The following is a 243,013-nucleotide window of genomic DNA, read 5'->3' on the forward strand; positions in this document are numbered from 1 at the left end:
TTGTTGAAGCCAACCAATCTATGGCAATTTGTTAGAGCAATCAAAACTGACTGAGACAGTGTAACACTTTTCTTCTTTTCTAATATAAGCTTTTCGGGAGGTGAATTTCCCTTAAGCTGCGTTAGGTGCATCCTATAAATTTTGGTATGCTGAGCTCTTATTTTTATTCAGTTCAAAACATTTTCTAATTACCTTTTAGACTTCCTCTTTGACCCCCACACAGGTTATATATGTTTGGTTTAACATTTTGAGATTTTTTTGAGGTATCTTCCTATTATTGACTTTAGTTTTGGTCAAGGAATACATTTAATATGATTTCAATTTTTTTAAATTTGTTAAAGTTTGTCTTACGGTACACAATATAGCATATATTATATGTGCTGCCGAAGCGAGCACAATATAGCATACATTAATGAGATAATAACTTTCCTTGTTGTTTAAGAAAGAATAGGTTACTACGTGCAGGCAAAAGCATCCCAGCTGATGTACCATTTTACTCTTAACTTTGATTTAAAGCAAAAAACAAGGTAATGGAAGTAATTCTGAACAAATTATAGCACATTTGATTCATTGGTTCTCCCTGCTGTGAAATAGTCCACAGTGTACATCTACCACATTTTTCTTATCCATTCCCTCTATGATGGATCCCTAGGTTACCTCCAAATCCCCACTATAACAACTAATCCTGCAACCAACATCCTCGTACATGTCTCCTTGAGGACCAGTGTGAGAATTGCACTTCTGGAAGAGAATACGTACCTGAATGGCTCTCTAGAAGCCACACGATTCACAATCCCATTGCAGTAGCACATTTCCATTGGCTCTCAGCATCATCACCTTCCTACTTTCTGCCAATCTAGCAAGTATAAAGGGATATATTCTTGTTGTTTAGTCTCATTTTTGTCAACTCTACCGAGATTGAGCATATTTTCATATGCTTATTAGCCTTTGGGGCTTCCTTTTCTTGAATTGCCTGTTTTGTTATTGTTGCTGTTATTTGGGTTTGCCCTACGCCTTTGTTTCAATTGAAGTTTCTATCTTTTTTTTTTCTACTTCTTTCCCCGTAAACTCTAGATATTAAACGGTGTTTGGTTGAAGATACTGCAAATATCCTCTTTCAATCTGCTTTTGCTGTTATTTTTTCCTGTGGTCTCTCATTTTCCATGTGGGTAGAAAATTCAAATTGCCTGCAGCCAGGGCTGGGGCTACTCAACTGCCCAGTGTTCACATGAGTAGAAACTCTAATGCCACAGACTCTCACCAGCAGAGTACAAGGTGGCAGAGATGCCTGGCCCCTGCCACAGTTGATGCCCTGCCCCAATCTGTGACAACTACTGTACAACTCCTGTGAATACTCCCTCACTCCCAACCACTGTACAAGCAAAGGTAACTTGGACACCCAGTGAGGTAGTGAGGGAGAAGAACCCCTCACTGGCGTGTGTGTGGGCGTGGGGTGGGGAAGAGGCAGACAGCTAAGCCCACAAGAGAGTTTTGAGTTGGTACAGTAGGCACAAACACTGTACTAGGTTTTCAAATACAAAAGACTTTAGTGAAGGTAGAAATTGGTACAGGAAGTAGGTTTATAAGTAAAAGGTCCTCAGGAAAAATGTGAAGTTGGGGGCTACTGCGAATTCCTGCCCCACCTCTGCCCCCTCCTCTGCCCTCTCTCCCAGAAAAGAAAGCTGGTAATCCACTATAAGTCAGCAATGAAGGCCCTTAGGCCTCAGACCGTAGGCCCCCTGGAGTTAAAGCTTAAATCAGGCTCGGAGCCTTGAGTAAAAAGTATCAGCATAGTGACAGATTCCAGACCAGGTTGCTTGCTGGAAACAACAATAAAAAACAAAGCCAAATATTTGAAAATGCTGAGATCCATTCTAAAAATCATGTCGAATTACAATAACTAAATTCTATACTTTGCTCCCTCCTCTATTGCTAAGATTTAAGCCCTAAGATTTGGAGTCTGATGTTTGCAATTGGGGTACATGGTAGGAACCCAAACTACTAGGAACCCCCAAATCCTAGGCCTTGCTGGGCCTCACCATACACCGCTGCTGGGCAAAGGTGGCCAGGCCTCCCTTTTGAAACCTCTTTGGATGATAGGATTGAAATGCAGCACAAGTGGATGTTTCTGCAAACAAAATACCCCTTCTGCAACCTCCCAGTCTATTTTTTCTATCCATAACCCAAGACTAAGAAATTTTAGTGAGAAGCAGAGCTTAGCCTTCTCTTTCCATCAAAAACACTAGAAAAGAGGGTGTGGTCTAACTCCAACTGTTTAGCTAACTGGTAAAACTATTCATAGAGCTGCCTGACCCAGCATGACAAGATGACGTCCTCTGCATGGGGTTTGGCAGATAAAATGACCAAAAATAACACTGGCAGGCAGCCTGCCTTAAAGACTCCATGACGTTTTGTCACAAAGAGTCTGTTAAGTGGGGCCTATGGTTAACTTAACACCTGGTAACCAAGTGTACCTATCTGAAAATGAGAACCACACAAGAAGAAGCAGAGCCAAGGGAGAGATCAATTGTTTAAGATATCACATGAATACCCAAATTTAGCCATGATGGGAGCAACTTTTGTCTAATTTGGTATTTTCATTTCTTGCATAAGACAGTTTGAGTTGGGTTTCTACTGTGGGCAACCAAAATGTTCTGACTAAGTGTTATAAGGAGGAAAGAAAGGAGAGTAAAGTTTTCACTAGTTATATTTACTACCTGGAAAACTCCAGGAAATCAGCTGAAAACTTATTCAAACAAATAAGAGAAAAGATTATTTCTTTTTTCAGTAAGTGGTGTTGGGACGTTAGGTCCCTACCTCACACCAAAATAAATTTCAGAAAGATAATAGATTTAATTAAATTGTAAAAGAAATAGAAGAAAATATAGACAATTTTTTATCTGATTTGGGAGTAAGAAAAGCCTTTCTTAGCATTCAAGCAAAAGCAGAAAACAAGCGAACAAAGAAGACAGACTTGTAAAAATTAACTTTTGTGTTTTCATAATAGTAAATAACAATAAAGCACAGAATAAAAAATCCACTAAGATAAGAAATTTGGGAGGATGATTGGGTTTGGGGTTTCCAGGGCCATTTTTGGAAGTGGGGAAGATGATTGATTTAATTTTGGACATGTTGGTACTTGTGGGAACAGGTCTCTCTGTCCAAATGAACTAGAAACAGACATACATGTATAAAACTGAAGCGGTGACCACAGAGTAAAGACATATGTCTGTGACAATTCAGCATATAGATGCTGGTGAAATCTGTTAGAGTACATGGGATTACCCAGGAATGAGTGGTCCCCAGAACTTTGCAAAACACTGATATTTAAGGAACATAGAAGAAGAAAACCCAGAATACTTAGTTCTTTCAAGGAAGGAGATATTCCAAGTCAGATATATCTTGTGGCCTAGCACTGTACCAGGTATGTATTGGATATTCAATACATACCCTTTTGATTGTTGCTATTTGTTTCTTAAATTTAATTAATTTAAAATATTAATAGGTCAATTCATATGATTCAGGGTTCAAAAGGTGGTAAAGGATATTTTCTTGGTACACTGTCCCCCTATTTTCCCTCCCTGGAATCAATAACTATCAACACTTTCTTGTGTATCCTTTCACAAAAATTTTATGCATATAGAAGCAAATAAGAATATATTTTCTTTATTTAAACCCTTTGGTTTCAACTCCCTTTTTTAATCAACACGATATTTTATTTTATTTTATTTTTATTATTATTATTATTTAATTTTTTATTAGTTTCTGGTGCACAAAACAATGTAATAGTTAGACATTTATCATTTATATCCATCACATAATGACAATCCCCCTCCCCCCAATCCGCTACCCCTCTGACATCGTACACAGCCATTACATTTCCACTGTCTCTATTCCTAATGTCTCTATTCCTAATGCTGTAGTCTGCTTCTTGTAAATATATATATATATATATATATATATATATATATATATATATATATAATTGTAGTTGACATTCATTATTGTTCAGCTTCAGCTTCAGGTGTACAGAATCGACACAATATTTTAAAGATTGTGTCATACTAGTAAATAAAGAGCTTTTTAATACTTTTTATGACTATAGTATTTCAATTTATAGATTGCCAGAATTTGTTTAACGATACTCTTTGTGATAGCAACAATTTTAACTAACAATGATGGAATAGAAAACTTTAATTGCATGTCATTTAATGGTGTTGTTTTTGAAACATGTCAACTTGTTTAGGCTGAACCATGGGCCTTCCCTTCCCTGTATATTTCTTGCTAGAGTGGAACGCAGGAGACATTTTTGTCACATGAGACTGGAGGGCAGAGGTGAAGATGCTGCCATATTGTTTTTACCTTAGAAGGTCAAGATGGGATCATCAGGTGCTTTTGTATCTCATAAGAGTTGTTGCTAGCTGCTGGCTCACTTCCTTAGAGTGGAGCAGTGGGCCATACCCACTCTAAGTTTAGAAAAAAATTCTGCTGTTTTCTCATCCACTTTTACATGTTACTTTTTTATATTTAAATAAGTACACCCTTTGCAATTTGTCCATGTGTTTACTCAGAAGTTCAAAGACCATTTATTGAATACTCTGTTTTTCCCCCATTGATTTTAATGTCATTTTCATCATATTATACATTCCTATATATATTTGGGTCTGTTTCTGGACTTTCTCATCCTTTTTATTGATTTATGTGTAACACATTATTTTATTTATTGTAATTTATAATATTTAAAAATATCTGATTGGTCCAATCCTTAATTACTCTTCTTTTTCAGAATTTTACTGGCTAATCTTACTTGTTTGTTTTTTATACAAAGTTTAGACTCAACTTCTCTAATTTAAAAATCCACTTAAAATTTTTAGTGGAATTACATTCAATTTATAGATCAACTTAGAGAGACTTGGTATCTTTATGATACTGAGTCTTTCTAGCACATATATGTTCCACTTAGTCAGTTAGTTTGTCTTTTGCTTCCAAAACTAAATTAAAAAATTTTTTTGTAGAAACTACACATTTATTAATAAATTTATTCCTAGATATTTTATCTTTTTGTGAGACAATTGAACTATGTTTTTTCTTCCATTCTATTTTCAAATTGGCTATAAATTATATATTTTTTCCCTATTGTGCTCTTAACTGGTACACACATGAACTGTTTCAAGCTGATTATTGTTACTCTATTTTTCCCCCTTGGTAAGTTTCCTATGCAGTCTTAAAAACTGTAAATTAAATACTGCACCTCTCTTGCAAATTTCTCTCTTAGCCACTCAGTTCCAAAATTCCTTAGCAAGGTCACAGATGCTGTCCCTCTCTGCTGGTATTTTAGTTAACTCAAGGTTTTTGTTTATGCTTTTTTTCTGTGGGCCAAATAGTGGAGATATTTTTGGTTAAAACTAGAGTTTGATCTCATCAAGTCTACAAACTGAGCGCTCAGGATGCTAGCCAGCAGTGCTGTTATCTGTTCTGAGGACCCCACTGGTGCGAATAATTGTGCAAGTCTGTAGAAATTGCTAACGCTGTATTTTCATACCCTCTTGTGAACTGATACAACTGTGCAGTGCTGAGAGTATAAATATCACTGTGATTTCATCACATGAATTAATTAGAAATTGTTTGAACAGCAAGGGATTTGAGATCACACATCTAAAGTTTTCATTGTACAGATGAAGGGCATGGTGAAGAAACTGTGGTTAAAAAGTGATGAGCTAAAACTGAGGACTTCAGACGCCAGGGCTGGTGTTCTCTCTTCTAACTTAAACTGTCCCCTCTCCTTTAACTTAAAATGTCTCAACATTTCAAAGGAGCTTTCTACAACAGTCATTGTTTTCCATTGTAAGCACCAGAGTGAAAAAATACCTGGTCAACAACAAAATGCACTCACGGGTAAGTCAGGCCAAGTGGCTGTGTTTGACTTCTGTTTGTCTATATCTGGACCTTTTTGCAAATCTAGCAGTTCTCAAAATGTGGTTTGGGGTCCCCTGTGAGATCACAAGACCCTTTCAGGAAGTTTGCAAATTCAAACCTATTTTTATTATAATAGTTAAGCATTATTTGCCTTTTGTACTTTCATTTGCTCAGAAATGTTTTTTAGAATTTTCCAAGAAAGTAGGTTTAGGATACAAATTTGTGCATATTCAGAGATTACCTATGTACCCAGTCCTTTTACTGAGCTCTTACTTCCTTCAGATATTCTTGCTATAATCTCTTTAATCTCATTATTGTCCAATAAATTGTATTTTAAAATCCTGAAGTTTGCCTCAAACCTACTGTGTTTCCCCCAAAATAATACTTAGCTGGACAATCAGCTCTAATGCATCTTTCGGAGCAAAAAATTAATATAAGACCTGGTATTATATTATATTATATTATATTATATTATATTATATTATATTATATTATATTATAGACCCGGTCTTATATTATAGTAAAATAAGACTGGGTCTTATATTAATTTTTGCTCCAAAAGACGCATTAGAGCTGATTGTCTGGCTAGGTCTTATTTTCGGGGAAACACGGTATGTGGAAACACAAAAAGTAAGCACATTTTGTTGTCTTGAATTACAATCATTATTTTTAAATTTTTAAAAACTTTTCCAAAATTGCTCTGAAAATAAATTTTATTAATTAAAAAATTGAAAGTATTATAGTACCAATTAATTTGTGGTATCACTTGGAGACCGATCACTCAGTGTTTATAGCAAAAGGAATTAAATATTTAAATGTAGGTGTGATGAGCTCTTAAAAAGCTAAAAATTATTTGTTACAGTTTTTAATAGTAGAAATGAAAAACCCTCTAAAACACCTGTCAGAGTAAGTTATTTTATTACGTTGGCTGGAGAAGTACACACAGTAGTTGAAAGAGTTTCAAAACCTTTACAGTTGACATTGCTGAAAGCCTGCTGGATGAAAAGTCAGTAAAGGAAATCATGGTAGTGCCACATTTCAATGACACAGTAACTTGTTGCATTAAATATTTGGCTGCAAATATGATAACTGAGTAATATCTCATCTGCAGAAATTATACTTTTGCTTTTCTAGTGGGACAAATCTATTGATGTGGCTGGGCTTGCTGTTTTGCATGTACAAGTATTCATTCATTATCAGCCCCAACTAACAATCATTCAAAATTTTTGATGAGAACACTTGGCAACAAACACAATAAACCTGTTGCTTGACAAGAAACACAAGGTGTGAATATCCATTTTGAATCTCATGGTTTATCCTGGAACATGTCCGTTGACACTTGCACTGGTGATACAAAAGCCCAGGTGAGTGAAACAGCTGGCGCCTTAGCATGAATCAAGGCAGTAGCGTTAAATTGTACAAACAGCCCTTGCATTTTTCACTGCACAGTTAAAACAACAACCACTCAGTTTCACTTAGGAACGTCCTTGATGAAGCTGTAAAAGTTCTTTTTAATACTTCTGCATGACAAAATGGGAAGCACTTGTGCTACATACTGAAGTAAGATCATTGTCTCAAAGAAAACCACCTGTGCAACTGTTACAGTTGTGAGCTGAAAAAGCTGCTTTTGTCATGGAACATCATTTTTATTTGAAAGAACAGCAAAGAGACAAATTATGATTATTCAGACTTGGGTATTTGTCAGACACTGTGTTGAAAATGAACAGAGTGAACTTTTTGTTTCAAGGTAAATAATTGACAGTTTTTCTTACCAATGATAAAATTAAAATTTTGGGGGGAATTAGAATACTGTAAAACCTGAATTCACCACCATGAGTTCCATGGCTTCCCAATACTTTCCTTATAGGATAGGTAGTGATATTAATGAATCCTTTCATATTGCATAAAGCATTTCAACATTTAGAAGATCTGTATAACTCAGCAAACCAATATTTTCCAAATGAAAAAATGTGTGATGTTATTGAAACATCCAGGAATAAAATATCTATTCGAAGTGTCAAATAGACTAGTGGATTTTAATGTAACAAAGCATGAAAAGTTCATTATTATGGTTTCTGATCCTACATTGCAACTAACCATTAAATACTACTGTCAAGTTTTGGTGTAGTATCAAAGAATATCCACCATTATCTGAAAAAGCTATTAAAATACTCATTCGTTTCCAAAATATCTATCTGTGTGAGGCTGGATCTTCTTCAACTAAAATAATACGTACTAAAATAATCTATCTGCAGAAGCAGATATGAAAGCTCTCTTTTATTAACTCAGACATTAAAAAGATTCGTAAAAATGTAAAACAAGTCTACTCTTCTATCTAAATTTTCTTTCGTTTTGGAAAATACAGTTTGGGAAATGTCACTTGTGTTACCATGTAACGGGTCTATTATTGTTATTCTTTTTGGGGAGGTGGGCAAGAGCTATGTCTTACTAATTTTTGTATATCCCCAGCACCTGCCATTATGTCTGATCCATAACAAGCCTTTAATAAATGAATGAATGAATGAATGACTCCCAACACGAAGACAAATATAAGTGCATAAGGTGACATACTTTGGGAAGGGGTGGGTTACATAAACGGCATAAACATAACACTAGATTTCCATTTGATGGGAATTGGATCTTTACCCCAAGAAGAGAAGCATTCCAGTTCATCATCTGACAGTGGTCCCTCACAACCCACATACCCATGAGAAGCCACTTCTGAGAAAGAACTTAGCGGAGGAGCCGCAAGGTCTTCGTCGCTGCTCCAAATGGCAGAGGGTGATATACTAACACGAACGATTCTGAACAATTTTGGGGAAAAAAATATACCCTGAGGCTGGAGATCCTGAAGATGGGGACAGCAAAAATCTTTCCGGCTATGCACATTAGCCCTTGAAGAGACATCAGCCCCACTGCACAGCCCCTTCCTCATCTACACCCCAAAGTGAGGCCTAGACCCCGCTGCCCTGCCCTCTCTTTCTTCACACCCTCCAATATTTTCTCTCCTGGAACCCCTTCACAATTGTGACATTCTAACCATCAGGACTTCGGGGGCGTTATAGGTCTCCTCAGCCCTGATCCCCGCCACCACTCTGTTGACCCCTTCCCCCCTCCTCCAGCCTGCTCTTACTGTCCAGATAATGTTCCAAATACCTATTGTTATTCTTAAATGAATGAATACATACCAAACATTTCAGAACTGTTGTGCTAATCTAGTTCCCTGTACACCACTTATCACATACCTGCCAAACCAATAAAATCAAGTCATGAATATTTGAGTCTCTTGAATTGCCTAAGCTTTCCTCACTTATGCACTCTAGTTCTCATTCCAGCTCCACGTCTGGCCAGTTCCGAACTTTTGGCTTCATCTTCTGCAGCCCACTCTGAACTTACCTGTGGCAGACATTCCCCACCTTCTTTGATGCTAATAGAATCCCAGTTGTGTTTTCCTCCCCTCTGAATGGCCTTGACCTTCAGAGCAGTTTAGGGCCCCCTCTAGTCCCAAGGAGAAAGCTAGTTTTGTCTAATCCAGTCACGGTGATCTCATTCCCTTTGCCTAGCTGTGAGACCACACTTAAATGAATTCCTGACCCATAAGATGCAAGAAGTCTGTTGAGGAGCCTTAGGAATGTTTTCCTTGATCTTAAAATGCGGCATAAGACAGGGTTAATTACCTCTTTCTGCATGGATATTATTGTTGGCGTAGGAATCCTGGAACTAGTGCAGCCATTTAGGGCCCATGAGAAGAACCAGTCTAGTATAAGCCAATGTGTGGAGGACGGCAGAACATAGAGGCTACTTGGCCCTTGATGACGTTGTTATTCTATAAAACTAGTCCTGCCATGGCCCAATCTCTAGATTCTTATTAGATAGCCAGTATATTTCTTAGGGCTTAAGCCATTTTAAGTGAGGTTTTACCTTTACTTTTAGCTGAAAATATCTAAACCCCTCTGGATATTCATACACATTATTTTTCCTTGCCCCTGCCCCACTCCATCTGGTTCTCCATTCTCTGGTTTCCTTGGGTGAGAAGACAGTGTAGCACAGTAAAAAGCGTAAGTTTTCAACTCAGATTGCCCAGGCCCAAAGCTGGACTCAGTCACATGCCAGCTGGTGAAACAAAGGTGAATTATTGAATCTGTTGGGCCTTGGTTTCCTCATTTGTGAAAGGTGGCTAATAAGGGGCTAAATTTCATAAGGGTATAGTGAGGATTATAAGAGCTAATGCCTTTAAAGCCTTTGGAATGGTTTCCACCTTGTCCACAATCCAGAAAAGGAGGATTCAGACAAGGTGAACTTGCAGTGAATGGTCTCTGGTCACAAACTTTATTTAAACCAAATATTAGGTCAGACCATCTGAAGTTACCAATGACCCAACATTTCTGACTTGCGAAAACGGCATTTTCACTTGGTTCAATCTACTACCCCTGGAAGTTGTACATGAGAGCTGTGAAAGAAAGCTTTCTTTTCTCTCAGAAAGTAGAGCAGCTCCACAAAGCACGAGACATTGGAGATTAAACAGGGGCCTCCAGGGAGTTAACTTCTGCACAGACTTACACTGAGGCAGCAAGATCCTAAAATCAAAATAAGCAAATGAGATTATGTGTATATGATTTGAAAGGGCTAAAATGCTGCACAAATATTATAAAAATTATTGTTTGTCACACAAGCAGTCTTCGGTGCCTCATCCACAAAAAAGATGCATCTCAATAGCATATATTTGACATTTCAGTTTTCCACTTGAAAATACCAAAATGGTAAAGGAATTAATTGGCAGTGCCATTGACATTGTGAATTTTATTCATCTCATGTCCTGGGTGGGTCACATGGACTGGAATCAAATGTTTCCCTAAGAGTCTGATGACTCCAGTGTCTTTTTCACTAAACTGGTTTTGTTTTAGAGGATAATTCCATAGTAAGAAATGTGGGCTTTTGACACCCTCCCCATTGGATACTAACATACCAGCCACCAGCTAACATGAACTTAATTTTTTCACAACGCCAAGAATTTGGCAAATGCTGGGTTGAACCGCTCACCACCACGCTCGGTGAAGGCCGAGTGTGGGACATCCCCGGTGACCGCTCTGCCCCATTTCATAAGCTGAAGTGTCACAAATGGGAGATACACAAGGTGGCCCAGGAAAAGAATGTGATGGCCTCACATTCACTCACAGTCCATTTCCCCTAAGGACAAGGACAGGCTCCATCAGGTTTCCAGGGGCAATGCCCCCTCCACCCCCCCCCCCCCATTTGAGCTTACAAGGGAGAGAGCCAGCTCCCAGGGGTGGCCGCTCCTCCAGTGAGCCAACCGGGAGGTGATGAGGGGTTAAGGAGGAGCGGTGTGTGGGCCAGAATGGGGAACAGGGGTTGGAGAAGACGTGTGAACACTGAAAGGGTCACTCTCTGTGCAGAGGGTCATTTTCTGTTTGGAGTCCGCGTCTGTGCCCTGGAATTCTGATGTGGACCTATTCATGCCCATGGAAACCACTCTGCAGAGTCCTGGCTTCAGGCCCCAATGCGAACTACACTTGTACCAGGAATGGAGCCAGCTCAGGAGCTCCCTGGTGGTCCAGAGTACCAACCCAAATCTCCCTTTTGTTTCCCAAATGGTTTTTATCCTAAGTTCTGGGAAGCTAACATAAGCAATATTAAATGAGAAACGCTCATGAGGTCTATAGGGACCCCACACTTGGACTCAAAGCCTGGCCTTCAGGATTGGCACCCTAAGCCCCATGTCAAGGCCCGTTGGCTCCTTCTGAATGAAGCACCCGAGCTGAGCAGCCTGCATTGAGACTGTGCAAAGCTTGGCTTTCTTGGTGGCTGGCTATTAAGGACCTCTGTGCTCACCTTTCTTTGTCCCCCCGCTTGACGTCTCCTCCTCCCATTGATAGCAGTGACCTCTTGCGAGGGAAAGGAACAGGACTGGGGATAGAAAAAAATGGCTTCAGCTTTATTTGCAATCTTCTGTGTCTTCTATAAAATTAAAGGTGTCTGCAAGGATTTTATGACAAATTAATATGATGTTTTGGAGGTGATTTTTCTGTATTTTTCTGAATCTTTAAACTTAATACAGTATTTCAAGTGTAAACTGATGGAATTAGTAGCATAGCTTTTCTCTCCTTTTATGTATTTCTCACATTTTTTCTGTGAGCATACTTTTCTTTCCTGATCACAAAAATAGCTTTTTGGAAGCGTGAATTGAGCAATTGTTTATAAAAGGCGCTGTGAGAGAGGTGCTATGTGGAGAGTTATTTGGACATGGGCTCTGTGCTTTATAAAGAGATGACATTGGAGGGCACAAATTGTATGTACAGAGTTATTTGGGGAGCAGGATAAAAACATGTAACATTATAGCACAAAATGAGAGTATAATGTGATAAACTCCTGACCAGGTCAAAGGTAAGTACATAAGCAGCATGAGGGGAGGGCACAATTTTCAGCTTGATTTCAATCAGAAAGGTAGTCCATCTTTCAAGAGGAGGTTACAATAGCCCCTCCTGTGCTGCAGACCCATGAGGGAGGAAGCAGAGCGATGGTACCGACCTGAGAAAGACAGGCAGTAAGGAGGCACTCAGTATACAGCAGCAGCCCATGGACAGTGCAAGAAGCCGCGAATCAGATCAAAGCAGAGCCAGAGCTCTGCGCTTACTGACTACGTCTCCATTATTCACCCAGTGAGGAGCCTGGAGGGTTGTAGGAAACTTCAGGGTATAGTCTCTTTTCTATGAGACTATCTGAGTTGTGTACAGGAAAAGCCATGTCAGTCATTAGATCTCAGAATTGAAGTTCACTCTTAGCAAATACTTTTCTTACTTTACGATCGTCTCAAGTTAAAAAATCTGGCCAGGTGCTGCTGAAGGTTTTGACTTCCCCTGTCAAAATTCAGCTTCTACAAATGAATAATGCCAGATAATTTGTCCTGCCTTCCTGATTTACAGAATGTTACTTTGATCCATTTTGTATCTTCCAATTGTGGTACATGTAACAAAAGCACCTGGCATACTTTAATTGCACCAGTCCACACATGTAAATTGTATGCCAGGCAGTGGGTTAGACACTAGGGTGCCATAACAGCTAAAACAGATGCAGCCCCTGCCATTTCGGAGGCATTTCCTAAAAGGACGTTGATGATATTCTTGGTTTGCACCAAGAACTCAGAGGAACCTTGACATTGTTGAGAACAAATTCTTTTCTCCATTACAAATTAATTCTAGGTGAAACCAACTCATGTATGTTGTGATGGTTAATTTTATGTGTCAGCTTGGCTAGGTGATGATGCCAAATATTTAGTCAAACATTATTCTGAATGTTTCTGTGGTGTTTTTTGAGTGAGAATAACGTTTAAATCAGTGAGCTTTGAGTAAAGCAGATTACTCTCCATAATGTGGGTGGGCCTTGTCTAATCACTCGAAGGCCTTAATGGCACAAAAACACCTGCCCTGAGCAAGAAGGACTTCTGCCAGCAGATGGCTTTCAGACTTGAACTATAACACTGTCTCTTCCCCGGGTTTTCAGTCTGCTGAACCATCCTGCAAATTTTATACTTGTGTGAGCCTATTCCTTAAAATAAGTCTCTCTCTCTCTCTCTCTCTCTCTCTCTCTCTCTCTCTCTGTCTCTCTCTCTGTCTCTCTCACACACAGACACACATATGTGTGTGTGTGTGTGTATATATATATATATATATATATATATATATATATATATACATATATAGTAATATAGACATAGATATAGATATATATTCTGTTGGTTCTGTTTCTCTGGGGAAACTCTGACTAATACGCTTGTACACTCGTAAAACCTCACACAGCCACACTAAAGACAGTGAGATGTCAAGGAGAGTGGGGATGGTAGAGGCCCCACAGCTACCAATAATTACCATTGTCAATGAAAATATATGGGTTTTAGTTGCTAACGCTAAAAGGATTCTTAGAAATAATCTAGATCTGTAGTACTCAAACTTCTGTTTTCCAAACATAATCGTATGCAGAATTGCACTATACCAAAATGGGGTAAAGAACACTCATTTTAACTGCCTCATTCCCCTTCTCACTCCTCTTCCCAAGGTGCCCCTGGAGGCATGTCTCATGAACTTGAATGTTCTGGCTCACTGTTTATGAACAGGATTAATGTATATGCTCCCCAGTAACGTATTCTTGCATGCCCCCAGTTTTATTTTTATTGTAGTGCTTGCTACTCAGTACTCAAGTCTGTACCAATATTATTATCAATATAAATTCCTTATTCTCACAACTCTGGAACACCTGTAATAAAATAGTTACAAATTCAGTAAAAACATTACTACCAAAAACAATAAAATTTAACTTAATAACATTAATTTAATTTGCCAAATGATGTTGTTTTGCTCAAACTAAATGGCTATTGGTAATATAAATATGGTAACGACATCTATGGAGAAAATTTTTGTGCGTTTGACATGCCCACTTCTTTCTTTGTTAAAACTACTGGACAAGCTTCATTTCTATGGGACCCTAGCATATCATTTGGCTTTCACTCGATGTGAATATGGCTGAGACCCTTTAGTTCTTTTCTGGGTATTTCTTGGAAATAAAATCATGATGTCTGATGCCAAAAGGAAGATAAACGCAAACAGACCCCAGGCTCTGGCAATGGGCTGCGGTCCTTGGTTAAAAGGGAACAGCTGTAGAATTCACACAAAAGCTTTTATGAGTTTTCATTAACATGAAAAACTAACAGAAGACAAAAGGCTAATAATTAGTGAGTCTAAATGAAGGGTATGTGGATGTTCTTATCTTATTCTTGTGACTCTTTTGTAGGTTTGACATTTTTAAAATTAAAATGGGAAAAAAAGAAATCCTCACAGAGAACTCGAAGCTCCCAAGAATATGTCTAACTCCCCCAGTGTGAGAAATCCTGATGTACTTCAATCTTTTATTTTATGGATTGGAAAGTGAGGTTGTGAGAGCAGAAATGACTTGTGGGGCTATTACTGGGCTAATTAGTGGAGAATCAAGATTAGAAACTCAATCTCCCTGCCCAGACCCTTCACCAGTCTATGAATTGTAAGGCTTAAAACCTTATGATTCTCCCAAGACTGTACTCTGCTGTAAGAAATTGGTGGGGATTTCACAACAGACTTGTGTTTTGAGAGCATTACTAAGCTGACCTTTCACAAAGATACCAATTTGTATACCCCAAACACATCACAGGCTTAATAGAGCCCAGCTTGCATGAGGAAGGAGCCGAGACTTCACTCTGCTATGAAGCATTTCATTCTTAACAGGGAAAACATATTTTTGTTCTTGTACTCCAGTGACTACTAAATTCTCCTCTAGTCAGTAACACCGAAGGCTGGGTAGGGCCAGGGGACATGACCCGGGGCCACGCTCATGCCTCCACCCATCTGAAGGCACCTTCTAGACTCTAAATTCTGCCTCAAGCCCTGTCCTTTAATTTTTCATCAATAAAGAAAAAGAAATAATATAAAGCTTAGGGAAGGAAGAAAAATTAGTATACATAAAAGCACTTTAAAAATAAGGGTATAAAATAAAATGCAAAATGTTTCAGGAAATGCTCATCATTTAAACCATCATTTTCCCCCCAGGGACAGGAATCTGATTCCAGGATTAAATAGCTGAGTGACTGAAAGATGTGATCACTGCCAAAAGGATTGAAATGTCTAAAAAGTTAAGAAGACTTTGTAAAGGGTTTGAGCAAGTGGTATTGTCTCTAGCATACTAAGAGGGAGGGTCAAGTTCATGGGAAAAAGTCAAAGGGAAAAGTCAAGTCATGTTTAATGGGAAATACAGACACTATAGGTACTCATCAGAAGAAATACACGCAGAGAGGGCTATTCAAAGAAAACCTTATTCCCCCTACTGCAAATAGACAGAACTGCAAATATATGGCTAAAGTAAACTATCTTTTGGTTTTCAATCAACAGTCAACAACTTCTGTAAGCTATAATTTAGTTCTTAAGAGTCTACACTTACGATTAAGTTGTGGATGAACCCATTTGACCACAAACCTTAGAAGTTGCACAATGTTTTCCACAAATGTTAGGTTCACAGTTCATTAGAAGAATCCTGGATCCTGGGCCAGGGTGCCAGCTAGCACTGTGGTGCCTTTGGGAGAGTCTGGTGGTGGGAAATCAAAGTCTGTAAACTGGGCAATTGGAACACAAAAGTTTATAAACCACATGGGCATTTCCACTCATCGTTCTTATTTCACCGCCTTTTGGAGCACAAAGGAAACCAGCCTAGGCTGGAGCAACCAGGGGCTGAAAGTCTTGGAATGACTTTCAGTGGAATGGCTGGACTGGCCAAGAAGGTTTCTGGAGAGAGGGGTTTCTTTTAAATCCCTAAAAGTGTTGCCCCACTGTACTCATTCCTTTTACGCATACTCCCCCGATGATGTCACCAAACTCTGTGGTTGCGTCCACCATCCATCTGCTCCTAATGCACATTTTCCAGTTTGGATCTCCAACCCAAATTTCCAACCCTGTACACACACATATTGAATAGGTCCCCTTGGCTCCTGTTCCAAACAGAGTGCAGCAACTTCCCAGCCCCACGCCTTTTCTTCCTTCTGTGTTGGCTGTCTCGTTGGAAGGCACTGCTGAGCACCTGAGAGTCATCCTCGACTCCTCCTGACACCATCATAAACATCCCTTGACTCTCTCCTCTTCTCCATCCATGACTAGCTGTTTCATCCCCTCTTCCCACACTGCTGTACTATCCCAACTTGGTGTCCCTGCCTTGAATTTATTCTCGTTGACTTAATCTTTCAGTGGTTCCCATTGCCCACTGGAAGAAATTAAGTCCTTCAGGACAGCAGTGAAGGCCTTTTTGTCTGATTTCTACTTTTCCTCCACTCAACTCACATTCTACCAACATCAGAATATTGGCTTTCTACACACTAACTGCACCAAGGCCACAGGCTTCTTTCATGATTTCCCCTGTACCTGAAATGCCCTTGTCCAGCCTCACTTCCTTACTTTGTCTGGCTAACTACTAACTCAGCCTCTTAGACGTAGTTCGGGGGCTGCTGTTCCTGGAAATGGTCCTTGCCTTCCCATGTGGGGTAGGGAGTGGCCCCTCTGCACAACCTTAGCACCCACAGTACGCCTCTGTCACTTTGTGGGTGGTCGCGATCTCTTTGTCTCACTTATGCACTCATCTGCGAGCTCCGTCATGGGCAGAGACTTTATATCCTCAGTATTCAACAAAAGCACCTCAAAAATATTTGTTGGGTAAGTAAATAAATGATCTAAGTTTACTTTTCTGCATCTCAAGGAATGATTTCCAAGACAAATATCCACAGTATGATACACCCATCCACAACAAGGGGCCTGCTGGACACCCCTTGAGGGAAGGTGAGCTTGAAGCTCTGCTACCCGCAGCCGGTAAACAACAGCCCTGGGAGGGCCGCATGGCTGATGTCACGGGCCAAAGATCTGAGTGACAGAGTGATGAAGGTCTTGAAGGACTCCAGAAATGGGAATGTAATTGTGGTTTGCTGGTCCTATGAACTGAGCTCCCTTCTGGGCCTTGACCTCTAAAGGAGAGCCTTGACTTAGATCAATTCTAAATTCCCTTCCGATTTCAAGCAATACGGTCAGCGAAAACAAAGTGGCTTTGCCCAGGGACTAAAACGTGATGAGTGATGAGAAGGGGACAAACCGCTATGCTGTGGACACTGTCCTGTGGCGCCCTAATGTGGTGTCCCATTCCCTAGAGCAGTGGGAGACACTTGGCAAAGCCAGAGACATTTTGTTTGTTATGACAGGGGCACGGGGAAGAAGGGGTGCTACTACCACGTAGTGGGCAGAAGCCAGAAGCAGCCCACAACTCCTATAGTGCACAGGAGAGCCTCTCACAGCAAAGAATTATCTGGCCCCAAATGTCAGTGCTGCAATGAAGAAACCCTGCCTACAGCTTTAGCCATTCACCTTTCTGTCAAAACTTACCAATAGCCCAGGTACAGTGGTTCCATACAAAAGAGATAGGCAAACATATGTCTAGGAAAAGTCACCATCACTGAATCACCAAAGAAAGTTTGAAGGTGTGTGTGTGTGTGTGTGTGTGTGTGTGTGTGTGTGTGTGTTTAAGGCACAAAGTTAAGGCTTCACCTAGGCAAATTTGTCCAGACTGCCACATTCCAATGTCTTAACTAAGTTAGGCGGAGGTAGACAAGGTTGATTCTGGACAGAATTGTGCTGTAGTCAAATGTATAGTATCCCAGTGAACTGTCCATTGTCATACTGGTTCCTGCCCTTTGATGTAGTGGGGAATGTGACACTTTACTGGTCACTTTCCCTTCACCTTGGAAACATTTCCATGAAGCCTTCTCAAGATACTGGGAAGCCCTCTTTGATCTATTTCATTTAATTCCATAGTTCTTGTTGTTTCTACTATATAGTCTAGTGCGTAGTTACATGCGGTTTGGTGTTTATCCATCAAAAGTACCTGTAACTATAGCCATATCCCTAACTGGATTGCAAGTCTTTCCGGGGGTTTCTGTGGCCACTCACCACACCACTGAGTCTGTAGCAGAAATTTATTAAAAAATTTTTTTATTGATTTCTACCTTCTAAGGATATAATCAGCTAATTATGATAAAGGAAATCTTGCAAACGAAGAGATTCTGGCTGTATCAAGTTTACTCGTAATGATTTCTTTTCTTTGAACATTCCCCTTCCCTTTGCAACCCTACCATATTTTAGCAGGAGTTACAGACTGGGTAAGAGGAGGTGGCATTGCAAAGAGGGGAAGATGTTTGGGCCACCAAACGTGGGAAGGCTCCTTTCCTTCATGCCTGGCTAACGTGGGAAGTTGACAGAGGGACACTTTCCTAGACCCCTCTCACAGTCCCATGGAAGTGCCTGGAGCTTTGCTCTTTTTGCCTCCTTTCCAAACTTCTAGTTGAAATAGAAGCCAAAATGCGTGTGGACATAGAGAAGTAGTGACAGAACCAACTGATAGGAAAAGGATTTGTGGTGTCTTCTCCTGAGCCCTCTCTCCTTCTTCTCTTTCCAAGCAGATGTTCAAGTTATTACTCAAGTCTGCTAGGTTAAGACTCAGAACTGTAACAACTGGAGATTTTCTTGGTTATAACATATAATGCTCCTACATTTGCGATGATGCAATACCTGTTACTGTCATATACCCTTGCATTAGCAGAATATACAAAATTTTCAGGACCACTACCCACTTTCCAAGTCTGTGAACACAGAATGGGAAATACTTTTAGAAACCACCTGGTTAGAGGTTTAGGACTACACTAGTCAAAATTTGGACATTAAAATGACTATTTTCTGTAATTGCTTGTATTAGGTAGTCACTTTGGAATACTGGCTCATCAAAGCAAGGTTGAGGAGGTAGCAATTAATGTCAGATCCCTGCCTTCAAATCTTCATTAAATCACATGTGCTAATTAAGATGCTTATACATAATTCTAAGTCTTGATGAAATGAATCCTTGACTAAGAGTCAGGAGACTTGGAACCTGATCTCTGCTTTGCCACTGACCTTTACTAAGTCACAGTAGCTCTCGAGTCCCTTTTTCTGAAATGTGGTTACTCGCACCTGCTCTCCCTCCCTCCCAGGTTTGCTGTGAGGATGAGCAAAGCTCCCTCCCTCCCCACCCCATGTTCAAAAGACCTCTTCAAACCATCTGTCTCTTTTCATCTTGTAAATGGAGCGCCTCACCTTAGTGTGTTCTGCATGGTTGTCACAAGAACAGCTGGAGGGAAGTGCCCAGGTGGGCTCAGCTGGAAGAGAAAGAAGGCCAAAAGCCAGGCTGCACCCCTTCACTCCCCTCTGGACTGACTGCCTTCCATTCGCAGTCTTCCCCTTCTAGTCATGGGTCCCCCAGACTCTCCTAGTTAGTTCATCACAGATGCTGACTGTTAGCAGCCAATGCCCTGTGTTGAGGGGGAGTAATGCCCCTCCTGAGTATCTCCCGCACAGCATTTGCACCTTCCCAGGTGGCTCAGTGCTTCCATTTCACACTGGGCAGCCAGGCCAGCAAATATGGGCTTCCAGGCGCCCGTAGAGGTGGAGTGTTGTCCCAACCCCAGGCTCTCCCACGGCATTGCCCGCCAGCCTGGCTGGGATCCTGCATTGTGCTGAAGAGCAAGGAACTAAGCATTGGTGGGAAATATTGTGCAATTCTGAGGGATTATGGTAATGTGTATTCACCCTTCGTTTAATCATAAGTAGAGACAGTTAAACACTAGATTATAGACATCAGAAGTGGTTGATTGTTTACTAAAACCCAAGAGGGCAGACAGTCCAACGTGATCCAAGAGTACATATTCATTAAGGGAGGAAAAGGAAATGCTTTTAAACGTCCCCACTGCATATAATTTACTCTGATGAATACCCGCAGAGTATGTGTTTCATGTTGAATACAAGTTAATTTTCCCTCTGGCTCTTTCCCATGAACTTGCCACTAGGCCATAACTACTTAATCTCAGTAGCCCTGGAGTTCTAGAAAACCCTCACTAAATTACAGTAATACTTCCCTCTCACCTTATCCCTATCCCTTACCTCATTCTGTCAGAACCTACCTTTGGCTCCTCCACCTTTTATTATGCCTGCCTGGGGTCCCACTCAGGAGACACCGTCAGAGTCACTCCTCTGTGCTGTTACCTCCTCAACAACCTCCTTCCATGAGTCCTCAGTCTGACCTCCAGAGAACCCATTCTTATTTCCACATTATATACATAACCAGCCATAAACCCAGATGTGTTTGCTTAAATGCGTTCACATACAATTTTGGGGGATTACCATCAAACCTGGTCTTCAGCCTTTCCTATTTCATGGGATCCCTCTGATTTACGTCTTCAAGAGGAATCATCACACTTCAACTGGGGATTCCAAGTTTCATTAACAGATCCATGATGTCTGCTCTGAAAGAGTATAGAACTGCTCCTTTTAGGAACAGAAATAAAAATTGGGGGTGTTGAACTGAATGTTAAAATATAATAATGTGGGGGCCGGCCTGGTGGCTCAGGCGGTTAGAGCTCCGTGCTCCTGACTCCGAAGGCTGCCGGTTCGATTCCCACATGGGCCAGTGGGCTCTCAACCACAAGGTTGCCGGTTCAATTCCTCGAGAACTGCAAGGGATGGTGGGCTCTGCCCCCTGCAACTAAGATTGAACACGGCACCTTGAGCTGAGCTCCCGGATGGCTCAGTTGGTTGGAGTGTGTCCTCTCAACCACAAGGTTGCCGGTTCAACTCTCGCAATCTCAACCACGAGGTTGCCGGTTCAACTCTCGCAAGGGATGGTGGGCTGTGCCCCCTGCAACTAGCAACAGCAACTGGACCTGGAGCTGAACGGCACCCTCCACAACTAAGATTGAAAGAACAACTTGACTGGGAAAAAAATCCTGGAAGTACATACTGTTCCCCAATAAAGTCCTGTTCCCTTTCCCCAGTAAAAATCTTAAATATAATCAGGTAACAAGCTTTCCTGCATCAATGTCATATATATATATATGACCATCAAACCTGGTCTTCAGCCATATATATATATGACATTGATGCAGGAAAGCTTGTTACCTGATTATACAATTGAGTGGGTCCCTGCTCTATAAAAGGCCACGTCTTCACCTACCACACGTGCTCTGGATCCTTCTTGCCTTCTCAAAACCTTCACTCTTGCAGCTTCCTCTCTCTACTTTACCACATCATTTCCTCTCCCTCTATTGGATTACACATAAACAAACAAGCATGCTCTAGTATCTCTCATCATTAAAAAAGCAAAACTGTGCCTTGACTTCAGGTCCCCCTCTAGCTGTTGCTCCCTATTTCTTCTTGGTGCTTGGTCTTTAGTTCCTGTCTCAGATCCTTCACTTCCCATTCTCTCCTCAACCTGCTCCAGTTGGACATTGGAAAATGGTTGTCCAGCTGGGTAGCCATGTGCCCAGTTAAAGTGTGAGGTGGTGAATTCTGTTACTAGAAAGAATGGGAGGACACATGCTGGGGAACAGTTAGCTGTACTATGCTTCTCCAGAATACTACAGGGAACTCAGAAGGCTTTAACGTGATTTAGGGTAAACTTGCCTTTTTTTAAAAAAGCTGAAAATAACGTTTTTGTCCTTATTCTTAAATGAAAGGCTATATTCTTTATCTAGGTTGACAGTTATTTTTTTCATACTTGAAAAATAATATTCCTCTATCTCATATTGCAAATAAGAAGTTGGTTGACTATAATTGCTATCCCTTCATACATAAACTGTGTTTTTCTCCTTGGCTGCTTTTAATATCTCCTTCTTGTCTTTGTTGATCTGCAGTTCTTTTTAAGATTTTTATTAAAATACAGCTAAAATATAACATTATATTAGTTTCAGGTGTTCATCATAGTTATTCAACATTTATGTACGTAGAGAAATGATCACCATGATAAGTCCAGCGACCATCTGACACTGTACCACATTATCACAATATTATTGACTATATTCCCTATGCTGTACATTAAACCCATGACTTATTTGTTTTATATCTGGAAATTTGAATTTTGTATTCCCCTTTACCTTCCTCCCCACCCCCTCTTTTAAATTTTTCAATTACATTTAATATTATTTTATATTCATTTCAGGTATACAGCACAGTGGTTAGATATTTATATAATTTAAGAAGTGATCCCCCTGAGGCTAGTCTAGTACCCACTCGGCACTATACATAATTATTACCATATTATTGACTATATTCCCTATGCTTTACTTTACATCCCCATGACTACTGTGTAACAACAAATTTGTACTTCTTAATCCCTTCCCTTTTTTCACCAACCCCCAATCACCTACCCATCTGGCAACCATCAAAATGTTCTCTGTATCTATGAGTTTGTTTCTGTTCTGTGTGTTTGTTTTGTTCTTTAGATTCCACATATAAGTGAAATCACATTGCATCTGTTTTTCTCTGTCTCACACACTCCACTCAGCACACAGAATGGACCCTCCAGGTCCATTTATGCCACCACAGATGGCAAGAACTCATTCCCTTTCATGGCCAAGCAATGTTCCATTGTGTATATGTACACCTCCTCTTTATCCTTTCATCCATCGATGATACCAAGGCTGCCTCCACATCTTGGCCATTTTAAACAATGCTTCAGTGAACATATGGATGCACATATCCCCTCAAAGTAGTGTTTTGAGTTTCTTTGGATAAATACCCAGAAGTGGGATTACTGGGTCCTTCTTTGTCTCTTATGTAGTCTTTGTTTTAAAGTCTATTTTCTCTGGTGTAAGTATTGCTACCCCAGCTTCTTTTGTTTGTTTGTTTTTCATTTCCATTTTCATGAAATATCTTTTTCCATCCTTTTACTTTCAGTCTGTGTGTGTCTTTCAATCTGAAGAGAATCTCTTGTAAGTGTCTGGTTTTCTTATCCATTCAGCCACCCTATTTTTTTTGATTGGAGCATTTAATCCATTTACATTTAAAGTAATTGTTGATAGATATGTAGTTATTACTATTGCATTATTCATGTTTTTATCTTTTTTTTTTTTTCCCATCTGAAAGAAGTCCCTCTGAGATTCCTTGTAATACTGGTTTGGTGGTGATGAACTCCTTTAGTTTGTTTCTTGTCTGGGAAGCTCTTTATCTTTCCTTTAATTCTAAATGATAGCTTTGCAGGGTAGAGTAAAATTCGTTGTAGGTCCTTGCTTCTCATCGCTGTGAATATTTTGTGCCAATCCTTCTGGCATGCAAAGTTTCTGTTGAGAAATCAGTTGACAATGTTATGGGAACTCCTTTGTGGGTAAGTAACTGCTTTTCTCTTGCTGCTTTTAAAATATTTTCTTCGTCTTTAAACTTTGATATTTTAATTATAAGGTATCTTGGTGTGGGCCTCTTTGGGTTCATCTTGTTTGGGACTCTCTGCACTTCCTGGGCTTGTATATCTATTTCCTTCACCAGGTTAGGGAAGTTTTCCATCACTGTTTCATCAAATAAGTTTCGATTCCTTCTGGTACCTCTAGGATGTGAATGTTGGTAGGCTTGATGTTGTCCCAGAGGCCCCTTAAACTACCCTCATTTTTTTGGATTCTTTTTTCTTTCTGCTGTTCTGTTTGAGTGGTTTCTGTTACCTCCTAAATCGCTGATTTGATCTTCTGCTTCATCTAATCTACTGTTGACTCCCTCTAATGTATTCATTTCAGTTATTGTATTTGTTATTTCTGACTGGTCCTTTTTTATGTTTTCTAGGTGATCTGAAGTTTCATGACACTGTGGCTTGGGGTTGATTTCTTGTTATTTAGCTTGTGATTCATTTAATTCCTAAATCTGAAGACTTGTGGGGTTATTGTTGTTTTTTATCAACTCTGGAAAATTCCTTGCTTTCTAATATTTGACAATCTTTTTTTCTTTTTATGGAATTCCAGTTCACTGTGCTTTAAACCTTTTCCTTCTGTCCTTCATCATGTTTCTATCTCTCTCTTCCATTTTTCATTTCCTTGTTTCTCTGTGCTACATTCTGGGTAAGATCTTTAGGTATTTTTATGTTCATAAGTCTTCCTGTCTCTCTTATGTTTACAACAAAATTAAGTATTCTATTAAAGCACAGTAAAGTCTTATTTAAAATTTTACACACACACAAACACACACATCCTTGAGCAGATTTCAGCATTAAACAGTTGCTCACATCAAGATTCTGATATTTACTTGTTAATAAATTAATCCTAAAAGATATACCAAAATGATTGTTGTGCTGTTAGGAAAATATCATATCCTGTCTCAGCAGAAAATTGTGGGAATGGCTTCTGAAAACTTTCAATCTAAGTAGGTTTACAAAAGGAAACTTCATTTAGAAGTCCAAGCCTTCCTTCCTCATTTTGCTGTAATCTATAGGCATTGAGTAGGATTTATATTAGTGAGTGGAAACTCCAAAGTTAAGACTTATTCTGTCTTTCCTACTTGACATTAGACTTGAACATTCCTTCTCTTCCACATGACATACAGGGCTGTTCCAGTGCTCCAGCTCCTAGAGGAAACAGATTCAGTAGGATACTTATTTATGGCCTGAACATACACAAGAACAGAAAACGGAATTTTCCAAGCCCAGGAAAAGATTGTCTCTTCCAATTCTTTCATCTATGTCTAATCTGTCTTTTAACATATTTATCGAGTTTTAATTTCCATTGTTATTCGTATCATTTTATTTTTAGAAGTACTATTTTTTTTTCCAAATATATCTAGTCTTTTTGGTAGTATCTTATTTCTTTCTTTTGTTTTTGAGTCCTTCTTTTGTTTCTTTAAACCTTATAAAAATGCTCATTGCAGAGTCTAGAGAGGGTGATTCCACTATCTGATATCCTTGGGGGGATCTAACTCTGTTATTGTTCTTTCTGCTGACTCTTGGTCATGGTAGCTTGTTTACTCTTGTTTTTTGTAAGCGGGGTTGTTGGCTCATGTCCTACTGATTGAGCTGTATTTGTGGAACTTTGGGAAACTGATTAAGGGTGCAAACCTCCATAAAGATTATACCTTTAACTCTATCAGGCGCCCTCAACCTAAAACTTCTCCGTTCTTGGATTTTTGGAAAATCCGGGTAATTTAAATTCATTCCCCAAATCCATGTGAGGAAAGACCATGATTATATACTTTCAGGAGATTTTTTTTCTCTGCCTCTAAAGTCAAGGTCAAAGCAGATAAGTTTCTTTCTTGTGTCTTTGCTGGTGTGCAGAACTTTTTCAGGTCCACTTTGCTGAGAGCGGCACATATATGTGGGGGCCTTATTTCCAACTTCCCAACTTGTATGCAGCCAAAACTGTCTCTTTACTCCATGAGGCCATTAAAACCCACAGTTCTTGGAAACTGAGATTGGTAAACTCCTTCAGGGTGGTCTATGTATAGAAGCTGCCAGAACCTGCTTACCACTGTGGTTTCCTAGCCTCTCTTCATTTTCACGCCTGAGAATTTCCCCTGCTTTCTTGAAAGATCAGTCACTTGCAGCGTTATTCATAATAGCCAAGATATGGAAACAACCTAAATGTCAATTGATAGATGAATGGATAAAAAGAATGTGATATATATACTATTCGGTCATAAAAAAGAAGGAAATCCTGCTATTTGTGACAATATGGGTGGACACTGAAGGCATTACACTAAGTGAAATGCCAGGTAGAGAAAGACAAATACTGTATAATCTCACTTACATGTGGAATCTAAAGAAAACAAAACAAACTCATATAAAAAGAGATCAGATTTGTGATTACCACCAGAGGTAGGGGGTGGGGGAGGGGAAACTAGATGAAGGTACAAACTTCTAGTTATAAGACTTGTAGTTATAAAAAGTACAAACTTCTAGTTATAAGACAAGTACTTGGGTGACTGTTAGAGTTATATCTGTATTAGAGTAGGGTATATTTGAAAGTTGCTAGAAGAGTAAATTTTAAAAGTTCTCATCACAAGGAAGAAACATTTTTTTCTCCTTTTTTGGGTAACTATACGAGGAACTGGATGTTAACTAAACGTATCATGATAATCTAATTCATAATATATTTAAGTCAAATCATTATGCTGTCCACATTAAACGTATATAGTATTGTATGTCAATTATATCTGAATAAAATAAAAAGAAAAAATCTGCAAAAAATGTTTTTAAAAAGAAAGTGCAATCACATATTTAAAAGAACAGTTTTCAAAGTTATTGTAGCCAATATTTTCAGTTGTTTGATTTAGCATAGTTTTTGCAGGATATTTACCCCACCATAATACTGGAAAAGGAAGTTTCCTTCCATATTCAAAATCACTTTTCCCTCAGGAAAAAAAATATATATTTGGTTGAAAACAAAAAAATTACCATAACAAACACACACAAATGCCTAGAAGTCAAAGTACCTAGATATATGACTGTTGTTTACATCTTGGCTTGAGCTACAAACCCAGACACGGTGATAGAGGAATGGCTACATTAGGCTACCCTCTATTTAGGCAACTTCAACTTACACAATTTCATTTAAAAAAATTATGCATCTTTGCCTTTCTAACATGAGTTCCTTTCTAGCATTAGGATAATCATGTGAGCCAAATGCAAGGCTAGTTAAGAAATATACAGGATCACAGAAGAAAAATGATATTGCTAAGTAAGAGAATGAGTTGCGTTGGATGTCTCAGAAATCGCTGGTGAGTTTAGTGTCACTAATATGTAGGAAATGGGCACCTAACCCACTATTATGTGGGAAATGGATGCTAACCAGATCAGACCCACTCTTACTCAAATTTAATTGTTGCCTGGAAGAATGATTTGCATGGCAGCACTTGCAATTGCTGGTGTATGATTGTCCCATTACAAATAAGGACCTTGTGGTTGCCTGGGCACAGAGAGCCACCTTGGTAAGCATACCTCTCAATTTCCATAGTACACATTTACTTAAACAGCTAGTTCCCAAAACCTGATCCATTGACCTTGCAAAACAGAAACTGCTGCAAGTGTAGAAGCAGCAGTGGGGTTCTTTAGACCAGTTCTAAATTACCTAATGGAAAACTTCTTTACCTTGGTGAAAGCATATGCTTAGATGCTGTAGCAAGGACTTGGAGGAATATTTTCAAGACTCATGGTTCACTGGATTTGCTCCCTTGAGTGCTAAGTGGTTCAGTGTGTGTGTGTGTGTGTGTGTGTGTGTGATTTTCATACCACCTTTCCTCTGTCGGCATCGGCAATAGTCTTGGGAGGCCGCAGAAAGTAATAGTTGTGCTTTGATGTCACACAGTCTGAGTAAAAATCCCAGGGCTGACATCACCTATGTGAACTTAGAAAATTACTTAACCTCAGCTCTCTCGAATGGAAAACGTGGATAATAATAGTGCATATCTCACATGAGGACTGAATAAGATAAGAAAAAACCTCTTATACATTCCTTGGCACATGTTACGCACTAGAGAAATGTAAGCTCCTCATTTTATCCATGCTGGTGTGATTAAGGGTAGAACAGCTGTGGAAAAAGTGAGCAAGAGAGGAGCCCCAGGCTCTGGTTTCACTTGACCTAGCACTCTGTGTTGTTGTTGTTTCTGCCTCCTAATTAATTCCTCATCCATAGCACAGGAGGTGGAGCTGTCTGCCTCCTGCTTAAATCCTGATCCTACCATTTACTAGTTAAGTGCTCTTAGAGAAACTTATTGCTTAGAGTGAGTCATAAAGTAACACATCTTTTAGCTTGACCCCTGAAAGTTTATTTTGCACTCATGCAAGGTTGACTGTGGGTCCAAGAAAGGAGTCTTCTCTACAGTCACTAAGCAGTACAGGCTGTTCACATCTCACACCTCCCAACATGAAGTCCCCACAATGGTCCTGGCAGAGGAAGAGCACATCTAGAGAGCCCACCCCCCTCTTCTGTGTGTCTAGACAGTACTTCTTCTGGCAACCCACAGGCCGGAATTAGTCTCATAACCTTTCCTATTGCCAGGACACTGGAATGGAAATGTAGGGTCATTAGACTTAATGAGCATTACTGTTTCTGCCACAGCATGTCTCAGCCTCTCTATGCCTCATTTTCTTTACCTACAAAATGGAAAGACTACCTCCCAGGGATGTTGTGAGAATTAATAGTATGTATAGAAGACTGATAGTACCTTTGTCGGGTCCAGACAAGAAACAGGTGGCACACTGACAATAATTATTGTTCCTAAAAGACAATGGGTGATGGGACTAGGTACAGAGATGTGGGCAGAGTTAAGGGAACCATTAAAAGATGGTGTCTGAGGTCCGGTTCCTTAGAAGCAGGTCAAGTCCACTCTAAAGCAGAGGGCAAGGGTATTGCAGCCCCCTGAACACAGAGGAGGGCATATCTGAGAGGGGAGTGTGGGGTGGCAAATAGAGAATAACCAGCACAGTACGTAATAAACATTCATTAAATCTTCAACCGACATCACCATTCAGTGGTGTTTGTAGAGAATTGGTGACTTACCACCACCCAACAATGAACTGACTTCATTCTCTTGTCTTTCTCTCTCCCTTCACTGAAGCATCTAGGAGAAAGGGTTGTGACCACAGACCCCCTGGTTGTAGCACAAATCCAGATGAATGCAGATCTGTGACAGAATTCACAGTCGCCGCACACATGTGTCCCTTGGATGATACTTGGGTCCATGATACTTCTTGGTATGGAACCCTAGGAATTCAGTCCATATAGTTCAGGGCCTCATAGCCTCTCTCCTGGACTCTTGTAATAGCCTCTGAGCTGGCTTTCCCGCTCCATGCTGATTCCATTCTAATAGTATTACTCCTGTTTTAAGAAACCTTCACCACTCCCTCTTTCACAGAGAACTAAGTCCAAACTTCTCAGTCTGTTACCCAGAGTTACTGTTCTTTCTCACCTTCTACGACACCCTCCACTTAAGGACCACGCCAGCCACACCTAAATATTCACAATTTCTTACATTTCTCTTCCTTGGATCTTGGCTCCAGATGGAGTGCCCCTCCCACACCCAGGGTCATTTGCTGAAGTTCTATCCTTCCTCTAAGGGCCAAGTCAATACCAACCTGTGTCAAACTCCCTCTCTTGATCCTCTTAGCAGGAAGAAGTTCTTTTTTTATCTTCCATGTTCTTATATGACTGTTGTCTGCCTGATGCTTGTAATGTATGTATGTGTTTGTCTCCTTTACTAGATTACAAGCATTACTGAAACCATCTTCATTCCTGTATCCTCATGATGCTTGGCACGGCATTTTGCCTGCAGTAGATACCCAGTAAGTGCTGGTGGAATTGGAGTAAATCCATTTTGAATCTTTTTCAAAAGTATCTCCCATAAGAGATAGATACAGAGAAGTCTCCATTGGCAGCCCTTAATTTACATCTCTCTTTTTTTAGAAAAATTAAAAAATCCAAAACCTCAAATGTCTACCCACAGAAGGATATGGAGCCATAGAAGACACAACTTGGGGTGTGGGGCTTGGTTTATGAGGCAGATGGACCCCGAGAGAATTGTTAAAAGAACACAAAGGAGGCTGTGCTGCCTTAGTTTGCACTAGAGTCAGGGTACTGGGAGCTGACCCCCTCCTTTTGCCTTCTGCCTTACACAGCAAAGGCAACAGTCTTGTTCTGTGTTGGCTTGTGACCTTCCGTGTCAAAATCAGCATGGCACAGAGACAGAAGGGCTGGCTTTCCCTAGGGTGCCTGTCAAGATGGACGCATAGATTCTCTTCAGGAAGTTTGCATACACAGGACTCCCAGCAGGAATGCGTGTGCTGCCAGGATCTCTGCTTACCTCCTGCAAGCCTTCTAGCCAATGCTATATTTGCAAAACTGTCTTCATCTTTATGATTGAATTGCCAAGGAGGCTTTGCTTCCCTCCAATACAGTCTAGAAAATGTTTGCATCCTCCTTTACCGAGATGGTTAAAGCCTCAGCCTCCCGCTGCTCTGCTCTCTCAAGTGCTCTGGGAAGTTGCTGGTCATTTCCCGTTCCCCTGACCTGCCCCCTGCTGCTGGCCCAGAACATTGGAAGACCCAGCCTCCCTGTCTCTCCCTTCTTTAAGCAGCAGCTTGGAACGAATACCCTGTGTTTGTATAGTATGTTCCAACCGAGACTTCCAAAGCCCTTTGCAAACATCAGCTCATCATTACTACACCTCTCCCTTTTCTCACCAGGTCATAGCAAGAAAACTGGTGAAAGGTCACAATATATTATGGGATGGGAAAAATCTCATTTGGAATATAAAATAGGAGTTAAAAGATGGGAAAAGTCAGGAAGCCGAAACTCCTGCATAAAATTTAGTCTGGTTCTAAATCAAAATTTTCTATTCTTTGACGTTCCAACAACTTGGCTGTTTTCTTGGTGACATTTCAGGATGGTGCAACTGTTTTATAACACTATTTTGGGGGACAGCTGTCTCACTGTGTTTTGCTAGCCTGATGATATTGAAAACATGAGGAGTTTTTGTAGAACAGATCCATGTACTTATGAAGCCTGTTATAATTCTGACTCAGCTGGTAGGAACTAAGCACCTACTACTTTTATATACTTTGACTTATTCATCTTCCTAATAAATTCTCCATTTTACAAATGAAAAACTGAGGTCTCAAAGATGAGCCAGATCCCTGAGTCCGTACCTCTTTCCCCTGGACCATAGGTCCAGGTTCTGCTAAATTTGGGACCTGTGAAAGGCTTTGCAGATTGTATAAGTTCCCATCTGCCTCTCCACCTCAGTTCCTTGTTTTGGGCCTGGGAACAGTAAAGTGGATTTTGCAGCTTCTAGCTGCTTTGCCTTACTCCTCTGCCTTGGTCTTTGAGTGTCTCTCAACATGAAGTCCAGACCTTCATTCTCTACCCTCAGCCTTTACTGCGTCTGGGCTCATCCTGTCTTAGAACTTAGAAATTCACCTGGCTCTTAGCTCAAGCTCCATCTGTCCTGTCCAGTACAGCCAGATAAAGCCTATTAAGGGTAAGCTCAGATCACCACACAAACTGCTCAAAACAGGGGCCTGACACCCTCCTATAACCTACCAAAATAAGGAAATTTCACCTTCGGCACCCATAACATAACCGTGGTCTACCCAAAGGTTAATTCCCACTGCACCTCACTACATAGCCTGTGCTCACATTCTAGCCAGGCTTTGTGCTAACACAAGAGATGCTCCAAACCTTGCCGGTTGTTCACTAGGATCCACTTGCACTATTTCCTCTCTCTGGCCTGTTGTTCCCAAACCCTATTTCCACCATCGAAATCCTAGTTTTTCTTCAAAGGCTATTTCGAATGCCACTTCCTTCAAGAAGCCTCCTCTGAGGGCCCATTCCCACATGCGTCCTTTGAATCCCAAAACACTATATTGTCTTACAAATTCATTTTCCGTTATCCTGTAGCATAATTCTTATTGTCTAATCCAAATGCTACTTGTATTGTAAATTTCCGAAACCAAGTCTGTGTGTCCTTTCTTTTTGATTCTTCCACAGCGTGTTGTTTGGTACTCGACACATAATGGACGCTAAATAAATGATTACATGGATGAGTATTTGCACTACTAGATACTCAATAAATAGCTGTCAAAACTGATTTGCCAATGATCCCCAACTCTACCTCTCTTTTGAAGCTCCAGGTTTGTATTCCAGATGCCTTCAAGAATGTATATGGTAACGTCTTACCTTTACCTAGAACATAGCAGGTCAAAAACTTAACTAATGGTTCCCCCCACCATACCCCTGAGCCCAGCTTCACCACTTTTGTCTTTTTGCCTTACAAATCTTCCCAGCTAGTTCTTTTGTAAGAGTGACTTCATATGGGCTGGATGAGCATCAGAAACAACCAGGTAGCCAAGTTCCCAGCACCTAATATCCATGGATTAATTCGCATCACAAAATTATAAGATGTCAGAGCTGGAAGCGACTTTGGTCCAACCCCTTCATTATAGATGAAGAAACCAAACCCCCACGAGGATTTGCAAGCACCAGAGGTATAACTATCACCAGATCCCAGTCTTCTCACTCTTGGCCTAGGTCTCTGTCCTTGTTAGATATGACATGACCTTCTTAAGCTCTTTGGTTTTTACAGGTACTTCAGGTGATTATTTGTCAAGTGACTGCTTGTTTCAGCATCGTTTTTTCCCTGACTCGCACAGAATGACATTTGACAATACAGGCTTGTAGACGCTGTGGCACAGAGCGTGGACAAAGCTGGTGCCTTTCCCAGAGCCATCTGCTAGAGTGTAATGCTTATTAACTCTGCCCCAGTGTCTGATAAGCCTGTTTCTCTAGAAACTTCCTAGCAGTTAGCTGTTAGGAACTTTCCATTTCTAACCCAGCAGTAAACTCAAATTCTCCTCATTTTATCTGGTATCTCTGATACTAGGGTATACAAAGCTAAAGATAACTCAGGATACTTTAGGGCTTTGAATAACCAAAACAGAGTTATTCCAAGCATGATTAGAAATGACCAAAAGTCCATGGAATACAGTTTGAACCAGACAATATGCACTTGAGCTAAATCATCTAAACTCACAGACAGCCTCAGAGTGACACTAATTAGAAATTACTCATGTACATCTGGTCTGCTGAGCTAAATAGAGCCAGAGAGCTCTTCCAGCTGGCTCTTCTCTCTCCCAGGCAGGGAGATGGGAGAGAAATACCACTTTTGTGCACTATTTATGCACTTTACATATGTGCTCTCATTGAATTTGATCTTCTCAATAATGCTGTGTGGTAATATCCTCATTTCACAAATAATAGAAGTGACACATTAAAAATTGTAGTCATTTCCCAGGCTGACGTAACTAGAAGCAGAGCCAGCCTTAAAGTCCAGCTCTGCTTCTGGCTCCAAAGACTGAGCTTTTTCTATTTCACCAATGGGTTCCTTCCTTCCTTCCTTCCTTCCTTCCTTCCTTCCTTCCTTCCTTCCTTCCTTCCTTCCCTTTTCCTCCCCTCCTTCCTTACTTCCTTTCTTTTTTCTTCTTTTTAGAAGCCAAATGCTTTTTTAACTGAAATGATACACAAACCCAAACATATAAAACACGTAAAAGTAAAGCTGCCTTGCTTTATTCATAATTGACAAAAACTGGAAACATCCTAAATGACCATCAACAGGCAAATAAATAAGCCAACTGTGGTACATCCATACAATAGACTATAACTCAGCAATAAAATGAAGTACTGATACACACAGATCGTGGATGAATCTCAAAATACTTAGGCTGAGTGAAAGAAGCCAGACAGAAAAGAATATATACTGTATGATATGTATATACTCGCATAGAAATTGAGAAAAAGCAAAACCAGTCTGTGGTAACAGAAAGCGAATCAGTGGTTGCTCAATGCAGGGGCCCATGTTTAACGGAAGTGGCTGAGAGAAGCTTGGTGCACTTTGGGGCTGATGAAAATGGTTCTGTACGTTGACGTGGTGGTGATATACATATTTGTCAAAACTCATTGAACTTTACACTTCAAATGGGTACAATTTTATTGCGTGTAAATTATACTCCAATAAGATGAGCTTGTTTGTTTTGAGTTTTTAACACATAGCTGCTCTAATTCAGGAGGAGATGCTCAATCCCTCTTAGGCTCCTTAGCGACCCCCAGAGGGATCCGGTTATGCTCAGTGGAAACGTAAGTCTTCAGAAAGCCATGTGACTACCTTAAGCTGCCTCACGCAGCCACAAACATTGCTCAGGCAGTAGAAGCTTTGTAAAGGGCATAAGATCTGTTCATTCTCCAGTAACACTTCAGCCTTCTTACCCAGGGCTGCACAGCTCCAACTAAATCACTGACCAGCTCTATCATCGGCAAGAAGAGGCTTCTGGTCCAGTTTTATTCACTATACAGAGAAAAGAATGATAATGCAGAATTCCGAGTTAGTAAATGAAATAGGAATTTCATGAATGTGTATGTGTCGTGTGTGTGTGTGTGTGTGTGTGTGTGTGTGTGTGTGTAGGGGTATAAATTTGCTTTGCACAACTTGGACACAGGAAATGTTATGTTTTATTTTCCTAAATCAAATTACATCCGGCTCTCAGTCTGCACTGATCAGAGGAATGAGATGGCAGTGTCAGTTTTTATTGCCTCAGGGCCATGCAGGAATCTGGAGTGTTTATCAGTCCAGGGGATTTAAAGAACTAGCTCTATCCTTGAGTCCACTCTAGTCCCAGCTAGGTGTCCAGTGCACAACCTCTAGTGGTCCATTTCAAAGGTTAGTGGCTTTGATCCCGGGGGGTGGGGGGGGCAGAGGAACTTTGCATTAGGCCCCCCACATGGACACACCTAGAATTCTGCCTCCCCAGGCCACCTTGAAATCAGGAATGTTGGGTGAGGAGGGCTTGGTCACTGCCACCTCTAGTAGCCCTGACATCCCTCCCTTCCCCTTCACCCTCCTCCAGCCAGGCTGCTTTGATCTCCACCTGTCCTTGGAGGCTTCTCCAGGGCAATCTATCCTAATGCCCCTAATGGGTCTGAAACATAAAAGCTGTCAATAGTGGGGTGGGGTGGGATGTGGAGCAGAAAGGTGGGGGGAGAGGACAGCCCACCCCTGTCTTTCCTTCCTCTGAAGGGAGAAGATAAAGGTTTTTTGCTCTTCCTTGGTGCATCTACAGCAGAAAAAGAAAGCTGAGATGGGAATTAGTTTCTTTATTATAACTCAACTAATTGTGTGTGAGAGTTTGTGTTTGTTCACGATCCATGAAGTAAAGAACCAGGTGGGTCTCATTCACCTTTGTATCCCCTGTACTCAGCTTGAGACAGTACAGGTGATCGATACATATTGGATATTCATGAGTGAATGAATGAATAGGAAATGGCCCAAAGGACACATACCACACAAGAACTGGTTACCTTTGGGAAGTAGAAGTCAGTGGAGGACTATCAATATTATTTATACCCCTGCATTGTTTGTACTGCATAAAATTGTGTTTAGTGATTACATAATGTTTACAGTTTGTATTGAAAAAAACTGTTTAGACTGTAAGTAACAAACCCATGTAAAACTTATTACAATCTTGCAGTAAGAGGGAAGCTGTCTGGAAGCCTTGATTCACATTTGGTAGAGTTATATTATTGGATAATGTAGGGGCAGAAAAATTTTCCTCCTACTCTTCTAGGTTCTTTGGCTGGTCAAATAAGTAAATTGACATAGGACAGATTAACAGGAAAAAAACAAATTAATTTCATATGGACAAGAGCCCCAAAGCTATGAGACTGAAGGATGAATTGGGCAACTGAGGCTTATACATGCCATCCTGAGCCGAGGAATAGGATAAGGGCCTGGGGCTTCAAACAGGAGAGGGTGATTCAAAGGAGGATAGAAGAGCAGATGTTTGGTAATTAGAAGTTCTCCTGCCATACAGATAGGTCTTTTAGATTAAAAGTTATCTCTGGTAATAGCTCTCTTTTGGAGCCAGGCCCCCTATCTAAATTCTTTTAGGTAGTTTAAAGAAGAGATAAAAGTTTTTTCTGAGTCTGTTGGGTCTTGCTTGTCTTTAGCTCAAAATAATCCACATGCGAAAGATGGGCGTATTTAAGGGTGGCATATTCTGCTCCCTTTCAATGAGAAAATGTTAAGATAATCAACATTAAGCCAGATTCAGAAAGGTCAGTGTTTTGTTAAACATCACTAGATATGCCACTGACAGCCGCGTGGGTGACTGGTTTCCCATGACACAACTTAATCTTTCTAAATTTAATGAGAAAATTACTTAAATATTTTATCAGGAATAAATTATATTTCCAGGAGGTATTAATTAATATCACTTTGCTTTATACCTTTTCCAGATCAGGTAGAGAATAGTTGTTCTTTTACCTTTCTGAGGTCTTAGCCACCCTATGGAGTTCAGAAGAGAAAGAATATGCAAACTAAAATTCATACAACTCAAAGGAGCCTCCTGGAAGCTATGGGTCCTTCGAATGGCATTGTCATAACAGCATTTTGTTTCCTCTGAACTTATTAGACTACTGTTAGAGGAAGATCTTTGGTTTCTCTGAAAACCCTCAGAGAAAAACTGTGCTGGAGAACCAGGGACACAGATGCCGCTGATCAACATAGACCAGCAGGGAGCAGCAGCCCTCCACCCTGGTGCTCACTGGAGTTATCCGAGGAATTTGCTCAATGTACCAAGACTCTAACTGAAATTGATGACATCTGAATCTCTGGGGGGGTCCAAGCATTCTATATTTTTTAAAATATTGGCTCTTAAACTCTAGCATGCATCATCTACAGGGCTTTTCAAAACACAGACTGCTGGGCCACTCCCAATGTTTATGAATCTTAGGTCTGGGGCGGGGCCTGAGAACCGGCATTTCTAACAAGTTCCCAGGTGATGATGATCTAGAATGTTCTAACCCTCATACAATTCTAGTAGATTCTAATACTGGTGTAGAGCAGTAGTTCTCTACTTGGGCTCGCACACCGGAATCACCGGGGCACTTGTTAAACTATACACCTTACCTTATTGCTAAAATCGAAAATGGAACATAACGGTTGTTTACATCATGAGCAATCTTTACTGGAATTGAAGTGGGCTGGTCCAAGAACAAAACAGAAAAGCTTACCCATTGTTGCTTGTGACTGACCATTGCACACAGGATGTTTATTGAAAGACAAAGAAAGGGGCAGGTAGGGGAAGAGAGTGTGGGCTGAGGACAGAATCAGCAGGGTGTCTGGAGCTGGTGGACATATTGTGGAGCGCACTGTCTCTGACAGCCTGGAGGGAAGTTTCTGTAAGTTCACTGAGTCACGTGAGCTTCTTGGTTGCTGTTCCCCGTCACTTTGAGAGCCGTAGTTATGGCAGAATAAGCAGGGCCAGAACCAGGGCAGGCAAGTGAGGCACTTAACTTATGCTCAAAACTGAACCAAAGAATTCAGTGATTTATACAAACGATTATTTTCAAAAATTTTCATTTTAAATTTTAAATAATTATAGACTCAGGAATTTGCAGCAACAGTAGTCCCCCCCATGTTGACATCTTCTATAGCTATAGTACAATATCAAAACCAAAAAAAACTGACATCAGAACGTGACTGCTAACTAGACTAGAGATGGCCATTTTTTAACCTGTATTCATGTGCATATAGCTGTATAGTTTATGTGTATAGTTGAATGCAACTTAAGATGAGTAATATTTTAATGCAATAACTCTAAAGCTCAAAATTAATGCCAAAAATCCACGATGAGCAAAATATCAAAAATTTAAATAAAGACAGGATCAGGAAAAGCTCTGCTGATCAAATTGGAGCCTAAGGCAAAAGGAAAAATTAGTAACGTTTTGTTAATTGTGGATATTTTCTATTTTTCTATTAATTTTGACAGAGCCAGGAGTGCAGTTTCCAGGCTCTCGGCTTCACGTGGAAAGGTGCTGGCTCGAGTAGTAGATGGCCATCAGCTGTGGCTAGTTGGCCGTCAGCTGTAACCAGTGAGCCATTGGCCACCAATATAACTGCTGTGGCTGAGCTAGCAGCAAATGGTGGCTGGCAAGTGCGGACTGCAGTTAGCAAGGGGTTGGTTGGTTGGTTGTTGGTTGGCAGAGAAGCAGCCAGCGGATTGCGAATCGTGTGGCTCCTGCTTCCTGTGTCTCCAACCCAGCTGCCAGCGAGACTATATAGTGGTATGACTCCCCTATCTATGGCTCTGTTGGGGTTCCTTTTTGGCCTCACCATATCCTGCGTTCTTGTGTGGGGAACGGGAGCAGAGACCCTGCGTGACACATGATGCTGTGAGCAGAGTACTGTGCCGGCCAAGGCTCTCCAAAGGGCGGTGGAGCAGTTTGTGCATATGAACACCCAGTCTCAGAAAGACCAGGAAGAGAAGCTGCCTGAGAGCTGGACCCCCATGGAGGAGTGGGAGGACGTGGATGGTTCTCCAACCAGCATAGGCCGGAGAAAGCAAAGGTCGTTGCGGCCCTGTGGGCTGGGAAGTGCTTGCTGACGCAGCCTGGATGCAGGACTTGTAGTCCCAGGAGGAAACACTTGCTGAGTCTTCTGTGGGAGATGCGGGTGAGGTCAAGGTCGTCCCTCACCCCAGGTTGGGGAGGACTTGGAGCCCTTGCCCTGCGGAGAGGGCACACGTTGTAGAGCTGGTGCACGGCCCTGGCGAATGACTGGACTATGGGGAATTGCCTTCCATCCCTGATTTGATGGACCACTTGACTGCTTGGGAACTTACCACCATGTAGTGGAACTGGCAGAGGTTTGCTTCCTGGGTCTCACCCCGCCGCCACCAGCAAGACTGGTGCAGGAAGACCCCTTGTTGGGGTGCAGGCGGATGTTTACTTTGTGTCTCCACCAGCTGCCATCGAGAATATGTAAGCACCTTGGCTGTGAGCCATTATTGTTCCAGCACGGTACCCTGAGAAACCCTGGCTGTGCCCAGAAAGACTGGCGGTACCCTGAGAAACCCTGGCTGTGCCCAGAAAGACTGGCGGTACCCTGAGAAACCCTGGCTGTGCCCAGAAAGACTGGCGGTACCCTGAGAAACCCTGGCTGTGCCCAGAAAGACTGGCGGTACCCTGAGAACCCCTGGCTGTGCCCAGAAAGACTGGCGGTACCCTGAGAAACCCTGGCTGTGCCCAGAAAGACTGGCGGTACCCTGAGAAACCCTGGCTGTGCCCAGAAAGACTGGCGGTACCCTGAGAAACCCTGGCTGTGCCCAGAAAGACTGGTGGTACCCTGAGAAACCCTGGCTGTGCCCAGAAAGACTGGCGGTACCCTGAGAAACCTGGGCTGTGCCCAGGAAGTCTGGCTGTACTCAGAAAGAGTGGCGGTGCCCTGAGAGCCCTGGCTGTGTCCAGGATATTGCATTCACCTCCAGGTTCCTCGCACAGGGCTCCTTGCGGAAGATGCTTGTCGCGTAGATTGTGAGGCGAGTCCCTGGAGGTGTGAAGTGTGGGGACAGAGCCCCAAAAGCAGTTTCCAGGCTCTCGGCCTCACATAGACAGGTGCTGGCTCAGGTAGTAAATGGCCATCAACTATGATTGGATGGCCATCAGCTGTGGCTAGTTGGCCGTCAGCTGTAACCGGTGAGCCATTGGCCACTAATATAACTGCTGTGGCTACGCTAGCAGCGGATGGTGGCTGGCAAGTGCGGACTGCAGTTAGCAAGGGGTTGGTTGGTTGGTTGTTGGTTGGCAGAGAAGCAGCCAGCGGATTGCGAATCGTGTGGCTCCTGCTTCCTGTGTCTCCAACCCAGCCGCCAGCGAGACTATATATAGTGGTATGACTCCCCTATTCATGGCTCTGTTGGGGTTCCTTTTTGGCCTCGCCATATCCTGCGTTCTGGTGCGGGGAGCGGGAGCAGAGACACTCCATGACAATGCCTCACTCCTCACGCTGCCCCAGCCCGTGGCATCAGGGCTCCGTGGCAGTTAGGGATCTTTGTGGGACCTGCTGAACACAGGAGAGGAGGAAAGCAATCTCTTCCTGCCCCTCTTGTCTGCTGCCATCTGCTCTGTTTTGGGGCCAAGCGGGGTGGTGCTGGCACTGTGATTCAGCCTTAATTATATGCTGCAAGACATAGGGCTTCCTTCTTGAGGCCAGATGGATCACAGCAGTGTCGCTGTCCCTCCTTCTACCCTCCTGGCCTCTTCTGAGAGGAGTGTACCTCTGCACCCAGCTAAGCCAACATTGGCCAACTAAGGCAGCCCAACATATTTACTTTTCCCCCCTTCCTTCTCTTCCCTGATAGTAATTGAAATCACACGCCGTCCGCTAGAAGCAGATTGACTACTTATTTTAGCATGGGGGTGGGAGTGAAAGGTGGAATCCTAACTTTGGAGGCTGAAGCATTTGATTAATCTGTTAGGCTGAACATTGTCGTTTCTGAGAAGTTATAGTGATTGCAGAGCTGTCTTTTATCTCAGAGTGAGCAGAGAAGTCAGGGGTCTGCCCAATTTTCCATCCAAGATCAAGGACAATTACATTCAGTAAATACATTTAAAAGGACAGTGGGAGAGAAAACAAGTTTGTTTGAGCACATCCCATGTGTCAGCAATTAACAAAAGGTTCTAATGTAACGGCATTAAGAGCTAAATGCCAAAACAAGTATAAGTATGATGGAAGTAACTCTTACTCAACATAAGGCATTTTCTGAGCACTTGCTGTGTGCAAAGCAGTGTCCTGGGACTACAGATATTTATATCAGGTATTTTTTGACCCCTGGGGCTGGCAACCTACAGAAGGAAGACCACGTGGGGAGGAAAAATTTTCTCTTCCTTTCTACAGTAGGTTCTTTAACTGGTCTGATAATTAAATTGACATAAGACAAAAGAATAGGAGAAAAACAAATGTAATCGCATGTGTATGGGAGCCCTATAAAAATATGAGATACAAGAGGCAGCCAGGTAATTGAGGCATATATACCATCCTGAGCTAAGGAAAGGGGCGTGGGTCTGGGGATACAAACGGGAGGAAGGCCTTTCACAGGGAGGCAGAGGAGATGTTTGTAAATCAAAGGTTGCCCTGTTATACAAATAAGTTTCTTAGTTAAAAAGATACATCTGGTAATAGCTCTCTTCCTGGTACAGGCCACCTTTCCAATGTAAATTTAGATCCTTGAAGGGAAGGTAAAGAGCTTTCCTGAATCTCCTGGACTTTGATTGCCTTTAGTTAAAAAGAATCTTTATGCCAAGGAGACACATTTTGGGGCAGCACAATCTGTTCCACTTCAACCAACACAAACATGAATAATTCTAACCCTAGGCTGACCAGGGCAGTGCACACCTCTTGCTAAGGAAAGCGTTGGCAGCAAGTGTGTGCTCTGACAAGGGGTGGAAAGCAGCCAGGGAAAGAGATAGCTCATGCTTCGTTCAGCTATTTATTGTCTGTCCTGCTATTTGCAAGTATGCCATACTTGTGTTGATTTTATCACTTGGTGTTGTTTCACAAATAGAAGGCTAAGTTCTTATTCTGACCAACAGGCCTTTGTAAGCTCATGCACAAGAAGAGATTTAAAACTCCTGGAGACTCAGTAATTCTGACAATATCATTGTTAGTTGTCCCCGATATTTTGGGGACACAATTGATTTTTAAATCCAAATGACAATGGAAAGTGAGGAGAGGAATCAGAAGGGAAAGAATAGTAACTGATGGAGTTACTGTCTTCCTACAAGAGTTTAGCTAAGTCTTTTGACCAACATCTATCTAGTAGAGGCAAGAAAGAGGGCTGGCAATCCTCAGTTGTCTTGTCCTTACCAGCGCCCAGGTCACTCTCTCTCCAGGACGCTCCCCCACTTCTGAAGGGCATTCATTATATGCTTATACCATGTGTAACTAGTACAAGAGGATATGGGCACGATACCCCCAGAATTCTGAATGAAATGAAAAATGTAAATGCAATCAGTAGTCATAAAGATATAAAGCACAGCATGGGCAATATAGTCAATAATATTGTAATAACTATGTATAGTGTCAGATGGGTGTTAGATCAATCAGGGTGATCACTTCGTAAGCTACATAAATGTCTAATCACCATGTTATACACTCAAAACTAATATAACGTTGTATGTCAACTGTAATTGAAAAAATTAAATGCAACCGGTAAAAGATCCCATCTGAGAAACTCCAGAGACAGTCTGTTCTAGAAATGCGTGACGAGATTTAATAAAAGCACATATTGTATAAAGAAAGAGTTAGCAGGAGGGAAGGATCAGCCTGAAGTTTACAAAAAGGGGGGTGAGGCCCAGCTCTGAGCAGGAAGAAGTGCCATAATCAACCAACAGGAGCAGTGTGGTGGCTTTGATGGGTAGAACCACATAACAAAGCTGACTAGTTGGGCTTCCAGGACAGGAACCGCAGGCCATTCACACTATACAGATTTACCTTGTCCTGTGTATTAGTTTCCCATGAATACTATAACAAATGATCACAAACTGGGTGGCTTAAAACAACAGAAATTTATTTCCTCACAGTTCTAAAGACTAGAAGTCAGAAATCAAAGCATCAGCAAGGCTGTGCTTCCAATGAATCCTTCCTTGCTCTTCTAGTATCTGGTGGTTTGGGGTGTTCTTGGTTTGTCGCTGCATCACCCCCATCTCTGCCTCCATCCTTGTATGACCTTCTTTGTGTCTGTTTCTCTCCTGTTTCTCTGCATGACCTCTCCTCTTCTTATAAAGATTCAAATATTGGATTTAGGTAGGCCCCACCCTAATCCAGTATGACCTCATTTTAACTTAATTACATCTGCAAAGACTTTATTGCCAAATAAGGCCACATTCTGAAGTTCTGGGCAGAGGTGAACTTTGGAGGGACATTATTTACCCCGATTCCACATTCACTGAGCAATGTTCTGATTTTGTTCTGTTGAGCTGACCACATTGACCTATCGCTTGGTAGTTAAGATTCTTGAAGTATCATTCTGGATTTATACAATAGATGTGTTTTACTAAATGTCTGCAGTCACGCCTTCCCAGACCAGACTCTGGAGTTCCTCAGATGGGAATTTTCTCCCGTTGCACTCATTATTTCCTTGGCAGCATTAATAAGAGCTTCATGCAGACAAATATGCCACGTTAGTTCGATTTGCTGATGTACGTCCTCACACTGAGCACAGTGCCTGGTATACAGTAGTTCAATTACTTTGTTGAATAAATAGTAATAACTGACATTGTAGGGGAGTAGCGCTACATTTCTCAATCGTTTCTACTGCCTCCATCAATTATCCCATTTTCTTCCATCTTCAGTTTCTTGCTCCCTTCACTCCATAAACATGCTCAAGTCTTCCCATCCTAAAAGTTCTTTCCTTGATCCTGCTATTCTCCCCAGATGTCATTCCTTCTTTCCTTTTCCTGACAAGAAGAATGTCTGTTGTTGCTGTGAGCAGGAGGCAATTCCCGTCTGGTGTGAGACGTTCTCTGTGTGGTAGGAGGAGTGATTGGGAAGATGGAGCCCAGAGGGCACCCCTGGAGGGCAAGAACACATTTAACACTGTTTTCTGACTCGACTCAAATTTGGCTTTGACCCTGACCCCTGTTTATCGTACTCTTCAGTAGGTAGAGAGTATCCTAGCAACTAACATTTACTACCCACACACTCCTTTATTATTTATTTATTTTCCCCACTCACTCCTTTAGTATGGATTCTGCTCACACCAGTCTTTCACTGGTGTCACTATTAGTCTCATAGACAACAACACAGGTCTGTTGGAACCTGGAACCATTATGCTGTACTGCTTCTCCAATTCATGGTTTGGTAGGGAAGAGACACAACGTCAGTTGGGAGTTCATCTCATTGCAAGTAATAGAGTATTCAACTTAACAGTGTCTTCAATACAATAACATTTACTGTTTACTTAACAGAGGTAGGCTATTTGGGGTTTGTTTAGCAGTTTAATAATGTCATCAAGGACCCAGGTACTTTCAAACCACCGTCAGTATGACATTTTGTCCTCATGTTTGTTGATTACTAGTCACAAGATGGCTGCAATTGCGCCAAATATCATGGCCTCAACACTGCATTCAAAAGCAGGAAGCAGCAAGAAAGGAAGCAGGCAGAAAATGACTGTCTTTTAGCAGGGAGACAAGCATCTTCACACAAATTCCCCAATAGTGTCATGAGCCAGAGCTAAGATATGACTACTGGTCTCAGCTTTATTTTTTTCTCTGGCTTCCTAAACATAGGCATTTCTCTTATTTCTTCAGGCACACTTAAATTTATAATTTATATGATTATAAATTTTATAATCGACTTTACCTCCAGGAGCTCATCAAGACCCCTGTCGATCTAGTCAGTTCCAACATCCGGTATCTAGATGCCTCTTAAAGGCAGGCAGCTGGGGAGCGGGGATGTGTGGAAACTGAGCATTTGCTCAAGGGATCAAATCATTCAAAAGAGACTGAGATGCCACTGTTTGGCAAGCTTAAAGTTCAGGTGTACTTTCCTATTACCCAGAGAGTGAGAACTCATTTGAAAATCCAGATTGGTTATGGAGAAATAAAAAAGATACATTTTCTTTGTATATTAGTGTAGGAGTGTGAGTAAATTTGTGATGCTGCTCCTTTTTCTCTTGATTTTCTTATTTCTCTCAATAGCATAACCATTCTCCTTCTCATCCAGATGGGAAATCTCAGGGTTATCTTCACACATTCTCCTTTAAGCTCCTCCCCCAATCAGCCATTAAGGCTTGTAGGTTCCATCTTCACAACATCTTCATATTTTCTAGGGTAACAAATCAGCAGGACCTCAAAGCTCTAACCATGTGGTCCCACTGGCACCCAGATATAATTTTCAAAAGAAACACATTCTTTCCAGAGCCAACTCCATGTGTATATATGCACACACACACACATACTCTTTTAACCAATTAACCGTCAGGGGTAAAATATACCAAAATCCCATCATGATCTCTGTTCACTATGTAGCATAAATATTGATGCTGTTTGTTGTACAATTGTAGAACAAAACAATATGCCTTCTACAGACTTGGGCCAGTCATAGTTAAAAATCCATTTTCTGTGGGCTGCAGATAGAGCTCTCTTTAATAAATATCTGTACACATATTCAGAGTTTAAAAATTAGTGTGTTCTTTCTGGGACCATTTTTAGAATCTAAAAATACTATCAGATTCTACTCCTGGATGTATAGCCAGGGTAATCAGCACACATGTCCACCAAAAGACACGTACGAGTATGTTCATAGCAGCTTTAGTTGTAATAACTCCATCACAACCCAAATGTCCACCAACGAGACAACGGATAAATAAATTGGAGTGCGTTCATCCGGTGAAATCCTACACAGCAATAAAGAGACCGGACTACAGCTAAACGCATCAATATGGAAGACTCACAGATGTAAGCATGGGCCAGAGGAGACAAAAAAAAAAAGAGTACATACTACCTAGTTCCATTTTTATGAAGTTCAAGACAGTTCAGGACACCACGTGTGATGATGAAATCAGAATAATAGTTATGGGAGGGGGCATAGTCTGGGAAGCAGCACTCAGGAACCTTCTGGAGGGTTGGAGATATTCTATATCTTCCTCTGGGTGGTGTTTATCTGATTGTACAGCTATGCAAACATTCATTGAGTTATATATTTAAGACTTATACGCTTTATGTACACGTATGCTATACTTAGTAACAAAAAATCTCATAGACTCTCCCTTCTCCAAACCCCAAAGATAGCAAACTCCTCTGTAATCCCCTGATTCCCAAATTTCTGGCACAGGAAGAGTCCTGTTCTCACACACCACCAGGAGTCCTAGGCCTACAAGTATTCTATGCAATGGTGCCCCCTAGAGCACAAAACAGAGCTATATTTTACATTCCTGTTAAAATGGAATTTCTCAGCTTGTTGTTTCCCATCTACCCCCATCACCATGCGAGTGAGGGAAATCTGGCTCAGTTTATGGATCAGGAACATGACAGAGTGAGACTGGAACTCCTGCACGGGAAAACAGAAGCTCTCATGGCAAGCACACAGCTGCTTCACAGACACTGTCATCCTATGAATGACTTTATCCTTCCCGCCCTCAGCACTGTGCCTGAAATCAGAATCAATGAACAAATGGATGGATGGATAAAACCTTACATCCTCAGTCACACAGTTTAATTATCATTCCTAAGTGCATGTTTTCTTTGTGGGAAGTCCTCAGGGCTCATGATTAGAACAAGCCTCTCTTATCTCCTCCCCCTCCAATTCTTTTGTATCTTTGATGAAATATAATTATATCTAAGTGGTATTTTTCTCAGTGTTCTTCCTTGTTGAAATACATCTTGTTCTCATGATTTGTGTCCCATGGTGAAATTTTCCAGTGGTAAGAACTTGCGTATAATCTCCCATGTTCTTCTCACGGCAATTGGAACATTAACAATTAGAGTCAAGTTAGTTTAAAAATACACAAAATATGTGGATATTGGGATTTCTCACCAAAGCTTAATGTAAAACTCAAACTGTCAAGCTTTTCCCTCTGAGAAAAACGAACTTCTCTTTGAGAGCCAGCTGTGCCCAGTCCCTGCCACCGAGGGAAGTGGAGTGGGATAACTAGGATTTTTTTTCCCCGACTGGTGGAGGCTCAGCCTAGGACTGCAGAAGAGAATTGTTTGGTCCAAGGCTGCTGCTGTATCTCTAGAGTTTGTTAGGAATGTTTTTGAAAACATACTTCTATCCCCACATAAATGTTTCTGACGTCCTTAGGCGACAGGCTAAGGAAGGAAGATCAATCTTTGCCACTTCCTAGAACATTCTTTCCACTGTACCTTACCCCTATCCTAACCCTCCAGAGAACTGGACTCCTGCTGTATGTTGGATTAGAACCAGCACTTAACCTCAGCACACTGACATTTTGGGCAGGATAATTCTTTGTTGTGGGGTTTTCTTGTGCATTGCAGGGTGTTCAGTAGCGTCCTGGCCTCTACCCATTGGATGCCAGTTGCACCTCTCTTCCCAGAGTGACAGCCAAAACGTCTCCAGACATTGCCAAATGTCCCGTGGGAGACAAAATGGTCCCCAGTTGAGAAGTACTGGATTAAACTGATCAGATATGAGGGCCAACACTAAAATCCAGGAACCCAACTACCATTCATTTCTGCCCCATACAATTTCCAATACCATTTTACTGATAAGCAACTGGGAGGAGAGCAGTAAAACATCAGCTCTATGGCTCCATGATAGCCCCTGGGGTGGGGAGGGGTGGGGGGGTAGAGGCTAGCAGATACAAGAAAAGAGAGTAACAAAATTCAACGTTGATGACAATATTTTCGTGTCCATAGAGGATCGCTGAGTTGGTGAGATCAAAGAGTATGTTTAGCAAAACTTTCTGAATTTAATCTAAAAGCTTTAACGTCTCCTTTGTGGTCACTCTGATGTAGAATGAAGGGAACCTGGAAGCTCCTTAATTAGACGTTTTCTGTGATTCCGTTTTTGGATGTCAAAGACTACCCAGTGTTTCTGCAATGCCTGCAGAGCCCAAGAGCCCCAGTGGGGGGTGGTAGCAGCGAGCAGGTGCGGCCAGGCTAGGAGATGACCCCTAACCCTGTATGGGCTGCACACTTCCTGGGCCCATGATGCTCTCACTGCTGGTTCATGTCCGCGAGTCTGAGCTTGCCAGAATGACTGTGGTGACCTGACTTTGTCTGACACTACACTAGGATGATGGAAGTGGGGGCAGTTAGAAGGGATAGGTTTTCAGATTCAGTATGTCTTGAAGACAGAAAAAATATGAAGGTGGTGGATTGGATCCAGGGTGGAGAAGAATTAACAGGTAGAGTTTGAATAGATACTTGTTGAATGAATGATTGTCTTTTAAAATTGTTGTGCTCTGAGTTTTTCTTCATTTCACTAGAGTCAGAAAGGAAAAAAACAAAAAAACGAAATCCAAACCCAGCATGCTTTCTCAAAGCATCAGGTTGGAGAACAGGAAACAGGCCAAGGTGGTTGATATATAATCTTTAGAGATCTGTGCAAGGCAGGTTTTACCCAAATGTGTACTTAATAGTAATATGGCACTTACGTACCAGGTGAATGATGAGTCATAAATGTGCTTACTGACAGGCCTGGTGAAGTCACACACAAAACTCACACACATAAACACAGAGTTCTGAGCGTAGCTCCCTTCTTTTTTTCCTCCCCCTCCCCCTCCCTCTCCCCTTCCTCTTTTTTCTCCCTCCCCCTCTCTTTTTCCTTCTTTGTTGTACTGATGTCAGAGTGGGGTGATGTGGAATGTGGCCCAAGACTGAGGAGTATCTGAGTCAGAGGGCTTCAGTTTTAAATTTGGGACAGTGCCGGACAAATTGGGATGGTTGGTCACCCTGGTTATAACAGACTCAGAATTTTCAAACCCAAAAGGAGCATAGAATTCACCTAGTCTGTGGTTCACATTCCGGTGACACGTTAGAATTACCTGGAGAGCTTAAAAAATATATGTGATCCCTGAGCCTTAGAGGAGACCAATTCAAATCAGTAGTTTTTAAAATTTCGCTCCCCAAGGTAGCAGTGAGAACAACTGATCTCATCCAACTCTTTACCTGAGGAATTTGATGCCAAAGAAAGTAGTTTTGTCTAAGGTCATATAATTAATTAGGGGCAAAACTCAGGGTTCCTGACTCGTAGGCCAGTGTTCTTTCTATACATCACAGCCCTTTTGTAGATCATAATTACTGATTAGTTACCTGCGGTCAACTGCCTGCCGGGTACTGTTAGGGCAACTGATCCACATACCACCTGTCTGGCCCTCAATGAAACAGACCCTTGAGCGTCTGGCCATGTGCACTCATGGTTGAAACTCAGTACTCCCTTTTCTTGCTCCCTTTCAACTTTCCTCCCTACCACCTAGTATGTTCCTAAGTCCTCCCAGCTCCTGAGAAATTCAGATTCAGCGCCTGTCCCTTGCCCAGGGATCCCCATTGTCCCTGTTTACAGATTTGGCCTTAACTGCTTTGACTCCAGCACTCTCCCAGGTGAGTGGACACCTGGGATCACTCACCTGGATCCAGGAGCTCACCTCAGCAGCAGCCTGTTGGGCCAGCACCCCCACCAGGAGGGCTAAGACGAAGCTCCTTTTATTACAGAGATTGTTCTACAAAATAATTGTTCTACAATTTTGTAGAACAAGTGAGATTTGCAGCAACTTGTAATATAAGCCCCCTCCTTGTTTTCTATGCCAGGGTAAGCCTGGCTGTCTCACCACTTGCTATAAAGCACTAAATAAGCACCACTACTGAAGATGTAGCGTCTAGAATGAAGTAACACTTCGGAAAGTTTAGGGTTGAAAAGCCAAACCTCAGGCCTGGCATATCTGACCAGGAGTGGCCCAATGGTTACCCTGACCAGGAAAACGTACTGAAAAATGATGGTGGTGATGATGAAAATAGTGAAGGAAGTTTGTGTCATTCAAATGGAATGAAGTAAAGCCTTAGAAAACCAACAGAAAAAGAACAAGAAGGAAATGAAAAGAGTTGAAATAAATTTCTAGGTCCAAGGTGAAGCCATTCCTGCCTGGGCCATATCAGCAACCTGAAACATAAATAACGTTTGTGTCCCTGTAATACTTCACTCAACCAAAAATGCAGTATATTCAGCCAGCGAATCCACAAACACCAAGCCACTTTGGGTCTTGTCACCCCAAACAAGGGCGACTCTGTGGCCCCAGCCAATCAGATATTTTCTGTTTGTCTCTTCCTTATTCTTTATCCTATGAAAGCTTCCTGCCTCTGCCCTGTGCCCCACATTTTGTAGTTCTTGGAAAAGAAAAAGTCCACTTCATGAAGTGTTAAAGTTTGTTTGTACCACGTAAATTGTCTTCTTTAATCATTTTTTAACAGAAGAGCAGTGAGAAAAACCCTCTCAACCAGGGGCCTCCATGCTGGACTCCACACCCCTCTCCCTTCCAATACCAGAGATGGTTGCCAAAGGACACGCGGTTCTAGGGCCTCCTATGGCTTTGGGCCCTTGTGGTCAAGGGCACCATCACGGCCCCTCCTCCTTGTTTGCAGTGGCTTAATGTGGTTCGCTCCACTGCCATCCAGTGTTTTCCCCTGGTCCTTGTGGTTGCTTAACTTGGAAGAGGATACTGGTCAGTGGTCTGTAAACTTGACCACCCTTCAAAACCACGTGGGCCCGGTTCCAGACCCACAGAACCAGGATTCCTGGGGAAGCCATCCAGGAATTCGTGTTGCTCAAAAGCGCCCCACGATGACAGGGAAGCACAGGTAGTTTGGGGAAATGCTGTTGTGTGGTAAGTTTAGAGATGGCTTCTGTCTATTCAAACCCTCCTTCCTGCAATAAACGCCAGGGTCCCAATGGTGGGTGCTTCCACCTCTATGACGTGTCTGATTCCAACGCTGTCATGGGCATCGATTTACTTACCTTAAGTTCTCCAAGCTGTGAGTTTGGAGCCACTGCCAGTTTGTACTTCCTTCCCTGAGAACTGTGTGCGAATGGGTGGGGCTGTTAGACCAACAACCCACTGCCTTTTATTGCTTAGTTATGGATTTAGGCAGGTTGTTTGCATTTTGAATTTAAAAATTAAGGAACGAATATCTATAGCATACATCCTTTAAAAGGAGCCGGTTGGCGTAAGTCTGCAGTGTCATCTCCTATCCACCAGGGGGCTCCCAAGTCCCATACTTCATCTTCAGCATCACTTAGTCCTTGCTCCTGGCCCTAGCCCTCCGCCAATGCCAAACCTGGGGAAATAAATTGCCAAGGACTCCCAGGAGCCCTTGACTTTCCTGGTTTGATCTCAGGAAAGAATCTGACACTTATTTACAAGCCATGATTTTCATCTCTACGGATAGTAAGAAATGTTGCTGTCTGGAGGATGTCATACGTGTGAGCAGTACAGCGGAAGAAAAAGGGTTGAGAGACTTTGGATGAAAGTGCTACCCCTCTCAGGGCTTTTGGATTTAATACATTTTAAACCAAAATAAAGAATTAACTTATTAAAATTCATTTAAATTAACTTATAAAAATAAGTTTTAAACGAAATTAAGAATTATTTTTAGAGTGAAATGTTAGCCATCAAAGGATAGGAGCTTATTTTGGAGGGCAGTGAGAATTTGAAGTTCAGGCACTGAAATTCCAGACCTTCTAACTCATATGAACACCAGCACTCATCACTAATTCGTCCCACTAAGCATCCCCACTGGTGGTAAGAAGAAGATCTGAGTATCTGAAATTCTAGTAATGCTGGCTAGACATAGAGACCAACAAGCTGCAGCGAAAATGACTGAGGTGAAATATAAGGAAGGACCCAGAGAACAGAGAATAAATCCTTGTGGGTGACTGAGGCGAGATAGAGTTGACGAGCCTTCAGAAGGCAGGGTGTGTGTCCTCTCCACTATCATTTCTGTAGAAAATGAAACACTCTGGTTAACGGGGTAACTTATTAAGTGGTATGGTACATGATTCTGCCACCATCTAGCTGTGTGACACCAGACAGAGTGGGTGTCAGATACCAGACTCCACCTCCTGGGGTTCAGTTTCCTCACTTGTAAAATGGTGCTCGAGGGGTTAACTGTCACAGGTAAACTTTTCACAGCAAAAGGACAGTTCCCTAAGACTTAGTTTTTTCTAATCTAAACTCCTTGCTCTTTAATCGTTTCTCAAAAGACTCCTTTCTAGATCCTGGGTCTCTCGACTCCCCCTGGATGGACATATTTAACTTTCTTAAAACATGTTGCCCTAAACAAAGACGGTGTTCCAGATGGCTCTGGCAGCAGAGCTGCTGCCCTGGACGCCATTCTTACACTCTTAATGCTGTGTAATTGTTTTCTTTGTGATAAAGGCAATTAAGTGAATACTCCCAATATAATGTAGTTTTTCTAATTTTGTAAGATTTTTTTTTCTTTTTAGAAATAATAAAATCATACATAAGACAACCCCTTTTCCTGTTTGTTTGATGTCTGCTTTCACCAAGTCTAAACTGAAGAGAATTTGTGGTTTCTAGAGTGGGATGGAGACAAGCTGGGTGGATTTGGGGGGACAAAGGGAGCTGTAAAGAGAGACAGGCAAGAGATTCCCAGAGGCTGGCTAGTTCCCTCAACAGCAAGGATTACTCTCCTGAAGTCCTGAAGTGGCACATTCTACAGAGGTGGCCTCTTTAGGGGGCAGCTGCCCCCCCTTTGAGGCGGCTCAGAGAGCTGGGGATGCTATCACCCAGACCCTGAGTCCTGGCAGAGTCCTGAGGTTTCAACCAGGCAAAGGGTAGCAGAACTGCCACTTCCAAGGGACCATGTGGGGTGGCCACTGACTCACGCACTGTGATCAAAATGGACTGGAGGCTATAAGGTCTGCCCTATATTTTGGAATCACAAAAGCCTTCTCAATTCTTTTGCTACCCTAGGCAAGAGGATGGAGCGACTGTAATGACTGAGACTAGATTTCCTGCCAATTTAGTGGAATGGCAAGTTTTATTTTAATTGATTTATTGAAAATAAAGAAAGGTGACACTCTGGCATGCCTGAGTTAATGGCTAATTTATTCCTGAGACAGTTGTGAATTCACAGCAGGCCTGGAACACAATTCGGATGGATAGGAAATCAATGTCTGATCATTTCCTTCCTCCTTTCATTCAAGCAACATTTAAAGCATTTGTATGTGATAGCTAGTGGCGACACAGTAGGTGAGATACGGGGATGAGAGAACACAGCCCCATCCTCAGGAGCCCACAGTCTAGGATGGGAGACAGGCAGGTAAGCAGCCAGGTGGTAGGAGGGGTTCTCTGAGACAGGTGGGGCATGAGCAGGGGACAGAATCCTGCCTCTTAGGCCAGAACTCTTTTCATTACATGTTGGTACCTTACTGAGTACCACCTGGTGTTTGAAAGTTGCTAACGCTACACAGTGGGGGCTTAATGAGATATGCTCAAGAAATTTTAAAATTGGATTAAATCTGTTTCACTCAAGTTGAGTTCATCTGCTCCCAGGAGTTCACTGCTCCAACACTCAATCTCCATCCAGGTAACTGCTCCCACTGGGCCCTCTCCTCTAGCTAGCCCGAACTTTCACATACTCATTCATTAGCTTTGCATTTATGAGGAGCCCTCTGGGTACAGGCAGCACTCAACTGGATGAGACTCTGATCAACTGTGAAGAGGGTGAATCTAGTTAAGGGTGGCATTAATAGTCTCCAAGTCCCATAAGGGAAACAAGACTAAACTCTCCCCATACTTTCTCCTGTAAGAAGGATAAGGTGGAACTACAGGGGATGCTCTGACTCTAAGACACTCGAGAACCATTAGACAAGGGAGCTAAAAGGCATATTCATTATTCCTTTTTTAAATTGAGATATAATTGACATAAAATATTATATTAATGTTCAAACACACACACACACACACACACACACACACACACACACAAGACAACAGGCCCAATATGGAACCACTTATGCTAAGCCCCATGCCACCAAGCAGAGATTTAACTTAATTACAGTTTCAGCTCTCCCAGAAATGGAATCTTAAACCACTCAATCAGAAATCCCCTAATCAGCACTTGTTAAATAAGCTGCCTTATAGACCTCTGCCATCCCCTAAAGGAAAGTGACCTTGCCACAACCAAATCATTTGTGCTAGGACAACTTCCTGTTCTAGCTCCCTTCTGCTTATAAAAGTATTTCATTTTATAAAGCTCCTTTCTATCTGCTAGATTGGATGCGGCCTGATTTATGAATCATTGAATAAAGCCAATAAGATCTTTAAAATTTACTCAGTTGAATTTTGTTTTTTAACATTAGTATCAGGTGTAAAACATGATCAATCGATATTTGTATATATTGCAAAATGATCACCACAATAAGTACAGTTAACATCCATCACCATACATAGTTACAAACTTTTTTTCTTGTGATGAGAACTTTTAAGATCTATTTTTCAGCAACTTTCATTAACAATATAGTTTTACTAACTATAGTCCCCATCCTGTACATTACATCCACAGGAATTATTTTATGACTGGAAGTTTGGACCTTTTGACCCGCTTGTATTCATGTTCTTAAGCTCCAAGTCTAAAATGAAGAGATAATAGAGGAATAATATGTATAAGAAAATTTTCACTAACTCCTATGATGGAAATTATAAAATGCAGTTTTTCTCTTTACACAAGTCTCCAACCTGTATTTCTGCAAGAAAAATACTGCGAAACATTTAGAAGTTGTCTAGCTTCATCCTTGCTGCGTTGCCCTGCATCTCTTTGCAAGACAGTAAATTAATAAGTCAGGAGTTAGGACCCAGAGATATTTTTTAGGCTTACACGATCTGACAGCTGACTGGAAATCAGTGAAGTGTACTTTAAGAAACACCACACTGATCCGAGATGGTCTGAGACCATTTTATCCCACTTCGGGTGTCTACTTTCCCCTTAGGTTCCACTTTGGACTTTGAACCACTGTATTTTCTTTCCAAAACCTCTTTTCCGATGGAAATACTCTGTTATTAAAAAGGGAGAAATAATCTTTCTAAAACTGACAACATGACACTTGCAGCCTTTATCCTGATGCTCATCGTCCTTGGTGTCAGTCCCTCAGGTAAGCTCAAGTTAAACTAAATTAAAACTTTATAAATGTAGAATTATTTAAGCAAGGAAGGTGAAACTGTGATGTCGATAATGTTAGAATTACAAAATGTAACGTATAGGTATCTCTAGGATGACCTTTAAAATGTGGCTTTGATAAATAATTTTATAAAATCTAAAGAAATCATCTTCATAAATTCCATAATGTTATGCTTTTGTCACTTATTGTGTTATTCCTTTTGAATCATTATGAGTTTGGTAGGAAGATAGAAAAACAGGAAAAATGTTACTAAATGCACTGACTGTTATTCAGAGAATTGTTAAAGTATTTGGCACAGAAATTTATTAGATCGACATTTTAAAATCCTATCTACTAATAATCATTATATCTATGTACAGATGCTTTTGTTCAATATATCCTGTAGACTTTATAAATACTTTAATACATTTGTGTATGTAGATATATTTAGTATGTTGGTACATCACAGTTAAACAAAAATATATGTCAAATGTCTATGAACATGTGAGTTTTCTGTGACTATTATCCACCTGAAAATAGAGGAATTCTTAAAAAAAGAGGGCAAATAAAAGGAGAGAGGTGGAGGGAGAGGGAGAAGAGAAAAGGAAAGAGGAAGAAAGCAAAACTTTAGGGGAGAGTGAACATTTTCCCCTGCCAGTTTTCTGGGTTTTGAAATCATTGCACTTTTCTTGTAACAAGAACAGAAAACTTTCCCTACTGCACCAGAAACTAGTTAGAGCCAGGAGCCAGAGATGGTGAGAAAACTGTCATTCCATTAGCGATTTGTATTTATTTGTTACTAGCATTTTTGCCACATTTGATTATTGCAAATTTCAGGTGGAGAACCACAGGCAGTGAGATAGATTTGCCCAAGTCCTGAAATAAATCCTAGGTTTAAAAACCACAGCGCCATGAGGCACGCACACCTGGACACTATCACGTCTTCAAAAATGTAGCCTTTCCTCATACCAGAGACTCGAAAACAGTAATTTCTCGGTGTAGAAAGCATCAAACCCACTTTCAAATAGCACTAAATTTGGTGTCTGCAAAGTCTTAAATGCAATTTGCCAATCACAAAAATAATACTCAACTTCTGTGTTTTAGCATACAATTAGTGTACATGTATCTAATGTATTTCTGCCTTAACACTAGAGTGTTCTGTTATTTACTGTGAAAAAGATTGATTCCTATCACTCTTTCTCCTGGGAAATCATCTCACCAGTTAGCAAGGCACAAACCCTCCTGGTTCACCTTTGCATCCCCCTCTGCATAGAAAAATTGGAATTTGGGGAGAAGCTGGTCCTCGTTCTCCATTGTGTAGGCTGCAAGAGTTTGGGGAGTGTATACTGAGCTATATACATTTGTCAGAGATCTGTAATAAATCTATGTCATAACCTGTGGTAACTCTCATATTTATAAATATTTCTAGATCCACTGGAGTCTATTTCTATTTGTTAGATCTAAATCACCTTTCCTTAAGTTCTTTCACTTTATGACTCATTATAAAGAAAATAATTTTCTTTTGTCACATAAAACTACCTTTTTCAAACAAGGGGCAACCCCTCATTTATATATTTCTGGCTTTGGTGAAAAGGATAATTGTGTGTGGCCATGTGACATCTCTTGTATTGCTAATTCACACTCTGCATGTGTCTGCTCCCAGAAATAGGGGCTGTATCTTATTTATCTTCCCATCACTATTACCACATGATAACATCTGCTTACTTATTCAATAAATATTTATTGAGGAGCTCCTGTATCCAAGGAAGGGTTTCCGCAGGTGGGATGCAAGAGGGGATAAAACAAAGGCATTCTAATAACCTCTCGCACTAGCAAGAATCCAATAAATATTCATTATTTTACTCTACAGGCTAGCTCTGTGTGCATGACATTTTTAGACAAGGTGGTGATAATGGAAGGTAAAATCAAAACATACCCAAAAGTGTCAAAACAAAAAATATGCCTCTCCCAACTATACTGAGGTTTAAAATTCTTTAGTTACTTCTTTACTCTCTTAGCTAAGGATAAGCAGTGATGTTGTCTTCAATAAAACCATAAATAATCACGGCAGTTTCATCTATTAAGTCTTATCAGTTATTTATACCTCAGTGTGAGTGACTTTGTCAAAATGTTGGTGAAGGTGGCTGTGGACATGAGGGTGAGAAAGCAGCAGAGGGTCTCAGAGACTGAAGGAAGGAAAGAAAGCATGATGAAGAAGAATAAAGAGACCCAGAAGTTCAAGTCGTAGATCCAAAGAAAAACTTATTTGTCTCAACCTGGTACTGAGCACCTCATGGAAATCTCTTATGATTCCACTTACTGGGGTTCAGGGTCCCTGACCTCCTCACAGGGACGGGGTCCCGTACAGACCCTTGATAGCTTTAGTTACCTTCACCTTGATGTCTTCTCTGTTGCCATAAATGGCAGCCAGAAGTAAAGAACTATTCCCCAATCAATGGTGCATCTTAAACTTTGGCTCTGTTTTGTATCTTTGAAACAGCAAATATTTGATATTAATAGATCACATTTTGTGGCCATGTCATGGACGTAAACATCCTCGAAGCATAAGACATTGGAGTTGTAGGGGCCTTGCCAATCACTCCCTATTCTTATCAGAAGAGGATAAATGCTTTGCTTCGGATCCCACTGCTTAGAATCAGGACCAGAATTCATGTCCCTGAATCTGAGTGGGTGGCTCTCAATGTTAAATAAATATTTGTTGGATTCCCATTCTAATGAATGACAAGTTTGACAACAGACTCAGCATCCTGAGCAAGAACAGTGTGTCCCCTCCTGGGTGCACTTTCTGAGCCTGAGTTCCACACGGAGGAAATAACTAGAATCAGGCAGAGCGCTCTCCATCTCTGTCTGTCTGTCCAAATCTCTTGCACGTGCTCTCTCTCTCTGGTTCTCCCTCTTCTTGCCCTCTGCCTGTGGAATTGCTTGGCTAGTCCCAAGTATTTTGACAAAGAAAAATGAGACAAAGATTAAGCAGGGGCAGAACTGGGGTTTAGGGGAGAAGCAAAATTCCTTTTTTACCAAAAGAAATGGCGAAAAGCTTTAATGGCGGCACACATCCTCTGAAGACATGTGTTAAACTAAGTTTGTGTGTTGGGGGTGGGGGTTGTGTGCAAAGCAGGACACAAAGCAAGGAAATATGGGAAGACCATGGGCAAGTCTGAAGCGGGATTGCTCCCACTGTAAAACATTGGGCGTCCACCTCCAAGGAGAGTGACCACAGAGCAGTCCCCAATCAAAAGCCCCTGAATCCCGTCCCCGGCAAAGCATTCTGCCAGGTGCCAACTGTAGCAGAGTAGGATTACAGAACACTGTCACCAGTGTTGAATATCTCCTTAAAACCTAACAAATATTATCTGTGACCTGGTTTTTCATTCTTCCCTGCAATAGATTGCTTTAAACAATGCTAAAAACAACACAACAATAAAAATAGCAATAACAACAAACATATGTTCATAGAAGCGAATTGTTGAAATTTGTAAGGAGGCCGTAATGGAGAGAACAGTATTTTTTTTCCTCCTCAATCCTCAGTGAGTCTCATGGGCTAGTGGAAAAACTGTTGACTTGGGAGTCAGAAGACCACACGGGCCGCTTACTAACTGGGTGACCCTGGGCAAGTCACTTCCCATCTTGGGACCCCAGAGTCTTGACCCTCTGACACTGACAGCATGGCTTAGATGATCTTCGAGGTCCTTTCCAGCTCTATTACCTTCACTTCTTTATCATTTTACTTTTCCTTCCCTTTAAATTTATGTTGAAATTATTTATGAATACAAATACTCTCCCATCTCTCCCCTTCAGGAAGCTGACTTTGAGAAATCCAAACACCCACAGCGGGAGTCAGGGTGGGGTGGGGGTGTCACTTATCTTCCAAGTGCAGTTTCTTGACTTGCCAATGAATTGCTGAAATGTTACTTAGAATATTGGTCTTGTCTAATTAATTTAAAATGTAAATCCATTTGCAAAAATTTGGTTTATACACAGCTTTTCAGGAACCCATTTATTCCTTAAGACAGAGACCCCCTGTCCTGGAAATCCTGAGCGCATCTATGATTCTACATCCTCTAAAGCTGTGAGCTGGGTTCACCCTTCTTCCATCCCCTGTGCACCGAAAGTAATGTTAAGGCCTTTTGCACATTTTTTCATTAATTTGTTCATTCATTGTCATCAAATATTTATTGAGGTCCTGGCTCAACGAATCAATGGTGGAGACACTTGCCCTTCCTCACAATGTTCTATTTTACAAAAAGGACAAACCAGAAACACTTTCCGGCCTGTGCGCTACGTCTTCTCCAGTAACGCCAATGACTTCAGCTTCTATTTTGGGAAGGTTCAGGAAGCTTGAAGATATTAGGCAGAAAAATTAAACCTTTGGTTTTTTTTTTGTAAGGTCAAGACAGATTTATAGTAGTCAGCTTTGGCTGCCATAACAAAGTACTATGTACTCCAGACTGGGTAGCTTAACAGAAATTTATTTTTTCACAGTTCTAGAGGCTAGAAATTTATGATCAAAGTGCCAGGAAATCCAGTTTCCGGTGAGAACTCTCTTCTGGGCTTGTAAATAGCTGCCTTTTGGCTGTGTCCTCACAAGGCAATTCCTCAGTGCTGGTGTGGAGAAAGATCCCTGTCTTTCTTCCTCTTCTTGTGAAGACACTAATCCTATCAGATTAGAGCCTCACCCTGATGACCTCACTTAGCCTGAATGACCTCCTTATAGGCCCTATCTCCAAATACAGTCACATTGGGGCTTCAACATGCGAATCTGAAGGGACACAAACATTCCATACAGATTTAGGCTGTTTCTTTCTTGATTCAGCCTCTCACCCCCTGACAGTGACAACATGGATCGATACATACACAGGCCCTAAAAGAGCAGGTCTGCTCATTTTCCTTTGAATACTGGTAAAGAGCATGAACCAACTCTCCTCATAAAGGCTATGGCTTTGGGTGATAAATGCTGGAAATGCCAAGGTCCTAATATTAGAAGCTCCCTCCCACCATGCAACTCCATCTCCCTTCAAAATGACAGTAAAATTTTCCTGCCAGGGGAGGAAGTTCAAAGGTACAATCTCTGTTCTTCTTAGGATCCCTCTCATATGTCCAAAATTATAATGGCTCAGGGCTGTCTGGGCTAAGAAGACTATGTGTCTGTGTGTGTGTTGGTTCCGACATGATTCAGTGTTCTCAGCCTCCCTACAGTGTCTCCACCTGTTGGAGAGTTTGGGCCAGAGCTGAATTGCTTGAGAGAAGACAGAAGCAGAGAGGCCACAGCTGTCCTCTTGAGATGGTGTCTTAAGTAATTTGTGTTCACTGGGCTGAATGGGGGACACAGGACTCTCAGGGAAGGCAGTACACTGACACTCTCAGCGGTTGGGACTGCGCTCAGATGCACATGACAGTGGCTCCAGTGGCTTAGCCACACAGGGAGACTGTTTGCCTCACATACCAGATATTTGGAGGCAGTCAGTCTAGAGCTGGTGTGGCCATCTGTAATGCTCTCAGGGTACCAGGCTCAGTCTGTCTTTGTATTCTGCCATCTTTTGGATGTAGCTTTCAACAGACTTGTTTGTATACTCGGGTGGCCAATCTCTAGACAGCTTGTCCTAATTCTAGGCAAGAAGAAGAAAGGGCAAAAAGTAACAGATAAAAAGTGAAAGGTGCATGTCAGATTGAGTCCAGACTCGTCAACAATACTTCCTGTAAACCTCACTCACTGGCTTCTGTTTACATCTTAATTGTCATAGGCCATTCCTACCTGTAAGGGAGCTTGAGAGGGGAACATTTTAAGTTGGCACCATGCAATCCTGAAAGGTAACAACTTTAGCATCTGTTACCAAGGAAGAAAGGGCAAATGGCTGTTGGGCAGAGAACTAGCAGTGTCTGCCACAAACAATATTCTCCTCCTCAGAGGAGGAGGTCTGTCACCTGCACAGGGGAAGGCAGGAGGACAGCTGTGGCCTCCCTGCTTCTTCTCTCTTCTCTCAAGCAATTCATCTCTGGCCCAAACTCTCCAAATACCACTGAGCAAACACAAGCCAAGCAGCTAACTGCATTGTTACTTGAATGTTTGTTAGCTCAGCAGCCACTGTGTCCCAGGCTCTGCCCTAAGCTAGCGAGACAGCTGTAAAGAAGGCTTCCTGGAACTGGCATTTTCTAGGGGGGCAGACAGACAATAAACAAATAAGCATATAATATGATCAAGCGCTCTGATGCAAGATGAAGGACCATAAAGGGATAGAGTATGGAAAGAGATTTTTAGATTGTGTAGCCTGAAATGACCCCTTCAAGATAGAGCAAAGTAAAGGAATGCGCGTGGGGTAAGAGCCGTCCCAGAGTGAAGCACACTGGCCTGCTCTGAAAAAAGCAGACGGGCCGGAGCCTCTGGAGAAGTGGGGAAGGGCAGAGTGGATGCGGGTAGGGGCCCCAGGGGGCCTGGGAGATCATGGTAAGAACTTGGGATGTTTTTTCTAAGTTTAATGGGAAGCCGTTTGGAGGGTTGGGGTAGGGAATTGACAATCTTCTGCTTTTAAGAGATGGCTCTAAACTGCTGGGTGGAAAATGAACTATGAAAGGGGCAAAAGTGGAAGAAATTCGGAAGTAGCACATGAATCCAAGAGACAGATGATGGAGTTTGTGGTAGAGTGGTACCAGTGGAGACAGTGGGTAACAATCAGAGTTGCAATGTATTTTGAAGGAAGTTAAAACCAGATGTGGGGTAGAGGAATTCTTGAAGTTCAGCCTGAGGAAGTGAACACCTCTTTCCCCAGGAGTCTTCAGGGAATTTCAATTCCCTCGCTTCCCCTCTTTTTCCAGTAAGGTTTCAGTTGCTTTTACAGAGCGCTGCCCTGGCAACCATCCAGCTGACCAGCTCCTTAATGCAGCTGTGCTTACTAAGAGTAATTGAAGCATCAAAGTTTGAGAACGGTTAGTTTTTTAAATAAATAAGCATAAATGTAAGGTTACGTCTCTCTGTATCACTCATTTGCATTTTAATATGCTTTGTAAAGCAGAAGAGAAAGGAGTGGGGGCAGATAGAGCACACAGCCTGTCTTATTCACAGCTCTGTTCACCCCAGGAGCATTAAGAGTGCATTTCGAATTGCTACTTCCTTATTGAATTGAAGGTCTCATGCACAAACAGGGACTGTGTGCTGTTATGCCTTTCTTCCTACTAAGAATCTCTGGGTTTTGATCCAGTAAACTTGGGCGGTGTCTTGCATGTAATCATTGCTCATTGTGTTTCTATCAGGGGGGGAAAATAAAGGTGTGTTTTTTTTATGGTAAAGCATACAGTACAGAATGAGTTGCTGTATGATATTAGTGGGGTGCTGAATATACAAAGAGAGGGGCTATATTTGAAATACAACAACAAAGAGCTTGGGAAAATCCCACAAGAGCAACGTTCTAGGTAAAGTATAGTCTACTCTCAGCTTTGTGTTGTGGACATGGAGAATGGTTAAAGGGAACCCCTGTACCCTGAAAACTGCCTTTGCTGAATTAGGCTGTTTAGGAATATATGAAGCTTTGGGCCATAGGATGTGAAAGCAGCCATTATGCCTCTTCCGTTAATTTAGGTTCCCTCATGATTCTTACAGCCGCTGCAGAATTCAGTTCAATAGCTGAAAATGAAGATGCCCTCCTCCGACATTTATTCCAAGGTTATCAGAAATGGGTTCGCCCTGTATTAAATTCTAATGACACCATAAAAGTATACTTTGGATTGAAAATATCTCAGCTTGTAGATGTGGTGAGTAATCCTTGGCTCTATGCTAAAAAGAACATGCATTCCGGAACCTGTCTGAGTCTAAGTTTTGTTTACTTTCCCCATGTCTTCCATTTCAATTTTTAAAATAACACTGTGAGAGAAAATCGGCCCCAAGAAGCCAGTGAAATGAGCTGAGGAAAGAATGAGAGGTGTCACGAAGTACATTTTCATTGCAACACTATTAGTGTAGGACTGTTTTGCTGGAGGGTGGATGTGGTTGCTAGAATGGGCATTGTCCCTGGTGAGTTTGCTGTACCCAAGGTCAACACCCAGGGTGAGGACTGGGAGCTGGAGAGAAGGGAGAACTGAGCTCAGGGCTGATCTTGTGTCATCTCAGATGTGGGAGGGCTGGCAGGGTATCTGCAGGAAAGAGGGCAGATAGATGATGACAGCACCAGAGTGAGTGCCTGGGTGACCCCATCGTCCCCCTGGATCCCCGTAGGTCCCCATACCTTTTCCTGACCTCACCTGTACTTTAACATTCTCTGCTCATTTTCTTTCTGGGCCCGCGCTTCTGCCATGATTGCGTTCCTGAAAAATCAGTGAACTGTAACAACCCAGATTCTTCAAAATCATCCTGCTGTGGTCCCCAAAGTCCCAGAATAATCTTCCCACGTTGCCCAAGTCTTCCACCCCACCACACATGCACACACACTCACCCACCTCAGCTGACTCAATGCCCAGGATTTCTTCTAGAAAATCATGCAGAGTCCATCTCCAATCTAGCTAATATTTCATTCATTCTTTGCACCCTGAAAGTGCTTCCTGGTTTATGTAGTATTATATAAATATCATCACAATGAATTGTTACTTGCTTCTAATTATTCTTTTTCATTTTAAGCAAAATATACATATTTTCGGATTCCATGCCACTTAACTGTTCTTAAGTTGAGAATCCTTTACACTTTGAACATCTCAAAAGTAAGACTCAGAAAGGTCCTTCTGACAAAAAAAAAAAAAAAAGTCCAAAACATGACTTCTCTTAAATTGAATTCATATCTTTTTAACTGTCGTTTTCTTAGGATGAAAAGAACCAGCTGATGACAACAAATGTGTGGCTCAAACAGGTAAATGTCAATCCAAGTGTTGTATCTCTCGACCTAATTATTTCCTTTCATTTCTAGCTAGAAAAGCTCCCATTTGAAAAAAAAATATATATTTTTTTTTTACTTTGAGCATATTGGCTTCCTTAGGGAGATATTTGGGAATGATTGGGTCTATTATTTTTGCTTTCTTTTACAAGAGTCGGAGAGCAGGTCTTGGAAGCCCAAAGGCGTGCCTTGTTCTGCATTGTTGCTCTGGACTGGCCACGGGACAGGTGTGTCTCCAAAAGTGAGACCTGGGTACTGGTCCTGGGCCTACTTGGAGAAAAGGGGGGAAAGGCTCCAGAGTGCAACTTTCCCACATTTACGGTACTGCAACTGGATGATAAAATCAGCAATGTTGAATTCTCCCTCACCCCACTGGTCCTCCGTGGGAAGAATCTACCCCTGATGTTCCTTGTTGCTCCCTAGAAAGAGAAAATAGGGGATGATAAAAGGCCATCCACCATCAATTTCAGAACAAAGTGAAGCCCTAAACAAAATAATGAATATACGTTTTCCTGATATTACTAAAACTACATTTCGAATGGTCTTCAGCTTGGTGCTCAGATAATTACTTTTAGTTTGGCTGTAGCCTTTTTCCTAAAACAGAAGGATCTATTCCGAGGTGCTCAGTCTAGAGTTGTCAGGAAATCGTTACCTTTCAAAGCCCAGTTCTGTGTATACTATGTGGAAGGAGAAAATGCTGATACTTGCTTGATAGGAGGCAAAAAGTTGGTTTAATTGCTTATGTTTTGTTTTTGTTAGCAATTACTTCTTGTTTAATTAATGTCCAGATACTCCCTAATCTTTCATAGATTTAAAATCTTCCTGGTGGGGCTATCTTAAATATGTCACTTAATTTCAACATACAAACATAATACTTTTCAATGGTTTATATTGAAATGTTAGTTATCGATCCTGGTTTCATAGACATTGTTTAATTCTTTCTGCTAATGGTTTGTAAGGATCAATGGATAAAAAAAACTGTGAGGAGATTCCACAGGCTTCATTTAGCATCACCAAATTTCTCCCATCCAAAAACTTTGATCAGAGTTAGAGAATTATTATAATATTTACCACTTTCAATTCTTCTGATTCTTTAATTGGTAGGGATGTTAGCAAATTATGAAATAGATCTGTATATTACTTTATTGCATATAAGAAATGTCCAGGAGAAAATAAGCTGGGAATGTAGATATAAAAATACAATTGAAATAAACGTATTTTTCTACTATTCCTATCTCATTGCACAGTGACTTATTCCACTTTTGCACTTTAGAGGCTGTGGAATTTGGAGGTATTTTGAGTTAATAAAAATCAAATCATATTCAAGTCCTGTATTTGAGCATGTAGGGGAGAGAAGAAAAACTTTTAAAGTGTAAAGAGACTGAGGAAGTCAAGAAGAAAAAAAAAAAAACTTTCACTGCTTCACATATACCTCCTCCAATTGCTCCTTGAGATTAAATTCTTATTAATCTCTTGCATAAAACAGTGGTCCACGGACCCTTGGCCTATAATATTGAGATAGTAGGTGCTTTTCACTTTCTTGAGATTTTGAAAATAAGAAATCAATTCAGCCAAAGAGAACAAGGTTAGACATGAAAGGAAGAAGCCACAGATGGGCTCCTCGGGCCTTAACTAAAGCTTTGGAAATGACTTCCAGCAAAGTTATGCCACCAGAATCATAGTGGCCTAGTGAGTGCCTCTAGGTCAAGATAAAATCAAAACCTAAAAATCTCCAACACCCAAAACAAAGCAAGAGAAATCTGTAGGAGTAGGGCAGTTTGACACCTAGAAAAGCCAGCCTGCTGTCTCAGGTTCCCATTTCATAGAAATGATAAGAATAATAGACTTTAGTTGCATTTAATCTGCAAATGGTTGTCTTATCTCGTTTACATTTCTCAATCACTCTGGATGAGCAAAGCAAGTATCATTACCCCCATTTACAGAGACAGAAGAGTCTACTAACCCATCTGGCTGGAATCTGGGTTTCCCTTCTCTGCCACATCCAGCTTCTGCACTGAACATCAAAACTTGTTTCTAAATCACAGGAGGAGCCAAAGTGGGGAAACAGCTGCACATTTTATAGAACCGCAGAAAATATTATAGAATATTATAGAATATTATAGAACAGAGAAGCTGTTCTATAATACTCACACAGGTTGGATTTGGCATGGGAATGTCACAATAGGTATTAGTCACTAAGTGCTATGTTATGGTGCAAACAATATGGGAGCAGAAAAGAAGAATGAATTCTATGCCATGGGTGGCAGACCAGGAAGGCTGACTGGAACAAAAGGGATTTTATCTCTGCCATGTTACTTTTATACTTTTTGTTTTCTTTAGCTTTTTAAAAAATAAGAGGGTAAAAGAAAGATGAAGGATAAAAGAAAATGCATAACAAAGACACAATAAAATTGACGTTTAAAAAGAAGCTATCATTGGTGTTTTACACAGATCTGTTTTAGAGCAGCTAATAATAATAATAATAATAATAATAGCTAAGAGTTACTGAGCACTTACTAAGTGTTTAGACACTATGCTGAGTGTTTCATGGGAATGGACTCATTTAATTCTCACAGCCACCTTATAAGATTATAAGGTACCTTATAGATTAAGCCACCTTATAGATTATAAGGTAAATTCTATTATTATTCCCACTTTGAAGATGATAAAACTGAGGACTGGAGAATTGAAGTGACTTGTCTAAGGTTATACACTGGTAAGGGAAGTCTGGATTATATGAAGAAATCTTTCCCTTCCTCACTCTGAAGGGAGCTGGTGGACGATGTCCAGTTCTCTCAGCACTATGCCTGTATAGCCTAGTTCCTAACCCTGGTCTTCTAAGGTTTTGATTTCTCAACTTTTGGGACATCTCATGGAGTTGCTCTAGAAAGACATTTAGGAGAGAATGAAGTGAGGGTTCACTCCGGTTTCCATCCATTCCACAGGGCTATTGAGAGCCTACCTAGTAAGTGCCTGCTGGATCCTGGATATACAAAGATTGAAACACAGCCCTGCCTTCAAAAAGAGGACATGATATTAACTGTGTAAAAAATAACTATGTAATATGATAAACACCATAAAGAAAGTATATGTAAGTTATTGTGTTGGTATAAAAATGAAAATAAGAAAGGGAGAAAAATCAGAGAAAGCTTCCAAGGTGAAGAGATATTGGGTCTTACAGGATCAGTAGAAGTTGTGCAAGCCAAAAAGGTGAAGTTATGAGCCATCTATATAGTATTCTCAATAACATGACTTCCCCCAGCATTCACGGCAGAACAAACCTATTAGAAACTCCAATCACCCTGTATAACTCTGCCAAAATAAGACAAAAATGATCACATCCTCCTCTTTCCTCATTTCCTTCCTAGACACTGAAAAACACTCCTTAATTTATATCTGCAGAGAGAAGAAAATTATCCCTAATTAGAACAGAAGCATGTCCCATGGTAGCGTACAAAACTGAGATGCTTGGATTTTTTTACCCAATTCTTCTGTCTTGTATATGTCCATAGTTCTCCTTGGTATAATTCAACACTTCTCTCCATCCTCTCAACCAAAAGACATTATCGAGCCCAAGTTTAGTGACAGCGTGAGAACATCCTCCATGTGGAGCTATTTTTATTTTATTGATTTTACTTTGCAAACTCATTTGTCTTCCTCCTTTGTGCTCCCAGAGAGTAATCAAAACCCTATAAATCATAAATAGATTATTAACATTGACTCACTAAAACTGCATCAGAAGGTACTTAATACCCTAGCTACTCAGATTGTTTCATCATATTCAACGCTAGGAAAACTGCATCACAAACACCTGAAAGGTCATAGGAAATGAAACCAATCTTTCATTATGACCCAAGGGTTGGACCCTTTGCCTAGATATTATCATGTGAATAATCACTATGATGACAGATGTCAAACTTCCTCACTCAACAACCATTTACTGAGCACCTACTGTGCGCCAGGCACTGTGTAAGGTGTTGGGCTAGGTACTGTTGGGTGTAAACACCAAGAAGACAACAAGATTCTGAGTGAGCCAGCTTCACTGTGGTTGGGAGCAGTTTACTCTCCTTTCCCCATGACAATTCGAGGAAAATAAAGCTGCCTGAATGCCAAGGCCAACATCTTAAACTGGTGTTCCTCCAACAGCTGATTCCTATTTTAGATCAACAAAAAGTTCAGCAAACATAATGAAAAATGGGGAGAAATAAACAAACCTGCTATGGAAGAGACAGCCACACTGTAAAGGTCTGGATGATCGCCCCAAAGCCTAATTGTCTTGTACAACCTGCCATGGAATTTACAAGTCCGTGAAATTATCTCAGACCTTTACTCACCATCTTATTTTCCTACTTTTTCTACAGGCTCACTCTGACCTTAGCAAAGGAGGCCATTTTGGTCTTCTGATTCAAATGGACCCTGAATAAGAATCAAGCAGAGTGAGTTAGGAGTCAAAAGGCCTGCTACATAAACTTGGGCAGGTCATTTTACCTCTCCTACCCTCAATCTCTTCATCTATAAAACAGAAGCAATCTCTAGCTCACAGCGTCGTTGGGAGGTTAAATGAGGTCATGTGTGTGAATGTGACCTATACATTATCTGGCATGTAGCCGGGACACAAAAAATATCATTTCCTGGTGCCACCTTTGTAGGCTTTCTTACCCTTAATGATAAATCCTATCTCTTGGCACTGACAACTCATGGATATAATGGGAATATGAGACATATGTGTCACGTTGCTATCTTTAAGATTAAAATGACTCAACATCAATTTGGTTTTAAGATTTTTTTCACTTGACCTTAACATAACTGAAGTTCCCAGAGATGTCCCAGAGGCTGCAAATCAAAGCAAGAGCAAGGAACATTCGTTCCTTACTAGCTATTGGTCTTAGAATTAAAGTAAGAATAATTTGAAAAATTTATAGTGGAAAAAAAAAAAAAGTCTTATGATTAGATTTAAGTGAAATTTGGTTCTGAATTGTGCTCATAGCTAGACATTTATGAGTGGTATTTCAGGTAATCTATGTACGAAAAGACAATTTTAAGGGAATATATATGACATGGATTTGAAATTGCACTTTTCAGAATTAAGAAACCTAGACTCGGAGTGTCTTTCCATTTTTTTTCTTTGTCTTGGATTAACTTTGATATTTGGCCCTGTCATATCCTGTGCTCTGCTGTTTCCTGCAATCACATAGCTCTTCACCTGGGAACTGCTGCAAAAGTGGAGCTGATATTTGTAAAAGGCTTTGAGAGTCTTGGCTAGAACATGCTAGACGAGCACAGGATATTATTTCTAATCTCTTTAAGAAGGGAGAGGCAGGAGATTAATCTCCAGATGCCCCCAGGGTTTCAGAAAGAACCAGGAAATGCCCAGAAAGCCTCATAGCTCCTTAGAGAACAAGATAGAGGACTTGGGCTCGGAATCCTCATCCTGCCTCTGCTGATGCTAATACAGGTTGTCATCCTGGGGTGTGGGGTCATGGTGGACACACATCCTGGTAGAAATTCTATGTGCCCCTCTGGATGGGCATGTCAGGGACAAAGTCTCTGATTCCTCAGGTCTGGCTACAGAAGGACACCAAGGTTGGGAGGAGTGACTCTCAACCCCACAAAGGACTGCAACTAGCCAAGGACAATCCAGGTGTGGGACTCAGGACTTCAGTGCTCCCTCTGTTCTGGGTTCACCAAAGTAAGCGGCATTAACCAAAAGTCCCACCTAGCCCCTTTTCCTTTACTGGCAGGAGCACAACCTGAACCCACTATAGATCCCTTTATATCTTCCTCAAGGATTCAAATGCATCCCTTGTTCATCCAGTCACTCATTTCTGCCTTCCCACATGCTGTCCATCTACAGCAGACCTCCCTGCTCAACACCCCCTTTCCTCACTGCTCCTTTTTACTTTCCATGTCTCAGCCTAAACGTCATCTCCTCAGAACTACCTTTCCTGTCCATAACTCGGTTCTGTATCATTAGACCCAAACCTCCCCCATGTCACAGCAAGGACCACAGGTGTGGTTATTATTTGCCTGTCAGTTTACTTGTTTATTGTCTGAGGTAGCACCAGGTGAGGAGCACAGGGTGGCAGTGTTTGGTCAGTGTGTTTGGTGGGAGCACAAGGCTGGCATATTTGTGAAATGCATTGAATCCCCCCCAGACTGTGAGCCCCATAATATGCCACTACTAGCTCTGTGTTATCTCTGGCCATAGCTGTTTATCCTGCTGTTGGAGGGCCAGTAAGCAAGGCCAATCCTTCTGACTGAAAATCCTTTGCCCTGGGGGTTGGCCCAGTTCCCTTGGAACCTCTGGTGAAACCGGTCTTTGTTTGCTGGGATTTGCACCAAGCCTCACGAATTTGAGCTGTCCACCTTCTTCCTCTGCAGTGAGAACTGGGCATAGGTAAAGATTGGCTGTGCCTGGAGAAGAGCGAAAACTGGATCCAAGAAGCAGGAGATTTCATTTGCAGCAATTTTCATGTTCCAAATGGAGGAACTATGAGATTGAACTCAGTAGCTGTGCTCATTGACATGTTTTTTCAAGATGGAGCTAGAGTGTGAGAGCACAGCTCCAGTCCATCTGCCCGAGTTTCTGTCTGTCCCTGGGGCTCATGGCCTGTGTGCCTGCAGCATGCTGCCTGCTTCAGATCTACTCAATCCTCCCCAGATCAGCTGAGAACTGCTTAGTTCCAAGTGATAGAAAACCCAACCCAAACTGGCATAAGCAAAAATAGAACGTCTCGACTTGCACAATCTGAAAAGTCCACAGACAAGGCTGGCTTTACATGCAGCTTGATCCAGGGGCTCAAGTAAGATTCTCAGGGCCTGGTGTTCCCTCTGGCTGTCTCTAGGCTCTTCATTCTCTGGGTGACTCCATTCTCATCCAGGCTTCTCTAGGGTAGCACAGTGGCTACATCGGCTCCAGCCTCAAAGTGCTCCCTGTGTTCAAATTCAGCAGGAGACAGAATGGCTGGCCTCTTTCCCAGTGGTCCCGAAAGTCTCCTGGTATTTCATCGACTCCAATCTGGTCCCTGAAGATCACAGTGAGTAGGTCTGAGGTGCAGGCCCGCTCTGGGAGCAGAGGAAGAGTCAGATTTTCCCGCAGCTGGGGGTGACAGTGGAGTGATTTTGTCAAACATTTATATGGAAAAGCAAAAGAACAAGAATAGCTAAAAGAATTTTGAAAAAGGAGAATACAGTTGGAGGACTCATATTATGTGATTTCAAAACTCAATAGAAAGTGATGGTAACCTGAGTTCCTTCAACATTTCTGACCGTATGGTGTTGGGGAAAGAAGAGACAGAGAAGAATGACACAGAACAGAGAGCCCATAAATAGACCCATGCACATATATAGTTAATTGATTTTTGACAAATGTCCAAAGTAATTCAATGGAGCATGTTTAATCCTTTCAACAAAAGGTGCTAGAACAATTGGACATCTATATGCCAAAAACAAAAAAAAGAAAAAATAACTTCAACGTGTATTCACATCATAATAAAAAATGAACACAAAATGGATCTTAAATCTAACTATAAAACCTAAAACTATAAAATTTATAGAAGAAAACAGAGGAGAAAATCTTTGTGACTTTGAATTAGGCAAGATTTCTTAGATATGACACAATCCATAAAAGATAAAATTGGTAAAATGAGTTCATCAAAATTTAGAACTTCTGTATTATGAAAGACACTGTTAAGAGAACTAAGAAACCACAGACTGTGGGGAAATATTTGCAAATCAAATATTTAACAAGGGGCTTTTCTCCAGAATACATAAAGAACTCCAAAAATTCAGCAATAAGAAAACAAACAACACTATTTAAAAATATGCAAAGATTTAACAGCCACTTCAAATAAGGTATATGGATGGCAGACGAGCACATGAAAAGATGCTCAACATCATTAGTCAGTAAGAAAATGCATATTAAAAACCATAGTGAGGTACCACTTTACAACTATTATAATATAGTTAAAATAAAAAATGTGACAATACCAAACACAGGAGAAGATGCCAAACAACTGGAACGCTCATACATTGTTATTGGGAATGTAAAATGCCACAGCCACTCTGGAACACAGTTTGGCAGTTTCATATAAAGTTAAACATACGCTTGGTATACGATCCAGCCATCCCACTCCTAGGTAATTTCCCAAAAGGAAAAAAAAAATGTTTTTCACCCAAAACACTGTACACAATGTTCATAGAGACTTTATTTATAACCATTAAAAACTGGAGAGAATCTAAACATTTTACCTGGCAAAATAAACTATGGTGTATTCATACCATGAAATATTACTACTAATAAAAATGAACAAACTACTAATATGACAATAGAAGAATCAAAAATCCACATGGTAAGTAAAAGAAATCAGAATCAAAGGCTTTCTGCTGTATGATCCCATTTATATGACATACTAGAAAATGCAAAATTATAGGAATAGAAAATAGATCAGTGGTGCCAGTGATTGTGGATATGGGAGAGGTTGATTAAAAATGGGAAATTTGTTGGGCAACAGAGCTGTTATGGTATCTTGATGATATCTGTTCGCACATAGAACTGTACACAAAAAAAAGTGCATTTCATTGTAAGTAAATTTTAAAACATAAATGAAGTGAAAGTAAAACAAACAAAAAATGCTACTTTGAGTTCCCTTCTACATTTCTGACATTCAGACCTGCCACTGATAGTAAAATTCTCCTTAGCAGGAGACAAATTATTCATAGAAAGGAAATTATATTTGCTTTTCAAAATGGGCAAAAGAAGAGGGGGGAAAAAAGAGATGGAACCTTATGATTACCAAGTAAACATGGTAAATACTTTATTAGTTTGGACTCTTAAACTCTCAGTCTTCATATGCATGGTTTTTGATAAATAGCCATGCAATTTTTTTCATCCTTTAGATTGTCGCTTTTTAAAGAACTGTATCTTTTAAAAGTTGTTTTTCAAGGATTGAGCCTCACAGATATTGTCTAAAATAGATAATGTCTCATCTAGAGTGTATAATTCCATCATTTTTCAGGCATCATGCATATTTCAATATTTTACCATCTAGTGAAGTCACCCATCTGCTGACTCCTGATTTTTTAATGACAAAGTTAGCGTCGCTGGGCTGCAGAAAACCTCATGCTGGGCATACCCGTCTAATTTTCTGAAATGTTATTTAATATTATCCTACATCATTATTCAACTGTCCACATGAGGGACAGTAAAATTGCAGAATTTAATTATCAGATCAGATTTCATGAGATTCTGGATCCAAAATCTTTTTAAGAAAGTCCACTTCTACTGTAATTCATACATCATCCAACTTAACTTTCATAATCCAATCAATTAATGGTCAGGTTGTTAATATGGATCCATCAGCCCTGTAAAATATGTAAAATGATTTCTTTCTATTGTGAGGGAAAATATGTAAGCATTTGGAATATTAGAAATATAATCTTAAACCATAATTGGGTGCTCACAAAATAAGTTCAGATTAGAACTTAAGAAGAAATCTTGGAAAATATTGTTTTCACTGAATAAAATTATAATGTCATCAAGAGTAGTCAGCAAACACTGGATGTTTCGTATTAACATACTGGGTAGATGTTTGTCCAAGACTCGAGTAGTATTCAAAATCGTTTGTACCATTTATCATTATCATGAGATTAAAATATCACTAGACTTGTAATAGCTATATATGATATCAGAGGGTTAGTAGACTTAGGAAGGGTTTTCACTTTGTGAGGGGTGTAAATGTCTAATTATTATGTTGTTTTGTACACCTAATACTAATATAAAAAAATAAAATTTAATTTTAAAGAAAAAGAAAATTCAAGAGGAACCATGGCAGGAAGTGTTAGTGGCCTAACCAATATCTATTCTCTCCTTCTGCAAATGGAGCATTTAAAAATTGCATTTAAAAATATATGTTTTTTGTCTCCATTGGGAATAGGTATGGTCAAGTGACTAAGTTCTGACCAATGAGGTGTAAACAAAAGTTTTGTATTGGACTTTTAATAAAGTTCCAAAAAAAGTGCAGACATCTGCTACAGGTCTTTCTTGCCTTTTTATCATTTCCCCTCCACTTATTTCTTTCTAAGACTAGGGCCTCATGGCTGGAGCTCAAACAGCTCTACAACTGTCTGCCACTGCAGTGGCACCTTGAAAGTGGAAGCCAGGTACTTAGGAAGGTAAAGTGAAGAGGTAAAGGAGCCTGAATCCTTTATGCCTCTATAGTTCCCACATTAATCCTGAACTACCTATCTCCGGATTTCTTTGACATGAGAAAATAAACTAATTCTTTTAGGCCACTTCAGTGAAGTCTTTACTAGCAGTGGAACCCAATCCCTAACTGATACAGGAAATGAAAGATATTAGTAGTGAATGCAGGGCAGTCGGATGGCTCAGCTGGTTAGAGCACCAGCTCTGAACAATAAATAGGGTTACCGGTTCGATCCCCACATGGGCCAGTGAGCTGCGCCCTCCACAACTAGATTGAAGGACAACTTGGAGCTGATAGGCCCTGGAGAAACACACTGTTCCCCAATATTCCCCAATAAAAAAAATAAAAATAAAAATAATGAATGCATGCCACACATGTCAACTAAAACCTGTTGAGTAGCGTGCCCAACACTGAAGATAGACAGGAAAGGTTTTTAATATGACTACATATATATATCACTAGACCAAGTCTCCTAGAATAAACTGAGTTAGAGATTTTGGTTTTTTTTTTGGTTTCTGAAGAGAAAATATGCTAAAAAAATGGATCATGAATTAGTGGTATTTGTTGCTGAGCCTCTTCTTTGTGTAATAGACGTGGCAAGTTTAGAAATCCCAGGCAGGACAGGTGTGTGGGTATGGACAAGCTCAGAGAACAGGCTGGTTCCAGCTATAGCTCTCGAACTGCCACAGATAGGGTCATAAGATCAAAGTGGATGAATTTCCCTTTTTAAATAAATCACTGCATTTAGAGGATTGACATAAACTTGAAGATTCCCAAGTCTAATACATTGATTGTTCAGAATAAAATTACAGTATACTAATTTTATGCAGGAATGGACAGATCACAAATTGCGCTGGAATCCTGATGAATATGGTGGAATTCATTCAATTAAAGTTCCATCAGAATCTCTCTGGCTTCCTGACATAGTTCTCTTTGAAAAGTAAGTATCACAGAAGAAAAAAACACTGGGCAGATTAGGACTAGAAATAGAAAAGCCTGGTTTGGGCAAAATAATTAAGAAAAATGTACAACTTTAAGTAACAAGAGAATTATTTCTTTTTAAAATATTGTTTGACACAGGAGTAGGAAAGTAACAGAATACAAATAGTACACTGGTGGACAAACAAACAAACAAACAAACCTAACTAATAAAGTGTTCAACTAACCATTAAAGTGAAACTACTTTTACTACAGTGCTGATGGACGTTTCGAAGGCTCCCTCATGACCAAAGTCATAGTGAAATCTAACGGAACCGTCATTTGGACCCCTCCTGCCAGTTATAAAAGTTCATGCACCATGGACGTCACATTTTTCCCATTTGACCGGCAGAACTGCTCCATGAAATTCGGGTCCTGGACGTACGATGGGACCATGGTTGACCTCGTTTTGATAAATGAAAATGTCGACAGAAAAGACTTCTTTGATAATGGAGAATGGGAAATACTAAATGCAAAAGGGATGAAGGGAAACAGAAGAGATGGTTTATACTCATATCCATTCATCACTTATTCCTTTGTCCTGCGTCGCCTGCCTCTGTTCTACACCCTCTTCCTGATAATCCCCTGCCTGGGCCTCTCTTTTCTAACGGTTCTCGTGTTCTATTTACCGTCTGACGAAGGAGAAAAACTTTCCTTATCAACATCTGTTTTGGTTTCCCTGACAGTTTTTCTTTTAGTAATTGAGGAAATAATTCCATCTTCTTCAAAGGTCATTCCTCTCATTGGAGAGTACCTATTGTTCATTATGATTTTCGTTACCCTGTCGATTATTGTTACCGTCTTTGTCATTAATGTGCACCATAGATCTTCTTCAACTTACCATCCCATGGCCCCTTGGGTTAAGAGGCTATTTCTGCAAAAACTTCCTAAATTACTTTGCATGAAGGACCACGTGGATTGTTACTCTTTCCCAGATGAAGAGGAGAGTAAACCAGTAATGAAAAGCAAAGTCCTAGAAAAAAAGAAACAAAAACACATTACTGATGGAGAAAAAGTCCTGGTGGCCTTCTTGGAAAAGGCCGCTGATTCCATCAGATACATCTCAAGACATGTGAAGAAAGAGCATTTTATTAGCCAGGTGAGCAAACTAATATTCGTAATAATGCTGCCATTGAAGTGTCCAAGAAAGAATATTTTCACATCTATTTACAACAAAATGCTGTCATTGTTTAAAATATGACATTATTAGCTACCTGTTTTGCATCTATAGAATTTAAAACAAGCCCTGACATAAATTAGGAATTTTGTATGGATTTTTAGGAAGAAGTTCACAAAAACAGAATGAGGAAAAGTTAAGCACTATACCTTATGGTTAAATTTAATTCTATTTAAAATAATTCAATTCTACATTTTAAGTTGGCCATTGTAGTCTCTGGTAATTTCTCACTCGTTTTTTACAGGATGATGGATATTTCTATCCATAGTGTTTGGAAATAAAGGAACAGAAATAATTAAAATTTTAAGTTAATATAAAAATATAGTGTTACAACAAATATTTTGAGAGAAAAGGGAGTAGTTATTTAGCTTACAGATTTAAAAAAAAAAAAAAAGTGTGACAAAGGTGTGAATTTCAGACTCAAAACAGTCCTAGACTCAGATTCTACCTATATTCTATATGACTCAAGATATGACCCAAAATCCCCAGATAGTAGAAATAGGACACTTATTTTCCCTTGAAAGATGAGAACTGGTCTGTTCTTCAGACTTTCCTGACCTCGCTGCTTGTTCTTGCTCTGACCTTGCCCTTAGAGACTTGTTGCCCATTCCCCCCAACTTCCCTTTCTCCAAAGGGACTTGGTCTCCTCTCTCCCTTATGAATTCCTGTCATTTCCTGGTCAGTTCTCCTTGGCAGTGTCCATCATTCTGGAGCTATAGCAGCCATGCCCAGATGAGGAGTAGAAGAAAAGAAGACTTGTGACATTCGGCCATGAAAATTCTTAATTTATAAATTTGCAATTCATTTCTTATGTAATATCAGGAAGCATCACACCAAGAGATACTGGCTTTTTATTTGTGTAAAACTCAGGCTTTTCCCATTTTAAACAGTAATGTTTATAAATGCATAAATGATTCTGTTGTTTCAATCGTATGTCTTCAATGTTGATAGAGTGCTCACAGGCTGTTTTCTTTGGGCACTGTTAATAAAACTAAGGGAACGAATCTGAGCCTATATTGCAGGAGATGTGTTAGGTGTGTTTTGAAAACCAATGCACTGTAAATCTGAATATTACTCTTTTTAAATTCCTTGAAATGAATACAGAACAGTTGTCCAGTACCTTAAACAGAAATCATCTCTTTCTCTTTTGCAGGTAGTACAAGACTGGAAATTTGTAGCTCAGGTTCTCGACCGCATCTTCCTGTGGCTTTTTCTGATAGTGTCAGTTACAGGCTCGGTTCTGATTTTTACCCCTGCTTTGAAGATGTGGCTACACAGTTACCATTAGGAACAAGTCTCCAGAGCAATGTAAAATACATACCATGGTACCAAATGACACTTTAGAACTGACACCCTGCTAGCATGTACATACAGCATGTGTTTATTGGAAGGGCCTGTCATCCTCATAGAAACTGAACCTTGGTAAAGGAGGGTTTGCCCATAGTAAATTCGTAGTTGCCATTAGAGTGAGTTGGGTTTAACTAAAGCAGAACCTCCACACGCCCCTGCCTTGCCTTCCGCAGACATTCAGGGAGCAGTCATATGTCCAGGCCTGAGGTCACAAGCCAGGATGCACAAAGACTGTTGCTGATTGGTGGACTAATGCCCCCAGGAAGCTGGACTATGGAGGCCCACCAAGAATTCAAGGAAGTCTCATGTGTAGCCATTCATGTGGGCAGGACCTGGGTCTCCTGTATCTACTGATGTCCTTGATGGTTTTGTCTGAGTTGCACACTGGGGCTATGCGTTGTGCTCCTCTTGCAGCGTGGATGAACAAATCTCAACAACCGTTTAGGAATTTCACTGGTATGAAAGCACCTAGCACAGCATAATTGTTATTATGAAGACTCCAAGATGCCACTGGTCAACTAAAGTTCCCCTCAAACATGGCATTCATTAGAAATGGTCTCACTTGAAGGTGGTAAACCTCTAAGTCAAGTGTTATTCATCACATTGCAAAGGTTTTCAGATGGTGAAACTAGAACCTACTGTGAGTTGCAAGCTTCTTTAAGGTCATAGCAAAATAACTTACAGTAGAAACAATGTCATCTGCTACTAGAAGTGCAGTCATTAATACCCATTATCTTTTCCTTGAAGTACCTGTACTGAACAGTCTCTTTATAAATGGGTTTTTTAAGCCAACTTTCCAGTGCTGTTTTGAATTTCTTCTGAAATATCAATAGGATTCGGAAGAGAAAAAAAGAACACATCAGCCAGCCATTTTATACTAGAAATCTTTTTAAAATCCCAGTCCCTATTCATGGTAACTAGAACACTGAAGAGCAAAGCTGGCACATACCATGAGAAGAGTGTGAATCTGTTTTAAGGACTCCGAATAATTTTGACTTTGAAGACTGGTGGATGCTGGACGCCGATGGGAACTGAAAAGATGATTCTGTTAGGAATAGAATTGCTCTTTATTGGCAACAAAGGAGCGGGGGCCTGTCTTGAAGTTAATGATGCCCACATTGCTAGACTTGGCAGGAGGACCATGTCCACTCTAGTGGGGCTCTTCACACCTGGCTGTTTATAGTCTCCTGGACATTTATCATATTCTCTGACAGCTTTTCCTGCTTCCAGTCAGGTATCCCATCTTGTTCTTACCAACTAGCCCTTCTCCTTTTCATACCCAGTTTCCTCTTCTGTTGTGCCCTTGATCACTCCTTCCTGAAGTTGTTCCTTTAATTACCCTCCCTGTCTTGTATGGCTCTCTTTCATAGGCCTACAAAGTTCCCAGATCTGCTCTATTCTTAGAACAAAAAGAACCACAGTGAATGAAAGTAATAGAATTTTTTCAAATAGCCTGGACTGCTTTTTTAGACAGATTTATGCCATTCAAATCACTCTAAATAGCAATTCTAAATTCCAAAACAGAAATCACGTTTATATATTTTAAATGTTTAGGTAATATTTAATATGGTCGATGTATTTGCTTTTAATAGGTACCAAATTTTGTATCACAGTATTGTATTTTTTGTGTGTTATGTACACACATTATAAAATATTGGGGATCCTTGTATGATCCACATAGCCATTACTTTTCTGCACATTTCACTGGATTTTTAAAAGGGAGACAATATGGAAAGTGGGAACCAGGGCATTGGGACTCTTGCATGCTAGACCAGCCATTATCTAGGTGTGAGCTGTGGGGCCTTAGGCGAGTCCTTTGTCCTCTCTGGTTATGACTCATGACCTTTGAAGCCCTCTCTTGCTCTAAAATTCTATACTTTGGAGATTTCTACTGGAGCTTTCACAATTTTTAAATCACACAACTTTTAATTATAACTTTGCTCCTTTGGGAAAATGTAATCTGCTTTATCACTACTTTAGGCAGGATTTGCAGGAATACATTGTGATGCAATCAAGGAGTCAATGCCGTAAATCCCTGATGGGATTGTGAAATCAAAGGGCAAATCACTGTCCTTTTTATTGCTAACATTATTGACTTTTACTCATGACTTAACTTGATCTAACTCTTTAGTTTGCTAGGTAAATGACAATACTAATCTTAGAAAAATGCATTTCAATTAGAATTCACTTTTAAATTTTGGGAAATGAAGCACTTTCCACAGCACGCCTCTTTCTGATCGGGCACAAATACAGCAAAGGTCAAACATTTATATGTGTACATGAAGCTTAAGCCTCCTTGCAACTAAGTTGGGAGACGATAACAGTTTCAAATATGGAAAGGGATAAATATTTATATACCACAATAATCCTAACGAAATAACTATAAAAGATAACTCCAAAGCAAATAAATTTTAATTTCAAATGTATAGCAAGAAAAATCTTCTATGGGCAAAACTTGACAGCTAATTCCAACAAGTGGATGTTGCAAGACACGTACAACTCTCCATCACATGTGTGAGCATGTGGGACACACACATGCATGAATAAACACGCAGGAACAGGCACACACATGCATGGACACACACACAGGAACAGGCACATACACACAGGCACACATACATGTGCAAGCACACAGAGAGCTGTCCTAAATTCTTCTTACCCTTCAAATCTCTGCTTACACCCCACCTCCTCATGAAGCCTTCACAGAACACACAGCCCCCACTGAGCTCCCTGTTTCTGAAAGCCGGTGGTGTTTTCAGTCTCTGCTATAGAGTTTAGAATGTAATTGCTCTCTATTATTTTACCAAGTGAATTTTATTTCCTTAGCTATATCATAGCATATCTTTCATTATACACCCAACAGAATCTAATAGCGCTGTGTACATGGTCAAGGTTTAATTAATATTTGCTGATTAATTAAACCAGGACCAGAAAGTTTGAATTGGGCTATTTGTCTAAAACGAAGACAAATTTGTACTCTTGCTCAGCCCCTCTTAACCAGCTGTGTGTGTGTGTGTGTGTGTGTGTGTGTGTGTGTGTGTGTGTTTTCAGTATGTACCTTAAAGAAACATTTTCTTACATTAACATTTTTCTAAAATATTATTATTGTACTTAGAAAAATTAATAATTCCATATTCAAGTTTTCCTATCTCAAGTATAGCCTAAATTTATTGTCTAAAATAGGATTCAGCCCATAGTGTTATGCCACTTAAATCTATTTTAATTTCTTTCTTGTCACTGTTTGTTGAAAAGACTAAATCACTTTTCCCCAAGAATGTCTCATGTATTGGATTTATCTGGTTGCTTGCTTCTGGTGTCATTAAACTTGTTCCTCTGTCTCTTATATTTCCTATAAATTGGAAGTTACAACCATAACTGTAGTTCAGTATCTTTCACAAAGTACATCATAGATGATGATGCATAGTTTGTATTATACTTTACAAGGAGACATATACTTTCTGCCTATCTCATAATTAGTGTTAAGACTAACTCCTAGGTTAAGATGATGACAGCTTTATCTCTTCACCTATCCAGTGGTAAATTTAGTGGTATAACCTGTGGCCATAACACACAGCAGTTATAAAGACTCCTACCTATGACCTTGGCTCCTTTAAAGATGGTCTGTAATCAGCTACATTAGAACACTGTAATTTCCAAAGAGTAATATTTTTGCGCTGGAATGGACTTTTTGGTTGTGTCATAATTCTTTCTTGGAAGCCCCTACTATTATGTATTAAAGTGAATTTGTTTAATTAACAGCCATAGTAACTACCCTTTATGTTTAACCTGATACAGATTCTTTCTGTGTATTAAGACTTGCTGTTCAGTATGTCAATAAAATAATAGTGAAAATAATAGTAGTATGATTTCTTTGGTTCATGGACATTCTTAGGTTTGGAAAAACTAGCCACGGGTAGTAATATATCCACAGATGTACACTGTCAAACTTCTAGGCAGAGTAGCCACTGTCAGGACAGGGCAGCCTGGCCTGTTGTAGAATTAGACATGGCCTCTGAATGCTCAGGGATGCTCCCAGCTTTGGGTAACAAGAGGAGCTCCAACTAGGCCAGAAGAATACAGTATCCAAAGGGAAATTATAGAAAGAAGATTATAAATTGTGAAGACTAACCCAGGCAGCCTTCTAAACAGTCCTATGAAGAAGGCATTATCATCATCCCTGTTTATAGATGAAGGTCCTCTTCCTCTGTAAAATTCTACCCTCAAGGGAAAAAGAGTGAGGAAGGTTCAGGCTTCCTGTTTCTCCAGCAGGATAGATGTTCCTGCCACCAAGAAGTACCCAGTGAGGGTGTGTGGCTGTTCCTCAACAAGCCTGCTAAGCATGTGCTATGCTCCAAACTAATACCCTCAAGAGGGCTCCAGTTTTTCATAGGGAGCCTTATGGGTATTTTCATAGGGAAAATTCTTCATGGTCTGTCCCATACAACGCAGGATGCTTAGCATATCTACCCCTCGGCCATATGTGACAATAGCATCCCCAGTCATTGTGGCAACAAAAATGCTCTGTTAGACATTTCCAAATACCAACTAGAAATAGCATGTGTATGTGTGTTTGTGTGTGTACGCACATGCATGGCTGTGTGTAAACGGGGAGCAAGCTCCAATTGAGAATGGCTAGTACTGCTGAAGGGTTTAGATGACAGTTCCAAAGTCAAAGTGGGGGATGGGCAACAGGCTATGCTCAGATGTTGTACCCCTGTTCTTACTGTCCTTTCCCCTCACTACACATAAGAAGCACCTCCTTGGGGAGAGGGTGCAAAAAAAAAAAAAAAAAAAAAAAAAGAAGCTCTCCCTTATAACAAGAGACAAAGAAGGACTGACTGAGTAATCCCACTTCTGGGTTTTTACCCTGAGAAACCCAAAACACTACTTTGAGGGGACATGTGCATCCATAAGTTCATTGCAACGTTGTTTACAATATCTAAGATATAGAAGCAACCTGGGTGTCCATCAATGGGTGACTGGATAAAGAAGAGGTGGCACATATATACAATTAATTATTACTCAGCTATAAAAAGGAACGAAATCTTGCCATCTATGACAACATAGATAGATCTAGAGGGTATTGTGCTGAGTGGAGTAAGTCAGATATAGATAAATGCTACATGATTTCATTTACATGTGGAAACTACAGAACAAAATAAATGAACAAACAAAACAGGAACAAACAACACAGAAACAAACTCATAGATACAGAGAACATTTTGATGGTTGCCAAATGGGAGGGGAGGTTGGAGAGATGGTTGAAAAAGGGGAAGCAAGTAAGAAGTACAAATTGGTTAAGAAGTTACAAAATAGTCGTGGAGATGTAAAGTACAGCATAAAGAATATAGTTAATAGTATTGTAATCACTATGTATGGTGTCAGATAGGTACCAGATTTCTCGAGGTGATCACTTGGTAAGTTATATAAATGTCTTATCTCTATTTTGTACACCTGAAGCCAATATAATTGTATGTCAACTGTAAGTGAAAAATAAAAATAGAATAAAAAGAGAACTTAGCTATCTCAAGGGGTGAAATGGGAAACCATCCTATCAGCATTGAGCAATATTAATATAAAAAGTTAAGCACATTGAAAAAAAAAACTACAGGCACACTCTGGGCCTTGCGGGAGGTTAGGGTTGGGTGGGGCATCCCAAGTATGTGCTCTCTAGGCCTTCAGATGGTGCTGTAAGGGTGGAATTCAGTAACTCAATAACGTAATTAGACTTAGCTAGTTTGCAATTTGACTCACTGCATAGGTCAGTTATCTAGCCACTTGTAGTTAGATTGTTAGTTTGCAGTTTCATCGACCCTGAGATTCAGCTATTTCCTCTTTGTTTCTCCCCTCACTGATTAACTGAAGAACTCAGTTTATTCCCTTTCTCAAGGCTACCCATACCTCGTTAATCTATTTAATGAACAGAATCCTAACCTGGAAAGGGCAATTTCTTAATCCTCTGGTGGTGGTGGCCAGTGCAAGTCCAGAGTCCAGAGATAACATTATCTTAAAACAGACCAGACCCCAGGATGGATGTCAGACCTCGGACCTGCCTGACCCACTCCCCCTTTCTTTTTTTCTTCTTGTGTGCTTATAAAACCATCTGCCTGGTCTAGGAACTGCGGATGTTTGGACAGGAGTCCACCATCCTTCCAGCATTCTGGCATTCTGAATAAATCTGCTTTTCTTTCCACCAACCATGTCTTTCACTTTTTAATGTTTTCAAGTGGCGGGCACCCAGACCTTAGCACGGTATGAGTGCCTCCATGGTTCTCGGAGTTACATCTTCCTCTCCCAGCTCTTGCATCTCCCTCGACTTGACTTTGCCCCCATCTTATGTGTCCTCACCCAACAGAAGGAATCAAGCCCCAGTTTATTTAGTCAGAGGCTACAGACTAGTGACACACAGGTTCTGTTGAGCTAACACAGAGACTTTTTTTTGTTTCTTAATTTAGTTGCCACATTGCAAAACTAGGAGATTTTATATAAAAAGCTGAAATTGCAGTTTATCTTGAAAAACTGGAAGATCAAGCCCCCAAATCCACATTCCAGCGCTATGAAAATGGATTGGAGCTCAGTGGGAGCAAATTAGCCTTTCCATGAGCACAACACTCCAATCTGCCTCCTATAAACTGAAATGACCCACCAGCCCGTGGAGCAGTCTCTTTGCACTTCAGCATCTGCTAATGTCAAATATTTTTATTCTCTACGCATTTTGTGCTGTCAGCCAAAACAAGTACAAATTGATGGGGCAGTTAGAGAGAAGAAAGCCTTGGATGTTTCCACTTTGACCCATGACTTATAGTCCCAAACATGTGTGCTATTCAACTCAGCAATGACCGATCTTATTCTGAAGACTCATATATAGTCCCCATGCGCTATTAGTATTCCCTGCCTTCATTAAAATAAATGTTAACATTACAAGAAGCCCTGGCCTTTCTAAAATAAGAGAGCATTTGCTGCTTCATCTCTCTAAACTGGTTTACATTTCAAAGCTCTCTTTCTCCTTCTGACTACTGACAGTGAAAGATGCTTTGTTTCCCCTAGCCTTATAAGGTGGGCATGGGGTCAGGAGGAGAGAAGATGGGCCATCCCAGTTGATTTACTGTCTTTTTCTATTCCCATCTCATGAGACTGAATTATACTGGGGTCAGGGAAATAGTTCAAGAGTCAAGAGATGTGGGTTCTAAAGTTGAATTTGTCAGCTACACGATCATAAGCAAGCCACTCTACCACTTGAAATAAAATAAAATAAAAATTAAGCTAAATAATCTGAGTTCCATTCTACCTCTAAAAGTCATAGAATCTATAGTTCTGTTCAGATACACAAAGACGCCCCCATGCACACACACACATACATAGAGATATTGATAATTAAATCATAAACAGAATTTCAAGTCAATTCTAAAACTTAAACATCTCAATTAACAAAGAGATTTTTAATTCTTTACTCCCTTCAAGACCCTTTACACATTTTCATTCTTTGCCTCCCTTTGCTCTTCTGAACAAATGCTGTAATTCCTCTTTTATTCAAATGCTTTTCATTTCTTTTAAATGTATGTTGTTAAATTGTTTACTTGTGAGTACAACATCCTCTCTGCCCTGAGGGTCACTGAGCAACTTCTGGAAAGCTGGGCTGGGAAGTCTGACACATGTTCACATATAAAAGAATCTCTTAAGAAGCCAGGATCCGGGTTTCCCTGCCCCTGGCTGGAAGCACTTTCCTCCTATCTTCCTACTTATGGTGGTTCTTAAAAGTCTTCTTTTTATATCTAATAAGGGATTAACTCAAGAAAATATATAGAACTACTACAATTCAACAATAAAATCAAACAACCTGATTTTAAAAAGGGCAAAGGAGTTGAATACACCTTTTCCCAAAGATATACAAATGGTCAACAAGCACAGGAAAAGATGCTCACCATCACTAATCACTAAGGAAATGCAAATGAAAACCACAAGATAGTACTTTACACACATTAAGATAGCTACTGTCAAAAAACAGAAAATAACAAGTGTTGGCGGGGATATGGAGAAAATGGAGTCCTAGTGACTGTGGGTAAAATGTAAAACAGTACAGTCACTGTGGAAAACAGTATGGTGGTTCTTCAAAAAATTAAAAATAGAATTGCCACAAAACCCAGCAATTCTGCCTCTGGATATATGAAGGTCAGATAATTAAGTTTGCAATCTTTCCACCGTGTAAGCGTATATACTCAAAAGAATTGAGGATGGCCAGCTGTCTCAGGTGGTTAGAGCATAAGCTCTCAACACGGTTGCTGGTTGGATTCCCGCACGGGATGGTGGGCTGTGCCCCCTGCAACTAAAGATTGAAAATGGCAACTGGACTTGGAGCTGAGCTGCGCCCTCCACAGCTAGATTGAGGAACAATGACTTGGAGCTGATGGCCCCTGAAAAAACACACTGTTCCCCAATATTCTTTAAAAAAATAAATAAATCAATAAATAAAAAGGAAGAATTCTGGGGATGAATGGTGGTGATGGTTACACAACAATGTGAATGTATTTAATGCCACTGAACTGAACACTTAAAAATGGTTACGATAATAAATTTTATGCTATGTGTATTTTAGCACAATTAAAACATTAAAAAAAATAAAATTAAATATCTATTTGGTGTGATAGTAAAAAAAAAAAACACACCTATCAAGTATAACAACCAACCCTCACTCAAGATAGAAAGATAAAATATAGGTGCTTCAAACACAAATATGACAGGGAGTAAAAATACTTTAAAACAAAGTAATTCAAATTCAAAACCTTTGCCTGGTGTGCCACAAAGTGCCTGATGCTCCAATATGAGACAGACAAGGAAGAATTAACATGTGGTAATTGAGAGTGTGGTGTATCAACACATCAGAGATAATGCGATCTTAAAAATTATACTTCAACACTATGAAACCTTGTGGAGAAATGTTGCTAATATGGTGCTTTGAGAAAACAGCAAAATACGAAATTAAAAGGTAAAACGAAATTAAAAGGAAGTGTGAAATTACATGTGCCTATAGACAAGGACCAGAAGGGAAAAGGCAAAAATGAAATGAATTCCTTTCTTAGGGCAGATGTTTTTTTCTACTTCAAAATACACCTTTTAAATTGCTATAATATTTATACAACACATAAGATAATAGAGTGGAATAAAACAGAATTCCTAAGGTGCTCCCTCTCAGAAAAGGAATTGCTCTAAACGGTACAAGATCAGTTTCTTAGAGAAGAAATAAGTTTATTTTCAGTCTCAGCTACAAAGAGCAAATGGAAACCGCTGACAAGAAAAGACAACAGGTTGCTTCAGTTTGCCTGGCCACACCACACCATGTTCTCCCATTTTGATTGCTCTAGTCACATTCCCCACATGATATCTGGTCCTGGAGATCTTTGTGTTGATGACTTTTCCTAAAGAGCTGCAAGTGCTTGGGGACAGAACCTATTTCTGTTACCTGTGCAATGCCTAGCACAGTGCCCGGTTACCCCTCAGGTTTCTTGCCCGATGAGTGCTAACTGCAAACAGCCTGCTGAGATTGGCTCTGACCGTCTGCTATTAACGTTTCGCCAATTAAAGTAACAAATAATGCTGGTGTGGGAGCTACATCACAGAGACATGCACAGGAAAGCAAAGCCTACAGGAGTTCACAAGCACTGCAAATGTCAGCAAGGTCCATGTTTCAGAGTCTCATGTCTGGCATGTGTCGTGGTGCTGATCAGCAGCATGAACAGGAGGGACAACAGAACCCCTTTTTAGTGTGACTTGATGTTGATTACATGGTTTGCTGTATTATGGCTCATCACGTCCCTGGAGGCTGAACATGTCCAGACAAGACAAGCCTGTGCGTGCTGCCAGTTCTGGGCTCCAGTGTTAGCGCACATCTCAAAGTACTTTTGTGCTACAAAGGAGGCATTCAGGCTCCTCGTGTGCAATAACGTCCTCTTTTTCCATCAGGTCATCAGCTTCCGTAGATGAGAGACTTAGATGGGAAGCTTTATGTCCCTTCCCTTGCTGTAGGAAACACAGAACAAATACAGTGTCTGTAAATTTCAGAAGATAAAATCCTTAAGATTTTCCTGTGTTTCCAAGTAGTGGCTGTAAAAAGAGCCCTGCAGTTCCAAACACACAGACGGTTATAAATATCCAAAGAAATACTCTGTCCACCACCATAGCTGCGTACTTCCAGTCGTCTTCAACCTGAAAAGCAAACAAAGGTCAAAGCAATTGTTAAAAAAATCAGCACCATAGGAAATATAGTCTATTTCATAAATACGCTTCTTCCTTTTCAAATATTTTCCGGGTGACTTTTAAAGCAAATGTTGGTATTATTCTGGTTAACCTGTGTCTCCTGTATAGTACACAGTAGAGCTTTTGTTTTGTCTAAAGAGGGTGGATGCACAGGCCCTCTTAGTGCCTCCTGCAGCTGGCTGCAGAGTATGCGGATCTCAACAAGTCAGGATTCTGTGGGTCACAAAGCATCTTTCCTAATGGCAAGAAATGCTCCCAAGAAATAGCTGGTCAAAAAAAAAAATAAAAAAAATGCAACTCTTGTCATTGGCACCACTGTATACCTGACCCCTTGGCAAGTCTGGGAAATAGGTTTGAGGTATGTGTGGTACGATGGAGGATGTCCTTATCAGGCACAGGAAGCCCGCTAGACCTCAAGGTCATACTGTTTATGGAGAAATCATTGCACTTCTCACGTCCTTCCAGGTCCTAGCCTCCAACCTTCTGCCCAAGTCTCCCTGGTTGTGTCGTGAGAGCCCTACCTGGTGGTGATTAAGTGAACAGCAACTCTCCCCTAGATTTTATGGTGTCACCATGGAGGTGAGTTCTGGGCTCACTTGTCCCTTGATGCCTCCCCCATGCCCTGCTTGTGTGACATGCAGTCACGGTATCTTCCCCTGCACCAACAAGGCAGACTTTAGGTTTCGCAATATCCTTTCACTAGGACACATGGATGCTGGCAGTTGCAGTATGAGGTCAAACCAGACACCTGGCATGAATTTTCAGATGCCCTCAGCTAGTCATCTTATGGCATGGAAAACTGGCATGATTTTCTTGACTCGCTCTTTGGAGGATAGGGGCGGTCATGTTGCTTTAGTTAGACTCTGGGCAGCAGGAACAGAATATGTTGATGCTAAATTTATCCCTGAGGCTCAATCAGCACCTAAGTCCCTCTCCAGTAGTATAAGTGGGATTGGAGCTGCGGAGGACTCACTCCTGCTTTCCTCCACTGCTCTCAGACTGCAAACTGCTCTGCGGTCATTTCTCCTTCCCCTCTGGGGGCAGCTTTTCCCTCTCCACCCTTTTGTCTGCCATTGTTTCTTGTGCAGGAGCTCTTGGTTTCATTTACCAAGGTCACCCTGAATGTTTATTTTGACCAGATTTCACTTAACATTTCTGGAGGTGGAGATTTGCTTTGGGGATACATGTTACCCTACCCGACCCCAGGACAGTCTACCCACAACTGCATAGTAACGGAACTGGATCTTAGCCTAACACTGCCTGTCTTATAAACAGAACTTACACTGAAAATATGACCATGTCTATAAAGTGCCTCTAGGTCTGCTGCAGGTGGACAGGCTAGAGAAGACATACATTTACCTCCTTTGTTTCATTTTGGTTCTTCATGTTTTCTGCTATGAATTGAACACTACTAATCACATCTTCAACTTCAGGCGAATGCTCTGAATTTTCTGTCATCCACTGTAAAGGCTGATGACTTAATCTTCTCTTTCTGGTGGCAAGGTGACATGATTTATGACAGCGGCAGCATTCTTGAAGAAGTTTGGGCTCTTTGCGATTGCCAAACATGACTTTGGCAGGACAACGGGAAATGCCTTTGGGGTTTTTATCATAACTTGTCTTTCTCATCTTGTCCAGAGGCCTTCTCATCATCAGAATCTGGGGTAACAGGTGGAGGAAAACCATCTTCACCCACTTGGGCATGGTGTGTGTTGTTGGGGTGCGATAGTGTATGTTCAACACAAACACAGTCACCGCGATGGACAGGGTGACAAAGATCATGGTGAACAGTAGGTACTCACCCACTAGTGGGATCACGAGAGACGTGGACGGGATGGTTTCTGTGATTACCAGCAAAAACACAGTCAGAGAAAGCAGAACTGAAATGCAAAGCGTCACTTTTTCGCCGCAGTCAGAAGGAAGGTAAAAGACCAACACGGTTAGAAATGAAATAAAGAGACAGGGAATGATCAGATTAATGGTGTAAAACATCGGCAGTCTTCTAATATAAAAAGAATAGGTGATATCTGTGTATATCTCTTCACAACAGTTGTATTTTATGTCATGCTTGTAGCCAGAAGCATCAACAATTTCCCATTCACTGTTTTCCCAAAAATCGTTCATATCCACTTTAGATCCAATGATTAGAAGATCAATTTCAGCTTTGTCATACGTCCAGGAACCAAATTTCAGGGAACAATTTTGATGATCAAAAGGGAAAAAAGTGATATCCATAGGACAAGAACTCTTAAAAATAGCGGGTGGAGTCCAGGTTATCATGCCATCATATTTAAGAAGAGCTTTTGTTTTGCCTTCGACTTGGAAGTCGCCAACAGCACTGCAAGGTAAATCAGACACCATTAGTAATGGACCCCTGCTATGGGTCAGCATGCACCAAAGGCAACTTTGGAAAGACACTGCTTCTGTCAGACACCCATACTTGTTGTAGAGAACAATGTCGGGCTTCCAGATCTTATCCGCAGGAACACGAAGAGTCTCAATGCCATCATATTCCATTGGGTCCCAGCGCAATTTATAATCATTCCAGATCTAAAGGAAATAGAAGTCAATTTAAAAAAATTTTCTTCCAATGTTAATTCTATGTTTGTTCATCAGTTTTTTTTGTGTTTTTTTTTTAATTAAGTTCTTATTTGAAGAGTACATTAGTTTTTATCAAAAGTTGGGAGAGTAAACCCATGGAGAATAGGGGGCTAGGTAGCTGAGCTGATTTTGGAAAACATAAATTACCTAATGGATATTCGATAATTATCTGTTGTTTATTAATTAGCTGGCCAAGGTTATAGGCTCAAATTCCATGTTCCATGGACAATAGTCATATTGGAGTAGCAGCTCAGTTCTAATATTTAAAAAGATAGTTCAAGTGTACGATGATGAGCTTGTTACAAAATCTGCGTAAAAGATTAAGACAAGAAGAAAGAACAAGATGGTATAACATAAAAGAAGCTGGTGAAAATCTAACCCACATGTTGTCGTGCTTAACTACTGACTTCTCTAGGCCTAGTGCAGCAGCATCAAAGAATAGGCAAGCATCTGACTCTGGAGTTCAAAGTACAGATAAAAATAGAAGACTTGAGAGCAGAAACCAGAAAGGACAGAATCTCTATATCCCAGAGAACTTTGTCCCTAGGTTTCTGCACCTGCAAAGCTTGCATCAAGCCAGCTGTTACCAGAGCTGAGCTTTAGGCTTTAGAAGTAGGTAATAGTCTATGCTGTATCATAAGTTGCAGATGGAAGAGGGAATGCTAGTAGATTTTATCCATTAGGCATTGTTCGGCTGATACACAAGTAACATAGATCGAAGAGAAGGACATGTGATATAGACACATACGTGACGTAGCCACAAATTGGTTTCCATGATCTGGTTTACTTCATCCTGTGAAGAAGAAGCAACACTTTTAGCCTCAAATGTACTTGCTAATAGAGGTGGATCCCAGAACAAGAATTACAACTAAAAAGAGCCAAATCTGAGTTATTCATGCTATTAGAGGAAAACAAAAAGACTGAAGAGGCAGCTTATAAATAAGCAACCAGAGGGCGGCCAGTTAGCTCAGTGGTTAGAGCACAGTGCTCATAACACCAAGGTCGCAGGTTCGATTCCCACATGGGCCAGTGAACTGCGCCCTCCACAACTAGATTGAAAACAACGACTTGACATGGAGCTGATGGGCCCTAAAAAAAACACACTGTTCCCCAATATACCCCAATAAAAATAATTAAGAAAAAAAAGCAACCAGAAATACAATATTTCCATATCTGGTCTCAATGCTGATCACTTTCAAAGGAAATGTGACTTAAAGACTATTTCAAATCTGATTTAAGTCTCATCACTTCTGTGAAGACTTTCTGAACACCACGGCTCATAAAGTTTTCTGATTCTGTGAAAGGAAAGAAGGGAGAGAAGAGAAAACGAGAGGGAGGAAAGGAGGGAAAATACTGTAGATGGTGGTAGGTATCTGACTCTCATATGAGGGTTACCTTGTGACCTGCAAATTTTAGCAGAGACCATGTCAGTAAGTCTATGGCTGTCAATCAAAAATCAACTAGCTCTGCAATCCAGAAAGTTCTCAAAAGTAACTGTCATAAGCATGTCTCAAAGACAACTTCTCTCTACAGTACACTGTGTTCAGAGAACTAAAGTCAGGTGGCAATATTGTCCTGACAATATCGCTGTCTTCCCACTTATACTTTCACAGGCTGATAAGCTCCGTGTGGTGTGAACACCCTCACAGGTGTCAGCCAACTTTATGAATCAGGATGTGGTCTGGCAAGTTCTGTTTTCCATCCAACTCCAGACCACATCAATGTCCATGGGCACTGTCATCAGACAGCCCAGCCAGAGGAGGCCAGAGACCCACAATACCATTCCACATTTCTGGGACCATTACCCTGTATCTCTTTCTTGGGAAAATAAGTTAGATGACACCCCACCTGCATTAAAGGATTTGAGTTACAAGCTTTAATAGATTAACTTTCTAGAGCAACAGAAACTGAGATCAGAAAGGTCAGGTGGGCTGCATTTTACAAGAACTTCAAGTTTGTCATTTCAGATATGCCAGGCCATCAAAAACACTGGCTTTGTTCCAGATCCCTGTAGGGGGAACAGTGGACATACTTCTATACTAAAAAGTCATCCACACAGAAAACTTTATGGCAAAGGTCATTCTGTATGGCAGCAAACACACTTCCACATAGAAGTCTCTGGTCTCTAAGGCCATCCGCAGACCTCACCATGGCTCAGTGACAACAATGAATATGTCCCCACATGAGAACAGATAGCCTTCAATACATCAATAAGAAAGGCTATATAGTAGACTGAACTCTTTCTCCTGAAAAAAAAAAAAATTACTAAAGACAAAGAGGGACATTACATAAAGACAGAAGCATTGGTCCAGCAGGAAGACATAATGATCCTAACTGTACACACATCAAACAACAGCCTCAAAATACATGAAACAAAAACTGATAGAGCTGAAAGAAGAAACAGACAAATCCCAATTATAGTTGGAGGCTTCAATACCCTCCTTAGCATCCAATAGAACTACTTAGACAGAAAATCAGCAAAAATATAGAAGATCTGAAAGCATAATCAACCGATAAGATCTAACAGATATATATAAAACACTCTACTCAAAACACCAACAGGCACATTTTTTTCCTTGTCATGTGCCATCAAACAAACCTCAACAAATAATTGAAATCATGCAGTGTGTTTTCCGATCATAATGGAATCAAACTAGAAATCAATAACAAAACTAGAAATCAATAACAAACTAGAAATCAATAACAAAAAGACAACATGAAAATCTCTAAACACATGAAACTTAAACAACTCCATGGGTTGTTTAAATTTAATAGTCAAAGAGGACATCTCAAAGGAAATTCAAAAAATACATAGAACTGAATGAAAATGAAAACACAACATATCAAAATATGAGGGATATAGCTAAAAACAGTGCAAAAAAGAAAATTTATAGCATAAAATGTTTACATCAGAAATGAGGAAAGTTCTCAAATCAATAATTCAAGTTTCTACTTCAAGAAATTAAAAAAGAAGCACAAAATAAACCCAAAGCAAGCATAAGGAACGAAAAATAAAGGGTACAAATCAATAAAATTGGACAGGAAAACAATAGAGAAAATCAACGAAACGAAAAGCTGATTCTTTGAGGGGAAAAAAAACCCAACAAAATCGATAAACCTCTGGCAAGATTGATTGACAAAAATAAAAAGAGAGAAGACACAAATCACAGTTCCACCAATTTGTGATTGTATGATCTTGGGAAAAGTCCCTTAACTGAGCTTCTGGCTCCTCAGCTATAAAATGCAGCTGATAGTCACAAGTGTAGACACAGGGTCTAGTACGTCACAAGTGCATAATGGAGTTAGCTCCCTTTGCCTTCTCCCTACAACTTCCCCTTCACCTCTTTGTTTCATAAACTGGTTCTGAAATCTCTTCCAAAACAAACAACAACAGCAACAACAACAACAAAAACAAAAAAAAACCTGCCTTGATGTGAATAATTACAACATCGGTGGGAAAACTGTCTCCCTCCCAGTGGGACAGCTTCGAAGGGCCAGCAGCTATGTATATTTTGGCTTGTTCATATTTTCTTAATTTCTCGTATTTACCATGTACAATAAGTGGGACAATGTTTGGGAACTGCTCTGAGCCCCTCAGAGTCAGGGCTCCTTGAGGTGAACACATGGTGAACTTGAGGCACTTACCACGTTGGCCAGCTGTGTGATGGCCACTTCAAAATGCACCGTGACGGGATCGGAAACATTTTCCACAGGCCTGATGAATTGGTTATAATGAGAAAACAGTTTGTGAAAGAGTCTCTCCTCAGACGCACAGCCTGTACAGTCTGCGTGGCCAAACAGAAGGACGAATTAGAGAAGCAGAGAGAGTGCTGGCAGGTGAGAGGTTCTGGAAGCTTCCATGACCGAGTAAGGGCAGTGAGGCGTCCAAGATAAAAATAGTAATGCCTACATCTCAGGACTAGTGTGATGTCAACTAAAATAATGTTGGTAAGAGCACTTTTAAAAGTCTAAGGCACCACAAAGGTAAAGGAATAGACATGAGCTTCAATTTTCGTTTATGTCACTCAACGTAACACACAATCTCACGGTTCCAGTAATTAAGGAAGAGTCCTGCCCTTTCTTGTCATAATACTGATTCAACTGCCCTGTTTCTACAACTCGTAAGGTGTTTACTGGGGAAACTTCACCAAGCAATCTGAAATAACTAGTAATATCATTAAGGTCTTAACAAGCCATACTCCTTTTAAAAATCACCTTTAAAATTCAATTATTTTGAGGTAAAAAAGAAAAACAAAAGAAATTCAATTATATTGGAGAATAGTGAGAGCACAAAGTTTTTAAGGAAATTTACTTAAAATATTTTTTAAAGAATTCAAACTCATTTCTTAAAAAATAGCATTTTTAGTCATTAAATGTTGGACAACAGTTTAATGTATATCTCTTTGTATTTTTCAAAGAATGCATTAAGTGTAGGTTACTTGCCTTCATTTGACATAATTCATTAATACCCCCTCATCCCCCACCCCCGTGCTTTCCCTTCTAGAATTCAAATTTGACACCAGAAATACTATTCTACAAATTCCACAAAGAGATTTAAATCCTGAAAGAAAAAAAATTAAAGGGATTGAATAACTCACTAGGCAAAAATGAACAAAAGGACAGGTGTTATATTACAAAATAAAGAGTTGTTCGACAAATGCATTTAGCAACACTGAGATTTCAACAGGAAAGAACAATTTTAAATGTAAAGCAGCATTCTTGCCATCATAATGAATAATGATAGAAATATTTCTACTTAAAATAGACAATTAAAAAATCCTCCCAATTACCCATTTCCCCCCTTTTGAGACTTTTCTCCCCCTTTGAAATGTTTTAGATAAACCCTCCCTGAGTCTCGAAGAGCAAGTCCCCTGCAAAGACGACAGCACAGCACGTACAGATGTGCTTTTGTTCAGGCAGAGCTGCGTTGTCTGTTTCTAAGTCTTAACTTTTAACATGAATGATCTTACTCTTAGGACACATTTCAGCATGGTCATAATGACGTTTCCCAAAACAAAGATGATTACCTACAAAATGGAAGGGTTCATAGACTGAGAAATGGTATCAGCTAGCTAATAAATTACAGTTCTGAAAAAATATTAAATACAAATACAAACAAATAAGTTGAATACTTCCATAGCAGAGATGGATAGAAAACTGCATCATTACTATTATTACCATATTTTAATTGGGAAAATAAAATAAAATGTGGTTTACAATGTTTCACTGTCCTCTCCACCCTAACCCCCAAATCCCATCTTACATGTTAAACCTAACCAATAAAAAATAGATTAACAGTTGTAGTAATTCCTGTGCACACACCGTACATATTTAACCATAGACTATTTCTTTTCTCTGCTCAATCAAGCACAACTAGAAAAAAGAGGTAAACACATGTAACTGAAAAGCGAATGTGAGATAAAGCAGAAATAAAACCTACCTTTAAAGAAAGGTATGAATATACACAAGCAGAGACACACATCAAAGTGAAGGCATCCCTGACCCTTGCTGGTCAGCATGATTAAAACAATTTGATTTCTTTTTCTAATCAAAGGATTATGGAAAACAAAGAGCTATCAGACAGCCACATGCATCAGACCTTTAAATCATCAGAGTCCCACTGCAATCCATGCGTGTCTTCTGCGAAATAAAAACATTCACAAACATAACATGGTTCTTCCCAATATCAGTCTGAGGCCAACAAAAAGGGCAAATAAAAAGGGCTCAATCTGATGTCAGATGAGTCATCACATTTCCTGTCATCCTAGATCTCTTTCCAAGCAAAAACGGTGAAGAAAAGCAGGGAGGGAAAGCTAGGCAGACAGGGCTGAGGGAGGACAAAAACATTGCCCTGGCTTAGTAGAGCTTTCTGTAGCGCAGTCTCAACCATAATCCCTAGGGGAATAAACACACATTTGCTGAGCTCCAACTGTAGGTAAAGCGTAAGTCGGGTCCCAAATAGTGTATTCTGATTCACCGAGTTCTCTAGTTAATAAAGGCTTAACCTTGTTATTACAAAACTTTCTAAAATCTGAGTCGCCATTTTTGTCTTAATAACTGTAGTTTAGAGAAAGCAGAAATTATTTGGTTTTGTCTGACTCCTGGGCTTCTAGTGCTTTGTCTTTCTGAGTTCAGTGATCATCATCCAGGATTTGAGATTAGATGTCGGAGAATGAGAGGAATGATACCGAGCACAGGATGCCACCTGGACAGTTCTATGTTTATTTAAACACACTTGTCATCCATCACATAGCTATAGATAGTTGACTGTTATCCAGCCATGAGAAAGAAGGAAATCCTGCTATTTGCAATAACATGGATGAAACTGGAGGATGTTATGCTAAGTGAAAGAACCCAGAAAGAGAAAGAAAATATTGTATGGTATGACTTATAAGTGGAATCTAAAAAAGTTGAACTCATAGAAGCAGAGTGGTTGCTCGAAGCTGGGAGTGGGAGTAATGGGGAGATGTTGGTCAAAGGGTATGAACTTTCAGTTATAAGATAAGTAAGTTCTAGGGATCTAATGTACCGCATGGTGATTATTGCATACTTGAAATTTACTAAGAGAATAGCCTATAAGTGTTCTCACCATGCACACGCACACACACACAAATGGTAACTAAGTGAGGTGATAGATATGTTAATTAGCTTGCTTGTGGCAATCACAATGTATACATATATTGAACCATCACATTGTATACCTTAAATATATTTTTATTTGTCAATTATACTTCAATAAAGCCAGGGGAAAACAAGAGAAGTTAGATCCAAAGATGATCCCTCAGGCCCTTCCCATCCAAACCTTTTAAGACCACGTCACAAATATAGCACATTTTGCAATTGTACAGAGTTCAAACTAATGACTTTCTTCAAAATTCTATTAGCCTCATATCTATTGAGGGAATGAAAGAAGAACTAACATTTATTTAGCACTAAGCTTAAACCAGGCACTGGACTGGGTGCTTCAGATATGTCATCTTAAGATGTTACTCCTGGTCTCCCCTTAGCAGATGGACTTTTATCCTTGGCTGAAGTGTCCTGTGAAGTTTGGAGAGAACCTGAGGTGATAAACAGAAAGTCTGGACAACATTTTACTATGATGGATAAAGTGCCATCTCACACTCCAAAATGAGGCAGTGCCCATGAGTTTTTAAGGTAAAACCCAAGTCACGTTGGCTGCTTTACAAGGCACCAACAACACTCTCAACCATTTCTATTGCTCAGACTTGAATGGATTTGATCTTCATACTTTTGCATAGATACACACTGCCATCTTTCAAGAAAACTGTTGTTTCATGTCTTTTGTTTTACTCAATATTCTTTCTCTATGGCATCACCTGTCAGCTTTAAGGACAATTCTAGAGGATGGCATCCTCTGGAACGTGCCCCAGTCAGCTCTGGTTTTCTTCCAGGAACAGGCTGAATCTTTTCTGGGGTGTCAAGCTGCAGAGCAGGACAGGGGGCGTTGTTAGTGAAGGTCACGAGAAGCCTCATCACGGGCAAATAATGCAGCGGAAACAATATGGACTTAGGAGTCAGACAGACCTGGGTGTGGATTCTGGCCCTGATACTCACTTGGAAGACATTGGGCAAGTTACTTAAGCTCCCTCAGTCCTGCCCTCATCAGAAAAAATGTGATTAAATTCAATAACATAAATCATTAATCTCTCCCTACCCAATTTTTCAAGTAATTTTCACTCACTTTCTAACCACTACAAATAGGTAACACAATTAAGTAACTCTCGGGCCTGAACTTGTAGGAAGGATATATTTTAAATGCTTGTAAAGAAAATACATTCTCCCATTCAAAGAAACTATTTAAACTATCCCTCATCATCAGAAAAATGCTTGAGTTTTATAATTGAATTGTGGATTTATATCCTGCTTCAAACCCATTTTGAAAATTGCAGAGATAGACATTAAAACAAATATACAGAGAAAAATAAGCACACTTCCAAAAATTCAAGAAACAAAAGAATTAAGACACTTTGTTTTCTCCTGATGTTTCTGGATACTGTTTCATGTTCATATTCTAGTAATTAGTTTTTGCTTAGCCGTATTGTTGAACCAGCTGAAATTTAGAGTGTTGCTCATAGTTTATGGAGGTAGAAAAATTGAAAGGAGATGAGAGGTTAATTAGCATTAGAAGAGCTTTGGTTTTTCCCTATACTCCTTTACCCCCATTCCTTTCACTCCCTCATTCGTCTTAGCCAGTCACAAAAGGAAAAAGGAAGATGCTATGGATCTTAACTTTTTATCAAGGCCATAAATCTGATGAAAACTATAGATCTTATGCCTCTCCCCCACACCCATATGCACATCAAGCAAAACTTGACCTACAATTCCTGGGTGTTTTCAGACCCATGGAGGGCAACCCTGGGTAGAAAGTAACCATACCTGGTTTTAGAATTGTCCCGTTATCTGTCCCCAGTTACTCCACATCATCCCTTTTTAAATTAACAAATTTTAAAGACCTAATGTGTCAGGAAATTAATAGGCTTCAGAGAATAAATGTTGGATTTCTCTTTTGTTTTTATCCATAGAAGTTTTTCTAAGAAAAAAAAAGTGATACTGTTTAATATGAAACTTTTATCATTAACATTATTTCAAGCTTCCCCTCCCCCAGTTGCTCAATTAAATCCATTGCCTCATTCTGCTTTAAAAATAAGGGAGACTATTTGGTATGGTTATACAAAATTGTTTTTCTTTGAAGTTTGAGGGTTTTTTGGCATAGAAACTGCATGAATAAACATTTTGTTGACCTTTCTCCAACTGTCAGTTCTCTTTAAACTCAAGCAAGAAGACTCTTCAGTTGTCCCTAAAGAAATGTAAAGGAAATAACCCTTTAAACATGCATTATTTATAAATCTGCAGCAAAAACATCATCAATAATTTAACGATCCCATATGCTTGGGTTTTTTTTGTTGTTGTTGTTGTTGTTTTAATGTTAAACTCTCACATGTTCAATATCCCTAGTCAGTAGTATTGCACATCCATTTACACAGGAAAAATAAAACACCAATAGGGTAAGTACTCAAATTAAATGCTAATTTTAGACCACAAAGAAACATTTAATCAATAGCTCATAGGAGAGGCTAAAATAAACCCTACAAGCCCACTTTTTGTCCACCTAAATTTTTTGTTTTTAAAGATTTTATTGGGGAATGGGAACAGGGCTTTATTGGGGAACAGTGTGTACTTCCAGGACTTTCTTCCAACTCAGGTTGTTGTCCTTTCAATCTAAGTTGTGGAGGGCGAAGCTCAGCTCCAGGTCCAGTTACCAGTTGCTAGTTGCAGGGGGCGCAGCCCACCATCCCTTGGGGGAGTCGAACTGACAACCTTATGGTTGGGAGGACGCACTCCAACCAACTGAGCCATCTGGGAGCTCAGTGGCAGCTCAGCTCAAGGTGCCGTGTTCAATCTTAATTGCAGGAGGTGCTTCCCACCATCCCTTGCGGGAGTCGAGGAATCGAACTGGCAACCTTATGGTTGAGAGGACGCGCTCCAACCAACTGAGCCATCTGGGAGCTCAGTGGCAGCTCAGCTTAAGGTGCCGTGTTCAATCTTAGTTGCAGGAGGCAGAGCCGACATCCCTTGCAGGACTCGAGGATCTGAACCGGCAACCTTGTGGTTGCAAGCCCACTGGCCCATGTGGGAATCGAACAGGCAGCCTTTGGAGTTAGCAGCACTGAGCTCCAACCACCTGAGCCACTGGGCTGGCCCCTGTCCACCTAAATTTTAAGACAAAGGGAAAGCCTTAGAATCTAGGGGGCAGTAAAACAATGAAAGAAAGTCAAAAGTGTGTTGAAATGTTATGACACTGAATAGTAATTATAGCTATTTTTCAGCACTTCCTATGTGTCAATAACCACGATAAGCCCTTTACGTTCTCTTTTTTAATTGTCACAGCAACCCTATGAAGTGAGACTCTATTCTTTAAGTGAGGAAGGACATTGACACTCAGGCACGTTAAGTAACTTGCTTAAAGATCTATATACATCATAGATATTAAATGGTTGAGTTAAAATTCCAATCTAGGTCTGTCTGAATCTAAAGTTAATGCTTTAACTTTAAAGCTATACTCGTGTTCTTTTAGATCCATGGACACTTTGTAAGTTCACTATATTTTTAGAGGGCTATTATTGAAATGGGACCGTGGTTAGCACTAACTTCACTAACATTCGCCATGGATCCCTCACATGGACTGAGGAAGCCGAGACTAATTTGTAAAGGGAGTTGAAATGGTGGACCTAATGCCAGACAGAAGTGAAAGCCCACGAGATCGTCCCACTTAAGGACAGGCTGGTATCAGGCAAGCTCCCAACACTGGGAGAGTGAGATTACAGCCACATCTTTGAGAATTCTGTAACTTCCCTCCAGCCTTTGCACTCCACTACCTGGGCAGCAATTATCTCTGGGTCCATCAATGTAGAAGAGAATGTGTTTAAATCATAAATCCCTTAAAAGGAAGAATCAATTCAAGGTTACCATTGTCCTAGGACCCAGCAGTTATTGTAATAAAATTTATTCCATGACAGTAGACCCAGCTGTATGATTGTAAAAGAAAACAACAATATCAGTCTGTATTAGCTTTCTAGGGCTGCCGTAACAAAGTAGCACAAACTTAGTGGTTTACAACAACAGCAACTCATTCTTTCACTGTTCTAGAGGCCAGAAACCCCAAATCAAGGTGTCAGCAGGCCATATTCCTTCTGAAGGCTTTAGGGGAGAATCTTTCCTTGCCTTTTCTGGCTTCTGGTGCCTCCAGGAGTTCCTTGGCTTGTGACAGCATCACTCCAATCTCTGCCTCTGTCAATCACTCCTTGGCCTTCTCTCTGCCTGGGCCTTCTCCTCTTTTGTCTCTTCTAAGGAAGCTGGTCATTCAATGTAGGTCCTACTGGGTAGTCCAGGATGAACTCAAGATCCTTAACTTAATTACATCTGCAGAGACCCTTTTCCAAAAAAGGGTCTCACTGTGGCATCTCACAGGGTTGCGATGAGGATTTAATTAGAACATGTGTGTAATAGCAGCTACTGAAGTATTCCAGGGACAACGCACACTGATATTCTCCCAGAGAGCAGCGTTTCAGTACGTACAACGGACTTTGGGGACCAGTGAAAAGACCCAGAAAGTGACTGCTTTCACATAAAATAATACAGATTTCTTGTTCTTTCTAAGAAGAAAATCTGAAAAATCACTTATATGGTGATCTCTGATCAGTGTTCTCAGATTTTAGTGTGCGTCTGAATCAAGGGTTGTGGGGAGCCATGGTTACAGCTATGCTTAACCTGTTTTCTCCCCTGAGGCATTGTCTCTGCCTGCACCTGGGGGGTGCTTGCAGGCTACTGAGGAATGTGGGAGCGGCCAGTTCCCGGACACAGAAGACTGATGGCTATCAGGGTAATTGATAGGATAATTACTTTTGGGAGTTTCAGTGATTTTGTATCCTCTATGTAAAAGTTAAAAAATTTACATTTGCTAAGGTAATGCATACTTTCGTTGTTAAGTTGCACGTACTCAAACTACATATATTGGTAAAAAAAAATAAACTCGGCGCTTCAACATCATTGGAGTCCGATCGATCGCATCATCATTTGTGTGAGTGTCTTTTATTCATTCCCACTCCCCCATTCGGGTACTGATCGACTTGTGGCGGCTGGCCCGTCACAAAGGGTAGGAGACAGTCTTAAACAATCAGATTCCAGGCCCCATCCTCAGAAATTCTGATTCAGTAAGTCTGGGGGACCCGGAAAACTGCATTTTAAAGAAATTCCCAAGGTGATTCTGATACATGTAGTCAGTACAACGCATCCGAGGAGCTCTTCCAGAATGCTAAATAAAGATCTCCACACAGTCCAGGTCCAGTGTGTTTCTGTAATATTACAGATGTAGACATTTCTGGGACATACATGTCCCTACCCATTGTATGTCACAAGATAAAAAATGTTAGCGGGATTATGAAAGTTGCTAGACTGGCACTGTGTTTCCTGTGAAAAAGCTAACTCAGGATTGGTAGTTACAAAGTCCTACTGTGTTCTGGGCACGATGGTCGATGCGGAAAAATAGTTGTAGAAAACACACATTTACTTTTTTCAAGCACCCATGGAACGGTTGCAAAAATTGACCTCTTGTAAGGACTCAAAAAATCTGAACAAATAACAAAAAATCTATACCATACAGAACATCCTCTGTCCACAAAACAAGGAAAGTTGAAAATCAGTTCAAAGATAACACCCCAAACTTACCTTTCTTGCCAGTCTTAAACATTATCTCAGCCTTACATTTTTTAAGAGGTGGTGAAGTACTAATGGATAGAACACATATGGCTCAGGTTTCACCAGTCCAAATATAACTGAGATCAAATGAATCATAAGGTCATGATCGCACCAACTGTAACCTCCTCCGGTCATGCAGAATGCAGCCCCCCCAAAACTGCCCTGTTATTCACGTTGCTGTCAAGGCCGCTTTGGGAGTCTGATGGCTCCAGGCTTTCCTGCTCCTTTCCTGCTACTTTCCATGGCTGTATTTCCAATGCCAAAGCCACCCTCAGGTCAGAGTTAGCAGGAGAGGGATGAGGAATGGGGCAGAGAGGAGGATCTGAGCAGGAGGGTGTGGAAAATTCCCCTCATACCTCTTCACCCCCTAGGTGCTGAAGCCAGGCTGTTTGTGCCCAAAGCTTTATCCAGACTTTCACAAGCCTGTGCAAAGACAAAACATTTAGACTGAATGTAAATAAGTCAGAAGGTGGTGGAATAGTATCTTCAAAGAGCTTAGAGAAAACTATAGTCAACCTGGAATTGTGAACCCTGTAACACTATCTTTCAAAATCAGGGTGAAATGAAGACATTTTCCACAAAGAGATAACAAAACCTAGGAGGTAACTAAGAGGCACTTACTCTAGTAACTTCTAAAGGATGTTCTTAAGAAAGAAGGAAAGTGATCACAAAAAATGAGAGATGAAAAAAGAAATAGTGAACAAAGAAAATCATAAACATGTGGGTTGAGGTAAACAACTGTTATTTATCTTGATTTCTGAGTTTTCTTGGTACCCCCTTAGATTCTGTCCCCGAGGCAAGTGCCTCAGTCAATTTACCTCCCCCTGGGGAAAAGTCTCATCTTTTAATGTGAAGAGTTATACTTTATTTCCACATTTTCACCGTGGTATCCTCCTCCTATCCCCATCCTTAGCTGGGCCAGAGTTCTTTTGGTTCAATATTTTAAGGAAATGAAACTTTAGTCTCTTGCTCATAGAAGCAAAGGAGGTGTGGGGTCGAGTATTTGCTATACTGACATTCCAAAATGTTCCTGCTTTTATCCTCACATGCACCCCTCATTTCATTAGTATTCAATGCCTTTGATTCCTGCCATTTATGGTGTTCTGCGTGCCAATTGATTTAGGGCTTTCTCCACTGCTGGCTTAGGTTTCAGCTTTCTTGGGTTTCATTAAGTCAGTTATCACTCATTTATCTCTCTTCTGTCTTCCAAAATGTTGTCTTTTTTCCCCATCGTTTTTGCCCTTATGATTATACTGTTGTTAATCCTTTTCCTAGCATTTTAATGGAGTTTCAGTTAGATGAGTGGCATTTTTCCAATCTACCGTATTTAACTAGAAGTCTATCTCCTGTGACTCTCTCTTGGGAGAGAGAACTTTCCCAGAGGCCACCCTCCCCCCCAGCAGAGTTCCCCCTTCATCTCAACTGTCAGAGCTAAGTCACACTTCCCATCCTGAGCCAGTCACAGGCGAGGAGGGTGGAACTGCCACGCTGGGTCAGAGCCCAGTCATGGGTGGAATGGTGTGTAAGATCAACCACAGCATTCACCCTCAGGAACCTTAATTAGGGCATGGAAATTCCAACTCCAAACCACCTACCCAAACCAGAAGATCACCTCCTAAAGGCAGCGGTCATATATGATAACTCTATATACCTTCAGTGGTGCATGTAGATGTTTATTCAACAGAGATAATAATCTATTACATACACACAATGTGTAGAGGTCATATTTATGCATAAAGCAGTGAGATGGTAAAGGCACGATGATAACGAAGGGTATCTACTCAGACAAGACCTGGAATCAATGGGAAGAGGGAAGCTTTGGAGCCTGTGGTTATGCTGCCTGGATCCTGCTGGGCTAACCAGTGAGCCTTTCTTTCTGTGTAAAGAGGCGTTTAAAAGGTCAAGTTGCTAAAAGACAGGCTTATGATAGCTCTCGAGCTAAACACTACATAAAATTACTTCAAGGCCTCTAGTCTTAAGGTCATATTTGTATAACTGTGGATGGAAAAAGGAACCACATATTAAACCTGATACACTCAGGGGAGGTCTGCACGGTGGGCCTTACAACTCAAGAGACGGAATGCAACCACATAGGATGGTCTGAACATAAAAATTCCTAACTAAAAGCAGGTCATGGCAGGTAGTCACTTCCTAGGCCTGTAGCTTCCTTGACAAAGGTCAATCTTTCCCTTAAGTGAACCTGCCTATTGTCTTTTTGCATCTAAGATAACATACCCTTGGAATGTCAGAATAATCCCCCATTCCTGGACCCTTAAGGGCACACCCACTGCACCAGAGCACAACACCACAGAACTCCTCATTATGACCTTGTTCCCCAAATAGAATACCACCTTTATGTGCTGTAAATGTTAATTATTAACTATCACAGGATAGTTAATATAAAAGAAATATGTGTCTCTTCATTTTACTTTTTGTTCAATCCCAGAGATTTCCCCACTTTCCTTTCCCTGCCCCCTCAAATCTACCATCAATGGATTTCATGTAACCCTCCTTACGTCTCTTCCTTTGATTCTAATGTATAAAATAAGCTGCAAAACTACCATTCTCTGGAGCATTTTCTCAATCCATTGAGATTTTGGTTCCTAGCAATTGTCAGTTTGGCTCAAATAAACTCACAAAAATTCTCTACAGGTTTGGACATTTCTTACACCGACATAACAATAGCCAAAGTAGACTGGACAGAAAAGTTTGAGCTATTTTGTTTCCTGTGGCTTGTATATACATTTGGGACACTCATTTGGAAACTCCAACTCTATTCTGCAAGGCATTAAGAGAGCTTCTAACAAATTCAATCAAGTGATGTTTTGGTCTGAAATGAAAATGTGCCATAATCAAAAGGTTTGGGTTTAATACAAAATTTTAAGAGAAAGTCAATTTATTAAAAGAGAATAAAAGTTTGTCATGTTTGTTGCCTAAAAAAATAAACCATCAAAACCATGAAAGGATGTGTTTTCTCATTGTCCTGAATTCTCTGCTACAAAAACCTTGTAGTTTAGGAAACAATATATGAGATTAAAGAGCTTCCACTTTTTTCTCTCTTTTTAAATGTCTCATTAAGAGCTGTTTACGTACATTTTTAAAGACATGTTTAGCACAGATTTGGATGCATAACTGAAAAAGAGCATGGGGGTCTCTGAGAACAGTATTTATCTAAAATTGTTAGTCGAGCTTGTTGCTAATTCAGAAACCCAGAAAGTCACTGGCCACTTCCAACGCTGCTGAGCCATAAATTTTTGGAAAAATGAAGATCCATAAAAACTATATGCTGTGACAAGAAGAAAATTCTGAGATGTTCTAAATTAAACAACAGTGACCAAAAATGAGAGAGACATACTGCTGGTCTGTTAAGAGCTGCTAACCAGTGAACAAAAGATTTCTCACATCCCTGTTTTGCCTGTTGGAATTTCAGATTAATCTCTAGGTGGCTATTTCCGCAAATTATCTTAGCCAGGCACCATCTAACTCCAGGATCCCCCACTTATTTATATGTGGGTCTTCGGGACTGCTGCCGCAGCTAATTCACGGGAGTGGACATTCCTTTATGCAGACTCTGCTCACTGAGAACCAGCACCCTTCACCTTACCCCCACCGCTTCGCCTGTAATTCATGTAAATTCTAACTACCTCCTTCTTACCCTTTTCCCCTATGTGATGCAGAAAAACGTTTGCAAAACTCTGGGATGAAGGACATGCTGTCTTTTCTACCGAGCCATGCTGCTGGTAGTTTAGACCTCACACACCTTTAGAACCAACCAAGTAACCATCCAAGGGTGAAAGGGCTCTGGTTGTTGATCTGCAGAGATGCTGGCAGCTCGGTTCTGCTCCTGCCTCTTGGGTCATTTGGGTCATGGGAATGTTATTGCCAGAATTTCTGATTTTTCAAGAGACACGTAAAATTTCAATTTTATGTACTCTTTTTTTATTTTTAATTTTGACACGTTAAAGAACATTTTAAATAGCTTGTGACCCCACAAACATTTCTGCTGGCCAGATTCAGATCAGTTATTTTCTAACTCTGTTCTAGGGGAAAAACAGAATATCTATTAGGTGGAGGATTGCTGTGTTACTTAGGAAAACATGCAGAGGGATGTTTTTGCTGAGCTAGTCGACATTGCTTAGTTGCTCTGCAAAACAAAGTAAGATAAATGTTTAATGTTCATGGAATTTGAGGGCCAAAAAAAGGGCAAAAGAAAGTTCTTAGGAATGAGTATGAAAGTAGATTTCAGCAATATGGTTGGTGGTCTGCACCTAAGGAGAAGGAGATGGTGAGAAACTCAGAGATGAGGTGGCTGCAGCTTTACGGTGTGTGTGTGTGTGTGTGTGTGTGTGCGTGCGCGCGCGCAGCATGCTGCAATAACCCTCTGTTACCATAAACCTTCAGTGCAAGCCCATTTCACAAAAGCATGGCAGTAATGACACTAGGAGAATAAAAGCCGGAAAGTTACATAAGTTTTGAAAGAAAGACCAGTGTTATTATTAGAAACGATGAATATCAGAATGCAAATGGGTATAAAACAGGAAAAGAATGGTGTTAGCTAACTTATTTTAATTTAAAGAGTGTTGTGTGACCACAGGGACTTTAAAGGAGGCATTATTGTTTTGTGAGTAAGGGAAGAAAAACCTGTTTTCTTCTTTCAGACATTGCAGCTGCCAAGCTTTTCCTGCCACCTACTGACTGTTGGTTGTAATTTTTAAAAATTTTCTGAATAAGACAAAGTATAAAGAACAACACCACAAAAAATGTGCCCACTTAAGAAATAAAATATTATCAATAAAGTTTGAAATCTCCCATTTATCCCTCCTCTTCAGAAGTCTCCATTATCTTGAATTATATGTACATCATTTTAACACATTTTAAAATAATTTTTCTTCATATGTATGTACCTCGAAACAATGCTGGTATTATTTTGCATGTTTTTAAAGTTCATATAAATATCATTCCATATGGGATCTTCTGTATGAAATCTTCTGCAGGTTTATAAACCCACATTATGTTTATAAGATTCATCCATGTTGACTAGTGAAGTCCTTTTCACTATATTAAACAGTATAGAATTCTGTTTAATGGATATGTCGTAATTTATTTGCCCATACTCCTTTTAATGGGTATTTATTTAACTAGCACCCCATTTTTCACTGATACAAGCATCACTTCTCTGAACATTCTAGAATATGTCCCCATGTATAAATGTTGAGTTTCTTAATTAGATAGCAATTATGTAATTGCTTTGTCATAATGCTCACACATCCTGCCTTTCTTGTCATTGCCAAATTATTCCTCAAAATGTTTGTATCAATTTATGCTCTGACCAGCAATGTATAACGATCTTCCACATCCTTATCTCCACTTGACATTGTCAGATTTCTGAATTTTTGCAGTTCTGATGGGTGTGCAGTGATATCTCTTTGTGGTTTTAGTTGCATGTCCTTGATGGAGTTTTTACAGGATATATGAATCAACGTGGGGAGAACCTTTGCTATTGAGTCTTTATGGAAACAAATGTGTTTAGGTAATTTTGAATACAGGTTTATAATCTCCTGCATAAAGATCTTGCATTCTTTTATTAGATACATTGTTAGGTATTCTATATTTTTATTGCAAATGTATTGTTTTAAAATGACATTTCCTAACTGATTTTTTGGTGCTAAGGTATATTAATGCAATTGATTTTTTATATTGATTTTGTGTCCAATAACATTGTTAAATTATTTCATTAGCCCCTAAGACTTTATTTGTAGATTCACTTGGATTTTCTATGAAGACAACCATATTCTCTATGAATTTTGATGATTTTTCTTTCTTTTAAAATTCTTATTCCTCTTACCTGTTTTTCTGATCTTATTACATTGTCCTGTGATGTAGTATAGTGTTGAGTAGAAATAGTGAAAACCAGCTCCTTTGTAATACAACCCTTAATCTTATTGGGAAGTAGTACTTTGTAGTCTGTTTTTTAAGAGTTTGATTTTTTAAAAAATCATGAATGTGTGTTAAAATTTATCTTTCTAGCCCTGCATATATTGATAATTCTATTTGGTTTAATCTCTTTTATTCTGTTAATCTAGTAAATTACATTAACAGAATTTTCCAGACTTAAACCATCTTTTCATCAGGGGAAATAAACTTAACTTGAGTTCATCTCAGAATGAATGAGCTCAAGACTGTTACTTTCTTTTCTTACACTGTTTTGTCTGGTTATAGCACATTGGACACATAAAATAAATTGGAGCGTATTCTCTCATGATTCTCTGCCATGAAAACTAAAATAGTAGAACTATTTGTTCCTAAATTTTGAGGAGTCGGTGAGAACATTTAAAAAATTCTTCATTTTACTTTACAAATGTGTAGTCTATGAAATTATGTTAGGGGAACCTACAGAAAGAAGAAAGAGAAAGGGCCTACTTGTATGCCCATGAAAAAATAAGACATTGTTGAGCCAATCTGAGTTATCCAAAGATTCACACTGATTACATGAATTGGTTTCTTACAGAAAATTGCTTCTGAACTAGCAGTTTCTGGGAGAAGGATATTTTTTAAAAGGCTATTACATTTAATATAGAAGTTCTGTTTCTCTATTTTTGGGAATTCTGGGAGCACTAGAAAGTGCTCAGTTAGTCTCTATAAATCAATCAGAACAGATCTCCTACTTTAAGAGACTATCATCTAATTTACGAATACCTTCCAAGGGTAAGAAAATGCTTCATATATATAAAGAAGTGAAAGCTTTTCTCAATTACAGCCACACAAACGCCCAAAAAGCTTACAGCTTCAATTTTACAGCATCAGTCATTGGTCAAAAGTAAAGAAATAAAACAAAAACTCATCAGTCCAGATGACAAGATATCTTCCTAATTAATTTGGACTCACAAATAGGCAAATAAAAAGCTACTCTGTTATTTCTCACTCAACAGAGATAGATCCCCATCGTCTCAAGAGATCACAAAATATTGCTGCCACCAGTAGGGAGTAACTTGTTGGCCACATACAAACCACAGTCATCTATACATAGGGCGTTCTCTTGCCACTCATAGTGACTGACTTAGTGGTCACACCAGTCCCTGGGCCCAGTTATGGAAAAGGACAGAGACCAAACAATGAAAGGACTAACATATGACCAAGAACCAGAAACAAAATAAAAACATGGATGCAAAAGAAAAAAAAAAGAATCAGAGTCAATGAAAGTAAAGTCCTGTTTCCACTTGGGATTCAGTCTCAGAGTCAAGAAAAGATATGTTAAAGAACTCATGAAAGGCACATCTTGGGCAACGCAGTTTAACTGGCTCTGACAGGTGAGTTCATGTGGACATCCTGGTGTGGCCTCCAAAACTGCCAAGCATTTGTTTTCATTAAGAGCATGACCTGTCACACAAATATGAAGTGAGTGTATGTCAAAGACGTACTCAACTTCTTCATGAGGGAAGCAGCAGGATGATATCGCTGGTTCAGAGTATTTGAAAGACTGACGATGTGTAGGAACTGAAGCAAGATGCGGACTACTGTGGCTCGATTAGATACAAAACAGCTTAATGTCCGACAGGGTAATAAAACTACAACTTTTGGGATTATGTCTTCTGTTGGACAACAATCTCATGCATCCCTACAAGGAAAAAATCTACAGGTTAGCATGTGACTTCAGAGTGTTAGTCCTAAGCAATAGTAAATAGTGAATCAAACAAAGGTACAATTTGTTAGAGAACTGAATAGTCTTTGGTGGGCCTGTTAGATGATGCTCTGCTATAACACTGAAGGGACTTGCAGTATCCTTTGGCTTATTCCTATGTTTTGGATACTAGTTCTTAACCACTGAACGCCTATTATATGCTGAGCACTCTACTTAGTCACCTTAGTGACTAAGGTGAACGACTTGACCCTAGCTTTCCCATATCTTACAGTCTAGCAGAGACAGCCAGTCACGGAAACAACTAAGTTCAGTACTGTATTCAGTACTACAAGTACTCGTCTCCACAGAGTACAGGAGAGACACAAAGATGTGCGTAGTCAGGTGCTACTAGGAGACCGAAAAGGCCAAAGGCATCTACCAGGTGCTGGGAGGAGAGGTCATCCTAGGCAAGGAGAAAAATCAATCAAAGGCAAGAAGGTATAAAAAGCCAGTCATTTTACTTGTCACAACCATTGCTTATGGCCTTTAATTGCATACTGTGTGGGCAGAGTCCCAGAGAGCAGTTTCCAGGCTCTCGGCCTCACGTGCAAAGGTGCTGGCTCAGTTATTAAATGGCCATCAGCCCTAATCAGATGGCCATCTGCTGTGACTAGTTGGCCATCAGCTGTTACTGGTTAGCCATTAGCTACCAATATAACTGCCGTGGTTACGCTAGGGGGTTGGTTGGTTGGTTGGTTGGCAGAGAAGTGGACGGCAGATTGCGCTAGCCAGTGCGGTTAGCAAGCGGATCACATTGCGGATTGTGTTGGTCCTGCTTCCTGTGTCTCGCCCAGCCACCAGCGAGAATATAGTGGTATGAACCCCCCTATCTATGGCTCCGTTGGTGCTCCTTTTTGGCCTCACCGTATCCTGCATTCTTGTGCGGGGAGGGGGAGCTAAGACCCTGCCTGACACATACTGTCCTGAATTGTCACTTAGCTGCTTTGTGTAATAGCAACATTTCAGCAGTATTATATGTTTGGAGTGGGTAAATGTTGGAAAGAGATTTTCTTATACTTTCCTGAAAAATGTGAGAGGCAGTGGGCAGTTGCTAGGATTTGTAAAAATCAAGAGAATTGACATTTGTAACCTGGGTTCCAATCCCAGCACCATCATTTCCCAGCTGTGAGACCTTGAGTGAGTTAATACTATGATTCCTTTGTGCACAAGGGGCCCAAATCCTCCTATTACTAGCACCATGAAGTACACATGAAGAAGTGTTTCTTTGGAAGCTCACAGGCAGAAAGGCAACCTGTGGGTCAAAGATCTGTGCTTTTGCCAACCTGTGGGTCAGTGTGCCGGGTGGAGCAGACATGGCTGGGCACAAGCGCCCAGTTGAAGGACTTCATTCCCATAACACTCTAGCTAAGTAGGGGGAAGGGGAAGTCCAGAGGGAACATTTAGGTGAAGCCATAATTATGGGAACATCCAGAGGCGGCAGTGGTCTTTTAAGAATGAGGGACCTCCAGACCCAACTTCTGGTTTCAGCCGTCAGACCTGTGCTCTAAACTTACAACTGCAGGATTTTAATTAATGAAGGTGACTGAGTGCCAACATGGAGAGACCTATGCCATTGAAAAAAGAATTTATTACCTACATTTCCCATGAGCAGGGGACAAACCACATCATGCAGGGCCAAAGGGGAAAAACCAGTTTTGGTCAGGCAGCAGTAGATAGGAGCGAGGGGAACGCAGAGGCCAGAGCCTTTATTGGGGTTTCCAAGGGAAAGGCAAGACAGGGCAGAGTATATAGTAGTTTAGGTTTGGCTGGTATGAATAATTCTGGTGGCTTAGGGCTATAGGGGTTTTCTCCAGTTGTCCCATTCCTGGCCTGGGCTGATTTAGGGCAGGGGACATACTGACTTGGAGTGTGCGAGTTAGAGGCTGTGGATCTGCCAGTCTGCACATGGAAGGTGTTCCAGGCAAGCTGTCCACCACCCCCAGAAATTAGCTAGTCCTGGGAATGGCAGGCTCTCCCTGGGTGTGAAAGGTCCCTGAGAGATGTCAAAACATCGTAAGATACAGAAAATAAAAACCATAACGAATAAAACCTGCTGGGTCAGCTGCTTGCTAAGATATTGACGCACCTTCCGTGCCACCTGGACTTGTCTCGCCTCACCTCATCTAGGATGTTGGGGCATTAATCTTAAACTTGTATCACAAGGTCATAGTGAGACTTAAGTATAGTAGCAGACACTTCGTAAGTGGCAGCTGTGTAACGTGTGTCACCAGCTTGAGCTTCAATAATCCCACATCAAATTTTTTTTTTTTTTTTTTTTAGGGCACATCTCACAGTGGCCCATGTAGGTATCAAACCAGCAACCTTGGTGTTATCAGGACAACACTCTAACCAACTGAGCTAACCGGCCACCCCCCAACATCAATTTTTATTGTAGTAAAACACACATACCATAAAATTTGCCATCTTAACCATTTGTAAGCGAACAGTTCAGTGGTATTAAATATATATTCACCTTGTTGTGCAACCATCACCATCATTCATTCTCATATCTCTGTTCATCTTATAAATCTGAGACTCTATACCTATTAACAATAACACCCCATGCTCCGCTGCCCCCCAACCCCTGTCAATCACCATTATATTTTCTGTCTTTATTATTTTGACTACTTTAAAGTACCTCATATAAGTGGAAGCATACAGTATTTGTCCTTTTGTGTCTGGCTTATTTCACTTAGCATTACGGCTTCAAAGTTCATCCATGTTGTAGCATGTGTCAGAATTTCCGTCCTTTCTAATCTACATTTCTTCTTATCAATTCAAGTTACCATCTGGTGTTATTTCCTTACTTCAGCAGAGCTTTCTTCCCACCCACTTGTTATTGTCAATAGATTACCTTTCTCTCTTATAGACTTAACAAGACAATTATACACATTGTTTTATGCAATTGCTTTTTTAATCAGTTAAGAGAAAAAAATACAGTTATACTGTCTTTTGTAATTACCTACACAAATACCTTTACTGGGAATCTTTGCTTTTTTTATTTTAATTACTGCAGGGTGTCACTTGCTTTCAGCCTCCTCTAGTACTTATTTTAAGGTGAGTTGGCTAGCAATTCACCTCAAAATAAGTACTGAGATTCCCTCCGTTTTTATCTGAGAATATTTTTACTTCACCTTTATTTTTGTAGAACTATTTCCCCATTTAATTCTGTCAGTTTTGCTTCATGTATTTTAATGGTCTGTTATTGGGTGCATAAATGTTTATAATTGTTATATTTGATGTTATAGTTAACCTTTTATTAATATAAAATGTTCTTGTCTCTTGTAAACTTTTTTGATTTAAAGCCTATTTTGTCTGATATTAGTATAGCCAATGCTCTCTTTTGGTTACTATTTGCATGGAATGTCTTTTTCCATCCTTTCACTTTTAATCTATTTGTGTCTTTGGATCTAAAGTGAGCCTCTTAGAGACAGCATATAGTTAGACCACGGTTTTTTTTCCCCAAATCTATTCTCCTAATCTGTGTTTTGATTGGAGAGTTATTCCATTTACATATGAAGTAATTACTGGTAAAGAGGGACTTCTGTCATTTAGCTATTTAATTTCAATGTTTTATAGCACTTTTGTCAATTTCCTGTACTGTTGTCTTCTCTTGAGTTTCGCTGACTTTTTTTATAGTGAAATATTTTCATTCCCTTCTCATTTTCTTTTGTGTATATTCTATAACTATTTTCTTTGTGGTTACCATGGGGATTAAATTTTATATCCTAAAGTTATAACAATCTAATTTGTCTTCATACTGCTTCAAGTTAGTGTTTCTTTTTATTTCTACCTTCAGGATTCCTTTTACCATTTCTTACGGGGCAGGTCTAGTCATAACAAATTCCCTCAGCTTTTGTCATAATTGTCATATTATGTCAATGTCATAATTTCTCTCTCACTTGTGAAAGGGCAGTTTTGCAAGATACTGGATTCCAATTTTTTTTCTTTTAGCATTTTAAATACATCAGCCCACTGCCTTTTGGCCTCCAAAGTATCACAGGAGAAAACTTCTCTGATTTCATTCCTTAAAAGGTGCTGACTTAGGCATGCAGTCACCTAGGGTGACAGAGGTTTCAACAGGTCTTTCTGTCACTATTTCCCAGATTTCTCTTTTAAACCTTCTCTGCCTTTATTGGTATTGATGGAGGAATATTTTTCCTGTGAGTCCCCAAGTGAGGTAGATGATGTCAGATCTGCTGGCAGTTTCTGGATGTAGGCCCGATCGTGTCTCGTGAGACCAAAGAATGGAAACACGGACCCAGGAGAGGCAAAGAGTGTTAAAAAGAGGATGGTTTATTAAAAGCAAAGAGTCAGAGCTCCTGAGCAGGAGGGGTCCCGAATGGGGGTGCCCAAGTGACTGAGGCAAAAGCTCTTACTTTTATACCTTCCCTTGCCTGCTTGGGGAAGGGGAGCTGTTTGAAGGGAACTGTTTGAAGAAGGGAACTGGTGCCTTCTAATGAAAATCGTCTACCAGGTTTGTTCTGCTTGCCCATCCTAAACGAATCAGCAAAGTAACCCACTTACCTATCAGATCTGCTCCACTTGTCAGGCCAAAAGGAATTTTATGATTAACCTCAGGGCCTTGTTACATTTTGTCCTGGAGCAAAGGAGTGATTTCAAAACCTGGAGTTTTAGGACATGGCTGTTTATTCCACCAGGGACCTCCCTGTCTACCTAGGGACATGCTAAGTATCCTGTCTCAGTATCACATTCAGATGTTAGCTCTAATTGCCACTTGTTTGCTGTTTTTGATGATGCTCTGGGGCATCAATTGCTCTGCAGTCTGATCCAATTAGATTTGGGCCCTTTTGGAGAAGAAGTTTTTGAGGTTTGTTATGACTCCAGAAGGACTCTTCTTATCTCACTTGCCCTGTCTCTGGTAAATTAGCTAGCCTACAGTTAATTTAGCTTGTTGCTCTAGTAGAACTATCAGCCTCCTCTTAATTGCTTACGACTAAATTCTCCATTGTTCTTGAGTACCCTTAGGTTTGAACTGCCCCATATTCTTCCATCTAAACTCAGTTCCTCTGGGAAGAGCTTCAGAGCTCTTGGTTTTATGGGCTGCCTCTCCCCTGGGGATATTCTGAGTCACTGCTCTGGAGTTGGGAGTGAGGACCACTGCCTGCTTCTCTAGGATTGACAGGCCAGCTTTATGAGTAGAGCTCAGTTTGCATGGAAGCCTCTTATCTTTTCGGGTTGGCTTGCCTGGCATGGAAAGTTTACTCTATAAGCAAGCTAAGGAGAGAGGTGATCAGGGGCCCAGTATTCTTGACCAACGGCACCTGGGGCAGAGCCTCTATTCTGAGTGAAGAAAGGGGGTCCTGATCTCCTGGCTGCACTTGCCTGAAGTTTAGCATTTGCAACACAAGGCTAGAGGGGCCTGAAAAACACTGACAGCCTGCCCCTACTGGGAGATATCATAGTCCTGGATTGGGAATTGGGAAGAGAGAGCGCATTGTCTTCTTGGCCATTATCACTCAGAGTGGACTTTCTGTAGCACTGAGCTGTGTTCATGTGTGTGGGGAAGATGTGTTGGGAGAGGATAGGTGTGGCATAAATGTCACATTTATTAATGTTCTCACAGATTTAGATTTTCCTGAATGTCTCATTTGCTGTATGCCTTTAGGACAATATGCAGAGACTTTAAATGGTTAAATTTTTTCACCAGTTATGGTAGTTATGGTGGGGAGCAGGTGGGAGCTCCTCATGTAGCCATTTCAGAAGTCATTTACTTATTATTTATGAGTTTATATATACATATATTTTTTTATTGGGGAATATTAGGGAACAGTGTGTTTCTCCAGGGCCCATCAGCTCCACATCACTGTCCTTCAATCTAGTTGTGGAGGGCGCAGCTCAGCTCCAAGTCCAGTCGCCATTCTCAATCTTTAGTTGCAGGGGGCGCAGCCCACCATCCCATGGGGAATTGAACCGGCAACCTTGTTGAGAGCTCGCGCTCTAACCAACTGAGCCTGGATCCAGTCACCCCTCTGGCAGCTCACTGTCTTCAATCTAGTTGTGGAGGACACAACTCACTGGCCCATGTGGGAATTGAACCAGCAACCCTGTTGTTCAGAGCTCGTGCTCTAACCAACTGAACCATCCGGTCTCCCCTTGTCTATTTATTTTTAATATTGGAGTCTGTCTCACTAAAAATACTTTAAAACAATTAAAGTTTATTCATATTCCTTAGGATATTTAAAAAATGAAAATTTCATAATCTCAAAACCCGAAATACTGTGAATTTAGAAAATAAAAATTCTCAAGATTTTTAGTTTAAAAAATATTTATCATTCAGAAAAAAAAATCTCAGAATAAAACCACATCCAAGGTAAAAAAGATATCAAGACATGGAATTGCAAGAGACTATTACTTTGAGCAAACTTTTGTTATTTTACGTACAATAATTACAATTGCTTTTTTGCTTGTCTGTTCATCACTGTTTGCGCTGATATTTGTCTTTCACATCAAGGATTGTATTTTAATACACAACTATATTAAACTATAATGCCCAGAAACATTAGTTACTATCAGACAAAAGCAATATGCTTCGCTCATTGATCATCCAATTCACTTTCCAGTATTAGAAAGAATAAGAACCAAGCAGGCAAATTTGTTCATTTTTTTTTTCCTTTAAATGCTATTCATGGCTAGCTTTTAAAAATTCTGGAACACAAATGGAGTTTTCTTTTTATAGATCATATGGTTTTCTAAATATATTATCTCACTACTGACTTTATAAAAGCCATAGAGGTTAGGTACGTGTGTGAATAATTTTTTTGATAACTAATGATCAGAGAATATTAACTTAAGCCAAAAAACCTATCAAGTGAAACTTTCATTTGTCTTCACCATTAGTATTATAATTCCAAGAAAGGGACTACACAAATTATAGTTAAAAGAAAACAATCTCCTCATGTACTTGGATTTCCAAGTAAAAAAGTTTGCTAATAATTTTAAACACTTTTCCTTTACTGCAGTAACAGAAATATTTTTAGCATACATCATATCAGGTATACACTAAAATTAGTAAATATTCAAATTATTTTACAAAAATTTAAAACTTCTTTGATTTGGAATTTGACAATTCAAACTATGCAGCAGTTCAAAGTGAAGTTAATATTTGCATTATAAACAAGTATAAAAAGAGTGGCAACTAATTCTATTCTAATCCAGAAACCCACTTTAAAGAATCTAAGCAGAATAGTTGCTTAAATGTAAATGGCAAACAGAACAGATGACCACTTGTCAGGGATATTTTACAAGGGAATTTCTTCAGGGTTTGGAGGTTGAGCTAGTGTTCAATGATTTCTAAGTCCCTTCTAATTCTAAAATTCTATGATCCTGAAATTTTCCAGCAGTTCTCTTAAGAAACATTTATTTCTTCTCACCATTATTGCCAGATTATGTCACACATAGGTGGACGTTTTAGTATGTTACTATATGTGCTGAAAATAAATGCCATCTTTTAGAATATACTGCATCTTCTCCCTATTTGTTTCAGATTCGGATCTTGTCCCTGTTTCAGCCTATTTCAGCCTAAATGTTCTCCTTTTCTTGGCAGCGTGATAAACTATACAATATACAAAGTAAATTTTAAAAACATTCAACATGTTACATGTCAAAATCAGAAATAAGCACCTGTACCTCACACTCCCTATGTTCAACTATGATAAATTATTTAAATGCTAACAGTTGATCTACATGTTGCTTGCTCAGTTCTCTACAAATAGGAATTTATGTCTATTATGAAATCAGCTTCAGGTTAAATCATAATGCAAAGATGTTAAGTAATTATGATTACACTTTTACAATTTAATGTTGGATTCTTGGTTCTGGAGACACATACAGATTTTCTTTTTATGTAGATGACAATTTAGATCAAAAACATATTATTTTGACAAAATATTTACTCACATATTCTCCAGGAATTGCTAGAGATTAAATGTAAAAACTACTTGGAGACTTTGTAACTTCCAAAAACAGTGATGAAATCCATGAATAACTAGAAAAAGTCTTCTGATGCATTAGAGTTACCTCTAAATGTTATCAGACTACATAACTTCAAGTAATCTTCTAATCATAATTTTCAATTTTTGAAATACTGATTCATCAAAAAATCACATCTCCATGAGTCAAAGTACTCTTCACTGGCAGCCAGGCAGTGAATTACATGGAAAACCAGGCCTACAAAAGACACCTTTGAACATCGCTGTCTCACATCTTTAATACTGCCTTAAAAGGTCTCTTACTCTTCAACTATCTCAGTGTACTTTGAAATATAATAATAGTTGGAACAGTTATTCTAAATTTAAGTTGGTAAGTCCTATGGCAGTATTTGTTTACTCGGAACATATTTCATTTTAAATATATGTAAAACTTATCACAAAGTCAGAATGTAATTCACAGTTTGAACAGAAACCTCAGTGTTTAAAACTCAGCATTCAGGAAAATAAACACTACATATTAGGTTGCTTTTGAATACAAATTATTCATTTAAGTAAATGAGATATAATTTCTAATTTATATTAGAAGAATAATTTTTTATGTGAAGCCTTGACCAAAATCATTATTAAGTGAAGTTCAAGATTACCACATTATGGTATAATGCCAGATGTGTGGGGGGGCCCACTTTTTAAAAATGCATTCTTTATAAAGTTATTTAACCATATTAATTAGGTATGGAATGACTCTTCATTTTCTGCTCTGAAGACAACCAATCTTTTTTTAAGTATTGACTTGCCAACTTATCTTTGACAAGTGATTAAGAAAGATAAATGAATTTGACTTTACAAATAAGAATGTGTGAATATGATTATACATATTCTGAGAAGTTATGTTCCATAATCTAACTCATACTTCTAATTCAAAATATAACTAAACTCTCCAATAAGCTGCATTAATTTTAAAATTTAAACGTAAATCATCCTTACTGTACTGTTCATTATCTTTCCTTTTTATTTTTACATTATTTCTGTAAATACTCATATTAAAAAAAAAACAACCCAATCTTGAAACCAACTTACTCTGGAACTCTGAGGTTGATTTATAACTTTTAAAATATTTTGTTAAAATGTAAAATCCCTGAAGTTACAAACAAAAACTTAACAATTTTACAGTATATAACTAATTTATTTTTTTAAAAAAATATTCTGAATTGTTTTTATACAAGTAATTAAGTGTTTCATTTTTTCAAATGAAACTCCTTTGTAGGCTACAAGAAGGTATGTGGTATTGCCCCATTAAAAACCAAGACAAATTTCTTTTTTATGCTGGTACTTCAACTATTTCGAAGTAGTCATTTGGTAGAATCACATAACCTCTCTCTGATATGTCGTCTTTCTCTTTCTGGAAGTGTACAACCTCCTTTAATTTTTCAAGCTGCCGTTCTTGTCTCCTGCATCGTTGCTGTGCAGTCTTGAGCTTCTTTCTGAGTTTTTCCACTTGTTGTTCTAGCTGATGAATCCTTTTTCTCTGGTGCATTGTATCCTCCACAGTGTAGTTGTGATCACAGAAAACAGAGAGATTATCAGGGGTTTGAAGAGGAGGCATTAGTAATCCAATAGCAGCATCAACCTGGGAAATGGGAGGTGTCAGAGGAGGTGGGGGAAGCTGTTCTTGGGGCTCCAGAAGATCGTCCTTCTACAACAATGCAGAGTATGTTTGAGTTTAGTAAACAGAAATAACAGTTTAAAATTCATCTGTGGAATTTAAGAATATTAAACTTTAAAAAATGAATATTTGGTAAAGAAACATTCCAAAATGAGAAAATAGTTTAAGTTTTAATTATACTTTTCTACTTGAAGTAGAAAGGGATGCAAGAAAGACAGAATGATTAACAAAATTTATTTAAATACTAAGCATTTAAAACTGAGAAGAAAAATACTTTGAAACTAAACTGTCTTGGTCTTAAAGTAAATTACAAAGTTCACTTGAGTTTCTTAATGTGAGGATATTTAACTTTAATAAATTGTATTTTGTGTTTTTTAAAAGTGTATCACTGTTAACAGTGATTATTTACAAGTGATGGGTTCCTGGTAACACTTATTTTCTTAACACTCCTCTGAATTTCCCAAATTTTCCACAATGAACACATTAATTTTATAAACAGAAACCAACCCAATATTTTTAAACACTTATTACCTTGTCATGTGGTTCAGTACAAAGAAATATCGTGGGTACAGCATTCTCTTTCAGTAACTTGTTGTTGCACTCCCTCTTAAAGCAGTCTGGAGTAAAGTGTTCCGAACAAATACTGCTATATTTGGTGGGTTTAAAGTTTTTTCTTCTGACAGCTGCCTCCCATTTTTTACAAAGGCTAGGTCGAGTAAGAGGAAACCTAAGAAGATGAAACAATTCAGTTCTCTGACTTTATTTAAAAAAAAAAAAAGAAAAAAGGTACATCCAAACTTTCCTGCTTAGGAAAGATCTTACACTGGTGTTAACACAGTAAGGAGTATTTGATTAAAACATTACTTCTGCGCTTTTTTTTTTTTGACAGTTTTTAATAGTGTCTTATTCACCTAAGTTCATTAAAACTACTTGTTTTAAAGATCCTATAAATAAAGTGACCACCCACTAATGTGGGTTATAAATCACCCCTCCCAGCATGGTATTTTTTGATTGTTTGATTGATTGATTCATTTATTTATTTTAGGGCGAAGCTCACAGTGGCTCATGTGGGCATTGAATCGGCAACACTGGTGTTACTGGCACCACAATCCAACCAACTGGACTAACTGGCCACTCCACTGTTTTTTTTTTAAAAAGCAGAATTTTTTATAGAAATCTTTTTGATCACATAGTAGTTTTTAAAATGTCAGATATAATGATGTATACAATCTAAACAAGACAGGCTGATTAAGAATTTACATAATGTAAAAATACATATTAAAAGTTAGCCATGCAGTGGGAAAAGTAGGTGATGAAAGGTTGGGGGTGAAGGGCGCATACACAGTATACTGTTTCTCCCCCTTCATTATAGTAAAAAAAACTTTCAATAACAAATGTAGGTATCGTGTTTCCCCAAAAACAAGACCTAACCAGAAAATAAGCCCTTGCATGATTTTTCAAGATGACATCCCGGGATCATAAGCCCTAATGTGTCTTTTGGAGCACAACTTAATATAAGACCTGGTCTTATTTTCAGGGAAACATGGTATTCCACACACTTCTAAATACACATGGGTAAATCGTGTAGTTCTTTTATCTATCTCATTTATTATTGTTTAAATTTTTACATTGAAGACACTAAAAGTTTCAAATAAAATACATACTATAGGTGAATTTGTATTTTTTTACCAGTAATTTTCTGCGTACTGCAAAACAAAATTGCCTGTCATATTATCTAAATACTGAGCATAAGAAGCTTCTAGTTCTCTTAGAATCAGTCTGACAAAAAGAAATAATCAAATTATATACTTAAATCATTAAAGAATTTAAAAACTTATTTTGATTTACCTCTTTATCTACTGGAATATGTCCAGTAGGCCAGATAAAGGGAGGTAGGAAGAGTTTAAATTTACTGTGATTTTATTTTTCCAGGTCAAGGATTTAATAAGCTGGGGGGACTGGAAAGAAGCCAAAGAAGGATGTTTCCAATTTATGTTCCAGTTTTTCCCATGTAAGGTATGCTAGAACCTTACTCTGTTATTATCATGAGGATCTAACCAATCTTTACGAAAGTCCCTTTTCTTTGCCTAGCATAGCTCTTCCCAGTGCCACCATGTAGAAACTGGGGAAAGAAGTACTCCTAGAAGATTCTGGCTAGAAACGGCCTCTACCAGTGCAAAGTATGGTAGCAACCACTGGTAAAATTCAGCATATAGGGCCTCCTGACTCAAGGATTACAAGTGCTCAGATTGTTACTGAGGTTTTGTCAAAATCTTTCCCATCTACTCCTCAAAAACTGTTCTTTTAGCTAAGAGATGAAATGTAGAAGGTTAGCCCTTCTTTTGACTGAATTGTTTAACAGCCAGCAGAAACTCAGTAATTCTGATGAGTGAATGTCATCTTTTAGTTTGCAGTGTCAATGAAGGGTTTTCCATATTTTTAGATTCCCTTTGAAACATCATGAGAAACAGGGAGGCAGGGAGCTGAACGCGTGTGATTGTGTTACAACCTCCTGACCTATTCCTACACTTTCAAAATACTGGAAAGGTCAATTCATCAGCTTTCAGAAATTCCACTAATTCAAGTGGTAATATTAGGATGTAATGAACTGAATCCTAGAAGTGGTAAATGATCTAGTACCTTCTCAGAAGGGAGGAAAACATCAACACTCAAGATCTATGCTCTAGGCACTCTTATTTCTGTATGTTCCCTCTCGTATCATATCAAACATGTAAAAATGCATCCACATCTGCTTTTAAACATAAATGACTTCCACCAAATAAAAACATGACTATTTAAAATTGTGCTATTGTAATTATTTAGCTATGAATAATTCATGTAATTCACCACTGGTTCTAATTTCTTAGCGGCCATCATTTACAGCAGAGAATACTTTATTATGTTTATTATGTAAACATAATAAAACTTGTAAATACTGTAGAATTTGGTTGAATGAAAATGCCATCGTGTCACATTTTGCAGGTATTTATCATTAAGTCATTTCCATTTTGCGGTTTTCTTTTCAAGAAAACATTTTCCCTCTAGGACTCTAATTGCCAGCACCTTCACCATAAAACAGTCCTTAAAGCTGTGGGGCAGGTTCTATTCTAAGGGCTTCCTCTATGCACCCATAATAGCTCATATTGACCTTTATTATAGCACTTGATCATGGTCCGTATTATTATTGTCCATGGTATCATCACAGTGTGCTAAAAACATATACTATTCATCTTAGCAGTACTAGAAACGGTCTCTAAAATGTAAGAGGTCCTTAATGGTTGATTCCTAGAAACTGGGTCAAAAACATCCTCCCTGAAATCCTGGCCAAAAATTAATCCATGACGATGCTGGCCTAACATCCACAGCAAGGATGAAAAGAATGACTTCTTTTTAAAGGTCTCCGTTTCTATTTCAAATTTATTTCTAAAGAGTTATTACCACCTGGCTTCTCTATGACCTGGTAGTGAAATCCAGATGCCTCGCGGCCTGGCACCCTCACAACCCGCAGGGACTCTCTTGGAATTGCTCGCGGGCCCGAAACTTGCCAACCCCAGGCAGCGAGCAAACCTCGCACCGGAGTGGATCCTCAAACTCTAGAAACGATCACCGCGGCGACGCGCGCCGAATTCGCGCAGCCCGGGGCTACCCGGCGCGGGCTCAGCGCACAAGCGGGCACGCCCACCGCTTCCCCGCCTGGAATAGCGCCAGAGGAACGCCCGGCCGCGCCCCGCCCCTGCCTCCGCCCCTCTCGTTAGGTCTCGCGCGGACACGCGCCTGGCTCCGCCCCCGAACCTAAACGGGCGCGCGCCCCCAGCCCCAGCTGGGGCCAGTCCCGCGAGGCGCGAAGGGTACTTACTTGTGGAAAGAAACGGGCTTATCCTTATCGTATCGGTTCTTGCAGCCGTAGGCGGAGCAGGACTGCACCATCCTTCCGGTCCTCCGTCGCTTCACTTCTGCCGCCGCAGCTGGCAGGTGAAGCTGCTATCAATGTCGCTGCGGCCGGCTTTGACACCCTTACTTCTTCTGTAGCTTTGGCCAACAGTTAGGTGAAGATAGCTTCACTCGGAAGTGACTAATGTGCCCGTTTTGTTATTTCTAGTAGCAAGAGGACCACAGCCATCTCCCCACTCCCATCTTCAAGATGGCGAAGGCAGCTTCAACCTCACTTCTCGCGAGGAGTTCGTCCTATCGTCTCTGATTAGCCCTGAGGTCAGAGGTAACGTTCCCTGAGAAGCAGACCATTGGCTGAGACCCGGCGTGTTGCCCGGCGGGCTCAGCGTTGCGGAAGGGGCGGGAGAAGAAAGCTTCCGGAAGGAAGAAAGAAACAGCCCCGGAGTAGAGGCGAGGGAAGCGGAACATGAACCTGGGCCAGGGTTCGCGGCCATCCTTTTCTTGAGTTAATTTCTCTGGGGGTTTAGCGTGGAGAACAATACGGTCTGTTGGGTCTGCTGGCCTAAAGGAGGACAGGTGTAAAGCTGAGGTCGTTGGGTAATTGCGCCCATTTTTTTAAAAGGGCAGCCACTGATTGTATATGATTTGTAAAAATGTTGATGGAAACAACACAAAGGTCCATTATTGAATGAATAAATTGTATCGTCATACAGTACTATACAGCAATCAAAGAAGCTATGACTAACACAATATGGGTGGATCTTACATGAATAAGTCAAACAAAATATACGATCCTTTTTTTAGGTAAAACTAAAGTGAGGTTACTTTGGGGGAGAGAGGCAATGAGGGGGGCTTATGGGATGATGGTAATGTGTCTTGACTGAAGTGATGGTTAAACTAATTATCACTTTATAATAATTATCTGACCCTTAATTTATTTGTAAAACGGTGTTTTTTCTGCTTTAGTAGAACAGATTATTAAGCACATGAGCCGCACAAAATATGCAGAACTGCCTTTTATTAGACAATGAGTGATGTTCTCTTCATTTGCCCGTTTAAGTGAAAGACAATAGGGATAAACTGAAGAAGGTTAATTGGAAGTTTGATGTTTTTCAAAGTCTTGAAAGGCCAAGAGATAATTATTTACTAATATAACACTTTTTAAGGAAAATGATGTCTCCCTTGATATTACAAAAGTAAGTTTTGTTACAATTATTCTAGAAAGGTAAACTTTGGCTTGTTTAATAAACTGAGTTAAAGTAAGACATTGTTTTGACATTGGAGAGGGCTAAAGATGTTTTGAACACACTAATATCTAAGTTTAGGTTTTAATTTCTACCCAACTATGCTTTCTTTTTCTATAAACAATTTTTATTTAAAAAGATACTCTAGCATTCATTCTCTATAGGTCTCATTATCTTCATCTGTGGAGTAAGGCTGTAGGATGAAATGAGGAATTCTTAATTTTGAATCCATGAATGGTCAGATCTTGAATCCCCTGAAAAGAAACTGAAATTATACATACTTGTATATATGCATTTTTCTGGGGAGCTATCCATAATTTTCACCTGATTTTCAGAGAAAATACAAAAACTAGCCAATTTGTAAGGACCCTTACAACATTAATATTCTAGGATTAGTGAAACACGATTTTCATGTAGCTAGAAATTACAGGTTTTCTCTAGCACTGATTAGAAGGGTGAATGTTTTGATCTGAATATCAGGTATTTTTAAATAGTTTTTAATTTTGTGTTTTAAAACATTAAAATCTAAACTGTTAGGTATCAAGTGAGTTTAAAACATTGTTAGCCCTTAACCCTCTTGCATCACATGCTACTTTCCCATCAAAAGGCCTACAGCCAAATAGCACTACTCTTAAAAAGAAAGTAAGTATTCAAACGTGCTCAGTGTTTTCTGACAATGTTTACTCCTCTCATGCACCAATCTGGGACATGGGATGAGTCAGAGGATGCAATTGGATAAAGATGACAGTGACAGATAACACCTCAAATTTGCTTGCAGTCTTGGACTCAGTGCTTAAATATTGATGCCATAAAAATGGGCTGGTTCTGATAGAACAACAAAATTTCAATGATTGTCTTTATCTCTGTGATTGTCAACAGCCCTTAAAGCCTACTGGCATGGTCCTGGGAGACAAGTCTTACTTAGGGCCTTCAAACTTTGAGTGAGTGCCCTTTCCTATTCTGACTCAGTCCCAGGTTTATGGATTGCTGTTTGGCAAAATAGAAGAGCCTGAAGTACATTTAGTTTCAAAGAGAAGGGAGAGAGGCAAACATAAGGAAACAGACTCAGAAAAGGTACATTTCCTTTATCAAATACACACAAAAGGAATAGGTGTGGGGAATCAGGGTGCAGGCCTAATCTCTTAATTCCAATTCCACCCTTGTCCAGCATTAATAGAGATTGCCCAGATCAAATTTTCCTCAAAAGCATTTCTACTTTTTAAATTTAAAAATACCTAAGCAAAATTAATTCAAAATGTGACAAAATACTGCATGTCCATTAATGAAAAAGAAAGCCATTGCAACCATTATATTGAATACTATTTCAGGAGTTCGGAATTTGAAAGCAAACAATGTTAAAGAAACAGGAAGATAAGTACTTTTTAATTTTAGCTATATTGCTTTTATTCAAAAGAATAACTGCTTGACAAACTCTTAAATCACAAAGTTTGAACCAAACTGTCAATCTTCTGCAACAACTCTGTGAGGTAGGTATCTGCACAGCCACAGGGACCAACAGTCCTTTCTTCCCTTGTTGCTTTCAAAGCTGAGAATTGTAGTGGCTGAAACCACTTTCCTAGTGGGCAGTTAGAACAATTGTTTCCTCCTCTTGTTCCCCACAGACCTGCCCAAGTTACCATCTGTTCCTGGGGTTGGACCATCTGTTTTTGTGAAGGTTACAATATTGTTTACAAAAATCTAAATTGTTGCTTTGATTTATATCATCTCACTTTGAATCATAGAAATATTATTATGTTTAAAACACTGATTGACTCTACTTGCTTTATGTACTCAGATACTGTCTACATTTATTAGCAGGGATCAATAAAGATGACATAGTAAGCAGGTCTAAAATTCTGAGATGTCAGCATGTTCCGTTTTCAGGTTGGTAAGACCTCAGATCATACAGTGTTGCTGTATGTTACAAAAGTTGGTACAATACAACTCTACCAGGCAAGTCTTAAAAGGAATTCCAAATATTACAATAAATCATTGTAACTAGAAATGTGACACTTGAAGCAGAACACATGCACAGAAAATGAAATCCTTTCAAAAATGACATGGCTACATAGCCCCACATAAAATTTATAATTGGTAAGAAATGCATTTCTAGTCTGGGATAACAAACTCCTACTATTAGCTTTTCAAGTTGGTAACTGCAGCTGAAATGTTTTTCTATGAAGTATGCTACCTTATTAGATGTTTGATTTGGAAGTAGAAAATTAGGGTTTATGAAGTCTTGATATGTCATCTTTCTAGACCTTTCCTCGTAGGAGCGCCCAAGCTATCCTACTCCAGTGTGTTCCAAAAGACTTCCAAAGGACCCCAGTTTTTCCTGCTTTCCCCTCTTTGTAATAACCTTCACATCTATCTGAACCCATGCAGGAGTCCTACTAAGAGTCTAATACCAGTTCTGTCACTTATTTGTGCATGGCTTCAGACAAAAACCTTAACATCTATAACAGGGATTTCTTCTATGAAAAAGAAGACAGGGCCGACCAGATGGCTCAGGTGGTGGGAGCGCCATGCTCGTAACTCCGAGGTCGCATGTTCAGTTCCCACATGGGCCAGTGAGCTGCGCCCTCTACAGCTAAGATTGTGAACAACAACTCTCCCTGGAGCTGGGTTGCCACGAGCAGCCGGAGGTCAGCGTGAGTGGCTGGTAGCGGTTGAGAGCCGCCATGAGCTGCTGTGAGTGGTAGACCAATGACTGGCAACCGAAGACTGGCGACTGACTGCCTGGGAGGGGAGCGCAAAGCTCATAATACCAGCATGGGTCAGGGAGCTGTGTCCTACACAACTAGACTGAGAAACAGCTTGAACAGGAGTTGGGGCGCGGGAGGCGGAAGAAAGGGAAAATACTTTGCCTTCACATAACTGTCTTAAGAATAAAATGAAAAGTATGCAAGAAATTGCTTTAATTATAATGTGCTATATTTAAGTATTGTTCTCTATGACAAGCAACAGCTTTGTCCTAGGCCCAAATTAGAAAATACTATTGATATTTTATTCAGCAACTCATTAGTTGATGGCTAAACTGATTAATTTGAGACTGTGACAGATGTTATTTTTTCTCCCTATCTATACATAGTGAGGCTCATTAATAGATGAATGGACAGTATGATTATCAGTGATTGCAGGTGACAGAGCTAACACCCCTGGGCATCAATGACAACCCTGCTGTCCAGTTTGCTAATGAGCAGTGCCAGCTGAGAGAGTTAGGATTCATAATACTTGTGGTTTTGATTCTTCTCAAACAGAAAACTGCAGAAGATTATAAGTTACTTTGATATACTATTCCTATAAAAGGACCAAACTCTTGTTTAAATGTCATAACTAAGAACATAAGTATGCTGGCTGGAGATAAATGTCTTACATCTTGTTAATTCTATTGATTAAGACGTGTTCTGAAAACCAGAATATGAAATCAAATTATAAAGTTCAAGTTTCTTTAACTTTCAGCTGATAACAAAAAGAATTATACCAGAATGGAAAAGCAGAACTGCTCCAAATGCACAAAAGCTAGCTAGTACTAAAAGAAACATTTTTTCCCAATATTGTACAATATTTTATTGTAACAAAAATATTTAGCAATATATAGGTACTCACTGAGAAGGATAAATTTGATAACGTGTACATTTAACAATATTTTACCATACATCCAATTAATCTGAGTAATTTGGAGGAAAAGAAAAAGATATAAATCCCTTTTTATATAATTCCGTATTTTTTCCAGAGACTTTATAGACAACACAATGAAGATGCAGTTGTAAATTATTATAATTCTAACCTTAATATATAGAACCTGCAACATGTAAAAATTCCAGTCATGTATTGCTAGGTATTTGCCAAATGCTAATCAAATGTTTGTCATACAGTAGTTTTAAGTTTGTAAGATAAGATTCAAATGCTTTATACTGCCATGGGTCATTTTGTTTGAATTTACACAGTAGCTCAAATACTTTAGTAAACTTTTTTTCACCTGTTTAGTCTCTGTGTTATCACTTCTCGATACATAATAGAGATGTAGATAAGCAACAAAAAGATGACAAAGAAATCATCTAAAAAGCCTAGAATTCCAAACAAGGCTTCAGGTACAAAATCTAGAGGTGATATAAGATAGAAAAAAGCTCCCATTAAACAAAGTATTATCCTGATACGGAACATCCAGAAAAGGCCCCCGACTGAAAACATTTCCCTGAATGCATGTCTCAGTAAAGTGGGTAGATCCATAATTCTTTCCATAATCTGGTAGGGGGAAGAAAAAATATTATGATTTGGCATCTAATGTGTCAGACTTCAAAATAATACAATTTTCTTACAACGTGTGCAAACTCAGTTAACATGAATTAAGAAGTTTCACATACTGATTGAACACCGTATTTTCTAGCTATGCATTTTATTTTAAAATAGTTCTTTGATTACTAACTTGTTATAAAATAGGCCTTATTGAAGATAATTGTAAAGCAACTAAAATATCAACAAACTTAAAATATAAGATATAATAAAATAAAACTCAAGTTATCTCTAATTTGCACTAGTAAAAATAAATGAATAACCTAGTGTATAGGATTAGAGTCTGAGGCTTGAGCTCAAGTCTCAGCTTTCAAGTCAGATCTGGGTTTGAGTTCAAAGTCAATCACTTATTAGGCAAGTGACCTTTGGGGAAAGTTGTTTAACCTTCTAGAGATAAGTAAGTCAACAACTAATGGAGTATTTATGTGTCATGAGGACTTTCAAGAACTAGAAGAGCTATTGTATATAAAAGACATTTATAAATTGCCAGATAATATTTAAGACATATATTAAAGACACATGAACTTTGATGGCTTTGACAGTCTAAGAATAGCAATGAAATTGATCCCTTCTTAGGATGTTTATTTATTCTGTTTAACTTAAGAATTACTAATTACTAATTATCACAAAGATTTTTGGGATGCCAGGCCCTACCTTTCTGAAAAGGATTAAGTTTCTGAATGTTTACAGAACCACACATCAATATTTAGATTTTAACATAAATGAGCATAATTTTCACAGCTGAAATTTAACAAATTACATAAATTTTTAAAAACGAAAGGACAGAAATTGGAACCCTCATACACTGTTGGTGGGAACGTAGAGCCCCTTTGGAAATGGTTTGGCAGTTTATAAAAATGTTAAACAGAGTTACCATAATATCCAGCAAATCTACAATGAAGCATATACCCAAAAAGAATGAAAATGTGTCTACACAAAAATTGGTACACAAACGTTATGACAGCATTATTCAAAACAGTCAAAAAGTGGGAGCAATTCAAATATCCATCAACTGATGAATGGATAAATAAAATGATACATTATTTGGCCATAAAAGGCAATGAACTCCTAGCATAGGGAATATAGTTGATAATACTGTAATAACTATGTAGAGTGTCAGGTAGGTACTAGATTTGTTGGGGTGATCACTTCGTAAGTTATATAAATGTCTAATCACTATCTTGTACACCTGAAACAAATATAATATTGTATGTCAACTATAATCGAAAGATAACAAAAAACAATGAAGTACTGAGATGTGTTACAACATGGATGAACCTTGAAAACATGCTAAGTGAAATAAGCCAGAAACAAAAGATCATATATTGTATGATCCCATACAAATAAAATGATGAAATACCCAGAATAGCCAAATCTATAGAGACAGAACATAAACTAGTGGCTGCCAAGGACTGGGGCGAATGGGAAGGGACTGCTAAAGCTTTTGGGAAGAAGAGAATATTCTAAAATTATGGTGATAATTCGATTATATTTAGTCTGCAAATATACTATAAATCATTGAATTGTATACTTTAAACAGGTGCCACCTACGGCATGTAAATTACATCTAAATAAAGCTGTTAAAAAAAAAAGATAATACCAATATCTGTTTGTATGACCTTGAGTTTATTCTCTGACTACAAATTTCTCATTTGTTCTGTGTAGTTGTTAGTTGACTACATGATCTATAAGGTTCCTGTGTAGTAATGACCTACCATGACTACTTAACACAACTCCTTTTATCTCATTTCTCAGGGCTGGTAGATGTAAGAGAAACTGAGCAGAGGAAGCACATCACTTCCTGTGGTCATTCCACTGCCCACAGTTCAGTTATTTTTAATAATCTGTATAAATATTGATCAGAGGAAGTAAATTATTCCCTATGGTCATTCCACTGCCCACAGTTCAGCTATTTTTAATAATCTGTATAAATATCATAAATTCAACTCTAAGTATGTAATTCTATTTGTTTAACAAGTGCCAAGTTGTGAGGGAGATGGAGACAAAAATGGGAAGAATTGAGAAAGTGGTGAGAAAACAGTTTTAAAAACTCCACCAAATAAAGAAAATCTTGTAGCTTCTTTTGGAAAACTGGTCACAAAAGCACAAACATGGTCTTTTTAGGATCATTTCCAATGCTAACTTTCTATTCGCTATAGAAGAAACTAACATTTAAAGCATAACAGCTAAATTGCCTTCACAAGGTCTATGATAAATATTCTAATGACCAGCCAGTATGTCTTTTGAATACTTTTCTGTCCTTTATCAGGGCTATTTTCTTCACTTCTCATATGCAATAATTAGATAAGAAATATGAAATGGGCTATTAAGAAATGTTTGTATATTAATCACAATCTTACTCCAACTTTGAATGAGGTAGAGTATCAAAGTAAGAGCTAAATGTCTTTATTGTAATTTCATCACATACCACTCATTAAATATATTGAGCAATGGTATGCTTCACACTTAAAAATATAATGGATATCTTACAATTATTTGTTTTAAGTTCAGTGGTAGTTCTTAAATTTGAAATATCAGTTATAAGTTTCTCATAAAATAAACACTGTTTTAGAATATGTTGTAAGAGTTGATAATTTTACATTTCTCTCCAATTTTTCCTATTGCTTTTTTGCTGGTATCTCTTTCATAAAAGATTTTTATGATTTTTTTTTAAGATAGAATAACTGTAATCCTTGGCAAAACTGTAACTCAGTGAATGACAACAATGATGAAAGTAAAGACTTAACACACATAAACAATGAGATTTTTCATAGTGAAAGAATATTTGTTGGTAAATCTCACTTTGCAAAAGAGAAGTATCATTATACTCTAACTTTGCACCTGCTATAACACTACTTACAGATCTGGGCTGCCCTGAGAATCTCCGGTTATAATCATTAATGTCTTGATGCAATGGGGCAACATCCTGAGACTGGTCATTTTCACCAAATACTGGTAGCAGTAAAGTTACCTGCATATTACAGAAAAAAATTGTTACACCTTTCTGCAGCATTAATTGTTTTCATTTTGTTATTCAATAAAATGAGAAAAGCTTCTGAATTTATATTTCACTCATTTCCTTTAGTGAAGGCAACACAAGCAAGGAAGGAAGCTATTATTGCCTTACAATAAAATCCAATGCAAAATGTAATTTGAACTCCTATAAAAAAAACAGGCACCTTATCCAAACACTGGTTCTAATATTTTCCAGTCCACACTAGGAATAAAGTCAGTAGTTCTCTGTTTGGGCTAACAGATATTTGAAGATATAAAAATGATGAGAAAACATTCAGGAGCAAAGTGACATAAAATATCTACCTATCACTTTGAGAAAGAAAAATAAGGGATTTCTTTTTTAATTAAAATCATGATTCCGTATCCTCATCGGTATTTAAAATATCTTTGCATGTTACCAACCATAATACAGAGATTAACTTATTGCAGGGACCAGCTCTCAATCACCTATCCCTACTAGTAATTCTTGATACTGTTATATAAGATAATGTATTTAACCCCCTTTCCTCCATGGTAGAGGTAAGGATACACAAATGTCTTAGGATCACACTCGGGTAATCTGAAGAAGATAGTACCTTGAAAAACCCTTATAGAAGTGGTCACTGTACAATGGGATAAAAATGGAAAGGAGTAGTGACAGATTTAAGTTTAAATCATCTAGCTGTTGCTTTTATCCTTCCTCAGTTCAGCTATAAAACCAGGGCTTCCCACAGCTCAGATGCTCTCCAAACAGCTAAATAAGGGAGTGATTCGCAGTAGTAGATGGTAGGAATAGCAGGTACAGTTATCTCTTCACAAATTTGTTAACAAAAACGCATCCTTTTAATATTCACTGAGCACCTAGTGTTTGCAAGGCTCTTTGCTAAGTGCTTGATACATAAAGAAATGAAGACAAGGCCTTGCCCGTTAGTGATCACAATCCCCAAGGTAGAGGGGGTGGCAGACTTGTTCAACAGCCTCTTCTAAGGCATCCTGATAGGTGTTCTAATGATGCTTGAGGATAAGGACTTCTTCTCCCTGGGGTGTCTAGAAAGCTTGAAACTTAAGCTAGCCCTGACACACAGGCAGGACCACTGGTGTGTTAGTGCATGCATTCAGGCAGAGAAGTAAGTGCTCAGTGTGCTCTAGTAGGAGGCAGCAGCCGAGGCATTATTTCCAGTGAAACAGGAGGTGCAGCAAGTATCTGCCACCTGTCTTGCTTCCAGGATGAATTACTCTGCAGTTAGGAAACCAAAAGCTATTACATGAAAACAAGTTTATCTCCACCTTTCTAGCCTCTAGGCAATTTATGTGTGGTCCAAAGGATACCACCTGCTAATTTATATACACCCTATGAAAAGCCATGGGTGATGGAACTAATTCTTTAATGCAAGACCTAGGGCCTGGTCTTAGTGTTGCTGACAGACAGCTAAAAATGATGAGACGTGGTACTGGCAAATAAGTTTCAGTGTTGACTACCTTGTGTCACATATAAAATCAGCCAAAGACGCAGTACAAAAAAATTAGATTTTCCTCCTGACCATGCAATAAAGAGTCAAATGTGAAAGTGGCAGAATTTAGGAATGTAGAAGAAGAGAAAGCCCTGAATCTTCCTCTCTATACCAAAAAAGAAGGCAGTGTTGGGGGGAAGTGGACAACCAGAACAAAGGCTGTAAGATGTGTATATATGTGTGTATGTGTATATACAGAGGGTGCCAAAAAATGGACACACATTTTAAGAAAGGAAAAAACTATGTTAAAATTATGCTGATGGTAACCACTTTGAGCACCTCTTGTAATTGCGGAAGTCAAACGTGACATGTATTCATCTTTTGTTTTCGGTATATACTCAGTATTACAATTTTAATACAGTTTTTTTCCTTTCTTAAAATGTGTATACATTTTTTTGGCAATACATACCATGTGATTTTATTTATATGAAATCCCAAAATCAAGCAGAACTAACCAATAATCTTAGAGGTGCATGCTAAGGTAATAAAACTATAAAGAAAATCAAGGAAGTACTTATCATAAAAGTGAAATAGCAGTTACTTCTAGGAGAGGAAGGAGGGTTGGAGATTTGGGAGGGGTCCTAAGGAGGATTCTGGGGCTGTTGGCCAGTTTCTGTTTTTTTATCTGAGTGGTGATGACTCAAGTGTTGCTTTGTGATAATTCAATGAGCTCTGCTTCTGTGTTTTGTGTGCTTTTCTGTATATATGTTAGATTTTACAAAGAACTTTTGGGAAATTGTTGCCTCTTGTATCATTTTGTTTTAATTTTTGGTCTCTGTGGTTTTATGCCTTTACTATTGTTTTAGTGGAGTTGCAAGAGGGAGCAAAATTAAATACACGCATTCAATTTAACATCTTTATTTGGAAACTATACTTTTTAGGACTTTATTTTACACACTGGAAGACTTCCTAAGGAGATGCTATCTTTTCACATGTTCATAATTCATTATCAGAAAGGCATATCTTTTTACTTTAAATGGAAAATGAAATAACTATAAAGGAAATTATGAAAAACTATACACACCTGAAAGAATGTCCTATTTTGCTACACTTTCTAATTAAAAAACTATGGACTTCAGTTTCTCAGATTTTTTAGTGTATTGCTTCTTCCAGTTTGTCAAAGAAATTGAGACACTCTGGCAACCTCATCTGGGTTGATATTTCAGTCTTCAATATATGTTTATAAAAATTTATTGCCTCCCTACTGAGGTAGCTTCTACACTAACTATAGTGGTCAAATCTCTTCTGGAAAATTCAATGTGGTTATGTTTCCGAAAGAGAGATTTCAAAAAATTATTATTCCTCATTTAAAGCTATCTGGACCCTTACTGGAGAGGGGCAGATTAAAAATAAGTTAAAAAGAAAAAACAATTTTTTTCAAAAGAAGTATATGTAGGGGATATTTACTTAAGCCTGATTAGCTAGTTTAGTTATTCCTTTGCAGGTATTACAACAAAGACTTACTAGGATTTGGGAGAGGAATCATTTACCGTTTGTTTTCCACTACAACTCAAGTATTTCAAAGGCAATTCCCTTTTTCTTTGAGGTGTCTTAAAGACATTTAAAAAATAGTGGAGTAATATCATAGAAGCTTCGGGTAAAGGAAGTTTGGCTAAAAATATCAACATAATTCAAAAGTCAGATACAGAAACTATAAAAATTTACAAAATGAACTAGCTTAAATGATGCTTTCTGGATACAAACATTACCGTTTGTCTACAGATTGGACAACTGATCGCCCCAAGCCATGAACCATATCTCCAGTATGCAATAATGCAGGTACCTAATGAGAAAAAGATATTAATACTGGTGTTTTAAAGTCCACCAGTGTTATATGTCCTGAGAAATTTTAAAATATTTTAACAGTATCACCTTATTTTAAAATATTTTTTACTTCATCCAACACAGTCTTCAGATAAATTCAAACCTAGTAATTCCCAGTCATTGAAAAACATTTCTATTTAAACTACCAGTTAAGATACAGACATTTTTATTCAATCAAAAGCAAGCATGCATTCATTGCTTCAATGCTACGAGGCTTATTAGAAAAGATTGCATTTCCTATATAAAATAAATAAAACAATAATTAAACATCATTATAAATATGACACCAAGTCACAGCCTAAATTTTCTGTTCCAAATTTGATATGTGTGTTACAAAAACACAACTTTTATTTTTTATGAGTTTAGAAAGTCAAGTTACTTAAGTATCAATAATAGTAATTAAGTAGTATGAAAAAGAAACCAAAGGATACAAAGATTACATGCTCTCTGCCCTAATAAAGTTTATAATCCAGTTCAATAATTAAATCAACTTTTATACTTTTTGGGTTTGATTTTTCTGCTTGAAGGTGTTCGTGAGTAGCAAAACAGCTAAACACAGCCTAAAGGAAGACCTCAGAAAGTGACAGGTGGGGTAAGTACAGAAGCACTAAATTTTAGACCAGTAACAAATGAAGAAGAAATATTTTTAAATACTATCTGATGTTTAAGGGGACAATACATTTTCTCCTCTGCAGGACACCTGTTTCTCAGATCATCCAGGTCCCGATGTGAATCTGAACTAAGCAATTCTTATCTCTTTCCCATCTCCAGGATTTTTTCTGTATTCTCACTCTTTTCTTAGCAACCTGGCTTACCCTTCTGTGTTCCTTAATCTGATTCTTCCAGATCAAATAATTGTCCACAATTCAGAACAAGAAATGATAATCAAAGTGAGGAGATCAAAGTGACATACTTAAATCATTCAGAAGGTAGTTAAATCTTGAACTGTCGTATTAAATACAAAAGGAGTACAGAGACAGAGAACTCTCTGGGATTTGTTAGAAAAACTTGTAGAGAAAGAATTTGAACTGAACTTTGTAGGATAGCAAAGATTTAGATAGGCAGAAATCAGGAGGGAAGATGTTCCAGGTTTTATTAATAGCAAGAGCAAATGGAGGAGTCAGAAATAAATGGTATATGAGGAGACTGTTAAGCAAAACAATGGGCTCAGCAAAGGCTGTCCAAATTGGCTATTACAGTGATTGTGGGAAAAACTGGTTCAACAATTAAAAGATGAATCTAAAAGCTATACAGTCTTTATCTGATATTTTATTCCTACTCTCAGCATGCTGTGTTAATTAGATACTATTAAGTACTTTCAGCAATCTAATTTCATATAGAAATTATATGAAAGCAAAACTTACAAATATTACTACCTTCTATAATGATACCTTAAATTTATCTACTGCCTTTTAACCCAGAAGTTCAATTTGTTTTGACATATATTAATTTATTTAATCCCACATCTCTTTTCCACAAATTGGGGTATTGGTGTTCTTGTTTTGCAAATTATATAATGGCCACTTGCCTGCACTGCAAAACTATGGTCCAGCAAACCAAATACTTCAATTCATACACATCTGCTATGATAGAGTTGATATTTTCCCTTTTCCTCAACTTTCCCCCTCTTTACAAAGAGAGATCCACCTAACTAGAGGAGAGATGACTCAATTACTATTCTAGAACACAATCTCTCTAAATCTATTTATTTGTAAAATGGGAATAAGACTCCATAAGACTGCTAGAGAATTAAAATAATGAAGGCTACAAATGCAAGTAAAGTGAAGTCTGTTGCTGCATTATTCTTAACTCACTGTAAAGGAACAGAACTAGTTCCATATACAGGAACCAAGCTAAAGTGGTCTTGATATACATGGTATCAATATACTGAAACTATTATTCAAAGAAACACATTTCTATTTATTGAAAAGTTGAATAACTAGTTGTTTTAACTTTTGAACCTATAGACAGTAAATAAAAGTGTCTAATAAGTAGAGCAGGATATCAGAAGCAATCTACCCTATTACCTCAGACTCAAAGGTAAAACCAAGAACACAATACAGCCATCTTTCAATTGACTGGGTTATCCACTCAGTGAATTACTTAAGCCTGGGTTGGCAAATAGAGTTCATCGTGCTTGCCAAACCTCACTGATTCCTAACACTTTCCTGGAGTACTGTGTTAGAGACCATATCAAGACTCAGAAAAAGAGCATCCAATTGATTAGGAATATCTACCAGAAGTTTGAGAGGAGAGGAAAGTGTCTTTTTTCTCTGATAGCCATTCAATTCACTCTATCTGATTTTTCATTATTTTGCTGCTCATCAGCATTTCCAACAGATAATTAAAGATAGAAACAGAAATCAGTGTTTTATAATTTCTTAGCTACTTAGGCAAAAATATTAGGAAAGAAGTTGAAATTAATGAATGAAAAAATAATGGTGTTGGTCAGTACTTACTAAATGAGCACAAGGTATAGGAAACGCTGCATTGAATGGTATAGGTTTAAAATACCATTGTACGTCATCCCGAAAAGTATAAACACTCACACTATATACCTAAGAATTCTATATAATCAATCTTAGACAAAAGTTGAAAAGGGGAGAAAGCAATTTATAGGGTCATTGTATGCTACATTTTAAATTGATCTTTATATGGAAATTGGGTGCATTCTGGGAGTAATTAGAACCCTATTTGAATATAGCTGTTCAAACAGAAAGAAATATTACCAATGAAAAAACAGGTCTAATGATTGGACAAATCTTAAATAGAGAGTAGCTGTATTAGCCAGCAATCACAGAGTAGAATTGAGCATAGGGTTTGCAGTTAGACCTCGGTTTAAAACCTGGCTGTGTCCCTTAGCAGCTGGGTTACCCTTTCTAAGTTTCTCAACATATCTGAGCCTTGGTTTTGTGGGGTTAGATGAGATGAAGTATGTTAAATGTCATGTAATAACTGACTCTCCTCAATCTCGTATGACCATAATAAGCAATGATTATATGATATCTCATTTTCTCTATTAAATCTTTCTGGAAAGTCAGGAAAAATGCCCAGGGGTAGAAAGCATCCCTTACTGATACTAAGTAAATGTGAAATCAACGTTCCCTTCTTGTCCGACTACATGCTCTAGGTTTTCATTCTGCATCACCAACTCTCTTGAGGTCCCGAAGAAAGAGAGGCTAAGAAATTCAGCACTAACTCAGAGTAAAAAAGAGTTAGTCAAACTAAGAGAAGGTCTTGGGTGGCAGGGTCCATGAGAGAAGAAACTTCCTGTGTTGGGAGAGATGAATAATAAATGAAACTACTAAAAAGTGATAAACAATGAGATATTTAGTGAATCCCACAGGGTTTTGATAGACTTGAGTTACTATTCAAAGAAACACATTTCTGTTTATTGAGAAGTTGAATAACTAGTTTTTTAAATCTTTGAACCCACAGACACTAAATAAAAGTGGCTGATGAGTAGAGCAGGATATCAGGAGCAATCTACGTACACACGAAATACAAAAATGTAACAGAGAAAACTAGGAATCCGGCCTGTGTACACATATGGGTCTTGGTCTAAATAGTCACTTTTACCAAGCACAGCATTGTTTGCTTACCACAGAAGAGATGACCACAGTTTGTTTCAACAGGGAAGGAGGCCTGATGTAAACAGATCGGACAGTACATGTCAGTGTAGAACTGCTGTCGAGCAGCTGCAGGTGCATCCTGAGGAGAAAATATGTCTACATATTTATACATGACACACACGGGCTTTTCAAAATTACTTTCATGTGAAATTATACTTAGGAATACAGTCAATAGAGTGTAATCCTCATCAAATTTTAGATATGTAATAGTTCAAGGTCTTTTAAGTTTGATACAGTTATGAGGCTATATTGTTGCTTAATTTAAAAACAGCATCGTCTCTACCTTCCTTCCTGAACACAATTTAAAGATAAAAATTTAGATTAATTCAGGAGTTTCTCTTTATTCTATTAGAATGAGCAAGTTATTTTGAGTAACACAAGGTTGAACTAATGCATAAGCTGAATAAGAAATGTCAAATATTAGTTACTCATTTTTAACATCTTTTTCATTTATGCCTTCCTGACAAGTGTTGCACGTATACTGTATCTCACAAGAGACCAGAATTAAACTTTCAGAGAAGAATATTTGGTTATTTTGGAAGTAGAAGAATGAAAGACCACTGGTAACTTGAACTTAATCCTTCACACAGTCAGATTAGTACATTTTAATGTTTCTCAGTTACATCACTATCGCAATTGTAATAGGAATGTTGAATAGAATCATCAGCACAAGAAGCATCCAGGTATCAAAGAACCCAACTGGAATGTGAGTGCTATGAGGCCGAGGACTTCATCTGCAAGACTCATTGTAGTAGTACCCCAGGAACTAGAAAATTATCTAGTACTAGTATGTAATGTATACCTTTTAAAATACTTACCCAAACCTGTTTTTATAGCACCTAGCATATACCTTACAAACAAAGTAGCTGGGATTAAAAACATTAAATGACCAAAATAAAAAGTACCGAATTTGTTAAATATGAGCTATTTACTCTTACTTGTAAACTAAATCAAAGATTCTGGTCATTCAAAATTAATAAACCATAACTAAAATCCCATCTACTAAAACAGTCCTACAATACTATAATATTCTATAAGTCAAACATCTATGTTCTATATCCTATAAGTCAAATTAGAATATTCTGTAAGTCTAACATCTAACCTTGATGTTAGAGCCTATTTTGTCATTTTTAATGGTGCAAAAAAGAAAAACATACAGCACTTAATGTTCCCCTCTCAGCCCTTTCTCTTCAATTTTCTTCTTTGGAAATTAATTGACGAAAACCCAATTACCAGTGCTGTCCAACAGAACTTTATGCAATAGTGGACATTTTCTTTATCTGTCCTGTCCAATATGGTTGCTACTTGTTATGTGTGGCTACTGAGTACTTGAAATGTGGCTAGTGTGCCTGAAGTCCTGAATTTTTAATTTCAGTTAATTTAAAATTAAATAGCCACGTGTGGCTAGTGGCTACCCTATAACACAGCACAGTATAGGCTAAGCCACTAGCTGAATTCTAACTAGAGCTATATGCCATTTCTGAGGAAGATGTGAGGAAGATGAATGGGACAGTGATACAAAAAAAAAACCTGGGAGTCCCCCTCAATCTGGGACTCCTGTATATCTAGATCTATTCATGTAATCCTACTGTGAATTCAAGTAAATCTTAGTGATCAGATATGTTAAATGGGGATAGTAATAGTTGCTTATGTATGTTTGAAGATTAAATAATATAATAGTTGTATGTGAAATCATTTTGTAAATTATTAAACACTGTCCCAGCATGAATTATTGATAACAATATCTCTGGAAGAAAATACTACTAATATGCTTAAACTATTTCTGAATCAATGAATTTAAGTTCTGTGAAGCACGAATTCTTGTCTAGTTAGTTCACAATTGAAATCCCAATGCCTAGAACACTGTCTGACATAAGGTGGATTTTTCAATAACTATTTGGTGAATGAATAAATTATAAAACGCTCTTTGGAATTAAAGTTTGATTGGTGGGTAGGAAATCAATTTTTAATTTTTGTTTTTTGATGTTAGCTATCTTGGCATGATGGTGTACAATATTCTACTTAATCCAGTCTTCATAAAATATATTACATTTCTGGTTCTTAGAGAGTCCATCTGGCTAAAAGCAAAGAAGAGGCAGAGGAGAAGTTTTCTTTTCCACCATTAATAGTCATTTCTTTGTAGGTCTTAGGGGAATATATGTTAGAAAGAATAGTTTTTCTACTATATTTCATTAAATGCAATTAGACAGTGATTATTTCATCACAAGGAAATAATAGGAAAACTTCTGTCTTTCAAAGCAAATTAAAAAACAACAAGACAACAACATATGGAAACATATGAGTAGATTAAGACTCATTATTTGCCTAATCTGAAAATATACAATTGATAGAATAATTTATGGTAATTTAAAGCAGGAAGAAGCCCATGTTTCCAAAAAGTCATTTACTAATATTTCATCCCAATTTCACATGCAAGGAGAGTTATAACATCTACTCCTTACATAAATGTACATATTTACATAAACAGTACCTGTTCTGTTTGAAGTTGTTCCCGAAGCACCCTTACTAGTTCTTGGTTTTCTGGGTGAATGTTTTGATGTGCATTTCTGTTGAACAAAATACAGTAAACTTTGAATATAATATATTGTCAGATTGTGAATCAGTTTTCTTTATGGGTCTAATTTTCGACCTAGTACTACTGGTAACTTAATAGATGTAAATGATGGCATACAGCTCTACTCCAATTCCAGGACTGAACACTCCAGGCTATTCTGAGATCACTGATTATCAGCTCATTTCATTTTTAACTGGCAAATGATGAAATCCAGAGTCCTAGTACCTTGGCGATTTAATTGCAGACGTACGAACAATAAAATAACAATTAACATATTTAATTCTTTTGTAAAATTCCTTCAAAATAAGCAGCTATATAATTCTATATATTATTATGCATTTGAACACTTTTCCATATCTAATTAGGTCCTTATCCCAACTTTTCACCTATGAGGGAAGGGGCATAGAGAAAAACAAAAACTAAAATTATATAGTGTAGAAAAGCCAAAAGCTAATATACCACTAATATCTTAACATTAACAATTAAAATGGAGAATCAAAAGCAAGAAGTTAGTAACCGATATAATAGAATGGGATAAGATATGTTGAGTATTGAAAATTAGAAGTGGTGGTTAGGTTGGTAGGTTGAGGGTGAAGATTTACATCTGAATCATGGCTTAATTTCATTTGGCTGCAGAAGTGTTTTCTAAAGTGAAATCTCTTCAATAGCAATATTTTAAGTACATACAATCCAAGTGTTACTCTACAGAGGAGACTTTACTCTCTGGGTGAGCCAATATCCAATAGCAATAAGAATTCTAAATCAATATACTAATGGGATAGGGAAAATTAAACAAACCCATCCTATGATTATTCAATTTTTAGTAAAAAATTCAAATTTTAGAAAAGAAAGCTGACAAAATATAACCATTAGTTCAGAGAGGACATAAACACAATTTAAAGTCAAATATCTAATCAACTGCTGTTGTGGAAAACTGCTTGGTATGGGGGAAAACCCTCCGCACCTTTGGTGACCAGGAGAGAAGTATTCTGTGTAAAAATAAAGGAGACACACAGGAGACAAATACAGTAGGGAAGAGCCAGGTTTCCCTACTCCAGAAGAAAAAATCTGCAGGTTCTTCCTTTACACCCTGGTTCTGTCCATGAAGCTACACAGAAGAAACCGAATTTTTCTTCAACAAAACAAGCCCTCATCATATTGAAAGACAGCTTTTATATCCTACAGTCTTCTTCCCTAAGCTAGGTAGATATCCCCAGTTACTTCAAGAATTTTTGTTTCCATAGCTTTACCCATTCTGATAACCTACCCTGAATGTTTTCCAATTTAAAATTCTTGACCCAAACTGAATATATTCAGAAATGTGACCTTTACCTGGTTACTTTGATTAATGCAGCCTAATACTATTTTTTTCTTCTTCTTTTTAGCATCTACAATATACAATTGCCTTACTAGGTAGTAACTTTTAGTTTGGGTTTCATATCATTCCAGTTTGTGGGGAAAAAACTTTTCTTGTGCAAGTAATAAGTATCCATAGTAAATAAATAAATTAGAAAAACAAGTAAGGGAAAATAAAAGTATTTAAAAATAGGGGCAGCCAGATGGCTCAGTTGGTTAGAGCGTGAGCTCTGAACAATGGGGTTGCTGGTTTGATTCCCACATGGGCCAGTGACCTGAGCCCTCTACAGCTAGACTGAAGACAATCTAGTTGAGCTTCCAGAGGGGCATCCCGGGTGGCTTGTTGGTTAGATTCCCGCATGGGATGGTGAGCTGCGCCCCCTGCAACTAAAGATTTAAAACAGCAACTGGACTTGGAACTGTCCACAACTATATTGAAGGACAATGACTTGGAGCTGATGGGCCCTGGAGAAACACACTGTTCCCCATATTCCCCAATAAACTAAAATAACATAAAAGTATTTAAAAAATAAAATTAAACTTATAAAAATATTTTTAAATAAAATGGGCTGCTTGACTTGTGGTTTTATGATGTGTCTTTCACTTAAAAATTCTCACTCAACAATTTACCATTCTTAACAGGTAAAAAACAAATACTTTATTTGTATTTGCCTGGTCATGGCCCATTTTTAAAAAAAGATTTATTGAGATATAATTCAACACCACAATTTTAAAACATTTTTATCACCTAAAAAAAAAAACCCTATACCCTTCAGCTATCACCCCTTATGCCCCCATCTCCCACTCTAGTCCTAAGCAACCACTTACCTACTTTCTATCTCTATAGATTTTTCTATTATGGACACTCATATGAACAGACGTGTCTGTGCCCTTTTGTGTCTGGCTTATTTCACTTGACATAATGTTTCTAAGTTTCATCTGTGATGTAGCATGTATCATTATGTCATTCTTTTATATACTTGAATAACATTCATTGTATGGACATATGGCATTTTGTTTATCCATTCATCTGTTGGATATCTGTTGTTCCCACCTTTTGAATATTATGAATGATGCTGCTATGAACACTCCTGTACAAGTTTTTTGTGTGAAAATATGTTTCCATTTCTCATGGGTATATATACCTAGGAGTGAAACTGCTAGGTCATATGGTTACTCTACGTTTAATCAATTGAGGAACTGACAGTTTTCCAAAGTGGTTGCACCATTTTTACATTCCCACCAGCAGTGTATGAGGGTTCTAATTTCTGTACATCCTTAACAACAATTGTTATTATCTGAATTTTTGATTCTAGCCATCTTAGTGGTGTGAAGTTGTGATTCACTGTGGTTTTGATCTGCATTTCCCTGATGACTAATAAAGTTAAGCATCTGTTCCCATGTTTATTGCCCATTTGAATATCTTCTTTGGGGGAATGTCTATTCAGATCCTTCATCCATCTATTAATTGGGTTATTTGTCTTTTTGAGTTTTGAGTTCTTTATATATTCAGATACAAGAGCCTTATCAGATATATGACTTGAACTATTCTCTCCCATTCTGCAGGTTGTCTTTTCACTTTCTTGATGATATTCTTTGAAACATAATAGTTGTTAATTTTGATTTTTATCTATTTTTGAAATTAATCCATTTTTTTCTTTTGTTGTTAATGCTTTTGGTGTCATATCTAAGAATCCTGTTGATTTATTCCTATGTTTTCTTAAAAGAGTTTTATAGTTTTACCTCTTACACTTAGATCTTTGATCCATTTTGAGTTAATTTTTGCATATAATGTGGTATGAGTCCAAATTCATTCTTTTGCATGTGGCTATCAAGTTGTCCCAACACCATTTGTTGAAATCTTTCCCTATTGATCGGTCTTGGCACCATAGGTCAAAGATCAGTTGACCATAGATACATGGAATGACCCATTTTTGAATCTTATTTTTGTTGTACCAATACATTAGCTTTCCTTCTCAACTGACAATTTAATAAGCATGCTTCTTTGTCTTCAACGAAGTTGCTAATAGAAATGAGTAGAACAGGCTCAAAGGCAAAGCCCTGTAATAATTCAGTGTCCTCCTTTTTTTGTTTACATTAAAACATTAGTCAGTACTCCTGGGAACAACCTGTCAACCAGTTATGAACTCATTTAAATCTGCTATCATCTAGCTATGTCCACAAATGTATCACCAGGTACAATATTAAATACCCTACTGAAATCAAGATAATGTTATCTTAGTAAGAAACTAACCATGCAGAGGTAAAGAGTAAATTAATTACCATTTTTCCTAAGTGTTCACATTCTGTTTAATAATCCTTTCTGTAATTTTTACAAGAAACTCACTAATCTGCAATTTTTGGAATTAATCTCTATTTTATACTTTTTTGCTATTTTTGTTTTCAATTTTATATTTTGCACTTATTGTATCACTTACAAGTTCATGGATTCAATTATGAAAATCACACTGTTAAACTGTGATACTCCCATAGAAAATATAAACATTTTATTCAAAATATGGATAATAAATTTAATCTAATAAGACTGTTGATATCAGAAAAAAAATGTATGGTAGCATTTAGGGCCTAGTGGAAAATGAAATGCCTTAGTAATCACTGAGATCTATTACTTGCTTTTCATATTAAATACAGGTTGGGGGGATATGTGCCAAAAAATGTATACACATGACTTGTATTCATGTTTTGTTATCAGTATATATTAAGTATTACAATTTTAATACAGTTTTTTCCTTTCTTAAAATGTGTATACATTTTTTTGGCACCCTTTGTATTAAACATTACTAGAAGTAGTCAGAAAGTCAGTGGCCCCTAGAAATATGTATTATTTCAATTCTTTTGTGCTTTAGTCTCACCTGAAAAGTGCATATACCAGGGAAGCAATCAAAGCGAAACTGACCACGACTGCCACAAGTACTTGGTCACTTACGCCTTCTATGAATGAATCGTCATCCAGTTTCAGACTTTTAACTTCACCCAGATATTTGGCCATTCCAGGTCTAATAGATAAAGAAACAAGATGAAAGTTACAAATGACACAGTGAAAACAAAATATACTAATAAAAATAATATAAATTTAACTTATATTTAATTTTTGTAATAGTCACTTAAAGTGTGGATTACCCCATTCATGAGTTCTTTAAAATTTGCCACACATTATTTTGGAGAGGACAGAACTCTATGTCTATTAATGAAAACAATTACTATAATGTGTCATCCATTTATATATTTTTTAAAAAAATTCAAAAAAAACAACCCTTTCATCCTCAAGCTCAGCTCCCTTAAGAAAAAAGGACATTTCTCATGTCCAATTGCTCTTTTCTTAGTCCTAATACTGAATAAATTCTCCATGTAGATCAGATCCCTCTTTTCCCTCATAGCACTGAATGTGCATCATGGAATTTATCATGTATAAACAGGGAAGGAAATATATTTTATTCCTCTGTAAATATTCCTTTAATATCTAGTCTAGTACCCTGTACATGGTAGGACCTAATAAATATACGTTTAAATAAGAGTGGCTTACTTTATTTATAGCATTAGTACTTTGGAAAGTAAAAAAACAATGAGGCTATAGGACATTTATATCTATACTGAGACTATTTGAATTAATGAAAATTCTGGTGCTTGAAAAACTATTAGCCTCACCTGGAACTAAGCTCAGCTTATGGTTCAGAATTCTTTGGACTGTCTGGAATATGGAATCACTCTCAGGCTGCATTTCCTTATGAAGAGAAAAGGAAGGATATGAAACTCTCCTTCCCATACACTAGAGAAAATTGCTAATACCAGTTTCTACAGGTATGAGGGGAGATAGCCCAACCACAATGGAGTCCAAATATCACAGGTAATTCATATTTTTTTCAGATGACAAAAATAGTAAAGTTCAAAGTCTTATAAGACACTTAAAGGATATAAAGCAAATAAATATTCAATTAAATGTATACGACTATTCATAATTAAAATAAAATTCTGTATTAATGTAACTTACTGCACTGAAAAGAGTTTTATTCAATATCATTAATCAGGTGAGTCTGTTAAGAGGAAAGTGAAAAGAATCTAAACTGGCTGCTTGTAAGAAAATTACCTCTCATTGAAGAAACCTAAACAAACAGATCAAAGGCGGCTTTCATTTGCTTTACCCATAGTAATGGCCTGATATATGAGGAACTTTCTAATGACAGGTTTCAAATAGCCATGATGAAGGCTCACACCAGGAAACTCAGAGAAAGAACCTCAACTACAGTATTTTTGTTCAAAAAAAACAATCAAATGAACTGCCAACTGAAACTGAAGAAAGAGCATCAAATAATCTAAGGGTGGGTCATGTAGTCAATTTAGATTTTTATTTTATCAGGTTTCCTTTTTTTAGATTAGAGATGCTATGGCTGTGTCAAAAGTCCTAAGGGCAGTGAGAACTACTTGGATTTGCTCAAAGATGACCAAAATGTTATCCTGTGTCAAGATGCCCACCTTCCAATTACTGAATCTAGTTACTTCAGAGTTGTGAGAATTTTCTCCTATGTTACATATTTAGGGAGTTTACCCTAAGCTATCTCTAACCAAAGCTCTAAGTATGTATGGGAAGAGAGGATAACATTGGGAACACTGCCATGCAGGACACCAGCATGTTTACTTGAATGTGATGAACAGCTGTAGATGAGGAGCCTCCAACTAACTGGAGTAAGGAGACAGCTAAGTTCCACTCACCTCTCTTTGGTCTTTTCCAAAGTTTTCAGGAAACGCATGCGCATGCGCATGGGTGGGCACACACGGGCACACACATACACACACACACACAGAGCAACAGCGAGAGCGAGCAAGCGAGAGAGCGAGCGAGCAAGCGAGAGAGCGAGCGAGCAAGCGAGAGAGAGATAAGGGAAATATAGGAAATTCCATAACTTCAAAGGAGAAACTCAATGTCTTTGTACCCAAGATCATGTAGAAACGTGATGGCCACATGGCTTCTGCAGACAATTACTAACACCCAAGAAGCTTTTAAAATAACTTCCTTCATGGAGGGTAATGGGAGCTACAAAAAGGAAACCTTAAGAACACTGGAATATCATGCACAGATGCTTTGAGATGAGCAGTCAAGCTTGAAAAAGAAGGTTTAGGTTGACTGTGTCAAAGCCTTGAAAACCTGAGCAGCTGGAGCACAGGTGCTCAATACACTATAGTCTTTCCAGAAAAGGCTAGCAGATTGTTTTCCTCCACATCCATTGACAAGTTGCAGTGGAGTACAGCTCACTTACCGATTTTACATGCCTAACAAGGGTAGTGGTCAATTCAAGTGCAAGGGATTCTACAGAAACAATCCAGGATGAAATGTAGGAACTCTGCTTTGACAAAGATCCACAGACATCAAAGGACACAAAGGCAGGTGAGATACCTATTTATCATTTCTAAAGGTTTCTCTGCCCTTGGAGTAGAGAACAATGTTTAAGAGTAAGACCACTGAGGAGACTTTAGATAAGTTTTACATTCACAAAAATAATCATATGAACTGTTAGCTGGTACTCTGTAAAACATCATTAAAAACTCAGCACCATCTTGATAGTTCTGAATGCTCAATGACAAAACCTACTCTTAATGAGAAAAGGCGGGGCTTCAGGAACTGCAAAGTAAAGAAGTGTTTTGGAAGTTAAATTTGCTGCATCTCAAATAAAAGGGTGGCATTATCTGGTCAAGTTATGCATACCCTCAACAATTCTCCTAGGACTCCAAGATCCATATCCTAAAAAAAAAAAAATCTTAAACACTTGCACTAGCATCTAAGAATGTTCACAGCACTGTTCTCAGTATCCCGAACTGGAACAATAAAATGCCCATCAACAGTGGAATGGATACACTGTTATAGTCATACAACGGAATACTAGACAGCAATGAAAATTACCTACAGACACAAATTTACTATTAAAGCCACAAAATAATACAATTGGATCCCACTCGTAAAAGTTCAAAAACAGAGTAAAACTATACTGTTTAGGCATGCATACCTAGGTGGTAAAGCTATAAGGAAAAGCAAGAAAGTGTTAGTCTGGGGAGGGAATTGTGTTCAGAAAGGAACACAAGGTGTGGGTGGAACTCCTGAGGTACCAGCAATGTTCTGTTTTATCTGGGTGTTTTATTATTAATTATTCTTTAAACAGATATGTTGCATGCACTTTTCTGCATGTTACATCTAATAAAAATTTATCGATAACCCTGCAGAGATTTATCTCGCGGCCGCTCCACCTAGCCACTAAGGAAGAAGGCCAACTCTTAGCAGGCACTGGGACAAACAGGCCCCAGGAACGGTCGGGTCCTCACGGAGTGGCGCACTGGTGCACACCCTGTCCCTACTTTAACTAAAGTTGTCAGGGGGTCGAGGCTCCATGCGTCCGAAGAAGGATCGGCGGCTCTCCTCACCGCTGGCTAAGTCCACCTAGAACCACCGTGAGACGCCCGCCACTTCGGCCCTTCCACCGTCTCCGGGAGATTCCGGATGGGACCGGGCGACTCTGGGGCTTAGCTCCCGGCTTCCTGAAGGAAGGCGGTGCCCTGGAGTCCCAGGCAGAGACGTCCCCGCCCTGAAGAGCCCCGGCAGCCACGAGGCGACCCCGGGCAGTGCTACCCAAGCCGAGCCCTGCCTGCAGCTCTGTGGGCCCAGAGCCGGGTGGGCGTGGCCGGCCGCAGCCCTGCGGCCCGGATGGGTGGGAAGGGGGCGCGTACCTCTCCACCGCAGAGGATACCTCGCCAATTCCCGGAGACTGAGAATAGAGATTATTTCCGGGGGCTGCCCCCGCCACCCCTACTGGGCAACCACTAGCTGTCTCCTTTCTACTTTGGAGTCCCGGCACAGGCGCACGCGCACTGCCGCGCTTCCGTGAGGACGCGCGCGGAGGACCCGTCGCCAGAGCCCGGCGCGCGCGCGCCGAGACACGCAGGGGCTGGCGTCCGGGCGCGCGCAGCGGGGAGGCGGGCCGGCCGGAGCGCGACTGCGCGCAGTGGCCCGTCGGCCGCCGCTCTGGTCAGGGCTGGGGGCGGGGACGCGGGGCTGCGGGCGTGGCCGGGGGCGCGCGCGAGGCGCGCGTCCCGAGTGAAAGGAGAAGGAGGGGCGCAGGGGGTGACGGTGCGGGAGCCGCTGCCAGCGCAGAACGAGAGCCGGGGGCCTGGGCCCGAGGACGCGGTGGGCCAGAGGCCAGATCGGCTACTCGGACCCTTCGACGCGGCCCCAGCCCGAGCGGCAGCGGTTTTTGGCGAGGTGGGGAGGCGCTGCCAAGCCCCAGCAGGGGAAGATGTTCCACGTAGAGTCGGCGGAACGGGTGGAACTGTGCGAGAGCCTTCTCACTTGGGTATGTGATGACGGGCGGGTCGGGGGAAGACCCCCTCCCCCAGGCCGCCTTTCCGGGATCCCCCCATGCTGGTTGCGGGGGGCGAGCGCTGAGGGCAGCGGTGCCGTCACATCCGGGCCCTGGGGCGGGCGGAGCCGGGGGACGCCGGTGCGGGCCGCGTCTACACCCGCGGCCGGGCGGGGGTCGGCGGGGAGTGGCCGCGCGCGGGAGGTTCGGCCCAAGGTCCGAGGGAGACTTGCCGGGCTTAGGTGTTGGCCAGGTGGAGGCTAATGATGGGGTGCAGGCGGCACTATAATTAGGGTTGTTATTTACAGCTGATGAGGCGCTGGCGCTTCACTCTCACGCTCCCAGGGACACCGAAGCGTTGCTTCTCTCGGCGCCCGGGGCAGCCGATAGAGGCACTCGGGGACCCCTGGTTACCACGCTCCTCGCCTTTGTTGTAACGTTCAGGAGGATGGAGCGCAGCCTCTGTAGGGGTGAGCCGCCCCACTGGAAAAGAAGTACTTTTAAGGGAGGGGGCGAAAAATACGAAAAGGCACCCAGATACAGTATTTAAAATGTGAGATGCACTTTAGTGTCTGGAAAGCAAGCGGTATGGTTGTTAAAGGTAGTAAAGATAAAAACAAATCTAGAAGGTATTTGGGAATCAGTAATGGAACTCGACATTTCAGGGGCAACGTTGTGGGATTCTAAATTTAAATTAGTAAACGCTTATTAAAATTCTCACGTATTAAAGTAAATATGTGTTCGATTCTCATGCCAGCAATCGTGCCTTTGGCAGCCTCTTCAAGAGCTGGACCTAAAATCCATGCTTGTGTGTTTCTCAAATTGTGGTGTCAGTTCCTGGTGTGTGTGTGTGTGTGTGTGTGTGTGTGTGTGTGTTATGGAGGTGACTACGCATTTGTAATACTATAAAGGTAAAATACAAATGTCAAAGTTCATGGAACGCACAAGTTCAGGTCCCTGGAGTGTAGACGTCACTCTCCTGTGTGGGGACATTGGATGGTGGTAAAGCTAGGAGAAGCATTGCCGTAGGTGGGTTGTAACAAATGGAATGAAAATAGTCTGAGGTTTTCATAATTTGGCTTTTGTCACTAATTAAATTATGCCTTCTGAAACAGTATACATACAATGGTAGAGCTTGATAATAGTCATTAACTTTTGCATTAGGCCATTCTTGGGATTTCAGATTGTTTGCAATAATATTAACAAACAGTTTACTACTGGAATGGGTTCCAACTTCAGGAGGGGAGATGAGTTTCACTGCCGTTTTTTTAGAGGAGAGAAAAAACTGATAAGCTTCACAATGTGGCCAAGGTTTGACTAGGGAGAAGAGATAAAGGAAAGAATTACCACATTCTTTGATACTGTGGAAGGAATAGGTTTGGCAGAGGTTGTAAGCAGAAAATTGAGGATCTTAAGATGTGCTTTTTTGAGTCTGTACAAAGTAGTGCCTCTCAATGCTAGAAAAAGAGGCAGGAGGGTAAAGATGAGGAAGCTAATTGAATAGGAAGTAGGGCTACATTGTTTAAAGTCGAGAAAGACCAGTCATGGGAACAAAGGGATATATTTGGAAGCCGTCTGCAAAATGATAGTAGTGCAGTTGAGTGAGAAATGCTAATAAAAATATTGAGCAAGAGTCACAGAGGGAAGTTTGAACAGAAACATACACTATGACAGCATCTATTTAGAATCTGGTAAAATGTCAAAACGGATAATCCAGGTTATCAGCTCTAGAGAGAAGTCAAGGAATATGGTATTGTGTTAAAGGCTTTTTGAAATGTCACTGGAAGGCTCAGCGAAGAAAATTTCTGGAGAAGATAACAGATTATCAGGAACAAAACTAGAGAGGAGGGTCCACACAAGGATGTACAATTCTAAGATTTGGAAACATTTTAAAATGTTGTACATTGAAATATTTCAAAATAAAGTTGAGTTTAAATGCTGGGTTTGTTCTTTTAGTTGTCATTATAAAAAGCAATAAATGTTTATGTGGAAAATGAGTGAGGTAGCTGAAAATGTACATTCAGTCTCGTAGCTCTCCTCATAGCTGGAGGCCAGTTTAATGCTGAACACAATTCCAAAACCAAATGGAAGGGGAAAATGTATAGAATACACTCCAAAGAAAAAACACCCATTTAGAATAATTTCTCTATTTTACATAAATTTCTAGCCAAATTGGTTGTGTGGTTCCTTTGCACACAACAGGTTAGAGGGTAACTGCAGCACTCAGCAAAATACAGACAGCTCTCCGTAACAGAAGACGCAAGAACTCAAAGTTCAGTCTGGGTGATTTCAGCCTCTGAGCTGACAGCCTTAGATACTTCAAGAGCCTCCATGTTCAGTTATTGCAGATCATAATTATGATCCTGAATCTCAAAAGTTTTCACTAAATAGCATTTAGTTTGAGGTAAGAGGTATATAGTACATTTTAGAAATTCTTCCACTACAAATGGTAAAAATAATAAAAGCTCAGATACTTAAAGGGATAACTGTTAGTCACCTCTACAGAATTCATTTCTGTAGACCATCTCGTCCCAAATGCTGGATAAATTGCTGTTGTTTCACAGAGCTTACCGACCCAAGAACCAAATGTTCCAAATTTTTGTTCAAAGAGGAATGCTCATGAAAAGACAAAGTATCATCCTACCGATGGAAAACATCTTAAGCTAAAATTCCAAATCAAAGTGTCCGCAGCAAGCAAGTTCAGCAGGACGTGCTTGAAAATTTCCATTCTACCTCCTCTCCCCACTGTTTGAACCAAAATATATTCTTACCTGTTAGAAAAATCTGCCCTGCCTATTATACCTGTCAAGTCTAGTTTCTTGAACTGTACATAAAAATAGAAAGATTGTTCTTCCCTAGGTTTTAGAGACCAAAAACCAGAAAGAATCTGAAATGCTACCAGTTAATGACAAGAAGCTAAGTGAAAAAAGAATTATCGCATAGGCTCAGTACATTTCTTCTGGGAAACCCTGAAACATTAGCATATCCTTATAATTTTCATATTATTTATTTTGCAGCCTATAAAATGCACAGTAGTGTGTAGAATTAGAGAGGGTATAATTTTTATGATGGTATCCTCCCCATTTCATTCTCTCTGCTCTGCCTAACTCCATTCTACCAACAATTTTTGTCCTCTAGTGGAGGAATAAAGAAAAGCAATCAGATGTACAAAAGTTAAAGCACATATTTTTTTAAAGCTTTAATTGTCTTTTTCTTTTTAAATTAAGGGTCAGTATAACATGGTAGTTAAGAGTTCTGAAATCAGACCACTTGGGTTCAAATCCTGATTTTTGTTTCATAGTAACTGTGGGTGACTTTGGACAAGTAACTTCACTTCTGTGTTTTGATTGCATAATTTAACACGAAGAAGTGGCTCTTATGCTTAGTATTGATCAGCATTGTTGGAGGGCTTGTTGAGACACTGAATGCTAGGCCCCTTGTTCAGAGCTTATAATTCCGTAGATCTGAACTAGGGCCTGAGATTCCGCATTTCTAACGAGTGTCCAGGTGATGATGCTGTTGTCAGTGGCTTGGGGACCACACTTGGAGAACCCCCACACTGCAGCAGGGTTTGCTAACCTCAGCATTATTGACATTTTGTGCTGGATGATTCTTTGTTGTGGGCCCTGCCTCGTGCATCGTAGGACGTTTAATAGTAGCATCCCTGACCTCTACTTACTAAGCTGCCAGTAGACCCACCTACTTGTAACAACCAAAAATGTCTGATAGGGAGCAAAATTGCCCCTGGTTGAGAACCACTGCTCTACAGATACTAATTCCATGTGATCTCATGCTTTACTCTTCTCATGCTTTTGCAGAGGACGGTGATGTGGAGGTTTGGAGGTATTAATAGCTTGTTGAAATTAAAAGAGAGGTTATGACCCTTTAGGTTAAGTTTCATGCCTTAATGCAGTTAGGTGTTATTATCTTTAAATTTTATTGTGCCGCTATCCTGAAATATCCTGTGGATACATAACCCAACCAATGAAAGTGTTTGTGAAGACAGATGGTCACCTGAGCATTAGTCCCAATATTTTTCCATTGTCACTACCTGGCTTGACCTCATCTACGTATGTTAATACATAAACCTACTAAAATAGGTATGTATCCCTACCCCTTTTCCACCATTCCTTTCTTCATGCTGCAGCGGTATGATCTTTATATAATGCAGATCTCATGGCCTCACTGTCCTGCTTACTCCTCCCTGGTCTTCGTCCTAACGTGGCTTCTGACGGTTGCACAGTAATACTTCTGTTTAACCCAATCTTTCACCATTTGACTCTTTTCCCTGTTCCATCTCTTCCTCCAATTCTCACTGCCCACCCAAGCCATACCAAGCTGCTTCTCATTCCTGGCTTTGCATCCCACTCTCACTTCTAAGCTTTGTGCTTGCTGTTTATATTTCCTATGATACTTTCATTTTACTAACCTATAAACTGTGAGATCATGGCCTGCATCTGTCATTCCCCAGTGATTTCTTTCTTTCTAAGTCCTGGTTGCACTGCTGGGTATAATCATTGCTGGCCCAACTGTATTATCTTACTCACAGAAATAATTCCTACTATTTCTCAGCCACATCATGTTGACCAGTACAAGGATAGTTCTAATTCAGAAGGCATTGAAAATAAAAATGAATTGAGTGTCTAACCTAACCATCTAACCTAACCATGGTGTAGCTTCTACATCTGTATAGATATTTTGGCTCTGAGTAAGAGAAATCTCAACGTGGCCAGGCTTAAACAAGAGATTTATCTCACGTAACAGGAAGCTTCAAGGTTTTCTAATTCAGTGGTTCAATTTTGGCTTAAGGACTTAGTTTTTCTATCGCTCTTTTCTGCATTCCACTGCATTTGGCCTCATCCTAAGATGGATTCCCTTGGGTCATAAGATGACTGCTAGTGGCAATTGAGGCAACAACATATTTATTCACATCAAGAGGAGATTGGCTCTTGTTTCCCAGAAGTTCAAGTAAGCACCCCCTTGCATGTCTTTGGTCTAAATTGTCTTTACCCTGTGCATCCCTGAGTCTGCCACTGGTAGAGGGGATGAAGGTACCGTGACTTTCTTAGCTTGATCATCTGTGAAGAGAATGGATGCTGGGAAGTCACCCATTGTCCTCCATGATTTCTCTTTTGCCAAAAGGAAAAAAATTACAATAATAACCTGCGGGAAATTTCCCATAGGGGAAAAGATTTCCAACTCTTCTGCTTTTTAAAGTTTATTACAACTCCCAAGATGAGGTACTGACGAACAGAAGCCTAAGAAATCTAACTGTATAGTTAATAAACATAGAATCTTTTTTTCTGCTTCAGATCCAGACATTTAATGTAGACGCACCATGCCAGACCGTGGAAGATTTAACGAATGGGGTTGTGATGGCCCAGGTTCTTCAAAAAATGTAAGAATAAATTGCTTTATCTTTTTGTATGTTTCTATACATGGTTATTTACTACACTGAAAACATGGAGAAAAAATAAAGTGCTTACAGGAAACGTGTGTTGCATGTAAAATACGTACTGTCAGCTCCATGTGCTTGTTCAGGTGCAGATGAGCTGGGCTGCAAGTTTAATTAGGGTTGTAATCGTTATAATCCTCCCGTGGTTTTAACAGAATTGTTTGTCCTTGTGTTTTTCAGCATAAGTTTGGCAGAAATATTCATGTTAGTGACCAGATTTTGCCATTGTAGAATCTAGGAGGATTATTCCTGGTAATAATGCTAGAATATAACAGTGAGGCCTTTCCTGACCACCCATATAAAATAAGCACCCATATAAAATAAGCGCCAATCATTCCTCTGTGCTCTGTATCCCTTTTAACCGTTTGTGTTCTTCTCCGAAGTATGTTAACACCATCTGATATATTGTATATTTACTTGTATATTTGTTGTCTGCCGCCAACCCCCACCCCCCCCACACACGCAATGTCAGCTCCACATAGAGGAGGCAGGGTACTTGTTTTGTTCATTGTTGTGTCCTAGCACTTAGGGCAATGCCCAGTGTTTGAAAAATGGCTTTTTTTTGTAGATCACCTGGTTTTCATGGTTCAGTCTGAATCATGGGTGCACATATTTACTGAATGATTAAGGGAATTAAATATTTGTTTGGGAGATATAAAACATACCTAATTCTTTCCTTCTAAGTACTTTGAACATATAATAGTATGGCTGTCTTCACCTTTTTTTTCTTTTTTCCGCCTCCCTCCCTGCCCTCCGGTTCAAGCCATTGTTTTTCTCAGTCTAGTTGTGTAGGACACAGCTCCCTGACCAATGCTGGTATCATGAGACTTGTGCTCCCTCCGGCTTCAGTCGGCCGCTCACAGCAGCTCGTGGCAGCTCTCTCCGGCTTGCGGCCCTCTCACGCTGGCTCCCGGCCACTCACGCTGGCCACCGGCCGCTCCAGGCAGCACACGGTAGTCCACAGCAGCCTGTGGCAGCCCACGGCAGCTCACACCGAGTTCCGGCTGCTCACGGCAGCCCACGGCAGCCCAGTTCCAGGGAGAGCCGTTGTTCATAATCTTAGCTGTAGAGGGTGCAGCTCACTGGCCCATGTGGGAATCGAACCGGAGACCTTGGTGTTAGGAGCACGGTGCTCCATCCACCTGAGCCACCAGGCCAGCCCTGTCTTCAACTTTTGACTTAGGAATTTTTCAGGTAAAGGATTAGCTTCTGACACGATTTGGGGGATACTTTTGTCTTTTAAAGCCCTGAGCACTTGTCAACCTGTTGATGCTAAAAGAGTTACATATAGTTGGCTAGCTGGGATTTCTTGCAGTTCTGTTGAAAATCGATATTATCATTAAATGAATTCTTGCTGTTGCTCACCTTGAAGTGAGCTGTATACAGTTGCCTATCTGAGAACTAGCTCATATGCCTATATTTCAGAGAATCTGTGTGCCTTTAGAATTGGGGACCCATGCTGAACAGTATAGCTTGTTACCGCTTTCTTCTGTAACTTACATGGCACATCTCTCCAAATACACACACACACACACACACACACACTGTGTTTCCCCGAAAATAAGACCGGGTCTTATATTAAGTTTTGCTCCAAAAGATGCATCAGGGCTTATGTTCAGGGAATGTCATTCTGAAAAATCATGCTAGGGCTTATTTTCCAGTTAGGTCTTATTTTCAGGGAAACACGGTATATGCACACAGACTTTTTGACGGAGCTCAAAAAGGTTCATTTGAAACCTGACCAGAGTGATCTTGTGATTTTCATGGTCACGTCTGAGTGGTGCCTTAATAGTTTTTAGCCTTTGAATGGTCTAAAGAGTTTCACTGAAGTTCTTCATAAAAATTGTTTGTGGGCACGTGGGCCTAGCTAAGAGAGCTCTCCAGGTATGTGTCAGGAAATGAATTTTTTGCTTAAGTTAGTTTGGGTAGGATTTCTCTCACTTTCAGAAACCAGAAGAAAGAATGTATTATTTTTACCAAAATCAAGATCATACATTATGTTCTGCGGAATGGTTATTTTAATTTACCAAACTCTTATGGGCATATTTCTCATCAGTACTTAGATTTTTACCTTCCCCCCCCCAAATAACTTCTTTTCTTCCTTTTTTTGAGGTGTATAACACATACAGACAAGCATGTGAAGAAAAGTGATGAATTTATGTGTGTTTGTATGTATGTGTATGTTGTATGTGTGTATGTGTGTATACACACATCCATGTAACACTTCCCAGATTGAAATATATAACATTTCCAGCCCTGAGATGGTTCCTTTTATGCCCCTCCCTAGTCAATACCCCTTGCTCTAAAGATGATTCTCACTTCTACAACATTAATGTGTTTTTCCTGTTCTTCAACATCTTATAAATAGAATCATACAGTACGTACTCTTTTGTGGCTGATGTCTTTCACTCAACATAATGTCTCTGAGATTCACTCATATTGTCGTATATCATCTATTTTAAATAATTTTATAATATATACAACTTCAGGGAAGTTCAATTCCTCTTTTGTATTTGATATTTTGTGAATGGCTACTTTGTTTCTAGTACTGGTGATTCAAGGATAAGCCACAACCCACAGGGTAATTGCCTTCAGGTTTTAACCTGGGGAAAAACAAAATTTAAATAACCACAAAACAAACTTGCTACTGTAACAAGTTCTGCAGCATAGAAGTACACAATATTATGAAAGTTTGTAAGTGGCATTTTTAACTTAGTCAAGGAAGTCATGAACATTTTACCTGAGTAAATACAGATTAAATCTGAAAGATGATTGGTAACAGATTTCTCAGGAGAGGGAAGAGCATATGCAGAGCCCATTATAGGCTGTTGGAATATGGTGAACACTACCATAGAAAGAAAGAGGGTTTGAGTGGCTAAAGCGGAGACGGGGAGCATGGTACAAAATGATTGAAAGGTAGATGGAGCCAGACCATGTAGGGCTTTGTGTTGTCATTCCAAGTGCTATGGAAAACAATTGAAGGGTTTTCAGAGGGGAAGAGAGGGAGTTAACATGGTCAAATTTACGTTTTGAAAATATTCTGGCTGCAGGTATAAAATGAACTGGAAAAGAACCTAATGACGAGGGATGATCAATTGGAAAGAAATTTGTAGTAACTGAGAAGGGAAATGATGATACGTTGGGCTCGGAGGTGGCAAAGGAGATGAAACTTAAGTGGATGGACTCAAAATGGCATAGAAAATCAAATTTGGAGGATTGATATAGGGTAGTTAGAAAAAGGGAGGTATTGAAATTGACTTTTAAGTTTCTAAAGCAAATACACTTAGAAGAGGGTGCAAATCACCAATGTGGGGACACTGAAAGATGATCTGCTGTGGAGGAGTGCTGGGTGTGTTATGCGTTGGGTTAGGGAGACATTGAATGTGAGTGGTATTGAGACATAAGAGAAAATGCCAAGTTAGCAGTTGACCACACAGGTCGAGAGTTCAGGAGAGGAGTCTAAACTGGAAATATCAGTTTGGGTATTTAATTGAAGCCCTAAGTGTGGATTAAGTCACTTAAGGAAGAGTATAGGATAAGATGAAAAAGATGCCTGAGCCTTGAAGGAAGGACTTTGCCATTTGTTGGTTAAGACATCACCTAGCAGAAGGACTGGAGAGGTATGAGGAAAGCCAGTAGAGTATGGGTGCCGGAAGAGAGTTTTACTGGAAATAGCAAGTCTTTTCATTTTGTCTGAGTTGACAAGTGAAAAAAAACTGTGTCTTTTTGTAGTTTTAGTAGACATTTTATCAAATGTGAACGGATCTAAGTAAGCTTATTGTTAGTATAATTTATTTTTCTCTCTAGGCTTTTAAGTTATTTTATGTTCATCTGCTTTCCACCTTTCCAAATTTTGTTGCTGTTGTTTCTTTCTGTTCATGTTCTCCCACCTTTTTTTTTTAAATTAATAGACTGTTTTTTAGAGCAGTGTTAGTTTCACAGCAAAATTGGGTAGAAAAGAATTTCAGTATGGAGTGATGAAAAAGTTCTGGAGGTGAATAGTGGTGATGGCTTCACAACAATGTGAATGAATGTACTTAATGCCACTGAATTGTACACTTAGAAATGGTTTAAATGATGAATTTTGTTATATATATGTTATTACAATAAAAAGTTTTAAAAAGTAGAGCAAAAAGTATACAGTTCCCATATATTCCCTGCTGATAGCGTTCTCCACTATCAGCATCCCACACCAGAGTGATACATTTGTTACGATTGATGAACCTATATTAAAACATTATTATTACCCAAAGCCCCAAATTTAGAGTTTACTCTGTTTGACATTTCATGGGTTCTGACAAATATATAATGACGTGTATCACCATTATAATATTATACAGAATAGTTTTACTACCCTAAAAATCCCCTTTGCTCTACCTGGTCATCCCTCCCTCCCTCCAACTCCTGGCAATCACTGATCCTTTTACTGTTTGCAAAGCTTTGCCTTTTCCAGAATGTTATATAGTTGGAATCATACAGCATATGTAGCCCTTTTCAAATTGGCTTTGTTAAACATTTTAACTTCCCCATCTGAAAGTCTTTTTATTTTTATTTTTTTACTTTTTTAAGATTTTATTGGGGAATATTGGGGAACAGTGTGTTTCTCCAGGTCCCATCAGCTCCAAGTTGTTGTCCTTCAATCTAGTTGTCTAGGATGCAACTCACTGGCCCATGTGGGAATTGAACCAACAACCCTGTTGTTCAGAACTCGCGCGCTCTAACCAACTGAGCCATCCGGCCACCCTGAAAGTCCTTTTAAAAGAAAGCGTTTATTAGATCATTGCTAGCAAAAAAAAAGGAGACTGGTCTTGGGGCATCATGGAGTCTAAACCACCAGCAGCATGGCTAGGTAGAAAGGACAAGCCCCTTGTCCCAGAGTTTTGTAAACATTTTTATACATCAAGTAGAGAAGAGAAAGAGGTAAGCCATTCAGAAAGAATCTACGTTAGCTATAGACAAAGGGGATGAGAGGTGAAGCAGACTTTTTCTGGGATAGGTGTACAGCTCATGTGTAAACAAGAAGTGGAGGCTCCTGGGGTTCTGGGATTCTGGGTTCCACCCTGGCTATTCTCTCTTTTTAGAAATAGCTACCTGGAAGTTAATTTAATAATTCCATCCTACCCTAGGGAGTGTGAGCCGTCTATTGTTGGTTTTGCACTGCAGTTGTCAACCGATTAACCCCTTTTTGTCTCTTCCTTCCACTCTCCAGCCTTCCTTAATTTAGGACACCCCGGAATTTTCTCCTTGTCAGCATCTGTCACTTAGCAATATTGCGTTTAAGATTCTTCCATGTCTTTTTGTGGCTTGATAGCTCATTTCTTTTTAGTGCTTCCCACCCTCCTTTTATCCCCCACAGCTTTGTTGGGATGAAATTGACATATAGTAAATTGCACATTTTTAAAGTATAGAATTTGATAAATTTTTACCTGTGTAGATGCCCATGAGATTTATCACCACAGTCAAGGTAATGAGCATATCAGTTACTTCAAAAAGTTTCCCTAATCCCTCCTTTCTGCCACCCCTTTCCCATCTCCAGGCAACTGATTTGCTTTCTGTCACTACAGATTAATTTGTATTTTCTAGAAATTTATATAAATGGACTCACACAGTATGTTTTCTTTTTTGAGGGAAAGGGTGTGGCTTCTTTCATGCAGCACAATTATTCTGATACTCGTTCATGTTGTTGCCCCTATAGTTTATACATATTCCATTGTATGGCTTTTGCACAGCCTATTCATCTGTTCATCTACTGATGAACATCTGGGTTATTTTAGTTTTGAACTATTACAAATAAAGCTGCTATGAACATCAGTGTACAAATCTTTGTGTGGACGTAATGCCTTCATTTCCCTTGAGTGTAACTAACTCTTCATTAAATGTTTAATGGCAGGGAACCAAAATACTTTTTTAGATAATTAAAAGATCATTAGAAAATAGACCTAAGAAACAACATATCTATAAAAATACAAAGGTTTGCTAATAAAAATGTCATATTAAGAAATGGAATCAAAAACAGTGTTTGGACCTCACCTTAATTTGAGGGAAGTTAATAAGAATACTGCAGTGTTTAAATAATTTTCAGCAGTGAAAATAAGATTTAATTTTTTGGTTTCTATGAAGGCAACTGACTATATTTCTGAAATTATATTAAGGATTAAATGAATGGGCTTTTCCTTTAGCTTAAGCTATGACTGGTACATAAGTTACAGCCAAATGTGACGTTACTGGAAAAAAATCTAAGGAAATGGTTTTGTAAGTTTTGTGGGTTGTTTTTTTTTTTTTAAGCAGTTGTCAGGACATAGTAAGCTATCTTTAGCCTCTTACTCATGAAGAACACTCCCAGTAAGATTATCAGTTTGTTATTTACATATCTATGCAGAACTACAATCTATTGAGATTTTGGAGAAAATTACTTTTACATCGTTTGATCCTAGTCTGAGAGCATCAATTAAGGGCTACCTAGAAAACATTGCTGAAATTGTAACTATTTATCAAAGCATAGTTATGACTAGATACCTGCATAGTGAGTAAAGTTTATTACTAGGAAAAGTCACACCGAATATAAGAAGGCTGTAGACTACTATTCTTGCTATGTTCTGCCCAAGTAGTAGATTGCAATCTTCCTAAATTAATGTGCTGTCACTTTCCAAACTATTTCAGTCCACAGATATTTATGGAGAATCTGTGATGTGTCAAACATGAGGTATTGGGCAGTACAGCAGTGCATGAGAACAGAGAGACATAGGTATTCAATCGATGGTCGTGAGCAAATCATTTCTTAGAGCATCGTTTTCAAAACCTTTAAATGAGGATCATGTTGGGCTAAAGTTTTTTTTTCTTTTCTAGTGTTTGGGAGGTTTTCATAAGAAAAGTAACCATAAATATATTCAGGTTCTATCCTTATTTCAGTTTGTCCACACCAATGTTATCTTATCTTAGTATTTAACCATTTTGCAAACAGAAACGGTATCCAGCTTTGTCTAATGCCTAGTATTATATCTAAGAAAATAGGTTTTCAGTTTATGTTATTTAAACAAATTGAAATTTTAGGATTAATATTTGTGACCTTTGAAGTACTAAATAATGGAGATCATTGAAATATTAACTGAAAAGTTTATACTAACTTTCATAATATATTTCTTCTGTCTATTTAAAATTGTCATTGATTTTGACTGTTTTTAGATATTAGTGTGGTATCTACAAGTCATGTTAATTCCAAGTTAGTGTATTTATCCATAATTTGTTTTTAAAATACATTAACTGTTACTATTTTTCACCTTTTAGTTTGTTTTTTGATAAAATATAAATGTTTCTTAATGAGCTGATAACAGTCTGGTTGATTTTAGAGAAATTTATAATTGCGTCTGGTCTTATGTACTATTTAGTGGCTAATATGTGGCAAGTACATTTTTATGTTGCAGTTAGTGATGATACGGGATGGGTTTCAGTGTTCTTTATTTTTGTTTTTTGCTTGATAGCTACCTGATCTTAATATGTTAGCTTTTCTTATTTGTAGAGATCCTGCATATTTTGATGAAAATTGGCTAAACAGAATCAAAACTGAAGTGGGAGATAATTGGAGGTTAAAGGTACTTTCTTTTTATTTTTCCATCTGTAAATAAAAATATGTGTGTATATGTATACTCACATATACTTGTGTGTATATGATACGTGTTGATTTTTGGTCAGATGTATCTAGTGAGCTTTAGAAATGTAAGTAGTCTTTAGTGAAATAACCTGGAATTAAAGATTGTAGGTATCCTGAAATTGCTCACCAAGATATAACGTAAATTAGTAAAGCACAGTGACTGAGGGCATGGACTCTAACGCCAGAGTGCCTGTGTCATATCACAACTCTGCCATTTACTGTCTGTGGGAAAGTCTCTTAGCCATTCTGTGCCTCGATTTCCCCTTTGTGAAACAAGGATTGTAATAGGAGCCACCATAAATGAATTAATGTATGTGTGTAACGTACTTAGGATAGTGCAATAGCAATAGTTGCTAGTGTTGTTATTAATAATGAGAAACTATTTGGAAATAAACTACCATTTTAAGTGAATACATTGATTTTTAAAACATTCTAATTTAAAATGTTAAAATATAAATAAATGAATATACTAGAATAAAGGAAATAAAGTATATTGTCCATGTCTTCAAATTTTTCTAGAAGTATAAACATATTAGTTTATGAGATTTTTTTTAAATAAAGTTTTCGGTTTATTTTCTTTTTTGAAAATACATCTTTGATTAATCATTGGATCGCACTGCTATGATTCAGCTTCTTTTATTTGGTAGCCACTTCTACTGTCTTCTGTCCTAGGACATTTTCAATTGCTAACATTTGCTAGGTACAGCTAGGTCGATGATCAACAGAATCATAGTATATACACATTTAACTTAACACAAATGCAACCATATGATTTGGGTCAAAAAGAAAGGAAAAAAATGGTTTAATAGTAAGTAGTACAGGTGCTTCTACCTGTCATTTCATCCAGGTAACATATAGCCAGTGACCTGTTCTCTTGAGTGAGTGTGGGAAGACATCTATAGGGTGGTCCCTCATCCTGCATGTTTCTAGGATTCTTCTTCTAGCACAAGTATATTACAATGCTGAGGGTTATACTAACATTTTGAGATATAATAGGTTTTTTGTTTTTGTTTTTTTAACTTTATGGGCTCCTAGGTAAATATTTACTTTAGTGCTCAACTGAAGAAACAGCAGTCTTTTCTGCCAGTGGAGGAATTTGGAGACATACTTTATAGATTATTTTAAGAGATTTCCAAGGGTAATTTTGACTATAATTTTTGCTTAATCTTTTAACCTTAGGAATTAACCTCTATGTAAGACGCAACTCCACTTTTCTGGGGAAAATAGCACTGAACTCAAGTCTTCATTTAGGGTGGTACATATTTTTCTTTACCTGCAGAAAAACTGCATAATTTAATCTTACTGTTAAATCTTATCCAGTTACCCTCCAATGTTTGTCAGTGGTCGTAACATTTTTTTTTTATTTGTTTATTTATTTTTATTGGGGAAGGGGAACAGGACTTTATTGGGGAACAGTGTGTACTTCAGGACTTTTTTTCCAAGTCAAATTGTTGTCCTTTCAATCTTAGTTGTGGAGGGTTCTGTTCAGCTTCAAGTTGTTGTCCTTTCAGTCTTAGTTGTGGAGGGCGCAGCTCAGCTCCAGGTCCAGTTGCCGTTTTCTAGTTGCAGCGGGCACAGCCCACCATCCCTTGCGGGAGCCGAACCGGCATCCTTGTGGTTGAGAGGACATGCTCCAACCAACTGAGCCATCCAGGAGCTCAGCGGCAGCTCAGCTCAAGGTTCCGTGTTCAATTTTTTAGTTGCAGGGGGCGCTGCCCACCATCCCTTGCGGGAGTCGAGGAATTGAACTGGCAACCTTGTGGTTGAGAGCCCGCGCTCCAACCAACAACTGAGCCATCCAGGAGGCAGCTCAGCTCAAGGTGCCGAGTTCAATCTTAGTTGCAGGGGTCAGAGCCCACCATCCCTTTTGGGACTCGAGGAATTGAACTGGCAACCTTGTGGTTGAGAGCCCACTGGCCCATGTGGGAATCGAACCGGCAGCCTTCGGAGTTAGGAGCACGGAGCTCTAACCGCCTGAGCCACCGGGCTGGCCCCGGTCATAACATTTAAAATTTAACATAATTGGGAACTTAATTTGTTATATAAATATCTTAGATCCCTAAATTAAGCCATTGAAAGTACTTTTTTGATGAAGGTAATTCAAATATGCTGTTGCATTTATTTTTTATATTTAGTTTATGATTAACTATAATAAAATGATTAGTTGATTTAGAAATGTTTTATGTTAAACTATATTTTCATCTGTGTTTGCCTTTTACCCAGTTGTTTTCTCTCTTTAAACAGATAAGCAATTTAAAGAAAATTTTAAAAGGAATCCTGGATTATAATCATGAGGTAAGGACTTTTTTGTCATTCTGCTTGGAAGTATTACTATAGGAGAGTTTAATTTTATAATGTTTTACAGTTGTTCCAAGTAAAGGAAAAATTACCTCAAAATTAATAATCAGTTTGTATTCCATTGTATAGTTTCTAGGATATTGGTTTAAACAACCATCTTTAGATGGTTACTAGATAAATATCTGTTTCACTGTAAATGGATAGTTTATAGATAAATACTAATTTATATAAAATTTTACTTTCTGTTATCTATTAGTTCTCTCTTACTTTACTTGTGAAGTTAGTTTAGAGTCTATGCATTATTATAATCAACTCCCTTGCCTACTTCCATTTTATTTCTTAGCAGACCCCACCCCACCCCATCCCTTAATTAACTCAGTTTATCCTCTTGAGTGTGCATGAGAACAATGAAGACATCACTGGGGAAAAGAGATCAGGCAGTGAAACTAGTTGTACTTTAAATTTCACGATCATAGGTACCAAATCGACACAACACCGCCTAGGAACCTATGTTATTTCCTTACTAGTTGTTTCTCCACAAGTTTACCTGCATTTATACTTCCATCTATACTTATATCCTCTATCTTCACCATCTCAGTAAGTGACCCTACCATCCACCCTACTTACTTATTGCTCAAGCCCCAAACCTACAGATCATCCTGTGGTCCTTTCTTTTAATATCATGAGCAAGACGTAATAGTTAAACCTCCAAAATATAACTTGCTCCATGTCTACCGCCACCCACGTATACCAAGCCATCATTAGTTCTTGCTTGGATTACTAGAGTAGTCTAGTTGATGACCCTTTTTCATTCTTGCCACTCTCTACTCTGTTCCCCACTCTAAAGCCAGGATGATTTTTAAAAGTATAAATTTGATTATGTCACTCTCTCCTCAAAGTCTCCCATGGTTTCCTATCGCATTGAGAATCAAATCCTCACTTCTTATCGTGAGATACCAGGTAAGGCATGGCCCCTCTAACCTCTTACACGTTGTGCCCTAACCCATAGCACTATAGCCACATTCATTCTGCTTCTGTACTTTTAGGATCTTCATTTTTCACTGTAGGGTTATTAGACAGAGACATACCCATTGTCTGCATACAAGTCATTTCATTTGGGGCCACTCAGCTTCCCCATAAAAGAATCTTCCATTCTCCTTCCTGATACACGTATCTTGCTGTCAGCATTTTGGAGTCAAATGGAGTGAAGGTGGCTAGGAACAATCTTACTGTTGGGGGCATGACCCTGTGTTTAATTAATCTCTGCTCTTTCTGGTGACCCCTTGTTCAGAACCTCTCTGGCTCTACTTCTTCAGAGAGTACACATCCAGTCTTTCTGGGATGGTGAAGGGATCAATAGTACCTAGTTTCTTTGCTCAGTGTACAGAAATAGAAATTGGGAGTGAGATTGACATGGCCGCCCTTTCCTTAACAGTGAATTTCTGTTGCTGACACTTTTATCAGTTAGATACTTTATTTGGTCATATAAATATAAACACAATGCTAATTGTTTTATCTCTGTTCAGATTTTAGGACAGCAAATTAATGATTTTGTCCTTCCTGATGTGAACCTTATCGGGGAGCATTCTGATGCTGCAGAGCTGGGAAGGATGCTTCAGCTCATTTTAGGCTGTGCTGTGAACTGTGAACAGAAGCAAGGTAATTTATTTGACGTTAGTGTATGCATTTAAAATAGTAAGAAAAGTAATATATATAAAATGTTTAGTAACGTATAAACGTGTATTTTGTTTATAAATAAATATTTAGTAATATGTAATATGTATAAAAGTAACATATGTTGTATATTTTATTTCTAAATCGCCAGTACAAACAATAACATCTTTTTAAGGCCACCCTCAAAGAATGCCGTTTTTCTCTCGTTTTGCTACTAATTTGTTGTCAAGCTTTAAAAGTTTTGCAAGTTAGAATAAATTTGATTGTGATGACATTCTTTCCCTTTTTGCAAGACTACGTAATTCTTTGAGTAGATTATTTTTAACTACATTGTGATAAAATTTATTAATTGGACAAAGTCCAGCTAAATTAATTAATAATTAGTACCAGTAATGATTATGTAATACACTGGGTCAAATCAGCTCTGGGAACTTAAAATTGGATGTTTTAGATTATAAGTACAAAGGATTTATTTTACAAATATTTACTGAACTCATGCATTATGCTCGGGTTAGGAACACAGTGTCAGACTAAACAGGCATGGTATCTGCCCTCATGGAACTTGTAGTTGAGTGGAGGGGGATGGCAATAAATAATGCCACACAGAACTATATCATCTGAGTAGTGGTGAGTGCTGTGAAGGGAAAGTGTGATGGGGGACAGTCTCGGGTTAGGGAAGTTATTTACACAAAGATATGGAGAGTAATAGGTTAAGAGTAATCTGAATAGTGGAAGCGGAATGTCAGAAAGACCTAGGTTACCTTTGAAGGATTAAAAAACTTAATTGGAGAATAGCGAGGAGGATAAAGGGAGATGAAACAGGAGAAAGGTAGATAGCGACTATTCTAAATGTTGACAACAAAGTATTTTACCGCTATTTACATGACCCTTGAAGAAGATGGCTTTTTCTCCCTATTCCGCTTCCCACCACTCTGGTTCAAGCCGTTGTTTCTCAGTCTGGTTGTGTAGGACACAGCTCCCTGGCCCATGCTGGTAGTATGAGCCTTGCGCTTCCCCCGCAGCTGAGGCTGTTCGTCGCTGGTCGTCCGTTGGCAGCTCACGGTAGCACATGGCAGCCCATGGCTGTTCATGCTGGCTGAGGGCCACTCACGCTGGCTGCCGCCCACTCACGTTGGCCACTGGCGCTCCTGGCAGCACATGGTAGCCCACAGCAGCCTGTGACAGCCCATGGCAGCTCACACCAAGTTTCGGCTGCTCACGGCAGCCCAGATCCAGGGAGAGCTGTTGTTCACAATCTTAGCTATAGAAGGCGCTGCTCACTGGCCCATGTGGGAATCGAACCTGCAACCTCAGTGTTAGGAGCGTGGTGCTCCAACCACCTGAGCCACCGGGCCGGCCCAGAAGATGGATTTTGTTTTAAGTCCCAAATTATTTTTCTTTTTTCTCCTATCCTACCTTTGGTAATGCAAAACAGATTTTTATCTTGCTGTCAGTACTTTTTTGGTGTTCTAGATATAAGTTTAATAACAATCAACATTGTTTTTCTTAAAGCTATGACTAGTTTTATTGATCTCTGATTCAGGAATTTTTTCTGACAATATATTTATTTCTCTGTATCCCCATTCCTTTTAGACTTTAACACGCCATACTCTTACAGTAAATTTTAGCTTGTTTATTCAGTTTAACTCAAGAATTAAAATAGAGAATTTTCTACATTTGTGATTTTTTTTGTGTGTGTGTGTATTACTGAAGTGTCTAACAAGTTTGTTGTCAAAGATTTTAAGATTGGTATTAATAAGAAGATTCAAGACACATTAAATCTCTAACTAGATGCTTTGATTTTAAAAGATGGCTGAAAAAGTATTTAATGTAGTTCATTGAATTCAGATAATAGCTTCTTATGTATTTATTCTGTTAGGAGATTCATCACCTCTTGGGAGTATCCTTAGTACATAAGGGTCCTTGGAAGTGTATAGCTACCATGTTTCCCCAAAAATAAGACCGAGTCTTATATTAATTTTTGCTCCAAAAGACACATTAGGGTGTATTTTCAGGGGATGTCTTATTTTTTCATGTACAATAATCACTTATTCAAATACAGTCATGTCATCATCTTCTGGAACATTGTCATAACATACTAAATACGTCCGTCTGCTGACGATCTTAATTGGAGCTTATTTTTGGGGTAGGTCTTATTTTCGAGGATACATGGTATTAAGATTTGGCTAATCATATTTATTAGAGGGTAGGAGTAGGAAACGACAAGGATGTTACCTACATTCATATTCCTATGGAGAAGAAGACAATCACAATATTCATAGAACATCTTATACAGACCAAGTGTTCTATATAAAACCTAGATTCAGTTTTTCCCCTGAAATTATATGTAAATGATGAAAACTTTAAAACAGGATTTTAACATCTCATTTAGCCATAGGGCATTCTCTGCTCTCAGGAACACAGTTGAGAGCTAAGAATTAAATGAATTGCTGAATTGTTAAGAATTACCTGTCACCGCACATTTATGATATGTAAGGCTTGCTAAAGTGGCGCTGCTATTTACTTACTACCTGACCAACATTGGACAAGATACTCAGCCTGTTTCCTCATCTACAAAATGAGGGTGCAAAATAGTTATGAGGAGTAAATGAAATTGTCTGTGTTCCTTACTTATAATGTTTACTGAATGTCTCTCTTCTGCCTGGTACTCTACTAGGCACTACCAGAACAAAAATGCTTTTTACAGATTAGGAAATGAAGACTCATAAATATTACATGAATCGCTCAAGATTTCTTGCTCGTGAAAGGCTAGGCAAGGATGAAAATGCTTCTCTCTTCCACATTTAAATTTAATACTCTTTATATGAAACTGCTGTAAATTTTCAACCTAAAAGCTGTTTTCATGATACACTCTTTGACAAAGCATACCTTATTCTCTAGCATTGCCTCATAGTAGATCTGCACTTAACAATCATATGTACTTGTATTTGGACTTTTAAAATTTGTAAATTATTTTTTAAAAAGTGGTACATTAATGTAGTTCTCATCATCATTTTATCATTTGGCATTTTACGGTGTTCGCGGGGAAGGGCCTTGACGTGGCAACACCGCTTCTTAACTAACGCTTCCCCTCTCACACCTTACTAATAACTTCCTAACCTCCTTATTCCCACTGTGATTTTCTTCACTTCCAGTAGGCTGTCATTAAGTTTTCCTTCCCCATTATCAGTGCCACTGCTTCTTCTCTTCCATGTTCACAGTCTTTATTTTGAGGGCTATTTAGTCATTCTAGCCATGCCATTTATTCCACAGCCTTGGAATTCTGTGTTTGGTACCTTTGAACAGAAAATCTACAAGCACTTCCTTGCATTCCAACACTGATAGGGTGTTCCTCATTAACAAGCAAAACAAAAAAATGAGCTTAGACTAAAGGTCTTGGTTTTTTTTGTTTGTTTAGTTTTTAACTAAATAGTGGTTATGACTTATTCCTACTATTGACCTAAGAACAATGCCTTTGACTTAAGTGTGTTGTGTATATTTATATGTTTAACCACACATTTGATTGGGTATAAAGTATCCTTACGACAATATTTCAAAAAATGTTTTTTGATGAACTAAAAACCTTGGCATTCACAGCAAGAATGTCAATGTCATAATTTAATGTGCTGTCAAAATACTTTTTTTTTTTTTTTTAAACAAGTTATCTCTCAAGCAAAGGATTACAGTTTGACCTTCCAAAGACATGAGTCTCTTGCCAAAAGGTCACTAACAATTTCACAGTAGACTCTTTCATATAATACTTAGAGTTCTGAGACCAGTTCTTGGTGTTTATTTTTTGGATGTATGGCAGGTTGAGGCTAAAACTTCCTAGTTATTTTATCCTTTTAAATGTTTCTTATAAAACATTTATCATATTTGTTGGAATCCAGCTGGCTTATTATTTTATGCTTAATGCCACTTTCGTCATCCATTGTTGGGTTTGAAAATAATGAAAACTACTTCCACGGCTTTTTAGAAGGCAAGAAGTCTTTTTTTCAACTTTGTCAATACTGACAGCGACAGCTGAGAGATTTTTATTTTTGGCAGGGGTGAAGATAAGATTGATGAAGTTGGTGCTTGAGCTTATTAGAGATGTGGGTCATCATATTAAAGCCCAGGGTTATCCGATATTTATTTAATTATGGTATTAGTTTCTAAGTTTTTCTTTCTTATAGTGGAAAATATTAAGGTTGGGATTATACACAATTCATTGCGTTTATGTCACATAAGAATAAAGCATAGACTTTAAAGTTTTTTAACATATAGCAAAGAATAATGTGAAAGTAAACTGATTTTTAGATTTTAAGAATGGTGATACTCGTATGGAGCCTTTCCACCTTGGCTGTAGGCTTTACCATTTCATTGTTTTACATTCCTGAAAGTGTGCTTTCCGGTGACCTTTAGCTGTAGCGTCAACTTTATAAGGGGTGGTTTGAGGTGAGTGTGGTTGACATATTAAGGAAAGATAAATACTGTGATTTTCAGCCTTTACCTATGGCACATATGTTTAATTATATATGAATAATGCCTAGGAAGAATCAAAACACTGGAAACTAGTCATAAGAATTCATGAAGTGTGTTAGCCTTTACTCCCTTGGCTATCTTTAACTTGAACAGTGACATTCCAGATTGTTCTTGTTTTCAGAGTACATCCAAGCCATTATGATGATGGAAGAATCTGTTCAACATGTTGTCATGACAGCCATTCAAGAGGTACGTACGTTGGAGCTTTGTGCTTACAGTTTGTGAGAAATTAAAGGAGCAAACATGAGTTTAAATAATAGAAGTAGAAATTTTAAAAAGAAATTCTCATTGTGTGAGAATTTTTTCTTTATACTTGTGATACAGCTTGTCTCTTTTTTATTAAAGAAAATCATATTCATTTAAATCTTAAACATTTATCTTACAGGTATAGATATTCAGTAACTAGTCCCAATTTTTAAAAAAATGCCCTAATGAACTAGGAATAGTGGACTAATTCCTAAAGCCTTTATAAATAATTTCCGTCTTAAACCAGCAGTCTGCCTCATGCTTAACTATTGGTTTCTTGTTTGGCAGAAAATGGGTCTTTAACTCCAACCATACCCAAAGCAATTTGTAGATGTCTAGATGAATATTTTTATTGAAACTATGGGGGAAGAAAAATATCTTTTTCCTCTACCCTTCCAAGTTCTCTGCTGGGGCCTCTGTAACAAAAGACATTAATAAGAGAAAACATAAAAATTTATTTAATACAAGTTTTACATGACACAAGAGCCTTCATAAGGAAATGAAGACCAAAGAAGTATTTAAACTTGAGTGTTTTAATGCTAAGTGTGATAAAGAGTGGAGAATCATGGAAAACTGTGATAAGGCAAAAAAGGGCTTGAGCTAAGTGTAGTAAACTGGGGGAAACAGCAAGTGCTGTTCATTCAGATTCCTTTCAGCATCTCTCTGTCTTCCAAGGTAAGGCTGCTCCTTTTCTCTTGAGTATAGGAAAGGCACCTCTCATGTGAGGATCTTATGACCTGCTTCGGGGGAAGTTCAGAAAATCTTGCCTGCGCCTGCTGTTTCTCAGATTCCTTCAGCTTGAAATATTTTATGTGCCAAGGTGCCATGTTTTGGGGTAGCATGTCCTGAATTCCAGCAAATGTAAAACGTAAAACTATAAAAGTAAAAATAAAATACAGATTAATAACTGGTTGATCTAAGGATATGAGAATGTTTTTAATCATAAAAGCAGTGGAAGAATCCCTTAAGGGAACTAGAAAACGGTATAGAAAAAAATATAGCAGACAAAAAGAAATGCTAAATGCAAATTATGATAAAGCTTTTTTTTTTTTTTAATCTGACCAACTGACTAAATTCAGAAATTTCTACACCCTCAGGTTTGATGATTCATTAGAATGATTAAAAACTCAGGATGATGACAGTTTTATTATAGCTAAAGAACACAAATCAGAACTATCCCCCTCTACAATGCATAGAGTGAGGTCTGGGAGGGTCCTTAATGCAATCTTTCTGTTATCCCTTCCCCATGCAATCAAGACACGTCACCCTCTGAGCACATTAATGTGTGGCAATATGCCAAGTACCTTCAAACAAGGCAGTTCTCCAGAGTTGCCTTGTCCAGAGTTTTTATTGGGGTTTCGTTATGTAGATATGATTGATTGAATTATTGGCCCTGGGGTTGCACTCAGTTTCCAGCCCTCTTTTCTCCCAGGTCTGGCTAATACCAAATGGCTCAAAGCCCCAACCCTGTAACACGAGGTTGGTTTTTCTGACATGGCCAGCCCCCAACTGGAGCCATTTCCTCAGCTTAAACTATCTAGGGGCCCATCATGAATAACAAAGACATTCTTTATCAGTGAGGAAATTCCAGAGATTTAGAGGCTACCTCCCAGAAACTGGGGACAAAGGCCAGCCAAATACTTGATTACGCAGGCCCTTTCAAAATCGCAGAGCTTTTAAAAGATGATCAGTTTGGCAGTCAGCACTGATGGTCGGAGGGTAAACTGGTGCATCTTGAAAAAGTGTTGTACTCCTTTATATCATGTCAGATACAAGGTCATGAGTGTTTAAAAAAGGTATCTTACGACAACGGCAAAGCATTTAAAATGTCAAGTGAACAAGGCAATGTATAAAATTGTATGTACAATTAGATTTTAAGAATTGTCCATGAAAAAACATTCAGTCTAAGAGAAAGCTTATAAGACTGACGACAATTGCCAGGAAGCAAAATCTCAACGGATTGAGAAAATGCCCCGCAAAATGGCAGTTTGCAGCTTATTTTATACTTAGAATCAAAGGAGGAAGGTTACATGAAATCCATTGGTGATAGACTAAGCGAGTGGGAGAAAGCAAAGGGGCGGGGGGAATCTCTGGGATTGGATAAAAGTAAATTGGAGAGACAGGTACTTCTTTTACATGGGTGGGTACACGATAGTTAATAGTTCACTTTTTACAGCACATAGAGATGATAATCTGGACAAGAATAACAATGAGGGATTCTGTAGTTTTCTGCTCTGGTCCAGAAAAAGGGATTACTGACGTTCCAAGGGCACTGTTATCTTAGATGCAAAAAGACAATATGCAGGCTCATTTAAGGTAAAGATTGACCTTTGCCAAGGAAGCTACAGGCTAGATGTGACTTCTTATTATGGCCCACCTTAGGAATTTTTATGTTCATGCCATCGTGTATGGTTATTTTCAGTCTCCTGATCTTGTCAGGTTTATCCTGTGGCCCTTTTTCTGTCCACAGAGTAGGTTATGTATTTATTATGTGCATATGCCTTTTATTCATAGCAAATATTTGTTGAGCACTAGAGTGCACCAGGAGCTGTGGTAGGCATTATGGGTACAACCATGAAAAAAATAGACATGATCTCTTGCCTCAGAAAGTGTAAGTCATGGCAGAAATGGCTAAACAAGCAATTCAGATACATTCAAAGCATTCAGAATGAAAAGTGTCATGATGAGAAAAATATAAGTACCTCAACAGAGTATCTAACTCAGGTTGGGGATATTAGGGAAGGCTTCTCAGAGAAAGCTGCATCTAGACTGAGCACTCAAGGACGAGATGAGGTAAGGAAGGGGCAAAAATTGTTCTAAATCCAGGAGGCAAGAGAAAGCAAGATCTGCATGGCATGTTGGAGGTAATGAAAGAAGAATGCCTATAGCAAACATTGTGAGGTAGAAAGTGCTCAGAGACGAAACAAGAGACATGAGGTCATTAGGATATTGAGCAGTTTTGTTCAAGTGTGAAGTTTTGGAAATCAATTAATAGATTTTTAAAGAGAAAATACATTGAAGTCTGTGTCAGAGAAAATATGTGCAATGAGAAGAATGGATTGGAGGTAAAACTAGCAAAAGAGAGCAGTTAACATTAGTAATTATCCAGTGAAGAAGGATGGAAGCTCGAAGTACGTTACAGCAGTCAGTGGCAGATTGAAAATTATCAGAACTTGAATCAGTCAGTTTGGTGAGTGATTGGATTTATGAGGAGGACGGAGGGTAGCTGGGTAAAATTATGGGATTAAAGAAGAGCTTTTGTTAGATGGTAAACTTTTTTTTAAAAGCACATTGTATTGATGTCTTTATTTTTTTATTGTGGTAAAATACACATAACATAAAATTTGCCGTTAGTGACATTTTAGTACGTTGATAATATTGTGTAAACATTACCACTATTTGGTTCCAGAACTTTTTCATCACCACAGAAGGAAACCCTGTACCCATTAAACAGGCAGTCCTCGTTTCCTCCTCCTCCAGCCCCCGGCAACCAGTAATCTGCTGTCTGTCTCTGTGGATTTCCCTATTCTGGATATTTCATTTGACTGGAGTCATATGCTATGTGCCCTTTTGTGTATGGCTTTTTCATTTAGCATAATGTTTTCAAGGTTATGTTGTAGCATGTATCAATACTTCATTCCTTTTTATGGCAGAATAATATTCCATTGTATGGATATACCACATTTTAAAAACATATTCATTCAGTGGATGGACATTTGGGTTTTTCCCACCTTTTGGCTATTGTGAATAATGCTGCTTTGAACATGAGTGTACGGGTTTTTTATTAGTTTTGTTTTTAAACACCGGTTCTTAATTCATTTGAATATATACCCAGAAATTGAATTGCTGGGTCATATAGTAATTCTGTATTTAACTTTTTGAGGAAGTGCCAGTCTGTTTTCCACAGGTCCTGAACCATTTGAAGTTCCCACCAGCAACACACTAGGATTCTAATTTCTCCATCTTCTTGTTAACCCTTGTTATTGTTTATCTTTCTGATAATAGCAATCCTAGTGGTTGTGAAGTGGTATTTCACTGTGGCTTGTTTGCATTTCCCCAAAGGATAATGATGTTGAACATATTTTCATGTGTTTGTTATCTTCCTTGGAGAAATGTGAATGGGAGACAAGTAAATGACAGTATTTTAACTATTTAAATGCTGATAGGAAGAAGCCACAAGGAAGAGAAAGATAGAAATTGAGATGTAAGAGAGAGGATGACAAATGGAACAGGGTCTATGAGAAGCTGGGAAAAGACTGGGTGGAGAGCTCTAGTGGAGGGATTGCCTTGGTTGGGAAGAATAACACTTGTATTATAACAAGATTGAAGAAGGAAAGGATGGGCATAAATGTTGCCAGTTTTGCAGATTAAGATATGGGCAATTCTTATCTGGAGGCAAGGTTTTCTGATGAAGAGTGTTGGGGAGTTGGTGAGGTTTGAGAAACAGGAAAAGTTTAGAATAATCTCTAAAGGGAATAAAGAGACTGCTTACTGGGGAAGCATAACTACTTTTTGGGCAACTTTGAAGTTCCAGTTGAGATTGGACACTATGTATCAATAGTGTTTTATGATTTAAAAAAAATGTTTTACTCTGTCAGTACTTAGCAGTCAGTGTATGGCCAGTAGTTGGATTGATCTTGGATTGAGGTTTTGCCAGAAGAAGGAATCGAGGTAAGAGAAGAATTGATTATATTGATGAAAGTCATCAAAGTAATAGACCATGGAATCTAGGTTGGAAAAAGAAGGTAATTGATTAAACAAGTGATGAACCCCAGAAGCTAAAGTAGGAAGGGTGAGGTTCCTAAAAATATGATGATGTTAGCAGAGGGAAGGGGATTTAGGCAGCAAAACAATAATGTTCACTAGAGTCTAAGCAAAGAAAGGAATGAAGTGAATGTAAGAATGATAGACTCTGACTGAAACATGGAGAAAGAAAGGAATGGGGAGTGGAAACCTCCATGCAGTTGAGGAACAAATACACTGCCCTGTTTTCCCCAAAATAAGACCGGGTCTTACATTAAGGTTTGCTCCAAAAGACGCATTGGGGTTTTTATGTTCAGGGGATGTAATCCTGAAAAATGACGCTAGGGCTTATTTTCTGGTTAGGTCTTATTTTCGGGGAAACACGGTAGATATAGTATTGAATGAGAGAACTAGAATAAGAGAAGGTCTTATTCAGAGAGTGGGATAGCTGGGTTTTTATTCACGGGTGATAAGGTCTAAACTGTTAACAATGGGAAAAGGAAAAAGACTGGAAGAAAACACTTCCACTCTCTTCTGCTACCTACCTCTGAATTAGATACTTCTCTGAATAGTCTGCCCCTGCCCTTATCACACTTTAATGTCTTTCTTACTTGAACTGTGCTAGGCCTCTGGTTGGCATAGGTAGCTTCTTGAATCAAATATTTCAAAATTATGAAGATGATTGCTTCTGCATGGTAGAACAATTTTTTTTTCCTCTTTGTTTTTTCTGAATTTTATCTTCCCTACAATGGGTATTGTTTTTTGAGCTGGAAGAAAAGTCTTAAAATCTTTTTATTAATATTCTCACAATAAGAGCATAAATAAAATTGAAGCCAGTATTTTGTACTCTTCCTGAGATTTTTTTCACCCTTTTTCAACTCTCCTCATTACATTAATATAAAACAGTGAGTCTCAAATTTCAGAATGCCACAGAATCACCTGGAGGACTTACTAAACAGGTTGGTGGGCCCTAACCCCAGGGTTTCTGACTCAGTAAATCTGGGTGGGCACCCAAGAATTGACAAGCTCTAAGGCAATGCTGATGCTGTTAGGTTGGGTGCCTTACTTGGAGAACCGCTGATATAGAGAAAAAGGTACAACTGAGCATAACATTTCATTCTCTAGAGAGTGGGATGAAGGTGGCAATTACAAGATCTCTGAATACCGTGTTTCCCTGAAAATAAGACCTAGCCGGACAATCGGGGCTAATGCATCTTTTGGAGCAAAAATTAACGTAAGACCCCTTGGTCTTACGTTAATTTTTGCTCCAAAAGATGCATTACAGCTGATTGTCCGGCTAGGTCTTATTTTCGGGGAAACATGGTAGTACATCCCCACATTTCTAACTGTCCCCCTCTTTTTGTCCTTTAGACAGAACATAGAAGGAAACAACAGAAATTTGGGACCATTTGAATCTGCACCTGACATTTATCACAGTTAGAATTTTATCCCCTTCTACCCGAAACGCTCACACACCCTTTGAATCTTCTCTCTTTGCATCTTTGCAATACAAGGGCGAGAGCTGTTATGGCATAGATTTGTGAGTGCCTGTGTTATTATTAAACATTAACCAGTGAATTTTAGCTAATATTGATGTTGCCCACATTTATTTTTTAGAATTACTTGGCGTTGCCATTTTTTATGGAAAAGTCAATATTTTTAAATATTTAGCCACATTTTTAACTTAAAAGACTTGTCTTTTGGTGATAAGAGTAAGTATTAATAATACTTGATTCTTGTGATTGGGCAGGCCTACAATGAAAATGAGCATCAGACTTAGACCTCTAATTTTAAGTCATTATCCTGGAGTGAAAAAAGTTCCTGAGTGAAAAGCTTTAATGTATAAGAAAATGTTCGTTTTACATTTGTATTTTAATTTTAACTTTTATAATTCTGTAGTGGCTGGGTGTTCATGTTAATTGTGTAAATATATAGAATGTCTTTTTGCCTCTTAATTATAATCATTTAAATCTTAATTTCAGCTAATGAGTAAAGAATCTCCCGTCTCTGCTGGAAATGATGCCTATGTTGACCTTGATCGCCAGGTATCTAATTTTACGTTGTTTTGATCCATGCAAAGTTTAAAAAGGATAAACTTTAGATATTAATTACAAGAATGTTTCGGTTGAAATTGCTTATGAAATATGTTGGTATAATTCTAAAATTTAAGAACGTACGCCACTTTAGTCATGGTGTTACACATTTGTAATTAAATTTGTAATTAGTATTGTTGCATAACCCACTTTAAAATAAATTAACGTGTTTAACTTATTGTAATTTGTGTTTTCTATCATTTTCTTTTCCATTTGTGAAATCTTTCTGCATGTCACATTTAACACAATGGATGCATTCTTGGAAAATGGCATGCATTTTCCATTGGCATAAATCATTTTATGATTTACTTACGATACAAAAGATATTTTGCTTTTTGTCTCACATTATTCTTCAATTGAGGATGTCTTCTCGACCCTTCACTGTTGTGAATACATGAACAACCTGTCAGTAGATACTTAAATGCACTAAGGAACTGCTACTCTATTTTTAAAAGAACTCTTCAATGTATTCTTAATGGTTTTACTGGAAAAGTTATTTTGTAATTTTAATTATTGCTTTTGATAAAATACTGTTAGTTACATTGTCATTTTCTGTGTTCCAGCGATTTTGGGACGTCTGTTCCAAAGTATGAACAAAAATCTTTCAGGTCTTTGTCTTCTTGCATTTTTCCCACACGGTTTCTAAGTGTTTGTACATGCTATAATTTTAACCTAAGTTGTAATTTGTCTTTTCCTTACTTTGTGTTGTTTGGTTTTAAAGTTGTTACCCTGAATGCATTTTTTTGGTATCTGTATTACACAGAGGTTTGGTCACATGAAGTGAAAAACCAATATAATTTTATTTTAATCCATTTTTCTTTTTAAAAATTAAGTGATTAATCAATTGATTAATTGTAATTATTTTATTCATACTTACAGTTTATGTAATAGTGGAACACAACTTGGGAATGTTTGGTTTGTGTTTAGAATCAGAATAATAAAAATATTTTATTTTAAAACTGATAAATTAACAAAGGTTTAATATGACCAGAAACTTGTAGTGAAATATACTACTGTATATTTTAGCAATTGAAACCTTATCCTCTAGCACATACATACTATACTAAGGTAAAATTTCTCATTTATTACACAATCAACATTACCAAGAACCAAGTATCCCAGATAGACGGTGTGTAAGAAAACTTGATAGGAGAAAAGAACCAAATTCAAAGTACAGAAAAGACAAGAGTTAGGACTAACAGATATTTAAAACTAGAAGTGCCTTCTTTTGACTCTTGCAGAAGGGTTTATGATTTCTCCCTGTCCCTCAGAAAGAAAAAGGGGGAAAATTTTTAATTCTATGTTGTACAAATGTAATTATTAATTGTTGCTACTTCATATTGAAATGTTTATTGTATCTCTTTGTTTTTAACAAGTTGAAGAAAACTACAGAGGAACTAAATGAAGCTTTGTCAGCAAAGGAAGAAATTGCTCAAAGATGCCATGAATTGGATATGCAGGTAAGAAGTCTGTTCTGTGACCACCGGTTTGAATTGCACCACTGCAAATACCAAACGTACTATGTACTGCCATACAGTACAGTTTAACTGCAATGCAACCCTAATTTCAAAAAAAAGTAAAACAGTTCATAATATTTTATACTGGAAGCATTTTACTTTAAAAGGCACAGTTGATCATTGCTTTGGATGCATTGCTTGACGAAGTATGATCAGCACACTTGTTGGGTTATGTAGTAAGTGATAGTTACTCATAATGTAAGTGCTAGTAATTGCTTTTCAAATTTTAGAATTTAACTACACAAATGCTAAGAGTTATAAAATTAAATAGAGTTGATTAAATTTACAAGCAGAATATAAATATTATCTTTGATAATATAAATTTAAGTTATACACTGGTATTGGCAATACAGCTTGCCATCTGTTTTTGTAAATAAAGTTTTATTGTAGCACAGCCACACTCATTCATTGATAGGTAGTCTGTGACTGTTTTCATGCTACAATGACAGAGTTGAGTACTTGCCACAGAGACCTTTGGCCTCAAAGCCTAAAATATTCACTGTTTGATTATTTACAAAAATGTGTATCAATCCCTGGCATAGACAGTTTCCAAAGTGAGTGGCAGGGTTGCAGAGGTTATGAGAAGAGAAAGGATAGCCCTGTAACACACTTAGCTTTGCAGAAAACAGTACTAGTACAATAATAATAATGTGATCTCTAATGTAATAATGTAAACTTTGTTGATTTTCAACATTTAGAATCATCCTATAGAGAAATGTTATTATAAAAATAAGGTACAGATGGTAGAAGTTGAGGCTTAGAATAGGACAGGGGTGACGATGAAGAGTAGGCCCACTAATGTTCTTGTCTTACCAAGAAGGGAGTCAAGACCCACTTGTGTGGGGCAACGGTCATTACATGGCTGGTTCCTTGTCATCCAGTCTCGGCTCAGAATTACTTGATTTATTTATCATAAAGTATTCATTAGATGTGCCAACTACTAAATTAGACTTCCTTGAAAAGTTCTTCCATGGTTAGCCAATCTAAAGTAATCTCCAGTCTCTCATGTTACTCTTATTTTAACCCTCTACATTGCACTTTTCACTCTAGTTTTTGCATGTACTTATTAATTTACTTTCTTACTATGTTTCTGTTGATATATTTAATATGATTTGTTTTGAATATGTAACTTATATACGAGTAAGAACTTCCTCTGCTTTATTCATCATAGTATGCCTTGCACATAGAAAATAGCAGCAGTGCCTAGCATGTAGTGGGCATACAATGAATATTTGAGTGAGTGAATGGCGGGTGATTGAGTGCAAAGAGTCAATGAGTAGTTATTTTAAATTTCAGAGGTGAAGGAAGTAAGAATAGTGATATAACTATATTTGTGGAAAGAAGGGATGGCACAAGTTGTTATAATTTAACATATCAGAAAGAATCACTAGATAACGTCTAAGGTTGATAAATCAAGAAATAGTGGTACATAACATATTAAGAGATGTAAAGTAACAACGAAAAACAGTAAAATTAGGAACAGTTAAAACTAGTTGTCTCTTGGAAGTGGAAAAACTCAACAGGAAACTGTAGCTTTTCATTATAAGCCCTTTTGCTTTGAGTTTTTTCTGAAACCATGTTTATGTGTTATTTTTAGTCTCCCTTTTCTGTGTTTGGGAAAAGAATTTCTGCCAAATAATATTGAATTAAAATATTTTAGCAACATTTGCTAGTCTGTTAAGTCTAGTGCTAAATTTTGTATTGCACATTTAGCCTTCATATAAATTGACTATATATCAGATTATAAAGCAATTCTCAATAAAATTTCAAAGAATTTGTGTCTTTAGATCATGCTCTGTGACCAAAGTGCAATTAAAGTCAGAAATTAGTAGCAAAGAAATGAATTTAAAAATTTTTAAGTTTTCAAGCCTTAAGTACTTACTTTAAAAAGAAGAATGAAAAAGCAGAAATAAATGAAGTAGACCAGTGGCATAGAATAGAGCTACAGCTTGATTCTGAGAAAAGACTCATGCATTTATGGAAATCTGACAAATTACAGAGCTGGCATTTGAGATTCATTCATTAGGTAGGTACTGAGCACCTACTACTGTGTTCCCCAAAAAGTAAGACTGAGCCAGACAATCACCTCTAATGCACAATCAGCTCTGATGCTGTTTTGGAGTAAAAATTAATATAAGACCCGGTTTTGTTTTACTATAAGACTGGGTATAATATAATATAATATAATATAATATATTATATTATATTATATTATATTATAATATAATACCGGGTCTTATATTAATTTTTGCTCCAAAAGACATTAGAGCTGATTGTCCATCTAGGTCTTCTTTTTGGGGAGACACGGTATGTACCATCCGTCCACTGTTCTAGTTGCTATAGATATAGTGAAGATGGGGGTGGGGGGGAAACAAATAGATAAAATATCCCTGCCCTGAAGGTGCTTACATTCTGGTAAAGAAGACAGACAATAAAATAAAAATATAGTCTGTTATGTGGTGATAAGTATTCTAGAGATAAATAAAGCAGAGAAGGTAGAATAGGGAGTCCAGGGTAGGAAGAATTAGTAGTTTTAAATTGGATCGTCTGTACAGGTGCACCAGAGAAGGTGACATGTTAGTAAAATCCTAAAGAGGTTAAAAGAGCAAGCCTCCCAGATTTCCGGAAAAGAGCATTACAGGCTGATCACAAGGCCCTGACGTGGGAGTGTGGCTGGTGTATTCAAGGAACAGCAGGAAGATGAGGATGGCAGGAGTATGAGGGAGTGGGAAGGAGGAAATCAGTCTGGGGAGGCCTTATAAGCCTTTGTAAAGACTTTGACTTTGAGTAAATGGGAAGCCATTGGAGGATTTTAAACTAGTCATGTGACCCATCTGAGTTTTGTTTTAATGGATTATTATGGCTGCTGTGTAGAGAATAGACTAAAGGACAGAGAGGGCCAAACCAAGGAAACTACGAGGTCATTGAAGTAATCTAGGCAAAACATTGTGTTGGTTTAGGTCCTCAGAATTTAGGGCTAGTGAGAAGTGGTCAGAATATGATAGAAGTAGAGCCAATGATATCTGCAGGCAGATTGGATGTGGATCTGATGAGAAAATGTTAAGGCTTATGAGCAACTGGAAGGATAGAATTAGCATTTACTGAAATGGGAAAGTCTGTGGAAGGACTAAGGGTTGGGAATAATTAAGCGTTCCACTTGGACAGTTTAAATTTGAGATGCCTATTAGACATCCAAGTGGAAATGATGTCCAGTTCCAGGTTCCAGGCTAGAAATAGAAATGTGCGAGGTGTCGGTGAATAGATGGTGTTTACAGCTATGAAACTGGATGCCATCACTGTATGGAGAAGAGAAAAGCTGTGAGATACTCTAGTGGCAGAGAAATTAAGAGGAATTGACTAAGGAGAAAGTGAGTTGGTGCAGAAACCAGGAGAGTAAGGTGTCCTGTAAACCACGTGAAGAAAACGCTTCAAAGAGGAGGATGTGATCAGTTGTGTCAGATGTTCTGGGGAGCTCGCAGTAGCAGGAGGTCAGCAGTGATCCTAATGAGCAGTTTTGGGGGAATGTAGGCCCGATAGCCCAGCCAGAGCAAGTGCAAAAGGAAGTGTGTGTGGGGGGGAAGGAGAATCAGAAATGGCAAGCGACTTTTGTTTTTACAGCTTTATTGAGGTATAACCAACATATAGCAAACTACTCATATTTAAGGTGTACAGTTTTGATGCATGTCGACATATATACAATGAATGTGCGAAATCACCAGAGTCAATATAATGAACCTATCACCCTCAAAAGTTTCCTCATGACTTTGTGTATTTCCCCTCAAATCCCCAACTCTGATTCTGTCCCTGTAAATTAGATTGTACCTTCTAGAATTGGATATAAGAGGAATCATATGGTGTATATGGTTGTTATTTTTTTGTCTGACTTATTATTTTGAGATTCATTTATGTTGGTCAGTATCATAGTTCATTCTTTTTTATTTCTGAATATTCTGTTGTATGGATAGATTACAATTTATTATTTATTCATTCACCTGTTGATGAACATTTGTGTTGTTTCTAGTGTTTATTACAATGAAACTATTTAAACATTCTTTGTAAGTCTTTGTATGGACGTAGGCTTTTATTCCTCTTGAGTAAATAAATACTTAGGAGTACGTTGCATCCTGCGCAACACGGGCAGTGAGAGAACGAGAAGGGGTGGCAAAGGGTTAAGAAAGAAACAGAAAACAAGAAAGTTTTGAAACAGGGGCCAAGGGTCTCACAGCCTCAAAGGACTGAGAGCCCCGAATCGGGCCACCTTGTGGCTTTTATTGATTCACATAAAAGGAAGTAGCATTGTTTTTTCTAGGGTCTATGAGTCTCATACAGCATACCAGAAAACTGGTTCAAACCAATCACGCTTGCCTGCCGAAAGTCCCATGATGTATTAGTAATTGTTTGTACTTCCCCAGGGGACAAAACCTTTATGCTGAAACTTGCTGAGATGGAGAACTGATGTTATCACATCTAGAATCACTTCCCAAGCAGGTTGTGGGAAGGAATACAGCCACAGAGGCAGATGCTCTCTTTAGACTGGGGAAGGGTGGGGGGTTTATGCCCACCTCTCCTGGTGGTCCCCTTGTGACTGTGCCTGACTTAGGTCGTTCCTCTCTTGGGGAATCTTACCTGTCATTGACTAGCCAGCCATCCTTTGGGGCCAAACAAGGAGACATAAGGTGTAAGCACAAAGGTGAAGCAAAGTCCCTGAGAGGATTAGTCTCACAGACTCTCTTTAGGGGTAGGCACGAGGGGACAGACAGGCAGGCAGCTGTGTGACAACAGGAGTAGAATGGCTAGGTTATGTGGTAGTTTCATGTTTAGTTTTTTAGGAAATTGCAAAACTGTTCCAGAGTGGTTATAACATTTTATATTCTCCCCAGACATGTGTGAGGCTTCCATTTGTACACTTGGTACAGCCTGTCTTTTTAATTTTAGGCATTCTAGTGGGAAACTATTGATACAACATTGTGGGTTTAATTTGCATTTCCTAATGACTAATCCTGAGTATCCTTTTGTTCTTAGTTACCACATATATCTCCTTTGTTGAACTGTCTTTTCAGATATCAAATAATTATTCTTGCTTACTCTTATTACTCTGTGCAATATTTCAAAATAATGGAGATGTTTTAAGTGGAGGTTGATTGTACTTCTTTAAAAATAGTCTTTAATTTATAATGGTAATTCACAGGTGATTATGCTAATACCAGTGTAATTGGAAGAAATGACTGCTGCCTTCCTGTATTTTAACAGGTTGCAGCATTGCAAGAAGAGAAAAGTAGTCTGTTGGCAGAGAATCAGGTATTAATGGAAAGACTTAATCAATCTGATTCTATAGAGGATCCTAACAGTCCAGCAGGAAGAAGGCATCTGCAGCTCCAAACTCAATTAGAACAGCTCCAAGAAGAGACATTCAGGTAAAAGACCACTCACTAAAATCTGATTTTTAAAAATTTGGTAGCTATCTTTTAAAGTTAAGAATATAGTGTTAGGACTTCTGGGTAACTGCAGACTAAGGAGGCTGTGTAATAAACAACTTCCTCAAAATGTTCCCACATGACATAAAATAACTTCACATCTAGGAAAAGTTCTGTTGGCAAAGGATCATCAGAGCTACATCTTCAATATTATTTGAAGACAGAATGCACCAACTGAAATATAACTGTGAGTGAAAGAAAGAAACGAACACCAGCCCCGCATCCCACACACCTGTCCCATCCCCGTTCTGCCAGGTGCTTTGAGGCAAGTAAAGGCAGACTGAGGAGAAAATTAGAGGACGACAGAACTACACTAGTGAGGGGGTTTGTGGGTGAGTTGGAGCAATCATCAGAAAGGTGAAATTCACTCAAAATCTGAAATCACTTTTAAAACAAAAAAGGAGATTAAACCACAAACTCCAGGGAACGGATTTCAAAGAAAGTGCATCTTCTTAAAGGGTTCAATGCCCTAAAAAGATATTCGCACAGAATTTAAAGAGATTGGTGCGCTTTTCAGGCGCTCAGTTTAAAGACAAAATAAAAAAGCCAGGTGCATGATTTCTAGAGACAGACTTATTTAAAGTGCAAGCTGATTTAATGGGATGGTCTTTTAAACACATCTTCTGGGAGAGGAAAAGACCAAAAGAGAGAAAAAAGGAACCTTTGACAAATGGATGGTGAAAGGGAATAGATAGAAGAAAAGGAAAAACTTGGTGTCCTGCTAGACAAAACAGAACCACAAAATTGAAGGGCTTGGCGGTATGATAAAAATATTTTGTTGTGATTAATAAAAAATGTTATAACCTGTTTCTTATTTAGTCACAGATTTCCAGTGTTAAAATAGTAAGAAATTAAATCAATTAGATTTTTACTTTATCAACTAACTTAGTATGGAAACATATCATTTATTATTTCTCAGTGAAATGTTTCTGGATGTTTTTTTTCTTTTTGCCTTAACAGGAAAAAGTTTAAAAACTTTATAGTCTTCTCAGAAACTTTAGAAACAATCCATTCCCTGTGGTCTGCATCAGAAGTTCCAGGTGTGGTCTGAGGATCTCTGAAGGTTCACTGAGATCCTCTCTGAGAGTCTTCAGGGCCCTCTCATTTCCATCTACATATCTGTGGAAGGCTGGATTTCCTTCATATACTTTAGCCTAAAAACCATAACAACAAATGAATATGGAAACAGATCTGACAACCCAGCTGTCTTTTATTAAACCAGATTGTTTGACTCACAACAATGGAAAACCTTGCCACTCTTCTTACTTTTTTGTTTAGAAAAATATTTATTTTTCATCAACAGTATATTGTCTGTATTAACATAAAGGGTTTATTAAATATTGATAGATAAAACCTATATGAACAAAGGTTCTTTTGAATCTCAGTAATTTTAACAGTAAAGGGATCCTGAGACCAAAGTTTGAGAACCATTCTTCTTGACTTGATTGGAGAACTGCATCTTGACTTTCTAACACAGAATTGGTATAATCAAATCTAAGTATGACTTTACCCTTTTGTTTCTAAATTGTGGCTAGTTGTTTTTTTTTTTTAATTGACATACAATATTATATTAGTTTCAGGTGTACAACATAGTGATTCAACATTTATATCCCTTGCAAAGTGATCACCACAGTAAGTCTAGTAACCATCTGTCACTGTACATAGTTACTACAGCATTATTGACTCTAATCCCTGTGCTATACATCACATCCCTGTAATTTATTGTATAACTGGAAGTTTGTACTTAATCCCTTTCCCCTTTTCACCCATCATCCCCCACCCCGCAACCATTAGTTTGTTCTCTCAATGAGTTTCTTCCTATTTCAATGTTTGTTTTGTTTTTTAAGATTCCACAAATAAGTGAAATCATACAGTATTTGCCTTTCTCTGTTCAACTTACTTCGTTTAACATAATACTCTATAGGACTATTCATGTCACAAATAGCAAGATTACATTCCTTTTTATGGCTAAGTAATAGTCTATTGTATATATGTACCACATCTTTATCCAGTCACCTATTGATAGACACTTAGTTTGCTTCCATATCTTCGTTATTATAAACAAGGCTGCTGTGAACACGGGGTGCATATATCTTTTCAAATTATTGTTTTCATTTTCTTTCGATAAATATGTAGAAGTGGAATTTCTGGGTCATATGGTAGTTCTATTTTTAATTTTTTGAGGAACCTCCATACTGTTTTCCATAGTGGCTGCACCAATTTGCAATTCCATCAACAGTGTATAAGGGCTCTCTTTTCTCATTCTCACCAACACTTATTCTATATTGTTTTTATAATAGCCATTCTGAACGTGTGAGGTGATATCTCACTATGGTTTTGATTTGCATTTCCCTGATAATTAGTGATGTTGAGCATCTTTTCATGTGTCTGTTGGCCATCCATATGTCTGGAGAAATGCCTGTGCAGGTCCTCTACCCATTTTTTAATTGATTGTTTTTTGATGTTGAGTTGTATGAGTTCTTTGTATCTTTTGGATATTAATCCCGTATCGGATATATTATTTGCAAATATCTCTTCCCATTTAGTAGGTTGCTTTTCATCTTGGCGATAGTTTCCTTCGCTATGCAAAAGCTTTTTAGTTTATAAGTCCTGTTTGTTTATTTTTGCTTTTGTTGCCTTTGCCCAAGGAGACCTATCCAAAAAGTATTGCTGAGACCTATCAAAGAGTTTACTACATGTTTTCTTCTAGGAGTTTTATGCTTTCAGGCTTTACATTTAAGTCTTGAATCCATTTTGAGTTTATGTTTGTATATAGTGTGAGAAAGTGGTCTAAGTTTCATTTTTTTGCGTGTAACTGTTTTCTCAACAACATTTATTAAAAAGACTGTCTTTTCCGCATTGTATATTCTTGCTTTGTTTGTCGTAGGTTAATTGACCATGTAAGTGTAGGTTTATTTCTGGGCTCTGTTCTGTTCCATTGATATATGTGTCTGTTTGTGTGCCGGTATCATGCTGTCTTGATTACTGTAGCTTTGTAGTATAGTATGAAATCAGGGACTGTTGATACCTCCAACTTTGTTTTTGTGTTGTTGTTTTCGAGATTCCTTTGGCTATTCAGTCTTTTATGATTCTATATTAAATTTTAGCATTATTTGTTCTACTTCTGTGAAAAATGCCATTGGTATTTTGTTAGGGATTGCATTGAATCTGTAGATTGCTGTGGGTAGTATGGACATTTAACGATACTCATTTTTTTGATTCATGAACACTGTTTACCTTTCCATTTATTCGTGTCTTCTTCATTTTCTTTCATCAATGCCTTGTAGTTTTTACAATACAGGTCTTTTACAACATTGGTTAAATTTATTGTTGTTGTGTTTTTTTTTTATGCAATTGTAAATGAAGTTTTCTTGATTTCTCTTTCTGATATTTTGTTATTGGTGCATAGAAATGCAACAGATTTATGAATATTAATATTGTATCCTGAAACTTTACTGAATTCATTTATTACTTTGAATAGTTTTTTGGTGGCATCTTTAGGGTTTTCTATATATATAGTATACCATCTGTGAATAGTGACAATTTTTTTACTTATTTTTTTCTAAATTGGATACCTTTAGTTCTTTTTCTTACCTGATTGCTGTGACTCGGACTGTCAGTGTTGTGTTGTGTAAGAGGGTGAGAGCGAACATCCTTGTCTTATTCTTGAGCTTAGAGAAAAAGCTTTCAGCTCCTCCCTGTTGAGTATGATGTTAGCTGTTGGTTTATCATATGTGGCCTTTATTAGGTTGAGGTATGTTCCTTCTATACCCACTTTTTTTGGTGTTTATTATAAATGGATGTTGAATTTTATCAAATGTTTTTCTGCATCTCTTCATATCATATGATTTTTATCCTTCATTTTGTTTATATGGTGTATCACATTGATTGATTTGTGAATGTTGAACCATCCTAGCGTCCCTGTAATAAATCCCACTAAATCATGGTCTGTGATTTTTTTTTAATTAAAGTTTAGTGGGGTGATTGTTGTTAGTAAAGTTATACAGATTTCAGGTGTACAATTCTGTAATACATCTAGATCTCACATTGTGTGTTCACCACCCAGAGTCCTCTTTCCATCACCATATATTAGACCCCGTTTACCCTCTTCTAGAGCCCCTGTCCCCCCTTACCCTCTGGTAACCCCTAAACTGTTATCTATGTCTATGAGTTTTTGTTCCTTCATTTGTTTGTCTTGTTCTTTTGTTTTCAGTTTTATATCCCACATATCAATGAAATCATATGGTTCTCTACTTTTCCTGTCTCACTTATTTCACTTAGCATTATAATCTCAAGATCCATCCATGTTGTCACAAATGGTATTATTTCATCTTTTCTTACCGCCGAATTGTGTATATATACCACAACTTCTTTATCCATTCATCTACTGAAGGACATTTTGGTTGTTTCCATGTGTTGGCCACTGTAAATAAAGCTGCAGTGAGTATTGGAGCACACATGTCTTTATGGATAAATGTTTTCAGATTTTTTGAGTAGATACCCAGGAGAGGGATTGCTGGGTCATATGGTAATTCTATTCTTAATTTTTTGAGGAACCTCCACACTGCCTTCCATAGTGGCTGCACCAATCTGCATTCCCACCAACAGTGTACGAAGGTTCCTTTTTCTCCACAGCCTCTCCAACACTTGTTACTATTTGTCTTGTTGATGATAGCCATTCTAACTGGGGTGAGGTGGTATCTCATTGTGGTTTTTATTTGCATTTCTCTGATGATTAGTGATGTTGAGCATTTTTTCATATGTCTATTTGCCATTTGTATCTTCTCTTTGGAGAAATGTCTCTTCAGGTCCTCCGCCCATTTTTCAATTGGATTGTTTTTTTTGTTGTTGAGTTGTATGAGTTCATTGTATATTCTGGATATTAGCCCCTTATCAAAGGTGCTGTTTGCAAAAATCTTCTCCCATTCAATTCAGTTGGTTGCCTCTTTATTTTGTCGATGGTTTCTTTTGCTGCACAGAAGCTTTTAAGTTTGATACAGTCCCATTCATTTATTTAACTTTTACTTCCCTTGCCTTTGGAGTCAAATTCATAAAATGCTCTTTGAACCCAAGGTCCATAAGTTTAGTACCTGTTTTCTTCTGTGCAGTTTATTGTTTCAGGTCTTATGGTTAGATCTTTGATCCATTTTGAATTAATTTTGTTACTTGGTGACAGAAAGCAGTCCAGTTTCATTCTTTTGCACGTGTACATGGTGACAGAAAGCAGTCCAGTTTCATTCTTTTGCACGTGGCTTTCCAATTCTGCCAGCACCATTTATTGAAGAGGCTGTCTTTTCTCCATTGTATGTTTTTTGCTTGTTTGTCAAAAATTGTCTGTCCATATTTATGTGGTTTTATTTCTGTGTTCTCTATTCCATTGGTCTGTGTGTCTGTTTTTCTGCCAATACCATGCTGTTTTGATTATTGTAGACCTGTAGTACAAGCTCAAGTCAGGGAGTGTGATACCTCTAGCAGTGTTCTTTTTTCTTAGGATTGCTTTGGCTATTTGGGGTGTTTGTGGTGTATGATCTTTTTGATGCATTGTTGAGGATTTTTGCATCTATGTTCATCAGGGATATTGGCCTGTAATTTTCTTTCTTTCTTTCTTTCTTTCTTTCTTTCTTTCTTTCTTTCTTTCTTTCTTTCTTTCTTTCTTTTTTTGGTAGTATCTGATTTTGGTATCAGTGTAATGTTGGCCTCATAGAATGAGTTAAGGAGCTTTCCCTCCTTTTTAATTTTTTGGAATAGTTTTAGAAGTTTAGCTATTGATTCTTTGAATGCTTGCTAGAATTCACCTGTGAAGCTGTCTGGTCCTATACTTTTGTTTGCTGGGAGCTTTTTGATTATTGATTCAGTTTCATTTCTAGTAATTAATCTGTTCAGATTTTATACTTTTTCCTGATTTAGTCTTAGAAAATTACATGTTTCTAGGAATTTATCCATTCTCCTATGTTGTCAGATTTTTGGCATATAATTGTTCGTGGTATTCTGTTACAATCCTTTGTATTCCTGTGGGTTGATTGTCAATTTTTTTTCCTGATTTTATTTATTTTGGCACTCTCTTTATTGATGAGTCAGGCAGGTTTATCTGTTTTGTTTATCTTTTCAAAGAACCAGCTCTTAGTTTCTATAGCTCTTTTTAGTGTCTTTCATTTATTTCTGCTCTGATCTTTATTATTTCCTTCCTTCTACTCACTTTGGGCTTAGTTTGTTCTTTTTCTAGTTTCTTTAGATGTAAGGTTAGATTGTTTATTTGAGATTTTTTTTGTTTCTTGAGGTAGGCCTGTGTCACAATGAATTTTTCTCTTAGAAATGCTTTTCTGTGTCCCAAAGAGTTTGGATTGTTGTGTTTCCATTTTTCATTTGTCTTAAGATATTTTTTTATTTCCTCCTTAATTTGTTCATTAATCTATTGCATGTTTAGTAGCACGTTGTTGAGCTGCCACGTGTTTGTATTTCTTTTTGTAATTAATTTCTAGTTTCATGTCATTGTAATCAGAGAAGATACTTGATATGATTTCAGTCTTGTTAAATTTACTGAGTCTTGTTTTATGACCTAACATGTGATCTATCCTGGAAAATGTTCCATATGCACTTGAAAAAAATGTGTGTTTCTGCTGTTGTAGGGTGGACTGTTCAATAAATATATATTAATCTTTGTGATCTAATGTGTCATTTCAGTCCCGTTTTTGAGGCCAGTTTCCTTGTTGAATTTCTGTATGGGTGATCTATTTATTGATGTAAGTGGGGTGTTAAAGTCCCCTACTATTATTGTAGTACTGTCAATTTCTCCCTTTATGTCCACTCATAATTATGTATTTAGGTGCTCCTTCATGGGGTGCATCAGTGTTTAAAAGTGTTATATCCTCTTGTTGGATTCATCCTTTTATCATTATGTACTGCCTTCCTTTGTCTTGTTACAGTCTTCATTTAAAAGTTTATTTCATCTGATATAAGTATTGCTACCTCAGCTTTCTTTTTATTTCTATTTGCATGAAGTAATCTTTTTCCATCCCTTCACTTTCAGTCTATGTGTGTTTTCTGATCTGAAGTGAGTCTCCTGTAGGCAGAATATCGGTGGGTCTTTGTTGTTGTTTTTTTAATCTCTTTAGCCACCCTGTGTGTTTTGATTGGAGCATTTGGTATACTTGAATTTAAAGTAATTATGGATATGTACGTACTTTTTGTCATTTTATTAATTATTCTCTGGTTGTAGTTCTCTGTTCTTTCTTTGCTCTTTTTTCTTATACATTGATGACTTTCTTTGTTTTAGTGATTTGTTTGGGTTCCTTTTTCTTTTTGTGTATCTGTTATAGGTTTTTGGTTTTTGGTTACCGTAAGATTCATATATAACAAGCTATGCTTATAGTAGTCTATTTTAAGGTGATGGTCCCTTAAGTTTGAATGCATTCTAAAAGCACTACATTTTTTACTCACCCCCACAAACAGTTATGTTTTTGACAAACACAATATTTTGTATCTTGTGTTTCTTAATTTATTACTATATTTACACGTCCTCTTGCTAGTTTTCTTTTAAGCTTCATACTAGCTTGGTAATTGGTTGATCCACTACATTTAAATTTGCCTTTATTAGTGAGATTTTTCCTTTCCTATATGTTCTTATTTTTAGTTTTGGTCTTTTCTTTTCCACTTAAAGAAGTCCCTTTAACATTTCTTGTAATTCCGGTTTAGTGGTGATGAACTCCTTTAGCTTTTGCTTGTTTGGGAAACTGTCTCTTCTTCGATTGTGAATAACTTTGTTGCATGGAGTACTTTTGGCTGTACGTTTTTCTCATTTATCACATTGAATACATTATGCCAGTCCCTTCTGTCCCGCAAAGTTTCTGTTGAAGTATCAGTTCATAGTCTCTTGGGGGATCCCTTGTATATAACTAGCTGCTTTTCTCTTGCTGCTTTTAAGATTCTCTTTATCTTGAACTTTTAGCATTTTAATCATAATATGTCTTGGTATGGGCCTCTGTGGATTCATCTTGTTTGGGATTCTGCTTCCTAGACTTGGATGGCTATTTACTTCACCAAGTTGGGGACGTTTTCAGCCATTATTTCTTTAAATAGGTTTTCTGTCTCTCTCTGGGACCCCTGTGATTCGAATGTTGGTGTGCTTGATGCTGTCCCAGAGATCCTTTAAACTATCTTCATTTTTTTTCATTTTGCTGTTTTGACTGGGCGATTTCAACCTTGGCTTTCAGCTCCCTGACTGGTTCTTCTGTATCATCTAATCTGCTGTTGGTTCCCTCTAGTGTGTTTTTCATTGCAGTTATGATATTCAATTCTGATTGTTCTTTTTTATATTTCCTCTCTCTTTGTTGCAGTTCTCACTGAGTTCGTTTTTCTTCTCCCAAGTTCAGTGAACACCCTTGTAATCAAACTCTTTATCTTATAGATTGCTTGTCTCTGTTTCATTTAGTTCTTTTTCTGGGTTTTATCGTGTTCTTTCATTAGAACATTTCTGTGTCTCCTCATTTTGCCTGTCTCTCTTTGTTTTGATGGATTAGCAAAATAGCAAGCTTTCCTGGTCTTGAAGGAGTGGCCTTGTATAGGAGCTTCCCTTTCGTGGACTGTGTGTGCTGGATGCCTTTGGCAGGTGAGCTGGAGCTGAAGTGGGCATAGGCTGTAGGGAGACCGCACCAGGGCTACCTAGGCAGGCTGGCTGGAGCTGGAGCAGGCTGAGGTCATGGGCAGTCATGGGGTAAAGCTGCACTGGGGCCACCTTGGCAGGCTCTGCAGAGCTGTAGTTGTGGTAGGTACAGGCCGTGGGAAGGTCCAAGGGTGAGCCACACTGAGGCTTCCTTGGCAGAGCAGTTGGAGCTACAGTTGGAAGGGGCTCAGAACAAGAGATATCCTGAGGGCAAGCTGCACCAGGGCTTACAGCAGTGGCTGAAGTGGCGTGATCTGCAGGATGTCCTGGGTGTTCACCGCACCAGGGTGGCAGTTGTAGCCAGAATGGGTTCCAGCCATGGCGTGCCCCAGGGGTAAGCCACTGTAGGGACGCTTTGACAACCAGCTGGAAGCTGGAGCTGGAGCAGGCTGTTGGGACACCCAAGGGTAAGCCATGTGTGGCCCAGGACTGTAGTTGGAGTGTGCACAGGGCTGAGGGGAGCTCTAAGGACAAACCAAGCCAGCACCCAAAGCTGTGGCTGGAGAAGGGACAGTCATGGAGAGCCCTGGAGGCAAGCCGAGGAGCTGGTGTGGGCCTGGGATCTGGTGCTCATGCTGCTAGACGGCCTGCTGGCTAGACGGCCTGAATCGTGCTCCTTCCTGGGAAAGCAGTGTGGAAGGGGAGCACAGGTAGCACTCCTTCGTCCATCCAGCAACGAAAGAGAGTTCCCGCAGCTTCCCTTCCATTTGGCAGATGTTCTGGGGTTGGTAAATGGATTTTCTTCCCTTAGAGTCTAGGTGCACTTTAAACGACCATTGTTTCCTGTGCCCCAGGGCAGGGCAGTCGGCAATCCCTCCCTCCTGCAGGTTGGTGTGTTGGGGGGTGTTCCCATGGTATCCTGTCTGCATCTCTCCTACCTGTTTCTGTGTGGTCTCTCTCATCTGTTGTGCAGAAGGTGTTCAGTTGACCCCCAGTTCTTCTTTAGGGGTAATTGCTTTGTCTGTAGGTGTAAAATCAGTGTGTTTATGGGAAGGGGTATGTTCAGTTTCTTCCTGTGCTGCCATTTTGGACAGAAGTCTCTAGTTTTTAAAGTATGGTTTTGGGGAAGTGGTATTTCTAATTGTCTTACATTTTAATTATAAATGAAATATTTCCACAATACATATTACAGTATTATATTTTGAAGTACTTGAACAATTAAAATGTTTTATCAGTACTATAAATTTATATATCGTAGTAATTTTTATTATTCTTTATAGTCAGTTATAATATGAGGATGACCATTAATCTATTTGACTTTTTTCTAGACATTTGAAAAATCCTGGCTTTGCCACTTTTTAGCTGTGTAGACTTGGGCATGCCTCCATTTCCTCCACTATAATATGGTCCAGTAGTATTAGCTACCTTCTGGAATTTTAAATGAGTATTAAATGAATTAAATATTAAATGAGTTAATATATGTAAAATACTGAGACTATTACCTGGCATATAGATGCCATATAAGATTTAGCTGTCACTGCTTTTCTAGAAAATGAAATAAGAAAAATAAATGAGGTGAAAATACTAGAAAGAAAAGAGTTTGTAAATATGTTTGTCTACATAGAACATATAAGAGAATCAACTGAAAAGTTCTTAGAACCAATAAACACTTAACAAGGAGAATGTAACTAAGACTTTGCATAGATCATGAGCTTTTCTACCAATCACTAGTATCATCAGGAAGAATTTCCATTTATAAGTATATAAGTACCTAAAAAAAATTAAAAGTACAGTAGTCCTCCTTATCTGCAGTTTCACTTTCTGTGGTGGTTTCAGTTACCCGCAGTCAGCTGTGGTCCAAAAATATTAAATGGAAAATTCCAGAAATAAGCAGTTCATAACTTTTTAATTGCACTCTGAGCAGTGTGACGAAATCTCATGCTGTCCCACCTGGGACATGAATCATCTTTTTGTCCAGTGTAGCTGTCCTGTGTATGCCACCCACCCATTAGTCACTCAGTAGCCGTCTAAGTTACCAAGTCAACTGTTGCAGTGTCACAGTGTTTGTGTTCAGGTAACCCATATTTCACTTTAAAGCCCCAAACTGTAGCAGTTGTGATGTTAGAAATTCGGACATGCCAAAGAAAAGCTGTAAAGTGCTTCCTTTAAGTGAAAAGTTAGGTATATATAGGGAAAAAACATAGTATATATAGGGTTTGGTACTATCCACGGTTTCAGGCATCCACTGAAGGTCTTGGAACATATGCCCCATGGATAACTGGGGACTATTGTAATATTAGGGACTTAAATGAAGAAAACTTCTAAGTTATCCATTAAAAATATTTTAAAATTGTAGAGAGATAACATATTTTTACATGTTTTTCATGGAGTTTTATAAGAATGCCATTTTCTCTTAAATTATCATATAATTTGAGCTTGATTCCAATTCTAATTTTATGTTCATCTAGAAGTATTAATGAGCAAGAGATTCCCATAATATTTTGAGAACAAAGTATAATGAGGGAGTACTTTGCCATATCCAGTGTTGAAATACATTATAAGCCTATGCTAATTAAAATAACTGTACTGGTGCAGCAAATTATAGACAAACCAGTGACACAAATTAAGATCCAGACACCCATCCTAGTGTATATAAAAATGATAAAGATGGCATTTTTCTAATTAATAGAGAAAGGTTAAATCATTTGTTAAATGGTTTGGGGATAGTTGGTAGATATTTTGGCAGGCAAAGTTAGATTCCTACTTTATATCATATACCAAAATGAATTCCAGGGAAATTGAGAACTTTAATGTGAAAAATGAAACCCCATAAATACTAACAGAAATATAGGATTAAAAAAAAAACCACCTTTCTAATCATATACGAAAAGTGAAAACTATATAGTGTAAGGTTTGTCAGTTGAGTTAAATAAAAACAATGAATCTCTGTACATTAAATATTTATATAATAATATTAAAGGTAAATAATCAATGATAAATTTCAGTAATAAAAGGTAAATAATCAATGAGAGACAAAGAATCTTATAAATCTAAAGGAAGGATTAATGTTAAGCAAAACGCTAATAAGTAAAAACAGTATTATACATATTTTGGGGAAAAAAGACCTAGGAATAGAAATCAGACTGGAGAATATACTCCAAAAACGTTAATACATGATTTTTATCTTTTTTGCTTTTCTGTATTTTGTAAATTTTCAACAAGGAATATGAGTTTCATAATTAATAACATTTTAAATAAATTATATCTGCTGTATTTTTACAAATATTGATGTCTAACTTTCTGAATAGAGGAATGGTATTATAATTAATTGTTATCTTTCCACAAGCCTTGGAACATTGGAATCAATTTTTAGGATAGTTAAAACTTAGAATTATAGTTCATTGTCACAAAAGTAGGAGACACATTCAAGAAGATTGCATTCTCATGCTTTTTATTTCCTATTACTGTTTTAAGGAGAATTATTAGACAGTAAAGAGCACTTTCTTGGTTTATTTTGTTTTGGTTACAGACTAGAAGCAGCCAAAGATGATTATCGAATACGCTGTGAAGAGTTAGAAAAGGAAATCTCTGAACTTCGGCAACAGAATGATGAACTAACCACTTTGGCAGATGACGCTCAGTCTCTAAAAGATGAAATAGATGTTCTTAGGTAAACAATCTTCCCGTCTCTCTAGAATCTCAGACCTGTCATCACCCAGAACAGTTCTACCACCAATATTACGAACTCCAGGATCGCTGAGCATAGCAGGGTGTTTAAGAGCCAGACCACCTGGGTTTAGATCTCAGTGCTGCCATTTATTTAACCTGTATGTAACCATTTTCTCATCTGTAAAATGGAAATAATATACCTACCGCAGATTTATATGTGGAATTAAGTGAGTTTATATTTGTAAACACTTGGAAAAGTTATCTGGCAAATAAGTACTATATAAATATCATAGAAATGAATCTCTGACCATCACTTCATACTTGTATTGCTCTGGAGTTTTTCTCATTACTATTCCTTTTCTTTGATTTTGAGTCCTCCAGTCAACTTGGTCTTTCTTTTTCTCAGATACTGTCACACACCACAAGGCTTCATTTGCTTACCAGACCTTTTTATCTTCATCTCAACTGTTCTCTCTAGGCACCTCACTCCCTGCCACCTCATTTTTCCACCTTTCCACTTCTTGTGCAATCTGCTCTCTGTTGGATCATTTCAATCATCTATATTTTACACTTTGCTCTTTGAATACTGAGAACGAATAGAGAATATCACATTGATACAGTTCTGTCCTACTGCAAATTAATGATCTTTTCACTGGGTTCTTATCACTGGTCCACCATTCTACTGTTCATCAGTAGATAGCTCTGTCTCCCATTTCTGTCATAGCTGTTACATATTTTCATAACTCTTCTCACTTGCATGCCCATCCCACCCCACCTCGCCCATGCTTTAATCTCAGTAGATGGCATTGTCTCCTGCTGCATAGAGGAAAGAGGCCATGAACTGTGGAATTCTCCACGTCCTATGTTTCCTGCACCTCCTAACTTCTCTGCACCACTAATCTTTTCTTTTTTGCTTCTAAAATGTAAAAGCAAATTCTTCCTCCTGTCCAGTGCTAATTTCTTCTTCAATGCTCTGGGTCACAACGCTTCTTGCTTACACAGGGACTGTGTTACCACAGTTATCATTTCTTTTTGCATTTGAATCTTCCTCCTTAGTATATATTTATGTTTACTTGTAGGTCTCTCTTATCTTAGAAAAAGAGAGAAACTTACTACTCTCTACTTCTCTCAAAAACAAATTTAGATTATACAGGGTAAAACTTATGTTCTCTCCTTAACCCCTAAAATGTGCCGCTACCTGCCCTCGCTGCTCCACTGAAACAGCTGTTCCTATGGGCACTTAAAGCATTCTAACTGCCAAGTCATTTGGACATTGTGCAATGTATTTATTTGGCTTTTGTACTGCGTGGGACTCTGCTGGTACTACTCTCCCCCCAGCTTTCCTTAAATTATGTAACATTCTTCATGACAATTTTTGCTGTAATTTCATCATATTTTTTAACCTGAGTAAAAAATTAACCTGGAATCACTTTTGGTCTATAATTTCATTAGAATGTGTTATTTCCTGACAACCCTCTTGGTTTAACACTAAAGCAGCCTTATAACTGTGGATGTGTTTGATTTCTGATTTCCCATCTCATTCTAGACATTCTTCTGATAAAGTGTCTAAACTAGAAGGCCAAGTGGAATCATATAAAAAGAAGCTAGAAGATCTTGGTGATTTGAGGCGGCAGGTTAAACTCTTAGAAGAGAAGAACACTATGTATATGCAGAACACTGTCAGTCTAGAGGAAGAGTTAAGAAAAGCCAATGCAGCTCGAAGTCAACTTGAGACATATAAGAGACAGGTAAAAGAATGGTAACAAAGTCTCCTAATAATATTTTCAAGCAGGTTCTCCATTATAACATGATGGCTTATCCAAAATCTAACAACTTTTGTTTTCATGGTATTCTGAATTTTACCTATGAACCTTAGTTCTTATCCTGAGCTTATTGTTCTCTATAGCAGATCCCCTTATTGCTTTTTATTTTTTAATTTATTATGTAATACTTAAGAAATACACAAAAAGAAAAAGAAAAAATAATAAGTATCCACACTTAAAAAATAAAACATATTCTTCCCCTCATTATAGTAGCCACTATGCTGTTTTGTGGTTTTCATTCCTATGCATCTCTTTATTCTTTTGCTGCATATATATATATATATATATATATATATATATATATAAAATTTACAATATTTTGGCATGTTTTAAAGCTATATAAATTAAAAAATGAAAGGATTCTACTGCAGTATACTTTTGGTCAGTAGTATATTTGTGAGATTGGTTTATGTTGATAGGCATAGCTTTATTCCATTCATTTGTGCTGTTTTATAGTATCCATTCTGTTGAATGACTGTCCTACAATCTGTCAGTTTTCCTGTTGAAGGACATACAAAATGTTTCAACTTTTTTTTACATTATAAGAAATGCCTCTGTGAATAGTATTGAACATTACTTCTTTTATACATGTGTAAAAGTTTTACATTATATGGAGTTTCTTCCTTAGATTATGTTCGTTTAATTAGATATTGTCCAGTTGTCCTCCAAAGTGACCATATTACCAATAAGAAGTTTGCATAAATTCCTATTGCTCCATATCATCACCAACACATAGTACTTGAAATTTTGCCAATTGGATATGAAATGGTGTTTCCTTATGATTATACTTTGCATTACCCTAATTATAAATATATTTACTGATCACATGTCTTTTGTTAATTGCCTATTTTAATTTTTATTCATTTAAAAATTGGATTATTTATTTTTCTTACTGATTTCTGAAAGTTCTTTATATGTTCTTGATATTAATCTTTTGTCACTTATACATGTTACATTTATTTCCGATCTGTCTGTGACCTGTCCTTTTACTTTTCTTGAGATTGGTAATTTTAATGTAATGAACTTTAAATATCTTTTTCTTTATGATTTGTGCTCATTATGTCTTGTTTAAGAAATCGTTTCCTACATAAGGATGTAATACTGATCTTTGATTTCTTAACAAAGATTTAAAGTTCACTTTGTACATGTAGGCCTTTAAGCCACATGGAATTGATTTTTGTGTAGGGACCAAGGACAACAAGTCAACCTAGCAACATTTATTTAACAGTATCTTCCACAATGGCCTGCAATTCAACCTTATCATATACCTGAAGTTTCCATGTTATGCGTTGGTTTGTTTTGGGGCACTATCTTCTGTTTCATTGGTTATTTGTCTGTCCTTACACCAATACCGTACTGTCTTACTATCTATAGATTTTTAGTAGTGCAGATACCCACACCTGTTCTTTTTCAAAATTGTCTATTCTTAGACCTTTCCTTTCCCTTTATACCCAAAACCTTTGGGAATTGGAATTACATTGAATCTGTTGATTGATTCGAGGATAATTGAAATCTTTATGACAATAATGTTCCTTTTGGTGACTATAATATCTTTTTATTTATTTAGGTCTTAAATGTCTTTCAGTTAAGTTTTTAAATTTCCTTCTAAATATCATGCACATATTTTGTTATATTCACTCTTGGTACTTTATGTATTTGGGTTTTGTAAATGTAATTAGCAAAAGAAAGGATACCATTTTCAGTTTATTGCTCATTTATATGAATGAAATAGGTATTTATACATTGATTTTACAACTTTGCCAAATTCTCATATTACTTTTAATAATGTCTCTTGGCAGAAGTGATGTAGTGTACAAATAAAAGCATTTTGTTCTTTCTTTCTACTCTATACTGTTTTTCTTCTTAATCAGCATGTCTGACCTTTAATACCACTTTGGATAGAAGCAATAATAGTACACAACCATTTTTTTGTTCTTGATTTTATACAGAATGCTTTAAATGTTTTACCAGTATAAGGATTGCTACAGATTATTTTTTTTGTAGCCACCTTTTACTAGGATTAAGAATTTCTGTTATACAGGATATTTCTAATTTTCTCTGGGTATCCATCTTAAAAGGATGTTGAATTTAATCAACTACATTTCCTGCACCTATTACCGTATTTCCCCAAAAATAAGACCTAGCTGGACCATCAGCTCTAATGCGTCTTTTGGAGCAAAAATTAATATAAGACCCGGTCATATATTATATAAGAACCGGTATTACATTATATCATATTATATTATATTATATCATATCATATCATATCATATCATATCATATCATATTATATTTATTATATTATATTATTGTATATTATGTTATATTATATTTTATATTAAAGAACCAGTAATATGTTATGTTAATGCTATATTAGATAAGACCGGGTCTTATATTATTTTTTTTTTAAGACTTATTTTTAAATTGGGGAAGGGGAAAAAGGCTTAATTGGGGAACGGTGTGTATTTCCAGGATTTTTTCAAAGTCAGGTTGTTGTCCTTTCAATCGTAGTTGTGGAGAGTGCAGTTCAGCTCCAGGTCCAGGTGCCGTTGTTAGTTGCAGGGGGCACAGCCCACCATCCCTTGTGGGAGTCAAACCGACAACCTTGTGGTTGAGAGGACGTGCTCCAACCAGCTGAGCCATCTGGGAGCTCAGCGGCAGCTCAGCTCAAGGTGCCATGTTTAGTCTTAGTTGCAGGGAGCAGACCCCTCCATCCCTTGCAGGAGTTGAGGAGTCGAACTGGCAACCTTGTGATTGAGAGTCTGTGCTCCCACCAGCTGAGCCATCCGGGAGGCAGCTCAGCTCAAGGTGCTGTGTTCAATCTTAGTTGCAGGGGGCACTGCCCACCATCCCTTGCTGGACTCGAGGAGTTGAACCGGCAACCTTGTGGTTGAGAGCCCACTGGCCCATGTGGATATCGAACAAGCAGCCTTCGGCGTTAGGAGCATGGAGCTCCAATTGCCTGAGCCACCGGGCAGCCCCTTATATTATATTAAAATAAGACTGGGTCTTATATTAATTTTTGCTCCAAAAGATTCATTAGAGCTGATTGTCCAGTTAGGTCTTATTTTCGGGGAAACACGATAGGAGACTTCTATGCTGCTTTGCCTTTCTAATAATGTGATGAATTATATTAGTGGATTTTCTATGCTTAAACCGTCCTTACATTCCAGAATTAAACTTAGTTTGGTCATAGTGAATTTACTTATTATTTATACATTGTTACATTTGCTTTGTTCACTTTACTTAGAATGTTTTGCATCTATGATTCACCTGAAGTTTTCTATTTCATACTTTCCTTATCTGATTGGAGCATCAGAATTATACTAGCTTAACAAAATGAGTTGGAAAAGTTTTAGTAGAACAGCTCTGTATACCATGAATAGCTTGCAGGTTTTTCTCTGTTTGTTTTTTTGTTTGTTTGTTTGTTTTTTGTGGAAATATTTTTTCCCAACATTGTATTATGACATACAGCAAAGTTGAAAGAATTAGTGAACTTGAATAAGAGCTGAGAAATTACTCAAATAAATGCAGATGAAAGAAATTATAAATGAGATTAAAAAGTATTACATTAAAATGAGAAATGATTTAATTAGAATCCAGAGGAGAGAACAAATTGTAGGAACACATTATTTGAAGGAAAGGATGGCCGAACATTTTTCAGAACTAGTAAAGAATATCAGATTTAGTGTTAATTAATTACATGCAATGTAAATACAAAGAAATCTACACCTAGAAATAGTGTAGTGAAATTTCTTAATACACTAATTCTCTGTTTCTGATCTGGGGCTTAATATACTTTATTTTTGAATGATAATATTTTCTTTCTACAAGTTCTCTTTGGGTGCATTTTCAAACCTACTTGATCATTTTTGATGGTTTCTTATTCCTTTCATAATTTAGATTTCCACTTTATTTATCTTTAAGTATTATACCGGTATTTTATATCTGATAATTCCAATCTGAAATCATTGGAAGTCTTGTTCTACTCTTTTGTTGTTATTGTTGTTTATGTTTTTCTGTTGATTGTTGTTCATAATGGCTTATTTATTTTGCCCTTTGCTCTTTCATTTGGCTCATCTTTATCTTTGGAAATACAAGGGGGCCTGAGTTGAGGTGGTAGTCTTCCAGACAGTGTGTGTTTTGCTTATGCCAGATTTTCCACAGCATTACCAACCATGAGTATTTTAAATTAATTGGTTGGCTTAGGATTTGCCACACAAGGCATGTGGTAAAATTTTAAACGCAAATCCATGTATTAGCAGGTCATAGTTACAAAACACTTTTTTAAACCCAGAGTACTCACTTTAAGACAGGCAAGTTTCTTTATTCATTTTTCCAGTTGGTGGATTGTTTTTCTGAACCCACCTTTTACTGACTCATTACCATTTAGAGCCTAAGATGATTTAATAACCATCTGCCTCCTGTTAAATTCAAAGCTCTGGGTTCCTGGTTTGGGAAATTAGCCCTTTATGGCTTCCACACATACTTTCTCTTTCAGTTTTAGCCTGTGAGGATTTCACTTTCTTGTACACTTACCTATCTATGCATTTGGATTTTTTCCCCTGTAGCATTTATTTTGTTTTATGCTAAAAGGATATTAGACTACCCAGATATCCGTGTTACAGTAAATACAAATCCCAAATATTCCTTCGTAATTTTGAACATTTTCACTCTGGGTGATCTGGTTTTAAAACTGATAGTGGCAGATTTTTGTTCCTAGTTCTCTCCATTAAGTTAAGTTGCTGTATAATATACATTTTTAAAAAAATATTTGTGGGGAAGGGAGTTTTCATAGCTCTGTAGAAGGAAATAGTGATAATTTCTAATGTTTCAAATTATAAAAATTAATGGTACCTTTCTGTATCAGGTAGTAGAATTGCAAAATAGATTATCTGAAGAATCGAAGAAAGCAGATAAATTAGATTTTGAATATAAGCGGCTAAAAGAAAAAGTTGACAGTCTTCAAAAAGAAAAGGATGTGAGTATAAGGCACTTTGGTTGTGAGCACTGCTAAAATTAAGACAATGATATTTAATTCACATTTTGACTACATTAATTCCTATTTCTAAATTTAAAAATTAGAATTCTGTTTATTTTTAAATTTAAGATTTACGTTTGTGCTTCAGAAATAGATCTAAAATAAAAGATTAAAAGAATGTTGTTTTTCCTTCCATTCTGATTTCTTTTATATATGAGGTGTGATCGAAAAATATGGTGAATGTTTAAATAAAAATTATTACAGTAAAAGACACATTGCCATTAACCCCCCTCAAAATACTCCCCCTCATTTTGAACACACTGATCCCATTGTTCTTGCCACTTTCTGAAGCAGTTCTGGAAGTCCTCTTTCGTGAGTGTCTTTAGTTGTGCTGTCCTGGTTGCCTTGATGTCCTGAATCGATTCAAAATATTTTCCTTTCGTGGTCATTTTGCCTTTGAGGAAGAGCCAGAAGTTGCACGATGCCAGATCCGGTGAATAAAGTGGATGAAGACACACCGGAATGTTTTTATTTGACAGAAATTGCCGTACCAGAAACGATGTGTGACATGGAGCGTTGTCATGATGGAGGATGAAGTAAAGGCACTCACGGAAGAGGACTTCCAGAACTGCTTCAGAAAGTGGCAAGAATGATGGCATAAGTGTGTTCGAAGTGAAGGGGAATATTTTGAGGGGGATTAATGGCAATGTGTCTTTGCTGTAATAATTTTTTAAAATTTAAACATTCACCATAATTTTCAATCACACTTTGTGTATTTACTTTTCTACCACTGTTGCTTCTTTTACATTGTTCTGCTCATGACTTTCTGTAAATTTATGTAGCTTTTCTGTTTTCTGTATGATTATTATACATTACACAATTCTTTTTGCTCTTCAGCATATTTTGAATCTCTGAAAAATATTTTCTTTGTCATGATTTTGAATATTTAAATTCTTTGTTGTTTGATTTTTTTAAATGTTTAATGAAAAGAATTTTATTTATATAATAAGGTACTTATTGTTAAGGATGGAATAGACAGTTTTTTATGTTTAACCGTGGATAGCATATTGCCTTGCATATAGTAGGTACTCAGTATTGTTAAATGGGAAAAATTATTGTAATCTTTTCCTTTCTATGATCTCCTATAGAAGATCAAAACATGTTCATGTTCCCTGCTGTTTATCATTTTATTAGATAAGGCACAGATCACTATGAATAAACTCATAAAGCTTGCAGCTAACGTTCCCTGTTTTTAATGTCCCTCCAGAGGTTAAGAACAGAAAGGGATTCTCTGAAGGAGACCATTGAAGAGCTTCGTTGTGTGCAGGCTCAAGAAGGGCAGCTCACAACTCAAGGTAAATCATTTCAGTAGCCTAAGCAAGATTATTTATTTCTAATAGTATTGGTGAAAATATTAGATTCATTTTAAGATGATTGCACCAATAGATGAAATTGAAAAATGAGTGAAGAGGCCATGAAATTGATATAAATTTTAAACTGTTAACCAGATTTTATGGCAAATAGTCTATAGTTAATGGGATTTTACTTTATATTATAATTATATTTAAATATTTGTTTTTGTTAAGTAAAAGTATAAACATTTGTTAAATCATCTCTGTTAATAATAAACCTTGAAATTTTTATTCTGGAAAGTTTCTTGTAACTTTTTAAAAAGTATATCAAACTTTCTAAATCAGTGATTTCTTTTTTCAACTGAGATGTGAGGTAGGTATCAATCCATTAAGGGACTCATCCAAAGTAGATAGTGCTCTTCTCTCAGGAAAAGATATCCCTTGTTCATCTAAGACTTAATATTGTTACTATGACAATACTACAGAAAGCAGTCCACATATTCAGTGCAATCCTTATTAAAATACCACAGCATTTTTGCAGAAATAGAGAACCCATCCTGAAATTCATATGGAGTCTCAAGGAACCCCAAATAGCCAAAACAATCTTAAAAAAAAGAAAAAATTAGGAGGACTAACATTTCCTGATATCAAAACTTGAATATAAAGTTAGTAATCAAAACAGTGTGCTGTTAGCATAAGGACAAGTTCATAGACTAATGGAATAGAAAAGAGTGTCCCAAAATTTTCATAGATGTGGTCAGTTGATTTTTCAACAAGAGTGTCAACACCATTTAGTGGGGGAAAAGAAAATCTTTTCAACAAATTGTGCTGGGAAAACTGGTTATCCACATCCAAAACCATGAAGTTGAACCCTTATACCATATACAAAATGAACTCAAAATGGGTCAAAGATCTAAATGTGAGGGATAAAACTATAAAACTTTTAGCAGAAAGCAGAAAGGAAAATCATCATGACATTGGAATTGCCAGTGATTCCTTGGAATTGATGCCAAAAGCACAGGCAACAAAAGAAAAATTAGATAAATTGGACTTCATCAAAATTTAAAAACTTTTATGCATCAAAGGACACTATCAACAGACTGAGAAGTCAGCCTACAAAATGGAAGAAGATATTTGTAAATCATGATATCAGGTGATTGATATCCAGAATATATAAAGAACTTCCATAGCTCAACAACAGAAAATAACTACATGGGGTGGCCAGTTAGCTTAGTTGGTTAGAGCATAGTGCTAATTAACACTAAGGTTGCCTGTTCAATCCCCGCATGGGCCACTGTGAGCTGCGCCCTCATTATAAAACAAAACAAAATAAAATAAAAAACCCAACTACACAAATGGGCATAAGAGAATAGACATTTCTCCAAAGATATACAAATGGCCAATAAGCATAAGATGCTCAACATCAGTAGTCATTAGAGAAATGCAAATCAAAACCACAATGAGATACCATTTTGCACCCATTAGGATGGCTTTAACCAAAAAAGAAAAACAAATGAAAATAACAATCGTTGGCGAGGATGTGGAGAAATTGGAACCCTCATGCCTTGCTGATGGAAATGTAAAATGGGGCAGCCACCGTGGAAGAATTTGGTGGTTCTTCAAAAAGTTAAACGTAAAGTTACCGTACGATCCAGCAATTCCATTCCTAAGTATATGCCCAAAAGAAATCAAAGCAAGAACTCAAACAGATACTGGTATACTAATGTTCATAGTCGCATTATCTGCAATGGCCAAAAGATAGAAACAACTCAAATGTCCATCTACAGATGATTGGATAAAGAAAATGTGGTATATACATAACATGGAATATTATTCATCCATAAAAATGAAAGAATTTATGAGAAATGCTGCATGGATGAATTTGCAAAACATGTTAAGTGAAGTAAGCCATACACAAAAGGACAACTGGTATGATTCCACTTATATGAGGTATCCAGAATGGGCATCTTCATTGAGACAGACAGAAAGTAAACGTTTATGAGGGGCTAAGGGAGAAAGGATTAGGGAATTACTGCTTAATGGTTACAGAATTTATGTTTTGGGTGATGAGTTTTAGAAATAGATAGTGGTGATGGTTCCACAATATAGTGAATGTATTTACTACCACTCAGTTGTACACTGAAAACTTGTGATATAATATAATAGGCAACTGTGACACGGTCTTTTACTTGACTAAGACAAAGATTGTAAGTGTTAATATTGGTGCTCAAAATAGGATCTTATATAGAAACTAAAGGAAATTGTTGTGCTCTCTCTTAACCTTGCATTCATGTTTATATGTTTCTAGGGTTAATGCCTCTGGGAAGTCAGGAATCTTCAGATAGTCTGGCAGCAGAGATTGTTACACCTGAAATCAGGTAAGGAGATCATGAAGTTCACAGTCACACTGCACTTTATTCCTGGAGAAAATGTAGTGCACTACAATATAAAGAAGGTCATATCCATATTCTTTATTACTAACACTTTCAACATGAACTCAGTAGTAATTGTCCATGATTTCAGTGTGTTAAAAGCTGTTTTTCAACTGGCCCAAGAGACTGGATCTCACTTCAGTAGGAAGAACAAACTGATATATCTGTGCTTGGGTGTCCTTAGCAAACATTTAGCAGTAAAACCACTTGGCACAAAGACAAAGGTTATATTTAGCCATCAACCTGCAAGGTAGTCACTAAAATTTATTTAATAATTACGTAGAGTGGTCTGGGAAAGATATAATGCAGTAGACAGGAGGAGGAAATATTTTCCCATCTCTACTACTCTTCTTTCAGTAGTACCTTACATTTTTATTTAGTCATAGCATTTTAAAAATTCCATTTATTTCAGTATATACCTGTTTTTATGTAATAAAATGAAAAATAGGCGACAAGGCTCTAGGTGTCCAGCAGAAAGAGAATAATTAATCTGAATATTGCTTTTACCCTTTTGGGGACTATTTGCCCTCTTTTTAAATTGACACTAGCCTTGATTTTTTATAACATCCTTGGGGGTAATAAGTAAATAATGGTTGTGTAAGAGTTTTATAAACTGAAAGTTATAATAGGCATTCAAGTACTTGTTGAATAAAAGAAGACCATATTAACTGATTGTTGTAGGCATTTATTTAAGACAAACAAAAGGAGTATAATGTAGCACCAACTCTGGAAACATCTAGTATATCTTTAACTTTTTGGCCATCTTATATGGTACTTTATATTAGACGAATGAAGTTTTTTGAATGAATAAACACTTATTATTTATGATTATTCATTATTAAATGGTTATGCCCAAAACACAATTTTAAGGAAGCTTATAGGTAATGCAGTTGGATTCTTAAACTGAGGAAAAGAACAATGATTAAAAAAATTCAACAAATAAAGTGGTTTTTTTGAGTATGACTCAGTACAAATTAAAATATACTGTGTGTCCAGAAGAGATATCAAGATAACGAAATGGTAAAAGGGATGAAAATTTGCAATATGTTATAGACAATTGGCTAATAGTCTTAATACATAATGAAATTTGCCTATCAAATTTGTAAAAACCTATTGTGTTTTAATTTTCACTGATATTAAGGATGTGGAGAATTGGAAACCCCATAAACGAGGAGTAAAAGAGTAAAGTGTTACAACTTTTAAAAAATTAACATTTTAATAATTGAGATAAAATTGACATATTAATTGTATTAGTTTTAGATATACAACATAATGGTGTGATATATGTATATATTGTGATATAATTACCACGATAAGTTTAGTTAAGATCCATCACTACACATAATTACAAATATTTTTTCTTGTGGTCGTACAACTTTTTGAGCAGTTTGGTAGAATATATATATTGTCTAAGTGTGCCTATCTTCTGACCTCAAAATTACTTTTCTGGAAATTAATCCTAAGGAAATAACCAAGGATATACACAAAAGTTTATTTATAAAGCATATCATTATTAACATGTTAAACTCAAAATTGGTAACAATCTAAATGTCCAGAAATTAGGTATTGATTAAATAATAATTCATGTATTTTAACATTTTTTAAAATATTAAAATCTGATATTTAATGATATGAAAATATTGTGAAAATTTAATTGTAAAAAGATATCAGTGTAACATGTACTATGTGATCCATTTTATAAAGTTTTTGCACCGTAGGGTATGGAGAGTTTCTAGTTTCTTCTCATTTATCCTCCCCCCCCCCCCCGCACAATGAGTATGTTTTACTTTGTAATTGGAAAATATGTTAGTCTTTATTGTCCATATACAAAATATATCAAGTTCTATCTTTAATTGCTTGAGTTGGGCCACAAATTTGACTTTCATTTTTTGAACAACAGAAGTACAAGTACTTTATTAGAGTCGTGATGTTTACAAAAAAAGGGCAGACTGTTTTGTTTGTGTTAATTTGTTTTTTCTTTTTTTACAAGAAGCAAAGATTTTCATAGTATCTTGTATAAGTATCTTAATAGGGCCCTCTAAAAATGACCCTACGTAAAGTAAAGAATGAACTATGTTTTCAATAAGTAGATCTTCAATTATATCTTCAGATGAATTAGTATTATATCACCCTAGTAAATGTAGTGGCAAGTTTTGTGTGGCTGTTGCTTTTAACATCCCTCAATGTAAGCTTTTGGTATAACACAAGGAGCCCATAACAATGCAGTCCAATAACTTGGTTCTGATAATCTGGCTTATTACAAAAATACCATTTTACATATGTGTAGGAATGGGTGAACTGCGTATCTTGAAGACATTCTTCATTGACTGTTATATCTTGCCATCAAGTGATTAGTCATTTAAGAGCATAACATTAGAGATTGTTTTTTGATGAGAGCTAAACAACAAATATCTAGATGCATTCATAGCTTAAATATTTCAATCAGAAAGGAAATAGAATTTTGAAATCTCTTTCATTAGAAATCATGATATTGGGAGAATTTATCTTCAGATTATCCATTCTAAAAAGAAAGTACTTAAGACCTGAAATGTAATGTCTTAGCCAGTTACAATAGGAGCTACATTCTTTGCAAGTACTTTGTTTTTCAATTCTGTTCCATGTATTAAATCTGCAACTGTGCATAGCTGGATTTTGATAACTATATGGTATTAATATACCAGATAATCAGTTTTTCTTTTGCTCATTTAGGGAGAAACTTATTCGTCTTCAGCATGAGAATAAGATGTTAAAACTTAACCAAGAGGGTTCAGACAATGAAAAAATTGCCTTATTGCAGAGCCTTCTAGATGATGCAAATCTACGCAAGAATGAACTGGAGACAGAGAATAGGTAGGAATGTATACAGGCAGCTGCATTTAACCACAGCTTTTCTCTATTTGACTTGATTTTGATTCCCTTAAAGGTGTGAATTGTATTTTGAAAAGTGATAATGTATTATTCCATTTCCTTTAAGAGTACTTTAATCTATTTCTCTATTTATGGACAGACTTGCCAAAGAGTATTGTGCCTCTTTATAATAAATAATATCCTATACTTTATTTATTCAAACAAAATGATTCCAAAGCCCTACCATTTTCCCTTTCTAATCACTATTTAAAACAAGAGGATTGAAAAAAAATAACCATAATTCAGTCTTTAACAACAATTTCAATGCAAGTCATTTTTCAGGTTAATAAAGTTTACCCTGTTTTTATGAGCTACTGTTTCAAAGGATCATGTGGCATGAGGAAAGCAGTAAGAGCCATCATAATTGAATTAACAGAACTTTAAAAAACAAAAACAAAAGCCTGTTATTTCTTGAGACCCTAAAATGAAATCATTCACCCTATGAACAATTATTTTGAGGTTTAGAATCTGCAAATTTAACAAGAAAATCACTTTTCTGCTTATAATTTTTCAGCATTTTACATTGTGTAGTCATTCAAAGCTACTTTAAAAGCAGTAGCATACTCTGGCAAGAATTACTTTTGTTATGACAATCTTTTGGTTTATTTTTCCTCTTGGGAAGTGTTTCTGAGATACCAAACATACGGTGTCTTTTCTTTTTCTTAGTGCTGTGATATTCTGTCATTTTTAAGGGATTTCATATTTTTATTGATAGTTTCATAATTTTCATGATGTTACAGATTCCTTGTTTATTATGCCTGATTGATTTGGCATTTCCCAGGTTTGAGTTGATCTTGTGAGTCAAAATTGTTACGACAGTTTTATGTACCTTACTGTTCTTCCTATAGCTCTAATTTTTAAAGCTACTGGGGTAGAATCAGCAAACAATATAAATACCAGGGCAATTATTAGAACATAATTAAGCATAAACCTAAGGAGAAACATTTTATATCAATTCTTAAGAACATAGAGAATGAATATTTTTTAAAATCCTTAGAAAAAGTGGAAAATGAGAAGGGGGAGGAAGGCGAATTGTAGAACACAGCTGGCAATCGTGCCATTCCTGTGGGGAGAGCATCTTGTATTCATCTCCTTCATCTTGTGCCTCGGGGCTGTATTTTAGTCACCTTAGCCAGGGAAGCCTTCTCCCTAATTTTTTTTAGTGAATCAGCACCCACAACTTCTTTTATAATGCTTTGCATTTTTTCTCACAGGCTTTACAGCTATTGGTCTTTTCTCATCAGGAACAGAATAGCTAGTTGTCATTCGTGCAATACCCCTGTATGTAGATGACTCATTACCGACCAAGTCCCTATATTATTTACAGCTGTTTACAACTTAGTATCGTGTTTGTGTCTTAAATTACAAAGCTGATGATAACTTACCTTTAGATTATAACCATCTATGACCTATAACAATAATAATAATAGCAGCTAACATTTATTAAGCTCTTGTTTTTTCCAAACATTGTGCTAAGTATGTAGTCTTAATTTATTAAAGTTTTACAGATGAGGGAATTTGGGCTCAGACCTGAGCTACCTGACTACAAAGCCTCTGCCTAACCCATGCCCTCTTTCTTGCCTTTTTATCTTCTGCCACATTTGTAAAACATTTATTTTTTTTCTGTCTTCTCACAGGATGGGTGTTCTTCTCTTAAGTGAATTACTCTAAGTTTGTTCTTACTGAGTTTTATAAGTATTTACATTATTTTGTCTCAAACGTAATCTCTTAGTAGTTTACAGCACTAGACTAGAACCAGGAAACCTCAGTTTTAGTCCCACTGAGTCTTTTAATGATATGATCTTAAATACATCTTTTAATGATATGATCTTAAATACAATTTGCTCACCATCCATATATCATCTATTAAAAGGAAGGGTTTGTAGTAAACCTCCAAAGTCCTTTCCAGTTGGTTTTTTCCAGTAAGTTAGCATTTTTAAATCTGTAATACCTACTGACCCTCAAACAATAGTAGGAGATGCGTACAGGGTTGAGAGTAGAACCATATCAGAATTGCTCAGGGAGATTTCTCAAAGCATGCATGATCTTTTTGCCTTACCTCTCAGAGTATATTGTGATCTCAAGCTTATCCTCTCCCTACACCCCCTTGACTATTATGTGTAATTACATTTGATTCATGTGTTAACTAACTGAACTGAAGGAGGGGAAAGAAGGTGGAGGCATTTATAGAGCACCTGTTATGTGCAGACACTGTGCTAGACACACTATATATTATCTCACTTAATCTTCTAAACAACGCCATGAGGTGGGCATTATAATTCTATTCTATTTTGTAGATGAACTTTTTTCATATATATTTACATACATTTGTATAGCTTCGCGTGTGTGTACACACGTTAGCTTCATACTTTAACAGTTATATTGCTATGTTTGCTTGTCCATTCGCCATTACTGGGCTTTTAGGTTGCTTTCAAATCTTTCCAAGGAACATCTTGGTATGGACTTCTTATGTTTTGTCACATTTACAGTGGTCTCCACCTAGTAGGCTTACAATACCTATTGACTAAATAATTTCAAAAATGGCTAAGATGGATTGTTGAAATAGTCTCATAGTTTGATATATATTTCCATATTGTTTTCTGAAAAGATTAAACAAAGTTACAGTGTCACTAGTAATGTATTTATGTACCTCTCTTTCCATACTGAATATGGATTTTTCAGAGAATTCTTTCACTATTGAAAAACCACTCAGGGGTGGCCGGTTAGCTTAGTTGGTTAGAGCATGGTGCTGGCAGCACCAAGGTTGCCAGTTCAATCCCCGCATGGGCCACTGTGAGCTGCGCCCTCCTTTTAAAAAAAAAAAGAAAGAAAGAAAAAAGGAAAAACCACTCAGATTTTCTATTCCTGAAATGAAAAAAATCAGTTATTACAGATTTGATTGTATTTTTACTGTGATTCTCAATTATAGGTTTATGATCAGAATTTCTTATAACTTGTTGAGTAAAAAAAATGTCTTATTGAACTTTCTGGCTGTTTGGATTCTAAATACTCATTGCGCTGTTTTGTCCTTAATTTGAGGCAGCCTGGCTTTTACTACCACCATTTCACTGAAGTAATATTTCTTACTGAAGTAACCAGTCATCTGTTAAATGGCCAGTGCAGTGTGAGCATTCAGGACTTTATCTTTCCTCATCTCTCTGCTATATTCTTTGTTGTTGACTGTTTTCCCCTTCCTCAAACTTTTTTTTTAAAATTTCAGTAACCCCTCTCTCATGTTTCTTTTGATTCTCTGATTATTCTCCAGGGTGAGATTTCTCTTTCAACCCTGTGGTTGGTGGTTTGCCATAGACCATTTTTGTTCCTCTTCTACTCTTCTTCACGTTCTTCCTACTCAATATCCTAAGTGTGATGTTTTATTCCTTGTGTTCTTTTGCCTTTCCAATACATTTCCTCCTCTGTTCCTTTCTATTTGAGACATATTTGGTAATTATTGTAATAGCCTCTTCCCAGTCTTCATGCCTGCTCTGAACTTTTTAATAACGTCTTCCACCAATGTGATCTTTCTAAAATACCATCTGATCATGTTTCTCCCTTGCAATCCTCAACATGACTCAAGACCTAGGAACCAAACTGGTCTACTGAAGGTTGCATCATAATGACCTCTAGAGAATTTATGAAGGTCGAGCTCCAGAACGAGCATTGTTAAAGGCTGGCTGGATTATTCCAGATTCAGCCAAATTTTAGGCCAGATTATAGGTTACATTCCAAATACTTTATGCATTTTGAATGCTCTTTTTACCCATAACCATGTAAATATTTTATTTATTGTTCTAGATTCAGTTTAAGTCAAGCCTATCCTTCACACAATTAGATACAGTTCTTGCTTCTTTGAGCAGTCATCTTTCCTTTTGTATACATCTGTGTACTGTGTTGAAGTACTTATCTCGTATTTTATTTGTTTACATTTTGCCTCCTCGCTGAATTCCTTGAGTGCAGAGATCTTTAACACTAGTGCTAACACTAGGGCCTGACACATAGTTTGAATAAACATGTTGAAGTGAATTTTAGATAAATAGATATGCATAAATACATCAGTTTGACAAAATGTGGGCACAAAACACTACATTGGAAATAATCATAGAAATTTCAAGCAATATGAAAAATAGTAAGCTACTACTACTATAACATTAGGCTTTGTTTTGCTAATTTACTGCTTCTGTAACCAATATGACAACCTAAGGAAAAAGGCATAAATTAAGTCAGAATTTGGAAAATTAATGTACATTTGTTTTCTAGGTTGGTGAATCAAAGACTTCTGGAAGTACAGTCACAAGTCGAAGAATTGCAAAAATCTTTGCAAGATCAAGGATCAAAAGCAGAAGATGTAAGTTTTAATATGGACCAACCATGGTCCAACAGTTTCATATTTTTATTTGATGGTCTTTATCAAAATCATTTATAATTATATTGGTTATAGAAAATAAACAGTGTTTTATTTTTACTAACATTCCTTATTAAAAAGGCCAGACAGTACTTTGTTGTCTCTTTCAGATTTACTGTGCTGGGAATTAGAAGTTTATTTGTCGCTATCAGCTAAGGAATTAACTGAGGTTTTTATCTTTTATATGTGCTCAATTGAGTATGCAAATATAGGGTTTTGTCCTGTGGGCAAAAAAAAAATGCTGGTAGAAACTTAACATGTTCAAATAAAAATCTTTCATGTAAAATTGATATTTAAGAAAATAATGTCATCCCTAGAATCCCATCCTCTCTGAATCCCTCTTGCTACCCCTAACATACACTCAAATATAAATTCACTGACCTTTTTTTATATTTCTTTAACACTGTGTATCTATCATAGCCCTGCCTGCTGGCCTGGCACTCTCAAATCCAGAATATAGTAAAATATGTTGAGTCAGGAACTAGGTCTTCCTTCATCTCCTCATGCTCACCATCCATCACAGTGCTTACGTAACACCTAGTACATTAGCCAAATTTAGTGACCAATCTTTGCTTCTGCCAGGTGGTTGTTTTTTTTTTCCTGTTGCCGGTGTAATTTGCTATAATATAAATTGACCTTTGAGAAACCTATTTGGTTGTTTCCACTCATAGAGTCATTTTGGGGATCTATGTCAAAACTATAGATATATCCAGTATTATCTAGCTTTACTAATATGAGAGGATATAAAAAACAAGAGGCATGAAAGGTAGTTAAAATAGTATATTACTTAAAACCTGAAAGTAGTCGACAAAAAGTGACCTAAATTTAGGTCTCATCAGTGACATAAATTTATGAGTTTCTTAAACATCAGCGAGATAATTTTATGAGTTTTTTAAGCATACATCTAGCTAATATTGGCAGCATGCTCTTCTTTCTAAGATCAGTGGTTTTAATTTATCTTTTAATTAAAGTGCTGGTAGTTCTTCTTAGATTCCCAGATTGGTTCCTAGTTCCTAAAATTGTCACTGACATTTAAACAACCTTACTCCCTTATTGAAGTGGAACTAGTTTGAAATGTCATGGTTTATTTTTTAAAGAAGCTTTTACCCAGAATGCTAAGAGGTGAAGCAAAACCACCATTAGTGTATGAAAATATTAGTAAGCCTAGCTAAGAGTATCTTACAGATGAACCAATGTGGGTAGCATTTCTTAGTTCAGTGAAATCTATAGGTCCCTTAAATTGAGGAGACTTTGAGGAGACTGTTGATTTGTTGTGGCTGAGAGGGCAAGGGTGTTTGGTAGATAGGAAGTAAAAGCGCTGAAACACCAGTATCAGCTCAGCCTTAGTGCTGCAGCAATAACCAGTGTACTAGATTCTTTTATATTAAAACACACATAAAGGAATTTATTCTGTGAATAGTAATTTTGCATAGCCTGGTTAGGTATCACTGTGGTGATCAAATCTAATTAAATGTGCTGTGTGCCATTTCCTTAAGTGAACATATTTCAGAAGTGAAATGCTAGCCCTATAAAGTACTATTTACATTAATTAGACTGTCCAGATGCCAGTGAGATTTCTTGCTCTAAATTCTTGGAAATTGTCAGAGCTCTTTTCTACATATAGAGAAGCTTCAGTTAGAAACTTTGCTTATTCTGATGATATGCTTCAGAATGGTTTAGAGAAATAGTGTAGTACAGAATATGTGGTTCTGTCCCCCCAGCAGATTTTTGATGTTTTTGTCTTCTCTCTTTCACTAAACTACAGTGTTGCATCTCAGGAATATGTAATGTAGAAGACAACCTGTCAAAGGGAATTGGTCCCCTCTGAAAAATAACATAATTTCTGTCTATTTCTGTTACAAAAGCACACCCCATTCATGTGACCTTTAGTCAGAGTAGGATGGTTTGCACATTTTTATTATTCTTATGTCATTTATTTTTAGCATGGAAGCAGAAAAGCATTGTTATATCCAGTCATATGGATAATTTGAGCTAGCCACAGTGTATAAAACTCCAGAGAACAAGACAGGATGAGGAGACCATAGAAGAAAGAAAAATGTACATTTTTGAAAAAAAATTGCATATCTTTTACTTCTGTTCATGAATTACTAAATCGTTCCTTCTATTGGCTGCTGTGTTTGCTTCATACTAATATGTCCTCTCTGTCTCTTGGCATGGTTTCTGCTCAAGGCTATTGTAAGTATGGCTTCCTATTCATTTCTATATATTGAGCAGTTTTTTAATTTATATATTGTCTGCCATCACGGTTGATGATATTAATATTTGAATTATGGGAATTTTGTGCAAAATGAGTACTTGCTTTAGAGGTTTATGCACTTTATGGTTAAGATACTTAAAGGGTATCTGCTACTGGAAAGCTACTGAATGTCTCCCCAGCGTCACCTTCCTTAACTATAAGATGGGCTAATACCGTGTTTCCCAAAAAATAAGACCTAGCCGGACCAATCAGCTCTAATGCGTCTTTTGGAGCAAAAATTAACAAAAGACACTATAATATAATAAAAAGGGTCTATAACATAATAAAATATAGTGTAGTATAATATAATATAATACTAGGTCTTATATTAATTTTTGCTCCAAAAGACGCATTAGATTTTAAGTCGAAGAACTTTAATCATTACTCAATAATGATTACTGAGTCTTATTTTCAGGGAAACATGGTGTTACTCAGAGTTGTGAGGTTAACATGAAACAATGTCTATGGCATGCTTTAGTGCAGTGCCTGGCATATTAACCACTCATCAAATCATTATTTTATTATATATTATCTCAGAGTTATAATTAATTTTGTAGAGCCTAAGCAAAACATAAGAGCAAAATCAAAGTTAAGGTATTTAGAAAATATTTTCATTTCACCCTCTGTACTAAAGAATAAATAGCAATGATTGGAAGTTAATAGAGTTATTATCTTTTTTTAATATTTGGGGGAAGCAGTGATAGAGGACATTGTGGTCCACGATCTAGCTATTATATTGAGCTAACATATTGAGCAAATAAATGAATTTGAAATATTCTAGAGATGTGTTAGAATGTGTTTGAATAAACAGTTACAGTGATCATTATTGAGTAATAATTAAAGTTCTTCGACTTAAAATCGTAGAACTTAGTGTGAGGAGTTTTTTCCCTTTCTCACTGCTGTTGATTGATTGAACAATTTGTTTTATAAGGCTATATTACTTGGGTTTGACTGAATTAATTTTATAACCATTTATCTCAAAATGAAATGTTTCATAGAATTCATAATTATATGTATGTTAAATTTAAATATGAAACCTAGTGGTCCTATATAGAATGCCACTATTATTTTTTTGTTTTTAAGATTTTATTGGGGAAGGGGCACAGGACTTTACTGGGGAACAGTATGTACTTCCAGGACTTTTTTTCCAAATCAAGTTGTTGTCCTGTCAGTCTTAGTTGTGGAGGGCACAGGTCAGTTCCATGTCCAGTTGCGTTGCTAGTTGCAGGGGGCGCAGCCCACCATCCCTTGTGGGAGTTGAACTGGCAGCCTTGTGGTTGAGAGGACGAGCTCATACCGACTGAGCCATCCGGGAGCTCAGTGGCAGCTCAGCTCAAGGTGCCGTGTTCAATCTTAGTTGCAGGAGGCGGAGCCCACCATCCCTTGTGGGACTTGAGGAATTGAACTGGCAACCTTGTGGTTGAGAGCCCACTGGCCCATGTGGGAATTGAACTGGCAGCCTTCGGAGTTAGGAGCATGGAGCTCTAACCGCCTGAGCCACCAGGCCGGCCTGCCACTATTCTTTATGCTTATTTTTAGGTCAGTTCTGATCTCTGGCTTTTCAGGAGATCAGCGCTGCATTCTCCAGCATATTAAGTTCCGTTGCATATACTATCCTTCACATTCCCATACTTATCACATAAATTATTCGCAACCTGAACATAGTTGTAAATCACTGATTAAGTCAGTAAGTATTTATAGAAATTGATCCCAGACTTTATTATGATGCAAGGAAAACAATATGAAAAGTGTCTTAGGGAAAGTCTATAATTAGTAGAGTTCTACCTGCCTATCATGTTCAAGAATACTAGATCTATACATAAGTGGCTTTTTTTATTCTGACTATAAATAGAGAATTTAGAGATGCAGTTTCTGGGTATTTTATACTGATTGCTATCACCCCTAGGCTGCTCTCTTGCTTATCAAAGAGAAATAAACTTGGGTGCAGTGTCTTGAGCTCTTTGACCAGAGAGATTACGGAGGGCTCACTCAGAGTTAGTTACTACTATGCTCTTAATGTTCATTAAATACTTAATTTATCAGTAAAAAAGTCAAGTAAAACATGATTTTTTTTTTCCATTTTCAGTCAGTTCTTCTAAAGAAGAAGCTTGAAGAACATCTGTAAGTATAAAAGCTTTGAGGTTCGTTCTTACGTAGTGAAGCATAAATGTTTTCTCTTAGGTGATTACAGAGTGTCTAGGCAATGGCGTGGGTGTCCCTTGAAGGTACAGAACATTATAAGACATATTAATGGTGTCTAAAGGGTTGTCTCCACCCAAGGTTCTCAAATCAGAACAAAGACTGCTTTAGAACTGTTTGCAAATGAGATTCCAGGGTTTTATATCTTCATGATACTACTTAATAGTTAGGAGTTTGAGGCACTCTAGATCTGGAGTCAAAATCCTTTTTTTGTAAAGGCCCAGATAGTAATTACTTTAGGCTTTGCAGGCATGGTGTGTGTCACAACCACTTAGCTCTGTAGTTGTAGCTTGAAGGCAGCCTTAAATAATACGTAAACTAATGTTGTGACTGTGTTCCAATAAAACTTTATATACAAAAATAAGCAGCATGCTGAATTTGGCCCACAGAGTTTAGTGTGTCAGCTTTGGAGTATGGCAAGCTTAATCTTCTTTTTTAAGTAAAATTTTGCCAGAGGGTAAGGGGGGTGGGGGGTGGGGGGTGGGAGATGAGGGGAAGGGGGATCAAATATATGGTGATGGAAGGAGAACTGACTCTGGGTGATGAACACACAATGGGATTTATAGATGATGTAATACAGAATTGTACACCTGAAATCTATGTAATTTTACTAACAATTGTCACCCCAATAAATTTAATTTAAAAAAAAAAAATTTAAAGTATTATAAAGTTTACCTGTCACAGATTTTCAAACATTTCCTTGAATTGCAGACATATCTGAACATGGCTTTTAATCTGGATGATGAAATAAATTTTAAAATATTACATTTGTTTTCTCATGAAGAAGAAATCATCCATCTATCTTTGGCTGAGATTGACATTGTTAGGAACGTTTCATGCTTTTACTAGAATTCAGTAACAAATTTAATCATTTCAATGTAACAAAACTCTCCTTCACACATTGAGTGTAGGGTGGCCATGAATTGCTAGCCTGTTGGGATGTTATAATGTTACACTATGGTAAACCAGATATCCTCAATACCACAGAAACTAGTTTGACTTGTTATACTAAGATTGGAAAGAAATGCTATAGTCTTGACAGTTTACCTCATGCTAATTTTTTTCTTTTTTTAAATGTGGGGAAAGTGAGATACTCCTAGCAACTGACACTTGCTGGCAAGTCTAACAATGGGCAGTTTTTTAATGTACTAAAACAGAAAATGTTACCTCCCAACCATTGTGAGTTTATCTAGAGTCAGAATTTAGTACTGAATTCTACCCTTTTTTACCTCCCATTCCTTTATTGCAAAAAATAGAATACCTGTTGTTTCGTAAAACTACAGCCTGACCATTTTTCTGTGTTCAGTCATTTACATGGTAAAAATCATCAAAAAGAATTTTTTAATGAAGATGAGGCCTATATTCATTTTCTGTGGTTGCTATAACAAATTACCATAAACTGGGTGGCTAAAAACAATAAAATTTTATTCTCTAACAGTTGTTGAGGCCAGAAGTCTGAAATCAAGGTGTTAGCAGGATTGGTTCCTTTGGAAAGTTCTAAAGGAGAACTTGTTCCATGCCCCTCTCTTATCTTCTGGTAGCTGCCAGCAATCCTTGGTGTTCCTTGGCTTGTAGATGTTTTACTCCAATATCTATCTTCGTCTTCACACAGACTTCTTCTATCTGTGTTCTGTGTCTCCTCATGGCCTTCTTAGGATAAAGGCACTAGTCATTAGATTTAGGGCCCACCCTGATCCAGTGTAGCTTAACTAATTACATCTGCAGAGACCCTATTTTCAAATGTCATATTCATAGGTATCAGGGATTAGGACTTCACCATATCTTTTTGGGAGACACAGTTCAACCCACAATAGGGCCCATAAACATCTCAAATGATGGTCATTCTCATGCAGACTTAAAACGACAGTGGAGACCATTTTACACACACCAGCTTGATAAAATTTAAGAATCAGACATACTAAGTATTGTCAAAGAAATTCACCAGTGTTAATTCTGATGCACTGCTGGTGGGAGTATATAGCAGTTTACTTGGTAAACTTGAACATGCACATATTCTGTGACCCATCAGTTCCACTCCCCTACATATACACCCTAGATTCCTAGAGATGCTGTTGTCCGTGTGTACCAGGAGACATGGAGAAGAAAATATCAAAGAACGTTGTTTGTCATCACAGAAAAGGAGAAACAATACAAATACTACCAATTGTAAAATGATAGAATGGAGTACATTTAAACAATAAAACATTATACAGCACTAAAAATGTGTAAACTAGGGCTAACAACAACATAGATGAATCTCAAGAACATGATGTTAAGTAAAAAATGAAGTCACAGAACAATACATACAGTATAAGTAACGTATGTATAAAGTAAAAACTGTTATTTTAAGCAAAATGTTGTTTAGGAATACATACAAAGGCCCATCATAAAAATCATGCAAATGATTAAAATTCTGAATTTTGGTTACCTCTTGGAAGGGGATAGGGATACATGGTTCTGGGATAATTTATATTTTTTAATCTGTTTCTTCATTGGGCTTAGTTTTTCTTATTTATAGTGTATATATTTATTTTGTGTGTATATATGTATACATACAGATGTGTGTGTGCCTCACCCTCAAAAAAAAAATTGTTGAAAAAGAAAAAGATTTATTAATGTATTATGCATTGAAAAGACCAGAAATAGAAAAAGTAAAGTGCTGTATTCGTGTTTTTCTGTATTTTCCAATTTTGGTAGCCTCTTTTCCCTCTCATAGAGTGCCACCCTAAATGCTACATAGGGAGAATTACAAATATCATATAAATACTAGGAAAAACGTCCTTTCTGTTCATTCACTGTTTTTAATATTTGTATTGGAATGTAGCTTAAATATAGTAAAGTACACAAATCCTCAGTCCCTAAGTCTACAGCTCAATGACTGTTTTCCTACATACATAGGTAACTCAGAATAAGGTATAGAATATTTCTAGCAACCCACCAGGATTCTTTGTTCTCCCTTCTAATTGATAGATTACATCCTCCAAGTAGCCACTGTGCTGATCTCAGTCACTTTTCATTAGTTTCGACACTGTGAAGTTCATATAAATGTGATCAGTCAGTATTACCCTATTGAGTCGGACTTCGCATGTTCAGCATTCTGTAATATTTACCCATCTGGTCGCATGTATCATTAATTCATTTTTTATTGGTGTAGTGTTCTTTCTGTTTTTATTTTAAAACTTCACTTTTTTGCAATAAGATTTTGCATTGTAAAACCGCTGCAAAGTTTTAAATTTAATTTTTATAATATCCTTATTTCTAGGAAAAAAACAAAGATCATTAAGTTCTTTGTACTACTTGTGTAGATTTATCCAAAAGAAATGACTACTATTTAAACCTCTGATATTTTTGTCTCTATTTTTCACTTACTTTAAAAATATATTAAATTAATGTTGGATTAGTGTTTTCATCTTTGTTTCATAGCACTGTGTGCTATGCAAGTGTATTCCAAGAATTAAGATTTTTCATTTGATGTTTAAAAAAATATAAAACAGTAGTAGGTGACACAGTGTTATATATTTTGTTACAGAGAGAAGCTGCATGAAGCCAATAATGAATTGCAGAAGAAGAGAGCCATTATTGAAGATCTTGAACCAAGATTTAACAACAGCTGTGAGTTTTTCCTAATTAGCATGGTTTTCAATTGGGTAGCCATACATTACCCTAATGGTAATGAGTTTATATAAAAGTGTTTATTTTAGAAATAGGCTCTGTTACCTATTCTAGCAATTAAAAAATTTGTTTTATTTACAAAAAGTGTGTATTCTTCACAGTATTTCTTAAATTGCTATTTTAGTTGTGAGTTTTTCCTTAACTGTGAATGCTAATGAATGTTTTATGAAGTTATTTTCTTAGTGTAGTTGAATGTAAGTCAGCCGTCAGCCAAACTTTTACTTCTGTTGATATTTACACATGTAGATAGTTTGACTTCATTAATTCTTTTGTGTGGAGGTGGGAGCAAGACAGAGACTTTTACTTTTTTTATTATGATAAAACATAGAACATAAAAATGACCAATTTTAGGTATACAGTTCATTGGCATTGTACATTCACATTGTTGTGCAACCACCATCCATTTCCAAAACTTTTTTATTATCCCAAACTGAAACCATACCCATTAAACATAACTCTCCATTTCTCCCTCCCCCTAGCTTCTGGTAACCACTATTCTACTTTGTCTCTGTGAATTTGACTATTTTAGGTAACTCATATAAGTAGAAACACAATATTTGTCCTTTCATGTCTGGCTTATTTGACTTAATATGATGTCTTTCATTTTCACTTAGTATATATAACATCTCCATGTTGTAGCATTTATCAGAATTAATGGTCAATAATATTTGTGTGTATATATCATGTTTTCTTTATTCATTCATCCATCAATGGATGCTTTTTAATTCAAGCACTTCCATACCAGAATTTTTGTTTATATGAAAAGCTTTCTGTAAAAAAATATATATATATGAATTTTTTTAAAGAAAATTATTTATAGGAATAGATCAAACAATCTCTCAAAACTATTAACTATTTAGTATTTTGTTAGTTGAAATATTTTTAAACTTGTTGCAATCTAAAATACGGTTTTTTTACTATCTCATCTGCAGCCTTAAAAATTGAAGAATTACAGGAAGCTTTACGGAAGAAAGAAGAGGAAATGAAGCAAATGGAAGAACGATATAAAAAATACTTAGAGAAAGCGAAAAGTGTAAGTATGCATTTGTGGGCATCTCACTCCACTTTCTGATCAAGTTTCAATGACTTCTCAAATCGCAGGTACAGTGACTTCTCATGCAGAGAGCGATCAAGAGAAGAACAGAAGTGCCAAGAGGAAAATGTACCTTTATGTAGGAAATAAGTGGCAGTCACCACCTTAACTAGTAATCAAAATTAACTACACTAATGATAGGACAACCAGCATCTAATGCCTCCTGATGGAGTATCATTGCCAGTAGTATTTAACCTGAATCTAAGCAATCTACTAGACCGAGGGTACTTTCAATTCCCAGGGAAATTGAGGTTATTGGAACAAGTTTCATAAGACTTTCGGGAAATCACATAAATGCAGAATTTGGGAGCAAAATCAATGTTATGAAAAACCAAAATAGGCATTGGAATGTGGGGGAGCACAAGGGCTGTTGTGATTTTTAAAAGCCCAGAAGGACCTAAGGACCAAATCAGTACATTCATCTATGGGTCCTGGATTGGGGTAGAAGGGGCAGTTAAAAAAGACATTTTGGAGACACCTGTGGAAATGTGATTAGGACCGAATCATGATGATTCGTAAAATTACTAATTTTCTTACAGATAATAATGGTATTGTGATTATGTAGGAGAATGTCCTTAGTCTAAGGGGATGCATAGTGAAGTGTTTAAGGCTTGCATGTCATGAGGTCTACATATTGCTTTAAAATAGCCTCCCAAAAAAGCAAGAGTGTGTGTGTGTGTGTGTGTGTGTGTGTGTGTGTGTGTGTGTGTGTGTGTATGTGTGTGTGTGAAGAGAGAGAAATCAAATGTGGCAGTGCAGCAGTTAATGAATCTGGGTTAAAGGGAATGGATTTTTATTCTGCTCTTTCAAGTTTTTTATAGGTTTGGTCATTTTTGATAGTAAAAATATTGGGCCAAAAAGCAAAAAGACCTTTAACAGAAGATCTCTAGTTGGCCACCTAGAATTGCATCTCTTGCCCATGCCTACCAAGCCACTGGCAGAAAAGGAGATGGGCCACAATGATAAGCTTTTAAATGACCGGGACCTGCTTCCTAAGTATACATCGGGTCAGAGGGAAAGGGCCAGCTGAATCAAATCAGAAGAAAGTAAAAGGGTAGACAGCTGTCAGTAGTTTCTGCTGTAGTATCATTTGTTAATTTTAAGCCAGAATTGCTTCTTATAATTGATTCTTTTATATAATTGAAAGTTTTATATAATTAAAATTTGCAACTATTGAATATTATTTCATACATTCAAAATTTAAAGTATCTTTGTGCTAGCTTTTGATCTCATAAGGATTATCCTTCCTTTTTTTAATGAGTGCTTTCTTAGATGTTACATTCTTTGAGTTTGACACTTTTAAATTTTTTCTTTTATTACTTTTTGCAGGTTATTCGTACTTTAGATCCTAAACAGAATCAAGGAGCAGCACCAGAAATACAAGCTCTTAAAAATCAGCTCCAGGAACGGGACCGACTCTTCCATTCTTTAGAGGTAGTTTATTGTACTATACAATAAGATACTGGATTTTTTATTCTTTTTTCCTAGAAGTTTGCTATATGTAGTTGTATACATTAATTTAGACAGTTAATTGTGACTATTTTATTGATATTGAGTTGTTTTTCATCTTTGCATGTTTACATGTGCTTGTTTTTTAGAAAGAATATGAGAAAACGAAGAATCAACGAGAGATGGAGGAGAAGTATATTGTTAGTGCCTGGTACAATATGGTAAGAAAATAACACTTCAAGACGTATTATAAAGTTCAGTGAACATGTAAGCTTTATTATACGCCCCTTTACTGTAGAAGTAATTCTACCAAATGAATCTGAAAGTAATTGCTATCCTAACACACACTAACAAAACCTTAATGCTGACCTTAGGATTGAAAAGCAGATATGAGAACCACCCTAAGCAGGATTAGGATATTTTGAACACATCATTATCCCTAGAAAATAGGAAGATAATTGACAGTCTGATTTCTGTCTTTCAGAACCATTTTATTCTAGGGGACGGAGACTTTAATAATATCTAAATACAAATTCAGTAGCTTTTGTTTTGTGGGACTGTTTCAGTTCTTTGTAGGAGTGATACACTGAGTAGAGTTTGGAAAATGTTTATGGTTATTAGACCCTGAGTGACTACAGGTTTTGAAATTGGATTTTCCAACACACAAAAACCTTAAGTATATTTCAGGGGAAAATACATGCTCACCAACATTCCGGGCTTCGGTAAGATTCTCTGGATATATGAATAGCTGTGGATTTGAAAGAATGCTGTACTTTTTTCAATATTTTTTCCTGGACTTTTTGTCTTTTCTTCTCTATTCTTATTCCCAGTAAGACCATTTCTGCCTTTTCAAATGTTAGTTGCCTGAAACAGGAAATCCAACCAGATTTCCCTTCATCAACCCCCCTCTTGACCCTATAGTTGTGTTATTGACATGATGCCATTGTTTTTATTTTACAGTTATAACTGATACTGTGTCTCAAAGGATAGTGTCCCAGGCCTCCTATTAATGTGATCTGATTTTTTTCAAAAATTCATTGTTTCACGACGTGTCCACATTTATATTTGCCTTGGTTAAAACTACATATTTAAAATTTTATCACAATTTTTTTTAAAAGGAGAAAATCATTGGAGTTAGAATACTATTATTGTTAACAAATATAGGTTTCTTAGAAATTAAAATTTTTAAAATAGGATAAAAATTATATATTTAAGGAAGTTCTCTGGGAACTCGTCCTGACTCCACCTATTCTGTTTCCTCTTTGCCCTCCTTAAAGATTAGTAAAAGCCATCTTGGAGCTCTGCCCCTCTCAATCCTTATTATTAATTTCATATTCTTGATTTTCTTAGGGAACTATATCCTGTGATATAGTGTTAAAGAATAATCCTAATTTTTAGCCCTCCAGACAATGGAGGAATAACTCCATGTAGAGTCACACAAGTTATGTTCAGATAAGATAGCCAGTAATAGCTTCATACATATATTCAGGCAGTTCCGCGTCTTAGACAACTGAAATGTAGGTGAAGATGACGAGTGCTGGGAACAGGTATTAAGGATCTCAGAGAATGGCTTTGTGATGGACACTAAGGTCTTAAAAATGTATGAAGAATTTGAATAAGTTACTTGGAATGTGAAATTGAAAAAAATAGTATATTTTAAACAAAATATTAATATAGGTAGCCAAATTAATAAAGATGACCAATAGATATTTATCAGTTTTACTCAAATTTTTAAATGCTTTGACTTCAAATTGAGTGAAAAAACTTATGGATTTTCTCATTGGTAAAATGGAGGAATGTTGCATGTTTGGGTAGACTGCAATTCTATTAAAAATGCAAAGCCATGACCAGTGTGTTCCCTAGCAGCTAACTAGTGATAGGAAGATTTATGTTTCAGTCTTCTGTCTTCTGTGCCAGTTTGTCCAGTTCATTCTGGAAAATCTGTGTGTCTTTTCACATAGCTTGGCTTATCTGCCTGACTCTCCTCCTAGCTCCCAGTTGCTCATTTCTTCGTCTTTGCCTCCTTCCATTTCCTCCCATCAGTTGACTTGTATCCAGTCACTGGTGAGATTTAAACACCCACTCTCAATCCTTAATGTTTCTCTGGCTAGGGTTCTTCATTGGTTTATTAAATGAGTACCAAAATCATTTTTGTCCTGATCTCACAGGCTTTTTTATTGTTGTTATTCCTCCATGTTCAGAGAGCACGCTCCCAGAGGTTACCTTCCTTCTGTTAAGATGCTCTGGCCCCAGCAATTCTGGCTTCTCTCCCTTCTAAGCTAGTAGGCCATCCTCCTTGTCTTCAAGAAAGACCCCCGGCTCTCTGTTGGGCCCTCTGTTTGGGACTGTCAGGAACTTTTCTTAATTTGTTTGAGAATACAAGTCTGCCTGGAATGAAGAAAAACAGCATGCTGGTATGTGTTATAACGTAATGTGCCTTCCTACCTTAAGGAACGGCAAGTGCATTTGTGGTTTTCCGTTCTCAATATGCCCTGTGATTTCCACAACACCTTGAATCAACTGCTACTGATCAATTGCACTTTTTTCTTGGACAATCACTTCCTTCATTTGATTTGAAAGGGAAGTATGAATGATTGAAAATAGTAATGTATTCCAAAAATCTGTATTATATATTGGTTATAAATTCAGAAAATTAAGCCTTAATTTTCCCAAAGGAAAATTTGTACCTAATTGTTCAAACTAATATTTCTCTGTAAGATTTTAATATATAATGAACAAAATTAGCATTCCTAATTATGTGCCTCATAATACAATGTAACAAATTCTGCATGATAAAATTTTCTTTTGGGAGAGTATGTTCCACTGTTTATTCATTGATGATGAAATTTTCTTTTGTAAGAGTTATGTTCCACTATATTTTCATTGATTGCCTTTCTTTTTTGTTATATAGGGAATGACTCTGCATAAAAAGGCGGCTGAAGATAGACTTGCTAGTACAGGTTCAGGGCAGTCCTTTCTGGCTAGACAAAGACAAGCAACCAGCACAAGAAGATCGTACCCAGGCCATGTTCAACCAACCTCAGCAAGGTAGACATGTCTTGCCACTAGAATAAAAAACATCCGAATTTCAAAACATACTTCTGTTACATATAACACCATTTCAGGAAATTCAGCCAGCTTATTCTTTGTCTCTGTTTTATGTTAATTAGTTGTTTCCTATTTGAGGACGTTCTCTCTCCTGTATCTGTTATGTTTTAGTTTCTTGGTCCTTTATTTTGTAGTCCTTTCAGTTCCTTTTAATGTGCCAAAAAATTTTAAATGCCCAATTAAAAGTGTTGTATAATAGTGTAGTACTTTTCTTTGTATGAAAATGTCCTTTTCCCAGTGGTGTAGGCTTTGTAATGGATTAGATTTTCTGCCAATAATTGATACACAATTTATATTCTTTATTGTGCCTCTGTGTTACCATGCTTTATAAGAGTGTCTTTGTTTAAAGGGAATTAATCTTTCTATGATGTATTAATCTGTGTTTTCAATTGTTTTTCAAATGCACTTCAAATAACTTGCATACTTACTATATAAAATGAATGGTTCGCAAGGGCACTTTTTGCAAAAACATAAATACATTGGCAGAGGTGCTAATCAGATCTCATCCAAGCACCTGATAGAATTATTTAGAGGGAAAAAACGAGTTTTTTCATTGTTTTATAGGAAATTAAATTTGTTCGAAGATTTGAAAACTATTTTTAAAACATAAATACATAGAATTTTATTATTTCCTGCTATCTTATTGCTGGCAGAAGTGAATACATTGGTTAGGTTATTTGGGGGTAAATTACAGAAGGAAAAAAATTAGTGCATTAATTTTGTCTTTTTCTGGAATATCACAGTAACTGAGGATCAAGTTCTGGCAGTGTAGCTTACATGTATGGTTTCAGTTGCCCTCCACATCTAAAAGATTTATTTTTCATATGCTTACAAGTAACTTCCCTTTTGGGCAATTTCCTTGTTGACTTGCAGCTCATGTGTTTTACCTATTCATTAATATAAGCCCTTCTATACTTAACATCTTAATATCAGTCATTAAGATCAATAAGTGACTTCTTATATGTGATGTTATGACAGGTCTCCTTTACATTTTTTCTTAATTCTACGTATTAGTCCAAGAATTTGCTGCTGAACAGATTCTCTTGGGTATTTGGTTGCCGCAAAGTCCTTAGATTTATTGATAGATTGTAAACCATGTTAATTACATTGATGAATGGCTGCCAAGTCATAATGATTGTAAAGCACTTTGACTATATAAGGTGCTATATAAATGTAAAATATCACTTATTTGAAAATGGAATGCCTCTGTCTGACTTTACATGTTGACTTAAGTATTTGGTCCCCAATTATATTTAAGTTCTCCTCCAGCCTTTTTCTTGCACCATACCCCATTTTTTAAAGCAAAAAATTACTGATATTAGGTTGATTTTTGTTGTTGTTGTTTTTGTTTTTAGATACGTCACCTAATAAGAGGATTTTATTTCATGTACTTGCTATTTGAAAGTTCAGGTTTCATTTAGTTCTGTATCTTAAATACAAATTAGTAACTTGGAATCAAACTAAATTAAGAATTTTCAGAAACTATTCAGATGTTTGATTTTAAATCCTCACTTCCTTTTTTAATAAGAAGATCGAACTAAAAATTGTAGTGTTTTCATTTGTCCTCAGAAACTGTACTTGAAGAAAGTATTAGAATATACACAGAAATGACTCCATGCATTGTACTAATTTTCCTATTAATTACAGAAGTGTAAATGCAGTATGAATACTTCTGCCTGATAAGACTGTAAAGCAGGCAGAATTAATAATAATGGAGAGAACCACATGAGTAGAACACATTGTGAGGATTCAGGAAGCTAAGTAGACCTAATCAACATGGAAAGTTTTGACAATAAAGGGTCAAAAACTATTTAAGATGGTTCTAACCCCCACCTCCTCATTTCACAAATAACGTAAGGATTCAACTGTTTTAAAACAGGTCATGCACACTAACCTTGGTGAAATTAAAATTATTGGGAAATTATACCCGGAGAATAAGGTAGATGAACATAAAGGAGTCTGTGAACTACTCATTAAAATGATTATATCCTGTGAGATAAGAGGTTTTAATTTTAGTTCTCTATTTACTGTCCCTGTCTTGTTCTCCTACCCACCCACCTACTCAGATACAATCCTCTAAATGGGTTAGAAAGGTCCCAAACTGTTAGAAGGAAATTTTACTTCTTAGTTTTCTTCAGCATCTGTTGCATGCTGTTGTTTTGGTGTTTACATTCATAACTTTCACTCCTTTTAGTATATTACTTTCATTACATGGAAGAAATTGTATTTCTAAAAGTTCTGTGATGTTTAAAAAAAGCAGAAATAAAACTTAGCTGTGACAGTGACAACCAACCCTGTTTCCCTTGCTCCACCTTTGGGCAGGATTTATGAAATTTTTATTGACACAGTAATGATTAATAATTTCTTAGGAGGTTTGTGATGATGTATGGTCTATTGGAAAGTTAAAAGATGTTGGGTGCTTTATCAAAATGTAAGCTATGCTATACTATATTTTCACAAACTCCTTACATATAATAGCTTCCTGAAACCACAGTTCACTTGGACGGTGAAGCTAGTCCTGGCCTCAGTAGTGGAGTAAGTACAATGTTATTGCATGAGGTCGGGGTGAGCCATCAGCCTATTGTTTGAATTCTTACAACAAAGAGCTTATTTTCTGTTTTCCTTCTAACTAGGGTAAGAAAATACAAAGTAAATAAATAAGGAATATTAAAGCATAACTTTTATGTTCTGCAGTATGTATTTAAGAAGTTCATAATGGGGAAAAAATCCAACAAATATTGTAGTTTATCATATCTAAAGAGAGAATAAATAGTACAGACGTACTTAAAAGAACTTTAGAAAATTCAGTCATATCTTTTTATCATTTGTATAATTACTTAATAACAAGAAAAAGAATCCCCTAAAAGACCCATGTTCCAAAATTGATCAAGATTAAATTATTTCTGTTAGATAACCTTAGCCTGGTAAAATTGGCTTAATGGGGTGATTAGATTATAATAGGGAAATATTGTCTGTGATTTTCTTGAAGTTTTATTGTTTTGTTTACATAATTAAAGATCAGTTGTACAAAATTAAGCTAAATGTTATCCAGTCAGAAACATCAGCCTATATATTTCATTCGTTTTCACAAAGACATGAAACCATGCTGTGCCAATGGATCAGCAATAAGTGATAAGGGAAAGATGAGTTAAGTTGAAGAAAGAACATTTTATTTATGAGCTACTTTACTCACATCTCCTTTTCAGTAACAGTTTTGTTCATTCTTACTAACTAATGATATGAAATACTTTTGAGTGTCTGTTACTCTCAGACAAGTATTCATCTTTTAAAGATAATACCATGTTAAAAATTTGAAAATGTTTTGCCCAGTATAAGAATTGTCCTGAAACAGAAATCTGAAATTTTAAAATTGTTTTAACTATCTGCATCTAATCTCCAATTGTCCAGATTTGACTCCAGGAATGTTACAGTTGTCCTCAGTTGGAACATGTGAGATTTATCTGAAAAAGTATCCACAACTCACAGCTAGTATAAACCTAGCTAACTCACAGACACATGGATCAGAACACTTGTGATCCTAAATTGAGAGGAAAGTGCCTGGCATTTTGTTTTTGCTAAGGGCAAAATAACAACCTTAAGACAAAATGCTTTTTGTTGTCTATTCATTAAACTATGGAAGGATATTTTGACTCTTTAGCCTTAGATTATGTAGGTACTCTTTCACTAGAAATGGATGTAGCACTGTACTTCTCAACAGTGAAACCTGTGTTTTATCCTAAAATAGGATGAAAGAGTATACTCAACAAAAGAAAAATGGGATATTAGAAACTTTGAAAATTATTTTACCATGTTTTTATTTTTCCCTTTTTTATAAGTTAAAAGGGTTTTCCATTCAATAATGATAATCTCTTTTCCTATAATCCCCACTGTCAAACTGGCAGCTTTTTTTGGTAGTTGTACAACCCCGTTTCATTACATTTCGAAAGTGGTTTCAGACCTTATTCGTTGTAACTATAATGATTTCAATATTTTATATCATGGAGTTTTTATATGAGGAAGGCTATTCTCAATGTATCTGTCATCCAATTTTTACTTACTATAAAGCATATTTAACTAATAATTGGTGTATGTTCCTTTTATTGAAAAATTTGAAAAGGTTTTATTGTCTAACTTCAGCACAATAATTTTATTGTCCTAAAGTTTTGCAGTAAATATTCATTTATCAAAAGCCTAAAAAACATGAAATAATTCGTTACTGACATAGCTAATTTCTGCCCTTCCCCGTTCCCTCAAATCACAGAAGCCTTTAATATTTAGCTTCCTTAAATCACTGATTATGTTCTTGGGAAGTGTGTACTGATCATTTAGTTTTTAAATAGCCTTTTATCAATCTAGTTACATGCATTATCTTTATGAAAACACAATATTTATATTTAGCATTATCTTGAAATATACTTGGATTCTTACCATTGCACTTACAACGATAGAAAAGGGACATTAGTTTATTTGAGACACTAGAAACCTGAACCTAATTATGGCAAGTATATGAGTTTTGGCAATTATGAAGGATCTGTAAGTGTTTTCTAACAATTATATATCAGCAATTATGTGATGTCTCTCCAGTATTTTTCTGTTTTCTAATATTTTCTAATAATATTCTGTAAGATAAGTTTGTATGCTGTATGTAAGTGAGCATAGAAATCTGACAAAGTAACAGAACTGCTGTTAAGGCAAATCCATTGCTAGAGAGTAGAATAGATTATCAGGATAAAAAATGGCCTAATCATAAACAAATCTCCAGACAGATGAAAGTACTGATACAGTTAAAACTTACACTGTCTTAATAAATGTTCCTAAAGTAACAGTTGACATAAAATCATCTGACTTTATTACATGATCATTCAAAAAGGGTAAGCAAAACTAGAATTTTCTCATTGTCCTTCCCATCAGTGGGCATGAACTAGGTGCACGATATTAACTATTACGTTGTCATTGGAAGGAAAAGCATCTATTTTCATTTTAAAACTGTTAACCTATTACTTAACCTGAGGTAATGATTTAAGGCCATTAAGGATACTGTCATTTGATGAGATGAGAAGAAATCAGTGGTGGCTGAAAATCACTACCGACTTCTAACAGTTATCTAGATCTCCTTTATCTAGTTTATAAACCATAAGCTCAATTTTATGTTTCCTCTTAATTATACATAGTAGCCCCACAGAAAATTTTGTTGAAAATGAAAGCAAAAGTAGATATTTCAAAAAATATATTCAAGGAGAGCCCTTATATACCTGATACATTACCTCCAGGCTCTGAATTAGATATTTAGGGTCTGAAGCGAAATCATCAGAGACGGTATCCATAGCCTCAAAATTTTAGGCCCATGGGGGCTCTCAAATACCCTGGATCATATCTACTCAGAGCTTAAATGTCATGAGAAGAACAGTCTCAAAGTGAGAAAAAGAAAACTACCCAAGCATGCTCAGGCTTTAATAATGTGTGTGGGAGACTTCTGAGCAGATGTTATCATTTTAGAAATCTCTAAATTGACAAAGGAAAATAATTAGTTTAACAGTTACATTATGAAATTAATAAAATGGACTCATTTATTCTTGGTATGTTTGTCAACCTATGCGCAGTGAAAACTGTATATATACTTTGCATTGTGTGTTTATATGTCACTATTAGAGATGAGTATCTTAATATTATTTACTATTATTCCTAATCATTTATGTATTATTTATACTTCACTGCAAGATTCACAGCACTTTACTAATATTAGATAATTATTTTCCTTGTACCTTTCTGTGGCATGTTCTATTTAAATCTTTTCCACTGGGGTTCTTTTCCTTAATTTGGAACACGCACTAAGAAAAATATAAAAGATTGCCCAAATAAATGGGCTGTGTACTCTTCCTGAAATTTTTAAAGTTTGATGTGAAGTTCTAAGTCTGGAAATCTAATTGGAGCTGGGTTGGGGCTACTAGGGACGAATTACATTTTGTATTTCACATTAATAACATTCTTTATAAAAAGTTAATAATTCATGAAACTTAAGTTCTCCGAATGCAAACATCCTTGAAACTTTTTGTTTTCTGGAGTTGCAGTAATAAAAAGTAAACAATCTTCTGGTGAATCAGAAGATGTTCTTACCTTTGATTTCCCTGTCTCCTAAAATACAAATCTACAAACTGTCCTTGACATTTCTAATTTCTTCATTATTGCATATACCCAAGGACAGGATAAAGACAGCCAAGTTCCAGGAGCTGTGACGTCAGAGAATCTGGAAAGTGGTGGGGGTGAGGTGATGGGAAAAGGTAGATACTAAAGATGGCAGAATACTACAAAAACATTCTTAGTTCTACATAACAAATATGCTTTAGAACTTGGCCATTTTCTTAAGTTCTAATATAGCAAAGTTTTTTGGCTTGTTCTATTGAGAAATGTTTTTAGGTATCAGGACTCTTCCATTTATAATGAATATATTAGTATTCAAATCATAGTCCAAAAGTACTGAAATATTTGTTCTTATATTGATTATTGCCAAAGAATAGAAAGATTTGCTCATAAGAACATTCTCTTAGAGTTTTGTTTTATTTTGTGTTTTCAGATGAAAGAAATGTTTTTATAGTGTGAACAGTTGCTGAAATATTTTCTTCTGCAGTACCCCTATTCTGGTGGTATGCTTTGCCTAAGCAGGTCACCTATAAGAGAGCAGCACTGAAATAGAGAAGTCTTGACCCTGACCTTTGAGAGAAGAGCTGCTTTTTGTACTCCCAAAGTAAAAAATTAAGCGCACTTCGCGCACGGAGACAAAATATGTTTTGAATATCTACTAAATAGTTGTTGAATAGATTGGTCTCCTAATTGTCTTTATCATCCATTGGCTTCTTGTTAATCTAGGTAAGAATAGATTTCTAGACCTACATTGTCTTAATTCATTAGCCACTAGTCACATGTGACAATTTAAATTTAATTAAAGTTAAATTAAAAACTTGGTTTCCCAGTCACCTAGACACACTTGAAGTGCTTCAGCAGCCACATGTGGATAGTGGTTATCATATTGGACAACACAGATATAGAACATTTTTATCATCGCAGAAAATGCTTTTTGCGAGTGCTATAATACCCAAAGAGAAAATAAGGACAAAATAAAGGTATTCAATCAACTTAGGATAACTCTTAAATTTTACCACATTGTTGAATAAAGCTATTTTTCTTATTAAAATTAACACCAGCCCTTTTTAAAAACCCTTGGAAAAATTAAAACCCCATTCTTGGAAACTAGTTTTTCAATATGTATTTTTAAACAGATTCTCAGCACTTTACTTTTCAAGTAATATAATTAAATCATTTCATAAATCATAACTTAGTATCTTCAGGGTTTTTTTGTTTTTTATTTAGTGTTTTAACATTGATGATACATGGTTTCTAACACCTATGGAGCAGAAACTGATGAATGCTTAAATTTATTTACAAATAAAAATTGATAAACACATATTCTTCTTTTTTGTTACTTTTAAATCTATATAGATCTAATGAAAGTTGCCAACAGTTTTTTGTATTTGTCCCTAAAATCACATTTGATTATTTTTCACTTTTAAGGTACATCAGGATCCAAATTTCTTTGGTTTTCTTCATAGTTTCTTGCTCTTAATAAGTTGGATTATGAATCAAGTTAAGTTTTATGTATGCAACAAACATTTTATTCCAGTGACATAGCTAATGAAACATTTTTTAATATTTACTAATTCACTTGGCCTGTTACTAAAGTGCTTAACATAACTAAAAGGATCTATAGTAATTCATCTTTGAGTTTTTTAATGAAAATAAGAAACTAATCATAATTATGTTGAGTCAGCTTAGTTAGTTAAAACAATCCTGTTAAGGAAGTCATGATGTTTTCCTCTTCCTTTTACAATTTTTTTAATCAAGCAACAGACTTGTCAAATTCCAAGCAAATTATGATAAAATTCTTATTGTCATTCAAGTTCAGATGAGTAAACAGTATGATTGAGTTTATTATTTTCTTGATGGCCTAATTTAATATGTGTTCTACAGAGATTTATATTAGTTATGGGAAATTTTCAATATGCTTGAAATAAGAAATAGTATTTTAGTATAAATACAGGACATGACTGTACACAAATATCAATCATTTGAGGCCTTCTAGTTTTTTTTAATTGTAGCCTTTGTTTTTTAATAGCCTTAGTTGTTTAAAATTCATATGCACTAAAATGTCATTGCTGTCACTAACTTTGCTGTTTACAGGTTATGTGTAATTCAGAATGCTTTGTACTCCAAGGAATAATTTCCAGGTTTATCTTATTCTGCAATTTTCATGTTTTGACAATTGCCCCACCATTTATAACACCCAATTTTTAGTTATATAATGAATGGTAAAATTCAAACACATTTAATAATTTGCCTTATTTTGATTAATAAGTTCTATTAAAGATTTGGGGATAGAAAGAGGCTTTTTTTTTTCTAGAGTATTTTTTAAATTTTTCAGATGAGCTGGAAAACACCTTAGTACATTGGAGTTGGAATTGTATTGATTACAGTCCCACCTCTAAAGCCTTATACTCATGTCTTAAGTATTATTGATCTGTGTGAATTGTTGTTAGTTTCATATTTGACATTGTAGTTATGCACCTTGCAGTTTAGCCTTTGCAAGAAAAGGATATTGCTAGGTATATTTTTATTTCTGGTTGACTATTTATAATTTCACAATTTCATTCTTTGTCATTATAATCCAAAATTGAAATCCACACAGGACTCTAAATTTCTCACTTCGCAAGTGGAATCAATACAGATTTAACAACATTGTATATAATGGCATCCAAATATTTTTTCACCTGTTTACCAAGTTTACCAGCCATTTAATGTGTGTTAGATTGGTGGATTTTCTCACTGTTTTCTGAGGTGAATGACTTGTTAAGAGAGCCTCAGTAAGAAATTTTTACTAAAGTCACAAAAATATAAGGTCCAAGAAACCACAAAAGACAGATTTTTAATTGTTTTGAAATCTTATATTTCCTTTTGATATCACTTAATCATTTTAATTTTATGACTGCCAACTTGTTATGGTATTAATTATATGTATATGTTTATATGTATGCATATAATATATGTATATGAAGAATAAAGTTAAGATTTGGTCAAACTATATTTTCCCATTCAAGTACAAAAATGTTTTCGAGGCTGCAAAAAGTGTACAGTTGTTAAAACAAGTTGTAAATAAAGACTTGTATAAAAATTCAGCTGAGATTTTTTTTTTGTCTGCTCTTAAACTGTGACAAACCTATATTTAATAATTGTCTAATAGTATTTGTCCACTTGCCTTTGGCAATTGACATAGTATCCTATCAATTGAAAGATTATGCCGCTGGTTTATTGTAAATCAGGAATATTCTTTGAGGGTTTTTTTTTCTACTACCTATGATAGATTTTGTTTTCATTTAAGCTGGTACTTAATGTTTGTAAACTGATTGTCCAGAGTTCTTAGGGATAAAAGTTAAACATGGCTTCTCCCCTTAGAGTTGTCATGTTAACACGATCAGTCTTACCACAGACAGTACAGCAGGAACTAACGGTGGAGTATTTACATTGTTTAACAATATAAAGCATTATTGTTGGCGGTCCACTTAGGCAATAAGTGCCCCTTTTCCTGCTTTGTAGACCCTTAAAATTCACCCTTTTTCCCACCTTCACTATAAACATTGAAATAGGGCATCTTCAGTGTTATGTAAAGTGGTAATAGCAGTGTGGAAATTGATGATATTTACAGTAAAGTAATCAGCTAAGTAATTCAGAAGTGAACTTAGAACCCAGATTTAGAAAACTAGTATGGACATAGCCAAAATAGAGCTCATTTTAATGTATTTAATGTGGCATTTTAATGTTGGAAAGATGTATGTTTTCTTCACTCATTAACATGAAGGCAACCACACTAAGTTTATCATTTATTGAGTGTCTTTCCTGGGTGTTTAATACTGAATCAAAGGAGAAAGGAATGGCATGGTAGGTTGAATCACAAATTAAACCAAAAAATGTCTTCTTTGCCTTCAAAGATTTGTGTGATTAAATGGGGCACAACATAGAAAAGTTCCCAAATAGAAGTATCCCAGCTGAAAGTCTACCAGTTTGCCTTAGTACATTTATGCTACTGTCTTGGTTTTTGCTACATCGCAAACCACTCCAGAACTTAGGGCTTTAAACCACTTATTATGTCTCTGAGGTCTGGAGAAAGGCCTCCTTCAGTGGCAGTTAGATGATGCCTGAAGCTAGAGTCGCCTGAAAGCTGTTCTCTCACACATTTGGTGCCCTGACTGATACGAACAGAACTCCTGAGGGCTGATCAGGCAACTCCACATGACTAGTTTGGACACACTTACAAAATGAAGTCTCTGGGCGATGGACTTACTACATGCAACTAGCAGTCTTCTCAAAGACCCAGGTGAAAGCTTCAAAGTTTCTTAGGACCTACCCTTGGAAACTACACAGCATCACTTCTCTTTTTATTTGTCAACATTGTCACAGACAAGATCAGGTTCAGGGGGCAGACGGCATATAGTGGAGGAATAGCCAAATTACCACAGCTACCATTCTGGATTCAAAGGGAAGGAAGATTTCTGCTATGACGATTGTACTTCTGAAGTCAAAATCTTGCCCATTTTCTCATCCCTGTACCAAACACATCAACAGCAGTGCAGAACAATCAGATACGTAACTTCAGTGTGAACAAAACCTCAGGTACATACTACGTAGAACTCTGGTAAGTTTGAAAAGCTGCAAATACACAAGTACTTATTTTGACAGCTATCTGATTGTATGTGACATGAGCTATAAAGTGTTTCTACGTCCTATTCTGGTAGTTAATTTTGGGGACTATATTTTAAGGAAATTTTCCAAAATATGAACGAATGTGTAATGATGAACATTTGCCTGTTGATGGGCATTTGAGTTGTTAACAGTTTGGGGCTCTTAAGTAAAACTTATATTTGTTTACAAGCCTTTGTATGGACATGTGCTTTCATATCTCTTGGGTAAACACTTAGAGTGGAATGGCTGGGTCCTATGGTAGGTGTATGCTTAATTTTTAAAAACTGCCAAACTGTATTCCCAAGTGGTTGTGTATTTTATGTTCCCACTAGCAGTGTATGAGAATCCAGTTCCTCTATGTCCTTGCCAAGTAATACTTGCATCCCTCTTTTTTATTCTGGTCATCCCGTGGGTGTAAGTGGTATCTTACTGTGGTTTTGATTTGAACAGTTCATTTAATTCTAGCCATTCTAACCAGTGTATAATAGTATCCTGTGGTGTTCATTTATATTTCCCTAATGACTACAGCCAGGGCTGTAGTCATCTCAAGGTGGACTAGGGGAGGATGCACTTCCAAGTTCACTTATGTAGCTCTTAGCAAGCTTTAGGCCCTTGCTTGCTATTGACCAGAGACCTCAGTTCCTTGCTATATGGAGCCTCTCCATAGCACAGCTCACAACATGGCAGTGTAATTCCTTCAGAGTGAGAGCTCTGAGAGACATAAAGGTGGGGGAAAGAGGGGAGAGTAAACATGTTGGAAGTCACAGTCTTGTAATCTGATGTGACATCCTGTTATTTTGCTGTATTGTATTCATAAGAAGCTTGTCACAAGGCCCAGCCCACACTCAAGGGGAGGGAGTGGTGATACAAGGCTGTAAACACCAGGAAGTGGGCTCATTAGGGGCCATGTTAGAGGCAGCCTGCCATAGCTTCCAATAAGCGTCTTCTCTCACCCTTGCTTGTTCTTCTGTACATGATGTGTCTTCACTCTGGCTGATTTTAAGGTTATCACTGGTTTTAAGCAATTTGATGTGTGATTATGTATATTTCTTAACATTTCTTGTGCTTGGGGTTCATTGAGTTTCATGGATCTGTACTGTAGGTTTATAGCTTTCGTCCAATTTATTAAAATTACAGCCATTGTTTCTTCAAATAATTTTTCCATCTCCCTGCTCCTCTTTTTGGGATCTCCAGTTGCACATATATTAGTGAGCTGAAGTCCCACAGCTCATTGATGCTGTTAATCTCTTCAGTTATTTTTTTCCTCATTTTGGGAATTTTCTATTGCTATGTCTTCAAATTAATTAATCTTCCGTAATGTCTAATATGTCATTAATGCCATCCAGTGTACTTTTTGTCTCTAAGGAGTCTATTTATGTACACTTAAAATCAATCCCACAAGCGGCCGATAAGTGTATTAAAAGATGCTCAACATCACTAATCATTAGGGAAGTGCAAATCAAAACCACAATGAGACACCACTTTATACTCAGGATGGTTATTAAGAAATAACTAGCATTGGTGAGTATGTGGAGAAATTGGAGCCCCTGTTTTGCTGCTGTGGAAACAGTTCCTCAAAAAATTAAACAATTACCACATGATCAAGTAATCCCACTTGTGGGTATATACCCAAAGGAAATGAAAGCAGGGACTAACATTTCATTATTCACAACAGCCAAAAGATGAAAACAACCAAAGTGTCCATTAACAGATAAATGAATAAACAAATATAGGCCATACACACAATGGAATATTGTTCAGCCTTAAAAAAAGAAATTATGACACATGCTACAACATGGGTGAACCTGGAAAGCATGCAAAGTGAAATAAACCAGTTACAAAAGGACAAATACTGTATGATAACATTTCTATGAGGTACCTAGAATCATTAAATTTATAGAGACAAAAAGTACAATAGTGGTTACTTGGGGCTGGAGGAGGGAATGGGGAGTTGTTTAATGGGTAGAGTTTCACTTAGGAAAAATGAAAAAGATGGGTGGTGGCAATGGTCGCACAGCAATGTAATATATTTAATGCCAGTGAACTGTACACTTAAAAATGGTTAAAAAGATAAATGTTACGACCACCACAATAAAAATGAAATCCCAAATTCTCACCATAGCCTCTGGCTTCCTCTTCAATCTTCTCACCTGCCAATCACTTCCCCTCATTCTCAGGGCTTCAGTCATACTGGCATCCTTGCCAAACCAAGAACACACTAAGCATGCACTTCCTGTTCTTGCTACCTGGCATGCATTGTCCTCTTTCAGGTCTCTGCTCAAATAGTCCCCACAAAAGCTTTACTGACTGTACTCTAGAAGGTGAAAAAATTTTTTCCCTTTAGCCTCTGAGTTCTTGGCTGACACCCCTGTAATAAAAGACAGATTAACAAGAGGGAAATAAACAGATCTGTTAACATGTACATGGTACATACCTAGGGAAAAATTAGTAATTCCCTGAGGTTGCTTAGAATTCAGGCTTAAATACCATCTTAATGGGAAAGGGTAGGGGTGATGTAGGCCTCTTAGGGGAGAGTAAATGATTTTTAGGAGAGATGAATGAGCCCTTAGAAGAATAGATTGGAGATATGATAGTTTGTCTGGATGTGGTGTTCACTTCTATTCTCAAAACTCCTGGGGAGGGGATT

The 243,013-nt window shown here is 37.9% G+C and overlaps 5 protein-coding genes across 10 annotated transcripts; 2 read left to right on the forward strand and 3 right to left on the reverse strand.

The window, feature by feature from the left end:
• Positions 1-54,003: 54,003 nt before the first annotated feature.
• On the forward strand, positions 54,004-80,710 carry CHRNB3 (cholinergic receptor nicotinic beta 3 subunit). Its single transcript, XM_019742021.3, has 6 exons — positions 54,004-54,272; positions 61,891-62,042; positions 63,083-63,127; positions 74,187-74,296; positions 74,551-75,433; positions 76,665-80,710. Exons 1-6 carry the CDS (start codon positions 54,218-54,220, stop codon positions 76,797-76,799), a joined length of 1,380 nt encoding a protein of 459 aa, XP_019597580.3. The 5' UTR covers positions 54,004-54,217; the 3' UTR covers positions 76,800-80,710.
• Positions 80,711-86,079: 5,369 nt separating this feature from the next.
• CHRNA6 (cholinergic receptor nicotinic alpha 6 subunit) lies at positions 86,080-95,558 on the reverse strand. The gene is made up of 6 exons (XM_019742027.3): positions 95,154-95,558; positions 93,359-93,498; positions 90,462-90,506; positions 89,553-89,662; positions 88,472-89,450; positions 86,080-87,061 (listed from the first exon to the last, which is right to left on the reverse strand). Exons 1-6 carry the CDS (start codon positions 95,230-95,232, stop codon positions 86,930-86,932), a joined length of 1,485 nt encoding a protein of 494 aa, XP_019597586.2. The 5' UTR covers positions 95,233-95,558; the 3' UTR covers positions 86,080-86,929.
• A 21,063-nt stretch (positions 95,559-116,621) lies between these two features.
• THAP1 (THAP domain containing 1) lies at positions 116,622-123,446 on the reverse strand. The gene is made up of 3 exons (XM_019742070.3): positions 123,139-123,446; positions 119,814-120,009; positions 116,622-119,312 (listed from the first exon to the last, which is right to left on the reverse strand). Exons 1-3 carry the CDS (start codon positions 123,207-123,209, stop codon positions 118,938-118,940), a joined length of 642 nt encoding a protein of 213 aa, XP_019597629.1. The 5' UTR covers positions 123,210-123,446; the 3' UTR covers positions 116,622-118,937.
• Positions 123,447-125,777: 2,331 nt separating this feature from the next.
• On the reverse strand, positions 125,778-149,517 carry RNF170 (ring finger protein 170). 5 transcript variants are annotated; one of them, XM_019742065.3, is made up of 8 exons: positions 149,338-149,473; positions 146,272-146,347; positions 145,479-145,622; positions 141,166-141,241; positions 138,645-138,753; positions 134,928-135,001; positions 131,574-131,684; positions 125,778-128,665 (listed from the first exon to the last, which is right to left on the reverse strand). In XM_019742065.3, the coding sequence occupies exons 3-8, from the start codon at positions 145,613-145,615 to the stop codon at positions 128,396-128,398; spliced, it is 777 nt and encodes a 258-aa protein (XP_019597624.1). In that variant the 5' UTR covers positions 145,616-145,622; positions 146,272-146,347; positions 149,338-149,473; the 3' UTR covers positions 125,778-128,395. The 5 variants fall into 5 exon arrangements, with proteins under 5 accessions (XP_019597624.1, XP_019597625.1, XP_019597627.1 ...); XM_019742066.3 differs by lacking the exon at positions 149,338-149,473 and adding an exon at positions 149,035-149,172; XM_019742068.3 differs by lacking the exon at positions 146,272-146,347 and having other exon boundaries at positions 149,035-149,517.
• A 139-nt stretch (positions 149,518-149,656) lies between these two features.
• On the forward strand, positions 149,657-236,287 carry HOOK3 (hook microtubule tethering protein 3). 2 transcript variants are annotated; one of them, XM_019742063.3, is made up of 23 exons: positions 149,668-149,960; positions 155,279-155,364; positions 162,938-163,010; positions 165,314-165,364; positions 166,894-167,026; positions 171,687-171,754; positions 178,537-178,599; positions 180,024-180,107; positions 185,415-185,578; positions 197,767-197,907; positions 199,453-199,654; positions 204,600-204,710; positions 205,978-206,065; positions 208,371-208,440; positions 211,204-211,344; positions 215,659-215,746; positions 220,147-220,181; positions 223,789-223,871; positions 224,864-224,964; positions 226,354-226,458; positions 226,623-226,694; positions 229,385-229,521; positions 236,153-236,287. In XM_019742063.3, the coding sequence occupies exons 1-23, from the start codon at positions 149,904-149,906 to the stop codon at positions 236,154-236,156; spliced, it is 2,157 nt and encodes a 718-aa protein (XP_019597622.1). In that variant the 5' UTR covers positions 149,668-149,903; the 3' UTR covers positions 236,157-236,287. The 2 variants fall into 2 exon arrangements, with proteins under 2 accessions (XP_019597621.1, XP_019597622.1); XM_019742062.3 differs by lacking the exon at positions 236,153-236,287 and having other exon boundaries at positions 149,657-149,960; positions 229,385-233,662.
• The last annotated feature ends 6,726 nt before the right edge of the window (positions 236,288-243,013 follow it).

Source organism: Rhinolophus sinicus, chromosome 16 (genome assembly GCF_057876585.1).
Source record: "Rhinolophus sinicus isolate RSI-liver-muscle chromosome 16, RSI-T2T, whole genome shotgun sequence".
In the NCBI taxonomy this organism is placed as follows: Eukaryota; Metazoa; Chordata; class Mammalia; order Chiroptera; family Rhinolophidae; genus Rhinolophus; species Rhinolophus sinicus.

Bases quoted from the DNA above. Each gene is read 5' to 3' on its own strand.
- CHRNA6 (XM_019742027.3), bottom strand. From the start codon at position 95,232: ATGCTGACCAGCAAGGGTCAGGGATGCCTTCACTTTGATGTGTGTCTC. The intron at 89,663-90,461 runs GTATGTGTCTAT...TATTTCCTTTAG, and splicing joins CCAATTTGTGGCTACGTCAC to ATCTGGAATGATTATAAATT. The intron at 87,062-88,471 runs GTAAATGTATGT...TTTGCTTTTCAG, and splicing joins ACCAAAATGAAACAAAGGAG to GTTGAAGACGACTGGAAGTA.
- CHRNB3 (XM_019742021.3), top strand. From the start codon at position 54,218: ATGACACTTGCAGCCTTTATCCTGATGCTCATCGTCCTTGGTGTCAGT. The intron at 54,273-61,890 runs GTAAGCTCAAGT...TGATTCTTACAG, and splicing joins CCTTGGTGTCAGTCCCTCAG to CCGCTGCAGAATTCAGTTCA. The intron at 62,043-63,082 runs GTGAGTAATCCT...TCGTTTTCTTAG, and splicing joins TATCTCAGCTTGTAGATGTG to GATGAAAAGAACCAGCTGAT.
- RNF170 (XM_019742068.3), bottom strand. From the start codon at position 145,615: ATGGCCAAATATCTGGGTGAAGTTAAAAGTCTGAAACTGGATGACGAT. The intron at 138,754-141,165 runs GTACTGTTTATG...TTTTCTCCTCAG, and splicing joins AACAACTTCAAACAGAACAG to GATGCACCTGCAGCTGCTCG. The intron at 131,685-134,927 runs GTAATGTTTGTA...TGTAATATGCAG, and splicing joins GTCCAATCTGTAGACAAACG to GTAACTTTACTGCTACCAGT.
- HOOK3 (XM_019742062.3), top strand. From the start codon at position 149,904: ATGTTCCACGTAGAGTCGGCGGAACGGGTGGAACTGTGCGAGAGCCTT. The intron at 178,600-180,023 runs GTATCTAATTTT...GTTTTTAACAAG, and splicing joins ATGTTGACCTTGATCGCCAG to TTGAAGAAAACTACAGAGGA. The intron at 226,459-226,622 runs GTAGTTTATTGT...CTTGTTTTTTAG, and splicing joins GACTCTTCCATTCTTTAGAG to AAAGAATATGAGAAAACGAA.
- THAP1 (XM_019742070.3), bottom strand. From the start codon at position 123,209: ATGGTGCAGTCCTGCTCCGCCTACGGCTGCAAGAACCGATACGATAAG. The intron at 120,010-123,138 runs GTAAGTACCCTT...TCATCTTCTTAG, and splicing joins AAGCCCGTTTCTTTCCACAA to GTTTCCTCTTACTCGACCTA. The intron at 119,313-119,813 runs GTAATAAGTGTT...GCATTGTTGTAG, and splicing joins GTACTGAACCACATGACAAG to AAGGACGATCTTCTGGAGCC.